The sequence below is a fragment of the Bos taurus genome, chromosome 8, assembly GCF_002263795.3.
Source record: "Bos taurus isolate L1 Dominette 01449 registration number 42190680 breed Hereford chromosome 8, ARS-UCD2.0, whole genome shotgun sequence".
In the NCBI taxonomy this organism is placed as follows: Eukaryota; Metazoa; Chordata; class Mammalia; order Artiodactyla; family Bovidae; genus Bos; species Bos taurus.
The window spans coordinates 96,551,432-96,839,789 of record NC_037335.1 but is presented as its reverse complement, the minus strand read 5'-3'; the positions used below and the strand labels follow the sequence as shown (position 1 = coordinate 96,839,789).

At 43.0% G+C, this 288,358-nt stretch overlaps 1 protein-coding gene and 1 non-coding gene across 13 annotated transcripts; one reads left to right on the top strand and one right to left on the bottom strand.

Annotated features, from left to right (window-relative positions):
- Window positions 1–38,877: 38,877 nt before the first annotated feature.
- TRNAG-GCC (transfer RNA glycine (anticodon GCC)) lies at window positions 38,878–38,951 on the top strand. The gene has a single exon. It is a non-coding gene; the product is annotated as a tRNA-Gly (tRNA).
- A 40,262-nt stretch (window positions 38,952–79,213) lies between these two features.
- ZNF462 (zinc finger protein 462) lies at window positions 79,214–236,514 on the bottom strand. 12 transcript variants are annotated; one of them, XR_808518.4, is made up of 14 exons: window positions 233,348–235,875; window positions 176,019–176,268; window positions 169,235–174,843; window positions 168,315–168,479; window positions 166,448–166,734; window positions 162,644–162,762; window positions 157,335–157,526; window positions 123,501–123,768; window positions 121,484–121,620; window positions 111,197–111,420; window positions 87,692–87,824; window positions 83,343–83,466; window positions 80,987–82,024; window positions 79,214–79,929 (listed from the first exon to the last, which is right to left on the bottom strand). XR_808518.4 is itself a non-coding variant. In XM_059889081.1 (14 exons), exons 3-14 carry the CDS (start codon window positions 176,239–176,241, stop codon window positions 81,817–81,819), a joined length of 7,689 nt encoding a protein of 2,562 aa, XP_059745064.1. In that variant the 5' UTR covers window positions 176,242–176,268; window positions 232,672–232,715; window positions 233,348–235,876; the 3' UTR covers window positions 79,214–81,816. The 12 variants fall into 12 exon arrangements, 11 of the variants coding, with proteins under 11 accessions (XP_059745064.1, XP_015328159.1, XP_010806518.1 ...); XM_059889081.1 differs by adding an exon at window positions 232,672–232,715 and having other exon boundaries at window positions 79,214–82,024; window positions 233,348–235,876; XM_015472673.3 differs by lacking the exon at window positions 233,348–235,875 and adding an exon at window positions 236,435–236,514 and having other exon boundaries at window positions 79,214–82,024.
- Between the last annotated feature and the right edge of the window lie 51,844 nt (window positions 236,515–288,358).

Below are 288,358 nucleotides of genomic sequence, written 5' to 3'. Positions count from 1 at the left end.
ACTTAGCACAGTGCCAGGAGCTTAGTAAAGTGTCCATGCCTTCTCATCATCTTCATTATTCCTGGTCTTGGCTCTGGGACTGATGCTCAGTTGAACTCTGGGTCAGTGCCTCTCTGGTCCTCAGGTTCTGTATCTGTACAGTAGATGGCCAAATGTTCATCCACTTCACAGATATTTATTGGACTTCTGTGATGCACCAGGATTCATGCTGAGTACCAGTGATACAGGGTGAAGAAGACCAAACAGTACCTGTCTTGTAGAACTTACAGTAGAGTGGTGAAGGCACTATGAACAAGAGTTGATAGTCCTTGGGAATGTCAGGAAGGAGCTGATGGTAGCCAGGCCTTGTCCAGTTATGTGTCCAGGGAAGTCTTTCTGGAGCTCTCTCAAAGCTTTGTAGTCACTGATTTGAGCGTCATCCTGTGGGCTCTTCTTGCCTTAATAAAGAATGAGGTTGAAACTTGTCTTTTGCTCTGGAGACTTCAGTGTCTAAGAAATCTGTGGTTTCCTTGGTCCACCACGTCTTCTTTCTTGCAGCAAAGAAATTGGAATAGGACTTGAATTCCCTTCCTCCCATCATTCAAGTACCACTTTCTAAACCTTTCAGCTACAGAAATTGCCTCCAATGAGTTCCTGTGGTTTCCTCTGTATTTTCCTTTGCATTTAGACTGACCTGTTTGGAACCATGTTCCTTCTCAAACCGTCTTCTGTCCTGACCAGCTTATTGTTCTGTTCTATGGAGAATCTATTCAGGACATATCCCACAGTCCCTTGTGGTTCTCAGCACCCACCCCCTTCTTTGGGAGCCTTGGTGCAAAGGAGGGTCTGATGATCTGGTACTTGGTAGGCACAGGCGTTTCCATCCTACCAATCTGATGACCAAGCTGAATCTTGAGAAAGTGTTTCCCATTTCTGAGTAAAAATTGGCCAGTGGGTTGCCAAAGAACAGAGTTCAGTCATGATTCCTTTCAGAGCCTTGGTTTCTTGAATTGTAAAATTATTGAGTTGGACTGAAGGAGCTCTTCAGCTTTTTTTTTTTTAAGCTTTCAATTTTGGCATAATTGTGGTCACATACAGTTGCAAGAAATAATATAGAAAGATTCTGTGTACTTTTTATCTAATTTCCTCCAATAATAAAACCTATTGAACTATAGTACAATATTATAACAAGGATATTCACATTAGTGTAGTCAAGATGTGGAATATTTCCATCACCACATGAATCTCTCATGTTGCCCTATTATAGAGATGCACACATCTTTCTCAATCAGCCCTGACTCCTAGAAAGCACTAATCTGTTTTCTTTTTCTATAACTTTGTCATTTCAGGAATATTATGTAAGTGAAATCATACAATATATAACCTTTTCAGTTGGCTTTTCCATACTTTAGCATAATTGTCTGGAGATTTATCCAGACTGTAGCATGTATTGACAGTTTTTTTAAAAAGTTATTTCTGAACAATATTCTACGGTATGAATATACTACAATTTACTTAATCATTCACCCATTGAAGGACATCTAGGTCATTTCTGGCTTTGGGCTATTATGAATAAAGCTGCTCTAAACATTCATGAGTGATGGTATGGGGACAGAGGTGGGAGGGGGTTCAGGATGGGGAACACATGTACGCCTGTGGCGGATTCATGTTGATGTGTGGCAGAACCAATACAATATTGTAAAGTAATTAGCCTCCAATTAAAATAAATAAATTTAAATTAAAAAAAGGAGTACACTGAGATGAAAGAAGAAAAAGGGTGACTAAAAAAACCCAAATTACTTCTTAATCTCTGAAATTAAAAAGATTGTTGAATAAACACAGTACACAAACAAGAAAAAAAATAAATAAAAATAAACATTCACGAGTGGGTTTTGTGTTGATGTAAGTCTTCATTTCTCTGGGACAAATGCTTGTGAGGATAATTATTGGGTCATATGGCAGTTACAGGTATTGTTGTTTTAAGAAACTGTGAGAGAAACTTAACTGTTTTAAGAAACTTATCCACAGTGGCTATACCAATTTACATTCACACCAGCAATTCTTCATATTCTTGGTGTTGTTGCTAATTTTTTATATTAGCTATTCTGATAGGTATGCAGTGATATCACACTGTAGCTTTTATCTGTACTTCCCCAGTGGCTAAAAATGTTGAACATTTTTTCATGTGTTTATTTTCTGTCTATCCTCTCCTGTAAAATGTCTCTTCATGTATCTTGCCAATTTTCTAATTGATCATTTGTTCTTTTAATATTGTCTTAAGTATTCTTCCGGATACTAGTCCTTTGTCAGATATGTGATTTGCAAGTTTATTCTTATGCTTTCATCCTAATTGAATCTTTTACAGAGCAAATTTTAAATTTTGATGAAGTTCAACTTAATCACTTTTCTTTCTATGGACTGTGCTTTTGGTGTCATATCTAAGAACTTTGTCTAGCTCTACATTATGAAGATTTTCCCATTTTGTTTCCTAAAAGCTTTATATCTTTGTTTATTTTTGGTTTTGGTGTCATATCCAAAAACATACTTGCCAAGACTAATGTCAAGGAGCTTTTTTGATATATACAGTTTTACAGTATTAAGTCTTACATTTAAGTCACTAATCCATTTCAGGTTAGTTTTTTAAGTGGTGTAAGATAGGGTCCTTTGTTGGCAAAGTAATGTCTCTGCTTTTCAATATGCTATCTAGGTTGCTCACAACTTTTCTTCCAAGGAGTAAGCCTCTTTTAATTTCATGGCTGTAGTCACCATCTGCAGTGATTTGGGAGCCTCCCAAAAATAAAGTCTGACACTGTTTCCACTGTTTCCCCATCTATTTCCCATGAAGTGATGGAACCAGATGCCATGATCTTCGTTTTCTGAATGTTGAGTTTTAAGCCAACTTTTTCACTCTCCACTTTCACTTTCATCAAGAGGCTTTTGAGTTCCTCTTCACTTTCTGCCATAAGGGTGGTGTCATCTGCATATCTGAGGTTATTGATATTTCTCCTGGCAATCTTGATTCCAGCTTGTGCTTCTTCCAGCCCAGCATTTCTCATGATGTACTCTGCATATAAGTTAAATAAGCAGGGTGACAATATACAGCCTTGACGTACTCCTTTTCCTATTTGGAACCAGTCTGTTGTTCCATGTCCAGTTCTAACTGTTGCTTCCTGACCTGCATACAGATTTCTCAAGAGGCAGGTCAGGTGGTCTGGTATTCCCATCTCTTGAAGAATTTTCCACAGTTTATTGTGATCCACACAGTCAAAGGCTTTGGCATAGTCAATAGAGCAGAAATAGATGTTTTTCTGGAACTCTCTTGCTTTTTCCATGATCCAGCGGATGTTGGCAATTTGGTCTCTGGTTCCTCTGCCTTTTCTAAAACCAGCTTGAACAACTGGAATTTCACGGTTCACGTATTGCTAAAGCCTGGCTTGGAGAATTTTGAGCATTACTTCACTAGCGTGTGAGATGAGTGCAACTGTGCAGTAGTTTGAGCATTCTTTGGCATTACCTTTCTTTGGGATTGGAATGAAAACTGACCTTTTCCAGTCCTGTGGCCACTGCTGAGTTTTCCAAATTTGCTGGCATATTGAGTGCACCACTTTCACAGCATCATCTTTCAGGATTTGAAATAGCTCAACTGGAATTCCATCATCTCCACTAGCTTTGTTCGTAGTGATGCTTTCTAAGGCCCACTGGACTTCACATTCCAGGATGTCTGGCTCTAGGTCATTGATCACACCATTATGATTATCTGGGTCATGAAGATCTTTTTTGTATAGTTCTTCTGTGTATTCTTGCCACCTCTTCTTAATATCTTCTGCTTCTGTTAGGTCCATACCATTTCTGTCCTTTATCGAGCCCATCTTTGCATGAAATGTTCCCTTGGTATCTCTAATTTTCTTGAAGAGATCTCTAGTCTTTCCTATTCTGTTGTTTTCCTCTATTTCTTTGCATTGATTGCTGAGGAAGTCTTTCTTGTCTCTTCCTGCTGTTCTTTGGAACTCTGCATTCAGATGCTTATATCTTTCCTTTTCTCCTTTGCTCTTTACTTCTCTTCTTTTCACAGCTATTTGTAAGGCCTCCCCAGACAGCCATTTTGCTTTTTTGCATTTCTTTTCCATGGGGATGGTCTTGATCCCTGTCTCCTGTACAATGTCACGAACCTCAGTCCGTAGTTCATCAGGCACTCTATCTATCAGATCTAGGCCCTTAAATCTAATTCTCACTTCCACTGTATAATCATAAGGGATTTGATTTAGGTCATACCTGAATGGTCTAGTGGTTTTCCCTACTTTCTTCAGTTTAAGTCTGAATTTGGCAATAAGGAGTTCATGATCTGAGCCACAGTCAGCTCCTGGTCTTGTTTTGGTTGACTTTATAGAGCTTCTCCATCTTTGGCTGCAAAGAATATAATCAATCTGATTTTGGTGTTGACCATCTGGTGATGTCCATGTGTAGAGTCTTCTCTTGTGTTGTTGTAAGAGGGTGTTTGCTATGACTAGTGCATTTTCTTGGCAAAACTCTATTAGGCTTTGCCCTGCTTCATTCCGTATTCCAAGGCCAAATTTGCCTGTTACTCCAGGTGTTTCTTGACTTCCTACTTTTGCATTCCAGTCCCCTATAATGAAAAGGATATCTTTTTTGGGTGTTAGTTCTAAAAGGTCTTGTAGGTCTTCATAGAACCGTTCAACTTCAGCTTCTTCAGCATTACTGGTTGGGACATAGACTTGGATTACTGTGATATTGAATGGTTTGCCTTGGAAACAAACAGAGATCATTCTGCGTTTTTGAGATTGCATCCAAGTACTGCATTTCAAACTCTTTTGTTGAACATGATGGCTACTCCATTTCTTCTGAGGGATTCCTGCCTGCAGTAGTAGATATAATGGTCATCTGAGTTAAATTCACCCATTCCAGTCCATTTTAGTTCGCTGATTCCTAGAATGTCAACATTCACTCTTGCCATCTCGTTTGACCACTTCCAATTTGCCTTGATTCATGGACCTGACATTCCAGGTTCCTATGCAATATTGCTCTTTACAGCATCGGACCTTGCTTCTATCACCAGTCACATCCACAACTGGGTATTGTTTTTGCTTTGGCTCCATCCCTTCATTCTTTCTGGAGTTATTTCTCCACTGATCTCTAGTAGCATATTGGGCACCTACTGATCTGGGGAGTTCCTCTTTCAGTATCCTATCATTTTCCCTTTTCATAGTGTTCATGGGGTTCTCAAGGCAAGAATACTGAAGTGGTTTTCCAGTCCCTTCTCCAGTGGACCACATTCTGTCGCTTACTCCTTGGAAGAAAAATTATGACCAACCTAGATAGCATATTGAAAAGCAGAGACATTACTTTGCCAACAAAGGTCCGTCTAGTCAAGGCTATGGTTTTTCCAGTGGTCATGTATGGATGTGAGAGTTGGACTGTGAAGAAGGCTGAGCGCTGAAAAATTGATGCTTTTGAACTGTGGTGTTGGAGAAGACTCTTGAGAGTGCCTTGGACTGCAAGGAGATCCAACCAGTCCATTCTAAAGGAGATCAGCCCTGGGTGTTCTTTGGAAGGAATGATGCTAAGGCTGAAACTCCAGTACTTTGGCCACCTCATGCAAAGAGTTGACTCATTGGAAAAGACTCTGATGCTGGGAGGGATTGGGGGCAGGAGGAGAAGGGGACAACAGAGGATGAGATGGCTGGATGGCATCACTGACTTGATGGACATGAGTTTGAGTGAAGTCCGGGAGATGGTGATGGACAGGGAGGCCTGGCATGCTGCGATTCATGGGGTCACAAAGAGTTGGACACCACTGAGGGACTGAACTGAACTGAACTGATACAGTTGATTACTATAGCTTTGTAGTACAGTTTGAAATCAGGGAGTGTGGCATCTCTGGCTTTGTTCTTTATTATCAGGATTGCTTTGGCTATTTGGCATCTCTTGTGGTTCCATACGTATATCAGGATTTTTCCTATTTCTGTAAAAAAAAAGCCCTTTGAGTTTTGATAGGAATGCATAGAATTTATAGATGGCTTTCAGTATAGTATGGAGATTGTAACAATAATGAGTCTTCTGATCTATGAACTCTGGCTATCTTTTCATTTATTTGAGTCTTCTTAAAATACTCTAATCCTTGCTCTTTCCTTTCTCCTGCTAATTTTAGGCTTAGTATGTTCTTATTTTTCAGTTGTTGAGTATAAAGTGAGGTTTTTTTACTTGATTTATTTTTTTAATGTAGGCACTTATTGCTGTAAGCCTCCTTCTCAGGACTGTTTTTGAAGCATCCCATAGGTTTTGATTTATGCATTTCCTTTTTCATTTGTTTCAAGATATTTTTATTTCTATTTTTGATTTGCTTTTTCGACACATTGCTTATTCAGGAATGTATTGTTTAGTTTCCATATTTGTGAATTTTCCAGCTTTATTTCTGTTTTTGATTTCTGATTTCATACTATTGTGGTCAGAAAAGATACTTGGTATGATTTCAGTCTTAGATTTGCTAAGACTTGTTGTGTGACCTATCATATGATCCATCCTGAAGAATGTTCTGTGTGCACTTAAGAAGAATGTTTATTCTGCTGCTGTTGAGTGGAATGTTTTAATATATGGCTATTAGATTCATCTGATATAAAGTATAGTCCAAGTTCAACATCTCATGATTTTATGAAGGTTACAGGGCCCAAAAATGGAAAATGTTGACACTGTAGATAGGAAGAAACTCAATTATTTCTTACAAGGTCAAAGCATTACATACCTTAACTAAATATAGGAACAATAATCGTTTTCTCTAACTTCTTCTTCCCACCCCTAAACTGTCCTTGAAAGACTCAAACATTTTATCTTTAGATGACTCACTTTCATATGATCACAGGGGCAGAAACTGATTATCCATTGTAGGAACCTATGCTTGACTCTAGTTCATGGCACATATGTTGCCTCTTTCCCCTCCTATGTACTTGTCAGACATTATTAATTGAAAATAGCCCTCTCTCCACTGAGCATGGTCAAAAGTTAACAGTTTTCTACACATGCTTTCAGGGAGGGAGGGCAAATTGTTACCAGTAGAGTCAACATAACAGATAAACTCCATTAGCCATCCCTGCTGGAGACTCTGAAAGGATCACATGAAGTAACCTATTCTTAGAGTAGAGCTGTTCTTAGGGTTCTTGGGTGATAAACCCTCATTTCACAGATTTCTATCAGCCCTCACAAAGGTGATTCACCTCCTATTTCACAAGTGTCCAGCACAAGCAGTGAGGGATGGATGATACTGTAAAACCTTGGAGCAATTATTTGCTAGCTTTTAATAAGGACAAGCACACAACTAGGGAAATGAAGCCTTGTCCAGCTGCAAGGACATCAACCCCCTGAGGACAACTGCAACTGACAGAGGTTCATCCTTATTTTGAGATTGATGTTTTGCTGAAATGGTATCAGTCTTGCCTTTCTGTCATACCAGGAAATGGCAGTAATAAGGGCCACAGTTTGACACAGCAAGCCTGGGAAGAGGCCTCAGCACAATAATTGTTAATAAAGTTGCTGGTATCATGACTCCATTTTTTCCAGCAGATCTTTATTTTCTTCTTTGCATCTGCTATGGTGACAGGATGGAATCTGAGCTCCTTAGCCTGGCATGTAAGGCCCTTGGTGATCTTATTGCAGAACTGCAGATGGTTCGTGCTGGAAGGCCCCTAACACACAAGCTTTTTAGTTTGTCTGATGCCCAAGGGTTATAGTGCCAATTACACATTCAGCTAGAAAAAAAAAAAAAAAATCCATGTCCCTACAAAGACCAATATAAGGAACTACAGATAACTACTGAAGTCTCATCATTCAGTCTTTCAGACAGCCTGTCAACCAATAGTTTTTTATGTTTCCTGTGTTTCTTAGTCTCCTGGGGTTCCAAAGTATCGTAACTGACTTAAGCTACTTCCAGAAATGTAAATTCAGTGAAAACATACATATGACAAAAAAGACTCACAGGAAATCAAGAACTGTTTCCAACATGGAAACTGTCTGGAAGCTCATTGAGAATTCTAGGCTGCAAGGATCATTGCTGTCATTATCTGTCTGGCCCACGTACATCTGGGCAATTGCTTCTGCCTACAAATTCTGTAACCCTTTGCTCTGCATGTCTCCTTCTACCTCATTTGTTTGTTCTATTCATACCTTGGTCCCATTCATGGCACCTAGTACTTTAGTTCTTTGGAACTTTTTAGCTTTAGCTTCTTTTGCCAATTGGGTGAATCTCTCTGCGTTTCCTGCTTTGAATTTTTTCAGGCTCTGATTAGCAATGTTTGTCCCTGTTTTGGCAACTAGATGAACTCATAAATTGTTGGCATGGATTGGCTTTTCAATGTCAAGTTCGAAGAAAGAGATAATCATAGAGACATAAGGAAGGTGATCTTTCTGTTTGCCATATGAGGACATAGCAAGAAGACTGCTATTTGAAAACCAGGAAGAGGATTCTCATCAGGAACTAAATTGGTTAGTCCCTTGATACTGGACGTTTTCTGCCTCCAGAACTGTGAAAAGTGAAAGTCATTCAGTCGTGTCTGACTCTTTGGACCCCATGGAATAGTCCACGGAGTTCTCCAGGCCAGAATACTACCAGGAGTGGGTAGTTGCTCCCTTCTCCAGAGGCTCTTCCCAACCCAGGGATCAAACCCAGGTCTTATGCATTTCAGGTGGATATTTTACCAGCTGAGTCACCAGGGAAGCCCAGAACAGTGAGGAATGAATTTCCATTAAGTCAAAATAAGCAAATAAATAAAAGTGAGAGTATCATATCATAGAACATGATTGCTTAAGGCTGAACCCCAGCAGGGGCTGTGGAAGGTCCAGGAGACATCAGGAGGGGCTCAAGGATGTGACTGTCCCTGTGGTTTCCTTGTTGAGTACACTTGTGCTGAGCTTTGCAGATAGAGCTAAGAGAGCCTCTAAGGGAGGGTTGGTGGATGTGGACACTAGATCAGAATTAAGATGAGATCTTTTGTGTGGCTGTTGCAAACTAGCTGTTTTTAATCAAGACATGAACATAAACAGGATTAGCAGAAAATTGTTCAAAGTAATGAGAGTGGGGCTGTGTATTGTAACCTAGAATAGAAACCTGAATATTAGTTGAATTAAATGGAATCAAATTGTGGAAAGCAGACATAATTCAAAGAAATTGGGAGGGTATGCATTTAAAGGAAAATGAGTAGTAAAACTGTAATATAGTGTTGTATTATAAACAAAGACGTCAGAGACAGACAGATCTGGCTTCTGGGTCTTGTGTATCTCAAGCTGAATTTGTGACTTTGAGCAAGCTACTTAGGTTCCTTGAGCCTTGGTTTCTTTGTTGGAAAATGAACTAGTAACATTTAATTTGGGGGTTATTATGAAGATTAAATATGAAATGCCTGTAACATATTTGTCACAGAGCTTAGAACATAGATGTTAAATAATATTCATGGATGTTTGCTATTATAGTATTATTATCACATTAATTTTAGTGAGTTCCCTGGTGGTACAGTGATAAGAATCTGCCTGCCAGTGCCAGGGACACGGGTTCGATCCCTGTTCTGGGAAGACTCCACATGCCATGGAGCAACTAAAGCCCACATGCCACAACTATTGGAGCCCACGTGTTCTAGGGCCCAGGAGCCACAATTACTGAGCCAGAACACCTACAGCCTGTGCTCTGCAACAAGAGAAGTCACTGAAATAATAAACCCATGCACTGCAACTAGGGAGAAGCCCCCGCTTGTTGTAATTAGAGAAAGCCCATGAGCATCAGTGAGGACTCAGTGCAACCAACAAATAAATAAAAATTTTAAAGATACATTCATGGTCTCAAAGGATCTTGGTTTACTGTGCCTGAGAAGTCTAGAAAAGGTCAGCCTGGTGGGCTAAGAGAGAAGGTCAACCTGGTATCCACTAAGAAGTCCCATTTGGGTACAAGAGCTGAAGAAGTTTTAGAAACTCTAGTCTTTGAATTCACACTAGGATTTCCCCCCAGACACAACATACCTCAAGCCACGTATGTGCATAATAGCAGGAGCTCAATTAGTGGTTATGAAATCAGAAAGTCACAAAGATCTGAAACTTTTATGAAAAAGGGGTGTGTGATAGCTCCTCTTCATCACATGAAACAGTCCCTTTGAGCTGTGATTGTATCTCAGCTCCATCTTATGACTGTACTTTCAGAAAAGTCTCTTCCAATAGATTGGAGCAGTTGAAAGTTTAAGGGAGGAAATATGCCTAAAATATGGCCCTCTACATAATTTGCCAATGCCCTCCAAGGGCTCAAAGCTAGAATTTCTTATGTTCACAGTCATATTTATTTAGCCATTTTAGGCTGTAAGATATTTGTTGCAACTACTCAGCCCTACCATCATAGCACAAAAACAGCCATAGGCAATACATAAATGAATGAGCATGGCTGTGCTCCAATAAAACTTTGGTAAGTATGTGAGGTGGAAAAAAACTTTATTTATAGACACTGAAATTTGAATTTCATATGATTTACACGTGTCACGAAATCTTCTGATTTTTTTCAATTATTTAAAAACGTAAAGCCATCCTTAGCTCTTAGACCTTACAGAAACAGATGGGGAGCTGGATTTGGCTGACCCTTGGTCTATGGCCTTAAAAAGAAGAAAAGTCTTACAAAATGTCTGGCAGCTGCAGAAATTCCCTTAGCCCTTCTTGTGCTTACACTGCAATTAGAAAGAGTGCCATAAGCTTGGAGAAATGAAGTTCCAAAGCTTACTTCAGCTGTAATCTGTTCTTTTCACTTGTTTAAAGTCTATCTTTTTAGGATCAGGCTAATTTCAAAGTGATTCTGTGGTTTGCACAGTACTGAAAACACCAAAGTGACAAATAATGGGATTAGTTAACTGTTTGTACACCCCTACAACATAATAATATGCAGCCAAAAAAATGATAATGGTGTTGATGTCAACTGATAAGGGAAACTTGTTCATAATTATGTGGGAATAAGCAAGTTTTTAAGCATGATGTCTAGTTTAATCCCATTGATGTAAATGTAATTCTACGTGAATACATAACAAAAATTACGAGCAAATATGATTTGTTAAGCAAACAACACTATAAGAGAATATGATGTTTTGTTTGTGTTTTCTTCTCTCTCTTTTCTTATTTTTTCTATACTTCATAGTGGTGAGTTGTATAACAATTCAAAAAGTACATGCAACAAAACCTTAAAAAGATAAACCACTCCGGTTCTAGATGAAGTCGTTAATAGCTGATCTTGAAGTAAATTGCACAAGTAGCCAGAGTCCGCTCAAGTTAATGACGTTGACTTAGATCCCTCCTACTCTGCATGTTTCCCCGCACATCACCCTAATTCAAAGGGCAGGTGCAGCCAAATCTCTGTCTTCTCCTTCTCCTTCCTCTTCTGCTTTTCCTCCTCGTTCTCCATTATCTCCTCCTCCCAATCTTCCTCCTCCTCTTTCTTCTACATCTATGAACATTTTCACCTTACAGACAAAGCTCATTGGGTGCAAAGAGCACTAATAAAGTTGCTAAGGGATACATCAGTCTCAATGTGGTTTATCACTATAGCAAGCTTCCATGCCATAATGGGGGGAGTTTCTGTGATATTTATTTTAAGCAAATCCAATTCACATGTTAAGTGTATTTACTCAAAAATAGATCAGAAGTATTGTCTCTTTTGCTTTTGCATATTCTTAAACTGAATGTAGATAAAAAGGGCAAAGACATAATGATGCGTGGACTGCCTGCTAGGTGCTGGGCACTTCCCCCATCTTTCCCCCTTGATACCTCACAACAGCCCCATAAAGAGGTTCATAGTCTCTCTTTCAAATGAGGGATGCAGAGCTCAGAGACGTGAAATAATCTGCTCAGTGTTACATAGCTAGTATGGAAAGGGGCGGGATTAAAAGTACAATTCTACCTGGCTTCAAAGACCATATGCTTTCAATTACACAGTGGTTATTGACTTAGTTTTACAGATGTAAACAGGGCTGTATTCTGAAATAGCTCACTCATTTTGCTTTTAGGAAAAAGTTAAGACAAAAAATTTAGTCAACGACTTCAAGTTTCAGGAAAAAAAACAAAAATAATATTGATTAAAAATGTAACAACCCTATCTGACACTAGTTTTTATAGAATTAGAGTATGCATCCCTGCAACAAAGCAGTCTGAAAACTGATCAATACTGAGATTTTTAAGGACAAGAGAGATCTTGGTGATTCTGTAGTCCAATTGCCTCATTTTCTAGATGAGAACACTAAGGTCCTAAGAGAGGAAATGGTTTGTCTAATGACCCAACAATTGATGAGAGAGCTGGGATGAACCCCCAGGTCTTCCATCTCCTTGCTTCTACTTGGTTATAGGGTTCTGTGTTTCTCAGTTCAGCAAATCAGTCAGCTAAGCTCTATGAGACATGTCTGGAATGTTTTGAAAATTCGACTTGGGGAAAGAAATAAAGATGAGTAAGGACAGTTTCCTGCTCTCAAAGAGCAGTCAGTCCACTGCAGGAATATCCCTAGGAAACAAACAGAGCATGTTCAGTGTTGTCATAGAAGGAGGAGTAGCTTGATGAGGACTGCAGTTGCAGGGGGTGAATTTTGCTTTTTGTTTCTCTTTATGTGTTCTTTTTTTGTATTTATTTATTTTATTTGCCTGCACCAGGTCCCAGGTGCAGCATGTGGGGTCTTTTGTGGCATGTGGGATCTAATTTCCTGACCATGGATCAAACCTGCATCCCCTGCATTGCAAGGCAGATTCTTCACCACTGCACCACCAGGGAGGTCCCCCTAGACGTTATTTTAAATTTTGAGTTAAATTCTATTTTGAGCAACATACACCAAATTTTAAGAATGTCCCTAAGCTTAACTCCTTGAGATATAAAATTTGACTTGATAGCTGATCGGCTCCTTAGCCCTTTTATTCAGATCCATGTAGCCTGAAGAAGCAACTTGAGTTCAAGAAAAAGAAGCTGATGGTTTACAGCGGAGTGTTGCTCCCCCAGCAAAATACAAGTGTTTGAAAAACCTCGCTGCCTGGCCAAACTTCTGGCAAACAAGGAGTGTGTCACCTCTTGGGCCCTTGCCAGAAGTCTTTGCTACATAACCTCTCAGCTCTTAATAAACCTTCTCAAGACAGAGACTTGTGGTGCTATCCTCTTGCCAGTATCTGAAGGTCTTCACGAAGAAAGACAGCGTTTTGCCAAGAAACTGGTCTCTGTTGATCCAGTTTTGTTTTTTTTTTTTCTTCTCTGGATTTCAGGTTCTCTCCCCATAAAAGACAAGTATGGGACTATCTCACAGACAGCAAATACAGCTCATTTATTTCAGTTCACAACTTACTGATTGCTTGAAATTGGCCATGGTGGGAGATGTTTACATCATATAAATTGGTAAATGCTACAAATCTGGATACCACCCCTAGCTCCAATTCCCAGAACTAGTTATTAGACCTTTACCAGCATACCACGGCCTTTGTGACACCTTTGTTATTATTCAACCTTCATGGCAGACAGTGCTAACTGACCACAGAATTCTGGTCCAATTGAACCTAGATATGACTTAACAGTCTTCCTTCCTTTGTTCCATCATTCTTTTCTCCCTTGCTCCCTCCCTCTCTTCTCCCTTCTCTCCTTACATTCAATCTGTTATGCAGCAAATAATCTTTGATAAAATCCCACAGGCCATAAAGACAATTTTTTTCTCTCTCTCTTATTAGCTATGTTAGTCGCTCAGTTGTGTTTGACTTTTCTGTGACCCCATGAAACTAATGTAGCCTTCCAGGCTCCTCTGTCCATGGAATCTTCCAGGCAAGAATACTGGAGGGGGTTGCCATTCCCTTCTCCAGGGGATATTCCTGACCCAGGAATGGAACCTGGGTCTCCTGCATTGCAGGCAGATTCTTTACTGTCTGAGCCACTAAGTATATAGAGAGTTGCAAAAACCATTAGTTAAACTAAGGACTAAAAATCACTGATTCACTAGAAAACAGCCCTGATAATCCTGGGTTTGGAGTATGGAATACTGATCCAGTTTAATTTTTCCTAATGTGCCTATTCTTGGTGGTCTATACAAATCTCCACCTTGCCAGACTTTTGATGCTCTACTAAACACAATGTAAGCATAGGAACGCAGTATAAAGGGCACAGGGATTGGAGATCACACCATTAATCTTTATGTGTTCTTTGGTTCAATCGCTCAGTCATGTGTGACTCTGCGACCTCATGGACTGCAGCGTGCCAGGCTTCCCAGTCCATCACCAACTCCCGGTGATGTATTCTTACCTATCCCTTAATTTCAGATAATCTTATTCCAAAACCATTGAGAATGTTGTGGCTCTTATGTATGTTGCTCTCCCCGCCATGTCTCAGTGATAGAGAAAAAAATGGATGGATGTTAGTGCAATTCACTAAGATAAAACAATACACACACACACACACACACACACACACACATATGCCTTATGATATGAAGAGGTTTGGCAGTGGGAGATAGGTAACTTTTAGACATGCTCAAGGAATATGCCAGCAGAATATCTATGTGAAAATGTCTGTACGGCAATTGAATCTGTGCTTCTGAAGTTGAGGAATGAAACCTGTGTTGGTAACTTAAATTTTGGAGTCATCAGGTTGTTATATATGATAATTAAAGTCACAGGATTATATGAGATGGCCCAGGGAGATAGGATAAAAGTATCATAGAAAAGACCCAGGACAGAATACTGACATTTAAGAATAGGCAGAAAAAGAGTAAATTCAGGATGTCCAGGAGCTTCCTAGAAAAGAGTGCCCTACATTCTTCTGGGCAATATACTTTGATGAAGGAACACAATTACACCTCAACCAGGATGAAGCACCAGATGTGGCACTCCTGGGGAATAATAGTCACCAGATGTTCTGTGCCTGCCTCCAGCTAATTGCTCGCAAACTGTCTTTCCAACACAGAACTCTCCTGGACTTTTTTCTGGTGTCTCTTTGACACCCACAAGCACTTCATCCTTCCTTGCAAAGCTGACTCTCGAAAAAAATATTTTAAAGGTAGAATACCAGGGATCAGAAACAGACTAAGTGGAGGAGTAAAGAATAAGAAGGTTAAAAGATGGCAGCATCTTTTTAAAAAATATTTTAAGGGTAGAAAGGCAGGATGTATTTTTTTTTTTAATACCAGATATTTCCTGCTATTAAACTACGGACCTGAGCTTTTGAGAGCTGGGATGTGTTATTTATTTCTGTGCCCCAGTGCTCTGAGTAGTGTCTAACACAGATAAGAGCTATGAACAAATGTTTGTAGCATTGAATTGAATGCACTTTTAAATGGGGCCAGTATCACCTTCCCATGAGGGTTTACAACAAATATTCTCAAGGGGCCCAAGTCACTTTTGCTTAGGCAATAATTTCATCAGTCAAATGAGGGAATTGGGTCACATTCTGGGACAAGCAGTGTAAAACTTTTCTCAGTTGCACCAGACTACTTATTATGTCTTTCCACAATAGAGACCTTCTCACCAGAATCATTGTTTTCAGTTCTGATCAACATATGTGTGTATACATATGCATACACAGACACATATATATGTATGTATATAATACAAAATAAAATAAAAACTTTGGTTTAGAACAACTCAATTATTATCTATTCATGATAAATTCCATATTTAAAAGAGCCATCGGGGGGAGGGGAAAGGAGGGTTAGTGTTTAATGGGTACAAAGTTTTAGTTTAGCAGAACAGGAGTTCTGAAGGTGGATGGTGGTGATGGTCATACGCAGTGTGAATGTATTAATGCCACCGACCCGTACACTAAGCAGATGGTTGAGATAGTAAATTTTATGTTATGTATGTTTTACCACAATTAAAAATAATCATTTAAAATCATAGCTCAACTATTTTTTTTAAAAAAAGAATCATTGTTTCTTCTTCAGGGGTTTTGGGGTTACAGTTGTCTCTGCTGGAGAGAGGAGGGAAAGAAGTTTAATCTTCTCTGCAGCGTGTGGACGATGATGTTATGTAATTCTCCAGTAAGCTGTACATGGAGGGTTTTGGATGCTGTTGTGGGTTGAAGAGTGTCCTTCCCCTGCCCCAAGAGATATTCAAGTCCTAACCCCCAGTACCTGTGAACGTGAACTTATTTGGAAATAGGGTCACTGCAGATGTAATCAAGTTAAGATGATTAGTTTTAATCCAATATGACTGGTGTCCTTATAAAAAAGAAGAGACACTGAGACAGGAGGTATGTAGGGAGCATGCCACGTGAAGAGGGAGGGGTGGAGCCATGCATCTACAAGACGAGGAATGCTAAGGATGGCTGCTGCTGCTAAGTCACTTCAGTCGTGTCCAACTCTGTGCGACCTCATAGATGGCAGCCCACCAGGCTCCCCCGTCCCTGGGATTCTCCAGGCAAGAACACTGGAGTGGGTTGCCATTTCCTTCTCTAATGCATGAAAGTGAAAAGTGAAAGTGAAGTCGCTCAGTCGCGTCCACCCCTCAGCGACTTGGTGGACTGCAGCCTTCCAGGCTCCTCCGTCCATGGGATTTAAAACTAGGCAAGGCAAGGAAGGATCCCCTGCAGCCTTCACACAGAGCATGTCAACAGCTTGATTTTGGACTTTCGGCCCTCTGAACTATAAAAGAGTACATTACCAGTTTTTAAAGCCACCTAGTTTGTATTAACAAAGTAATGTCTCTGCTTTTTAATATGCTGTCTAGGCTGGTCATAACTTTCCTTCCAAAGAGTAAGCGTCTTTTAATTTCATGGCTGCAATCACCATCTGCAGTGATTTTGGAGCCCCAAAAATAAAGTCAGCCACTGTTTCCCCATCTATTTGCCATGACGTGATGGGACCGGATACCATGATCTTAGTTTTCTGAATGTTGAGCTTTAAGCCAACTTTTTCACTCTCCTCTTTCACTTTCATCAAGAGGCTCTTTAGTTCTTCTTCACTTTCTGCCATAAGAGTGGTGTCATCTGCATATCTGAGGTTATTGATATTTCTCCCAGCAATCTTGATTCCAGCTTGTGCTTCATCCAGTCCAGCCCAGCATTTCTCATGATGTACTCTGCATACAAGTTAAATAAGCAGGGTGACAATATATGCCTTGATGTACTTCTTTCACAATTTGGAACCAGTCTGTTGTTCCATGTCCAGTTCTAACTGTTGCTTCCTGACCTGCATACAGGTTTCTCAAGAGGCAGGTCAGGTGGTCTGGTATGCCCATCTCTTGAAGAATTTTCCACAGTTTATTGTGATCCACACAGTCAAAGGCTTTGGCATAGGAAATAAAGCAGAAATAGATGTTTTTCTGGAACTCTCTTCCTTTTTTGATGATCCATTGGATGTTGGCAATTTGATCTCTGGTTCCTCTGCCTTTTTTAAAACCAGCTTGAACATCTGGAAGTTCACGGTTCATGTATTGCTGAAGCGTGGCTTGGAGAATTTTGAGCATTACTTTACTAGCGTGTGAGATGAGTGCAGTTGTATGGTAGTTTGAGTGTTCTTTGGCATTGCCTTTCTTTGGGATTGGAATGAAAACTGACCTTTTCCTGTTGTCATTGCTGAGTTTTCCAAATTTTCTGGCATATTGAGTGCAATACTTTCACAGCATCATCTTTCAGGATTTGAAATAGCTCAACTGGAATTCCATCACCTCCACTAGCTTTGTTCGTAGTGATGCTTGCTAAGGCCCACTTGACAACAGCCACAGGAAACTAATACAGGTACCAAGAAGGAGATTCCCCTTCATCTTTCCTGGCTACCTAATGAATTTGCTAAAGAAGATGGGCTGATGAAGCCAGTCTGTACTGAGTGTGCCTGGGATGCACTGGTCTCATTAAGGGATGGGGAACAGAGGGAGGGGTCTTACCACTCTGACTCACAGTCCTTCTTTAATAGGTGACAGGAGACAGAATTAAGGGCTAGATGGTTGGATGGCATCAACGATTCAATGGACATGAATCTGGGCAAATTATCTGGGTGATAGTGAGAGACAGGGAGGCCTGGCGTGCTGCAGTCCATGGGATCGCAAAGAGTCAGACACGACTTAGGAACTGAACAACAACAAACCCATAGAATGTACAACACCAAGAGCAAACCCTAATGTAAACTGTGCATTCTGGGTAATAATGATTCATCAGTGTAGATTCATCAGATCTGCCGTTCTGGTGGGGATGTTGGTAGTGGGGGAAGCCATGATGTTGGGGGCAGGAGGTAAATGAGAAATCTCTGTACCTTCTGTTCAGTTTTGCTATGAACCTAAAACTGCTTTAAAAAATTAACTCTCTTTCTGCAAGAGCAACCTGTACCTTTACCCTGCTTGATTTTCTTTCATACCTTTCATCACTGAATGAATGGCTATTTTTATTCTTATCATTACCATTACCTAGTTTATCTCCCCCCCTCACTAGGATTTAGGGGAGAGACAAAGAAGAGACAAAGAGAGACGAAGACAAAGAAGACAAAGTCTCCTTTACTTTTCCAGCACTTTGAAAGTGTTTAGTTCATGCTCCATAAATATTTGTTGACCAAACAATATGAAGGCGATAAATATGCAGGATCCCAAATGAATGATCTTTGGTAGAATTCAGTAATGTGATTAGGCATATGACCACAGGCAAATCACTTCACATTTCTGGTACTCATTTTCTATGTGTCCAAGATAGTTGTTTTTGTTTGTTTGTTATTAAGTCACTAAGTCGTGTCCGACTCTTTGCGACCACGTGGACTATAGCCTGCCAAACTTCTCTGTCCATAGGATTTTCCAGGCAAGAATCCTGGAGTGGTTGCCATTTCCTTCTCCAGGGGCTCTTTCTGATCCAGGGATCAAACCCACGTCTCGTGCACTGGCAGGAGGATTCTTTACCACTGAGCCACCGGGGAAGTCCAAGATAACGCTCTTTCTAAGTCAGCAATGAACAACCCTCAGCCTGAAGAATGCATGTGGCTTACCTCGTTACACACAGAATCTAATTTATGTGTTAATTTATGATAAATAATATCATCTTTGATCTAATTTAAGCATGAAGTTAAAAACTAGGAAGCTGTTTCCTTGCTGCAATTTCTCCAATATGCAAAAAATTAACATTTTAGTGACTGAAAAGCAGTGCCAAGTTTTTCATTAGCATTTTTCTATTTAATAAGTAGATAAATTATTAGAATATACATTTCTCCATATAAATTGATAAAGCTTTTTTTTTTTTTTCATTTTGACTTACAGAAATTTTACATGTACTTTTTTTCCCCTTAAGTGGCCCAGATGCAAAAATAAAAGGGTTGCTGATACTGGATAGATGATCACTGTTTTAGAGAGAAATGACTAAGGTTCATCAAAGTTTCATCAAAGTCAACTTGTAGGTGGTATGTACACAGTTAATCTCAATGTGTCTGTAGTAATTCTTTCCATAGCTAGAAATCAGGGCCTCATTCATAAATTAATCTCCCAAATATTTGTGCCTGCTACATGTTGTTAACTTTCAGTTCAGTTCAGTCGCTCAGTCGTGTCCTACTCTTTGCGACCCCACAAATTGCAGCACGCCAGGCCTCCTTGTCCATCACCAACTCCTGGAGTTTACCCAAACTCCTGTCCACCGAGTCAGTGATGCCATCCAGATATCTCATCCTCTGTCATCCCCTTCTCCTCCTGCCCCCAATCCCTCCCAGCATCAGTTTTTTCCAATGAGTCAACTCTTCACATGAGGTGGCCAAAGTATTGGAGTTTCAGCTTCAGCATCATTCCTTCCAGTGAACACCCAGGACTGATCTCCTTTAGGATGGACTTTAAAGCAATGTAAAACATTAGTAAATGTTTTTTCTTTTTTCAAAAGGGAAAATGGTAAAATGAATCACCAGCTTCTCTGACATTCACTGGTAGGAAGAGGGATAATGGAGGCAGTTGGCAGGGACATGCTTCTTTGTTCTAATTCCATTTTTGAACACTCTCTCTTGTTCTGTGAACTTAATGGATTCTGAACTTCATGTGTAATTAAATCTCCAAAGAATTGGAGACAATTTTCTAGTTGCCACTTTAGAAAATATAATTGATTTAACCACACATTTCCAATTGCCCTCCCTGCTTCCACACTTTTATTCTTCCAACTCATAATAAACACGACCACCACAGTATTCTACCCAAATCCGAGCTCTGATTGTGTTGCTCTCCTGCTCAGAAACCTATGACATCTCCCCAGTACCTGGAAAATCCAACCTGAAGATTCAGCACAGCCTTTAATGACTCCTGTCAGCACAGAATGAATGGCCTCCAAAGACTTTTAACAGGTCGTAGATTTTCCTCCCCATCACCCCCGGGCTGAATGCATCTCTCTATACCCACCCCATGCCCCAGAAATTCGCCACAGTGCCCCTCTTTTCTGGACCTATAATCACACACAGGGGTATTTTCTTGTCTCAGATTGATGTTGCATCATTCTTCCTTTTAATAGATTTTTGAGTGAACAGCAAATTTGTATCTTATTGCCCTTTTGAGCTATAAACTTCCTAAAACTAAGTCTCATTCATCCAACTCCAAAACTGTATTCTTTTCACAACTCCAAACTGCTTCTTTCCGTTGAAGGAACAGCCAAACCACTTGATGATAATGTGTCTGTCTTCTTGAAATGGGAGGCATTCAGTTGGTGCTGTTACAGCTTTTTAACATTGTTTGTTGTTCAGCCACCAAGTCCTGTACGACTCTTTGCAACCCCATGGACTGCAACACGCCAGGCTTACCTGTCCTTCATTATCTACCAGAGTTTGCTCAAACTCATGTCCATTGAGTCGATGATGACATCCAACCATCTCATCCTTTGTTGCCCTCTTCTCCTGCCTTCAATCTTTCCCAGCATTAGGGTCTTTTCCAAGGAGTTGGCTCTTCACATCAGGTGGCCAAAGTATTGGAGCTTCAGCTTCAGCATCAGTCCTTCCAGTGAATATTCAGCATTGATTTCCTTTAGGATTGACTGATTTAATCTCCTTGCTGTCCAAGGGACTCTCAACAGTCTTCTTCAGCCCCACAATTTGGAAGCATTGATTCTTTGGCGCTCAGCCTTCTTTATGGTCCAACACAAATCTATAATTTTATTTATTTTTTACTTCTAACACTTGCACTGTGAAATAGATCTTTCTCTTGAGTTACATAGGGAGGAATTTGGTGTCAGTTCCCTGTCATTCACCTCTGGAAAGCAGCGCATCATTCATAATTTTTCACTCATTTGTAAGCCTGTGGATTTGGGGGTTGGTATCACTACTTGTATTGAGAATATAACCAGGAAACCGGGTCTTCCTGTTCTCTTCCATGCACCCCACTGTGGGATTAACTTGTACAGTAGCATTTGTGAGTGATGTGGACTGGAGATTGTGTAAGGAACAAAGAGGGATCGCACCCCACATTAAACAACCTTGGGCTTGGAACCCCAAGTCCATATATCTCCCTCTTCCTCGCTTCCTTGTCTATTGCCCAACCACAAGAAGTCCTACTTTTCTATCCTATTGTACCAATGGACTGGTCACCATCCTTTCCCTTTCCCCATAGGTCAGCTCTGCACCACATGCTATTTCCAAATGACACCCTGGAGCTCAGCAAAAGCTCCGGCTGGCTAGTTCACAGACCCACCAGCTTACAAGGTGAGTCAGGAACCCCCTTTTACACTTGAGCATGACTCCTGGTCTTTTACTCTTGCATACGTAGCATTCACCACACATTCCCACGAAGTATGGAAATGCTCTATGGAGGAGAATTTCTGTTTTCTACTCATCATTGGGGTGATATGTGACTAAAGAAGATGATGCACTTCATACTTTCTGGATGAAAACACAGTGTTACATAATGGGGAGCAGGGAGAAGCACCCCCAAAGTCACTGACTGTGCTGTGGTGTACTCTTCTCTGCTCAAGGCTGACTGTTTGATTAAGACCTTCTGGCTCATTCAGCAGTAGCTAACACAAGGAAACACTTCAAGGACTGGTTTTCTGATATTAAATATAACTTTTGAAACCCAAATTGTTCTTCTTATTAAGCCTGAGATCAAAGGAGAACTTCATTAGCCTTAGGACTAGAACTGTAAATAGAAAAGGTGCTCACGAACACACACATTATCCTTCCTGACAGATTATCTTACACATCATGGACCTCTTCATGATGATGGGAAAACATAATGCATTTGAGGAAAAATATTAGCATACCGCCATTAAGGGGATTTGCCTGATGTAAATGTAACATGCCTCTGTATACATTTATATATGAGAAAACTTATTTTATAACAATTTCATTACCTCTCTCCACCTCTTATGATGAATCATTTTGAAGCCCTTTGCTTCGATATTTTTTCTAAGATTTTTCTCACCACCAGACGTTCAAAATTTTTTCTTGAAGGACCCCTTAGAATAAACTAATACTGCTATATTAAGACTCTTAAATCCTTTAATAATTCTTTGGATAATTCCTAAATTACTCTAAGAACTGTATCCTTGGAAATAAATCCTAAGAACAAAATGAATATGGTTTTGTTGGAAGGACCAGCACAAGAAAATAGGCATCTTAAAATGCACTAGAAAAATGGCGAAAGCTTTTTAGACAGTCATTAGCTATCCTCATGGAGGAATAGATTAAAATGTCTAAAAGAAATAGAAATGTTAAATGCTCTAATTTCACATCGAGTATGTAATTTCTTTTTTGTTGTGTTTTATATCCAACCAGTTGGAACCTACAGAATAATACAGCACAGATTTCTTTTTGTTGGTCCTATAATACTTCCCGGGAACAATTGTGCGTGTGATTCTGGGACTGTCACAGGCAAACTGATGTCTTCCCTTGGGACCATGAACAATTGACCTTCCCCGTGGGGCGGCTCTAAAAGCCGAGTCTAAAAGCCTGGTGGATGAATGGCAGCTGCTCTCTGGAGTGGGCACCCCCCCTCTTTGTGGGTGAAGCAGAGAGGCTGCCCACTTACACCAAAATACTTTCTCCTGAATGGTCAACTGCTAATTGTGTGCGACTGCTGTGGAACCCTGTAAAACCAAAGATGAGAAACCACAAGAATTTTTTTTTTAATTGGCGGAAAACATGCTCTTCCTTTTTTTTTAATCCCCTAAGGGCCCTATTTTTGTTTATTTTTTAATTGCCTTAGTTTGTTTTAGTCCTTTCTTAGGCTTTCATGTCATTAAATGAATGAGGCATGGACATTTTGTTTGCAAACCAAGTAACACATACCATATTTTTATGTTCTGAATCCTACGTGGTGTAACTTCAGATCCATAACACATGCGGAAAATAAATATTCCGTTAATTCCATTGTCCCCTAAATACCCATTTTCTTTTCTCCCTCTGAGCTTCTCTCCCACCTCCTCCCTTTTTTTCTCTTCCTCATGGGTTTTAAAACTTCTGGAAAAGTGACCCAATTGAGTGTATTGTATGGGGGGAAGTGGAGGCCTTAGAGGCAGGGACTGAAATGCCTATTTGGCTACCATGTGATTTTTGGAAATTACTTAACCTCTCTGAAACTCACCTACTAATTTGTAAAACGGGACTAGAAAAGCTCTAGGGTATCCAGGAACATTAGATGAGAGAATGTGAAATATAGTCCTAGTGGGGGCTGTATCCAGAAGAAGGGGCGTAAGAGTCAGTAGCCTGGGGTCGACTCTCCAAGTGGGCCACTTACTATGGGAAAATTCCTTCACTTTTTTGTGATTCACTTTTATTATATATAAATTAAAAACAAAAACAGTATGGGCTTGTCTCATTGCTGGGAGGCTTAAATGACTTCACCCCCCTTGCAAAGTGCTTAGTATCTGCCATGTGGTCAATCCTTGACCAGTGTTGGCCATTATTTTAAGTCAGCAGAACTTCCTGTTCTCTGCCTACACTCTTTTGTTAATAATGTATCCAAGGTGAGTCCCCACCCTCTGCCTTGAGCTCAAGGGCACTTGAGTGAACCTGTTCAACTGCAAGACTTAGCTTCTTTCCCACACCAAGAAGCTCTGGGAGTTTATGAGCATGTAGTGGTATAGCTGGAAGATACCCTCAAGGAGTGACCAGATTTTTGTGGTGCAAGGTCTAGGATCATAAACTGGATGTTGGTGGCCCTCATTCAATGGGAAGGCAAAGTTACAAAGCTCAGTGATGACCCCACTCACACAATGGGCTCTTCTGCCCTGGCCAGTCGGTGGGTTGTGATCAGTGCCTTAGTCTAGCAGAGCTCTTGCTTGTGACCTCATTCAGGTTATGATCCAAAGCTAAGGCACCAACAGCCCCCAGAAGGGGAACTAGTGCCCTGCAGAGCTAAGGGTTACACAGAAAGCACAAAAGAGCTGACCCCTGGAGGACCACTCCCGAACCCTTGCGTGTGTTCAAAGTACCTGAAATGAGTGGCAAGTCTGTGAACTAGATTGTCCAGAGAGCTGGTTAGGAGGGCCGCCTGCCCCCAGAGAGCCCAACACAATTGAGTCTGCCAAGCAGAAGCCAGGAACTCAGCAAGAGGAACTTGAGATATCCGCCACTTGGCTCATTTAGGGCCCAGCAAGGGCCCATGCACAATCTCCACTCTGAAGTTTAACTGGACTTCTGCTAGCTTCAGGCCTTCTCACAGTAAGTTAGTTTCAGAATTTCCCCTTCATTCTGTAAGTTCTGGTGGAGAAGCCACGAATAATGATCTCTCTCCTATAACCTGGGTAACTTTGGATAGTAAACTAAGCTTGGCACAGTGGGCAAAGAGATTGTCAACATTAATGTATTTCCTGTGTGTTGGCTCCTTGCTGCCATGGCCAGTAAATGTGCAAACTGGAGTTTCTTGGTTCATCTTGGAACAGGTGGACCAACCCAGTCCTCACTTCAAACTGTCGTACCAGTGACACTCCACACATATTCCGCAAACTTGTGTATGATTGCTTATTTGAACTCTTATTGCTTATTGAAGAGTTCTGATTTGTGAATTGGGTACCTGGTCTCTCATATATGAAGTCCTTTGATAGAATTGTAGACTTCCCTCTTTATTTTTTAAAAAATGTATTTGTTTTTAATTAGAGGATAATTGCTTTACAATATCGTGTTGGTTTCTGCCACACGTCAACATGAATCAGCCATAGGTATACATATGTCCCCTCCCTCTTGAACCTCCCTCCCACCTCCCGTTTCATCCCATCCCTCTGGGTTGTTACAGAGCCCTAGTTTGAGTTCCCTGAGTCATACAGCAAATTCCCAGTGGGTATCTATTTTACACATGGTAGTGTGTATGCTTCCATGTTATTCTCTCCTTTTATCCCACCTTCTCCTTCCTGCCCATCCCTCTCCTCTTCATTTTTGCCCTAATGCAATATAACTCCAGACCCTCAAAGCTGACCTCTCTGTATAAAATAAGGACTTGGTAGAATCTTGTGAAGGAATACTGGAGTTGGTAGCCTATCCCTTTTCCAGTAGATCTTCCTAACCCAGGCATCTGACTGGGGTCTCCTGCATTGCAGGCGGATTCTTCACCAACTGAGCTATCAGGGAAGCCCTAATATTTTGCGAAGACAGGTTATAATATATGGTCTAATAGGCAGAATTCAAATGCTAGGCCTTCCCCAGTTCTCAGAAGGTTTGAGAGGTTGGTGGTGGTGCTGGTGGGAATGTCTGGGTTACTCTTATTCCTGGAGCTTTTTTCTATCAGGTAGTGTCCTGGTCTTAACCGGATAACCTCAAAGTAGGTCAATAAGTGGTTTAGCAATTCAGAAATAATCCTTTACAAACGTCCTATAATACCTCTAACTCCTGGAGCCTTGTGATTCTGCTACTGCTGCTAAGTCACTTCAGTTGTGTCCGACTCTGTGCGACCCCATAGACGGCAGCCCACCAGGCTCCCCCGTCCCTGGGATTCTCCAGGCAAGAACACTGGAGTGGGTTGCCATTTCCTTCTCCAATGCATGAAAGGGAAAAGTGAAAGTGAAGTCGCTCAGTCGTGTCTGACTCTTCGTGACCCCATGAACTGCAGCCTACCAGGCTCCTCCGTCCATGGGATTTTCCAGGCTAGAGTACTGGAGTGGGTTGCTATTGCCTTCTCCGTGTGATTCTGAGGACTACCCAAATAAACATGTCCTGTCAGCCAAGGTCCCTTCCTTAAAGATGAACAGAAGGATTCTTGCTACAGCAGAAAGTAAATGAATTCTCTACAGGTCACAAAGTAGCCAAGGGTTACTCGCTAGATTAGCTATAGTCACAACGTCTTACACGGATTCCATTTTATTCAAAGTGTCAATCACATTCTCCACCCCAGGATAGCCATTTTAAAGTTTGCTATTAGGATATTAAAATATGAGGGCCTGGACTATAAGATCCTTAGGGACCTGACAACTTGTGATCATCAGAATACTGAGCATGCTATTCTGAGGGAATTAGAAGTACTTCTCATGATGGCTTTCCTACGCTATGCTATGCTAAGTCACTTCAGTCATGTCCGACTCTGTGCGACCCCACAGACGGCAGCCCACCAGGCTCCCCCGTCCCTGGGATTCTCCAGGCAAGAACACTGGAGTGGGTTGCCATTTCCTTCTCCAATGCAGGAAAGTGAAAAGTGAAAGTGAAGTCGCTCAGTCGTGTCCGACTCTTAGCGACCCCATGGACTGCAGCCTACCAGGCTCCTCCGTCCAGGGGATTTTTCCAGGCAAGAGTACTGGAGTGGGGTGCCATTGCCTTCTCCGTGGCTTTCCTAAGATAATTTAAAAACTTTTGGAGTTGTCCAGTCTCAAGTTATTTGATTCATGTTAGCTTAATTCTAAATAGAACTCATAAAATCAAAAGCTGTAAATAGGTGACCTTGGGGAAGTCTGACCTGTGGCCTCCCTTAGTAACATCATCTGCAGAGGATTTTTGCAGAACCTAAGGAAGCCACTTCACCTGAATAAAAAGTAGCGGGATGGGAGGAGCAGAGTTGCCGGCACTGGAAGACTCAGCACTTAAATGACTAATTTGGTTTCATTGTAGCCTGGAGCTAACAATTTGGATCTCACACCAGCACTAAAACACATTTCCTCTCCAAGGAAATTCAGTAAGAATGTAGAACCAGAAAGACAATGGGGAAGTATACTTACCGGGAACCTCAGCTGGTCAGTAGAGTCAGGTTCAAGATTGCTTTCTGGGAGGGAAATGTGTAGAGGAAAGTTAATATAGGCAGTAACAGTGGGTGTGGTTGCTCTAGAGGCCTGTGTTAAGATAGTTAATCACTTTGGAGGTGGCCTCCTGAGTCAAAATAGACATTCAAAAGCAAAACCCATTTCATTTGTGTATAAATTTGTAATGCCCAGTAATTGTCATCATCTGATTTAGCTACTAAGATCTCCCCATGGAATGCCTTCTGACTCAGTTGCCTGTCTTATCCACGGACATAACAATCTTAATTTGGGCCAGTCCCTGAAGATGATGCCAACATCTTGCTTTCATTGTTGGAGAGTGATTCGCTTTGTTTTGATGTCTGTAGAGTGTGCTGGAACACAGACCCTGCCAAGGTTACTTCCTCTTTCAGCCTGGCTTGGCTTGTCTCTCGAGTGATTTAAGACCTGTTTTGGAACTAAGTGTGGGAGTTGGACCAATGTGGAAGTCAAGGTCAGATAAATAACCATTGTCATGAAAGAAACCCAGGCAGAAATGGGTCTGCAGATCCACAGGGAATGTTCTTGGTGGGCTCTGTCCTGTTGGTTCTAAATGAGCTGATTCATTTGTCTTGGAAGGGAGGAGAAAAGTTGTCCCTGGGAATGTTCCACCTAACTCAAGGCCCCTAATTCATGCAGGAAGATATAAGAGATAGTAGTCTTGAGAGGGAGAAGGCAATGGCACTCCACTCCAGTACTCTTGCCTGGAAAATCCCATGGACGGAGGAGCCTGGTGGGCTGCAATCCATGGGGTTGCTAAGAGTCAGACATAATTTCACTTTCACTTTTCACTTTCATGCATTGGAGAAGGAAATGGCAACCCACTCCAGTGTTTTTGCTTGGAGAATCCCAGGGATGGGGGAGCCTGGTGGGCTGCCATCTATGGGGTTGCACAGAGTCGGACATGACTGAAGCAACTTAGCAGCAGCAGCAGCAACAATCTTGAGAGTGGGGGGAGGGGAAACATCTCTTTCCAGGAATTCCTCACTTGAGGAAAGTGATGGTGTTCGAGATTCATCTGAGATGAATCTTGCATGTCAGAGTCAGAAGGTGGTGACCGGCTAGGTGGGTTTGCCAGGTTGAACAGAGTCCCCTCCACTGCGGCCAATTAACCTTTATAAAACACAGATTAGATCATCTCACTCCCTTGCCTAAAACCCTTTGATGGTTCATTTTTGATTACAGAATCAAGTCCGAAATCCTCCACCTGAATGATCAGGCAATGTGCCTGCCTCACCAGCCTTTTACTCACGGTGGTCCTCACCTGCTCAGCTTTTGTGGTAATGGCTGACAACTACAATCCAAGAGCTAGATCTGCCACTCACAGATGAGACCACAAGCTTAGAATGGTTTTTGTATTTCTAAACAGGTGTTTATTAAAAGAGTAAAAATTAAAAGTTCCAACACAGTATCTTCAGTTTGGCCTCTTGGCCTGCAAAGCCTAAAATATTTACTATCCGATGCTTTTGAACTGTGGTGTTGGAGAAGACTCTTGAGAGTCCCTTGGACTGCAAGGAGATCCAACCAGTCCATTCTGAAGGAGATCAGCCCTGGGATTTCTTCGGAAGGAATGATGCTAAAGCTGAAACTCCAGTACTTTGGCCACCTCATGCGAAGAGTTGACTCATTGGAAAAGACTCTGATACTGGGAGGGATTGGGGGCAGGAGGAGAAGGGGACGACAGAGGATGAGATGGCTGGATGGCATCACTGACTCGATGGACGTGAGTCTGAGTGAACTCCGAGAGTTGGTGATGGACAGAGAGGCCTGGCGTGCTATGATTCATGGGGTCGCAAAGAGTCGGACACGACTGATCGACTGAACTGAACTGAACTGATCCTTTTCAGGGGAAGTATGATGTCCCCTCTTTACATTGTCACGATACTTTCTGCCATTCAGAACCCCCCAATGCACCGTTGTTGCACCCCATCATGCCATTACGCAACCTATTTCTGCTACCTGAAATTGCCTCTCTCAATTACTAGATGGCTTCCATGTGCCAGGTGCTTGGAATTCAGAGCAAATAGACTCTTCCCTTCTAGGAGCTTACAGCTTAGTGAGAAAGACATTCAGCTGGAGCACTGAGTACAGAACTGTGTGGTAAGGGCTCACAGTGTGCAGTGGGGATATGTCCATCAGAGCAGGACATCAGGGAAGGCTTCCTGGAGGAGATGGGTGTCTGAGCTAAGTTTTAAAGAAAGAGTAGACGTTTGCAAGGTAAAGAAGAGGATTCAACTAATGCCTGCTTTTCCAGGCACGTGGAAAGCCATAGAAGTATCAAGACCTTCATACCAGGAAAAAGCTGTGTGAAGTCATAGGAGGATTTGTAACAGGGAAAAGCAGAGGCATATTTGCCCAATAGAAAGATGGCACAGGCAGAAAGGGCAGGGAACAGAATGAGGCAGAGAGCCAGGCAGGAGGTGGTTTTACACATCCACTTAAGAAGTCATGACATTAAAACCAAGGCAGAGATGGGACTAGGGGAGAGGTGAGGAAGCCTAGTGACTCCCCAGGGACAGGTGGGTTGCTGGAGGTGGGGTGAAGGAGGAAAGTGTGGCCTTGGCCCCCTCTTCTATGTGCCCAGCTCCAGGCACTAAGTGGATGATGGAGCCACTCCCCTACCCCCAGCTAGGGAAGATCAGGTGAGGGTGTGCAAGGAGAATGAGGGGCTCTTGTTCAAATGTAAACACATTTGCCTCCTCCAGGAAGCCCTCAGGCTGAGTTGGGGGTTCTCCTTCGTACCCTAATGGCATTGTTTAGTTCTATCAGAATGTTTACAGAGCAACACTGAACTGATCTATACTTTTCTGGTTTTTTTTTTTCTATTTAAGTAGGTGAGCTCACTGAAAGTTGATACAGTGTCCAATCTTTGTATCACCAGCGCCTAGCACAGTGTCCAGATGCTCAGTAAATGATCATTGAGCTGAACTGACTAGAGGTGGGACCCTTGGGAGTGGCCCCCAGCGTGGTGTGGTTGACACAACACCCTTTTTGTCCTCAAGCCAACTTGGATTGGAATACTTCTGCTTTGTGGCTTTGTGACTTTTGCTGTCACATTATCTGTTTATCACATCTGATACGTTTCCTGCCTGTGCTTTAGGGCCACGGTGAGAATAAAATGGAGGCAGAGGCAGCAGGTATAGACAGTGGAAAAAGATGGGTGTTGGAAGTTAGAAGACCAGGGTTCCCGTTCTAGCTCTGCCATGACTGTACTTTACTGCCTGGAGTAAATTAGTCCTCCTTTTTTGGCCTCAGTTCCTCCATTTATGAAATGAGGTTGAGGACTTTCCTGGCAGTCCAGTGGTTAAAATGCCATGCTTCCACTGCAGGGGCAGCGGGGGTGGGGAAGGGCAGGGAAGGGGTGCTGTCTTGTCTCCCTAGGTGGCTCCTCCCCAAGGACAGCCTCCATCCAATCACTGTTCAGTGTGGGATGCAAAGGCCCAGCCCTGTCAGCTCAGCCTTGGACCTCTCTGAAGAGTCACCTCAGCTTCAGAGCTCCCCTGGGACCCACAGGAACTGCATCCCAGGTCGTATTCCCTGTGGTCTCCTACCCAATCCTGCTTCCTTCACTTCCTTCCCAAGAAAACAGTGCACACAAGCTGCCTTATCTGACTGTTGCCTGGAGAACTTGACTTTTGACTTCTTATCCCCTGGCTTCTTGTCCTCCAGGGACTTCAATCAGGCATGGCATGACAACTCCATTGAGGGCTCGGTGCAAGGGCTTGGCTCCTCCATGGCTCTTACTCAATAATTACAGACATGCAGGGTGGAACTGATTCCTCTAAAGGCAGCAACCACTGTGTGTCCCACCACATTTCAAAACAGCAGACAAGAATTTTTTTTTTCCCCCAGGGAAGCTATTCTAATGCCCAAAATCAGAGAAAGTTGTAGGTCAGAGAAGGACTAGGTTAGTAGCCACTGAAAATGGTACCATGGAAAAAAATAAAAAAGACTCTTAGGAGACTAAGTCGCAGCTCATAAAGGTTCATTGTTGTTCAGTTGCTCAGTTGTGTCCAACTCTTTGCGACCCCAGGACTGCAGCATGCCAGGCTTTCCTATCCTTCTCAGAGTTTGCTCAAACTCATGTCCATTGAGTCGGTGATGCCATCTGACCATCTCATCCTCTGTCATCCCCTTCTCCTGGTGACCTCAATCTTTCCCAGCATCAGGGTCTTTTTCAGTGAGTCAGCTCTTCGACTCAGGTACCCAAAGTATTAGAGCTTCAGCTTCAGCATCAGTCCTTCCAATGGATATTCAGGGTTGATTTCCTTTAGGATTGACTGGTTTGATCTTCTTGCTGCCCAAGGGACTCTCAAGAGGTTTCTCCAGCACCACAGTTTGAAAACATCAATTCTTCCGTGCTCAGTCTTCCTCATGGTCCAACTCTCATTCCTCTTTAAATCAATACCCAAAAGAAGGGGGCGTAAGCCTCATTTTTCACAGGTCTTGCACCAACTGTCTGAGGTTCACAATTTGGTCATCCTTCAGCCAGAAGTTTTATTTCTGACATCTTGAGATCTGCAATGAAGGGGCTGGGACTTCCTTCTGCAGTCCACGTTCAGTGTACCCCAAAGAGGCAGAGAAATATGACAAAAAGGAAAAAGAGATAAATGATTAGTTATAACTCTTTGAATAGCTAGATAAATATTGACTAAGAGTGCCTGTGAAAAAGCAGCATTCAGATCTGCCTGGAAAAATTAGCTTTCCTCCTCGCCTCCCTCCTGCTACTGTTGAGCAGCTCTGCTGTGAGAATCTGGCTCCGTTATTTCTCTCAGTGGGAGCTGCCATTTGAATGACTCAGCACAGCACTTTTTCAGCAGGAGACTCTGCCTCAGGTGGCTGATCAGGGCTGGGAGAATGGAGGTCTCATTTAAACGAAGTCAGAAATTTCCCAACTTGTTTTAAAGTGAAATAGATTTGTAAAAATAACAATAATCATTATTTGACAGTGCTGTTACAGCTCCCAGATCGAAATTTAACCTTTAAAGTGGAATCCATCCTTTTCTTTTCCCAGTGAAATGAACTTTCTACTTCTCTGTCAGGCATTTCCAACCTGAGCTGAAAGACTCACCAGCTCAGATAAGCCTAATGTGAGTGAAACAACAGTGGGATCTTTTGTTCCTTTGAGTTTGGGTATTTCTTAAATAGTCATTATTGCTCACGTATTAGCCATTTATGTCCAATTTTATAAACATTTTTAAAATGTATTTATTTATTTGGCTGGGCCAGGTCTTGATTATGGTGTGTGAGATCTACTTCCCTGACCAGGGATCCAACCCAGGCCTCCTCCATTGGGAGCTCCAAGTCTTAACCACTGGACCACCTGGGAAGTTCCCATATGTCCACTTTAAAAAGTAGTTTTATCTTCTTCGTACTCCATGCCTTAAAAAATGTATATGTGACACAAGTCTCTTCCTTTGCCTGAGATGGTTGATATTTTTCTGTGTAATTTACATCATTTTAAACCCCACTGCCCTATGGGGTTCATTCCATTTTTTAATAAATTTGAGTATGATTTACATACTGTGAAATGCACTGATCATAACAGGGGTTCTCTTCCCCCCTCTCCCATTTTCTCAAAGCCCCACCCAGGTCAGCCCTGGCCCCCCTGCCTTGGGCATCTACTCCTTTCCACCCTCCAGGCTTCCCTGCTGCACACCCTCCGCCACTTCACCTGAGCTGGGATCGGGTTGCACCAACCCTCTGTGCCCGTCAGGGTCCTCTCACAGCCTCCACCTTAGGCCCAGCCGTGGGAGTCGGCCCCTCCTGCCTCCCACTTACCTGTCCAGAAAATCACCTTTCTCTCTTTCCTTCTGCATCTCCTCCTTCCGCAAGGCAATCCCGCTGTTCTTTTCCTACCCCCTGTGATGGTACTCACCAGCCTCCACGCCACTTCCCCTCACTCACAGAGGATTTTTGTATCTCATTCACAGACCTCTTCTCCTCCCACATGTCTGTTGTCTTCCTCAAAGACTTAGAAATAGGCCAAAAGGAGCTAAGTAAATTCCTGTCTTTATCCCGAAGCTTGTCCCACTGTCTGTGTGGTTGGTCTTCCCGACGGCCACTTCTGCCCAGAGCTGTCACCGCTGCCCTGGGCCTCTGCGGCCTCAGCCCCATGTCCAGCTCACCAGCTCATACGGGTCCTGCCGGCAGCGTTTCCACAGCCAGAGCGTCAGTCTCCCTCACCAGGTGGTTTTCCACTGGTTTCACTGGGGTCTGCAGGTGCTGCTGCCCTCCTCCAATGCCTCCCCTCTGCCTCTCACAGAATCTTCCACGATCTGGACCTCGAAGACCCATATCATGGCAACTGGCGAGCTGCTCAGCAAACCTGGTGACTCTTATGCCTGCTGCTGAAGCCCTGCATTCCTGCCTTCCTCACTTTTAGCCCGGACCTCGGAACCGGATTCTCATCAGGGAATACGAGGCATTTCCTGCAGGGCCTGGCCCACAACAGTCTCTCACGCTTGATCCCTCATGTTCTTCCCCACTTTGCAGACTGGATGCTGAACCCCAGGGTGAGACTGAAAGCCGCCTGATGAAGATGGCAGAGCCTGTTGCCTTGAATTCCTGGAGGGAACACAAGCTACTTTATCTTAGCTGGGGCAGCTGTAACACAGATACTGTAGACCGGTGACTTATGCAACAGAAATTCACTGCTCATGGTTCTGGGAAATCCAAGATGAAGGTGCTGGCCAGTTCAGTTCCTGGTGAGGGCCTTCTTCCTGGTTGGCAGACTGATGCCTCCATTGCTGTGTCCTCAAGTGATGAAGAGAGAGACCATCTCTTTTCTAATGAGCCCATGTTGGTCACTTCAGTCATGTCCAACTCTTTGTGACCCCATCGACTGTATGTAGCTCACCAGGCTCCTCTGTCCATGGCATTCTCCAGGCAACAATACTGGAGTGGGTCACCATGCCCTCCTCCAGGGGATCTTCCCGACCCAGGGATCAAACCCATATATCTTATGTCTCCTGCAATGCAGTTGAGTTCTTTACCACTTCTTTTCTAAAGGCACTAATACGATTCTTGAGGGCTCCACCCTCATGACCTAACTGCCTCCCCAAAGTCCACCTCCCAATACCTCACACTGGAGATTAGAGCTTCAGCATATGAATCTAGGGGCGGAGGACACAAACATTGGGTCCATAGCACTCTCTCCACACCCCCTGCCCCCCTCCCCATGACTGAAGAAAAATAGACACATTGATCACAAATTTTTTAAATCATCTTTTTGCAATGTTGAGCCTCTGAAATTTTGGAGTTCTTCTGTCACAGCAGTTAATTTCATCCTAACTAATGTACGTGTGTAAGGAGAAGGAATTCTAAAATGGATTATGTTCAAATAGTCATCAGGGACATAAAAGTGGGTCACTGGGAAGGGGTGCAGGCTTTGGGGGAGGGGATAAGGAAAATTAAAGTTCTCTCTTCTTTGTGGATAATTTCCTTTACTGTTTCACGCTTTTGGATGCTCTCCAGAATGCTTCCTTCATGGGACTGGAGCGTCTCCTGTGTCTGTGTGTATTGATGGCTAGGAATAAGAAAGTGATCCAGGGAAGAGGAGGCGCTGAGCAGTGTGAGAGGAGTGAATAACACACTCACCTCTCACATGTGTAGCCCAGTCCTCCTCCACCCCCTGCCCCACTACCATCCTGTTGGTGCTGTGCTTAGTCGCTCAGTCATGTCCGACTCTTTGCGACCCCATAGACTGTAGCCCACCAGGCTCCATGGGGATTCTACAGGCAAGAATACTGGAGTAAGTTGCCATGCCCTCCTCCAAGGGATCTTCCCAACCTAGGGACTGAACCCAGGGCTCCCTCATTGCAGGAAGATTCTTTACCATCTGTGCCACCAGGGAAGCCCAAGAATACTGGAATGGGTGGCCTATCCCTTCTCCAGGGGATCTTCCTGATCCAGGCATGGAACCAGTATCTCGCTGCACTGCAGGCAGATTCTTTACCAGCTGAGCTACCAGGGAAGCCCATCCTGTTTCTAGCAAAAGATGGATATTCTTTCTGTGATGTGGGCTCATGAGGGGCCTATAAGCAGCTACTCAGGAATTTGGAACTCTAGATCCTGATCCTCTTTGCCTCTGTCACAACTGGCAGTCTGAGTTAGGTTGGAAAATTGGGCAGTAGCTCAGTGAGAGAGAAAAGTTCAGGACCAAGGCTGTGCTCAGGATCCAGAACCTGGGTGGCTGGTGTGTTGTGGGTCATGGTGGGAACAGTGGGTTCTTCCTTCGTGCCGTGGAAGGCTGAGTGTCTGGATCTCACTCCCCTAACCAGCATTTCTTTGTTCCTGATGTAATGGATAGTTCTGGTCGTGATGCTGATAAGGAAATTACTTAAGGAGCAAGTCTTTACCCTCCATTGTGTCTAGCATTGCTCAGGCTAGCATCTCTACTTAGAAACATTATCTCCCCGGATCTCCCAGTCCCCGAGCAGGAGCTGCAGCATATCACCTCTGGGAGATCAAAGTGCTTTATGGATATTATCTCATTAAATCCCCCAACCTTTCCCCTCGGAGTCCAGACACACCCTTCACCCCCAACCCCTGACTCAACATCTCTGCTCCATTCAAACCAGATTGTGAATAATAAATGCTGTGATTTATTGAGAGTCATTTGAAAGGAATGGTAAATGGACCCTCAACTTCTCAGGTCCATCTGAAAGACACCATCTTAATGTGTGTACGGGAGAGATAATGGCTCTTCTGACACCCACTTACCTGGGGCGCTGGTGATTTATGGTTACCAGTCAGGGGTTCCCAGTTGCCCTGTACTCCCATTGGACAGAGAAGTTCTGGGATCCTCGTTCTTTCCCCGAATGTTGGCATTTCATACCTTTATTCTCCCAGCACTATTCCACCCACAGGCCCGGCATCTAGACATATGTGCTGCTCTGTAAGTGTACCAGTTTCCCCTGGGTTTTCAAAGCTTTGAATAAACTGTTCCCTCTGTCAGAATGCACTCCTCTTAGACCGGCTACACTGATCTCCTGCTCATCCCTAAGAACCAGCTCCATTCTCATCTCTTCCATCAGAACTTTTTTGACTTCTAAAGAATGAATTGGGTTTTTTCCTCTGATCTTTGACAATCTCAAACAGAATTGCTACCATTTGTGCCAGGCTCTAGCTATGTGCTGTTCATATATATGATCATTTAATTCATACAACCTCTCTATGAGGTTGGTGATATTACTATAACTAATTTTACTGATAAGGAGAAAAGAAGCCTGAGAAGATTAATAACACTCTTGATGTTTGTACGGTAATTAAGAGGTGGAACCAGAATTCAGTGCTGGGGCCGGGTCAGACTCCAAAGCCCATGATCTGTTACTCCATAAGCTGCCTCCATTTTTTTTTTAAATCACTTGTTGGTCTCTCCATAGGCTTAAGCATCTTAAAGTAAGAGATTATAATCTGTTATACCTATTTCCTAGTACATAGCATAGTATCTGATATGGAAGAGGTGCTTGAGAAATGCTTGTAGAATGAATGAAATTTATTTAAAGAAATTTAAAGAAAGAATGAATATATAGCTTTGCTGCTTCAGAGAAATTTGTTGTGTTTTCATTTGGAAAAATATTGCCAGATTTCCCTTCTGGTGACAGTGTTGGGAAGAAGGATCCCTATGAGGAGAAGAGGATTATATCTCCAGTTAGGCAAATCCAGCAGTCATTAAAATTAGGCTTTAAAATAAAAACTCAGGAAAGGTTTGGGTTGTTTTTTTTTTGGCTGCATTAGGTCTTAGTTGCAGCGCTTGAGGTCTCTGTTGCGTCATACGGGACCTTTTATTGTGGAACACAAACTCTCTCGTTGTGATGCCCAGGCTCCAAAGCATACGGGCTTCCCCATCCAGGAATCAAACCTACATCCCCTGCACTGCAAGGTGGATTCTTAACCACTAGGCCACCAGGGAAGTCCCTCAGGGAAGTCTTTAAAGAGTTCATCTTTTCCACTGGGCTTCCCCATAGAGTGATTGGAATAGATATTCTCAGTTCATTCACTTATTTACTCACTCATTCAACACATTGACAGAGCATGCCCTGTGTGGCAGGCATTGGACTTAGCTCTGGGGCCACACCATTCATCACAGTCATGATTGTTAGAGTGAACTTCCATGGTTTGCCCAGCTACCATCTCTTCTGTTAACAGAATCAGTCTTTTCTCTTGGGAAAAACATCTTTCTGAAGCTCAGATTGTGTGTTTTAGGTTTAATTTTCACTTGTTGGCTCTAAGTGTGGGCACGTGCTCAATCATTGCATTGCATCCTCTCTAGCCACGGTGATTGGTTTAGGGATGGGACTGTGACCCACTTTGGGCTAATGAGAGTCAGCGTGGGACTCCGGAACTATTAGAAAAGCGGTACTTTCTTTTTGCTGGGGCTCCTGATAGTGAGATTAATACAAAGGAAGACAGAGCTGAGATTTTGAGAGAGCAAGAGAGAGCAGGCTGATGGTATGATTTCACACCTTAGACACAAGCACATCTAAAGAGAGAAGACCCCATGAACTACCCATCTGGGTGAACCAGTGTATTCCCCCTGTTTGCTTAAGCCCTCTTAAGGTGGCTTTCTTTCACTTGCCAGGGAGTAGGTCTTAAATGATAGCAACATCAGCTTTTGGAAGTGGGGCGTTATAAGTGGCATCCTAAAAACTAGAACTGGCTGAATCATAGTGGCATACACAGAGCACCAAGAATTCCTCTGTTCTTGGCTGGGAAGTTGGAAATCCCAGTAATGTCTCACATAGCAGCTGGGTTGAACTGTCACATGTACTATCTTGAGACTCGAACTGTGTTTTAGAGATAGAAAAAGGAAATATATTGAAAAGGATTGGCTGCTTCATAAGGCCTTAAGTAACATCCTGTAAGGATGAAGCAAGCTAAGTGGGAAGGAGACAGAGCCCACCCTGTCTCGGTCAGCGGTCCAGGCCGACAGAGAGGAGTGTGGTGGTTTGGCAAAGCTGAACTCTCTATTCAAGCTAAACTTAGCTGAAGTGAGGTGAGGGAAGCTCAGACAGAGAGACAGAAAAGATTGGAACCTAGAGGTAGAATGATATTCACACACTTTACAACATCTCCTTTCTTCCACAGCCTAGAAAGTTATGCTCTGGGATGCAGCCAGGAAGCAAAAGGAATTTTAGCCTTGCCCCTCCCTACACCCATCCCAGTGTGTCATCAGGAAGATGGATAGAATTGGAAGGCCTGCTGCTAAGGGACTGGAGCCTTCAGACGGTGGTCTACATTCAAGAACCCATAATTCCGACTTTGGATTTGACTGGCTGCAAATCAACCAAGAGCTTATTAAGGTTTTAGAAAATTGTAATGCCTGAAAAACACAAAACCTGACAAATGATTATCTGCAACAAAGTGATCGAGGGCATTTCCAGCCCCATGAACTCTAGGAAGAAATGAACAGCCCCGAGAAGGGAAAACCACCCAATGGCCCTCTTAGTAATGACTGCAGGGTCAACAGACAAGGCTGTCGGGGGGGAACCAGGGGAGGCAGGCTGGTCGTTCTCCATCACAGGGCAGAAGTGTCCCGGTTATCTCTGCCCACTGTCCTGTTATCCCCATCCATACATGTGTTAGTGTTAATGCTCCACCTCATGATCAGAAGATACTGCGCCCCACTCTCTGTTTTTCTAAGAGGGAGCTCTTCATTTCAGCTCTCTTGTTCTTTCTTCACCACCATGTATGATGTGTTGGGGTGGGGGTGGGGATTTAATATGTCATTTAGCCTTGTGTTTCTAGACAAAGGAAACAACTTGTAATGGTATCACCGAGGGCAGCAGTGGGCTTCCCTGGTAGCTCAGCTGGTAAAGAATCTGCCTGCCATGCAGGAGACCCCAGGTTCGATTCCTGGGTCAGGAAGATCCCCTGGAGAAGGGATAGGCTACCCATTCCAGTTTTCATGGGCTTCCCTGGTGGCTCAGACGGTAAAGAATCTTCCCACAATGTGGGAGACCTGGGTTTGATCCCTAGGTTGGGAAGATCCCCTGGAAGAGAGTATGACAACCCACTCCAGTATTCTTGCCTGGAGAATCCCCATGAACAGAGGAGCCTGGTGGGCTACAGTCCATGGGGTCGCACAAGAGTTGGACATGACTGAGCGACTAAGCACAGCACAGCACAGGGCAGCAGTCCCCAGCCTTTTTTAGAGCCAGAGATCAGTTTCATGGAAGACAATTTTTCCAGGAGGGTGGGTGGGGGTGGAGGAGTGGAGAGTAGTTCAGACAGTAATTCAAGTGGTGTGGGGGATTGTTCAGATAGTAATGCTTAGTGATGAGGGGCCTCCACCGGAGGTTGGAGACCTCTGACCTAGAGGGCTCATAAAAGCCCCAGTGGCTGAACCCCACCTCCCAGAGCTTCTGATTTTGGGTCTGGGTCTGATTCTGGGTCTGAGCTGGTCTGGAGTTCCAAGGTGGTGTGGATGCTGTCATTGTTTTGTCTTATTTTGCTTTTAATTCCTTGGGTAATTCTAGTTTGCTAGAAGTTCTCAGGACTGAGAAGTTGAGTTTTAGACCCTCTAATCTACAAGCATTTATCGAACACTTGGTATATGCCAGTCCCTGAACTAGGTCCGTGTTCATGTCAGTTCATATGTATATGTGTGTATATCTATGTGCATGTATACATGAACAAGACAAAGTCCCTGCCTCTGAGACAATCATCACCTAATAGAGGGAAAATCATATACATTGATAAATTTCCTACAGGATAATGTCCTACAGGGAAATGATTCACTTTGTGGTACAGCAGAAACCAACACAACATTATAAAGCAATTATCCTCCAATTAAAAATAAATTTAAACAAATTTAAAAAATAAATCAGAAACATAATAGCAGAAAGAAAGAGAGAAAAATAAAGAAAGAGTGTTCATTGTGCCAAGCCTTGGTGGCAATGTTGGTCAAAATCTCAGTGCCTAGTGAAAGTGGCTACTCACAGAGAGTGCGTTAAGTCACTTTGGTCGTGTCTGACTCTTTGCAACTCCATGGACTGCAGTCTGCCAGGCTCCTCTGTCCGTGGGGTTCTCCAGGTAAGAACACGGGAGTGGGTTGCCATTTCCTCCTCCAGGGGGTCTTCCCCATCCAGGGATAGAACCTGTGTCTCTTAGGTCTCCTGCATGGGCAGGTGGGTTCTTTACCACTAGAGCCACCTGGGAAACGATGAGGTGCAAACAGAAAGCTCCAGCAGAAGATGGAGAACCAGGGGCTGAGGTTCCAGGGGGTTCCACACACACTTTCAGGGGCCCCTTGTCTTTGAAGGGAGAGCTCTACATCCAAGTGTGTGAGTCCCCGCACACACACCTGGGCTGAAGGCAGCTGGCTCAGTGTTCCCCAGGAACAAACAACCACTGTCTGTCCCCACCCCAGCTCAGAGGCCCCCTGCGCAGCCTGTGGGCCCGCCTGCCAGGGGAGGCTGGCGGAGGCCGCCCTGGGCTTGCAGCCGGGGAGCCGATGTGCCAACACACAGCTGCTGACTTTCTTCCCCCCTCCCGTTAAGCTGGGAACATTTTGCACTTTTCTTCTCCAACTCTTTCAAAGCAAGTCATTTTCCTCCTCTGGAAGGTTGCCCATTGTTCATTTGACATTAAAGATAGGTCTTCACTGTTTTCTCTTAAGGCAGCAATTGGTGAAGTTCAGCCGTATTATGCGGACTTGTCAGAAGGATACAACATTATACAAAGGAATGATGTGAAACAAAAATTGCTCTCTCCAACCTTCCCAACCTCTGCCGCATACAGATTTCAAAGCATTTTCTGCCCTCATGTGTGCTTGGCATAGCCTGGGATCGGCGAGGTGGGGGAGGGGGCAGTAATTGAAGGGAGGGGTGGGGTTTGTGGTTCTTCCGGCTGCCAGGGAGGCTCGTGCTGCTGGGAATCGCTCAGTGGACTAGGGGTGGGGGGTGAGGGGGGGCTGAAGAGGATGAAACGGGGCAGGTGGAAAGGAAAACAAATGAGGAAAACCTCTCTCCCCTCATTTTTGTTAGGAATATGGTGACTTCAGGCCTCCAGAATTGTGGGATGGCTGGTTAGTTTCAAAGAGTTGTGAAATCAAAGTGTTAGTTGTGTTTGACTCTGCAACCCCATGGACCGTAGCCCACCAGGCTCCTCTGTCCATGGAATTCTCCAGGCAGAAATACTGGAATGAGTTGCCATTTCCTCCTCCAGGGGATCTTTCTGACCCAGGGATTAAACATGGATCTCCTATATTACAGGCAGATTCTTTACTTGTAATGAGCCCTGGTGGTCTTCCAGTTCCCGTGGTGAATTCAGAATTCATTTCCTGCAACTTTTACTCAGAATCACATGGTCCCTGTTGCCACTGGAATGTACTCCGATTATAATTCTGGGCAGAGGCTTGAGTCACTCTGCCTCCGGCATTCAGTTTCCTCATTCATCGCTTCATTCATGAATTAGCTGTGGGCTCTATTCTCCACTGATGAAACATTTGACCCTTCACATTCCCATGCCTCAGTTTCCTTACCTGTAAAATGGGAATATGAATTAGTTACCACCTAGGGTTGTTGTATGGGTTAAATGATATAATGTGCACACTAAGCATGGTGCCTGGCTGGCTAAGTCCTCAGGAAATGTTTGGTGTGTGTATTACTTTTACCATATCAGTCCACAGACACTGATTAAGGACCACAGGCCCTGTTCTGGGCCCTGGAGAGCAGAAGTTGAAGGAGACGAGATGCTGCTTGTATTCTGGTAGGAGAGGAAACCAGGCAGTAATGGTCCAGGATTGGTGAGCTGGGAAAGAGGCGGGCATGAGCTGCCATGGCAGGGGAGGGGGGCACCTCCCTGAAGCCAGTTGGCTTCTGGGGGAAGTGCCTCTCAAGGGAGACTTAAAGGATAAATGTAGAGGGGATAGTCTCCCTGCCAGAGGGAAGAGCAGTGCAAAGACATGAAAACATCCAGAAGGTTTCCCAGAACTGAGTGCAGACTTAAGTGCCTGGAGCATGATAGGGCTGCTGGGTGGGCAGCTGCAGGAAAGGGGGCTGGAAAGTGAAGTCTGGCCCCTCAAGAAGTGCTCTGGGAGGGAGATAAAAGGCTGGGATTTGGTGCTGAAGATCAGAGGGAAATACTTAATGGGTTTTTAGTAGGGAAGTGGCATGGCCTAATTGAATGGCTCTGGGCGGAGGGTGAGTTGGGTGGATGAGAACCTGGTCAGGAAGATACCGCAGCAATGTAACAGAGCTCTAAAGGGAGGAAGAACTGGGACGTGGCCAAGCAGAGGGAGAGCTGGGTGCTTCTTGGAGATTTAGAAGCTAGAATCTCTACAGCTTGGAAAGAACAGGACCCAGGAGGAGTTGGGGAATGTAGCCCCACCCTACACACCACCAGGTTCACGCCTTCAGTGACCCATGAATGATCCTTCCCAAAGATGAAGATGCTGTGTCCTGTTATGGACCTGCTGCCATATTTGAGGTTGCACAGTCAGGTGGACATGATCAGGAGGCATTTGGGGGCTTACTTCCCTGGCGCTAATGGTAAAGAACCTGCCTGCCAGTGCAGGAGACATAAGAGACATGGGTTCGATCCCTGGGCCAGGAAGGTCCCCTGGAGGAGGGCATGGCAACCCACTCCAGTATTCTTGCCTGGAGAATCCCGCAGACAGAAGAGCCTGGCAGGCTACAGTCGGTGGGGTCGCAAAGAGTCAGACATGACTGAAGCAACTTCGCACACACTGGTGATGCAGTGGATAAGAATCCACCTGCCAGCACAGGGGCCATGGGTTTGATCCCTGGTCTGGGAAAATTCCACATGCCTTGGAGCAACTAAGCCTGTGTGCCCCAACTATTAAACCCCTGTGCCTAGAGCCCATGCTCCGCAACAAAAGAAGCCCCCACAATGAGAAGCCCTGGACACTACAAGTAGAGAAAGCCCGTGTGCAACGACAAAGAGCCAGCACAGCCGTAAGTAAATAAATCCAGCAGTGTGTACATGTCAAACATTTTTTTAATAAATTAAAAAAAAATTTTTTTTTAAAGAGGCATGTGGGCCTCCACCCTCCCCGGGCACCATTCCTGTCCATACATGCTGTCCTGTTGGGTGCTGGATGGGCCCCTGTGGGATGAGAATCACGGATGAGAAACTGTGAGAGTGAGCAGTATTCACCTGCACTTTGCCGTTTACAGCGAGCTTTCCCTGGGGTTGGAGCATTTGATTCTGCTAACTGCACAGGGCAGGAGGCCCGGCAGAGATGAGCATCCCCACTTCACAGATGGGCAAAGAGCGGCATTGAGAGACCTACCCGTGCCTCTGTTGCAGGGTCTGGATTCTGGTCTAAGAACGTCTGGCTCCAAAGCCAGCGCTCTTCTCACTGGCCCAGGAGTTGCTTGACACATGGTAGCCTTGGACTGAGACACAGAGACCCGCTTCCTTTTCACAACATGGCCTCAGCTTTGCTCTGTGGTCTGAGACAAGTCACTTACCTTGGTCTAGGCTTGAGTCAGTGACTCTGACAAATACAGAGCTTGGAGTGAAGAGCCAAGGCAATCCCTTCCAAGCGGACCAGCTGGGTCATAGGGCTGAAGGCGCTCTGAGCCCACAGGTGTGCCAGGGTGAACCTTGGAAGGGCTAGTTACAGCCCTGGACCCTAGCCTCCATCCAGCACCCTTGGGAAAGATATATGATCAGAGAGCCCTATACTGCACCCTGGGAAGCCAAAATGAACCGCCTGTGGAGAGTGTGATTAAAATCTGCAGACACAACAGCTCACCAGCAGGGCAGCACCATCCTCTAGGTTCAACCACTACTCAAACGCTACTCCCTGGGCCCTCTTTGCCCTTCCCGGGCTCCTCTGTAAGGTTTTAGGCTGAATAGATCACCCTTGTTCCAGTTTTTGCCGCAGGTTGCCAGGGACGTTACCAAAGTGGGAACGACGTACCATTTGTGGAATGAATCGAAAACAGAATTACTCATCTCCCCTGGCTTTTATGTCCACCAGGACTCCACAGAGTGGGGTCTTCACTCCCCAAAGGGACCCATTCTTTTCCTCCTGGGCACCATTTTTCCCTTGGGAGACTGACTTTGGATTCTGCAGTTTACAATCACAGAAAATCCAAAAGAATTTTCTTATTTTTTATTTTTTTTAAGAGAAGAATAAAAGCCCTCTCCCAGAGGTCACCTATGTCAGGCTCTTCTCTGGGTGGATAGACAGAGCAGGGCCTCAGCCTGGCTTCCTCTGCACTTGTGGGGAGCGTGTCTGACTTTCTGGAAGCCTGGGTGGTCTTCTTAGCTCTGCCAAGCAGAAGGAAGACTGAACTTTCCCCAGATCCATACCTGGGGCTAGAGACCACTTCTTTTCATTTCTTTTCATTCCTTCACCCTCTCAGCTTAATGCGCAGTTTAAACAGAGGAGACTAAGGAACACAGTCTCTCCAGTGGCTACATGGATGACTCTGGAATTAGGCCACAGCTATCAGTTTTATTTGGCGATCCCAGTTGGATCTCCAAATTATACCTGTAATTTGGTGCACTCCATGTATTACAGAGTCTGTCAGAGAAATCCTATAATTATTTTTTAAGTGACAAAGTTTTAAGGAATAGCTAAATAAATGGAGCTAAATTTAGACCACTATCTCCGTACAATGGAACGAGGCAGGAGTCAGAGATGCGATCAGTCACTGGAAGAAGGAGAATTTTGTCACTATCCAAGAGGTGGCAGCAAAAATTACCTCAATTAACTTAACAAGAAGCCCGTCCTCCTCTGCCAGCCCACCCAGGAGCCCTGGCACTCACCTTGCCCCTCCTCTGCCAGGATTCTGTGCCTCCCTTACCGAGCTGTCCCGGGCTCCATCTGCTGCTCCCGTCTGGGGCTGATGCCCAGGCCCCAGTCACGTCCTGCCTCCTCCCCAAGAGCCTCCAGCTCGGCATTCCAGAAGGAACAGGGTCAGGAGTTCACGCCTCAAAGAAATCTCAGCACAGATCAGGACCTCACAGGGAGGCCAGAGGGAAAAGCAAGGGCCTGTGTTCATCCTGTGCAAACTCCATGGGAAAACGAGATTTTTCCACAAACCCTAAAATGGAAGATCTCAGGAGAAACTGGATACATACCTTCTCTATTTGTTCAAGCTTTTTTTTTTTTTTTGGCTCTGCCACGGGTCGTATGGGACCTTAATTCCCCGAACAGGGATCAAACTGTGGCCCCTGCATTGGAGGCACAGGGTCTTAACCACTGGGCCACCAAGGAAGTCCCTAGGCTTTTATTTTTGAGACTCTCCTCTGTGCTAGATGTTCATGGATGACTGAATGAATGAACATGAATAGATAGGTGCAATAGGTGCATGAATAGATTGATAAAATATTTATTTAGCTCTTGCTGCTACTGCTGCTAAGTTGCTTCAGTCGTGTCCAACTCTGTGCGACCCCATAGACGGCAGCCCACCAGGCTCCCCCGTCCCTGGGATTCTCCAGGCAAGAACACTAGGCTACATATCCTTCTAGGTTCTGGTTTTCCATTTGTGAGCAGAACAGAAGGCCCTGCCTGCTTGTAGCTCACATTCTAATGGAGGTAAGATAATAAACAGGATAAGTGGGGAAGGTGTGTGGTTGGATAGAGGGTCATGAGTGCTAAGAAGAAAGATAAAGCAGGATGGAGGAGGAAAGGAGTGATGAGGGCTGGGACAGCTTTGCAGCTGTGACAGCCAGAGATGACCTCGCTGACAAAGCCTCGTTTGGGAAGGGACCTGAGGAAGAAGCCCTGTTGCTCTATGGAGGATGCACGTTCCAGGCCGAGGGAATAACGGGTTAGAAGACCCTGTGGTGGGAAATGTTAAGAAGGCTGTTGGAGACATGGAATGACAATTATGGGACAGGAGGTGCTGGAGAAGTGAAATATCTCAAATAGATATTTACTATTGAAGTTGCCGTTGTCTAGGCCAGGGATCAGCAAACGAAGTGTTTTTGTGCAGCCTGTGAGCTGGGAATGGTTTTTACATTTTTAAGTGGTTGGAAAGAAAAATCAAGAGGAGAACATTTTGTGACACGTTGAAAACTATATGAAATTCAGATTCTGGAGTCCATAAGTCAGGTTGTATCTATTCATGTACGTACTGTCTGTGGCTGCTTGCTTTTGCATACAGGGTCAGGGCTAAATAGTTATGGCAGAGAATGTATGGCCCAGGAAGTTCAAAATATTGTCTATCTGTCCCTATACAGAAATATTCACCAAGTGGTGGTCTAGGCAGAATGGGAGAGTGGTTAAATCCTAGCTGCGGGGTCAGCAGCCCCAGTTCCAGGCTTGAGGTCACCTTGGTGGTTGTATAGTTTTGGGCACTTGGAAACTTTTTTTTTTTTTTTCATTCCTAAAATGGGGACAAAAGTACCACCCTCTTGGTATAGTGTGAGAATTAAATGAAATAAAGAATATGAAGTCTATAGCAAGTGCTAGATATTCATAGCCATTGTAATGATTACATAGTAAAATGTTCAGGTAGGGTAGGGGTGGGGCCCTCATGATGGGATTAGCTCCCTTATAAGAAGAGACCCCAGAGAGCTTGCTCTCTCCTCACCATGTTTGGATAAAGCAAAAAGGCAAGAAGCCAGGGAGAGTGTTCTCACCAGAGCCTGACTATGCAGGCACCTTGATCTTTGACTTCCCAGCCTCCCAAAGTGTACGAATTAACTATGCACTGCTCAGGCCTCCCAGTCTCTTGCATTATTTTATGGCAGCCCAAGCAGACTAGGACAAGAGAGGAACAGCTATCTTTACCTGGGGAGCTGGAGATACGGCTGTTGACCATATGACTTCTCAAGGGGGAATCAGATTTCCCCAGGAAAGGAAGGAGGGAAGAGACTTTCTTGGCAGAGGAATATAATATGAAAAGCAGTGGTAGTCTTGAACGAGATGGGGTGTTTGGGGAGCAAAGAAAATTCCTGGCACTGAGCACAGTGGTGAATGTGGGAGAAGAGTGTAGGATTGGGGGAGCTGAGGCTGCAGAAGCACAATTGTGAGGGGCCTTACATCCCATCCTCAGGGTGATTGGATTTGTTAAGTTTTGCCATTTGGTTTTTGAAGTGTTCCTCTCTCCACCCCTCAAGGGGTGAAAGGGGAAAGGGGTGAAAAGCCAGCTAACAGAAACACCTTCTTGTTCTTTCACGTCTCAGGTCAGTGGATAGTTCCTCAGCTCCTTCTCTGAGGTTGTAGTTGTTGTTCAGTTGCTAGTCATGTCTGTCTCTCTGTTGTTGGCAGCCTGATAATCAGGGGGTTAATCAGTGGTGAACAAGAAAGACAATAGCTCCTGACATCAGGGAGTAAGGAGGGTTCTGAAGAATAAGGAATTTTGTTTGAAAAAGAAGACGAGCAAGGAATATAAGGTGCTAAGAAAAAGGTATAACCAGGTGTAACATAGTCAGTTAAGAATTTTCCCCTGAGAACACTGGAAAGTTTTATTTATTTATTTTGGACTGAGCGGGGTTCTTTGTCACTGCTTGGGCTTTTTCTCTAGCTGTGGTGAGCAGAGGTTACTCTCTACTTGCAGGGTGAGGGCTTCTCACTGCGGGGGCGTCTCTTGTTGCAGAGCACAGGCTCTAGGGCCTAGGGCTTCAGCAGTTGTGGCTCCCAGGCTCTAGAGCACAGGTCCAAACAGTTGTGGCTCACGGGCTTAGATGCTCCTGGGCATGTGGGATCTTCTGGGACCAGCGATCGTACCTGTGTCTCCTGCATTGGCAGTCAGTTTCTTTGCCACTGAGCCACCAGGGAAGCCTCCTGGTTTTCAATATGGCGGTGGTGGTATCAGGCTTGAGTTTTTAATAGATGGCTCTGCTCCTGTGGGCTGGAGGGAGCTCAAATAGAAGAGGCTGTTGCTGTATCCATGGAAGAAATAATGGAAGTTTAGACCAAGAAGTGACCATAGAAATGAAGGAGCGCCCCACTGACCAAAAAAAAAAAAAGGAGCAGAAGGAGGAATTGATCAAGCTTGGTGATTGGGTGTAAGCATGGGGAATTGGAGGCCACATGGACGATGACCAGAGACTCTGTGGCTGCATGGATGGTGGTGTCTACTGAGATGGGGATAGGAGAGGACAGGGTTGGGGGTGTGGATGCAGTGGGGATTGGAAATTTAGTATCAGGGACGTTGGTTGGAGATGCCCATGGAGCAATCCAAGCAAGGGTGTTTGGCTATCTCGTTCCGAAGTTCCCGAGACACATGGGGCTGGAGCTATAAATCAGGGAGTCATTAACAAATGGATGCTGGTACTTCCCTAGTGGTTTAGTGGATAAGACTCCACACTTCCAATGCAGGGGACACGGGTTCCATCCCTGGCCAGGGAAGTAAGGTCCCAGATGCCATGTGGTACTGTCAAAATAAATAAAAGGATGGTAATTTTGGCCGTGCAGTGATTGAGATCACGGAGATCTGTTTGCCCCTGTGCTGACCCCCCCAGCTGGCAGGATAGTACCCGGCCTCAGGAGTAAACCCCCTGTAATATGCTGCCTTTTGCAAACACACACACATACACGCAAACAAACAAACAAACGCTTCAGTTCCTGATGACTCAAGTGGCATGTGTCTGGCCCTGATTGTGCAGACAGTTTTACAGGAAGTTGCCAACACAATGAACCATCTGAAGCCTCTAATGAAGCAATTATAGTATGTGGAATGAACAATCAATCAACTGTAAACTCAGTAGTGAGAATTTTACAGGGATCGAGGGTAAATAACGGGCTCCCTGCGGTTACGTCAGAGCAAACTGATCTCTTATTGGAGATGAAATATACATAAGAGGGGAACCTCTCCGACCCCTCCCACAACACAGCACGCAGCAAGAAAAAAACTTCCTGTGGAATACTTCCCCTGTCCTCCCACCAGTGCTGCACTCTCTCCACATTTTGGGAAGTGATGATTACAAAAGCTCTCTTTACCCTGGAGGGATCTCTACAGGTAATATATTTCAGGGCTCCACGCTTGCTGTTGGATTCTTGAATCTAAAACAGCTAAGAGAGATGTCCAATCTATGGCAACCATTATCGTAGTATTATTTCCTTTGCTCTGTGGCAGCTCTGAATATGTATTAACCTCTAATTCTCACAAGCCTGCAGAATAGGTATTATTAAGATATTAATATATAATGAGGAAGGAGACAGGAAGTGTAAATCATCTGTCCTAGACTGCAGAGCTTAGATGTGGCAGAATTGGACCAACCCCAGTCTGTCTGCGACCAGAGCGCTTCCTCTTCCCCACGAACTGCCGCCTGGGTCTGAACTCCTTAGATCACTTACCTCCTTGCTGTTCAGCCCATTCTCTTGATCACTGGTCTTAGAAGATTCTTACTGACCTCTCCACCGCTGTCCTAGGTTAACCTCCTAAAGCAGGGGTCCCCAGCCTCCGGGATCTAATGCTGGTGATCTGAGGTGGAACTGATGTAATAGTAATAGAAACACAGTGCTCAATAAATGCAATGCACTTGCATCATCCTGAAGCCACCTCTCACCCCCTGGTCTGTGGAAAAATATTCTTCCACAAAACCAGTTCCTGGTGCCAAAGAGGCTGGGGACCACTGTTCTAAAGTACTCAAGTGAGGGACTTGGGATGTTTGGGAAGAGTCATCATGCCCTTTCTCCCCTCAGGAGTAAATGCTTCTAGTATTTTCAGCCTTGTCCCATGTGGCTTACTGGGGCAACCTTCCAAACGGCTATTCCCTCTCTTCTTTCGGACTTCTTTGCTGAAAGATCACCTTCCACTGTAGACACTGAAAGAGCCAGAAACTCACTTGCCCAGAAGCAAACACTGAGGGTGGATTTGGAACAACTAATAAGGGAATTGGGGAGACAGAGAGGTGAGTGTGGTGGAAAGGTAACACCTGGATTCCCATCCTGACTTCCACTAGCTGCAGGCAAATTATTTAAATACCCTGGGGCCTCAGTCTTTTCATCTCTAAAATGGGATGACTATAATTACCACAGAAGCATATAACCACACAAAGCTGGACACAGAGAAGTTACGTAGTAATTGAATGTCATTCTTTTATTACTGTTTTACTGAACATAGGACTGCTGTTCCTCATTGAGTTTTACTTTAAAAAAAAATACATTTTATTTTTAGGCTGCATTATTTGGCATGTAGGATCTTAGTTCCCCAACCAGGGATCAAATCCATACCCCCTGCATTGGGAGTGCAGAATCTTAACCACTGGACCACCAGGGAAGTCTCATAAAGATTACTTTATGCAGGACAAGACATCAGGTTTACACATGAATTAGGCAAAAGGGCATTAACATCTTAATATTCATCAATGTATATAATGCTGCCCTCCCCAAAATATTCCAAGCAGTAATACTGATGTATATGTATTCCTTACCCATTGATTCTTCCTTTGTGGGTGCCAAGGAGAAACATTATCCCAACCAGGTGCCATCATTTGTTTAAAGAAAGATTCCTTTCCCTTATTTTAGAAAGAATACTTAGATATATTGTTTAGTCTTCCTTTCAAGAAGCATATTGGTATTGAAAGCCAAGGATATAGGATTAAATTTTCTTAAGCTTATTTCCATAGGGTGAGTGTGATGAGTAACTGTATAAAGTTTTTGAAAAAATCTGCTTCAATGAAGGATCAAAATTGGGATTTGTCAGATACCAATAGATGGGTACTCTTTAAAGCAGGGGTTCTTGTGCATGTTTAGAATCATCTGGACCATATGATGAAAGTGCAGTTGTATCAATTAACTCAATATTCCAAAGACAGGCCTTGTTCTTTCACGGCATTGCATGTAACATACTCTCTGGTGCACCCAGCCCTCCTGTGATTCCTGTATTATTGGAAATGCCTAAAACTGGGAGCAAACTAGCTTACACAAAAAGATTTATTGGCCAAAGTAGCTGAAAGTTCCAGGAATCTTTTAGCTAATAATGCCATCGGATATCATGTATGAATGCATATATATATCCCTCTCTCTCTCCCCCCAGGATTCTTTGTGTATCTATTATATCCGCTTATTACATTGTGTTGCATTTTGTTTACATGTCTGACGCCCTCCCCACCTCCCATCCAAGAAAGTGAACTTCCTGAGTTCAGAAAAAAATGTCATCTCTTCCTTCGTGTCCCCAGGACCCAACACAGAGCTTGGCCCCTTCATGGGAACTCAGTAATTATGGAGTTAGTAAATAAGTAAAAGAGGATGTCTAAGAGAAGACAGGGCCAGAATGAAGAAGTAAACTTTATTTCTCATTCCCTTGAAAGATCAGGCATCAAATAACATGGAGTATATTGACCAAGAGGGCTTCCCAGGTGGCGCAGGAGAGGAAAGAGACTCGTGTTCCATCCCTGGGTCAGGAAGATCCCCTGGAGAAGGAAGTGGCGACCCACTCCAGTATTCTTGCCTGGGAAATCCCATGGACCGAGGAGCCTGGTAGGCCATGGGGGTCACAAAAATTTGGACACAACTGAGCGACTGAGCACACATATTGACCCAGAACCTTTCAGAATAGGCCAGAAATTGTTGAATTCTAATTCTTCCCAGAATGCCCTGTAGCAAATGCAGCTGAATACCTGGGAACGGAAAACCTGCCGCTGTCTCATCCATTTGATTTCAAGATAAGAAACCCTAGACAGATTCCCTCGCCTGCAATTATCCAGGCAGAGCACAGACAAGTTAATATCAACACTCACCTCGATGCCTGCACCATCCCCAGAACCCAGAGCGAGGTGTTCTTCCCTCTAATCCTCTGTGGCAGGACAGATGGCACTTACAACCCAGTGGAGCACCTGGGAAATGTTTTTCACGCTACCAATTAAGACGCATTTCCTCCTCTGTGTCCATCACTTGTACCTGTAGGAGCTTCGCCAGGAGCGTATTCCATCCAGTTGCTCCCTTTGTCCGTTGGGGTGTTTTGCCTCCGATTCAAAAAGTGCTTCAAAGGAAGAAAGGAAGAAAGTGAGAGTTACATCTGAGCTGTAAGCTTCCTGGTATACTCATGGAGGCCCCAGCAAATTTTAATTTTTTTTCAGGCAACTGACAATGACTATGAACCTACTATGTACCAATAGACATCAGAGGAAAATAAAAGGTCTAATTATTCTACCTCTGAGGAACTCATAGTCCAATGGGATAGATTAGTAAACAGCTAATTAAAATTCATTGTGAAAATGCTTTAAGCAGATATGCTTTGAGTTACTGATGAGCCCAGAGAAGAAAAAGGCTAATTTGGAGGAAGGGCCAAAATATAGCCTTTGTCATCGAGAGAGCATGGGTGTTAGCCTGTATTTATATAAATGTAGTAATTCACATTTTTATAATACGGTATGTTTTTCAAAGCATTTTCACATATTTATTTCATTTTACTCCCCTTCTTCCTTTATGTAGAAATTACTCTACTCTGTTTTCAGCTTGGGCTTCCCTGGTGGCTTGGTGGTAAAGAATCTATCTGCCAATGCAGGAGACTCAGGTTTGATCCCTGTGTCAGGAAGATGTCCTGGAGAAGGAAATGGCAACTTACTCCAGTATTCTTGCCAGGGAAATTCCATGGACAAAGGAGCCTGGCGGGTTACAGTCCACAGGGTCGCAAAAGATTTATCCACTAAATAACATTTTCAGTTTAAGCACTTATGGCTTGGAGAGGCTAAGAGATTTGTTCAAAGTGACTAAAAAATGAAAAAGCAGAACTCAAAGTTAGTTTTTTTGATTTAAGAGTTTATTTGGAACATACTCTGAGTTGCACAGGGTTCTTAACTGGGAGCAAAAGTTATAAAAACAGACAAGAAGTCCCCACCCCGCTGCCATCCCTCTGACACCAGGCTGCAGCCAGCAGGCACAGCTCTGGCCTGGCGGAGGCACCAGCGCAGCCTTCCCTAGGCATCGGGTACCACGGTTCACGTACCTGAAACCCTGTATGCTTGTGAGGTTTCTTGGACTGCTGCCCCAGATGCTTCTAGAAACTCAGTGTTGTTGTCCTGCCTATTGGCAGGTGGATTCTTGGTGATGCCTGTTTCTTGGGTCTTTAACTTCTAGTGGAGTCTGAAGTTAGTGCACACAAGGATAGAGTCTCCATCAGGTCCCATAAATGCCAGGAAGGGCCAGGAGGCAAGAGCCTGGCAGTTTCAGTCTCTTTTGTGGGAGGTGGACTCAAGTTTATAAGTTTGGCAACTCCCAAGTATGAGAAAGAGGTTTAGAAACCCACCCTTAGCAACACTTTATAGTCTCTCACCATTACCTCTCAGTAGGGCTGGTTTCCTTCTTTAAAAATTATTTTTATTCTGTCTGGCTCAGTTTCTGACTCCCTGAAGCCCTTTTGAACCCAGCATGAACAAGCAAAACCGCTCCTAACTGCCTCCTTCACCGGGCGGCGTGACCATGGCTTCACCATCACAATCATGCCAGAAACAGCTCATTTAATTATTGATCAAACCCATTCATTTAGGTGTGTGGTTAAACCCTCTTCCCTGGACCACTGGCCAAGCCAGCTCTCAAGTTGAATCACTAAGAGCCAGTGACTTTCACTTCTGACCACTGATTAGGAAAGAAGGGCAAAGGGTCCTTACTAATCTATGAAATGCAGACTGTCTTCCTCTGCTAGCAGGGAGCAGAGCTGGTGTCTCCACAAGAGAGGCCACGTGGGGAGCCACACCTGGCATCAGGGCTGTGGTTATTTTTCATCAGTGATGATTCTCAAAGTGTGGGCTCCTGAACCAAAGCAGCAGCACCTGGCAACTTGCTATATGTGGAAATTCTGGAGGAGGGATGTGGCCATCTTGTTTAACCAGCCTTCTAGGTGCCTGTGAAGCATGGTTAGCTTGAGAACCACGGCCCCCGGCCCAGGAGCTGCTTCCGACATGGGCAGCAAGCTTCGTGGACTCCACAATACTTCAGTTTTCCTCAGTAGACCTGAATGGGACCTGAAGGAACTTCCTTTAAAGCAGTGAGTAAGCCTCTCCCAGATCATCCTCCAGGGAAGTCTGCTCTTTAAAAACATCAGCCTTCAAGTAATCTGGACTGGTAGGACACTTACTTCCACCAAGTAATTAGTGACTAACCCTTGCAGGATTTCATATCCGTTGTCTCATTCTGCCCACACCACTGTCCTGGAAGGGAAGTCATTTTCAAGGTTAGGAAATAGGCTCAGGAAAGTTGATTTAAATGCCCTAGGTCACATAGCTAGGAGGGGCTGAGCTGGTGGCCCCAACGCTATGCCAGGCTATGGACACGACTGGGGACCATTTGGGAGATTTCTCCCACCACTGACGTATGAGAGTCCTATCACAGATACCTCAAGTAATCATCTCTGTCTTCTAAGGAAATGTGTCTTTTTCAGCTAGTGAAATTCTCAATTATTCTTTCTTGAGGAGCCTGTCTTTATAAATACAATTTCATACAAATTTCCCATTATCTCTATGGCTTTGTAACAAAAATGATCCAGCAGATGAATGTGTGAGCTAGGCAGTCCATTCTAGAAAAGAAAGACACCAAGCCTGAAAGGTAACTGAACTGCTACCAAACCCAGCTTTGCAGGTTTAGACACAAATAGAATCATTAACCTTCATGAGTCCTAGGGAAATGAGAGGCTATTTTTCAGATACTCCTAAGCCCTCTCTTTACTTTTATCCCAAGTTTTCTGATTCCATCTCATTTTTGCTCCTTTCCTAACCTAGCCTGGAGCCCATGAACATTCACCCCCCTCATTCCATCCCCAACTCCAGACACTCACACACCCACAACCACATACCTACCCACACCCCTTCTCTCCTCTCCCCTCCTTCCTTTTCTCCTACCTGGGATAAATTCACTGCTTTTTTTCCCTGTGTTCCTGTTCCTGAACCCCTGATGGCTCCCAAATTAAAGTGCTTCCCCATGCTCTGGGTTAGCTTCATTTCACATCCATGCCTTCACCTGTAATAGGGCTTTCAATCTTCAATGCCAAGGTTTCCACTGTCCTGTCTCCTTCTTCCTTTACTCTTTTCTAAAGCTTTGTGCTTTTCCTCTGGTCTCCACTATCTCCATGTCCCACTCATTATCAACAGATGATCTTGTATCCTAGGTCACAGACAATAAACAGCCACTAGGCAGGCACTTCCTCCACTCCCTTCCCTGTTGCTTTCTAACTGATCTGTATCTTTACCCATTGTTATGGACTGAGTGTTTCTGTCTCCCCAAAAGTTGTATGTGGAGAAGCCAGAGCCCCCAGTGTCAGTGTATCTGGAGACAGGGCCTATAAGCAGATGATTGACGAGATCGTAAAGACAGGCCCCTGATCCGATAGGATTAGTGTCCTTATGAGAAGCAACATCAGAGAGCATGCGCTTTCTCTGCACGCACACACTGAGGAAAGGCCTTGCGAGGACATAGTGGGAAGTCAGCCCTCTGCAAGCTAGGAAGAAGGTTCTCACCAGTCTTGCACTAGTGCCTTCTTTCCCTGAAGTCAGAGCGGCATGGCTGGGCAGGAGCTCAGGGTCAGGGATAGGTTGGAAAGTTGTTGGGTGATCCAGGAATTAGCATAGAGGGAGTAAGGTGAATTGAATAGGCAATAACAACCACAGAACTTAGCAACTTAGAACAGAAGTTGTTATATGTTGTTTCTTATTCATCTTCAAAATGAACTGGGCTCAGCAGGACAGTTCTTCTACTGGCCTGACTGGAGGTCACTCATGTGGCCCTTTTCAGTTGGCAGGTCAGTGAGGGATCAGCTCAGCGGGAATGCTGGGATGACTGGGCCTCCTCCCTTTCCACATAATCTCAGGCCCTCTCTCTCCATGGTTTTTCGATACAGACTCTTCAGCAGTGTTGGCAGTCTTCTAACATGGGGGCTTGGAGTTCCCAAGAGCATAAAGGTGGAAGTAGATAGGTCTTCTTAAGCCTTATGCCCCCAAACCACACAGCATCACTTCCTCTGCAGTCTGTTGGTTAATATGTGTCAGAGGACCAGTCTGGATTCTAAGGGAGGGACTCAACAGATTGTGACTCACTGTGAGTCACCACTGTAACAGAATAAACATTTTGCCTTCCTCAACCTACATAAAGGTAAGGACTTTCCAGTAGGACTGTGTGCATTAGCTTCTGGGACTCTCTTCTTTTTTTAATGTTTATTTATTTATTTGGCTGTGCTGGGTCTTATTTGCAGCATGCAGGATCTAGTTCTTCCTGCATTGGGAAAGCAGAGTCTTAGCCACTGGATCACCAGGGAGTCTCTTTAAAAAAAAAAAAAAAAATTATTGGAACTCTTTATTTTGATATAGCTTAAACATTTCTAAGTCCATCTTCTGAAGGATATATCTACTGAGCTGTAAGAGAGTGCTACTCTTTTATATGCTACTCTTTTTCAGATGACTTCACATCTTTTTTTTGAGGAGAAAAGTTATTTCCAAGTCCTCAATAGAACATCATTTAGCTTTTAAGTAGCGCAATTATGATTTTAGGGAACTCTCAGCTCAATAGCTTCACCTCCCATGTCTGGATTTCAGAACCAGCACAGACTGCAGCTTCAACTGTTTTCAGTGGCATTTAAAAGGCTATGGGTATTTAGCAAATAAGCTAGCATAAGATTTTGAGTTAGCTCAAGTATTTTCCATATTCCATGCACACCCACCTCCACATTTCTAATATACCATGGGAACTTTCTATCATTCCAGACAGCAGCTAGGGCAGTCTAAGCTCACCGCCTCAAGGAAGGGAGGCTACAGTCATACAAAGAGAACAAAGGCATCAGTTCTCAGTCTTGAGTTTCAAAGAGCCTTTTCAAAGTCCTGGCAAAGAAAACAGGTTGATAGAAAAGGTTTCTGAGTTTCAAAAACTTGGCTTTTCTTGTGCCAAGAGCCATATGCTATGATATTTATAATAGATTTGGGGAGATTATGTGATGATATATAAAAAATAAATGTTAAAATATTTTTAGAAGTTCATGGTCTAGTTGTGTAGAGTCTATAGAGCTTTCACAGGCTACATGTATGGAGACCAAGGGGTCCTAGGAGAAGCAGCAGAGTAGGAGTATTTCTGAGAGGGGTAGAATAATCTGAGTATTTCTGAGAGGGACCCCTAAACATGGCTCAGCTCAGCAATGTTCCAGGATCGGTTCTCTGCAAGCAAACTCAGGTGAAGTTAGAAGTGCAAAATGCTGACACAGAATTAGCATCGAAGAAATTAAAGATAAGAAAGCAGCACTGGGCCAAGGGGGAAGTAAACTGGGATGCGAGCCTGACAAAAGCCGTGGAGCAAGTATCGCTCACCCATGGACTCTGGGTCCGTGAAATGGCTGAACCTTTATATCTCCACCTTAGTCTTCAGCACAAGATGCTCTGGGAAGGGCATGACCTTGAGAGAGGTGGCTGTTTGCATCTCAGAGGAGCTGACAGCTGGAGGCCATCTGCTGACTCGCTCACTCCCTGCAGCTGGGCTGCAAGTCCTTCCTTGACAAGGGATCCGGGCTGCAGCGTGTCTGCACGTTTACCACGCTAATCCTCTCCTCTCTGAGCTTAATCCCAGGCCGGGAGCTGATCAAATGCTTGGATAGTTTTGGAAAGCCTGCAGTAAGGGCCTGGTCAGAACTCCCCGAACACAAGCCCAGAGAGGCAGTGCAGGGACTGAAGTGGAAGTGGAATGGCAGCAGGACACAGGACTGAGCATGGCCCCACAGCCATGGAGGACTGTCTGCAAGCTCCCTGCATCCCCAAGAGCCCCAGTGACGGTTGACCCTCTGTTGAGGGTCAGACATGGGCTGCTTGGATCCACTGACATCTGGCATTTCTGGTGGGTAGGGGACATCTCAGCTGAAAAAGACTATAAAACACAAAGTTCTTCTTAGTAGATTCCAGCCAGGACAGATGACAGTTGTAAACCATATCCCACTCCCCCTTTTCTGTCTGGGGCCATGATTCTATAAAGTCCCTCCTATAATGCTATGTCTATCAACTTAGATAAATCTCAGAGGTAGCATTCAGTTCAGTTCAGTTCGGTCGCTCAGTCGTGTCCGACTCTTTGCGACTCCATGAATCACAGCACGCCAGGCCTCCCTGTCCATCACCAACTCCTGGAGTTCACTCAGACTCACGTCCATCGAGTCGGTGATGCCATCCAGCCATCTCATCTTCTGTCATCCCCTTCTCCTCCTGCCCCAAATGCCTCCCAGCATCAGAGTCTTTTCCAATGAGTCAACACTTCGAATGAGGTGGACAAAGTACTGGAGTTTCAGCTTTAGCATCATTCCTTCCAAAGAAATCCCAGGGCTGATCTCCTTCAGAATGGACTGGTTGGATCTCCTTGAAGTCCAAGGGACTCTCAAGAGTCTTCTCCAACACCACAGTTCAAAAGCATCAATTCTTCGGCACTCAGCTTTCTTCACAATCTAAGTCTCACATCCATACACGACCACTGGAAAAACCATAGCCTTGACTAGATGGACCTTTGTTGGCAAAGTAACGTCTCTCCTTTTGAATATGCTATCTAGGTTGGTCATAACTTTCCTTCCAAGGAGTAAGCGTCTTTTAATTTCATGGTTGCAATCACCATCTGCAGTGATTTTGGAGCCCCCAAAAATAAAGTCTCTCACTGTTTCCACTGTTTCCCCATCTATTTCCCATGAAGTGATGGGACCAGATACCATGATCTTCATTTTCTGAATATTGAGCTTTAAGCCAACTTTTTCACTCTCCTATTTCACTTTCATCAAGAGGCTTTTTAGTTCCTCTTCACTTTCTGCCATAAGGGTGGTGTCATCTGCATATCTGAGGTTATTGATATTTCTCCCGACAATCTTGATTCCAGCTTGTGCTTCTGCCAGCCCAGCGTTTCTCATGATGTATTCTGCATATAAGTTAAATAAGCAGGGTGACAATATACAGCCTTGACGTACTCCTTTTCCTATTTGGAAGCAGTCTGTTGTTCCATGTCCAGTTCTAACTGTTGCTTCCTGACCTGCACATAGGTTTCTCAAGAAGCAGGTCAGGTGGTCTGGTATGAGGTAGCATAGAAAACCCCTAAGTGATTTAGTGTATTTAGAATTAAGTAGGTTTGAGTTCAGGGCTTCCCTGGTGGCTCAGTTGGTAAAGAATCTGCCTGCAGTATAGGAGACTCAGGTTCGATCCCTGGGTTGGGAAGATCCCCCGGAGAAAGGAATGGCAAGTTCACTATGCTTGCCTGGAAAATTCCAAGGATGGAGGAGCCTGGCAGGCTACAGTCCATGGGGTCACAAGAGTCAAGACACTTCAGTGACTAAACACTACCATTAGACAACATGGGGGTTCGAGATAGATACTAGCTTCAATTATAAGAAAATATTGTTAATTATATTTTTGATTCATTTGTGCCAAAGACTGAAAATTCGTGCTGGTATATAGATATGAAAAGATCAAAGAAGGAATCATTGCTTCTGTCAATTGCAGAGATAGGAATGTAAGCCAGTGATGGAAAGATCCAGGGCTGCTCTTGGCCAAGTGTGTGGTGCAACTGGGGATGCTGTCTCAGAACTAGATAGATGCTCAGATACTGCTGGGACGGGCTATTAGGAGATGATTTCTGGAAATTGACTTGAATACATATACATATAATCAAGACATTAAATTATTTGTGTTTTGCAACTCTACTTTTGGGTATCTGGCTTAAGAAAATAGCCAGCTATCATTCTGACTGCTGTACAAAGAAGAGGGAAAGCCAGGAAATGGGTTAGGAAATGGTCTTATGAAATTCCAGGCAACAGGGCTTCCCTGGTGGCTCAGTGGTAAAGAATCCATCTGCCAATGCAGGAGATACAGGTTCGATACCTGGGCTGGGAAGATCCCACATGCCACGGAGCAACTGAGCTCTTGCACCACAGCTTTTGAGCCTGAGCTCTAAAGCCCAGGAACTGCAAGTACTGAGCTCATGTGTCCCAGTGCCCGTGCTCCATAACAAGAGAGGTCACTGCAACGAGAAGCCCACAAACGCCACAACTAGAGAAAAACCCACGCAGCAATGGAGACCCAGCACAGCCAAAAATAAATAAAATTATTTTTTAAAATTCCAGGCAACAGATATTGGCTTCTTGCACTTGGGGTATGGCAGTAAAGATGGAGGATGTATGGGAAACTGGGATTTTTTTGGAGGTAAGGTTAAGACTTGTTGATGGATAATGTGTGGGAAGGTTAGGTCATGATGTCTTCTAATTTTAGGTTTAGTAACTGGGTGACTAACAGTGGTGTTTATTGGGGAAGATCCAAGGGGGAAAGAGTTCTGCGAGGAGAGGGTAGAAAGCAACAGGTTTACTGTGGCCACACTGAGTTTCTGATGCTATTAAATACCCACAGGGCTTTATCCCTTGACACCTAGTCTGGAGCTTGGTGGACAGGAGGAGGCTGGAAATATTAATTTGAGAAACATGTGCATAAAGACAACATTTAAAGCCCTGGGACTAGAGGCAAGCATTTACTGAGTGAGTTACTGACTGTGGATAGAATGAATCAAATGGGTGATAGGATCAAGTGTGTGATAAGATTATTATAGATTTTTATTTTCTTCTTTATTGTTCTCTTTACTTTCCAAGGTGTTTACAATGAAAAGATATTACTTTTATAATCAGAAAACAAGTCCTAATAAACCTGCTGCTGCCACTCAGAAACATAGCCATAACACTTCCCTGCTCCTTTTCTCGGAAAAAGTATTTCACCAGGTAAGGCCTTAAACACATTAATGTGTGTGTTTAATTGGGAATCTTAGAGACAGTGTTTGCATGAAAATCAACATCCTCATCTCTTCTGAGTGCAAATGAGCCACTCATACCCTGGCGCTCCCACCTAACTGCATCGTGCTGCTGATTGAAACTGTGCCTAATTAGGTGTCGCTGCTCGAGTTCTGGAGTGTGTAATAGCAGCGTTTATTTGCCAAGGTTGACAGTGATGACTATGTAATTTCCCTCTTCATGGTTTTTCTTTTTTAATTTTTTAAAAATATTTATTTGGCTGCGTTGGGTCTTAGTTGCAGCATGCGGGCTTAGTTGCTCCAAGGCATATGGGGTCTTAGATCCCCAACCAGGGATCAAACCTGAGTCTCTTGCATTGGAAGGCAGATTCTTGACCACTGGACCACCAGGGAAGTCCCCTTTCCTTCCTTTCTTAAGCAAAGGAGTCACCCTGTCGTGCTACTAATATCATGGGTTGATGGGGTTGTCTCTGGTCAGGGAGTGCTGGGGCAGAAGCCCAGACATCTCAGGATGTTTTGTCAGAAGCCTGGGGAGATGCGAGATCTTGGTTCCCCAACCAGGGATCAAACCCATGCCCCTTGCAGCAGAAGTGTGGAGTCCTAACCACTGGATGGCCAGGGAAGTCCCAGAAGAGGAAATTTCTGTGACTCACCTGGGATGACTTCCAGGTGGTGGTAAAAGGCTTCTTGACTTGAATCTTTATTCATTTAACTAGCATTCACTGTAGCCCTTCAGTGCTCCCGGCCCTACTCTGAGCACAGAGATAAATATGACCTGGGTAGGCTCTCCAGCGGACTTCCCAGCCTCTAGTGGTAAAGAACCCACCTGCCAATGCAGAAGACCTAAGAGTCGAGGGTTCAGTCCCTGGGTGGGAAAGATCCTCTGGAGGAGGGCATGGCAACCCACTCCAGTATTCATGTCTGGAGAATTCCATGGATAGAGGAGTCTTGTGGGCTGCAGCCCATAGGGTCGCAGAGAGTCAGACATGACTGAAGTGACTTAGCATGCGTCACAGGCTCTTGAGGAATGCAGTCTAGTGATTCCACCTGAGTCCTGTATGGGGAGGGTTGTGATGAGGGAAGTGTGGGGCAGTGTGGAAGCACCTCATCTTGGGAGTATGGTCCATACATCTTGGGAGTATGGAGAGGATAATAGTAACTACTGTTTATCTAACTGCCAGGCACAATTCTTACTGCTTTATATGGGTGAACTCATTGATTCCTTCCAACCACCTATGAGGTAGGCCCTATTATTACGCTCATTTTATAAAACTGAGGCAGGGTGGTTCCATCTGAGCTGAGTATTTAAGGGCAAAGACAGGTTAGATGGGTTGGGGTAGAGGGAAATGTTTCAAGCAATTGGATCCGCATGTAGAAAAGCATGGGGCATCCACAGAGTGTGAGGAATAATTAGGGGACTGCAGGGTGTTCTTTATTGACTGCTGTCTATGGGGCCGGGGCCTGGGAGGGTGTAACTAGAGAGTCCTGAGAGGCTGGAAGAAAGGGAGTGGCAGAGTCCAATCTGTCTCCTTACTGGCTGCCTTGCATAGCTAGGTTGGCCTGGGGGAAGCCAGATAGATTGCAGTGGTAAGTAATGATAAGTAATGAAAGCTAAGCTATAGCACCTGGAATGAGTGTGGTCAGAGGCTGATGGACTCAGGGGTGCTGTGCTGAGGACGGACGGGGCCCGAGGAGCTTGGGTGAGGGGGGAAGTCAGGGCCAGTGCCCAGATTTCTCCTTGGGTGGCTGGGGAAGTGGTTGTGCTTCCCTGAGACTGGGAGCCCTAGGGGAGGAGCAGGCCCAGTGTAGACGGATGGTGCATAGGGTTTGTTCTCAGCAGTGCCTGGAACCTGGGTCTCTGGGGAGTGGGAGAAAACAGTACCCGAGCAAACCAACAGAAAGATGATGAGTATATGGATGGAGCCCTGAAAGCAAGAACAAGCCAACCAACAACCGCCTCTTAATCTGCTTACTTACAGTCTGACGGTCCAGCATTTCCTGTAAACGTAAGGTGGTGGTGGGGAGCGGCGGTGAGGGTGTGGGGGCAGATGTTGAAAATGCTCTTACAAGCAAAGGATGGTAAATAGAAGTTAATTGGATAGCACTTGTTATTCGTGTTTTAATATGTGTTAAATATCATGCCATTTTGTCCTTTAAAACTATTTTAGGAAAACTTTTAAATATATATTCATGAGACCTTTTATAGGCTTATTGCTGATGTTGCCCCCTGCTTTCCCCCAATTCTCTATAATGTCTTAATTTCCTCAAATCCAGATTTTGCTACTCTGGGGACTTCCCTGGTAGTCCAGTGGTTAGGACTCCATGTTCCCAGTGTAGGGGGCATGGGTTCAATCCCTGGCCAGGGAATAAGATGCATCCTGCCACATGGCATGGTCCCCAAAACAAACAAATTCTCCTACTCTGGCAGTTTGCAGAAGCTCATTCTTTAAGGTAGGGGAGATGGTGCTTTATTTATAAAGACTCTATTACACAGGAAAGGGAAAAAGGGCTCAGAGAGGGTAAGTGATCATCCAGTCATCCCATTCTGGGTCGGGACCCATCAGATCCCAAAGGCCCTTATTACCAGCCGCCCCCACCTTCTCCTGAGAAGTGGATTGGGTAGACTATAGTACACAGACTGGGGAAGAAAGATGGTAACTCTTTGTCTCCAAAGAGAGACTTCTGGTTCTTGAAAACTGATGAGGCCTGAAGAGGTTGGGTCATAAGAGCATCAGGTCTGCTAAGCACCTTGCCAGAGTTAAGGAAATGGCTTACGATGGGGGGATGTGGCTACTGCCTGCTAAACTCTTAATGCTTTTGTGCAACTGGACAAGTTCACCAGTATTCTCTCTGAGCAAGAGGATGGCTGAGGAGTAGAAGCATCAGGCTGGAAAGGAGCCAAGAGTCAGGTGTTCCTAGATCAGCAAAAGGTTCCCCAAACCAAGGACATTCCAGTGCCTCAGCCACTCTGACTTTGTTCTGCACTGGAAAAACTCCTAGGAGCATCAGGCCATGCTCTAATTTTTATTATATCACCCACCAAATTATTATTTAGCACCTGGTGGCTCAGACGGTAAAGAATCTACCTGTAATGCAGGAGACCAGGGTTCAATCCCTGGGTCGGGAAGATCTCCTAGAGAAGGAAATGGCAACCCACTCCAGTATTATTGCCTGGAAAATCCCATTGATAGGGGAGCCTGGTGGGCTACAGTCCATGGGGTTATAAAGATCAGATATGACTGACTGACTAATACTTTCACTTTTTCATGGAAGGGGTACTGCTGGTTGCAGAGCCAACATCTAGCTTCCTTTTCCTCCTTCCTAACTGAGCCCAGATTTTCCCCCCACCCCACCCCTGCTCCAGATGGAAATCATGATTAACCTAAGACAATCAGATGATGGTGATGACCTGGCAGGGCTCCAGGACTGTATGTGTGAGCCAAGCTCCATTGACTCAATCAGATTACGAGAAACTTATAGACTATGCTCGGGAAGAGGTGTCCCTTCTACATGCGAACAATGAAGTGTGTGGCACTGAAAGTCGTGCCGTGACTCAAGGGGAACCAGCTTTCAGGTGGAGCTGATATGAACAGTGGTCAGAGGAAAGAATCAGAGCTGAGCCTGATGTGATTGAGCCATTGGTCCTACTACACCTGTTTCCACAGTGTGCCTGGACTTCTGATTTTGGGAAATGATACGTTTCCTCAATGTTTACACCCATTGGAGTTTGCGTTGGGATTTGCTATTTCTTGCAGCACAAAGCATCTTGACTGAATCAACCTACTTTGTTCCAGACACAATGCCAAGCATTGGGGATGCAGCCAGTCGGTGAGGGGGAGAAGCTCGCAGTGAGCAGACATTTGCATTCTGAGTCTTTAGTGCAATGAGCTCAGTGAGTTCTGAAGGCTATGGAGGACCTCACCTGACCTTGAAGACTGGAGAGCACCTCCCAAGGAGATAGCACATTGGCCCAGATCTGAAGGATGAGCGGGAATTTGCCAGAAAAAGGAGATATACAGTAAGCCTGAGATGTGCTCAGATTAAAATTTCAAAAAGTTCCAGCCAGCAGGCTATGGAGTAGAAAATGTTTTGCCCTCAAATGCTGATGCTTATTGGTTCCCTAAAGACTAAGGACCAGACAGCTGAGTGTGCACTCGGTTAGTAAACTGTGAGGAGAGAGAAGCCCTTTCTCTAATTGTGTACACGTTATGAGGATTAAATACAATTATCCATGGCAAGTGTTTAACCCAGTGCCTCTCCTGTAGTCTGTATTCGATTGATACTAACATCATTATCATCATCACTGCTGTTGCTTTCAATTCTTTAATGACCTGGAACCTTTGTTTCCAAGGGCTCTGCATGTGTGCTGTAGAAGCTAGGCAGGATCTTCCAGCATCTTCACCAGGTCCATAAGCCAGAGTCCTGTACTGCTTATGTTTAAACCAGGACAGTGACTATATTTCTGTCTCTGGCCAGACTGAATAACTGATTTTAGGATAATGAATAGAAACCAGACATCTCTTCACATCACTTCCACCAAACCATGATGAGCTATTGTGTGAGTTCTGGGGAAGGTGCTTTTTTTCTGGCTGTGGTGGGAGTGTTGAGGGGGGTGAATGGGTAAAACTTTAAAAGTGCCCTCTGAACACTTGCAGAGAAGCATTTTGCAGAGCAATGATTCTGTTTCTAGAAGACTCAAGAAGAATTATGCTTAAAAAATTAAAAGATATCTACAAGGGTGACCAGTCCATTCTAAAGGAGATCAGCCCTGGGTGTTCTTTGGAAGGAATGATGCTAAAGCTGAAACTCTAGTACTTTGGCCACCTCATGCGAAGAGTTGACTCATTGGAAAAGACTCTGATGCTGGGAGGGATTGGGGGCAGGAGGAGAAGGGGATGACAGAGGATGAGATGGCTGGATGGGCATCACTGACTTGATGGACATGAGTCTGAGTGAACTCCAGGAGTTGGTGATGGACAGGGAGGCCTGGCATGCTGCGATTCATGGGGTCGCAGAGAGTCAGACACGACTGAGCGACTGAACTGAACTGAACAAGGGTGACACCTGCTCCTCTGACATGAAGGCTTTGAGAACATGAGCACCAGCTTGACCCAGCTGAGCTGCTGGTGAAATCATGAGGTCCCTTTGGACCATGCCTCCTCTCAGAAGTTGATACTAAAGTTCTCCTGCCTCATGCATCAGGCAATCAGGTGGCAGATACTTACTGAGCATTTTTAGGACGAGCAGACTTTCCAAGTGGTGCTAGTGGTAAAGAACCTGCCTGTCAATGCAGGAGATGTAAAAGACATGGGTTCAATCCCTGGGTCAGGAAGACCCCCTGGAGAAGGGTATGGCAACCCACTCCAGTATGCTTACCTGGAGAACCCCATGGACAGAGGAGCCTGGCAGGCTACAGTCCATAGGGTCACAAAGAGTCAGACACAACTGAAGCGTCTTAGCACATACCCATGCGTGGTGGGCAGGTGTGCTCATAGGCATGCAAACATCATAGGAAGCTAAAGAGCACCTCCCCCAGGAAGCATGCATCTCACACTCTGTGGCTCTCCTCTGGTCCACAACCTGCCGTATCTCACTGCATTTTCACAGTAGATACTATTCTCCATCTTATGAAGAATCGAAAGGCTAAAAAGCTGTCTAAGCTTGTAAGGCAAAGAAGAGGACCTGGCACTCAAACCCAAATTTATTTGACCCCTGAGCCCATACTGGAAGCTAAATCTCTTCTGTGACTACACAGTATACTTGAAGAAGCCAACTCCTTTCCCTTTTTGCAGGGCCCAGCAAGAAGAAGATCAGTAGATGTAGAAATTCAGTGACCATCTATCAAGGACCTACCAAGGGCCAAACACATCCCATTCTCTCTTTCCTGCTGTTATCAGAGGCCATTCTAAGAGCAACAAGGTGTGGTCTCTTCTCTGCAGATAGGAAAATGAAGGTTCTGAGCAATTAGTGAACCACCGTGATGAGGAGAAGGTTGGATTACTTGAGTTGGGCACAGATCATGGAGAGGCACTGTGCTAAGTGCTTTGTATATTTAATCCTTATACCAAGTATATGGTGGTTGTAGGGAAGGGAATGTCATGTCCTGGGACCCACAGAGTCCTTAGGACTGGGTGCCAGATGAGGTCCTTGGCTTCATGCAGGAAAGAATTCAAGAGCAGACAAAGGAAAGGGAAAGCAAGTCTATTTAGAGAGAGACACGTTTCATAGGCAGAATGCAGACGGGCTCAGAAAGTGAGAGTGGCCCCAGGACATGGAGTTGTTGGTTTTGATGGGCTGAGTAATTTCATACACTAACAAGTGGGAGGAATATTCTTTCCATTTAGGAGAAGGGTGGGGATTTCCCAGGAATTGGGCCACTGCCCACTGGTCTTTTATGGTCCACCTCAGAACTGCTATGGCCTAAGGGGGAGTAAAATGGTGTATTATAATCAAGGCATAATGAGCTAAAGGTCAATGACTAGACTATCCTCAAAACCACCTTGGTTTCAGCCAGTTCCAGCCAGTTTTTATCACAGCCCAACAGCTGTGTCCCTTCTTCACTGATCTTGCAGCTGTATTTTGTCCCTTTCCTCCTGTTTCATGCTTCCTCAGAGATTTCACTCCTATGCTCTCATGAGAAGCAGAGGGACAATGGGTTAATCTTCTGTAGCTGCTTCAGGGCTAGGCAGGGGTGTAGACACTGCCTGCTGCTGCTAAGTCCCTTCAGTCATGTCCGACTCTGTGTGACCTCATAGATGGCAGCCCACCAAGCTTCCCTGTCCCAGGGATTCTCCAGGCAAGAACACTGGAGTGGGTTGCCATTTCCTTCTCCAATGCATGAAAGTGAAAAGTGAAAGTGAAGTCGCTCGGTCGTGCCAACTCTTAGCGACCCCATGGACTGGAGCCCACCAGGCTCCTCCATCCATGGGATTTTCCAGGCAAGAGTACTGGAGTGGGGTGCCATCGCCTTCTCCAGTGGACACTGCCTATCAGGAGGTAAAAATCCCTGGCTGCCCGGTCTAGGGGTGCCAGGGGCAGGACAGCTCGTTGTTTTGAGTGCAGGGTGGTATAGGCTAGAACCCTTACGCAGCTGTCATATTGACACGGAACTGTTGTCACCCGGAAGTCATCAGCTTTACCGAGAAGTTGAGGCCGTGTCTAACTCCTAAGAGGAGGAGGAGCGTGACCATGTCTAGGCCGAGGAGGACAGGAGCCAAGTAAGGCCGGGGAGGCGCCCTTAATGGAGGACCAGATGGCATTAGGGTCTGAACCCTGGTTGTAGGGTGTAGCCATCTGCCCATAAATCTTTTTGATGTCCCTCTCAGTTTGGCCCGAGTTATTCACACAGGTATACTGTATCAGTTTTTGTTTGTGACTGCACAAATACCACTTTGCTAGGCCAGCAAGTAATCCAAGGCCAACCTATTGCCTGTGATCACACTGGCCAGTGAGGTTAAAGAAGTGGAAGGTCTGTCTAGGGTATTTCCAGTGGTCAGGGCTGGGCTCTCTATAGTATTGGTTAGATTTTCCAGGGTTACCTCGTGGTAGGCTAAGCCTCCCCATGGAGCTGCCACGCCCCCTGCCAGTCCTATTCCTGCCACTAATCCGACGGCCTTCCTGGGATGGTCCTGAGCATTATTATATACTGTGAACATGAATGGTACCACATGTTCTAATGGACAGGCTCTCTCTGGCCACACATTATCCACAGAAGGATAAGCATTTATATAGGGGCCATATGACCCTGGGGTGCACTCGTCTTTGGACCATTGTTCTAGGCAGTGCCACATATCCAGACACATTCTGAGGATGCAGTAAGAGATCTGGGAACAGAAGAATTTAACAAGGAAGCAACGGTCCAGACGCATGAAAGGAACAAATTAAGAATGCAATGCAGGAACAGGAGCTCATTAATATATGCAAAATAGTTTAAGTCCAGGAGTATTCCATGCCCTCAGCTTAGATGAAATGGTGAATTCAGAGGGTTTTTACCCGCCTTTTCATATTGCTGTTCAGTTGCTAAGTTGTGTCCAACTCTCTGCGACCCCATAGACTGAAGCACGCCAGGCTTCCCTGTCCATCATCTCTTGGAGTTTGCTCAAACTCATGTCCATTAAGTTGGACATGATGCTATCCAACCATCTCATCCTCCGTTTCCATAGGGCCCAGCAATTTTTCGCCCAGTTTTTAGTGCATTCCATCCCTGTCCTGTAGGCACCCTCTACCTGGATTTCATTCTAAACATACAGAATGGAGGTAATGATGGGAATGCCAGGTTCCAAAGTACTATGGTGATATTACCATCAGGTGGCCAGGGGATTATTCCAAAGAGGCTCACAGTAGCCAAGAGAACATTAGAGCTACAGTGGCATTGGAAGCATGACTGATTTTCTGGATGAAAAAAGTCATCTGGACTGTGGCCCGCCAGTCTCCTCCATTCTTGGGATTTTCCAGGCAAGAATACTGGAGTGGGTTGCCATTTCTTTCTCCAGGGGATCTTCCCAACCCAGGGATAGAACTCAGGTCTCCTGCATTGCAGGCAGACTCTTTACTGTGAACCACCAGGGAATCCCTATGACAAAATTAGCCTTTATGAATAGAAAAGGTATAAGTCACATTTTAAAAAGAATTAAATTTAGGCAAGACATTGGGCCTAACAGGGGTGTTGTACCTCATGATTGTATGGTGAGGAGGAGGTTCTGTGTGTACCTATTTGTACCTGTAATGATTGTTGTAAGCCAGGGTTTTTGTGGCAGACCCAACAAGTAACTAGTTTTTCTCCCCAGATGACTATTTTAGTTATGTTTACTGAAGCATTATTTTCCCATTCTCCTTGAGCTACAATGATTGTTGGAAGTCCAACTAGAAGGATCATGACTTTGGATATCTTATTACTGTATTTTTTCCTCTTAAACCCAGCCAGAACAAAGATGTTTACCAGGAGGAGGGGTTCTGAAAAGTGGCAGAATAAAAACATGATAGTCAGAAACACAAGGGTGCCTAGGCCAACCCATCATAGTCACATGAAGTCACTTATCTATGGCCCTGAACAGGTATCCCAGGGCTCCCACTTCCATAGGTCTCTTCTTGTTCTTGTTGGGACTTATACAGGTTTTAGTCTAGACAGATGGGCTTCCCAGCTGGCTCAGTGGGTAAAGAATCTGACTGCAATGCAGGAGATAGGAGATGCAAGTTTGATCCCTGGGTTGGGAAGATCCCCTGGAGAAAGGCATGGCAATCCATTCCAGTATTCTTGCCTGGAGAATCCCATGGACAGAGGACCTGGTGGGCTACAGTCCATGGGGTTGCAAAGATTCAGGCACAATTGAAGTGACTTTGTGCATGCACACACACTCACTCAACTAGTAATTCCCTACAGATGAACAGCAGTTGGATACTTGGTAACACTCGATATGTCCTTTCCATTTTGGTTGTAGCTGGTCCTCAGGGGATGTGTTCTTCAAAGCTTTTAGTAGGACAAAGATCCCTGACTGGATGGAGACCTCGACCTTTTCTTTCGTGGGGGTGGGCAGCGCTTTGTTTCCGTATTCTTTGAGGGCCCTTCGAAATTGGCTCAGGCTAAGACTTGGAAACAACTGAGCGACTTCACTTTCACTTTTCACTTTCATGCATTGGAGAAGGAATTGGCAACCCACTCCAGTGTTCTTGCCTGGAGAATCCCAGGGACGGGGGAGCCTGGTGGGCTGCTGTCTATGGGGTCGCACGGAGTCGGACACGACTGAAGCAACTTAGCAGCAGCAGCAGCAATGTGGGAGACCACTTTATGGGTTTTCTTATCAGAGACCTGAAGTCAAGAAAAACCTCCTGTAATCATTTTAGATGGGCTTAGTTTAAAATCCCCTTTAGGGTCATCCTGGTCCTTAGAAGGGCTAGAGGAAGGAGGGAGACCCAGCTTTCTGAAGTCTCTGGGCACAACCTAGCAAGTCTTCTTTTCTGAACATGATTTGCTTCTTTTAACATGCCTGGGGACTGGGCCCTCCAGGAAGAGTGGAGGCAGTAGTTAATACCCAGAGCTGGGGAAAGCTCTTGGGTGAGCTTGGCTGTGAGGGAAGGTCCATTATCACCCTGTAAGTTATTTGGTAATCCATATCTCAGAATTATCTGTTTAAATGTTCAACATCAGCCATTATCAGAGAAATGCAAATAAAAACCACAATGATCTCAAGCTGGTCAGAATGGCTGCTTTCAAAAAGCCTACAAACAATAAATGCTAGAGAGGGTGTGAAGAAAAGGGAACCCTCTTACACTGTTGGTGGGAATGCAAACTAGTACAGCTACTACGGAGAACAGTGTCAGTTCAGTTCAGTCACTCAGTCGTGTCTGACTCTTTGTGACCCCATGGACTGCAGCACACCAGGCCTCCCTGTCCATCACCAACTCCCGGAGTTTACTTGGACTCATGCCCATTGAGTTAGTGATGCCATCCAACCATCTCATCCTCTGTCATCCCCTTCTCCTCCCGCCTTCAATCTTTCCCAGCATCAGGGTGTTTTCCAATGAGTCAACTCTTCACATCAGGTGGCCAAAGTATTGGAGTTTCAGCTTCAACATCAGTCCTTCCAATGAATATTCAGGACTGATTTCCTTTAGGATGGACTGGTTGGATCTCCTTGCAGTCCAAGGAACTCTCAAGAGTCTTATCCAACACCACAGTTCAAAAGCATCAATTCTTTGGTGCTCAGCTTTCTTTATAGTCCAACTCTCACATCCATGACTACCGGCCAAAACCATATCCTTGACTAGACAGACCTTTGTTGGCAAAGTAATGTCTCTGCTTTTTAATATACTGTCTAGGTTGGTCATAACTTTTCTTCCAAGGAGTAAGCATCTTTTAATTTCATGGCAGAACAGTGTGGAAATTCCTTAAAAAACTGGAAATAGAACTGCCATATGACCCAGCAATCCCACTGCTGGGCATACACACTGAGGAAATCAGAATTGAAAGAGACATATGTACCCTAATGTTCATTGCAGCACTGTTTACAATAGCTAGGGCATGGAAGCAACCTAGATGTCCATCGGCAGACAAATGGATAAGAAAGTTGTGGTTCATACACACGATGGAATATTACTCAGCTATTAAAAAGAATGCATTTGAATCAGTTCTAATGAGGTGGATGAAACTGGAGCCTATTATACAGAGTGAAGTAAGTCAGAAAGAAAAATATCAATACAGTATATTAACACATATGTATGGAATTTAGAAAGATGGTAATGAGGACCCTATATGCGAGACAGCAAAAGAGACACAGATATAAAGAACAGACTTTTGGACTCTATGGGAGAAGGTGAGGGTGGGATGCTTTGAGAGAATAACATTGAAACATGGATATTACCATATGTGAAATAGATGACCAGTCCCATGAAACAGGGCACTCACAGCTGGGGCACTGGGACAACCCAGAGGGATGGGATGGGGAGGGAGGTGGGAGGGGGTTCAGGATGGGGGACACATGTACACCCATGGCTGATTCAGGTCAATGTGTGGCAAAAACCACCACAGTATTGTATTAGTCTTCCATTAAAATAAATTAATTAAAAAAAGAATTCTCTCTTTAAGCAGAAATTTGGATGTTTCTATTGCCTTTTCATTCCCAGTAAGGAAAGCTTCTCTTCACCCTGTAAAGCTGGCTATAAATTTGTTGCTGTTCAGTTGCTAAGTCGTGTCTGAGCCTTGTGACCCCATGGACTGCTGCACACCAGGCTTCCCCGTCCTTCACTATTGCCCAGAGTTTGCTCAAACTCATGTCCGTTTAGTAGGTGTTGCCAGTGGGCATCTCCCTCTGCTACATGGGGGTGCTTGTGTCAAGCCCATCTGCCAGTCTTCCCCTGGATGGGTTCCCCAGTCTTGTGTGGGCTGAGTTAGGGGTGGAGGAATGGGGTGGCTTCCTGAGTCACTGTAGGAACAAAGCTCGCAAGCCCTGGTGACTTTTTAAAGTTTGGAACAGTCTCTTACACAGAACGCCTGAGTAAACTAGTTTGAGTAGGGAGAGTCCTGCCCTAAGTGGGAGGATACATGGAAGTGCTGAATCGTTTTCCATTACTTGGCCTGGGGACTGAGAAGCTTGTTATCTTTTATCAGCCACCCGGAGAGGCCTCTTCCATCCCCATGATTAGGCCGCTTGAGTTCTTCAGGGTGTAAGATGGCATCACTGGGGAGGGTGGGCTGTTGAGTCTGAGAGCTGCAGCTTGTAAAGCTTGCTTTATATATATATATATATTTATTTATTTGGCAGCTCTGGGTCTTATTTGCAGTATATAGCATTCTTTTTTTTCTTTCATTGTGGCATATGGAGTCTTTAACTGCAGCATGTGAACTCTTAGTTGCAGCCATGTGGGATCTAGTTCCCTGACCAAGTATCGAACCTGGGCCCCCTGCATTGGGAGCATGGAGTCTTAGCCACTGGGCCAAGTCCCAAGGGACGTCCCAGCCTGGCTGTTCTTGGGCTGTTGCCTCATCAGCCTTGTTGACCAGGGTTTTACCTCTTGTAAGGGATGTGTGGCCCCTTTGGTGACCCCTGCAGTGAATGACTGCAACCTCCTTTGGAAGCTGAACCACTTCTAAGAGTTCTAGAATTTTCACCTGGTGTCTTACAGGGGGCCCTTTGGCTATTAGTAATCCCCTTCCTTTCCATAAGGCAGCTTGGACATTGAGCACCAGGAATCCATTCTTGGAATCAGTGTATATATTGATTCGTAATCTCTTTCCTGACTGGAGTGCTCAGGTCAAGGTGATCAATTCGGTCTTTGGGGCAGAAATGTGAGAGGGTAGAACTCCAGACTCAACAACTGTCTGCATGCTGACTATGGCATACTGGTCTTTCTTACCCCTTCTTGTATGAAACTGCTTTCCTCAGTGAACCGTTCTGCATTGGGATTGATCAGGGGCTCATCCTTGAGGTTGGGTCTTCTGGAGTAAACTTGTTCAGTAGGCTTCACACAGGAGTGAACAAGGGACCTTGGGGGTGAAGGGGGGTCAGGCATTAGAGGGCCTGGGTTCAGGTCTTGACAAAGCTGAAGAGTTAAGCCTGGGGCATCAAGTAGGAGGACTTGGCGATGTGATGACAATTACATGGAAAAAGTTCTCTTCAGGTTGTGGCCTTTATGATGATTAGCATAATACAGTTGAATCAATGGAGCAAAAATCAGCCGGGGACTCAGGGTAACACGGCTTAGCCAAAAAGTTCATTCTGTTTTTTTTCTGTACCATCTTATGGAGAAACCTCAATGAATTTTTTGGCCAACCCAGTAGAGGTCTTGATATCCTTGTATGTGAAACAGAGACGACACTCGACCTGCTGGCAAAATTGGCAGGTGGGCTTGAGGACCAGTAGACAGCCTAAGAAGTGGGGATGGGGGTGAGAAGAGGAGACTCCACTCTTAACCAGCTGTGCTCTATTTATCCACTATTTTCCATGACAGAATTCTGTGCATTTTCATGTCACAGAATAAAAATTCAGTCATGTTAATCAAGTTCCAAGTTCTATGGCCAACCTCCTGCCCCAGGATGCCTCAAACATTTTGGCATCTGGATTAGCTCCAAAAGCCCATCTGGGTACAGTCCCCTCCCTGACCTGCCTCTGAAAAGGCAGCGGATGGCACAGACCTGGACCCAAGCAGTTGGATTAGGTTTCCCTCTTCTCTTTGCTCTTTGATGACCCCTCTCCTCTTCTGGCCTCCGCAACCATTCCTTAAGCAGCATCTCCCCTTCCAAGGTGCCCGCAGCCTTCAGGCTGATGCCCTGCAGGAGGCAGAGAACACAGAGGTAGGGCTTCCTGGCTACACAGGCCCCTGAGAGCTGAAGGCCTGCAGAGTCTCGGATGGGCCCAGGCCTGCAGCTGCAGTGTTCCAAACAGCCCCCTGGAATAGGTTCTTTCAGCTTCAAGGAGAGGTCAGCATTTCGATCTCATGTTTTCACACGTCTTAAATGGATTTCAGAGGCACTGGCGCGGCCTCTGCTCCGCTCTTTAAACAATGTGGTGAAGCCGCTGTAGCGTAGCTAGAGGCTGCATTCCTCCTGCATTGTGATGTGGTTTTTGGAAGTCATGCATGCAGTTAGCTAAACCAAACTAAGCTGCTTCATTAATGGGAGCAAACTCAAGAGGGAAACTGTGAATAGAAACGAGGCAAGTTTGCTTTCCACTCCTAATTCAAAAAGCCAGATAATTAAGTGGGCGGAGAAAGGAAGTGTCCCTTCTGATTCCAAGAGCTGACTCTCTCTCTCTCTCCTTTTCCTTTCTTTAGGGGGGTGTGTGTGTGTGTGTTGGGGGCAGGGGGCCTCCCTAGTGGCTCAGTAGTAAAGAATCCGCCTGACAATGCAGGAGATGCAGGTTCGATCCCCAGGTCAGGGAGATCCCCTGGAGAAGGGAATGGCAACCCACTTCGGTATTCTTGCCTTAAGAATCCCATGGACAGAGGAGCCTGGTGGGCTACAGTCCATGAGGTAGCAAAAAGCTGGACGTGACTGAGTGAGTAAACAGCAACAACTTGGGGGCCGGTGAGGTCGGTATTCAGGGAAGTTCTTGTAGAAGGTCTATGGATCCTCTAAGGACCCTGGATCCACCGAGTAAGCTTTTTCCCTATCATACAGAGAACGTTTCTAGTCCCGTTCAGCTTCCTTCTGTCTCAGTTCTCTTCTATCTGGTCCTCAAATACAGCTCCAAATCCTAACCTCTCTGTGGACACACCCCCCCGCCCCCCCGCTTCGGTATTCCGCCTCCCAGCCTAGGTTCTAGGTTCTGAACTCAGGGGCCCCTGCGCCTCCCACCCGCATGTGCAGATAGCACATTCTCTTTCCTTTTCCTTCTCCTCCCACGGATAGAAAGAGCCCCTCCTCTTTGCAAAGTCGTTTCCTCTACTGCGTCCTGGATCTCATCATGAGCTTGCTTCACAGTTCCCCTGCAGCTGCCATAACTCAAGTGTAATGAACACATCCCAATCACTCGAACTCCAAAAAGAAGTCTTCCCTCCAACCTCCCTCGACAGCTCGCATCCTCACTCTTGCCTGCTTGCTTCCGCCCATACGCATCTCAACATAGTCATCTACCCAGCTTGCCACAGCCACACATCACCACTGCAGCCACCACGACCACTGCCAGTTCTTCTGGCTTCTGCTCCCCCATTCCCCAGCTGGCCAGCACGGCTGTCTAACCTTCAGGCCCAGTAGACTTCCCCATCCATTTTCTATTCAGCTCTGGACAAGACAGGAGGAGGATGGCCAAAGTGAGCTCTTGAGGAGCAGGAGGGCTGGGGTTGGTTCTCTTGACGCTTTCTCCCTTAGAGCCTAGAGTTTCAGACAAAGACGTTTTTCATCTACCAAGCCGCATATTTTTACTTAGATATTTAAAAAAGCAATCTCAAGCTCTGAAGGAAAATGTAACATTGATGCCAAATCAGATGAGAGCTAACACTTGGTATCAACAGGAATATATTTGAATTTAAAAAGGCTAGCTGCATCTGACAGCAATGTGTCTCTGAGACTTTTGTTAGAGTTGGGGGTGGGGAAGAAAGGCAAAGACTCTCTAATAAATGTTTATTAAGACAGGGGACAGGTGATAAGTAGGGTGACCGTCCATGACCTGAAGGAATTCAGGGAAAGCTTCACATCAGAAGTTACACTTAGGCTGAATCATAAGGGGATAGGTAATTTCCAGTAAAGAAAAGTTCAATACTGAAGGCAGAGGGAAGGCTATGTGCTGGGCAGGCTGTTTGGAGAAAAAACTGACACTTCCAGGGAATGATAAGCACAGTACTTTGAAGGATCTTATATAGTCCCTACCATCTAGTATTGTCCCCTATCAGACCCTTTGGCCCTGAAATTTGGATAGTTACAAAGAAACAGCATATCCTGTAGGAATCTTTGTTATGCCTAGGGGTGAAGACTCACCAAATGTATGCGTGCTTAGTCACTCAGTCATGTCTGACTCTGCGACCCCATGGACTGTAGCCCACCAGGCTCCACTCCATGGTTCTCCAGGCAAGAATACTGGAGTGGGTTGCCATTCCCGTCTCCAGGGGATCTTTCCCGGGTTCAAACCTGGGTCTGCTGCATTGCAGGCAGATTCTTTACTGTCTGAGCCAACTGAGTAACCAATTCCTCATATGCCTCCCTAAACCAAATTGTGTGCTTTTGAATATAGAGAACGTATTCAGTCAAGGCTATCTTTCCCCTCAAGTTGCCAGCAGCCACAGAGGTGGGGGCAAAGCCTTCCCAACAGGAGCCTAACAGTCCTGCGAGTCCTGACACCTTCAGTGGTGGGCATTTCTCTCACATTGCATCTCTGTCCTCGCCATCTGTGAGCTCTTGGAAGATAAGTGCCACGTCTGTTTTGTTTGTTGTTACCCAGTGGCTAGCACCAAACATTTGCTCAAAAATACTGGTGAAGTGCATGGGTGATTGGACCAGCATCCCATGCTTTCCTTCTTTTAAAAAAATATTTGACCACCCTTGGTCCTAGTTATGGCATGTAAACTTTAGCAGCATGTGGGATCTAGTTCCTTGACCAGGGGCCCCCTGCATTAGGAGCATGGAGTCTTAGCCACTGGACAACCAGGGAAGTCCCCATTCTGTGCTTCCTATTCAATAGAGGGTATCTGTCTTCCCTTCTGTTTCCAAAGGAACACTTCCGTAAGTTCCTGATTACTGTAGAGGTTGCCAGCTTGAGTCTTTCCTGGGCACGTTGGTAGACAAACTGCACACTTTCTAGCCCCTTTGGGTAGGTGGGGTTGGTTGTATGACCAGGGCTAGCCCAGGAAGCAAGACTGGAAGTGTGTGCTACTTCCTGGGTGAGGCATTTGAGTGGGGAGACCACCTCCAAGCTCTCAGCAATGACTCCAGGATTCATGGGTTGAGATGGTAGCAACATCAGATGTAGGAGCTTGAAATTCCTGAGACACTAGATGGAAAGGCATTCCCACTGACCCTCACTGGAAATTTGTGTTAAAAACTAACTTAACTAACTCTATGGAGCTAAGCAGTTGTCTTGTTACAGGCCCTACCATGATTAATTTTTCAGTGTATTCCAGTTCCCTCTACATAAAACCAAGTGGGAGTATGGATTAGACATGAACTTAATAAAAACAATGTTCATTAAATATTTGATGGAGGCCACGAATGGGCTTCCCTCATAGCTCAGTTGGTAAAGAATCCACCTGCAATGCAATAGACCCCGGTTTGATTCCTGGGTCAGTAAGATCCCCTGGAGAAGGGATAGACTACCCACTCCAGTATTCTTGAGCTTCCCTTGTGGCTCAGCTGGTAAAGAATTTGCCTGCAATGTGGGAGACCTGGGTTTGATCCTTGGGTTGGGAAGATCCCCTGGAGAAGGGAAAGGCTACACAGTATTCTGGCCTGGAGAATTCCGTGGACTATACAGTCTGTGGGGTCACAAAGGGTCGGATGCGACTTTCACTTTCACAAAAGGAATAGCTATGTTTTACAATGAACAAGTCCATTATATCACTTTCTCTCCTGTAGGAAAACACATACAAGAAACTTTTTTACCTGAAATCCTAGAAAAGGTTGAATATTTCTTGAACATTCAATAAGTTACTAAAACTGCTTTTGAATTAACCTTTTATGCCATGCCTCCCAGGAAGCTCAGAGCCAAGTACATAGCATATGTATGGTCTCATTGAGTGCATTTTTGCCAATTCTCTACTATGGTTTTGCTATTCAGTCATTTCCCCGTGGGTCTTGATTTACCTGTTTTCTGTAATTGGGTTTTATGCACTCTTATAAGTCTCCTAAAATCTTTGTGAAGATGATAAAAAAGGGTGAAAATCAAGTTTACAGTGGGCTCTGGATGTAAGCCGTTAACACTGATGAAGGCAGATCATGTACAACAGCTTTGAGATTAGAAATCAGTGCTGTTTTTAATTTACTCTTCTAGGTTTCATGACTATTAATTTTTCCTTTGATTTATAACAGGGTAGCTCAAAGAATAAGTTAATGATGATAATTACTGGTGCGGGATGCAGAGTAAGATAGTTTGTGGCAATGGTTGTGACTTGCAGTTAGATGAAAATAACCGTGCTCATGGGTTCAGGGTCCCCAGATGATGTTCAGTCACTGGCATTTTCTCCTTCTGAAGGTTCATACACCACTTTGATTCACACATTTTTTTTTTTGGCCACGCCGTGCAGTTTGTGGGCGTTCTTAGCTCCCCAGTCAGGGATCAAACCCATGCGCCCATGCCCCCTGCATTGGGAGCTTGGAGTCTTTATCACTAGACTGCCAGGGAAGTCCCTGATTCCCATTTTTGACAGAAAATATTCCCTTCATAAAATTTCCCCAGTTGGTTATAAATATCTGATGCAGAAATGTTAACATTTTAAAATCCCAGCTCATACCTCACCTTAAAGTCACCTTTGCTTTCCATAATGGTTTAGATTCAATGGTTTGAAATAGCTCTCATGCACATGTATTGAAAAAGCAATGCTATATAATTTCTACATTTCATATGTGTAGTCATATCTGTAAATGATTTACAACAGATGCACATAGACACATGTGAAAAAAATTCTTTATTAATTTCTCACATTTCATTACAAAATGTATGTTGCAAACAACTTGAATAACCTACTTGTGTGTTTTTTGTTGTTTTTTTTTTAAACCCTTGGCTTCAAGAACTCAGGATCTCCCTATCTTTTATCAAGTTTTGGGAAACACTGATTATTGGAGTCAATAGGTTATCATTTTGCTATTTATTTTCTTCTCTCAAGCTCTGAAAAAAAAATGTCCTCTGTATAAATTAAACAAAAAACATGTTGTAAATTCTATGTCATTACAGTCAACAGAATTATAATAATGCATCCAAAATGTGCGGCCACAAAATATCAGGTATATGTTTGAAAAAAGAAAAAAAAATGACATTCTAGCCTTGTTAAAAGGATAATGGTCCCATATTTTTATTAACAGGTTAGCAAAACAAAATCCAATGGATTACAATATTTACATGTTATTTGAAAAATAAAGTAGTGATAAAAGCATGTCACAATTATTTTCTTTTTTTCCTTTTTTATTTCCTTTTTTCTTCCTTTTTTTGTTTTTTTTTTTTTTTGCTTTTTTGGTAACCATTACAAACACCCAATCCAGGTATGGAACTGTTTAGCACATTTGAAATGAGGCCAATTAAAAACAAATATGGACACAAAATGAATCTTTGTCTAGATAGTTCACACTTTCCCCACATTCTGGTTTTCCACATGATGGCCCCCATCCCTAAAAAAAAAAAAACTTAAATTAAAACAAACACCCACAAATAAAAATTCTTAACAGCAAGAAAATAAAAGAAGAACATGCTTTTCAAGTAAGCACTTATTCCACAAATGCAATCTCTTTCCATGGATTTTATTTGAAGCTGTGTGGGACACTGTCATCTCAGCAATTCCCTTCCCTTTCTCCCCCCTCCCCCAACCCTTCCAAGTTAAAAAAAACAAAAACAAAAAGAAACATGAAAACCAAACGACTTGCACACACACACATGTCCACACACACGTCCAAGCTCTCTCACACACAGGCTTCTAAAACCTAGGATTCAAGGAAAGTTCTACTTTTTTGGAACGAAACCCTTTGTTCACAATCAGAACGTATTATAAATGTAGACTTAGATTTCGTCTAAGCTGCTCCCTCCTGAAAAAGCTAATATGGGGAAACAGAGCAGCTGGCAGCTAGATTAAAAAAAAAACAAAAAGTAGTTCTCCAGGCTCCTTGTAGGATATAAGTATTTCTTGAACACTCTCACCAAAGGGATGGGATTTGACACATCCCCTTGTCCTGAAAAATAAATGAGAATCCCCTCCCCCCCAAAAAAACCCCACAATGCAAACAAAAAAAGAACACAGATTTAGAAATCACACACAAAAGCCAGCCCATCCTAACAGAGATTATTTGTGTGAGACAGATAATGTGTAAATTTGACAGCAACGAAAGGGTGAAGAGGACTTCCTCGTCTGGCCCACAAGCTGCATAGAGGTGCCGAAAAGTTTGGTTCTTTAGTTAAATTAAAAAAACGTTAACTTCTTTGTTATTTCCATGTTTAAAATAAAAACATTCCTATTCACAAAAAACTAAATCTCCCTTGCCCCCAAATCAAAACAAAATAACAACACACACACAAAAAACAATTTATATGAAAACTGAATTGTGCTGTGTTTGTAACACTCAAACTGATAGAAAATAAACATGTGGCAAACAAAACTCCAAAGTCACCTTAAAATTAGCTCACATGAAATCTACCAAATTCTAAATTATAGTTGAACACTAATAAACAGCTTACCTGGAATAAAGGATGACAATTCACAAACATTTATCTAATAATTAAAGTCTGTTTCTTTTTTTTTGTCTTGTTTTTTACTAAAATAATTAAAAAAATCACAGTATTTTAAGAAATAAAACCCACGTGGGGATTTTAAGCACAATTTGTGTTCCTTTCTTTAAAACTCTTTTTTTTTTTTCTCCATTCACCATCTTGCCCAGCAGTTCTCTCTACATTTAACCACAATGACGACAGGTAGTACTGACAAATGCAGAGAATTCCCTTGGTTAAGTTTGAGGTACTAGGAAACAGGTGACTGTTTTATGCAAAGCAGTTTTTTTTTGTTTTCTGGTTTTTTTTTTTGTTTTTGTTTTTTTTTCTGTTTGTTTTTTCCCAAAGCGGCTGCAGTTAGGTCTTGAAAAAGCTTAAGGTATTAAAACTAGAAAAACGCACCAAAAGTTGTGCGTCAAAAAGTTGTTCCCCTAAGAGAAGTCTTCTACTGTCACGGAGCTTCTGTTTCCACATACTGTCCAAGACCACCGTGATGCACAGGTGTGCAAGGGAGGTGCTTCCGGTGCTTCCGCAACAAACGAAACTTCCACGATGAAGATCCAGAAGGAAAGGTGTAGTGATGGAAAAGGGAGCCACATATTCCAACCATTTAAATAACTTTAATTTACATACTCACTCACACAGGTACCAGTGCTTTGAAAATAGATTGTTCAGTCCTAAAAAGCAGCTTTGTTCTGTCTTCTCTTTTCTGTCCCCCCCTTCTCAGCCCAAGCCGGCCCTCCCACTTTTCTTTTTCATCATGGTTCAAGTAAGGGGTGATTAAGAATTTCACCAAACGCTTATTCTTTTTTGGCCTCTGCATTCTCCAGGAGAGATTTGTCAGCAGCTACGACACAGATGGCTACTGGTTCGTTCTTTAAGGAAAAGTCTATCCCGATTGTTTCATCATCTTCCTTTTCCTCTATAGAGGGCATCTTAATACTGTCCTCCATGTTGCCCTTCAGGTGGATTTCTTCTCGGCTCACCTGCTTGGTGTCATTCAATGCCCTGGGAAAACATTCATGGGGAGTGACAGGTGAGTACATGTATTTTTTCCTAGTTAAAAAAACATTCACCTTCTTATGTCTCTGACCCTAAAAAGGTCTTGGGGGTCTTACAAGTGCCACAGACAAATTGACTGGACTATGGGTGATTTATCCCTGCTACCTGTTATACTTAGCGCATATATTTCTGGTTATCTTATTAAAAATCTGAATCTATAAAAATGAAAAGAAAGTGAAAACGTTGGTTGCTTAGTCATGTCTGACTCTCTGCGACCTTGTGGACTGTAGCCTGCCAGGCTCCTCTGTCCATGGGATTCTCCAGGCAAGAATACTGGAGTGGGTTGCCATTTCCTTCTCCAGGGGATCTTCCCAACCCAGGGATCAAACCTGGGTCTCCTGCATTGCAGACGGAGGATTCTTTAACATCTGAGCCAGCAGGGAAGCCCTATCCATTATACTATGTTTTGATTACATCATTCTTTGCTTCTAGAGCAACATAATGATCTTAGGTTCCCTCCTATACTGGGAACAACACAGTCATAAGTGGTCATAGCAAGAACTGTCATGCTCAGATCCATCAGAGGAACCTAGAAAATGCAGATTTGCTATACCTATCAGGACTGAAAGCGCAACTCGGGTATTAAAGAGTTAACGGAAAGACCCATAGAAGGGAACATAAAGCAAGAACCTGGAGATGAGACCCGTGTCTCATCCTAGTTATATTCTGGGAAGCTTAGTTACATTCTCTGAAGTCTAGATGCTACCTATTTCTGGGCATTTTCTGCTTAAGGGACCAACTCCTAGGCTATCGCAGCATCTGCTGGCCTGGAAGTGCCTTGTCTGGGGGACAGTGCTACGTTCAGGGTCTTACGAGTGTTCTGCAGTGTGCCCCCACCTACCTGGGAGGCAGGCAGAAGCAGGCTCTGTCCCCGAGGCAGAGCATTGAAGGCACCAAGAGGTGCGTGGGAAGGTTCAAGGCCACTCGGGGAGTGAGTCATCACAGAGGCAGGAACAGAAGCCAGATCTCTGGACCCCGGTCCACGCTCTACAGAGAACGTCATGCTAACGAAAGCTGAAGGGACACGGGCTGGAGAGAGCGCTCTACACGAGGGCTTGAGCGGGATCTGTCAATCGTAAAGACGATCTCTCCTCCTGTGACTCGTGTCTGGGTGACCGTTTTAAAAACCAGCGGAAAGGGAGAAACCCAGTTCGTGACCAACTGCCTCTCCTCCCGGACCCGGAAGTGTGACACACGGGGGTCTACGTATTGTCAGGAGCCACCGCCACCTCGCACGATGAGCGAAGGCCTTCGCGGGACTTACATGCCGTGTCTCAGCACGTGCCTTTCCCACTCAGAGCCCTGGGAAAACGCCCGTCCGCAAAATTCACACGGAAAACGCTTCTCAGTGTTGATAGCAGCCCCACGGTCCGAAAACCTCAAGAGATCTGTGAGGAGAAAGCAGGTGTATTACCTGTGAGCTGGAGGGGCAGAAAAGTCAATATTCATTAGGAGCCTCCTCCCATTTCCAGATTCCTTACTCTTTCTCCTGCTGGCCTTTCACCAAAGGATTGTTTCTTGAAACTCTCGAGAACTGTTCCCAGGCCCTAGGCATCCCCACCTCTCTCCACCTCCCAACTGTTTCTGTCACCAATAACCCGAGTTTGTCTTGCCTTAAGAACCCCTTCTGTTCATCCCAATGGCGTCTGAGCATTTTCTTCTATCAGCTCTCTCTCTCCTGTGGTGCTCTGTCTCAGTGCCTCACAGTTCAGCACCTATTCATTTTCTATTTAACACAGGTTTTCTCCACGCACTAACAAGAACACAGGCTCCTGAAAGCACCAAGGCCAGGTCATGTTGTAAGAAGGCCTCAAGCTGTCCACACGGCCCAGGGAAAGCTGAGGGCTCACCACTTGTGGTCCTCTGCCATGGGTATCTTAATCCACACCTCCCAGGGTGGCTGCAAGCCCTAAACGAGCCCCAAAAGCAGAGAACCGAGCAGGAATGCGGCGGGAGATGGGGATGTGAAAGCGTGTCCTCAGCTAGTCAGGGGTTCTGGCCAGCTGCCCTCCATCGGTGTATTCTTGAACATGGGGATGTGCAGACGCCTTTCTGGACAGGTCTGTTGTAATCAAGTGGTGACTATCGTTTTACTTCCTCCTCGGCCCTGAGGGGCCTGCTAAATGGGGACTGACTGGCTCATTGTTTGGAGGCCCCGCCTCCTGGCAAACTCAAAGACGAGAGCTTATATGGCCTTTGTGTTATCCTGGGTCCCAAGCCCATATGTCTTTCATTATAGCGGAGAGGGCCAGATCTTCACATGGGTAATAAACAGCAGGACCTAGACGGCTCTGCAGCCATGCCGGAGAGTGAGGGCTCACAGACAAACGCTGCTCATCTCTGCCCCTCTGATCACCGTGTGCCTGGACTCACGAGGTGTTACAGGAAGGTGTCTCCTGGTTGAAATACTCCATCTAATAAAAAAAAATCCTCAGGATGATGTTAACAGGCTAGGTGTCTCTGAGCTGCCTTCATCTGCAGCACAAAAAGCACTGTGAATGGGGCCAGTTCTAACAAAAGATGAAACATTTTCTCACAAATTAAGAAGATCACCACACAAGCCATTAAAAATAATTGCACAGACTATCTTCCTTGATTCTTTTCATTGGAAATGAGACAGCACCATCTGCTCTGCGCATTAATTCCTTAGCAGGGATTATCTTGGGCAAGAAATCAACAGAATGCCTTCCTGACTCCTCCCAACTGCATAATGAGAGGGGGTGGGGAGGACACTGCTTGGGCGCATTTGATTTCTTCATGCCTGGTTTCTTCCCTTTCAAAGTCCCTCCGAGCTGCCTTCTGAGGCAGGACCTGCCGTGTGGCCACGGTCAGGCCTCTCCTGGATTCTCGTGCTGGGAAGGCACGCTGGGCACGGGGTAGCTCCAAGGACATGAGCCCCCCGAATGGAGCGCCTGACGAGGGTCTCTGCTGCCAACGAGGGGGCCTGCTCCTGGCACACTCACTTGCTTACCCTGAGGAAACATGAAACCAACCATCTATTCTTTCCAATGGCTCATGCTGTTTCATCCTCAAAGGAGGAGGCCAATCATTACCTGTCACACATCAAATGGCTTCCATTAGCCCCAGAGCTGTGCTAACGCCACCTCCCGCTCTCTCTACTCCTGGAAGACAGAACGTCTGGCAAAAACACCCCGAGGCTACTGTGTGCCGTTTCTTCTTGTTGGCAAGAATACACCTAGATGGTGGAAAATTGATTCCAAGGCGATGAGACAAAGGAGGCTGTTCTTTCAAAAATCAACGAGGGGGACGGGAAGGTTTTCCCCATTAACATGACTGGAAGTTACTCATGTAAATCCCCAGCCCTCTGAGACAGGAACACAGGCTTCTCCACCCCCAAGTCTTTTCTCCCTATAAGGTTAAGGCTCATGAATGTGGAGGCTGCGCTTTCTAGGGAGAAGCGATCAGACACCATGAAGTTCTTCACAGGCAAACTGAGCTGGTCTGATGCCACAGTGCCCGTGCGAGGGGGCGGCTGGGCTGGGCAGTCAAGGAATCATGACTGGCGCCGTGCACATCTAGCTGCCCTCTCTTCTCATCGTCTATGCTATTATTTTGGACGTGGCACAGGGGAGGGGAGGACTAACAGGGCTTCTTGCCTCTGCGATGCTTAAATCCTGTAAAACCATGCATGCTTGGTTCTAGAGATTAAAGTCATGGTCTCCAATGAGGAATAATTCATTTCCTGGGGAGGGATGGTGGGGCACAGAGCCCTGTGAAGACAAGGAGCCTGTGTGCCCTCTGCCACAAGCTTCCTCTTTGAGAGAACTCTGTTAACAATGCACAGATGACGTTAAAGAATTCATCGCTAAGGACATATTTGTGAAATGCTTTTTAAGAAAGAAGGAAGAGAAAATTTAAAACCCATGCTTCTTGAATCACAGCCGTTGTAAGAAATAGATCACTGTGCCCCTACTAATAAAAGTCGTAACTTTACAAGGGCAATCAGTCTATATGGTGTGGGTGCTCTATCTATCCACTGACCACAGGCATGGGGGTTCAGAAGCCAAACTGGATCATCACTTAGCTGTGGTCTCCTACTATAGCGGAGATAAAATATGGAGGCATGGTGTGGAAATCAGGAAGAATCAAGAAAAAGAAGAGGGAGAACCTTGGAAGAAAATGACCACCAAGTTGGCTTTCTAGGCTGGCAGAATGACTAGCAAGAAAACCCAAGCAATTCCACAAAAGGAAGCCTTACAATGAGGCCCCAAAGACCACTGAATTGACGGAATTCAGGGCCAGGTTCCCATCAATGAAGAACATCCACAAAGGGTAGGGGACGTGGCACAGCATGTAAAGACACTTTGCCTTTGGAGCCAGAAGACTTAACCCCAACCTCCAGTGTTTTTGTTTTAACTTTGAACACGCTCTTAAATATTCTGGGCTTTTATTTCCCTACTTGTAAAATGTCAATAATGCCATCTACACTGCAGGGTTTTATCATCATTATTAAGTGGTTACTGTGTTCCAGGAACTGGACTAATAATGTTTGTGTGCTATCTCATTTAAGATTTACGTGACCCTAAGGAAGTGACCCTAGGAAGTTGTTATTATTAGGATGATGAATGTGCAGGAAATAAAATAATTTACCCAAAGTCATATAACTAAAAAGCAGCAGAACTGGGAGCCAAATCCATAGAGACCAACTGCAGAGCCCTCTAACTGTATATAAGATTAAATAAAACCCACTGACACTGGGCTTGGTCCATAATGGTGTTCCGCAATGGCCACTAATACCATTCTCCCCATCAATGGGATGACATATTTATTTCTCAGGTTTAGGTTATCCATGTGCTTTTGATAGGTCTGCAATAACTACAGTAAGATATCCCAATCTATATTCTTTAGGTAGTATCTTGGTTTTTCCACAATATTCTATGTCAAACAATACAGAATACCAACTCTAGATCATGTAAATGTATGTCTACAGCTAAACATCAAAAAATTTCATTTTGAAAATAATTACGGGATCACAGCAAGTTGAAAACCAGTATAAAAGTCCCTCAAAACTTTGCCTACTATCCCCTGTAAAGACAGTCAAATGCCACTGGTCTCCTTCTCTCTCTCTCTCTCTTTACAAAGCAAAAGCAGTAAGCCAGGGGGTTAAGAGGAGGGCCATGCAGAAGGACACGTGGAGGGGTTCGGACCTCAGGCTCAAGCCCTCTGTGGCTCCCTCCCCCCAACCCCAGCAAAAGACACCCCAGCAGCAGCAATTTTAAATAAGCATTCAACTGGAAATTCATTTACATTCCTCGATAGCTTTTACAGGGCCATCCATCTTGCTGTCTGTCCTTACTCTGCAGATTCCCCAGATAACAGTTTTCCTGAATAAAAACAAATCATCGCCATGTATTTTTTAACAAATGTATATCTACAGTTAAAGAGAAAACGTCTGTTTTCCTTGGAGATTCTCTAGCTGGTAATAGTTTACAAAGACATGGCCCCTGACGTGTTGCAGCCAGTCTGTTCTGCTACTTAACGAAGAAGGATCATTCCTTCTGTTCCTCCTCCAACAACCTTCTGCCTCCCTTCTGTCTCCCCACGGCCAGGCTGCATGCCATCTGGGGCTCAGGGGGCAGGGACGGGACCAACCTCTGTCATCAGCCTTGCTGTTCATTTCTTCTTCCTTGTCTTCATCATCACTGCTAGAGCTCTCCATCTTCTCCTTCATCTGTTCCAGCTGATCCAAGTTAACCCGTCCAACCAGCTCAAAGTTTCGGCTTACCTGAAAAAGACCCCAAAACAGTGGAATCACAAACCACAGCTGAACGCCGTTCTGCCTGGAGGACAGAGCCGTCCAACGTCATTTTCCTATGGGTGTGTTTTTAGAACCAGGACCAAATCACACCAGTGCCTAAGTGGTCCTTTTCTTCATTTTGACCCTCTTCTAGGCACATCTGTCTTCTGCTCCCACGTTCATTTTCACTGGAACTTCCTTACCAAATTTAGTTAGAAATGCGAGCTGCAGTTGGCAGAAAATCACGTCTCATGAAGCCTGGGGTGTAGAGTAGATGTCCAACAAACGTTTTTTGAGTTGAATTCAAGGGTGTTCCTTTCATGTGCATGTGTTAGTCGCTCAGCCGTGCCGACTCTTTGTGACCCCATGGACTGTTGCCTGCCAGGCTCCTCTGTCCATGGGGTTCTCCAGGTCAAAATACAGGAGTGGGTTGCCATTTCCTCCTCCAGGAGATCTTCCCGACCCAGGGATTGAACCCGTGTCTCCTGCATTTGGCAGGCAGATTCTTTACCATCAGAGCTACCAGGGAAGCCCAAATTTCAAATATATCTGGAGGGAAAGTGGCTCTGTAAGTATTCTGAAAACTAGCAGAGAGAGTCCCAACATTTCCACCACAGCCTATCAACCTGGAGGGCTGTGGGGCTGTCCCAGCTTTGACCAAATGACAGTTGCTCAGTTCTTAACTCCACTTTAAGTGTCAGACAGTATTGTTACTGTTTAGTATTACTACTGTTTCTGAAGCTGACCACAGCCTGTTCATCACAGCTGGGATTATCTGAGAAAAATCTAGATGACAAATTCCTAAAAACTCTTTTAAAGTGTTAACTGTGGCTGATTTATGTTTATATAAAATGTGGTTAGAATAATGTGGGACTCCAAACTGGCTTCAAAAATATCATCCAAGAGAAATAAAAACTCACCCCGTGAAAACTCTGTGGGGATATTCTATTTGGGGTTCTCATAACAATGGTAGCACACAATGCCCCCTCTTCAATTAATCTGTTTTCCGAACTTCTTCAGTTGCATGCACAGAATGATCAAGAATGACAGCACAGGAGCCAAGCCAACAAGACGACTCAAACCAGCACGGCGATGGGTTCCATGCTTTCCCTGGTGGGGGCCAAGGGAGAGGCCCATGAGGGGCCCGTATATGAGACCCAGTTCTGGCCTCCTGAGGCACAGAGTTTTGAGTTGAAGAGGGAAGACAGACTTCATTAATTAGACTCCAAGGCAGATTTCCATAGCCACTACAGTAGAGATAGCACGTAATGAGGGCGCAGGAGATGATAAGGAGAATTTACAAGACGGTTCCAAAATATTCCCTGGGACCAGGCTGGAACAAAGATGTGCTGAGCACCACCAATTCCATATGCCTGGCAGATGGAAACATCATCATCAACTGTGACAAATGCGCAACAGAGAGCCTCAGAGTATCAGGGCCAGCAGACAGTCCTGTGAGAAAGTGTAATACTTGTCCCCACGACACCATGTGTGTGTGTGTGGGGTGAGGGTGGCAGTCGGGTCAGCAGCATTGAAAACGAGGAAGAAAACTCAAGATAAAAGCTCTCTTAGAAAAAGAGAAACAATCCATTGATACAACTGTAAGAATGAAATCAGTTGACTTGGAAAACAGCTCAGCGTGAGGGTGGAAAAGAGGTCTTCCATGATCACAGCACGAAACCCTGAGGGAAGGCAAATTCCTGTTTGCTCATGAAAAAAAGTTTTAAAAAGGATTAGATTAAGATTGGACGGCATCACCGACTCAATGGACATGAGTTTGAGCAAACTCCAGGAGATGGTAAAAGGCAGGAAAACCTGGCGTACTGCAGTTCATGGGGTCGCAAAGAGTCGGTCCCGACTGAGCCAATGAACAACAGACTATGGCGAAGAGGGGGAAGCCCAGTTAGAATCTTTCTTCCTTTTCTTTCCCTCTAAGAGTTCACGATACCTGTCAAGCAAAGGACTTTTGCTTAGACTACCTTCCTAATTAGGGTTTTATCTACTGTCCTCATGCCTACAAACCTATATAGATTTTAAAAATATTTATTTTTATAACAAAGAAGCAAAAAGGGAGGGCACAAGGAGCAGGAGCTTTGAAGTCAGACAGAGCTGAGTTCAAGTTTAGGGTTTGCCATGAACCACAGGGCTCTGAACATACACGGCCTCAGTGTCCTTGTCTGTATCGATGAAGAGGGTCATCATAGTACCTGAAACCCAACAGTTCACCAAATTGTGGTTTCCCTTTCCCTTTCTGGGAATGTGGCCTTTTCCAATTTTTGGCTTTTGGAAATGTGTATAAGAAGCATCATGAATGCATATTTATGAAGTTATGTTTTACCACAAAGTCTACATTTTAATCAAATAGCATTTATGACAAATATCCGAATAAAAGTTTTCTGGGTTGCCAGGTTTTTTTTTTTTTCTTTTTCAGGAAAAGGAGGCAAGATTCCAACTGGCCTAATTTTGAATTATGCAAAGAAAAAAATTTTTGAAATGATCGGTACTTCACATCATAAAGGGGCAGCCTTTTCCTGTCACTTTCTCCCCACTTTCAGCCAGGTCAGCTACAGGCATGTGGAACGGGCAGGAGAGGTGGGCATTGCCAGGAAACAAAAATAATGAGACTGAGAAAGGCCAAAAAACAATCCTCCAACACCTTCTTTAATCCAGCAGTTTGTGCTCATTCATTCACTGATTCATTCATTCAGGACTCCCAGCGGCCCTGCCGTGTGCCAGGCCCTGTGCCTATCAAGGAACTCACAGTGACAGAAGGAGATCTGTCACCAAACCAAATGTTATTTTTTCTTTTCCGCCTTCCTCTTTCTTCTCCTTTTACAGGAAAACTGTTAGCATTTTGGATTTTGCACAATTTTAGGAGTGCATGACATTTTCATGGTATAACATTCACCCAAGGGACTCACCTAGGATGTATTTGTCCTAAAGATTTCTAAAATAAGTGAATTTTCTTTTTGCTATGTAATTAGATTTTAAATTAAAAATTCTTTATAGGGTTGAGTTCTTACTATATCTTTAATCTCCAAACTAGCAATCTAGGAGTCATCGTCATACAAAAGTAAGCCTTCTGGCTGCATTTATGAGCCTCTGTCCCTTCCCTCCCTCCTGCCAGATTCCCCGTGTACATGCTTACCACCTCTTATATCTATCCGTCCAGTGTGGTTGAATGGAGGGAATTTTTTTTTTTTTTTAATTAAATCTGCTCATGTCAATCTCCTCTTGCCCTGAGGATAAAACCCCAATTCCTTACTGTGGTTTACGTGTCTGATTATCATCTTACATTCTGGTCCACCCTCTCCCCTTTGCTGACTCCCCTTTGCTCCCACAGTCCTGAACTTATAGAGGTTCCCGGAACAGGCCAATCTCTTGACTTTGCGCCTCTTTCTGCACAGGCCGTGACCTCCGTGTGAAACTCTGTCCAGCCTGCCTCCCTGATGTGGTTCCTCCTCAGCCTACCATACCAGTCTCACTCCAATGTCACTGCATCTGGGGGACTTTCCCTCAATTCCTGCTTGGTTAAATATCCTTGCTCGAGGCTTCCACAGCAGCCTCCCCTGCCCTCCCCTTTTACATAGCCCAGGGAACTGTAGTCAGTATCCTATAATAACCTATGATAGCAAAGAACATACATATGTGTAACTGAATCACTTTGCTGTACATCTGAAACTAACACAATGTTGTAAATTAACTATATTGTAATTAAAAACAAACTCAGTAATTAACATCTTCTGGCCTGCCTCCCCAAAAGAACAAACTCCATGAAGACAGACACCCTGCAGCTCAGCCAGATCTGCACTGGCCAGCGAGGTGTCCAGATTGAAGTGGGCATGGTTCTCACCTCCTAATTACTGCTACTGCTACTGCTAAGTCACTTCAGTCGTGTCCGACTCTGTGCGACCCCATAGACGGCAGCCCACCAGGCTCCTCCGTCCCTGGGATTCTCCAGGCAAGAACACTGGAGTGGGTTGCCATTTCCTTCTCCAATGCATGAAAGTGAAAAGTGAAAGTGGACACGCTCAGTCGTGTCCAACTCTTAGCGACCCCATGGACTTCAGCCTAGCAGGCTCCTCCGCCCATGGGATTTTCCAGGCAAAAGTACTGGAGTGGGGTGCCATTGCCTTCTCCATCCTAATTACTAGGTGTCTGCATCTTCATTTAATATATTTTTCTTTCCCACAAATATATACAATGAAAAATTAGCAAACGGAAAAAAAAATCATGTAAAATCCAACAACCTATACAGAGTACCTGTGAAGAAGTTGTTACATTTCTGTATCTCTGTTCTCTATTCACAGATGATGTACAGTAGTGTTTTTTATGCCTGGTATGAGATAAATATCAATCTCTATATACATCTATTTAATATATGTATACATTTAATATATGTATACATCCAATCACCATATAATACTTTGTCAAGTGAATATATTATAGTTTACTTGACTCTTCCCATGTGGAGTTTACCTTTGGTTATTTCTGGCTTTTCACTATTAAAAATGCAGTAGTAAGCCTTCCTATATAAGGCTTTCAGGCTTAGTTTTAGCCATGGCACTCAGAAAAGAAAAAGAAATAAAAGGAATCAAAATTAGAAAAGAAGTAAAACTGTCACAGTTTGCAGCTGACATGAAAACAATACATGGAATATCTTAAAGATGCCACCAGAGAACTACTAAAGTTCATCAATGAGTTCAGTAAGATTGCAGAATATAAAATTAATACACAGAAATGTTTTATACTAACATTTGAAGATCAGGAAGAGAAATTAAGGAAAAGAGTTCCACTTATTATCACATCAGAAAGAATAAAATACCTAGGAATAAACCTACCTAAGGAGACAAAAAACCTGTACTCTGAAAATTATAAGATGCTAATGAAAGAAACTGAAAATGAGACAAACAGATGGAAAGATATACCATGTTCTTGAATGGGAAGAATCAATATTGTCAAAAGGACTATACCGCCCAAAGCATTCTACACATTGAGTGCAATCCCTATCAAATGACCAATGGCATTTTTCTTCACAGAACTGGAACAAAAAATGTTAAAACTTGTATGGAAACACAAAAGACCCTGAATAGCTAAAGCAATCCTGAGAATGAAAAACTGATCTGGAGGAATCAGGCTCCCTGACTTCAAATTATACTACAAAGCTAGACATCAAAGCAGTATGGCACTGGCACAAAAATAGAAATGCAGATCAACGGAACAGGATAGAAAGCTCGGAAATAAACTCATGTACCTACGGCCAATTAAAACGAGGCAAGAACGTACACTGGAGAAAAGACAGTCTCTTTGGACAAGTCATGGTGGAGAGTTCTGACAAAAGGTGGTCCACTGGAGAGGTCAATGGCAAGCCACTTCACTATTCTTGCCTTGAGAAAAGTATGTAAAGGCAAAAAGATATGACGCTGAAAGATGAACTCCCCAGGTTGATAGGTGCCCAATACGCTACTAGAGAAGAGTGGAGAAATAAAACCAGAAAGAATGAAGCGACAGAGCCAAGTGAAAACAACGCCCAGTTGCAGATGTGACTGGTGATGGAAGAAAAGTCTGATGCTGTAAAGAACAATATTGCACAGGATCCTGGAATGTCAGGTCCATGAATCAAGGAAAATTGGAAGTGGTCAAATAGGAGATGGTAAGAGTGAACATCAGCATTTTAGGAATCAGTGAACTAAAATGGACTCGAATGGGCGAATTTAACTCAGATGACCATTATATCTACTATTGTGGGCAAGAATCCCTTAGAAGAAATGGAGTAGCCATCATGGTCAACAAAAGAGTCTGAAATGCAGTACTTGGATGCAGTCTCAAAAATGACAGAATGATCTCTGTTTGTTTCCAAGGCAGACCATTCAATATCACAGTAATCCAGGTCTATGCCCTGACCAGTAGCTGAAAAGGTGAGGTTGAACGGTTTTATGAAGACCTATAAGACCTTCTAGAACTAACACCCAAAAAAGATGTCCTTTTCATTACAGGGGACTGGGATGCAAAAGTAGCAAATCAAGAGATACCTGAAGTAACAGGCAAATTTGGCCTTGGAGTACAAATGAAGCAGGGCAAAGGCTGACAGAGTTTTGCCAAGAGAATGCACTGGTCATAGCAAACACCCTCTTCCAACAACACAAGACAAGACTCTACACATGGACATCACCAGATGGTCAACAACGAAATCAGATTGATTATATTCTCCGCAGCCAAAGATGGAGAAGCTCTATACAGTCAGCAAAAATAAGACCGGGAGCTGACTGTGGCTCAGATCATGAACTCCTTATTGCCAAATTCAGACTGAAATTGAAGAAAGTAGGAAAACCACTAGAGCATTCAGGTATGACCTAAATCAAATCCCTTATAATTATACAATGGAAGTAAAAAATAGATGCAAAGGATTAGATCTGATAGAGCGCCTGAAGAACTATGGACGGAGGTTTGTAACACTGTACAGGAGGCAGTGATCAAGACCATTCCCAAGAAAAGAAATGCAAAAAGGCACAATGGTTGTCTGAGGAGGCTTTACAAATAGCTGAAAATAGAAGAGAAGTGAAAGGCAATGGAGAAAAGGGAAGATACAACCATTTGAATGCACATCTCCAAAGAATAGCAGGGAGAGATAAGAAAGCCTTCCTCGGGATCAATGCAAAGAAATAGAGGAAAACAACAGAATTGGAAAGACTAGAAATCTCTCCAAGAAAATCAGTGATACCAAGAGAACTTTTCATACAGAGACAGGCATAATAAAGGACAGAAATGGTATGGACCTAACAGAAGCAAAAGATATTAAGAAGAGGTGGCAAGAATACACAGAAGAACTATACAAAAAGATCTTCATGACCCAGATAACCACAATGGTGTGATCACTTCCCTAGAAACAGACATCCTGGAATCTTAAGTTAAGTGGGCCTTAGGAAGCATCACTACGAACAAAGCTTGTGGAGGTGATGGAATTCCAGTTGAGCTATTTCAAATCCTATAAGATGATACTGTGAAAGTGCTGCACCCAATATGCCAGCAAATTTGGAAAACTCAAATTTTTTTTGGAATTTGAGGAAATTCCAAAAAACTGGAAAAGGTCAGTTTTCATTCTAATCCCAAAGAAAAGCTATGACAAAGAATGTTCAAAGTATCACACAACAATTGCACTCATCTCACATGCTAGCAAAGTAATGCTCAAAATTCTCCAAGCCATGAACTGTGAACTTCCAGATGTTAAAGCTGGATTTAGAAAAGGCAGAATAACCAGAGATCAAATTGCCAACATCCGTTGGATCATCGAAAAAGGAAGAGAGTTCTGCAAGAAAAAGCAAGAAGTAAAGCAAGTACTTCTGCTTTATTGACTACACCAAAGCCTTTGACTGTGTGGATCACAACAAACTGGAAAATTTACCTGCCTCCTGAGAAATCTGTATGCAGGTCAAGAAGCAACAGTAAGAATGGGACATGGAACAACAGACTGGTTCCAAATCGGGAAAGGAGTACATCAAAGTTGTATATTTTCACCCTGATTATTTAACTTATACGCAGAGTATATCATGAGAAATGCTGGCCTGATGAAGCAGAAGCTGGAATCAAGACTGCCAGGAGAAATATCAATAACCTCAGATACACAGATGATACCATTCGTATGACAGAAAGTAAAGAACTAAAGAGCCTCTTGATAAAAGTGAAAGAAGAGAGTGAAAAAGTTGGCTTAAAACTCAACATTCAGAAAACTAAGTTCATGGCATGTGGTCCCATCACTTCATAGCAAATAGATGGGGAAACAATGGAAACAGTAAGAGTCTTTATTTGGGGGAGGGGGCTCCAAAATCACTGCAGATGGTGAGTGCAGCCATAAGATTAAAAGATGCTAGCTCCTTGGAAGAAAAGCTATGACCAACCAAGACAGTGTATTAAAATCAGAGACATTACTTTGCTGACAAAGGTCCATCTAGTCAAAGCTATGGTTTTTCCAATCGTCACATATGGATGTGAGAGTTGGACTATAAAGAAAGCTGAGCGCCAAAGAATTGATGCTTTTGAACTGTGGTGCTGGAGAAGACTCTTGAAAGTCCCTTGGACTGCAAGGAGATCAAACCAGTCAATGCTACAGGAAATCAGTCCTGAATATTCGTTGGAAGGACTGATGCTGAAGCTGAAACTCCAATACTTTGGCCACCTGATGCAAAGAACTGACTCAATGGCAAAGACCCTGATGCTGGGAAAGAGAAGGCAGGAGCAGAAGGGTATGACAGAGGATGAGATGGTTGGATGACCTCACCGACTCGATGGACGTGAGTTTGAGCAAGCTCTGGGAGCTGGTGATGGACAGGGAGGCCTGGTTGCAGTCCATGGGGTCGCAAAGAATTGGACATGACTGAGGGACTGAACTGAACTGACTCAATAAGTAGTACTGGGAAAACTGGACAGCTATACGTAAAAGAATGAAATCAGAACATTCTCTAACATCACACACAAAAATAAACTCAAAATGGATTAAAATCCTAAATATAAGACTGTATACTATAAAACCCTAAGAGGAAAACATAGGCAAAATACTCTTCGATATAAATCACAGCAGTATTTTTCTATCCATTTCCTAGAGTAAGGGAAATTTAAAAAAAATAAATGGGACCTAATGAAACTCAAAATGTTTTGTACAGCAAAGGAAATCATCAATGAAATGAAAAGACAACCCACAGAATGGGAGAAAATATTTGAAAACGATGTGACCAATGAGGGAGTAATGCCTAAAATATATAAACAGCTCATACAGCTCAATATCAAAAAAACCAAAAAACCCAAATGGACAGAAGATCTAAATAGACATTTCTCCAAAGAAGACATATGGCCAATAAATATATTACTAGACGCTCAACATTGCTAATTATTAGAGAAATATAAATCGTAAAAATTATGTATCACTTCATACTGGTCAGAATGGTCATCATTAAAGAGTCTACAAGTTGGGACTTCCCTGGCATTCCGGTGGTTAAGACTCCCTAAGTTTCCACAGTAGGGGGCACAGGTTAGATCTCTGGTTGGGAAACTAAGATCTCACATGCGGCATGGTGCGGGCTCCCACAAAAAATGTCTATAAACAACACGTGCTGGAGAAGGAGTGGAGAAAAGGGAAACTTCCTACACTGTTGGTGAGAATGTAAATTGGTACAACCACTATTGAGAAGAGTATCAGTCAGTTCAGTTCAGTCGCTCAGTCGTGTCCAACTCTTTGCCACCCCATAACCGCAAGCACACTAGGCTCTCCTGTCCACTACCAACTCCTGAAGCTTGCTCAAACTCATGTCCATCGAGTTGGTGATGCCATCCAACCATCTCATCTTCTGTGATCCCATTCTCCTCCTGCCTTCTATCTTTCCCCTCCTGCCTTCTATCTTTCCCAGCATTAGGGTCTTTGCCAATGAGTCAGTTCTTCGCATCAGGTGGCCAAAGTATTGGAGCTTCAGCTTCAGCATCAGTCTTTCCAATGAATATTCAGGACTGATTTCCTTTAGGATGGACTGGTTGGATCTCCTTGTAGTTCAAGGGACTCAAGAGTCTTCTCCAACACCACAGTTCAAAAGCATCAATTCTTCAGCTTTCTTTATAGTCCATTCTCACATCCATACATGACTATTGGAAAAACTATAGCTTTGACTAGATGGACTTCTGTCAGCAAAGTAATGTCTCTGCTTTTTAATATGCTGTCTAGGTTGATCACAGCTTTCCTTCTAAGGAGCAAGTGTTTTTTAATCTCATGGCTGCACTCACTATCTGCAGTGATTTTGGAGCCCAAGGAAATAAAGTCTGTCACTATTTCCAGTATTTCCCCATCTGTTTGCCATGAAGTGATGGAACCAGATGCCATGATCTTAGTTTTTTGAATGCTGAGTTTTAAGCCATCTTTTTCGCTCTCCTCTGTCACTTTCATCAAGAGGCTCTCCAGTTCTTTCACTTTCTGCCATAAGGGTGGTGTTATCTGCATATCTGAGGTTATTGATGTTTCTCCCGAACCTTGATTCCAGCCTGTGCTTCATCCAGCCTGGCATTTCACATGATGCACTTTGCATATAAGTTAAACAAGCAAGGTGACAATATACAGCCTTGACATACTCCTTTCCCGATTTGGAACCAGTCTGTTGTTCCATGTCCAATTCTAACTGTTGCTTCTTGACCTGCATACAGATTTCTCAGGAGGCAGGTAAGGTGGTCTGGTATTCCCATCTCTTGAAGAATTTTCCACAGTTTGTTGTGATCTACACAGTCAAAGGCTTTGGTGTAGTCAATAAAGCAGATGTTTTTATGGAACTCTCTTGCTTTTTCTATGATCCAATGGATGTTGGCAATTTGATCTCTAGCTCCTCTGTCTTTTCTAAATCCAGCTTGAACTCTTGGAAGTTCATGGTTCACGTACAGTTAAAGCCTGGCTTGGAGAATTTTGAGCATTACTTTGCTGGCATGTGAGATGAGTGCAATTGTTGGGTGATAGTTTGAACATTCTTTGTCATTACCCTTCTTTGGTATTGGAATGAAAACTGACCTTTTCTAGTCCTGTGGCCACTGCTGAGTTTACCAAATTTGCTGGCATGTTTAATGTAGTACTTTCACAGCATCATCTTCTAGGATTTGAAATAGCTCAACTGGAATTCCATCACTTCCACTAGCTTTGTTCATAGTGATGCTTCCTAAGGCCCACTTGACTTTGCATTCCAGGATGTCTGGTTCTAGGAAAGTGATCACACCATTGTGGTTATCTGGGTCATGAAGATCTTTTTGTACAGTTCTTCTGTGTATTTCTTAGTATCTTCTGCTTCTGTTAGGTTCATACTATTAAATGGTATGGACCTAACAGAAGAGAACAGTATAGAGGTTCCTTAAAACTAAAAATGACTCAGCAACCCCACTCCTGGGCATAAATCTGAAGAAAATCATAATTTGAAAAGATACATGTCCTTCAGCGTTCAGTGCAGTTCACAATAACCAAGACGTGGAAGCAGGCTAAATGTCCACTGACAGAGAAAGGAATACAGAATATGTGGTGCATATATACCACTTGGGCTTCCCTCATAGCTCAGTTGGTAAAGTATTTGCCTGCAATGATGGAGACCCAGGTTCGATTCCTGGGTCGGGAAGATCCCCTGGAGAAGGAAATGGCAACCCACTTCAGTATTCTTGCCTGGAGAATCCCATGGACAGAGGAGCCTGGCAGGATACAGTCCACGGGGTCACAAGAGTCAGACACGACTTAGCAACTAAACCACCATGTACTACTACTAAGTCACTTCAGTCGTGTCCGACTCTGTGTGACCCCATAGACGGCAGCCCACCAGGCTCCCCCGTCCCTGGGACTCTCCAGGCAAGAACACTGGAGTGGGTTGCCATTTCCTTCTCCAGTGCATGAAAGTGAAAAGTGAAAGGGAAGTCGCTCAGTCGTGTCTGGCTCTTCGTGACTCCATGGACTGCAGCCTACCAGGCTCCTCCATCCATGGGATTTTCCAGGCAAGAGTACTGGAGTGGGGTGCCATTGCCTTCTCTGAAACCACCATGTACTACTTAGCCATAAAAAAATGAATGAATATGACATTTGTAACAACATGGATGGACCCACAAATTATCACACTCAGTGAAGTAAGCCAGAGAAAGACATTTATCATATGGTATCGCTTATGTGTGGAATCTTTAAAAAAATGGCACAAATGAACATATTTACAAAACAGAAATTGGGTTATACATGTATAATACAAACTTACAGTTATGGGGGGAAGACGGGTAGGGATAAAGAGATTGGGATTGACATATATACACTATACATATAAAGCAGATAACTAATAAGGACCTACTGTATATCATAGGGGATATTCTGTAATATTCTGTAATAACCTATATGGGAAAATAGTCTGAAAAATAATGGATATATATATATATATATCTGAACCACTTTGCTGTACACCTAAAATTAATACAACATTGTAATTCAACTATACTCCAATATAAATTTTTAAAAAATACATTAATTAAAAAAAAACACAGTAGTAAGACTTCCAGTATATAAACCTTTCTTTCATGTTTAGATTTTATAGGCTAAATTCTCAGACATGAAATCAAGTGTCAAAGTCAAATGATATACAGATCTTATATTACAGTTCCAATATATTTCTAAGTTGGCTTCTAAAATGTTCATACTGGTACATGATCAGTACTTTCTGGACCCAGAAATTGGTGGGTATCTGACCAACTTCTTAATGGGTCAGAAGACCTATGGAGGGACATTCACTTTTTTTCTCTGGAGATGAGAAGCAGTTTATCACCTTGTTTCCCAAAAGGGCCACAACAGAGGGAGAAAGAGAGCAAGGCTGAGTATGCATTCTAGAACCTGGCTCCCTGGAGCCTTCTGAAGGCAGAAGAAGCCATCCACGCTTTTAAAGGGTAGACTGTTCAAATACATAATCACTCAAGACAGTAACATTACATGTAGATCCTCATATCCTGTGAAAGTTATTTGTGAATGTCCATGAACCCAAAGTCACCTGTGAGGGCTACTCACTGAGAACTGTGTGGAAACTTGTCTAGTAAGGAATTGAGATGAAGTGCCAGTGAGCAGCAAAACCTGTTTCCCTTCACACTGAAGTGGGGACACTGCAAACCCTTCCACGCTCACGCTGGATGCTCAAGCTGCAGCACTACCTTTGTCTTTTTGTTAGCTGCTTTTTAGCCAGTCAGCAAATGGTTTTGATCTGTCCTTAGCAGAGGAAAGAATTTCCATACTAATTCTTACTTCTAATAATTCTTCTAAGAATTATTAGAGTTCTTACTTCTAAGAGGAGAGGAGTGTTATGTGGTTTACAAATATAACCAAGTTGCACATGCATTTTCATACTGTCCTGGGGGACAAACCAGTTTTACAGGAAAGACTGATAAAAACTTGCTTGTAAAGGGACGAATGACACTGGGTGCTCTCATCTTCAGGTTGCCTAGCAGACATCAAGTGGAGGAGATGTGATGAAGAAAAATCTACTTAACCTTTCCAGAGGCCCCCTCCTAGCGACTTAACACTTGTACATTCAAAAAGAGACACCCGATCGGGGTGTGCACATCACCTACCAGTGCATGCTTCTGTTACGGAGAAAGGCCAAGTGAACTTTTTACTTCTAGAAGAAGTGACAGCAGAGAACATGGAAAAACTGCCTCCTACATCAGAAATGCCCATCTCAGTCACAAACTGAGAATACGTAGTTACAAAGATGTAAAAGGACTGATGGCCCAGGCCAGCAAACTTTTCCTGTGAAAGGCCAGTTGAGCAAGTTTTCCTAGGCTTTCTGGACCACATAGTCTGTCACAACTACTCAATTATCCTCTATCTTGAAAGCAGTCACAGACAGTACAGAAATGGATGAACGTGACTGTGTTCCAAGAAAACTGTATTTAGGGACACTGAAATTTGAATTTCATGTAATTTCACATGTCACGAAATATTACTCTTTTGATTTTTGTCAACCATGGAACAACAGACTGGTTCCAAATAGGAAAAGGAGTTCGTCAAGGCTGTATATTGTCACCCTGTTGATTTAACTTATATGCAGAGTACATCATGAGAAACGCTGGACTGGAAGAAACACAAGCTGGAATCAAGATTGCCGGGAGAAATATCAGTAACCTCAGATATGCAGATGACACCACCCTTATGGCAGAAAGTGAAGAGGAACTCAAAAGCCTCTTGATGAAAGTGAAAGTGGAGAATGAAAAAGTTGGCTTAAAGCTCGACATTCAGAAAACGAAGATCATGGCATCCGGTCCCACCACTTCATGGGAAATAGATGGGGAAACAGTGTCAGACTTTATTTTTCTGGGCTCCAAAATCACTACAGATGGTGACTGCAGCCATGAAATTAAAAGACGCTTACTCCTTGGAAGGAAAGTTATGACCAACCTAGATAGCATATTCAAAAGCAGAGACATCACTTTGCCAAGAAAGGTTCATCTAGTCAAGGCTATGGTTTTTCCTGTGGTCATGTATGGATGTGAGAGTTGGACTGTGAAGAAGGCTGAGTGCCGAAGAATTGATGCTTTTGAACTGTGGTGTTGGAGAAGACTCTTGAGAGTCCCTTGGACTGCAAGGAGATCCAACCAGTCCATTCTGAAGGAGATCAGCCCTGGGATTTCTTTGGAAGGAATGATGCTAAAGTTGAAACTCCAGTACTTTGGCCACCTCATGCGAAGAGTTGACTCATTGGAAAAGACTCTGATGCTGGGAGGGATTGGGGGCAGGAGGAGAAGGGGATGACAGAGGATGAGATGGCTGGATGGCATCACTGACTTGATGGACGTAAGTCTAAGTGTACTCCGGGAGTTGGTGATGGACAGGGAGGCCTGGCGTGCTGAGATTCATGGGGTCGCAGAGTCGGACATGACTGAGCAACTGATCTGATCTGATTAAAAAATGTGAAAACCATTCTTGGCTGTCAGACCATATAAATAGGCAGTGGTTCCAATCTGGTCCATAGGCCAGTGTCTGCCCACCCCTGACTCAGGCCTTCAGGTGGTTTCCCCAGTGGATCTTCTTTGCCTGTCTCTGAAAGTCAGAATGGGAATGAGGGAAAGGAACCGGTGGGACAAAGGTTCAGCAAAGTGCTGTCTCTATGAATTTTACAGGGAGATGGTCAAAGATGCAGGTAAAAGTCGTGAATTCTCAACGAGCCTTTCAATCAAAGCTCTTGGAAAAGCTTCTAGGAAAGACGTGCAGCACAGTGTATTAAGGTTCTATGAAAGATGAGCCATGACACCACACTTGCTATGCAACTATGCTGCCCTCCTATTTGATAGATACCTTTATCCAGTACTTACCATGCTGGTTGTGACTCTTTGTTTAAGCTCATCTCACCTGCTTGCTTATAAACTCTTCCAGGGTAGCGACCATTTCTTATTTAGTTTTACAGGCTCAGTGCAGAGTATAAGGCCAGTCATCTAGTTGACACATAACACATGTTATCTGAATTTACCAGTAACATAAAAACCCATAGGCAATCATAAAGTATAAAGGACTTCATAATATTGTATGCCAAGGTATAAATTTGCTTGCTAATAAAATTGGACATTTTTCTAAAAGATTTTGTTCTAATGCTTACCAAATAATTATATGCTAAAAATTAACCCAGTCATTTTTACATATATCACTTAACCCTTATGATCATTCTGCAAGCTATGTGTTATCTTCCATATTTGCAGATGAGGAAAACAGAACACAAAACAAGTAAGTGATGGGCCAGGTTTGAACTCACACCTTCAGGCGACACAGCGCCAGCTTTCCCCATTAGAATATAGATCATCTGTTGAAATGCAAAACTGCTTACAAAACATGTAAAAATTATCCATGGGACACTGGCTGAACACAAGAAGGGAGAAAAAAGTACCGTGACAATAACGTTCATTCCAAAATTTGATGGGATGAAGCAGGAAGAATCTTTTAAGAATATTTTCTTCAAAAGTAAAAACCATTTTAAGGACAAGGACTGTAAGAATAAAGGCTGGTAAAGGGTATGCGGCACAGAAGTCAAGGAGAGTACCTACTTTCTTTTGCGATCACTGAGTTAGAACAGAAAACACGCTGTTGCCAGACCTGACTTAGCAAAAGTCCAGACCAAATCAATCATTTCAAGAATCTCAGCACAACCCCAGTCATAAGCACTCAAGAAAGCCACGTGAAAGGCATCATTAAAGTCAAAGAACTTTGTTGTCGGCCAACTGAGCTGCTGCCAATCTCCAGAACTCGAAATCCAGAGGCCAAGGTGCTGCTGCTGCCATGTTCTGGTTATTTGGACAAACAGGATACTTAAAATTTCTCATCTGAAAAGTGATTTCACTTATTGATTTATTTAGCAACCAACTACTGGAGACTTAATTATACGCAGGGCACCATGGTGAGATTTGAGAAGGAAAGAGAGGTAAATACTGTGGTTTCCATTTTAAGAATGTTGCACCCAGTGGCAAGACAGAATCTTGTTAAGAGTTAAGTACAAGCTGAGGCTGCATGAACACGTGCCTGAATAGAGGAAGAAGGAAAGTTCTACGCAAGTTTGGAAGCAGAGGCCATTCATTTTGGCTGGATACTTTATTTTTTATGTATGCACGTAAGTATGTTGTCCTCCGCTCATTCCCAATAGCATATTGGACACCATCCAACCTGGGAAACTCATCTTTCGGTGCATATCTTTTTGTGTTTTATACAGTTAATGAGGTTCTCATGGCAAGTATACTGGGGTGGTTTGCCATTCCCTTTGAACTGTGTTGCTGGGAAAGACTCCTCAGAGTCCCTTGGACAGCAAGGAGATCAAACCAGTCAATATTAAAGGAAATGAACCCTGAATACTCATTGGGAAGACTGAAGCTGAAGCTCCAATATTTTGGTCATCTGATGAGAACAGCTGACTCACTGGAAAAGTCCCTGATGACTGGGAAAGATTGAGGGCAGAAGGAGAAGAGGGCGTCAGAGGATGAGATGGCTGGATGGCATCACCGAGGCAATGGACAAGAACTTGGGCAAACTTCGGGAGATGGTGAGGGTCAGGGAGGTCTGGTGTGCTGCAGTCCATGGGGTCGCAAAGAGTCAGACACGACTGGGAGACTGAACAGCAACAAATGTATGCATTTTTAAGATTTTTTTTTGATGTGTCCCATTTTTAAAGTCTTTCTTGAATTTGTCACAATATGGTTTCTGTTGTTTATATTCTGCTTTTTTGGTCATAAGGCATGTGGTATCTTAGCTCAAGGATCAAACCCTCACCCCTTGCATTGGAAGGTCAAATCTTAACCATTGGACCATTAGGGGAAGTCCCACTGGCGGGAGACTTTAGTGGACTGTTCCAAAGGTTACAGGTTAAGAACATCTTCAAATACCTACTTGAGAAATACCAACTACGGTTCTGCCTGGCACATCCCTCTGAAAAATTACCACACCTTTTGCTCATCTACCTCTGATTTTTTTTGTCTTCCAAAATACATGAAAGAAGCAGGTCTATGGTTGACAAATTCAGAAGCAACTAACATGAGGGAGAGCAGAGATGAAATGACAATCTTTTGGAAAGACTTCAGCTCGCAGGAACCCATGGAGGTGATAAAGCTAGATGCTAGGACTTAGTTCAGAAAGTAAACCCAGTCCAAAAAGCATGGCCTGAAGTGTATTTTATGATTTGGAGTCGGCGAAGGTTCTTCTTTTATTTCTTCTCATTTCCTTTGCTGGAAACAAATATTTGATACGACTTTTTTTTTTTTTTTTTTTGCCATCATAGATTTCACTGGTCCAGAGAGTGAAACAATTTTACTGGAATAAGTAAAACATTGGCGATTCCTCCTAAGCTGAATGTTCTGCTGCTTCCTTCAAAATGACAAAAAGTAAGAGATACGAGTTCCTTAGAGTTCAGCCGCCTGAGGCTCCATTTGTATAAAAAATTAAAAACATTTCAAAGTAAATTCAATTAGTGAATGTGTATTGCCTGAATAGACTATCCTTCTAAATTTAATATAGCTAACATGACAATTTTATGAGCAAACCATGTTAGAGATAATATATTTTTATGTTCCTTAAACTAGCAAAGAGACTTCAGAACCATAAAGAACACTAACAAGGTACTGCAGATACTTAAACTTTCTTCAAAGAAAAATATATGGGTGGTTTTCTAAGTGTGAGAAGTGTGAGGTTTGGCTTTTTTCATGACTTCAAGGTTCCTAGAAATGTTACATCTTCATCTTGCACCAGCATTGCTAATAAATGGCATTACTAACATATAATTTCATTCTGTGTGTGTGTGTGTGAGTGTGTGTGTGAGAGAGGGAGGAACATAAAGGGAGATTGAAAGGATAGAATAGTCCACTTCGAGAAGACCTTGTGAGATAGGAAAAAAAAGGGAGTTGAAGGATGAAGAACTGAAATTCTAAATAGACTGTACTGTTTACTTTAGATTCCAAGAGATTACAAGCAAGATTCTTTGTTCACTGGTGCAAAGATAAAGATCGAGGAAGACAAGATTCTGTGTCACCTAAAAAATGAAGGTGCTAAAACAAATAAAAAGAAAAAAAATGAAAGTACTGGTTGTCAATCCTTTTCTATTTCACCTTCGCGTTCTGAGGATAAACACAGCAGTGTAAATCCAGGGCACTTCAGAGTTTGCTTCTTCAATGGAATGGTTTATTTGATTTCAGGGATCCTTTCTGCTGAACTAGTATTCTGTCCAGTCCATGAAATGATACAGTCTGACATCTTCAGAAACATTCCTGAAGTTTACAAGCTTTGCAGGCAGAATTCAGGAGTCCAGTTTTGAATGTCCAGTTCTGTTTAATGAACTCCTGTGACTGAAAATACATCCCATAGTGTCTTTTAGTTTCTTGTATATATTCTCTCCACCACACAAAATCACCTAAAGCTACTCGTGGAAGAATGTAATGAGCAACACACTCAACACATCATTTTACTAGAAAAGCAAGTAAACCTCAGTTTAGAACCAATTGCTACGTCTTATGGCACCCCACTCCAGTACTCTTGCCTGGAAAATCCCATGGATGGAGGAGCCTGGCAGGCTGCAGTCCATGGGGTCGCTAGAGTCGGACATGACTGAGCGACTTCACTTTCACTTTTCACTTTCATGCACTGGAGAAGGAAATGGCAACCCACTCCAGTGTTCTTGCCTGGAGAATCCCAGGGACGGGGGAGCCTGGTGGGCTGCCGTCTATGGGGTCGCACAGAGTTGGACATGACTGAAGTGACTTAGCAGCAGCAGCAGCTACGTCTTTTGCACATTTTATTTTTGACAATATACACATTCATCTGGATCTCTGCATCTTTATAGATCTATCTGTTCTCAAGATCCACCTTGTAAGAAGACTGCAGAAAATTAACATGTACTGAAGGCTGACCATGTGTCAGCTCATGGGGAACTTGCATCTTTTAGGTACTGAGGTATAATTACCATAAAATTAACCTATTTCAAATGAACATTTCAATGAGTTTTAGTAAATGTATGCACTGGTACAACCCTGCACCATCTTTTATTACTCTAAGAAGCACCTTCATACCGTCTGCCATCGATCTCTGCTCCAAACCTCCAGTCCCAAACAGCTCTGATCTGCTTTGTCTCCTTAATTCCGCCTTTTATAGAAATCGCACATCTAGTATTTTGTGTCTGGCTTTGGGCTTCCCTGGTGGCTCAGATGGTAAAGAATCTGCCTGCAATGTGGGAGACCTGGGTTCCTTCCCTGGGTTGGGAAGATCCCCTGGAGAAGGGAACTGCTACCCCCGCCAGTATTCTGGCCTGGAAAATCCCATGGACAGAGGAGCCTGGCAGGCTACAGTTCATGGGGGTCGCAAAGAGTCAGACACGACTGAATGACTCACTTTGTCCATTTAACATGATGATTCTGAGATTTAGCCACACTGGTACACGTATCAGTAGCTCATTTCTTTTACTGATCAGTAGCATTCCACTGTCTGGATAGAGCACATTTTGTTTATGCAGCCACTTTAGGTGACAGCAGACTTGCGGGATCAGATGGTAAAGCGTGGGTTTCACTTTTAAACAAATTGACAAAATGCTCCAAAGCAGATGTGCCAGATGACATTCCATTCAGCCACGTGTGAGATTTCCAGTTTCTTCACATCCTCATCAACACTTGGTGCTGGTGGTCTTCTTGGTTTTAGCCATTCTAGGGGACGGGTCTTACTAATGGTGAGTCTTATTAAGCATCTTTTCATGAGCTCATTTGCATATCCTCCTGCATAAAGTGCCTATTCAGAACTTTTTCTCATTTTTAATTGAACTGTTACTCTTCTTATTACTGAGCTGCAAAAGTTCTTTATATGTTTTGGTTGAAGTCTTTTGTTAGACAGTTATTTTGCAAATATTTACCTCCAATCTGTTGCTTGCCTTTTCATTTGCTTAATGAAGTCTTCTGAAGAGCAACAATTTAATTTTGATGACACCTGATTTATTGATTTTTTTTAATGATCACAGCTATTATATCTAAGAATTTTTTCCCAAGAGAAATTTGAGTGACATTGTGTTTCTTGTTCAGTTGCTAAGTGGTGTATGATGCTTTGCGACCCCATGGACTACAGCACACCAAGCTTCCCTGCCCTTCATTATCCCCTGAAGTTTGCTCAAATTCATGTCCATTGAGTGACATAAGGGTCAACAATCTCTATTTTCCACATGGAAATCCAACTGTAACAACACTACTTGTTGAAAAACTATTGTTTCCTTATTACCTTGGGACCTCTGATAAACATCAACTGTCCACATATATCAGGATTTATTTCTGAATTTTTTCTTCTGCACCACTGATCACAGTAAAAGTTGCAATCAGGAAGGATGAGTCTTCCAATTTTGTTCTTTTTTCATACTGCTTATGCTATTCTAGATCCTTTGCATTTCTATATACACTTTTGTGTGAGTTTATCAATTTCTACCAAAGAAAAAAGCCTACTGAGATTCTGATAGATTACACTGAATCTGTAGATCAGTTTGGGAAGCATTACCAATAGTGAGTCTTCTAATCCATGAGTACGGTATATATTACATTAATTTAATTCTTTTCTCAATAGCATTTGTAGTTTTCAGCATACAGCTTTCACAGTTTTGTTTATTCTTAAGCATTTTATTCTTTTTGACATTATAAATGAAATTGATATTAAAATTTCATTTTCAGATTGTTCATTACTAGTGTATAGAAATTTATTATTGATCGTATCCTGCAATTCTGATAAACTCATGAATATTCCAATATCTCTTTAAATGGACTACTTAGGATTTTCTACCTACAAAGATCACATTATCTATGAACAAAAACAGTTTTATTTCTTCCTTTCCAATTCTTTGGCTTCAATTTCTCATCCTTACCTTATGGTTCTTGACTTTTGTATCTCAATCATTAGCAAACTTCTCTTTAGTACACTGTATATTGACACTCTTATAGCCTTTTCAGGAATGCTGAAATCAGACTTCTGTATATCCTTTACACCAAGGAATGACCATTTTTAATTAATGCATAATGTTACTGTCAATCAAAAATTCACTTTCAGCAGCTGTCTTTGTTTATAAAACAGTGTTTGGGTAATTATTTCAAAAATTCAAACTGCATTTTGTATTCGTCATTTAGAAAAGAAGGAATCATTAATAGGCACAAGTCTCATATATTTAACAACAACTGAGACAAAGATGAAGATCATTAGGCATGCTGAGAGTGGCGATTCTTTAGCCTCAATTAGGTGCTCATTGGACTTAATAAGCTGGTCAACCATGAGAGAGTAAGATTAAAGAACCAAGCACAGCATAGTGAAAATACAACATATCAAAGCCCATGTCTAAAGTGCAGAGTATAGTCAGTGATTTTATAGTCTATTTTAGGTCTTTAGGAACCATAACTGCCTTTCTGATGGGTGGTTGTTAACCCTGAGCTCTAACCAACTCACAGACAGACTGAGACATGGTTCTCAAAGTGTGGGAGATACCAGGACTTCGTTTAATCTTACAAAATTTCTGAGTAAAGTATTTAAGGATATGCAATTCCCATTTACAGATCAGGAAACAGATACAGAAATTGAAGTAACTTGCTGAAGCAGTTATAGTTAAGTGGTGAAGACAGAATTCAATCCTAGGTCTGTTTGGCTCCAGAAGTTCTTAACTGGGCTCCTAGCTTCCTGAGTAACCCATTTGCCTGATGCTTATTCTAAAGCCCGCACATTCCCGCCCGCTTCCGTATCTGGTATGGTTTCTAGTCTTGTCTGGAGTTCCCCAGTGACTCACAGCTACTATGCAGCCACTGGGGAAGAATCTATCTTCCAGGTTTGCTCTGTCCCAAAATACTAGTCTGATGGCTTCAACATTATAATAAAAAGACCTGAGGTGGTAACACAAATAAGACACAAGCACATGAATGTAAACAGCTTAGCTTGACATAGATGAGTGACTTTCCTTTCAGTGTGGGGGCAGAAATGCCAAGGAAGTTTGAATATGAAAGGGCATTAAAATTTGGTGTTTTTTTTTCTGGTATTAAAAGCTTTTAAGTGAGGTAATTCAGGCTTTTCTCTGCTCTCATTTTGCGGAGACACATTAGAAAATGAATGCATTCCAAAGTAGAGAAGTTAGGAATAATGCCATTAAATGGTAGGTGGGTGATAAAGCTCAGCCTTCTCTCAACACCCTATAGAAAAATTCTAACCCTTGTGTGTAGATGACTCAGACAGGAATCTTTCTAACTTGGGGTTTCTAAGTGCAGAAAAGAGGAACTGTATTTCCACTGACAGCACACAGCAAGAAAAAGGAAACAATACCAAAGTGCTTCTCATTGTGCCTTAAGTAAACACTCACTAGATGTTTGGGATTTGTTGGTTAATTTCAAAACATTTCAACAGGCTCTTTTCATGAAACAAATACTAATCATTCCCCCTGCCCCCCTCCACACACACACTCCCCGAACTCTGGACAATATACAAAACCAGAAACAATGGTCTTAATCCGTGCTACGCTATCCTCCGAGAAGTGAGGAAGCCACCTGGGATATCTTACCCTCTGATCAGCAGACTTTTGGAAGAGAATTTTTTTCATAAACCCCGTATTTTATGTCCTGTACCAATTCGTTCCATCCCGCAAATATAACACACATTTTACAGTCCTTATAGTGCTTAGACATGAATAGTAATGCCTTGGAAAATGTCTGTAGTCAGCAATATATTGGGAAACAACTTACATGACTGAGACTCTTGCTGGCAGAGCCATCAGAGAGAAGAGGGGGCCAGTAACTACGGGTCCACAGCCCGTTGCCTAATTTTGTAAATAGTTTTTTTTTTTTTTAAACACAGCCATGCCCATTCATTGATGTCTTCTCTAGGACTCCTTTCTTGCTACAAGGGCAGAGTTGAATTGTTGCCACTGAGACCATCTGGCCCGCAAAGCCTAAAATATTTACTACCCAGCCCTTTACAGAAAAAAATTATCAAGCTTTGTGATAATACACTTAAAATAATATGGTAAAGTACTCTAGTTAGGGTAAGACGAAAACAAGAAAGGGAAGATACACTCTTTCATAGAAGGGATCGCATATACTCAGAATGAAATAAAACAAAAGGAAGTGGGTACAGAAGAGACCAAAAGCATTAAGCAGTTAGATGTGGGGGGTGGCATTATGGATGGTTTTCTTTCCCTCATCTGTGTTCCAATTTTCTAAAATGACCTTACAGTTCATTGATAATGGAATAAACTGAACCTCACTTTAAACATTATTTTAGCACGTGCGTCTGTCCTGCACAGAGCGGCATAGCTAGATTCGGCCCGGCCCCTCCCAACGCCGTGCCGAGGGTGGGAGCAGGGAGGCCAGGCCCCTACCTTATGCTCATCCCGAAGGTGGCTGTCCAGTTCTTCCGTGTGCTTGGTCTCATAGTAGCAGAGCTGGCATTTGTAAGGTTTCAGTTCATTGTGCTTTTCTATGTGTTGCTGGAGGCTCTCGTCACTGGAGCAGGTGAAGGTACACTTATCACAGCGGAAAACTACTCCCTGCAAGTATTTGGACAGTTTGGATCGGCACACTTCAATGGGGACAACCCGCTCTTCTGTGGAAACAAATTGAATACAAAGATGGGAACTTTTACTGATGGAAAGCAGACGGTCTTTCTGGGGAGTATAAGGGAAAATTTGCCCCTCCACTGCTGAAACTTCTCATGGCTGCCGGTCTGTGAACCGTGTACACATGCCACTGCCCCTCCTCCCGCCCCCCAAGTCAACAGTCCACTGGGACACGTGGGTGTTTCTAAGGCCAAAAGCTCTGTGTACTTGATATCCAGAATGACCTATAAATAGGAGTGGGCGGGCTGAAAGGTGCTGTGGATTTCTGAATGGAGGTGATTAAAGGAGGAGCCAAGAATAGAAGTTTCACCAACATGAATGATTATCAACAGCAATTATCTTACTTCCCCAGCAAGTGGCATTCAGGCTTACATAGATGTCCTTAACCACTCCAGCGTCCTTGCCTGGGAAATGCCATGGACAGACGTTCCTGGAGGGTTAAATACAGTCTGTGGGGTCATAAAAGAGTTGGACATGACTTAGCAACTAAACAACAACACAAACAAGATGTCCATAAGGGGTAAGGAAAATGACATTTTTGGAGCACTTATGTGCCACCACTGTATACCTCCCTGGAAACTGTTAGGCCGAAGTTAGTCCCATTTCTACAAAGTAGTAAAACAAGGAACTGAGCTTTCAAGTCCATCTCCAAAGGTCACAGACTCTGCCTAAACTGGGACCCCACCCATGTCTGTCTACCGAACTGCAAATCGGTTCTCTCCCATCATTTCCAATTCCATTCCTGTTTCTCCTTCCAAGACGTTCTCAAGGAGACTGTTTGCCTTTTCTTGAAACCAAAAGAATCTCAAAGATCAAATCTGAAAACAAAGAATCCTGGACACTTTCATTCACTGAAACTCCAACCCCAGCTCGGGAAGAGCTCCCGCAGATGAAATGTCTACAGGCAATCTTCCGGGAGAGGTGGGGTGGGGGTGGCGTGGGAGATGTGGAGGGTTTGTGCCTTTTCAGACAAATCTGTAACGTGATTGTCACCAAGGGAGAAAATAAAAGAGAGAGGATTTGGGTGCTTTTCCCGTTAACGTACCAAATGCTGTAAGGCTGGAAGTGTGTGTGTGTGCTTGTTTATTTTGTACTCTCTCACCCTTGTGTTTAACTGCTCAAATTAAATTTCACACCAGTCTGCCCAGAGTATCGGCACACGCGCCAGATATCCATAACTGGGATAAAATTAAAATCTGTGCTATTTATGCAAGGATCAAATATAGCATGTGTTTTCATGCTGTGTCTGGATTTCAGAAGACTCTGAAAGTTTACAAATGGACGCACACAACATACACTTATATTATTTAGAAACAGCAATGTATTATTAAGTCAGGAAGGCGCGCTATATCCTCGGTCACCAGGAGCAACATTCATAGAGCATCAGGATGCTGTGCGCTGAAGTCGCTCACTCTGGGAGCCCTCCCTCTTGGGCTGGCCTGTGTCTGCCCTTTGGAGAGTTTCTCCCACGAAGGCCTGCCTGCCTCTTAACCAGCACATGCTCATTGCAGGGCAGTCCCTGCCTTGGGAGTCCCTGAATGCAGCAATTAATTGGCCAGCGAGAATGTGGGCAGAGGAAGCATGGAAGGTTGGTGTCTGCACCATACTCCCGGGAGCTCTAATGCATATGTTATTTTCCCTATACAAAGAGTCAGTCGCTTATTTAGAAATATAAATATTTTTAAACCAAAGTCACAGGCAGCTAAGAAACACATGATTATAATGGAATCCACACATTTTCTTAGAATAGCAAATGTTGTAACAGTCTTCTAACCATTCAGTTAGTTCCATGGTTTTGTGTAAATGGGAGGAGAAAAAAATGCTCTGATGTAAACCAATAAGCCTGAAGGAAGCCAGGGCTACGACGGTCATTCTATGCCTCTAACCCAGGACTTCTCAATCACAACGCTACTGATGTTTTGATGTCAGATAATTCTTTCCTCTGGGAGGTTTCCTATGCATTGTAAGATGTATATCAGCACCCCAGGCCCCTGCCCACTGAAGCCAGTAGTGCCCCCTCCTCCCCATCGTGACAACAGAAGATGCCTCCAGACAGCTGCATCGTGAGAAGGCAAGATGGACCCTGGTTCAGACACTGCTCCAAGCCAAGTGCCAGCTGTTCAGTCCAGCCACCCTGGACGTGTAGACATGAGCAGGCTGGCGCCCATGGCAAGAGATAGGGCTCCAGGCTGAAGCCAGGAGACCGGCCCCCACACCCAACACCTCAGGAGGTCATGGGGAAGTGTTGATGTGAACTTTTCTGGCACGTTCTTTGAGACTTGCATCCCCCTCCATTGCTCTGTGTTTGTTCCTGACTTATACAATTTTGCCATTTCTACTGCTTCCCCGGCTCTTTCTTTGGCTCTGGCCTGTCCCACCTGCCCTGGTTCTGTCCACTTCGGTGGAGACAGAGAACAGCTGGAAGTTTCCACATAACGATGCCTCCAACATCTTGAAGACAGTCATTCAGTTGCTCTCCAGCCTTCCCTTCTTCGCTGTAAGGCTTCTTTCAAACTTGGTTTTTCTTATAGGTCTCCTTTTCAATTCCTTTGGTTAGTTTTCTTTGCAGTTTCCAATTTCACTATGTGTGTCTCAGTGCATTTTGCACAAAGTTGGGAGCGTTCAGAATAATACCTTGGAGGTGAAATTGTAACACTGAATGGAAACAGCCACTCCCACTTATTAAGGGCTCACTACCTTTCAAGCATGGTTATGTGTTGGACTCTCTTGGCTACTTTTTATTCTCACAACACCCTGCAAAGTCAGTTTTGAGAGTCTTCAGCGGAAACTGAAACCAGCTCAGTTGAGCTACTTCCTCAAAGTCAGTCCTCTAATTCAGCACAAAGTTGTGGCCTGGGAGCCCAGGTCTACTGACCTTTGCCTGCATGCACCCTCCTCCGTCTCTCCTATAAAGAACTCTCCAGTCACATCCAATCTGTATGCCGTGCACTTCTCAGCCTTTTATTCCTAATAGTTCAAAATCGCAAAAGCTCTCAGTGTCTAAGACAACCATTTTTATCTGAATTTCTTTCAAGTATCTCCTGGATTTCATAAAAGGTCATTTCCCTGATGACTTATTCTGAAAGGTATGACTTCCTCATTTCCAAACTAAGACATAATAACTCCCAAGTCTCTTAGTTATATGGGTTATGGGTGTTAATTTTAGAAAACAAAGTTACCTTTTCCCCACCCCCCTTTCTACAAACATGGCTAACAGGACCAAGATAAAAAAATAAGACAGACTCTGAAAGGCGGGCAAAGGACCGACAGCATTTTCTGAATGAGTTATTCATGGTGGAGGCCAGTGAAGGATATGAGCCGGGAGACTGGACTGTTTCCAGGTAGGGCCTGAGCCCTGTCTTGGCTACAGAAGCTCAGCCACTTGGGGCTTTTCCTACAGGGGGCAGTGACAACTGTGGGTCTTTTCTTGACTTCACACCTCTCAAAATTACCCTGGGTAAGAAATCAAGGCCTGAATCACACTCATTGTGACTCAGCTTCCACCACTGACTGCAAAAATATTATGACTTCACCAGTTTTGACTACAAGATAGATCATGTCTGTCATCTGAAGTGAAGTGAAGTGAAGTTGCTCAGTTGTGTCTGACTCTTTGCGACCCCATGGCCTGCAGCCTACCGGGTTCCTCCGTCCATGGGATTTTCCAGGCAAGAGTACTGGAGTGGGTGCCATCAGAGACTCATACTTAAAAGATACTGAGTGCTGCAGGTGGATACAACACTCAAGAGGCTCCAGCCTGCCGCAGCGCCACACTAAAGCATGTGGGTGCTAAGGTTCATCAAGAGCCCAGAAGTGTGTGCCGGGGGGCGGGGGGGAATAATCTGTAAAATCGCCACCACTAAGGGGGGCGTCGGGGGAGAGGGGGTCACTTCTACTCAAAAGAGTGAAAAAAACCCACATCACCGTGGAGCCCAGAATCACCAAGTAACAATTCTTCCTGAAAGGCAGCCCACAACACACGTGGGTTTCCTCCCCACAGTGTGCCAGGCTGGGGGTAGCGGGGGGTGGGGGCTGAGGGGTGGGTGGGGATTTGAAAGCCACTCACTCCAACCAACTCTGAATGCAGATCGCCATGGTAGAAGGCCTAGACCCCCGCTGAGCCAAACCAAAGATCTATCTGTTACTCTAACTCACAAACCAGTGACAAACGCTGAGGACCAGAAAGCCACCATCCCCAAATATAACCATAAACAGACACATGTAAACGTAAGCACACAGTTCCTGTAAAAAGTTCTGACGTTAGCCAAGCTACCCTCAAGCCAGACAAGAGCTGGGAACTGTACCTTTAACAGGAAGAAGTATGTGATGGGGATGAAGAGAACATGTAATTTCACTGAGTAAGATGAAAGACTGTCAGTCTCACTGTAGTATTTTTTTTCCCCCTCAAGAAAAAATGATACTGATCAGATAAATTAGGGGAGATTAGTTTTGTTCCAAAAACATACCCACCTGCAGGGTTCAGTTATATTTAGCATTTACGTGTGTATTGAGGTTACAGGCTGCAAAAAAGAAACTTTAAGTTTATAAGCCAACTGGAGACCAATCTCAGTGATTACACAGCTCTGTAATTATGAACATTTGATGAAACTGTTTCATGCCTATAATTCAGTTTTTGCCCAATTTCTCAGGTTTGCTATAGGTATATAAGGGACATCCAGGCCAAGCAACACATGAGGCATTCATTGTGCTTCCAATGGTTGTAAGAACTGAGTAGAAATGTACTCTGGCTTCCCTGATGGCTCAGACGGTAAGGAATCTGCCTACAACGCAGGAAACCTGGGTTTGATCCCTGGGCCAGGAAGATCTGCTAGAGAAGGAAATGGCAACCCACTCTTGCCTGCAGAGATCCCATGGACAGAGGGGCCTGGTGGGCTACAGTCCATGGGGTTGCAAAGAGTTGGACATGACTGAGCAACCAAAAACATTGATGTACTCTGAAACTATTTCTTCCCTTGTTCACTGTCTCTCTTCCTACTAAAGTTCACACTCCTTCAGTGCCCAAACCTTGTCTGACTCTTCCTGGCAGTATCCCTAGAGCTTAAAGCAATGTTAGCATGTGGTGGGTGTTCAATAAACATTTGTAACATGAATGAAAACCCATCTAACATCATACCACTTTATCCTTGAACCAGAAGTCTCAGGGCTTAATTTTCCCTGGTTACACTGGTCCCATCATGGTGAACCTCATCAAATGTTGATCTGACCTAAGTTCACGGTTCCTCAAAGAGATGGGTCTATAATCCTTGGCTTTATCTCTGCTAAATTAGAACTCTCCAGGTATCTCATCAGTACCCCAGCTTCCCAACTGTCTACAGAGTAGCATTCTACTCCTGCAATGGGATCCAAGCCCTCTTTCATTTGGCCAGAATATACCTTTCTAGCCTTGCCTCCTAGTACCTTCTAATTTCACTCTGTAAACACATCTTCCCTCTACTCACCTGGGTGGTTTGTTAAAATTTTCCTTACACTCTGTAATGAGTCAAATGGAGCCCCCAGAAATTTATGTCCACCTGGCCCCTCAGAATGTAACCTTATTGAGACCTGAGGTCTTCGCATGTTAGTGAAGATAAGGTCGTATGGGATTGGGGTGTGCCCTAAAGTTAGGGCAAGAAGAAGAGAGAACAGAGACACACACACACAGAGAAGAAGGCCATGTGCAGAGGGAGGGAGAGACTGGAGTGATATGGCTACAAGGCAAGGGATGCCAAGCAAAGTCGGGAGCCAGGAGAAGCTGGGAAGAATCTAGGAAGGATTCTCCCCTAGAGTCTTCAGGGGGAACACAGCCCTACGAACAACTGCATTTCAGACTTCTAGGCTCCAAAACGGGAAAAGAATCCATTTCTGTTAAGTCCCCTACATAATGAATACACCCCCCTCAAGTCCTCTCTGACTGCTGAAATCTTATCATGGATCAGTTTGAAAGCTACCCCCCCACCACCACCTTTTTCTACTCCAAACAGAAATACATCTGCCACTGTCAATCTCCTAGGTACTTATCACTCACTATCTTAAACATACTTATGCACACACTTCATCTTCTTGAGGAGGGCAGACTGGCTCTCAGGTACCCCATCTTAACCCAAAGAACCCAGCACGGTACAGCAAGGAGCAACCAAATAATACATGTCTACTGAATGCATGGACCAACAGAAAGCTCTCTTTTGTAGCAGCCAATGTGATTTCTCATTCAGATCACCCAGGAGTGGAATGAATTCCTTTTCCTTCCTCCCTATTTAAATACAGCAATTTGTCTGGACAAAAAGCTAAGGAGACTGTATTCCTGCAAACAGCAGCTTATTCTCAGGGCCAGTTCAGAAGTTGTTTTTCTTGCCATTCATTCCAAGTATTTTAATTAACCAAAGTCTCAGAAAGATCTCTTACTGCAGGCCCCAGAGACCAAAGATGTTTATTCATCCACAGAGTAAGGAGAGCACAGGTGCAGAGAGAGCCACGTCTTGTTACTCTGAGATCAGCCCCAACTCAAAACTGCCAGGCAGACACCCACCAACCCTGTCTTCCTTGTCAAGACTAGCTCCCACTGAGCTGCCATCTTGACGGAGATGGACCCCAAAGCCAGGCCAGGACGCAGATGGCAGACAGGCTATCCCAAAGTGCCCTGCCTCCCTGTGGCTCAGGGGTCCCCATCTCTGACCCCCAACCTTCAGACGACTCTATCCCCAGACCCAGATACCACAGCCACTGGAATGCTCAATGGGGTGACGCCAACCACCTTCCCAAGGGTGAGACAGTGATGCCTGGTGGGTAAAGGCGTGGACTGGGGGTGAGGCAGGCCTGGGATCAGATCCCAGCTGGGTCGCTTATTAGTCATTTGACCTGGGTAAGATGCTCAATCTTTCTGAACCTGTTTTCTCCCTTGTTATCAGGGATAACAGGTAACACCCACCACTTAGGGTTTTGTGAAAATTCCATGAAATGACTCACTGGAAAGCACTTAGCACAGTACCTGCTACCTAAAAAGTCCTCAGTAACAGTAACTATTGCTGTTGCTGTGGGTGTTGTCACTATTACAACAATCCTCAAATACTCATGTTCATATCAGATTGTGCACTTTCTGACCCCAATGAGGACAAATTCTACATATGCTGATGCTTCTTCTAATATAAATTACCTCTGTAAACAAACAGAAAAGACTGTAAATAACCAGTGACAGGCAATACGATGGATGGATCATGGGATCAGAAACCTGGGTTGACACACAGCTTCCCTGCTCACGGGCTGGGTGACTCTGGTGGAACTACTTCTACCTTCACGGGTCCAGCAAGGGGGCTCGGGGGGAGTTCACCACTGTTTTCAGGCTGGGGGCAGCATGCACTAATTCACACAGCCCCCCCCTCAGGAGAACCCCCTGGAGAAACTCCTTTCAGGTTCCAGCACCTCAGATTCTTGAACATGCAAAAGTCTAATGAACACCCAAAATCAAATTGATTCTGTTGCTGTCTCCCCCACAGAGGGCTGGAGTCCCAGGGCTGAGACAGTAGCCCACTGCTAACAAACGCACAGTATCTTGTGGCAGACACTAAAACTCTAGGTGAGTGTTCTCATACTTTCACATGAACTTTCAACTACTTTTCCCTTATTCTGCATTTGCCCCAATCTCCTCTCATTTTTAATCCTACAGTTCTGCACAACTATCTTTAACGTATCTTCAATTTCTTGTGAAATGACCCTAACTGCTAAGTCACTTCAGCCATGTCCAACTCTGTGTGATCCCATAGATGGCAGCCCACCAGGCTCCCCTGTCCCTGGGATTCTCCAGGCAAGAACACTGGAGTGGGTTGCCATTTCCTTCTCCAATGCATGAAAGTGAAAAGTGAAAGTGAAGTCGCTCAGTCGTGTCCGACTCTTAGTGACCCCATGGACTGCAGCCTACCAGGCTCCTCCGTCCATGGGATTTTCCAGGCAAGAGTACTGGAGTGGGGTGCCATTGCCTTCTCCAAAATGACCCTAAAACACTACACTAAAACAAAGAAAAAATAGTTTTTGCCAGCTTCAAGCCTCACATACATGACAGGACTACAGGTCAAAGTATCATGCCCCCCAGTGAGGGAGGATGATGAAGTGACCGTGTGTGAGAAGCACTGGGTCAGGTGTGGCGTGCTCCAGGCATTAAGTGTTTCTCTCTGCCTTCTCGTTTCCTGGACTCTCAGCTCAGGGAAGGAAAGTCAGTGAGCTTGCATTAGGCATCAAGACTCTGATCCCAGCAGGCATGTGTGCGTGTAAGTCTCTGCAGTCACGTCCAAGTCTTTGTGACCCCACCGACTGTAGCCCACCAGGCTTCTCTGTCCCTGGGATTCTCCAGGCAAGAATATTGGCGTGGGTTGCCATGCCCCGCTCCCGGGGATCTTTCCGACCCAGGAATCAAACCTGAGTCTCCTGCATCTGCTGCACTGGCTGACAGGTTCTTTATCACTAGTGCCACCTGGGAAGCTTGATCCCAGCAGGCAGCAAATGGAAACTAGACTCCACCGCTGAGGCGGGGTCTTACCGCTCCTGTCTGCTCCACAGTAGCGTGACTCATGGCCTCTTCCAAGCAATGGAGGACATGGAGCCATTGACAGATACATGGGCCCAGGGACCAAAAGCCAGGTGACTGAGGCAGCATACCACAAGGGATCCCAGGAGTTCCTGCCTAAACATTCCTGTACGGCTTACTGGCGGACGTCCTCGCCAGCAGGCATCTCACGTCTCGAGTCTGCCTGGGGAGAAGGGAGACCTAAGGGTGCTGAAGGTTAATCTTCCGTGGGGTCTGCAGCAGACGTGGGTGACATGTCACAAAATGCACCAGCCAAAGGCAGTGGCTCTGGGGAAATGCCCCCTGAATACCCAGCATTTCAGAGTAACATCTCCGCAGGGCAGCAGAAGACACTTAATGCATTTGAGTCTCAGGTGGCAAATACTGAAAAGCATTCCTAGGTTAGAGGCAAAGGAAGGAAGATAGGCAGGAAGAGGAAGCAAAGGAGGGAGGGAGGAAGGAAGCAGAGACAGAAAGGTCAGTAGGTGGAAATAGTAACGGGTATTCTAGTCATCTTTTTCCATCCACCTCTGGCTGGAATCTCTTCCGGACAAAGTATAGTTGTTGCATATTTTTCCTTCCAATGCAGAGGGCACATGTTGTTTAATGGTATTTTGATTGGCCAGCAGTAAACTCAGTTCAAAGAAAAAACCAAAAAGAAATATCCCAATATATCACTAAAAGAAGTATCCCAATATACCAAAGGAACCAGCGTTTACAAACACCCAAGATGCATCCACACGGAACACACTAGACACCCAACATGCCACCTCAGAGGCAGTCATCACGTCTTTATGGAGAAGAGGTGAAACACAAGAGGCTTTAAAAACAGAATTTAAACCCACAGTCTATGGCGTTTAACATGTATCAGACTGGGATTTCCTGGCAGTCCAGTGGTTAAGACTCTGCCCTTCCAATGCAGGGGATGTGGGTTCAGCCTCTGGCTGGGAAACTAAGATGCCACATGCTGTGTGGCACAAAATATTAAAAAAATAAAAATTAACATATATCAGGCTACTTTTAGTTTTAAGAATTTTCTCCATCCACTTCAAGGGAAATCCCACATTCTGCTTTGGAGATCATCATTTTGGTCTTCCTTCAAAGAACTGCTTACAACTACAGGGCTCTTCACCTTTCACCGTTGAGTTCAGCCACCCACTCTGCTTCTCATTCACTCCCTCCTTAGCAAGGTCATGAGAGCAGAAGACCCGGGATGTAAAATCTCTCTCTCACAGGGAAGCCCCGCAGAAGTGTTCACTGCGGACTCCATCACCTTTGCCTCTCTCCAGGTGGAGGAAATCCTCTCAGCAGAAAGATGCTCTTACCCTGTTGGCTGTCACTGGGGTGACCGCTGTGATTTCTTTTGGGGAGATAAGGGAAGGAACAAGGGACTGGGGAAAAGGAGTTGCTGCCACCTTGAGACAGCTTCCCTCTAATGCCACCCGAGCCACCCTCCCTCCACCCCTTGCATCCCAAGAAAACCAAGCTCAGAAGGTTACCTCGGTGCAGCACAATGTGGTCGATCATGTTGCGTTTGTATTTGGTGTGATAGAGGCAGAGAGGACAGCGGAGATCTTTGGGGCCCTCCTCGGGGACCGCCGAATGCCCGGCTTCCACATGCATAGTAAAAGCAGATCTGGGAGGGAGTGGGGAGAAAGGCGATGAGTGGGACCCAGAAGCATCACATTCATACCCCTTGCCGGCAGTCCTATGGAGACACCCTGCTGCGGGGGTGGGTTACCCAAAACTATAGTGGTTCATCGTGCTTGCTGAGCACAAGTTCCTCAATTATTTGGGCAATGACTGAACACTCTTCTGCAGTGCTAAATTTCTTTGGGGGAAATTTTGCTACTTGGCTGGGCTCAGGGTAAGTTTGGAAAAAAAAAAGAAACAGACTCCCCATTTTATTTTTGAAAATGAGCAGTTGCCTGTTAAAAATATAAAACAAAATCCCTACGAGAATGGATTTCTCATCATGCTCGGAAGGAGAAGCTGGGATGATTCATCAGCTGCCTCGGTGACTCTTCCCAGGGAAGGAGGGAGGGCGGGTTGCTTGGGAAAGCAGGAAGGTCAATGACCACGTAAAGATGCTCAGAGCTGTTGTACCAGCTCGAATGTGGAGGGTACCACTGCCTCCCTCGCTCCATCCTTTTTAAAACTTCAAATTTTACAAAGCCTTAAATGTCTCATAAAAATGGATGAAACCCAAAGTTTAATGGGCAAGGTCCTCTTCTTGTTAACCCGAGTGCCTCTCTCTGGGGAAACATGTACACCTGTCAATGGGCCCTTGTTATCTGAGTCCTTCTCGACTTCTCTCAGTTCTAAGGTCACATACATATTTATCTATAAAACAACTGAACCACATTAACAGTCAGAGATGTTACACATTTTCCATCAAATCCCAGTGACTAAGATGTTGCTGGAAAAGAGACTTGTTTTTCTATCAATTCAAGTTTGGAGGGGTTATGAAGCCCATCCTCGCCAGCCTCTCCTTGTGGAGCATGTATTGAAATACTGGAGAGACCTAAAGCCCAGGCCCTGACTGCAACAGGAGCAGATAATAATAGCTTCATACCTGTAATACAGCATCTAATCTCATTATAATAGCTTTCTATGATACAATAACATTTTGCATTTCCTTTGTGTTTCCTTTGTGCCAAGCAGTATGCTAAGCACTTTATAGCTTCATTTATTATTATTTTACTCCTCACAAGAGCCCTATGAGGTATGTACTATTATTATCTTTATTTTACAGATATGGAACCAGAGACACAGACAGGTTTAGTAACTTGTCCAAAGTCACACCAGCAGTAAGTGGCAAAGCTGGGGTTCAAACCCTGGCAGTCAGGCTCCATATTCTACACTAGTAACTATGACCCTAAGTGGAATCTCCCAGGATGAGATGAAATCACAGGAGCTTAGATTAAATGAGAGGAAGCACTCCAATCTTTGTCATACTCAGGAGCAAAAAGGACTGTGGATTATCTTTTTCTATGTGGGGACAATCTTTCTGTGATTGTTCAAACTTAGTCTTCCCAGTGTGAAGTCTTGGTTCTCTTTCAATAATATGATCTTAAGAAATAAGAATTCTTTACAAGGGTAGCAGACTGTCACTATCGCTGGATGTTCTCTCTTGACTTTGACTTTGCTTCTGAGAAGACTGTTTTTCCCAAAGACAAAATAAAAAGTGGGGAGGTGGAGGGCACAGATTTCCAAATGGGAAAATACTCACTGCTTCACACGCTGGGTCAGGGAAATCCTTTACACTTCTTGGGCACCCATTTGCTCTGATTTTTAAACTCATTTGTTCTCATATAGCTCTTCATCCCTTCCCCAAACCTAAAAGCAGTATCTGGAACTAGCCTCTTTTTGTGAAGACTGGACCCGACTTGTTCATCATCCCTTGGGCAGGGCCTCCCTTGAACTCCAGATAGAGGAGTGTAAGGGAAGAGTGTAGTGAGGGGCGGAGCAGGCGCAGCCACCTTGTTTCTCAAGGCTGTTCTTCGCATCACTTACTTAAAGCCTGTGTAAAAGGAGCAGTCTTTGCACTTGAAGAGCTTCTTCCCGCCATGCTTGTCCCTGTAATGGCGCCTGATGCTCTGGATATAGCCAGAGGAGAATTCACAGAATTCGCAGTGAAGAATGGCTTCCGTTTTCTGCTCAGCGCCCCCCGCGGCCCCAGAAAGAGGCACGGGGCTCACACGGCTGTTGTTTCTCGCCAGAGCAGCGGACTGATAGTGGTTCAACTGCTGCTGAACATCTGGAGGCTCAGAGTAGGATGAGTCTGTGGACAGACAGGGGAAAATGACGCCAGACACAGAGAACACAGTGGCCGTCTGACACTTGAAAACCCCTGAAAGAAGTTTCGAGTACTTTTCTCTTAAGGGGGCTGACTGTGATCCCAGCTTTCATCTTCATTTACATTCTACAACGCATCTCTGGGGAAAGGCAGGAAGGGAGGAAGCGTCACTTCTTTTAACCTGACTTTGAGGGTTCATGGCATTTAAAAATAAAATTCTGAGGTTAAAGGTTTCAAAGTGAAGGAAGAAAGTAAACTGTTTTTTAAAGGAAATTGCAGTGTGGCAACAGGCTGCCACAGAATACCCGTCCCTGTAGGTGAGATAAATGAACCCACATAATGTACACAGGCATCCTCATGAGAAAGCAAAGTAGGAGATGCAGTATCTCCAACTTTGCAGAACAGAATTATTCAAGCCAACCGGAAAAAAAAGAAAAAAAAAGGGTCTTCAACAGAAATGCTCAAGCACATGGCACTCACAAATATAAAAATGTTTTATGCCTTCGCTGTCAAGCGATTTAAATTTTAAAATATAAAAATCCAATAGTGTTCTCCAGGAATGGATGTTTAAAGCTTAGTCAGCATTAAGATGGAGATTTATTCATAAATCCCATTAAAATGAAATTCCAAACAAGTCTCCCTGAAAGGTATTTTGAAAGTTTTGCAATTTGGAGGAAAATGTCGGAAGCGACAGGCACAAATCTTAAGCCTGTGAAGCTCTGCTGGCATGCGGTGGGGAAATCTGATGTAAAAGGTAGGTGAGAAAAATCTCAGTTTCCTCTTTAAATAATTTTTTTTTTTAAGTTTTAGAAAGAGAAAGGAAGTGAAAAATAAAAGGTCTTCAACCTTTTCCCAACACACCGGTCTGAATGTTGAAGTCAGGAATTCACCAGCACTTGTCATCAGCATTGTCCCGTATAACCTATGGCTACCCATGAATGACACAGATGGGCTCTGTGAATCCCATACAGATGAATCTCAGTGTAACTTTCCTTGAAAAGGAAACAAAGGGCTCTTTTCTTACGCTTTTCAAAAAAGCAGGGGTGAAATGGGACAGAAACTGTACCAGCCTCCTCCTGATTTGATGGACACTTAATTTTCCAAAGTGTGACTCCCCCAGGTGGGACACGTGGGGGCTCTGTAAAAACCCACATTTGATGAAACTGGTACCATCCATCCCGTCGGCCTCTTTGAAAGGAAAAACAATGACAGCAGCTTCCTGTATTGTGGGGCCACCTCCTGTTTTCAAAACACTAAAATACCTCCCCTTCTTGTTTTCTCCTCCCCCTCCTCAATTTGTATTCCTCAGGATTGAGGAAAAGAAAAAAAAACCCTTTGGAAATTGTAAACAAACCTGCCATACACACACACAAATAAAACAAAAGGAAACTTGAACAATATCTCCGAGCCTCCATGGGTTCATTACCAGGTGTAAACCGAAGACAAAGGAAGAAAGAAATGACACAACTGAATTCATTTCACCCGATTCTTTTTATCTCCTTTTTCTTTATTCCTCGACCCTAGTTGATGAACCCACTCAGGATGAGAATAATGCAATTGTCAACTTCTCTTTCTTTCCCTCAATAGCAGGTTTGTTTACCATTTCATGGATTGTTTGAGATGTTTTCTATTTAAGCTCTCAACACTAGTTTCTGTTTAAGACACACACACAATGAAGCAAAAGGCACTCTCTGCCCGCCTCTCTTGTTAACAGGAACGTGAGCTCCTGGGTAAGCACCACCACCCTGGTCAGCCCTAACCTCTGGGCAGCACTGGTTCTGGCTTGACCTCAGTTCTGTAGGAAAGAAATTCTGCTACTGACAAGGCCAAAGTCAGGTCCAACTGCCCTGAGTTGTTGACCATTCACAAGTCTACCTAGAGACCAAGTCAAAGGAACAGTCCATTTCTCAGTAAGCAGCTACCACTGCCTCCAAGGTGGGCTTCCCAGGTGGCTCAGTGGTAAAAATTCTGCCTACCAATGCAGGAGATGCAGGAGAATTGGGCTCTATCCCTGGGTGGGGAAGATCCCCTGGAGAAGGAAATGGCAACCCACTCCAGTATTCCTGGAGAATCCCATAGATGGAGGAGCCTGGTGAGTTCATGGGGTTACAAAGAGTTGGATACGACTGAGCGCCTGAACAAAAACTGCCTCCAAGACTCAGCACCCGCTTCAGTGAGGCCCACAAGTTAGCACGGATGCTACCCTGGACACAAGACACTGGACAGCTTCAATCCCTTTATACCAAAATCACAAAGCGGCTCCTAATGTGATGATAAACCAGGTCTATCTGTCTCCCCTACCTTTCATCACCCCTAGTCTAGCACATGAACAACTCTCTTGGGTAAACTTTCCCAAGCATTTGACAATACGTTTTTTCTCGTTTCTAGGGACTAAGGCATATTAATTACTCCATCGCAAAAAAACAAATTCTTCGATTTTCACACCGGTACTTCTGTGATATGAAACTTGAAGAAATAAAAATGCAAGAAGTCGTGGAGAAAGCATTCCAAGAGAGGAAATTCATCACCTGTCTCAAATGGCAGTGTGAAAAGAACAACTCTACATACCTGTGTCATAAAATCCTTCTTTCCTGGTTAGAATCAGGTGGGCAGGTTTATTTACAAAAATAAGCAGATCCCACCACTTAGGATACATTTGAAAGAATGCCAAGGTGACAATTTTGGGGTCTCCTGAGAGCTTTATTGTCCTCTATCATGCCAAGACACACTCTTCCTCGCTCTCACTTGGAGTTTGTGAATAATACAAGCTTTAACACTTCAGGCACTAAAATGACAAAGATGTGAGTATATCTGATTTCACTTATCCCCAAAAAGTCTATCTACTGAGCTACATAAAATCCCAGTTTGTTCACGAGGCCTGGCCAGAAGAGCAGAAGAGGGTGGTTTTGTGCCCAGTTAGAAAGACAAACAGATTGTTAGCAGTGAAGGGTATGTCACATAAGTTAAAAATCATCATTAAGGCTATTTTCTTTCATTCCAAGCTTAAGAAAGGAAAGCAAAAAAAGAAACCCTGTGCTTGCTCAGAGGGCCCAACTTGTGGTCATGGGAACATACAGCAGGTGGAGTACAGGAGAGTGAATCCAGAGAAAAGCCCTGTACCCAACTGCTGGCCACACAAGTTCCCTCTTTACCCCTGGCATGGCCAGATATATCTACAATGGAACCAACAGCCAAGAGGGTGTCAGTCCATCCATTCTTAATCCAACCCTGAGATGTGCAGTTCAGCAAAGAATGTTGGTCTCTGACTTCCGACTACTTATACACAAGAGTCTGTAAGGCCTCCTCAGATGACCATTTTGCCTTTTTAAGGTCTTACAAATAGCTGAGAAAAGAAAAGAAGTAAAAGGCAAAGGAGAAAAGGAAAGATATATCCATTTGAATGCAGAGTTTCAAAGAATAGCAAGGAGAGATAAGGAAGCCTTCCTGTGTGATCAATGCAAAGAAATAGAGGAAAACAATAGAATGGGAAAGACTAGAGATCTCTTCAAGAAAATCAGAGATACCAAGGGAACATTTCATGCAAAGATGGGCATAATTAAGGACAGAAATGGTATGGACCTAACAGAAGCAGAAGATATTAAGAAGAGGTGGCAAGAATACACAGAAGAACTGTACGAAAAAGATCTTCATGACCCAGATAACCACAATGGTGTGATCACTCACCTAGAGCCAGACATCCTGGAATGCTAAGTCAAGTGGGTCTTAGGAAGCATCACTATGAACAAAGCCAGTGGAGGTGATGGAATTCCAGTTGAGCTATTTCAAATCCTAACAGATGATGCTGTTAAAGTGCTACACTCAATATGTCAGCAAATTTGGAAACTCAGCAGTGGCCACAGGACTGGAAAAGGTCAATTTTCATTCTAATCCCAAAGAAAGGCAATGACAAAGAATGTTCAAACTAAGACACAATTGCACTCATCTCACAAGCCAGCGAAGTAATGCTCAAAATTCTCCAAGCCAGGCTTCATCAGTATGTGAACAGAGAACTTGCAGATGTTCAAGCTGGACTTGGAAGAGGAACCAGAGATCAAATTACCAACATCCCCTGGATCACAGAAAAAGCAATAGAGTTCAAGAAAAACATCTACCTCTGCTTCATTGATTACGCCAAAGCCTTTGACTGTGTGGATCACAACAAACTGTGGAAAATTCTTCAAGAGATGGGAATACCAGACCATCTTACCTGCCTCCTGAGAAATCTGTATGCAGGTCAGGAAGCAACAGTTCAAACTGGACATGTAACAAAGGACTGGTTCCAAATTGGAAAAGGAGTATGTCAAGGCTGTATATTATCACCCTGCTTATTTAACTTATATGCAGAGTACATCACATGAAATGCCAGGCTGGATAAAGCACAAGATGGAATCAAGATTGCCAGAGGAAATATCAATAACCTCAGATATGCAGAAAACACAACCCTTATGGCAGAAAGAGAAGAGGAACTAAAGAGCCTCTTGATGAAAGTCAAAGAGAAGAGTGAAAAAGCTGGCTTAAAATTCAACATTTAAAAAACTAAGATCATGGCATCTGGTCCCAACACTTCATTGCAAATAGATGGGGAAACAATGGAAACCGTGAGACTTTATTTTTTGGGGCTCCAAAATCACTGCAGATGGTGACTACAGCCATGAAATTAAAAGACGCTTGCTCCTTAGAAGAAAAGCTATGACCAACCTAGACAGTCCATTAAAAATCAGAGACATTACTTTGCCAACAAAGGTCCATCTAGTCAAAGCTATGGTTTTTCCAATAGTCATGTATGGATGTGACAGTTGGACTATAAAGAAAGCTGAGTGCTGAAGAATTGATGCTTTTGAACTGCAGTGTTGGAGAAGACTCTTGAAAGTCCCTTGGACTGACTGAAAAGAGATCAAACCAGTGAATCTTTAAGGAAATCAGTCCTGACTGTTCACTGGAAGGACTGATGCTGAAGCTGAAGCTCCAATACTTAGGGTCACCTGATGCAAGGAACTGACTCATTAGAAAAGACCATGATGCTGGGAGAGGTTGAAGGCAGGAGTAGAAGGGAATGACAGAGGATGAGATGGTTGGATGGCATCACTGACTTGATGGACATGAGTTTGAGCAAGTTCTGGGAGTTGGTGATGGACAGAGAAGCCTGGTGTGCTGCAGTCCATGGGGTCTCAGAGTCGGACACAACTGAGTAACTGAACTGAACTGATAGACAGAGTTTAGGAAATTAAATTATGATTTATAATTGCAGTTATAAAATAAATTTAACTAAGTTACATGGAGCTATTCATTTTGTAAACTGTCTATAATAGGAAACTGATTTTGTAAAAGCAGGCTCACACTAGAACTTTAGCGTGGACAGCTACAGCGTTCTAGGTGTGGGTTTGGAAGTTACCAACAGCCAGCACTGAATTCCCAAAACTACTGCGTATGGCATAGATTCTCATCCCAGTTTTACCAATGAGGTTGTTGGGGCTGAGAATGGTTGGCTACACAGGTACTGAGAGGCAGAGGTAGGATTTGAACAAAGATCTGTCTGACTTTAAAATATGAGTCTTGTCTATTACGCATCTATACTCAACAGGTTGACCTCTGGGGTCCCACAATGCAAGTCAGAAGAACACCAAATAACACCTGAGTGTTCCATTGGCAACACACTCATAGCAGAGAGGAGAAAGAGAAGGTGGCACAAAGACAGAAAGTAACATCCAAACGGAGAGAAATTAGAGAGAAAATAACATTCAACTGAATACCAATAAAACACTAAAATGAGCGCATGGGGAAGAAAAGAATCAACAAGGTAAGATTCCTGGGAAAGAAAAAGAATAGCCAACATTTCAAAATGCTCTATAAAAACACACAAAAACCCAGCAGGTATTTGCATACACGTGCTGCGCAGGTAAGCACGGCCAAGCACCCAGAACTGGAGATGTGCCGGCCCACATGTCCTTCGATTAGATGCTGGATAAACTGCCCTCAAATAATCATGCTCTAACATGCCTTAGGGGGAACTTGGCTGGGAAAGAAAGGTATCCGAATACCAATGGGAGACGGGTGCTCTCTGTGGCTCTTGGACAGCTCAGGACTTCAAACCATAGAAAGCGTTAAGTTTCAGATTTGACCTCCTGCCACTCCCATTCAGTCAGGTTCCTGGAGAAATGGGAAAGTTCTGACTCTCATTCCAGTTCCCCAGAATTCTGGGCAAACCAATGTTAAGTATCCATTCACAGAGTTTTTTTCTTTTTTCTCCAAAAACGCACCAGCACAGAAACGATCACTGGAAATCTTTTGAACTCTGGAAGAACAATAAACCATGACAGAATGAAGCTTGCTTGAATATTCTGACTCTACAAACACTTGGTGGACACCCTCTTCGTGCCAGGCCATGAGCAGGCTCTAGGGACTCAAAGTCAAAGAAGGTGTGAGGTGGGACTTCCCTGGCAGTACAGTGGTTAGGACTCCACGCTTTTACTGCTGGAGTCCCGGGTTCAATCCCTAGTCAGGGCATCCCACAAACCACGTGGTCAAAAAAGTCAAGGCACAGGGGGTGGGGGTTTGATACCCGGTCAGGGGATCCCCCCAGTCATGAGGCACAGCCAGAAAGAAAGAAAAAAGGCACTAGAGGCGCCTTCCACAAGCCCAGATCTAGAGACACAGAGTAGCTGGCTGTTACGGAAATACATGCCTGCTCCACATCTAACACACTTCCCGCCACTGACTGAAGGAGTAAAAGAAGCCAAGAGAACAAATGATCAGTAACAGGGGAGTTTAACTATTGCAACATTAAGGAAGACACAGGGAAGAGTTAAGAGTCAATTGAGCAGTAAATTGTGGGAGGACAGCCCCCTAACGTGCTGAGTGACCTAAAAAGGAGGCTGTACAAGAGGATCAATTCTCAATTTTCTACAGCTCTGCAGAGAAGGTGTGAGTGAAGGTGAAAAAGTGGCAGAAGTACCTTGGTGCCAGCAACCACATTTTATTTGAGCTAGATTTTCAAGCAGACTTAGAAGAGAGGCTCTTGCATCAGGGAGAAAGTACCAGGAGAAAATAAAAGACAAGAAGATTTCAGGCAAGCAAATGTTAGATGTGGGTGTGGGGGGTGGGGGATGGTTAAATGACACCCATTCATTCAGTAAACATTTACTGAGTATATAAGTCCACGTGAGACCCTGTTCTGGAACAGGTGGATGCGGTCCCTGCCCTCAAGCAACTCACCATCTCAGGCAGACGTGTAAATAATTGATGGGGACACCCTGCACCCCCAGAGAAGTCTTAAGGGAGCACTTATCTCCATGGTCCTAGTGGAGAAGACAAAATCAGCCATACACGGTGACTGACGGAAATGGGAGTGAGAGAGACAGAAGGAGGATGTCAAGAAAACCTTGATTTCCACTAATAAATGGAATTAGTATCAGCTAGGGTGTCTATTAACGAAAGCAACACCAAACATGGAGCTACCTAAGTGTTCAGCTCACCACACCTCCATCTTTAGTCATAAATAGAAATTAAAACAACTACATTCTTTTCACAACAGGGAAAAAAGTGACTTAATGCCTACAGGGAAAAGAAAGAAAGATCAGAGGATGAGTCTGAGTGGGAAACTGTACACTGGAGGCTGAAAGAGATCGCTTAGGGGAAGATTAAACATCTTCAGATCCTAAAATAGCATAGTGTTCAAAATGATGAACGGATTATGATTTTCTTCAGAAAAGCAGGTGATTTGGCAACTAAAGGTTGGCAGTGTAAGAAAACAGAAACAGAATATTACCTGTAGATAATTTAACAACAAATTTTGTAAATGCCCAAAGTTAGGGGGTTGGAAAGTGTGCAAGTATTAGTGGTTCAGTCATGTCTGACTCTCTGTGACCCCATGGACTATAGTCCTCCAGGCTTCTCTGTCCATGGAATTCGCTAGGCAAGAATGCTGGAGTGAGTTACCGTTTTCTTTTCTCCAGGGGATCTTCCCAACTCAGGGATTGAACCCAAGTTCCCTTCATTGCAGGCAGATTCTTTACCATCTGAGACACTAGGGAAGCCCATGGGGGTGGGACCTAAATGTGCTGGAAATACATCCTACTGTTTCTGGAAAAAGACTGACAAAGGCACACTAACAATGGTAAGAGAGCAGGCTAAAGACACACTTCAGTTAATAGCCAGGAAGCTTCTGGAACAGCATCAGGTCCCATCATACAACGGCTAAGAAACCCAGGCAAAGGACAAAAGGGTCCAAGGATTTCCATGGACATTACAGCAATGCAGGGATCTGCTGGTAATGAGATAAGAGAACCTTCCTACTTTATTGGCAAACTTAGACCGGACCTGAGTTCATCTAAAGCTGAAAAATGGTGTCTGGCAGACGCCTTAAACTCAGCATGCTGCATACAGCCACCATCTTTGCTCAAACATCTCCTCTGGTGCTCCGAATGTGCGACAGTGACTCAACGCTTCATTCAAGCCCAAAGTGTGGGACTCCTCCTTCCAACTGTCAGGCATTTCTTATGGTAGCACATTTCCCAGAGACACAGATCACTTCTCACTTCCAATCACCTTCCTCTCCAGGCCCCTGCCTTCCTTTCTCACTGTTCATTCAGGTCCATAGAACCCATATGGGCATCTCTAACACCCTATGAGCTGGTCTTTCTTCCTTCTAGATCTATTCTACTTTGGCAAGTGTACATGTCACAGACATATAATGTATATCACTTTTTACAGGAATATGATAATGATGCCCCAGGGCTCAAGGATAAGGTCTATTCCTTGGTACACATAGCTCAGTAGTTTGGTCTCACCCTGTGCTTCCAGCCTCACTTTTAGTTAATTTCCAATTCCTTGCACTTTCTACATATATCATCGTTGGGAATCCGTGGTCAAGAACTACCCGAGGCTCTTCCTCTTCTTCATGCCCAGCAAACCCCTACCCATCCTTCAAAGCCCAGCCCAACCCTTCCCTCCCAAACCCAGACAGAAACCTTCTCTCCTCTGTGTTTTGCCAACACACATTGTGATCCTCACCTGGACCTTATCAGACTTCAGCTTACACTTATAAGTTCTCTTAAGCAACCTCCACCAACAAACTTGGGCATATCAATGCCTTGACCTTAAAGCATTCCATTGCAACAGGAAACGGGCTGGTTGTTGGGACTTTCTCTATCAGGCCGACCCATTTTTGCTTTCAGCAGTTGTGTTAATACTAACAAAAATCAGTCTTATTTTCTCTTAAATTTTTTTGTACTTGTTATATTTATAATTGAGCTTATTCAACTTAATTAATATTACTAAAAAGGATGAAAGATGGGTATAAAAATTTCCATTTCTATGAAAGCTATGAAAATGCTTTGAAAAGATTTGAGAAAGTTGCTAAAAAAAATTATTGTCAAATTACATTTTGGCAAGATAAAAGATTAAAGAGAACATAAAAATCTAGAAGGACTCTGCTCTAAGACTCTTTCATAAATGTCTAAATTATCATTCAACTTAAAAGAAACCTAAAACCAGAACTAGTATAGGTGATTGTGGTTTATGCAAGACAGAAAAACGGGGAATTCAATCAGAAGACCAAGCTTGATCCTACAACACAATCCTGATGAATGAATTTTTTTTATTTTTTGGCTGAACCGCACGTGGGATCTTAGTTCCCGACCAGAGATTGAACCCATGCCCCCTGCAGTGGAAGTGTGGAGTCTTAACCACTGGACTGCCAAGGAAGTCCCTGAATGAATGCACTTTTAAATGAAAATAAAACACTTAAGGCATTTTCAAAAGGATTCCCTGCATTAAGAAAATTTCACATATTACTGGGAAACCAGGTCTGATTATATCAAATAAGTTTCAACTGTATCTGTCCATATGTTTGTCCCTACGCTTTGTTGCTCAGTAGTATCCAACTCTTTGTGACCCCATGGACTGTAGCCCACCGGGCTCCTCGGTCCCTGGGATTTTTCAGGCAAGAAAACTGGAGTGGGCTGCTATTTCCTTCTCCAATGTTTGACTCTATTTTATATTAATTCAGAAAATACTTATTGAGAGGCTTTTATTTCTAAGGCACTTGGGGTACCTTTCAGTGAAAAAAAAAAAAGGCAAGGATCCTTGCCCTCATGGGACTTACATTTTAGATGGACAGGAATAGTATCCTGTGTGCTTTTATAGCCAGAGACTGACAGTCCTTTCATTAAAAAAAGGTACTTAAGAAAATGTTTGTTGGATTGAATTTGTGAGCAATTTTCTTATATTCTACCCTATACCTCTGTCTATCTAAGTTACAAAAAACTGTATGTCACATAGAGCTGTCAAGATGATTCACAGATTCAAAAGATTTATTTAAGATTTCTTAGGTTCTATCTGAATTCGTTTGAAACTCAGTTTCTTTCTCAAGATACCTGCTGTTCGCTTCATGTTAACAGGGAACAGAATGTGGTGCCCACAACACGACCAACTACAAATCACCAATGCAACTTCCCAAGTGTTTCCTTGGAAGATTCTCAAAAAGGCTCTCCAGATAAAAGACTGGGCCATTCTGAAGGAAAACTACTAGAAACTAAGCTTTGGAACACAAGCCATTTCAGCTCCTCCTGGATAGTATCTAAAGGGGGAACATAAATCTCTAGAGGCAGCCATGTGACTTTATTTCCTTCTTTTGATTATGCCTTGAAAATCTCCAGGCCAAGGACTCCGGCACCTCCTTGTCTTCTGTCATCAGGAGAGTTCTCTGGCCTGGGTGCACAAGATTATGATACAATGACCAGGAGGACAATGGGCGCTGGATGACTATATATAGGAATTCTGGGCTTGGTTGTCATGGAGGCAAACGGAAAAACAAATGCCTAATCCTGAAAATAAGGTTGAGGCCAAACTTGAAGGAAACACACACTGAAAACTTCCTGTCATTCTGATGAGTAAAAACAAAACCTTGAAATATGATCAGGGAAAACAAAACAAAAAGTTAAGTCTTCAAAATGACAAAAACAGTATTTAAAAAAAAAAAAAAAGAGCCACTGTCCCTTTTTGAGATTTAGTATCTCATAATCCGTAAGGTCACTGAAAGGATCTCTCAAAGGCCTTACTGGCAAGAAGCTTCATGTTCTCATTTTCTCTATATTTTGGCAGGGAATTCAGGCAAGTCTGATCTAAAACAGAAGATTCCTGGACTTGCAAGTCATTAGGTTCTGTCGTGGGGGACAAGACAATCTGTCTCTGTATCATTTTTCCACAGTGGCATCACCATCCACCCAACCAAATCAAAACGAATCTTTGATTCATTTCTCTTCCATTGAAGGACTGAGAAAGCCCTATTGGTTCAACCTCCTGTAAAGCCCATATCTGTGACCCACTCACGGTTGCACAGCTCCTGCTTCTGGTTCAGGTCCCTGTGGCTGCTTGTGTAAACTTGCATTGCAGGATGTTCCTAATTGGCTTTCTATCTTCAAGCGTCTTCTCCCCCTAAGTTCCCTTTGTTTTCTAAAAGTATGATCAAGGTATTCATGTCTTCTTACAAGGAAAATGTCCAACCTCTGAACAGCGGTGTCCCAGCCCACCTTCATCTTCCCAGACCTACCTCAGTCCACACCCACCCTGCTCCCACTCCGTGCTACTCTCAGCCACGCGGAAGGTTTCTAACATTCACTGCGTGTGGTCTTTTTCACCGTTTCCTTGAATATCCCTGCAATATCCTTCTTCCACTTCTCAGCCTGGCAAATTCATCTTTCAAGACTGAATTCAGTTCAAATTTACCATCACTATGCAGATCTTCCTTGATCTTTCTAGATACACTTCTTCAATTCCCCCTTCACGCTCTCCTGCATGCAGGTTAATTTATTTTTGCCTCCAGCAGACTATGATCTCTTTGCAAGTAGGATATCTGTGCATGCACACATCCATCCATCCATCTATCCATCACATTTTTTTAAAGTTCATTATCTCCCAGAACTTAGTTCAGGGCCTGAGCCAAAAGAGGTGCTCAATAAACATGGTATAAAGAGCCCAAAAGAGTTCAAACTGGGAAAACTGCTTTGGAAAACCAAGATTTAACAGGAAAATCCAATTAACCAAATGTCACTCTCTCTTTGAACACTGAAGTTAATAGAGCCGGCCCACTGAAATAGTGATCCACTTTTACTGAAATATGTCTGGGGCTTTTTTTTTTTAATTACCTGAAGAATGACTTCTGGAATATCTGAAAATTTGAATGGCAGGAAATTCATGATCCATGGCCATCCCAAGAAGTCACAGGCATAATTTCTGGTTTTCACCCTAAATCAGCAATAAGTCTAAACTCTGAAATAGATGGTATCAGGACATGTGGGAGCCACTTCAGATGAATCAGTATGCAGCTCTCTCTCCTTTTTTGTACCCACTGGCAGGCACAGATCTGTGGTAGGTACAGATGTTTGCAAAATGCGCAGGTGTAAGGGTACCATGCATTTAAATGCACCATGACTTTGCTACCACCGTCAGTTCCTAAGGCCATGAGAATAGACGCCTCTGCAATCCAGGATGTGTTCTTGGATGACACTCAGCAGTGCATCCTCACTGCATGAAATACCAGTTCTCCTCCACCATGGATACACTCTCCTCCCAGATACGTAGGGTAAGGTTATTTATTTTGTGGAAGGACTTCTGGTAGCTCAGAAAAGCAGAGACGGTTTCATGTCATCCAGCCAGTAAACGGAGAGACAGGAACATAACCCAGGGCTCCTGCATGCCCCAGTTTCGAAAACATGTTCTTTTTCTGCCACATCCATTAGCAAACATTGCAGGTATTCCTCTGTACTAAATGATATTTGTAACTCAAAGTGTGTGTTCTTGAGAAACCCGCCTTGAAACCGGCTGGAAATCTGTCAGGAAGCAAATGAACGCGTGGCGAAGGAGCCTCTTTCTCCTATTTTTTCGGGAGGAAGCTCTGGGTGGCATCTGCCATTGTTCACTGAGATGCTCTCGCAATATCGAATGCATAATTCACCTGTGATTCTTTGGAATTGTGTGATGAGGAAGTAATGCTTCCCGCTGTTCGTTTAGATCGTATAGATGTCTTTACCACACAGAAAATCCAATGAACAACGTGGAGGACAAAAGCCTCTTTGTATCAGTGACTTGGCCGCCACTGTCCAGAGCTTGCTAGCAACTTCAGACGGTATTTAGAGCTCACAGGCTGTGGGCAAGGCCACCGTGCTTCCTCCTCAAGGTTCAACTGGAGGGAAGATACCTACTGACTTCAAGGAGGCGGTCACAGCATACGGCTTGCGATGATCAGGCCAGGGAGAGCCCGCCCAGGGAACAAGGCAGAGACTTCTCAAAAGCTCAGCGAAATCAAGAGGAAAGAACACATCTGAAGAGAAGTGTATATATTTAGATACGTGTCGAGTTCTAAGCGACGGTATGGAAATCGGGTGAGAACAACCACAGCGGATCAAGAACAAGAGGAAGCAGCCACACTTTAAAGTGCACAGTTATTCTAAAATTGTCTCCCAGCAGCGGGCATCTCTGAACCAACACACCCAGTGGGTTTCTTACCCTTTCCTTCTTTTCTTTTCACTTATTCCCAAGCAGGGGAAGAAAATGCTGGCTCTAGATAAAGTTAAATATTTTAATCATCGTTAAAGCAGTTATTCCTCTATTAGGACACACACTTCTCCACTCACTCCAAACTCCCCTTCAGGACAAGTGCTAGTGATGCTGGGCTCAAGCAGAGGGCATGAGCCTCCCAGAAGCAGAGGGACCAGGCAGTGAGACCCAGGCTCATCTTGTACTGGCCTCGCGGCTCCCGGTCAGCAATTCTGGCAGGTGCTTCCTCACAAAGTCTCTCCTTGATCTTCACCATGACCTTGTAACATAAGCCGTGTTGTTACTTCCCACTTTACAGATGGGAAAGCCAAGGGAGCACCTGGGAAATAGGCCACTTCTCAGCTCCTTGGGGCATGCACACATGCCTCCTCGTAACCCTGGGCACTCTCCCTTAAGTAGACTTCCGGTTCCTCATTTGTAAAATGGAGCTGGTGACACTGACAGCTGCATAGGGTTCCGTGGACAGAGGACAGCAGTGTGTGAAGCATGATGCCTGGCATGGCTGAAGTGGGGGTTCTTTAAGGGCCTCAGTCCCACAGCAATTAAAGTTGACGTGGTATATTTTGCACTAAATGATTAATTGCCTCTTGGTGTTTATGGAGAGCTTTCTGTAGATGGAAGAATTTGATCTCCTTATCTGGACTGCGGGATGGAGTGGAACAGGCATCTCTTACACCGCTCTACACAGATGTAACTGACATTCATCCCAGCTCTGGGCGCATGGCAGGTGTTCAGCTGCTCGTTTCTGACTGACTGATTCTGGGCAAAGCCAACTGCACTGCCCCTTCCTGCATGAAGAGCTTTATTCTGTGGGTGAGGATGGCTGCCATGGGGAGGGAACTGATCAAGGAGCTTGGATCCAGCCCAGAGGCAGGGTTCAACCCAAATAACACACCAAGTCACCCCCATTTTGTTAGACAGCTCAGCACACAGGATGGTCACAATTGCTATGAAGAGGCACATCAGAGTAAATTTAATTCCCAAACTTTAGAGGCTTTCCTGGCAACCACTGTGGGGTCTATTTCATCCTAACATCACCTCCAGCTCTCTTTCTTTTTTAATATTTATATTTATTTGATTGCACCAGGTCTTAGCTGCAGCATGCAGGATCTTGAGATGCGGCATGCAGGATCTAGTTCCCTGATCAGGGACTGAATCCAGGTCCCCTGCACTGGGAGTGTGGGGCCTCAGCCACTGGACCACCAGGGAAGTCGCTCACCTCCAGCTCTGAGCAAGGTCCTTGGGAATCCGGTAGGTGTGGTGATCATCGCCACCATCAGCGACGTTCTCATGAACGTCTCTCCCTGACACTCCTGCTCCTTTCCTTTTCTGCCTGTTATGGTGTTTTCTTTCTCTTGATTGCACTTTTTCCCATCTGATCAACAGTAGGTAGGTATTGGTCGATTGGTTGGCTTATCCCACTATCTCTTGAGGGGTTTTGTCTCAAACTTCTTAACCTGCATGGACTTTGGGATTTTATTTCATTACCCATGCCCTCTGATCTTTCTTGGGAACTGCTGGCTCAGCTGGGCACAGAGTATCTGCCCAAGACCCAGCATGAGAAACGCAAGCATCTGTACGAAGAGGCAACCCTACCATCGCACCACTACGTACCTCAGCCTCCAGAGGGTCGTGGCCAGTGTGCGGCACCACGATCGTCAACGCTCAAGACTGGAGTCATTCACTTACACAGCTCATTTCCTTCCCTGCCTGTGTGCACAAGGCAATCTGCCACCCTCTGGGAACTCAAAATAAAATGACGGCCTCTGCCTTCAAGAAGCAGGTAGCCCTTACATGTGGAATCTAAAATACGATACAAAGGAACTTTTCTATGAAATAAAGAATAGATTTGTGGTTGCCAAGAACGCGGGGAGAGGGACGGAGTGGGAGTGTGGGATTAGCAAATGCAAACTATTACATACATAATGGGGAAACAACAAGGCCATACTGAATGGCACAGGGAATTATACTTATGCTGATAGACTATAATGGAAAAAATATGAAAAAGAATGTATATATACGTATAACTGGATCACTTTACTCTACAGAAGAAATTAATACAACACTGTAAATCAACTAGACCTCAATAAAATAAATTGAGAAAAACACGTGGATGGTCTAAGGCGGTGGAAAGTCAGACGTTTATTAATACAAGAGTACGATCAGCTCTGACACTAAAGAGCGCTCAGAGACGTGAACAGTGAGGAGGCCCTCAGTCATATAGGAAGCGTTAGGAAGGCTTCTGGAGAAGACAAGATTCAAGTTTTCAAGGATGAGTGGGTGAAACAAAGAGGAGGTCAGGAGAAAGTAAGTGGAGAAGGACACTCCAGGAAAGGCTAGCAAGGCCTGGAGGGTGAGAGCAGGACCCCATGCAGACAAGGCATTCAGAACGGCTGCAGTGAGGGACACAGCGGAGAGAAGGGATGACAGTGACTCTGAGAGAAACAGGCTCAAACACTGGCTTCCACGCTGAGCTTGGAATCTGTTCTGAAGGCAGAGCAGCCAGCCACTGGAGGGCTTGAAGCAGGAACCAGGTGAGATAAAGGCTTCGGGTTTTTTTACCTTTTCTGTGTCTATAAATTGCACCCAGAGTCCTGCCCCATCTCTCAGATGGGGAAAGCAGCTAGGCATAACCGCATGCCCACTGGGAGGGAAAACCAACAAGCAGCATGCTCCTTATTGATGAAGCTGCCTACAACTCCATACTTGGTCTTTGCAAGTAGAAAACACCAACGTGCTAACTTTTCCCCTCTGGATTTTACTAGCAGCTTGGAATCGTTTATTTGAAATTCAGTTCCTACTGTTTCTACTGAACACGCTACATTTACATCTGGAATAGATTATGGCCCTACCTATGGGAAGGAAATCTGGACACCAAGTAGGCTACCTTTTCTGCTCCCTAACAACCCTTCACCTGTAAGAAAATAATAAGGCAGCACAGGAAACCAGGCGGTGTGTCCACACGTTGGCAAACATCAAAAATGTGCAAGCATCAGCCAAGAACTTGTGGTCTGTTTTTCAAATACAGTGTCTCAGGAACATCCAAAATGCTTCTCTATCTGTATTTTGCTCCTTAATTTTAGCATCTAGGTGCCAACCCAAGGACTCATTTAGACTCAACTCAATAGACAAAATACTATTTTGTAAAGTGTTTCAGTGGGCTTCCCAGGCACTAGTGGTAAAGAGCGGGCCTGCCAATGCAACAGATTTGAGAGACTTGGGTTCAATCCCTGGGTCAGGAAGATCTCCTGGAGAAGGACATGGCAACCCACTCCAGTATTCTTGCCTGGAGAATCCTATGGACAGAGGAGCCTGGTGGGCTACAGTCCATAGAACTGCAAAGAGTCAGACATGACTGATCGACTTAGCACACAGTACACAAAGTGATTTAATGTTCTTCTGGGTTCATTATTATAAATGGTTTGTTTCATCATAAAAATATTATATCTACTATATGTTAGGTATTTGACAGATACCAAGAGATTCTAGCTTAGTGCCAAGAGCCCTGGCAAAGGGACAGGTTTGGGCGAAAGCTCATGAGTTCCTAGAGGTTGAGTGAGACGTCCAAGTGGATAACGTGAGGAGTGGATAGAAAAAGACAGTCTGGGGCTTAACCTGATGATGGCTGGATGCAGAGATTTTGATGGCATTCTCAGAAAAGTGAAAGTCGATCACAAGTGTCTGTGAAGAGGAAGAGAGCAGAAGAAAGGGCTGAGGACCAGACCGGGGCCCACGTGACGGCAGCTGTCGACGTAAACAGAGGAAAGAGACAGTATCATCAGAGAGGCCAGCAGAGAGCCTGAAACATACAGGAGCACCCAAACCATGGGAGGAGTCTCCCGGGGAGGAAGGCCAGCAGTTTTAAATGCCACGGACAAAAAAAAGGATGAGGCAGGGGCAGAGGCTGGGGACTTGTTTGTCTGGAGTCGCTGCCCATCCTTGTAAAAGCCATTTCATTAACAAGCTAGGGCCAAAGTCACATGGCAAGGGATTCCGGAGAGGCCAGGGGAGGATGGCGGGGGGTGGGGGGGTGGCAGTTAGCGGGTGTAAACAAGGGAAGAATGACTCTTTCCCAGAGGGCCAGTCTCTGGAGCCAGCCAGCAAGAGGTCACTTCATGAGTGGCTTCAATAAAATGCTGAAGGCACAGATTCTAGCTGTTGGAGAAAAGAAGGCATGGAGAGGAAAACTAAGTTGGGAGTAATTAGTTCTTTCAAGAGATTTGGAGGCTAAGATCCCAACTGCGGGAATAAAACTGCAGGTCTTATCCAAGAAGGGTTTTAGTATGTAAAACAGTCCCAGCACTTTCCTGGGGCTCAAGGGGCTCCTTTTTTTAGTCTCCCAGGGAAAAATAACACATCTGAGAACTGAGATTAGGGACAGTGTGACACAGTAGCCAGCGCTGTGGAGGCAGGCTGACCCCAACTCTTACCCCAAGCCCGCCAGGCAGAAACTGTGACCATGCTCAAGGTGATTTTCCCCCTTCCAAAAACAGCAAGGAGGTGGTTATGGACGTTTCTGTTTAATGGAATTGCTGTGTGGATTAAACCAATGTATTTAATAGACATGCAACAAATGATAGTCATCATTAACTTAAATATATAATAATGCCAATAATAATAATAATAATAATAATAATGTCTAACTTAGGGTCTTCTCAATGCATTACATCTACCTATTAGGACATCAAGTGCTAAAGAGGTTCTTGTGTGGCTGGTTTCAGTTAAACCCCAAAGTTCAAAAAATTCAAATCGATAGGACTCTCATTTAAGCACACTTTCCAAACTCTGAATTAAACTCCCAAGAAATAGTTCATGATGTTAAGAGATTTCATTAAGCTTCCATAACAAGATGTGAAAGGTTTTTTTTTTCCTTTGCCTTAAAAAAAAAAAAAACCCTCATTCATCCCTGGTTGCTGACAAATGATCATAAATTGACAAGGAATTTACTTCTACTATGCTATTTTAATAGTGTCTAAGATTTCTACGGTAATTTAGAATGCGAAAGCATTTTCATATGTTATCTCATTTGAGCCACAAAATAACCCCATCAAATAGGCATCATTATCTTATGAATAAGAAGTAAGAGAAGGTCAGTGATTTATCTCAGCCACACGTGTGAGATGGAGGCAGTCAGGCCCTCTGCCCCAGGCTGCACATGCTGGGTGATCCCTGGCCTCCAACTCCGGTGCTCCTTTCTGGATTTGGACTTTAAACTCAGGGGTCCAGCAACCCCACACAGGTTATTACAGAGAGATGATCTATATGGAGAACTGGCTTTGAAAACACCATTTGCCCCTCATTTTCACTAGCTCCAGTTGGGTCAAAACGGGTCCTCCTGGCATCGGCTCAATCAAAGTGCACTTAGCGACACGCAGGATGAGCTGTGCTCCACGCCAGCACCGCAGCGTGACTCCAAAATCACACCGGACAAAAATCATGCTGGTTTGAGGAAGAGGTTCTGTGGAACCCTCAGATGCTTCTGCCGAGCGGGGGTGCCCAAGGCGGGGGCCACGGCTACCAGACTCCCTAGAGCAGGACCTCTCCTGTCTCACATGCTGCTGTCAATCACCTTCTACCCCTTCCAGGTACAGGAAGCCCAGGGGCCAGATCAAAGATGCTCCACCTGGTCCACATGGCGAGTTGGGGCTGTGGATGGAGCTGGCCTCAGCATCGCTTAACTTCCCATGGCTTTATGTCACCATCACTCCCTTTACTGAGTGATGATGATTAGTGTAAAAACCACCAATTTATTCAGTATATAGGAAAGTTACTTTCTCTCATACTGTTGTTGCCTTCTCCCCATTTAGAAAATGGTAAATAAGTAAATAAAATATTAAACCTGCCCTTGACTTAACGCAGAGCCACCATTCCTTCCTCCCATAGTTCTCAGACACTCTTTTCTGCCCTGGCAACATACAATGGGTGGATATCTATGTAGCCAACATTCTTCCCTAGGGATACTGTGATTTAGGTAATATCCCAGAAAGTTAGAAGAGGGAGAAATGTAGTGAAAAGGACTATACACCTACTTATTAAGCTACAGGGATAGACGCACATAACAGTGAAACCAATGGGGGAAAAAACAGAACTGGAAAAAATAAATCTTTCTAGCCTATATTTTATTTATTTATGTTTGGCCACATCACACAGCATACAGGATCATAGTTCTCCATCAAGAGATAGAACCTGTTCCCCCTGCAGTGGAAGCATGGAGTCTAAACCACAGTCTGCCAGGGAAATCCCTCCATTTAGTATTTTAACACTGAACTTAATTTTTTAGGGAGTTTTCCCCCCAGTCTTTCCTTATGCAGATAACATAACCAAGATGCAAAAGTATACTATAGATATATTAGCAAAAATGGTCTTATTTTATTGTTAACAATATACAGAACATGAGGATTTTAATGTGTTAGTTGGGAAGCTTGTGTGCATGCTCAGCACTAACCTGTGTCTGACTCTATGTCCCCATGGACTGTAGCCCGCCAGGCTTCTCTATCCTTGGGATTCTCCAGACAAGAATACTGGTGCAGGCTGCTATTTCCTCCTCCAGGGGTCTTCCCAACCCAGGGATCAAACCCGTGTCTCCTGCATTGGCAGGCGGATTCTCTACCACTGAGCCACCTGGGAAGCCTCAGTTTGGAAGCTTACTTATACTTTACATGTGCCTTTAACTGAGTTATCACAACTGTTCCCTCTAACAGATATGTTGGTGGCATTATTCTTGCTTGCATGCAAGTTAGATGTAGATTTCTTCACCTTTCTTTCTCTGTATTCCTAATTAAAAACTTACCCATGGGCAACATTTTAAAATACTATTAAATCAGAGTAACAGGAAAATCACAACTCACAAGCACAATGTAAAAATTTGTGATACCACAGCTACTAACTCTCTAGCTACTCACTCCGTTTATTCACGTTCACTTTGGGACAGGCAAGGTAAACAATGCAGCTACTTGCAACTTCTATCACCTTGGATCTGACCACATGCCCATCTCTTTCATTCAACAAAAATACTTTGAAAAACTTACAAGTAGACTGATGTTATACAGGAATAAATCTCAAACATTTTTAAAAGTAAATCAATAACTCAAAAAGATACATGCACCCCTACATTCAAACCAGCACTATTCACAACAGCCAAGCCATGGAAGCAACCTAAATGTCCATTGCTGCTGCTGCTGCTGCTAAGTCATTTCAGTCGTGTCCGACTCTGTGCGACCCCATAGATGGCAGCCCACCAGGCTCCCCCCGTCCCTGGGATTCTCCAGGCAAGAACACTGGAGTGGGTTGCCATTTCCTTCTCCAATGCATGAAAGTGAAAAGTGAAAGTGAAGTCGCTCAGTCGTGTCCGACTCTTAGCGACCCCGTGGACTGCAGCCTACCAGGCTACTCCATCCATGGGATTTTCCAGGCAAGAGTACTGGAGTGGGGTGCCATTGCCTTCTCCATTAACAGATGAATAAAGGACATGGTACATATATACAACAGTGGAACAGACTGGTTCCAAATAGGAAAAGGAGTACGTCAAGGCTGTATATTGTCACCCTGCTTATTTAACTTCTATGCAGAGTACATCACAAGAAATGCTGGGCTGGAGGAAGCACAAGCTGGAATCAACACTGCCGGGAGAAATATCAACAACCTCAGATATGCAGATGACACCACCTTTATGGCAGAAAGTGAAGAGGAACTAAAAAGCCTCTTGATGAAAGTGAACGAGGAGAGTGAAAAAGTTGGCTTAAAGCTCAACATTCAGAAAGCTAAGATCATGGTATCTGGTCCCATCACTTCATGGGAAATAGATGGGGAAACAGCGGAAACAGTGTCAGATTTTATTTTGCTGGGCTCCAAAATCACTGCAGATGGTGACTGCAGCCATGAAATTAAAAGACACTTACTCCTTGGAAGTTATGACCAACCTAGACAGCAGATTAAAAAGCAGAGACATTACTTTGCCAACAAAGGTCCGTCTAGTCAAGGCTATGGTTTTTCCAGTAGTCATGTATGGATGTGAGAGTTGGACTATAAAGAAAGGTGAGCACAGAAGAATTGATGCTTTTGAACTGTGGTGTTGGAGAGGACTCTTGAGAGTCCCTTGGACTGCAAGGAGATCCACCAGTCCATTCTAAAGATTAGTTCTGAGTGTTCATTGGAAGGACTGATGTTGAAGCTGAAACTCCAATTCTTTGGCCACCTGATGCAAAGAAGTGACTCACTGGAAAATACCCTGATGCTGGGAAAGCTTGAAGGTGGAAGGAGAAGGGGACGACAGAGGATGAGATGGTTGGATGGCATTGCCAACTCAATGGACATGAGTTTGGGTAAACTCTGGGAGTTGGTGATGAACAGGGAGGCCTGGTGTGCTGCAGTCCACGGGGTCGCAAAGAATCAGACATGGCTGAGCAACTGAACTGAACTGAACTGATTACCAGTCATAAAAAAGAGTGGAAAAATGCCACTTGCAACAACACGGATGCAGCTGTAAATTACCATACTAAGTCAGAAACAGAAAAACAAATACTGTATGATATCACTTATATGTGAAATCTAAAACATGACACAAATTAACTTATTTATGAAACAGACTCACAGACATAGAGAACAAACCTGGCTTGCCAAGGGGAAGAGGGTTGGGGGAGGGATGGAGCAGGAGGTTGGGGTTAGTGGGTGTAAACCATGACACACAGAATGAATAAACAAGGTCATATTGCATAGCACAGGGAACTGTATTCAATATCTTGTGATAAACCATAATAAAAAGAACACTAAAAAAGAATGTATATATATGTGTGTGTGACTCAATTTGCCGTACAGCAGAAATTAACACAACATTGTAAATCAACTATACTTCAATTTTTAAAAAGGTTAAGCCAGATTTGTGGTTAACAAAGATAACCTTGAAAACTGATTTGGAAAGTGTGAGATTAGAGCCATGAGGACTGGCAGAAATCAGAGGATGTACAGGAGTGAGAGGGTTAGTCAGGGTTGGGATCTGACAGGTTGGAAACCAGACAAGAACAAAGGAGGTAGAGCCACAGGATACAGGACAAAGTCCTTTTGAAATGGCTGAGCCTGGGGTCTGGGTTGGGTAGACAAGGGATGAGCAATGGTCAGAGACAATGTAAGAGTATGAGATGCTGGAGGCACAGTGTTCATGGAGAGTCCAGCCACAGATGAAGGGTGGTGGAGGTGAACCTCCCTATCTGAAGAGACCAAATATTCATTGGGTCATATCACTGAGTCTAGTATATTAAAATTCCAAAGTACGATGGTCACGGCTAGGATATAAAGGCAGGTTGTGAACCTGGCACTGAGTTCACTGTGGAAGAAGAAGGAACATTCCAGAAGGAGAAGGAAATAAGCAGAGAGCAGACATTCGAAAAGTGAAGGAAGCAGAAATATTCTGAACAGGTAGCAGAAAGTAAGGGTTGCACTCACTGCCCCTCTTGGCTGCTAGGAGGAAAGGGATTAGTGACTTTGGCTGCAGAGAACTGAAAGGGAGATGAGGCTGCCATTATGGGTGCTGGGCACAAAGCTAGTTAACTGGAGGAGAGAAGTGTGCCCAAGGAAACCAAGTGCGACGCAGCATCACGATACTCACGCAGCCCAATACCACTGGATTTTTCCAAACATCATGTGACACAGGTGAGCTTGAAGTCACTAGAATTCCCAGGCTTTTTCACACATAAACTCTTGTTTTGTCTATTCCCCTTTTGCTGCACTAATTCAAATCAAGAAATACTTATTGAATGGCCTGCCAAGTGCTAAGACTCTGGAATAGTCCTTGACCTCAGAGAGCACACAGTTTAGCTGGGGAGACAGATATGATAACTGATAATTATAAGAATATCTGGCAAGCCTAGTAATGGAAGTGAATACAAAGGTCAGAAGCTACCCAACATGTTTTATATTTATATCCTAACAGAATCTCATTTTCAGCTCATTACTCTGAACAGTCTAGACAGTCTGTAATCTTGATATTGTCATTTAACTTATGGACCATTTGCCAATATTTCAAATGTATTGAGTCTTAAGCAGTAGGAAAAGAGACTTAAGTAATTTTTTAGAAGATAAGTGAAACTTAAACTAGACAAATGAAGTTTTGATTGGCTAAACCTCAGAGGCTTTATGTAATTCTGAGACTCCCGTCTTAAACACATATATCACATATACGGGAAAATACTTCAAGCCTTTAGGTACTCAGTATTTATTATCTGAAGGGGAATCATTTTTGTTGGTTTGTTTTGAAATATGGATGCTCACATTTTAAAACTACAGTGAGTCAAACAGCGAATCTTTCAAGTAAAGACAAAAACATAAATAAAGGTAGTTTGTATACTGTAGTATCAGTTCTGAAAAGAATTAAAATAACAAAACAGAGCCTGTTTGTATATGCAAAGAACCAATGTCTAAGTGATTCCACAGCTGATTGTTATTAAGACTCTATTGGGTACAGAGAGGCTGGCATTATGGGTGACCCTCACATCTCATGGTATACACTGCCATAAGGCTGTTCTCTAATCTAGTAGGTATTACTCTTGTAATCAGAAGGAAAAAGTCTATGTAGCATCTTAAAGAGGGATAACTTGACTTAAAAAGGGATAAACTGACTACTTTTAAAGCACACTCATTCTTGAAGATACCTACAGGGATCAGCAGGATGCACCCATAGTTTAAAAGTACCCTCTACTTTTGAAGGGGACAAGGGCCTTTATGCTGGTCTTCCTTGTTTAGCCTGTCCCTTAACAATTCAAAGGCCTCTTCCTGGTGTTAATCACCCTTACACTTTGGTTCTACTTCTCGTCACCTTGCCAACTGTCCACCCAACAACTTCCCTACAAGCCCCTACTCCAGCCAGACCGGTCTCCTGGCTGTCCCAGGATCCCTTCTTCTCAAAGTCTGCTCGCTTCTGATACTCTTCCTACCAGAATGGACTTCCATTCAGCTGTAAAATTCCTACTCGCCCTTCAAGGCTCAGCCTGAGCCCCCACATCTGTCAAGAAGCCCTCCAGGACTTGTCAATTCCTCCTCTTTTCTATGGCTATAGTCAATAAAATCTGCAAGCAGAATATCTCATTCATTATATTCTGCTCTTTTAACTTAATTCTATGTGTCTATTAACTTAGGCTCTAAATATCAATCAACAATAAAATTTGGCTTCAGCTTCCTTTGGAAACTTCCAGAGCCCCCAGACACATAAGAAGAGGTTGCGTCTTCAGCACTCTGGCTCATTTATGGCTATGTGTTTCTGCTGCAAGTCTTCGATGAAATGGAACAAAGGTTAAGGGCATGAGCTTTGGATTCAGACAAGGTCTACCACATATGGGTTTTGTGACTTTGGAACTCATCATTTCAGCCCTCAGGGTCTCAGTTTCCTTCTCTATAAAATAAGACTAATAATCTGTACCTCTGACTCATTAGACATATTAAATCTGATGGTAAATTTAAGGCAATCAGCAGAATAAAAATTGTAATAATTTTATCACTTCAAAACAAAGTGACAGGCAGAATCCTTATAAAAAGCCAGAAGGGTTGACTTTAAAACTAGTCGGGGTTGGGTGTGTGTGTGGAGGGGGGCGGGAAGTGGACAACCAGCAGTGCTAAAAATCAAGGACTACAGAGAAGGTTTAGAAGGAAGGTCCTGCCTTGCTCATTGTAGTGATCATGGAGCTTTGCTGGAGGGCTCACAGAACACGAACATAACAGATGATATAAGGAGGGTGGCTTACACGAGGCACATAAGAATATTCTTTGTTCCTAAGGAGCTGGAGAGCCTCACCCTGGAATGACTTCTCCAAGAGCAGTGAACAGGTAAATAATATCTTAGCTGGGCTCTGCCCTCTTAGCCAAACACCTCCTTTGGGTTGAGGCTGATGACTCTGAAACTAGTTACAAAGTAGAAGAGCCCTCTGATAGGAACATGGCCCTTCTGGGCAAAAACAGCAAGGGACTGACTTCAGGAAAAGGCAAGCAGAATTGTTCACACCTGAACTGCTCCCATCATTTTGGCCATTCTTTATCTCACTATTTCTAACTACTATCAGTCGGATTTTTCTATAGGATATTATTATTTAGGATTATGAATGAATGAAAAAACATGTGCATCATTTGGACATACTGGGCCATACAATCAAAACTCACATAATTTAGAAGATAAGTAATAGTTGTTTGGAGAAGGTTATTTCTGGCATCTTCTTCTCATCTCAGCTCTGAGAATTCTTTTTCACATGCCCATCTTGGTCAGGACATACCCTCTGTTCCAGCAAAGCTGTCCCAGGATTTCTACCACTTGAATCATGGCTCACACATACTCATCCTCCCAGATCCAATACTTGTGTAAAATTCTCTAGCGCAGAACAGAATTTGGAAGACAGAGAGGATCTATGAATCACAAGAAGTCTCAAAAGAGTTTGAGGGATTTTATATTCAATATAATTGCACTAAAACATTTAGCTCTGGTTCCGGGGGGGGGAAAATTGAAGTGGGCAACAATAGGACAAAGAAAAATTCTTTCTTTCAAAAAAGAACTGAGATTAATAATTTCAGATGATTTGACTAACAACTGAATGCATTTTCTGCCAAAGAATAAATTTCTTCTTCCTTTTAGAGATTTCCCACACTGAGGTTCTGGAGGACCTTAAGGTAATCTCCAACCAACAGTAAGCTGTGGAATTATGCAGCAAATTCTGGAGCTGCTGGAAACTAGCTCTGAATGAGTTGGGTAGTATATGCTTGTATTTCTGATGAACAAATGTTTTTCTTGGCATGGGAAGAGGGAGATGGGCAAGTTGACTGAGTTCCCAGGACATGGAAAGCTTTCACTTGAAATGTTTTTTCCATCCTTGGCACATGAAACTGTGGCTAATTCAAAAAGTCACAGACCCATGTGGCTAATTCAAAAACCCATCTCAGGCAGGTGGGTTTCTTGGGAAGGGTCTATCACATGATATTCAACTTTAGGGCAGTGATAATTTTGGAAGCTTTCTATTTGCTGACGGGGGCAAGGTCTAATAATTTCACCACCAAAGACTGTTGGATATCAAACAGAAGACGCGGAATCACCTGTACTGCTCTGCACCCCGGGACTTACAGACTCTGTCTTAGGTTTTTATAGTAGAAATGCCACTCTTCATAATAAGCATTAAAGTAAACTTGAGATCACATTTTAATGTAGAAATTCTGATGTCAAAAATGGAAGGTTAGTGTTCTCTGGCCAGATAATTTTAAGACCAGCAGAACCCATTAAAAATTATGGCCAAGCCATTAAAATTATGTCTCATATCCCATGTGCTAAAAACGATGTAAATCTTGGTACTTCACAATTATTCACTGGAGAGTCTCCATTTCATTATTGTCATTTTTAAAGAAACCACCTCTTCTTTCTTTCACCCCAAGAAAAATCTGATCGCCAACTGGAACCTGTGTGGAAGGTTCTGATGTCCTAGCAACTAATTGGATCCTCTTAAAGTTTGTATTTTATGTCTTACCTATTTAGAAATCTGAAAAGCTTCTCTTCAAAAAGCAGGCATCTCAGATCTTAATTTTTAAGTGTTAAGTATTGCTGCAGTCAAGGTTAAATGAATTGATGGTTTGGTGCTAGATTCAATACAATTCTTGGAGAAGATTTTCTTTTGAGCTTAAGTGTAATTCACACACTAATATTTTAAAGCTCTACTTAATGTCTTACATATCATATATGAAACAAAGCATGTATTTAGGTCAAGTTATATTTTAAGTGACCTCTAGGAATAGCCTATATGTTAACTATAAAGGTCTATAATGACATTTACTAAAGATGGGATTAATTTCATGGGTTCTACTATAATTTTTTCCACTCACCATGGTAGGGGTGAGTGACAAGCTGCCCACAGGGCAAATCCATGTCCATGCTCACGCCTTTGCATATAAAGTTTTATTGGAACACAGCCATGTCCATTGTTTACATATTATCTATGGCTGCTTTCCCATTATAATGGCACTGTTGAATGGTTGTAACAGAGACTCTGTGGCCCACAAACTTGAAAGTATTTTCTATCTGGCCCTTTACAGAAAAAGTCTGCCAAATCCTTGATTTATAGCCTGTAGAAATCAAGCAAAACAAGCCTCCTCTAACTCATATATTATGTCAAAACACTGGCAGGCAGAATTTTCAAGCAGAATAAAAATTTTTTATTAATCTATGAGTTTTGTTGGTTAGTTTCACTCTATAGCTTCTCTGAATTGGATTTAACTACAACCAAACACTCTATGCTTTCGGACAAAGACACACACACAAAAAAGCTACTCCATTCCAGGGCCAAATGATAATGTGTGCTTGCTCTAAGGGGCTCTGCTACCAGGGGACTACACTTGTAATGCCCATGTCCCCAGCACCACCACTCTTTCTGTCTCCTCCTGAGGACTGGAAAGGCTTACAACTTGTCTCAACCTGCAGTTTCCCACTTCTACAGAAGGTCTTGTTATCCAGCGAACAACAATAAAGTTGAAAATACTCTGTCAAGGAAGATTGTTTCCTCTTGGCAGACTGATGCGTCAGAAAGTTTCTGTTACAGCAATCCCTAAGGTTACATCTTTGGATCATTTATCTTTTGAACTTGCCTCTTAAATGCAAATGAAATAAACTTACCCTTGTACAGCTTGGTTCAGACATGTTAGGAGAACAACTAACTGAATTGCAAAACTGTGATGCCTACAAGAAATTGTTGGCCAGTTAAAAGAAGTCAGTATAAGTATCTAACTATTTCGACTGGAAAATTAGGGGACAGAACCAAAAGCATATCCACAAGTACAAATGAACACCAAGAAGATCATCAATGGATGAGTAATCAGAGTACCCAATGGCTGGTAAATGTCAGTCTTTAGCAGAAGTTAAAGTCAGAGACTGGCAGACAGAAGCACACAGGAAATTCTTCGAAGCTCCCAGCAGAGCTCCTTCGAATGCACAGAAATGGAAATGATGACCTCAGGTGCTGGGTGCAGTTAGTACAGAGATGTTTGGAAACATAAGGATTTGTTGGTGAGAACACACAGGATGGAGAACGTGTGACCAAGTGGTAAAGTCTGTATGCAATGCAGACAACTTAGATTTTGATACGACATGAGAAGTGCCTGTGGTTTTTTGAGGAGAGATTCCCTGATAAAAAATGCTGCTGATCAAATATCATTCTAGAGTTTATAACTGAAAAGCCAACTGAAAAGTTGTAACAGAAAACCCTTTGCTTTATTAAAAAAAAAATCACGAAGCTCCTTATGTTTTTCTACCAATTCATACTAGCAAAGACATCTCTTGTTGGGTGGACTATATGGAGCTCTCTTACACGAAGAAGGATTTCATGACCAAAAGTTCTGGGTGTTTTCCCTAGGTTGCCATTAGGGCACAGGCTAAAAACTGTCTTAATTCTCATATACCTTATGTGTTTTGCACATGGTCTTAGTGTCTGATTTTTGTTTTAAGCGCACCACAGTAGCTGCTTCCTAAAGCAGGCCATTCTGTGCGGCATAACTGGACGGAGCGAAGAAAGAAACTGAAAGTAGGAAAAAGATGGAATGTCACCATTGGCCTGACCTCTTACAAAGGATAGAGCTGAATTTCAAATTATGTATCCACCACCCAGGCCCTGGGGAACTACTCAGACCTAAACAAACCTCATCATGAAACGACACTGCTCTAAGTCTGTCTCTTGTTTTATAGGTATATGGATATGTGTGTTTTTCTGTCCTGAAAGCAGTCCAAGAAAAAGCTTGATACAACCCAGTCCTCTATTTTATATGGCAGAAGGAACCCAGTAAACACAAACACAGCAGAACACTTCCTCTTGTTGACAACCTTATGATTTCAACTTAATGCATTGTTTAGAATAGCAATTATGTGTCATTTCCCATTATCTTACACACAGAAGCAGCACTGCTTTTCTTTCCAACCACAGATCATGGAGAACACAGAGAGACCACATGCTGGTGAGACATGTCAAGACTGACAGCCCAGAGTCTAAGAGTTTATGTCCAGAGCAAGTGTGTGGCCAGGCAGTGGGAAAGCAATCAGCCCCCACCCCCACCCCCCACCTTCTCACGGCTGCCTTCTTGGCTTCCCTCGCTCTCTTGGAGGGCTCCCTTCTCTCCCCTGTAGGGCTCCCCTCTGGATTGGGAGGCAAAGCAGCTTAGGAAGAACCTTCTTGCTCAGGCAGTTTCCTTCTGCCGGAAAAGACTGGCTCACTCTCAAGACTGCAAACATTTGACCACTGCAAACAGCAGCGAGCATGTCAAGTCGTTTTATTCACATGTCTCACTAGGGGATCAGAAAGCCAAGGACACACTGGTGATTTCCCTGGTTTTACGGATCTCTACTCCCCCCAGGCCTGCAACACATTTTTGGTTCTTGTGTTCAGAGCGACCTGGCAGTGTGGGAAACCTTAACTGAGAGCCAACGGCCCCACAGCTTCTCCCTATTAAAATGTGCAACTGGATTTCACATGCGTGTTTCAAACACCATTCAAGGCATGATTTACAGGCTACTGTCTAGCCCCACAGCTGTTTTTTCGTCCCCCAGATGTAACCATTTCTAGGAATCCACCAATCGGTTCCCCAGCAAACAGCCTGCCCATTTTCAACCTCTTCTGTCATTCTTGGGCATTTTGAATCACACAACACCTACATAGAAAGGATTCAAGAAAATATTGATTGAATGGACAAACTATTAATTTTTCTTTCCATATTATCCATTAATGAGAAGAGCCCATTTGAAACCTTTTTTCTGTTTGCTGCTGCTAAGTCGCTTCAGTCGTGTTCGACTCTGTGCAACCCCATAGATGGCAGCCCACCAGGCACCCCCGTCCCTGGGATTCTCCAGGCAAGAACACTGGAGTGGGTTGCCATTTCCTTCTCCAATGCATGAAAGTGAAAAGTGAAAGTGAAGTCGCTCAGTCGTGTCCGACTCTTAGTGACCCCATGGACTGCAGCCCACCAGGCTCCCCCGTCCATGGGATTTTCCAGGCAAGAGTACTGGAGTGGGGTGCATTACCCCACCTTAAACCTTTAGGTTCATCCCACTTAAACAATCACTCCTGACCCACTGATCCAGATTATTTACATACATTGAAATCAGCACAGATCCAATGAGTTCTGTGTAAGCCTCACTAGAGTGGCCACCCAGAGTGTTTACATTCATTATCCTTTCTTCTACAGAAAGAGAAAAACACTTTTAAATACTGCAACTTATCTCCCTGTGGCTAATAGACTACCTGTGTTACACAGAGAGTTAGCCAATATCATTTCATCATGTTTCTGAAACCACCCTTCTCCCAAGGTCCTAACCTTGTCTAGCTTCCAAGAATCAGAAATCACCCCTCAAAAAGGTGAGGCTTCAGGCTAAGAGCTGTGGTTAGTTCAAAACCATGCTGATAATATCTTCTAAACATTTGATTCTGAACTTCGGGGCATTCAGAATGATACTGTATTAATTTATGATTCTTCTGTGCATCACATAGCTCCTGGCAGAGAGTACAGGCTCAGGAAACTGACTGAACTTGACCCTTTTTTAGCCTATGTAGAGGATGGGAGGGCTCCCAGGTGGCACTAGTGGTAAAGAACCTGCCAATGCAGGGAACATGAGACACGGGTTTGATCCCTGAGTCGGGAAGATCCCCTGAGGAGGCATGGCGGCCCATTCCAGTTCTCTTGCCTGAGGAATCCAATGGACAAAGGAGCCTGGTGGGCTACAGTCCATAGGGTCACAAAGAGTCAGACATGACTGAAGTGACTTAGCTAGCACGCACGCAGAGGAAGGTGAGCCATACACTGAGTGGTCTGCAGGATGTCCATGTGCTGGAGACTAAGACCCACCTTCCAAGAGAGGAGGACAAAGGGGAAAGAAGGTGAACCATGGAGACAAATGTCCCAGGAAAAGCCTTTGTGAGGAATGGTGCTTGGGTGGATCTATTTCACCCAAGTGTGAAAGTGTTAGTTGCTTAGTCATGTCTGACTCTGTGATGCCATGGATTGTAGCCCACCAGGCTCCTCAGTCCATGGAATTCTCCAGGCAAGAATACTGGAGTGGTTAGCTTTTCCTTTTTTCAGGGGATCTTTGCAACCCAGGGATCGAACCCAGGTCTCCCAAATTACAGACAGATTCTTTACCACCTGAGCCACCAGGGAAGCCCCATTTTACCCAAATGGCTACACAAACATAGCTTCCATTTCAGATAAAAGCAACTCATTAACAATCATGTGAGTGTTTGTTATCATGTGAAGACCTTACAATTACATAAAATTCTATTTTGCCCTTTGTTGTAATATACCAATATCTTCCAAGGAACAGAATCTCAAGGTGCAATGGGGACATTTTCTGTAGTGTTTCACATGTGTTCCCTACCCCCATCTCCCAACCCCGCCCCCTTAGCTTTGAGACTCTAAATTTTCCTGGAAAACAACACCAACAACAAACACAGGCTAAACTGCCACACATCAGCAGAGAAGGTAAGTGTGCTCACTTCATCAGGAGCCACCATCATAATAACAAACCTTCATTGTTAAACAGAAGTCCTTCAAGACAGGAATACCAGCAAGGAGTTACTACGTTTAACCTGGTGTTTACTGATTGGCAAAGGAAAGGCCACCAAATTCTGCAACTCAGCAAAGGGAGCTTTTAGCCCCAGGACTTACCTTTCCTTTTCCTCCCAGTTTTCTCTGCTCAGACCTTTTGAATGAAGGTTCATTACTTACTCTTTTGCTAATTAGATAGTCAGACCACATGGACGTGTTGGGGCTGTCAGATCTTCACGTAACCTGAGAAGTCTATCTTTTTAAACTCTTACATTAAACGTAACCCCAAGTTCATGCTTCGGCCTCAAAGACCAAAACTGCAATCCAAGGATGTAAACTGCTGAATAAAATGACCATTTATTAAATGTATATCTTTTCTTATTAATCTCTCAAGGTCATCAAGGGGTAGGTATCATCATCCAATTTGACCTTTGAGTGTAGGAAGCTAAGATTGCCCAGGAAAACACAACTGGCATTGAGCGAAATAAGACTCAAAGCCAAGCCTTTGTTCCGAAGGGCCCATGAACTTTCTAGCCAGCCCTTTAAGCTCCTACCAAGGACGTAACGACAGACCTTGCTTGGGAAACGGTCTGTTCCCTGACCTGAGAAGTATTCAGGCTGGCGGTAGATAACCGGTTACCAGAGATGCTGCAGAAGGCAGTCAACACCAGAAGGTCATGGAAGAGAGCAGCTCCTAGGTCTCCTATGTCAACAAGAATCTACAGACTTCTTCCTCTCCTAAGCATGTGACTCTGCAGTCATCTGAGGTGAGCAATCAACACCCTTCCGTTTCTTGGGCTGATCAAAACAAACCATCCTTTGCTCGGCTCTGCCACACTGGCCATCTCGCTCTCATCCTCTCTGGTGTACAGCTTTGATTACACCGCCAATGAGGAGACTCCCTCCAGGGCTTCCCGGGTGTAGCCTGTGAAGCTCTGAAAGTGGGCAGTTACTCCCTCCCTTCAACTGATGCTTCCTCATCATTCTTCAGCCATAAAAAAAAAAAAAATCACAAGGTGACCCCAAAATGACACATCCCCACCATTCACCCTTTCCATTCCCACTCTGAATTGTGTTAACGTATACATCTGGTACCCCCAAACACTTCACAGCATACATACCAATAAGTAAACAAAGAAATACGCCCAGCATTCCTCACCTTCCTGCGCTCAACCACCAAGGAAGAACTCAACACGAACCCAGCACACACGCGCTCTCTCCATAAGCTGCGCACACACAGCAATGCAGACATGCCTTGTCTCGGAACCAAACAGATGCTCACCCAGTTCACTTCACCCTCCACCTCCAAAGTCTATACTGTTCCAACCTTTTCACATTTCTTCCTTCACCTGAACCATCACATTTTCATATACGATTTTCTTCTAAAAAGAAGGCCTGGCTGTTAATCCCCATCCACCACCACCCCAATGGTTGATGCCCGCTTCGAAGCCCGGTTTTACCATTGGAATCTTCCACTTCTTCGGCTGGGGTGGCTTTTTGGGAGGAGTGGTGGGCATGCGAGGAGAGGAGACTGACAATCCGTGGCCTGGGGAGGGTCAGGGCTTTTCCGTGGACCTTGAGGGAGTGTTCCTTCAGCTGGCTGATTGTCATGGTGGAAAAGGAGCACCAAGAACACTTGTAGGCATGCTCACCTGGAGAAGACAGCGGGGACAGCAGAGGAGAAGGAGGGGAGAAGGGGGGAGGCGGGTGGAAATAACGCGGTTACTTCACTCCAGGGAGCACGCCTCAAGCTGCCTGGTTCCTGAGAACCCTCTCAGATCAACCCCTCGGCAATACCCCCCACCCCCACCCCCCGGCATCAAGTGACCTGGTCCCTCTTCATCCCATGCTCAGTTTAGCGAAGGAGCCTATAATTGATTCCCCAGCAGAGCCTGAAATCAAATGTCTAGCTAGCTCCCTCAGAAAGTCTTCCCCCCTCTCCCTCTGTCTGTACAACAGAAATGACTATGTCAGTTTTCATTTCAGCCTTTGCATCATCCACAGAAAATAATACACTTCATTCGTATTCCAAGGGTTGATGGGTGGCTTTCCCAGCACCAAGTCACTCAGTGCAAACTATTGTGCCATCCTCATAACTCACTTCCGCGATGACTCTAGGCCTTCTGGATTTTACACATCCTGTGTGTGCGGTTTTCTTTGGACCAGTTCACAAACTTGAGAACAAAACTATTTCCCTAGCTGATCAACAGTACAGAAATGAGTCAAAGTGATTTCTTAAACAACAGAGGTGTATAAATACATTAACATGTGTGCATCTTTGTGTAGCTCATATATTTTTATATTTATTTTATATTTTCAATATAAAGGGCATTGAAATAGAAATAGCTCAGTTGGTAAAGAATCCGCCTGCCATGCAGGAGACCCTGGTTCAATTCCTGGGTCAGGAAGACCCACTGGAGAAGAGATAGGCTACCCACTTCAGTATTCTTGGGCTTCCCTTGTGGCTCAACTGGTAAAGAATCTGCCTGTAATAAGGGAGATCTGGGTTCAATCCCTGGGTTGGGAAGATCCCCTGGAGAAGGGAAAGGCAACCCACTCCAGTACTCTGGCCTGGAGAATTCCATGGACTATACAGTCCTTCGGAGAAGGCAATGGCAAGCCACTCCAGTACTCTTGCCTAGAAAATTCCATGGATGGAGGAGCCTGGTAGGCTGCAGTCCATGGGGTAGCTACGAGTCAGACACGACTGGGCGACTTCACTTTCACTTTTCATTTTCACACAATGGAGAAGGCAATGGCAACCCACTCCAGTGTTCTTGCCTGGAGAATCCCAGGGAAGGGGGAGCCTGGTGGGCTGCCGTCTGTGGGGTCGCACAGAGTCGGACACGACTGAAGTGCCTTAGCAGCAGCAGCAGCAGCATACAGTCCTTGGGGTTACAAACAGACACAACTGAGCGACTTTCACTTCCCTAAGTAGAAATAAGTATTTTTGCTTTATTCAAATTAATTTTAATTGGAATATAGTTGATTTAAAATGTTGTGTTTCTGTTGTACAGCGAAGTGAATCAGTTATACATATATATATATATCCACTCTTTTTTAGATTCTTTTCCCACATAGGTCATTCTAGGGTGATGAGTAGAGTTCCCTGTGCTAAACAGTAGGAGGCTCTTATTAGTTATCTAATAGAATAGTGTGCATGTCAGTCCCAATCTCCAATTTATCCCCCCTCTTTCCTTGGGAACCATAAGTTTGTTTTCTAAAAGAACTTTCCTTTTAATTGTTTTAAATACCACTGAAATACAGCACAGATCACTATGATCAAGTTAAATGAGAATATGATTTACTTTTGCCCTAAGCCAGCTTTTAAATGAACTGCAGGGTGTAAAATGGGCATGCATACGTCATTGGACAGACAAACACTGGTACAATCAACTCAGACAGCAATTTTGCTTTTAACAACAATAAATTTAGAAAGCTCAGGCTTGAAATTCAATAATTCCACTTCTGAGAGTTTAAATTAAGGAAATATCCATTAATACTTAGAAATCTCTATTTAGAAATATACATTATTTATGCTTAAAAAAGGGATGAAACAACTTAAGTCTCCAACCCCAGGGAAATGATTAAGTAAATGTGGGTATATCTTCTTGATAAATTACTATTCATTAAAATTAATTCTTAAAGATTTGGTCATACATAGGAAAATAAAATTCTGATACTCAGAAAAATAAATAGAAAGGCATAATACATTAAATTATAATCATAACTATGAGAAATAATTACAGAAGAAATGGCTGAAAGGAAATATTGTCAAATATTAATAACAGTGGTCTTTAGATAATAAGGTTGTGAATGGCTACTGCATTTCTTCTTTCATTTTCAAATTTTCTCTAACGAACATGTATTTTTAAAATTTATTTTTAAGGTAAAATGTGAAATCCAGAGGAGAGGACCAGTGAATGTGAACTGAGGACGATGCTGCTGATGTGCTACAGACAAATGCTCACTAGAGCAAGGCAAGGCAGAGCAGGTAAGCCTCCATCCTCGCTCTCACCCTGTTGTGATGGTTACCTTCCTGCCACCTAATTACTAAGTGGAAAATTACTGAGTGGTTTCATGTGAGGCGAGCCCAGCATCCAAAGTCCTGCATTCAGCCTCCTTCTTACAACTGATGACCCCCACAGCCTGCATTTCCAAGAAAGCCTTGAAGAGACCCACACGAAACCTTGAACGATGCAACATGCTACAGCCCAAAGCAGAAGGGAAGCGCAAAGAAGTCAGAGGACCCAAACAAGAACATCAGTCAATTCCACGCTCCGCAAACCATGGCCTGGGAGCTACAGGATAATGCTGGGCATGAACAATGATATTTACTAACATAAGAAATACAGGGCCCTCCCTGGTGGGGTCCAAGTTTGATCCCTGGTCAAAGAACTAGATCCCACATGCTGCAACTAAGACCAGGCACCGCCAAATAAATAAACATTTTAATAAACAATTAAAATAATAAGTATATATGTCATTTTATATACTACTGCTCTTCTTATTTCACTTCTCGATTTTTCAGTGCAAAGACGGCTACATGAACCTTGATGGGTGGTCGTAAGTGGCATAACCTGAGAGAGAATTCCAATCCAGGTATCTGGTTTTACCCTTTAAAATAAAGTCTATCGAGCAGAACAGACAAGTCAAGAGTCTTTTTGGAAAATGATTTGACTTGAGCTGTGTCATAGATACCAGTGGTCCCAGGTGTGTAGAGAACTAGATAACGCTGCTTCCACTCTCTCTGGATGCTTTCTTCTTGCCAACCAGTGAGCACAGAAGGCCAGTCTGCTTGGTCAGCTCCAAGAATATACGCTTCAGCTCAGTGCCCTAGAGTCAGTGTGTAGCCTGTGGCACTTTATTTTTAAGTCCTTCCCACAGGCCAAATCACTTACCCAACTCCCATTGGTAAAGTGTTTTTGACAAGGCTGAGATCTATAGGAAAAACTTCTGAGGATGGTGTCCCAGCTGAATAATTTACAGTATACACCAGTTAGGAAAGAGTGGTTTGATCCCCAAAGCCTCTTACTCCTTGGAATTTAGTAAAATGTTCTGGGAGATATAAAAATACTAACAGAGAAGAGCCTATACAGCTAATCTGCCGACCACCCCCTGCCCTACCCCACAACTGCTGTGAACTTAAGGCTTCAGTAGTTTTACTCCATTAAGACAGTTCAACAGAACCCAGCATTCAGGAAATAATGGAGAGATGGTCTTATTTCCACAGGGGATGAAGAGACAAGTTTTTATAACCATACAATGGAATTTAATAAATGAGACGGGAAAGTTCTAACTGATTGAAAAATTTAAAGCTAGAATTCGTGGTGGGGAGGGGTGGAAGGGAGGTTCAAAAGGGAAGAGATATATGTTTATATAGGGCTGATTCACTTCATTGTACAGCAGAAACTAACGAACACTATAAAGCAATTATACGCTAATAAAAAAGTAAACAATATAAAACTAGAATTCAACTAGTATTCTAAATCCTTAGCTGAAGAAACTCATGGAGAAGACTTGATCTCTAGAAGAATCTCTGACAGTATTGGTAGCTATTCTAAAGTGTTTTGACTCCCCATTTTCCCTCTGTGTTTGAAGCAAGTTCCTGAAGGGCTGTCAACACCTCTGAGAGGGAGCCACAGGCCGATGTGCAGTCGGGCTTCTCAGAGGACTGAGGAATCATGGGAAATGCCCCCGGGCCCCCTCGCCACTGTCTTTCCTCTCTCGGCCGAGTTCTGATTAGCTATCTGTGGGCATCTCCATCATATTCCAAGTAGAGAAGAGCAAAACAGAGAGAGGTAGCACCATGTGAGTGCAAGGATGTTTGGTTTTTGTTCTGGAGTCAAATTCTTAGTGAATGGGCTCTGTGGCTGACAGTGTTAAGTGTCAGTCGCTCAGTCGTGTCCGACTCTTTGCGACCCCATGGACTGTATAGCCCGCCAGGTTCCTCTGGCCATGGAATTCTTCAGGCAAGAATAATGGAATGGCTAGCCATTTGCTTCTCCAGGGAATCTTCCTGACCCAGGGATCAAACCAGGGGCTCCTGCATTGCAGGTGGATTCTTTACCATCTGAGTCATGAGGGTGGACATGAGCAGGACACTTAATTTTGAGTCTCGGTAGCTTCACCTGAAGAGTGACAACAGCATCCACCCTCTTTAGGGCTGTTTTGAGGATTAAATAAGATGACTAATATCACATCTTATTAGTAGTTAAGGGATGTTCATGAAACCAGCCCGATGAGAAGACAGAGTAACAGAGTCAGCACAGCTCCTGGACACTCAGGACCCAAAGTCTCTTCTTATCTGGGGCATGGAAATGCATCTAAGGGCATCTCAGGAGAAATCTCAGATATCCTGGTTTCTCTCTGCCCCTTTCAACATTTCTAAGATTATAACTTTATTTTAGTTGGAAATTACTTTTAGTAGATGTACCAATTCTTGCACTTCCATTAGAAAGTCTTTGTAATTTAGAAATTTCTCTTAAAAAAAAAAAACAGAGCCCATTTGAGTAGCAAAAATCTGTTAGTGGATACATACTAGTTGAATGAATTGACTATGACATGGGTGACATGGAGCTCAGTATTATTTTGCCTTTAGGCCATTCTTTAATTTTTATTAGATTGAGATAAAATTGAATACATGATGATTTCAAAGAAAGCTTATTCTCATGTGTATGGAGCAAGCGACTTAAAATTTCCCTCTTTAAAATTAAAGACTACTGGATTTCAAATTCAGAGAACGAGTGTACAGCGAACAACAACTCACCAGCATGGGCTTTGAGGACGTGTGTCTTCAGCCGGCTGTTGTAGGAGGACTTGAAGGAGCAGAGTTTGCATCGGAATGGTTTATGGTGTCCGTGGTGGGTTTGCATATGGCGATCCAAACTTGATGTAGAAGGAAAAAAAAAAAAAGGAAATGACAGGATTAAAAACAGCATCCAACATTTTCTCATTGCCCTTTTCCAGAAATCCCATTTCTAAGCTGTTCAAAGTAATTTTGTTACTTTCCAAGGATGGCACTTAACCGGAAAAAAAAGATTGGCAAGAGCTGGGGAAGCTAAAGGAAGGAAGAAATCAAAAATGTTTTTGGATTGAGAGACATGGCAGTGGAAACAGGTCTTGGTAGACTTATTTTCCCTTCTCTAAAGCATTGCAAAGTAGGAGAGGACATCCAAAAACAAAAGGTAAAATACAGACAAATTTAAGTTTTCTGCAGTCAGTGAGGAGTGTCTATCAAAGAGGCCTTGAACTTATTCCCCACCTCCCCGCCAAAAATGAGATTTAGAGAAATTTTGTATGTAAAAAGGGCTGACTTTCTTTTTAAATCTTAATTCCACCATGAACACCTGTGCAGGGCAGGGAGCTTTCAAAGTAGCTGGACTATCTGCGATGGGCTGTCTGTTTCCAAAGTCTTTATAAATATGGAGGCCCAGGGCAGGCATGTTTACAGGAAGCTGCGTGATCCAAAGGCTGGCCTTGCCTTCTGATAAAACCATGTTTGCTATATACCAGTCTTTCAGAAGCAACTTATACAGAAATTATTATAATCAACTCCCAGTATTTCATAATAATTACTACTGTTAAAAAAATAATAAATCTACCAAACAAGGTGTGGGAAGATGTTCTAATTTGTATCAGTGCCCCAGAGAACTAGATTCCATTCTAAATGACTCATATGGGAACGGTACTTCTTAGCATTTAAATATATAATGTTCTCCCAAGCTCCTAAGCAGCACTTTCCCTTGCCTCAGGACACCTCCTTCTGGATGTCCTTCAGCTATCTTAAACTCAACCAACCCGAAACAGAAGTGTTGGTTTTGTTATTTTTTTTAATCCAAAACACATTCTCTTCATTTCCTTGTGTTTAGAAAGAACACTTCCATGCTGTCAGTCAACCAGACTGGAAACCTCCATGTCAATTGTACTGTACACTGTCCCATCTCCCCTCCAAGAAGTCAATTTTTCCAAGCCATGAAGATCGTCCTTCCCTTAACTGTTTCCAAAGTTCCATTCTAACCCGGTGGCTCAGCTATCTATCATGACCCTCCTAATTGGTCTCCACCATTTTTTTTTTCCCAACTCAAAAGCACAAGCGATGGAGTCAGACTGCCTGGGATCAAACACCAGCTATTACTCATAAGCCGAGTGGCCTTGGGCAAGTTACACAACTTCTCTACATTAAAAGGCCTCACTTCTCTTATCCATAAATGGAGATAATAATGGCACCATACTTCATAGGGCTGTTCTGAGAATAAAATGAGATAATGCTTGAAGGCACTTAGCACAGTGCCTGGCACACAGTGAGGCTTGATAAATGTCAGTGATTAAGATGTCCTACTCATTACAGTCTTCCTTTGACCAGTAATGTAAATTACAAAGCATGCATTCCACATTCAAAGATCCCAAATATGGTCTCAAGTATTCAGACTTTACCTTCCACTGTAACATTTAAAAGTTAGTCCAACCAAGGACTTCCCTGGCGGTCCAGTGGTTAGGACTCCATGCTTCCACTGCAGGAGGCATGGGTTTGATACCTGGTCAGGAAACTAAGATCCTGCATATCTTGTGGCCCCCACCCAAGAAAGTCCAACAGGACCCCCTGCTGAGTGCCTCTGAACGTCACCTTCTTCCTCAGGACCCTGGCCTCTCATCTTTCCTTTCATACTATATGTCCTTTCCAAACTCTTCAAGTCCTACCTTCCTCTTGAAGACTTGAAGACTTGACTCCAAAACTCCCTGTTCCATAAAAGCTTCCTGATCCCTCAAAAGTGGATGTACCACCTCTCTTCTTTGAAACTTTGTAGCATTTTATTGATACATTTTTTAAAGACATGTGCATTATGTTGCCCAGTCATTTGTATGCTTGCTTTACTTATAATCCAACTAGACCCTGAGTTCCCTTAGACCACCGACCGTGTCCTATTCTTTACATTCCCCCCAAAGCATTTACAACAGAGCGTATTCATTTATTCACAACAACTTACTGAGGTTCTGTGTGTCAGAAAAGAGAGTCGCTGTTCAACAAACATTTATGGAACAGGTGAGAACTACACTAGTTTGAGGCCAGGGCATGAGTCTGATGACAAAGATTAGATACTAGGTCCTGTATAATCATAAAAGCCATTGCAACCCTCCCTAACCTCCGTAGAAGCATCTCCTCTTCTTGCCTTTCAACAACCACTAACTAGCACTTTATCTTTTTGAAGAAGCAAACAGCCCATCATTTATTTTCAATTATGATAAAAATAAACAGCATGTCAGCCTCACAATCAGCCACCTTCATCCAAGACTGTAGAATGTGTTATTGAATATTTCTCTCTCATACAGTTGTGAGAGAAAGGCAACAAAAGGTTGTTGCATCTCAGAACCATCCCTCTTCCCGTCACTCTGAACGGCCTCACATAAAAACCCAACGTGCAATTTCAAAGCTGTGCCAAGGAGTGGAAAGCTCCCTCTCCCAACCCCACTACATTTCAAGCATCTCTCCAGCATCGATAAACTTCTTTACCATTCCAGGTCTTTTTTTTTTTTAAATGCCAAGCAATGACTCTTTGGTCACATGGATTAGCAGTCCTAATTTTACCTCCTTAGCCACTTAATTTCCCAAATGGAAACTTACTTCCTCTTATGACGACTAGGTTCTGGATGAATGTTTGACAGATGCACCAGTAAACTCATGTACTCTCCGGTCTTTCCTGGTGTACATCATAGCGATTCCTCCCAAACCATCATTTTTTTAAAAAATGCCCAATTTAGAAAACTGTGATTAGAAAAGATACATGCACCCCAATGATCACAACAGCACTATTCACAACAGCCAAGACACGGAAGCAACCTAGATTTCCACTGACAGATAAATGAATAAAGGAGATGTGGCATATGTATACAATGGATTGTTACTCAGTCATAAAAAAGAATGAAATAATGACACTGGCAGCAACATGGATGCAACTAGAGATGATCATACTAAGTGAAGTCAGTCAGACAAAAACATCGTATGATATTACTTATATGTGGAATATTAAAAAATGATATAAATGAATTTATTTACAAAACAGAAATAGATTCATGGACACAGAAAACAAACTTATGGTTACCAAAGGGGATAGTTGGGGGCGGGGTAGGGAGATTAACAAGTACACACTATTATATATAAAATACGTAAACAAGGACCTATTGTAAAGCACAAGGAACTATACTCAATATCTTATATTAATAATAATCTATACTGGAAAAGAATCTGAAAAAGAATATGTGTACATATTTGTGTGTGTGTGTGTGTGTGTGTGTAACTGAATCATTTTGCTATGTACTTGAAACTTAACACAAACTTGTAAATTAAGTACACTCCAGTTTTTAAAAAAATGCTTGATTTTGCCAAGTCTGGTATCAAGTGAACAGTCTCCTGTTCTCAGCCCCATTTGACAGATGACGTGACTGAGGCTCAAGGTAACATAGCCAGCTAAACAGTGGGCGTGAACCATGACAGGGGTCTCGAGACTCCTCCAACCTCTCGGGCCTTCCGCGCCCCTCCCCAGTTACCACTTGTGGGCACTCGGTGAGCACTTACTTGTGCCTGAAAGCAGAAACAAAGGAGCAATACTGGCAGCTGTACTTGTCCTCGCGGGTAAACATGGCCAGGGCCAGATGGCTCCTCTCATGAGAACGCAGCCCCTGCATGGACATCAGGACTCTGTCACATTGACTACAATGGTATCCCCCCGGCCGGGTTTCATCCTCCAACATTCCATCAAGCAAGCAGTGTTCACCATCCACCCGGTCCACCAGGGCGCCAGTGGCATCTTTGGCTGCTTCCAGTCCATCCAGGAACAAGTGGGAAGGGTCTTCAGCCTCCTGCTAAGAGAACCACACACACACACATGCCCCACCAACAAAATAAATATCCAACATCATTGCCCCCAGCTCTCCTCCTCTCCCTTCATTCTCCCAAACTCATCGGCATTTCGTGGTAAGGCTTCCTCCCCTGCCTCTCTGGCTCCCCCTAGAGGAAGGGCACACCCAAATGCCATCCTCATGCAGTGGTGGTGATAGGAGGGCAACATCTGGACATAGGTTGCTACTGTCTGAGAACTATGAGGGAGGGGCTCTCCCACTTTTGAAGACAGTTCACTCCCTTATCTCCCATCTTACAAAGAAAATTCTAATTGGGATCCTACTGAAACTGATACAAAGCAGGTTAGGGTTACGGCTCTGAGAAAGGAAGAGAGGCAGGAAGAAGGAAAAACAGAATGGTTTGGGCATTTAGGAGCCTTGGAACACCCTCAGGAGAGGAAGGAGACAGAAAGACCCAGCTCTTTGCCACCATGCTCATCTCTAGCCCACATATGGTAACATTACCCCTTGACCAAAGGCTACTATATAGTCAACACAAAAATTAAGGAGAAGCCTGGGTTTAAGTTGCTTGTGTTTCGAGGTGGTTCCTTGGATTACTGATTACACAGGAAGAGGTGCTCTGTCTCCCTCGAGCGACTGGGGGACGCAAGGCTGGGACACACCACGATGGCGGGCAAGGACATGGCCACTGCTGGTCCCAGCACCACTCACGGCTGTGTCGCCAGCAGGAAGGCTCCAGTCTTCAATGGGAAAAGCGGAAGCTTTACCTCCAGGCCACGATGGCAAAACAGGACGCAAGATCGGGAAGGGCCGATGACAAAAACACATTCATGTATCCAAAGAGATAGGGCAGAGCTCTGAACTAACTTCTCTGCTCGAAGTGGCTAACAACATCCTAGAAAGCAGGGATTTCGGCTTGGTTATTAAAACAGTGACTAATATTTAAGATTGTGATGTTCAAAACAGGTGGCCTGATAACACGTGGGAGGCAGAGGGGAGGCACTTCTCAGCAACATATAGGGAAAGGGGATGGGGGAGACAAATCAGGCCAAAGGGCTCACAGGGTCAACTGTGACTTGAAGGCTTTCAGTTTTAGATTTAACGTTTCTTAATGCTCCTCTGAGGACCCAGAATAAGAAGTTAAAAGACACATTCTCCTGGGATCTCTGTATCATTACCATAGGAGAAAGACAGACAAGAAGTCAGGCGGTGGGAGGAGCAGAAGAGGATGGGGAGAGAACCCACGGGGCTCCTCTCAGGAGCTCGAAACACTTGGAAGCACAATCAAACACAGCACAGAAAGGTGACCCAAAGCCTCCTGTATCCTGAGGCCCGGATCTTCTGTTTCCACTGAACTATCTGCGTGGAAGGGAACCAGATCGAAATGCAACCGGGTGGAGACACAGAAGATGAGGAGGATCCAACCTGTAAAGAAATCAAAACAAGCCAGACCGATCCCAGTGTAACTCAGGAATGCCCACATCTGGGACACCCTTTCCTGAGTGTCTCTGAGCAGCGGCGTGGATTAGGAACACGAATGGCTCACATACAAGACTTCTCATCCAGACCTTCCCAGTGCTCACCTTCACGGCGGCGGACACGGCGGGGACACTGCCATACTGGACGTGCTTGCGGAGGTGGTTGCAGATGGCTCGGAGCGTCGGATGCACTTCCACACAGAATTTACACTTGTAGCCCACCACCTTCCTCTCCTTGATCTTTGGCACCTCTTCTAAGTGACCAAAAGGCTGGTAAAATACAGTGGTAGCCATCAGTACTCCGAGCCCTCCCTAATGGCCGGCATTTATTCTTGCAGATTACTAGATTTTATGTTACAGCAGATTAGCAGGTTAAAAACCAAGGGAGATATATGCGAGCATTTTTACATAATGAATTCATCAGAGGCGAGGCGCGCTGCCGACTACGCAAAGTCTCCGGAACCCCAATAGGTGATGACTTGTAAGGAGAGAAGTTCTTGGTGCAGAAGCCTCATCGTCACTGCCACCCAGTTATCTGGCTTTCAAACCCATCGTTCAACTATGCAGGTGAAACGTTGCATGAGCTATGCCATGAGTGAACTTCTTGACCAAAAAAAAAAAAGAAAAACAAAAATCTATTCCTGGAGATGTCTGGTTCGTGGAGCCGACACTGCAAACCAAGGCATGGCTGAGCACTAAGGACACGAGAGATGGCCCACAACTGCCTTGGTTAAGAGAGCGAGCGGTTGTCGTGAACTAGGCCTCGGATAATACAGGAAAACCACCCGACCCTCCCCTGGGGAGCCTTGGGAGGGACCACAGGGAGGAGGACCGGGGCTGTGGAGAAGGGTGAGCAGAGAATGGGGGAGATAATCAAGCTCGAAATGTTTAATTGACTTATTGAGCTCTCTGGCAAGCTAAGTCACTAGGAAGCCCGGAGCGGTTTGGCTGGCAGCGAAGAAGTGCATGTGGGCACCAGTGATGAGAGGCCTCCTGGGGGAAGGGAAATCAAAACATATCCTTACCCTCTCTTGTTTGAAATCTGCAAAAGCACCATCTGCATATTTCTGCTTGCTCAAAAGCTGTTTCCTCCTCTCCTGACGTTTGGCACGCTTCTGGAATTCCTCATTGTGAATGTTCAAGTGCGAGGTCAGCTCGGCGGTGCTCTGCAGTCTGCTCTCGCAGTGCTTGCACTGGTAGGCGGAGCCCTGCAGCCGGGGGCCGCCGCCCAGGATGACGAAGTCCCTCTTGAGGTCCCGGCTATGGTGGTCCGTGTAGTGCATGCTCAGCAGCTCGGCCGTGCTGAAGGACAGCTTGAAGCACTTGATGCAGCGGAACGGGAGCCACTCGATGTCCTGCCCTTCGTTTCCCTCTACCTCGGCTTTCTCGAAGCCACCTCTCTCTTCCGAATCTTCCATCAGTACCGGCTTCTCGTGCTCGTCAGCGTAGACCGCGGTGAAGTAGCCCCCTAGCTTGCTGGCGTGCTGCTTCTTGGGAAAGACCCCCGGGTGGCGCTTCATGTAATGGGACACGATGCCCTTCTTGCTGAAGGACTGGAAGGCGCACAGGGAGCACTTCTTCTTCTCCACGGCGCGCCGCAGCTCTTCGCTGAGTGGCGGGGAGTCATCCTTGGGCGGCGACGGGATGATCACCTTGTTGGGCTTGTCGCTGATGGTTCTGGAGGCCGCCAGGCAATGGGTGTAGTAGGCGTCGATGTCGTGGCGCTTCTGGTAGTGGGCAGCCAGCCCTTTGCGGATGGGGTTCGTGTAGGCACACAGGGCGCACTTGAAGAGGTTGTTCTTGCCCTCGGGCTGGGCGCGGACGTTGTTGTGCTTGATGCGGTAGTGCCGGGCGATGCCCTTCCGCGTGGAGCAGAAGTACTTGCACAGCTGGCACCGGAACACAGTGTGGGACACGAGGTGCGAGGTAGCGAAGTGAGACGTGGACACAGGCTCCTCTCCCACCTCGTCCTCCGTCACCGAGACCTGGGAGGGGCTCACTTCAGTGGTTATCTCGGGCTCGAGGGACATGGGCAGCTTCGGGGGCGACTGGGAAAAGACATCGAATTCCGGCTGGTTGTGGTACTTCTCATAGTGGATTTTGAGTTTCTCCAAAGTGCCGTGTGTGTAGGGACACAGTTTGCAGCGGTAGGCGCCGTACCCTTGCTTGAAGATCCTGCTCGTCTCCTCTACGTCGTTCTGGGCTATGTCGGTGGACTGCTCCACGTCGTGCACGAAGTCCTCTGCGGTCACCTTGATGGACGGATGTCGCTTCTGGTAGTGGGTCAGGACCCCATGGATGCGGGTGTTGATATAAGGGCAGTGCCTGCATTTGTAGACAGCGCCGGGGTTGATATCGATGTCCTGGGCAAAGTCGGCAGCCTTCACCTTCATGCCTGGGTGCTTCTTCCCATAGTGGGTTAGAAGGCCGTGCAGGTTGTTATATTCAGACTGGCACACTGTACACTGGTATGGGGTGGAGGAGATGGCGGGGTTAACTGAGGCAAGCTGGATGGTCTTCTCAGGGGAAAGCCTGGCATCCTCAGGGCATTCGCCTTCCTGCTCGGCAAGCGGGCCAGGCATACTGTTTTCACAACTCACAGTGCCCACCAGGTCTTCAGAGGAAGACATGGGATTCTCCACGGCATCTTTCTCCTTGATGATATCCAGCAGCACCGACTCGTCTCCGTTCATGGCCCATGGGTGGAATGCTTGGTAGTGATTGGTGATGTCCCAGATGGAGAGGGCTTCGAAAACACAGTCTCTGCATCTGTATGTTTTGGCTTCAGCTGGCATAGTGAGAGAGGGAGGGGACGGATCTGGCCCCGCCCAGAGCTTGGTGGCCATGTAGGTATAATCCACGTAATGCTCGGGGTGCCTCCTTTGGTAATGCAGGAGCAAACCACTTGGCTCTGTGTGGGAATAGATGCACCACTCGCAGTGGTAGCCAGCTTCTATCAAGCCATCTAGAAATGCCCATCGCATGATGGACGTGACCGTGGCCTTCAGGGCAGGGTGGTCTTTCTTGATATGCTTCCTCAGGGCATAAAAGTAGGGGGAGGTGTACGAGCACTGCCTACACTTGAGCGCTCGCAATTTTGTTTTGTCCCGCTCCACACCCGAGGGGGAGACCAGCATGCAGCTGGCAGGCTTCTTCTGGTTGCGGTCGCAGAGGCTTCGGATGGTGGCTGTGTGCTGCCGGATCACATCCGCATTGGCCTTGAAGTCTCGGTGCTTCTTCTGATAATGAATGAGGACCCCTTTGACCGTCCGGTTCCCATAATCACAGTGCTGGCAAAAAAACATCTCATTCTCCACGGGAGGGCCATCTCTCTCGGAGCTGCTCCGGTTGAGCTGTTGCATAGGGGCAGGTGGCCGGGGGGAGCCATGGGGCCCCTCCGGCCCTCTCATCATTGCAGCTGTGGGAGGAGCCTGTCTGATATATTTGGCAGTAACCTTTATTTCTGGGTGTCTTTTCTGGTAGTGGACAAGGACTCCCACAACTGACCGATTGCTGTAGGAACAGTGTTTGCAGTAGTAAAGCTCAGTACTGAGGTCTGGTGGCGGGGGTTGTGGGGGGGGTGGGGAACCCATGGTGGACATTTTGGGAGACATTGGAGCACCCACCTCAAATGATAACTGAGAAAGGGCGGAGCCCCTGTCCACAGACACCATTCGCATGGTTTTCTGGATCCTAAAGTAGGAAGCCTTTTCTTCTGGGTGTTTCTTCTGATAATGAACCAACACAGAGTGCATGTTGGGGCTCGCGAAGGAGCAAACGTCACAGTCGTACACGACAACGGTGTTGACCGAGGGGTCCTTCTGATTTTCACATTCTGGAGGAAAGGTCTTGGAAGGAGTGTTTTTGGGGTACGGAGCTGGCATACCGCCACCACGGGCCATGGGAGTGGACGTGGCCATGTTCTTCGGAGCCGAATTCAGGATCTCTCGCAGCGTCTGGGATTCTGTGCCTAGCCCCTCCTGCTGCTCCACCACGTAGCTCGAAAATATCATGGCATTGTTAATCTTCACGGTGGGATGCATTCTTTGGTAATGTGGCATCAGGCTTCGGACGTTCGGGCTTGTGTAGGAACAAAACCGACACCGGTAAATCAGGTCCGAGTGGTCAAAGTTGAGGACATTCATGGCTTCTGGGTGGTGTTCACCGTAATGCTGCTGCAGGTCTTCAAAGTTGGTGTAATCGATGTAGCATTCCAGGCACCGGTACACTGCACTGTGATCGTTGGGGTCCAAGATGTACCTGAAGCTGAACTTAATGTACGGGTGCATGCGCTGGTAGTGGGTGCTGACACTCCGGGCAGATTTGTTGTTAAAGTCACAGTGTTTGCAATAATAAAGCCTTCCCGAGTCACTAAAGTCGGTATTTTCATTATTGTGCTCACTTGCGTAGATAGGAGTCTGGGTGTTGAGCAGAGTAGTATTGGAAACCTGGTGATCTTTCATGTTGGTGGAGGAGCCATAATAATCCTCTTCATCTTCAGAAAGGGTGAGCTCTATTTCAGCCCCATTGGTGGCATTGTAATCATGGGCAACAGTTCTGAAGTTGGGCTCCTTCGGGGGCTCAGGGGCATCTCTCGCCCAGATCTGCTGGGCAGAGAAGGGCGTGGGCACCTCCAGGATGGGCTCCGGCGGCTCTTCCTCCCTGTCCAGCTCCACCTCAATCTCCACTTCATTGTCCTCCTCTTCCTCCTCGTCATCTTCCACGTTGATCACCGCATCTTCTTGCTGTTTTGTTTGGTTTATTTTGCTCTGCAGGTTGCTTGCTATCTCGTCAATCCTGGTCCTCTTCTTCACGGGCGATAAGTCGAGCGGAAAGTCGTTAGCGAGCTTCCTAGAGGCCTTGGCGACAAAATTGTTCTTGGAGGACAACCCAAGAATTGAGGTCTGACTTTTCTTCACAGTGTTGCTGGAAGAGGGGTGGCTGTCTGTCTCACTGTCCAATGGCAGGCTTGAGGTCTGCCCCTCGAATTTTGGCAAGTTGTCGCAGAAAGAGTGTTTGTGCTGCTGATGAACTCGCAGCCCTTTCAGAGTCGTGGTGGAGTAATTACACATGGTGCACTTGTAGGGGTGCAGGGGTGGGGCTTGCGCAGGTGGCGGGGGAGGCGGCGGGGGCAGCTGGGGCTGGGGTGGCACCTGATGGGGCGACTGTAGCTGCGGTGGTTGTGGCTGTGACGGAGGTGGTGGTGGTGGCGGTGGCGGCGGCGGGGGTGGCTGTTGCTGCTGCAAGGGATCCAATAAGACCCCCGACTTCCTGCCATTGATGCTTGAGCTCTCATAAGACACGACACCTTCATTCAGTGAGGAGGAAATGCCTTCACTCTGGGAATTCACAGCATCCCAATCTGATGTGGTACCCGTGTGACACTGTTTGTGAGCCCCAAGTTTTAACGAGCTCTTGCAAGTAAACGGACATTCATCACATTTGTAGACGGCTGTCTTTCCAGATAAGTGGATGTTTTCTATGTGACGGGAAATACTACGTCGATGCATGGTGAGGAAAGGACAAAAGGGGCACTGGAACCTATTCATGAATCTTCTAAACGGGATCCCCTTGGTCTCCAATAATTTGTTGCCCTCTGAGCCCATCAGCTGCTCTGCAGACATGCCTACTGTCTGGTGATCCATAGCATTTAAGCCATTTTCACTGTCTATTTCATTTAACTCTTCATCAGAACTAGAGTCATTCAGCATGCTGTTAGTGTCCAGGTCAGCAGAATTGGTCATGTCGGGCATTCCGTAACGGGATCTCTCCGCCAAGTTAACGAGGCCAGAATTGTGAGGTGACTTCGGCTTCATCTGAGGGTAAGACATGGGCGAAAACTTGGAAGTGGAAGAAGAATTGGGTCTCATGATGGAGTTGCCAATGGAGCCCCTGAAGTTGGAGACGTTAGTGTTGGGTAACTCCCGGCTGGCAGCATTCATGGACAGATAGGTGGAGTTAGAAGTGGGGCTGAGGTCGTTCTTGTTCTGCGCCTCAGGCACATTTGTCCCTTCTTGCTGCTGCCTGAGACTGGACAGGATCTTGACCATGCTGCGGTGCTTCTTCATCATGTGGTCACACCAGCGTTCTCGGCGGGGGGTCTGATAGCTGCACCACTCACAGCAAAAGTTGCCTCGAGACTTGGTCAGTGGCTTGACCATGGATTCTAAGATGCTGCGCTCCACAACCTCTGCTGGCAGTTCCTTGCAGGGGTCCTGCAGGGACATGGGTGGGACCACTGGGTCTGGCATTGGAGCAGGGGCAGGGGGGGGAGCAGTGGTCTCCTTCAAATTGTTTTTGTGATACATCTTCTGATGCTTAATTATTCTTGCCCTCCTTGGTGACTTGTATGTGCAAAACTGGCAAGAGAAGACCTTTCCAAATCCCTCATGCATCATGATATTATAATTTAAGGATCCTGGAACAGGGGGTCCGGCTGAACTCCCTTCAGCTTGAGCTCCGTGGACCTTCCTAGTGTGTTCAATGAGGAGGTTTTTTGACCTGAAGTAGCGTACACAAAACTTGCATTGAAAAAACTTGTTTGTTGGTTTGGGATTAGGGGCAATATGCTGACTGTAATATCCTGGACTATGGCCATAGTAACTTCCAGTCCCCAACGCGGCTGCATTTTGACCTAAAGAGAAAGCATAAGGTAAGTGGGAAGAGAAGAGCAAAGCAAAAGCAAATCAAGAAACTCAATCATGCAAATCCAGTTTGCTTTTCAATTATTCTTCATTAATAAACATCACATTCAAAAGGCCTAACATCTCAAGATGAGGCCCTGAAGAGTAGTAACAAAGTGTTAATGAACATACACGTGTTGCCGCTCGTGGATGGAAGAGAGTGCTCGGCTTCAGGGGCAAGACCCCCCTCATCGCTATCTATGCGCACAGAGCTGTGCAAGTTTCACAAACTGCGATATTCATTCTAGAACTTTCCAAGATACTACCTTATGCTCCAAATTGAAAGGAAGCGAAGAGACATAAGGAAGCTGAAAGGAGTATTGCCTGGGCTACTCAACAAGAGAAACATGATGCCCAAATCACAAACATGGCTCACAAAGGGGGATTCCAGGGCTTAGGACTTGGTACTTTCCCTGCCATGGCCTGGGTTCAGTCTCCGGGCAGGGAATCAAGATCCCTCAAGTTGCATGGTGCAGCCAAATAAAAAAGAAAAATGGCTCACAAGGAGCAAGAAACTCTGTAGGAGCTGTGCATGTCAAGAACCATAGCTACAGCTGCCTCAGTAGGGTACACAGCCTTTGCCTGTACAGGTTGCTCTAAGGAACCTGAAGAAAGTCCCCTCCAGGCGACATTCCTGACTGGCATGCCAACCCCAATCCAAGCTCCAGACAGGGTATGTGCTGGGACTTTAGAAAGCCCCAGGACATAGTGGCCAGGGTTCACGTTGGCCAAGTCATAATATCCATCCGTACCAAGTTGTAGAACAAAGAGTATGTGATTGAGGCCCTCCACAAGGCCAAGTTCAAGTTCCCAGGCCACTAGAAGAGCCACTCCTCCAGGAAGTGGGGATTTACTAAGTTTCCTGCAGACAAATTGGAAATATGGTGCAGAAAAGTGGCTCATCCCAGATGGCTGTTCGGTCAAATACACCCCTTATCGTGGCCCTCTGGACAAATGGTAGGCTCTGCACTCATGAGAGTCTTGGTGCTATCGCCTTCTTACTCATGCCCACCAGTAAATCCTACTTTCCTGTCAAAAAATTTTAAAAAAAGAACCACAGCTATAGGCTCAAAATAGATGAGGGTAGTGAAATACACCAGACGCGTCGATCCTAGGACAGATTTACCTGTTAAGTCCTCTGCAATCGCAAATTCATCCTTTATAGATGAAAACTCCACCTCTGTCTGGTTACTGGCATTCATGGACCCAGATCGTGACTCATTCGCGTTGTCTTCAGCAACGTCTGTCGGCTGCAGAAATGCCGTGTGGACATCCTGGATGTGCGCCTTGAGATCTTCATAAGACGGGGCTCTGAAGTCACAGCCATCACACTGAAGCACCTCCATCATCTGGGTCTACTCTCTCACATTAGGAACCTGGGGCAGAAGGCAGAACAAAACGTCTTCAGGCCTGCACTCATTGCATACCCCCAAGCTGGTGGGGCTACGAGTCCACTAACGGAAGAATTCCAGTATCAGCCAGTTTCTCTCACTGGACTTTTCCAGATGGAACAGTGGTCAAAGAAAGGAAATCGGACATAATAGGAATGGTGTCCTTGACATCATAACTTCAAAGAAAGGAGGAAAAAAAAAAGATAAACTTTTTCTAGCTTGATATATCTTCAAATGCCATTTGTCAAGAAAACCCTTAATACTGCAAAAGTTTTTGTAGTTTTTGAATGTCTTGACTGATTTTGGATTTCTTGGTAAGTTTATACTGACTTTGATTCTGGCTGAGACCTATTTTCTTTTTGAACCGGAATCTTCTCAGAAGTAAAGAGACTGCCCATATAGAAGAAAGAGTGAACTTCAATCTTCATTAGCTGTTTTAATACAAGAACATCATTGTGTTATCACCAAATGTGAAACAGTGTGGAGCCTCAGAGTAGCAGTGGAAAAAGCTTTTACTGTACGTTTCATTCTTCTACTGTCTTAACTGATATTAAGATACACCTCCTCCTTCCTTCCCTTTCTAACACAGTGTATTTTTTTTTTTCATGAGCTAAATGGTTATTTGCTTTTTACTACCTACCAATTATAACCTAACAGCTTCTCCAATCTAATTAGGTCATAAAATATTTCTCATGAGATTCTCAAACAACCAACTCTAGATGACAATCCAGTTTCTAGTTTCAAGTTGCACCTTGGTACCTCGATTCACACTAAGGCAACAGAAACACATGTGGTTTGGAAGAAGGGCTTCTAAGGCAGGGCCTTCTCTTTTTCCACTTTTCCCCTTTATGAATGTGAAGTGCGTACTTGGGCATAAAAAGCTGGGAAGCTGATTTCGAATAAGGCAAAACTTGCCCTGGCCACCTCTGCCCTGCTATTTACTGTGTGACTGAAAGATACACATAGCTTCCCATAAACTCAATGGAGAGACTCATCATTAAGAAGTTAAAAATGTATTAGAAGGCATGCCCTTCCTATCTTCATGTATATCCTGAATCGAGATACCCAGTTATTATCCTAATGACGGAGTTACTTCACTGAGCTCATGGCAGACTCTACGAAGCCACTGTAATCTAGAACCAGATGTCCAAGCACAAAAGCCACAGCCAAACCTTTCACTACGTTGATCGTATTTAGCACCTTCCTATACTTTTATTGTAAAAGATCAATTATTTCTGCAAGGGGAATAAAGTCGAGGAATCTGTCAATGTAGTGAAAGGAGTTATGACAGGAGGATTTTCTCTGAAAGAATGCTCCTGCTGATAGCCTGTGAAAATAACTCCTGGCAAGTCCAGCTCTGGACAGCCTGCGCTCGTAGGGCGAGAGGCACTTATTTACCTTCTCTCCTTTCACCCAGCAGTTTCTCCTTTTTCAATAAACCCTGAACTGTGCACCAGACTTCTTTTCAGCTAACTCAGCCTCCATGTTCCGGGCCACACCAGCTTTTTTCTGTCTCAGCACCAACCCAAATTGTGTGGAAGAGGTTGCTATCAGCTCTGGATCAAATTACAGCCGACACGGACGCCCCACCCCACTTCTCCTTTTCGCACAGCCCATTAGACCTGAAAACAAATTTTTCCATAGTGCAGACGACTCCTGCATTTAGAACACTTCACAGCAAAAAGGCGGATCATCCAGGGTGCGTTCCCCATCCCCCCAGCTTAGTCCTTTCATCTCAGCCAAACAAGCCACAGCTCTGCTGAATGTGTTTATCACACTTTCAAGAGATAGGAGCTCCTGCGTCACTGAAGCTCTAAGTCTCACTAAGCTGCCCTAGTCCTCTGAGCTTTAGGAGCGGCCATTTTAGCTCAGAGCTTCCCCTCCGAGCACAACATGGCTTCTCTGGGATGGATGCTGCCAGGCTGACAGGCAGAGGAAACAGGAGAGGAGCAGTCTGGGCCCCTCCTCTGCCCTCCTCCTCTCAACAAAGAAGGAACTGTTTTCACTCCTTCCCGAAAAAGCAGCACCTTTCTCCTCCTCACATGTCATTCACCAAGGATCTCCCGAAGGTTCTTTTATCCCATGATTGATGGGCTGGTACGTTCATCCCAGCACAGCCCTGGTTACTGTAGGACATTCCTGGACATGACCCTGTTCTCCAGCAGCCTTTGGGGGTGTGCTGGAGGGGGGGAACCTCCAGAATGCCTTGGCTTCTTGGGAGTCGTCCTTCCACACACAGAAGACATACCATCCGACTCTGCTTGCCGGATTCCAAAGTCTAATGACCTTTGTTAATCACCAGCCAGTCTGTCTGCATCAGCAGACCCTGCCAACAGGCACACCCTTCAACACAAAGGCTGTAGCTATTCCTTTTAAAAGAGGTTCTCTGAAAGCTCCATTGTGTAGCCGAGAGGAAAACAAAATCTCTTCCCTTCAAAACTTCAAGCCTTTAGAAATAATGTAACAGAAGGCTTTCTGCTGTCTGTCTTTTGGAAAGTTTGAACCTCCTTCTCACTACATCCACCCAAAAAATGACAGTTCTGCCCAAGGAAAGCAGGACACCTTTGGCATTAAGTCATCCACCCCGAGATGAAATTCATCTCTCCACATGGGTCTCTAATATCTTGGTGTCTTCCAAAGCTGTTATCAAGGATTCAGACTTCACTGGATCCAAACACAAATCAACAGCCTTCTTGTTCTGCTACAAAGGAGATTAAAGGGTTAGGAGATCAGGAAAAAAAAAAAAAAAGGCCCTGATTTGGAAAAAGAAGAGATGATGAAAGTGATTTCCTAATGGGTTCTAGCTTTAATGTTGTTGCAGACTCTACCTCAAAAATAGCGCAGAGCCTTAGAAGAGGTTAATCTCCAGGCTGCTGAGAGAACCAGCGTCAGGTACAGCTGAATGGCCTTCAATCTGATGTCCTGAAATGAGGATGTAGCCTCCTCTGAAAGGCATTTTGTCTTTGTGCACACATTGCTCCTGGAGACGTTGACAGAAGAAGAAAACAGAAATTGCCAGCATGGCCTCAACAATCAAAGACACAGAGACTTGATGTGTTTATGAGACTGAGGACGAACACATGGGCAAGAAGCGAGAGGAGGAGGAGACGGAGGAGGGGAGGAGAGAGACAAAGAAAGCCGGACCTGAGGATGACCCATTCATCAACCCAAGGATGTTTTTGCAGCAGATGGTAATCCTCTGAGAAACCAACAACAAAGATGGGAACAAAGATGAGAAATACACTCTTGCATATTTGACTGTTTCATCAACCGAGAAAGAACAGCAACCCTAAAAGGCTAAACCAGACACTGATAGCTACCAAATGATGGTTTAAAGTTAACAGCCTTGATCTCCTATCTACTTACTTTATTTAAAAATACAGCTGCAATAATGAGATTATTAGCAATATTTTTTTTTCCCACTGACCAAATCAGCAAAATCAAAAGCAGAAGAGAAAGCTTCTGAACTAACTAGAAAGAAATGCTATTTCAAAAGGTCATGAGATGAATCTACGAATCAAACAAGCACCCCCCACCCCCATCTCCTACTCCCAGTGCAATATCTCCAGACCATTCAAGGTCAAACAGGCATCGGAAGACTAGACTCTCAACACCATCCATGATGATTGGCAGGCAGATGAATATGGGTTTGTTCCCAAATAAGCTAACACCTAATGTGATAGTCCTCCTAATGTGAAACCTCTCAGTTCAGTCAGTCAGTTCAGTCGCTCAGTCGTGTCCAACTCTGCGACCCATGAATTGCAGCACGCCAGGCCTCCCTGTCCATCACCAACTCCCGGAGTTCACTCAAACTCACATCCATTGAGTCCGTGATGCCATCCAGCCATCTCATCCTCTGTCGTCCCCTTCTCCTCCTGCCCCCAATCTCTCCCAGCATCAGAGTCTTTTCCAATGAGTCAACTCTTCACATGAGGTGGCCAAAGTACTGGAGTTTCAGCTTGAGCATCATTCCTTCCAAAGAACACCCAGGACTGATCTCCTTTAGAATGGACTGGTTGGATCTCCTTGCAGTCCAAGGGACTCTCAAGAGTCTTCTCCAACACCACAGTTCAAAAGCATCTATTCTTCAGAGCTCAGCTTTCTTTGCAGTCCAACTCTCATATCCATACATGACCACTGGAAAAACCATAGCCTTGACTAGATGGACCTTTGTTGGCAAAGTAATGTCTCTGCTTTTGAATATGCTGTCTAGGTTGGTCATAACTTTCCTTCCAAGGAGTAAGTGTCTTTTAATTTCATGGCTGCAGTCACCATCTGCAGTGATTTTCGAGCCCCCAAAAATAAAGTCTGACACTATTTCCACTGTTTCCCCATCTATTTCCTGTGAAGTGATGGGACCAGATGCCATGATCTCAGTTTTCTGAATACTGAGCTTTAAGCCAACTTTTTCACTCTCCTCTTTCACTTTCACCAAGAGGCTCTTTAGTTCCTCTTCACTTTCTGCCACAAGGGTGGTGTCATCTGCATATCTGAGGTTATTGATATTTCTTCCAGCAATCTTGATTCCAGCTTGTGCTTCTTCCAGCCCAGCTTTTCTCATGATGTACTCTGCATATAAGTTAAATAAGCAGGGTGACAATATACAGCCTTGACATACTTCTTTTCCTATTTGGAACCAGTCTGTTGTTCCATGTCCAGTTCTAACTGTTGCTTCCTGACCTGCATATAGGTTTCTCAAGAGGCAGGTCAGGTGGCCTGGTATTCCCATCTCTTTCAGAATTTTTCACAGTTTATTGTGATCCACATAGTCAAAGGCTTTGGCATAGTCAATAAAGCAGAAATAGATGTTTTTCTGGAACTCTCTTGCTTTTTCCATGATCCAGCAGATGTTCGCAATTTGATCTCTGGTTCCTTTGCCTTTTCTAAAACCAGCTTGAACATCTGGAAGTTCACGATTCACGTATTGCTGAAGCCTGGCTTGGAGAATTTTGAGCATTACTTTACTAGCGTGTGAGATGAGTGCAATTGTGCGATAGTTTGAGCATTCTTTGGTATTGCCTTTCTTTGGGATTGGAATAAAAACTGACCTTTTCCAGTCCTGTGGCCATTGCTGAGTTTTCCAAATTTGCTGGCATACTGAGTGCAGCACTTTCGCAGCATCATCTTTCAGGATTTGAAATAGCTCCATTGGAATTCCATCACCTCCACTAGCTTTGTTCGTAGTGATACTTTCTAAGGCCCACTTGACTTCACATTCCAGGATGTCTGGCTCTATGTGAGTGATCACACTATCGTAATTATCTGGGTCGTGAAGATCTTTTTTTGTACAGTTCTTCTGTGTATTCTTGCCACCTCTTCTTAATATCTTCTGCTTCTGTTAGGTCCATACCATTTCTGTCCTTTATCGAGCCCATCTTTGCATAAAATATTCCCTTGGTATCTCTAATTTTCTTGAAGAGATCTCTAGTCTTTCCCATTCTGTTGTTTTCCTCTACTTCTTTGCACTGATCGCTAAGGAAGGCTTTCTTATTTCTTCTTGCTATTCTTTGGACCTCTGCATTCAGATGCTTATATCCTTCCTTTTTTCCTTTGCCTTTTGCTTCTCTTCTTTTCACAGCTATTTGTAAGGCCTGCCCAGACAGCCATTTTGCTTTTTTGCATTTCTTTTCCATGGGGATGGTCTTGATTCCTGTCTCCTGTACAATGTCCCAAACCTCCGTCCATAGTTCATCAGGCACTCTATCTATCAGATCTAGTCCCTTAAATCTATTTCTCACTTCCACTGTATAATCATAAGGGATTTGATTTAGGTCATACCTGAATGGTCTAGGCTCTAGACTATTCCAATTTTCCATGACTCTGCATTACTACTGATTACCCTTGGTTGGTTTGTTCACTTTACATTTATAGGCTGGGTGTTTCACGAGGTGGGGTTTTGATGGAAAAACCCAAAACCCAACTTTCATGTTGGATAAACTCTTGAAGACATTTTTAAGGAAAATCCAGAGATCTTGTGAAAGGTTGGCAATACACACTTGAGAACAGGGAAATGGAAAGAATGGCCAGTGGCTGTTCTTTCTCAATCTTAACAACAGCAATTGTCAATTTATTTACAAAACAAATTGACTCAAAGACATAGTAAATAAACTTATGGTTACCAAAAGGGAAAGGGGAGTGGGGGGAAGGATAAATTAGGAGTTTGAGATTAGCAAATTACTATATATGAAATAACAAGGTCCTACTGTACAGCACAAGGAAATATGTCCAATATCTTATAATAAACTCTAACGGAAAAGAATCTGCAAAGGAATATATTATATATATATATATATATATATATATATATGTATAACTGAATTGCTTTCTGTATGTCAGAAAGTAACACAACATTGTAAATCAACTATACTTCAATTTTTTAAAATCACTGATTTTAATTTCTACCATCTGCCTACCATGTTCTGTGTTTAGAATTCCCAGGGGCCCATTATGCCTCTGTTTTCCTCCTGTGAAAGTGAAAGGTTACATTCCAGGGGTTCATCCTGGGTCCTCCCCACTTATGCTCAGACCCAAAAGGAGAAGGGAGGCACCCTGGGTTGCTGGAGGGTGCTTCCACAATCCTGCCCCCACCAACCTGCACCCGGGTCAGGCTGGGGAGCACTGTTCTCCAAGCTTGCATGCAGCATGAGTATTTTCAAGTCAGAATCCCAACTGTCTCCAGGAAGTGTCCACGTGAAAACGTGCAGGGCTTGTCTGGACCTACACTGTTCCCGGACTGAAGGACTGCAGACCAGAAATAAAGCCGTGAAGCACTGCAGCCACAGGGATTCAGGAGCAACTAATTATATGCTTCAAAGCCTCTGAGAAATAGAACTAGAAACACCGTAAGATGCCTTTCCTCTGTCCACTCCAGAAACCCAGTTTCATTTATAAGACGCTGAACTTCCCAGTTCTCCTGAATCATAACTCTTAAGAAAAGGCTTTAGTGAGCACCTGTTGTCTGTGCTTTTACTTTCTCCTTTCCTATGAATGGAAAAACCAATTACCCAAGGTCAGGTAGTGGAAGGCATAAACTTTGGAACTGTTCAGCTGGAAGACAGAAAAATCAGAAACTTAAAAGATCATTCCACAATGCAAATGTATTTGAGATCAGAAACTGTTGCTATGAGGAGGTTAAAGAGCTGAGGGATGTTTTGGGAGGTTAACACCTTTCATTTCAAGCCCCAAGAACGTGGTTTGGGAAGAAAGAAGAATTTTCATGCTTAGGCTGAAAAATGAGGGGGGAAAAATCACTAATCCACTTGTATGTGTGGGTTGCTACTTTCAGCAACAAGGTGTGTTGTGTATCACTACTTATCATTTACCCTTGTCATAGTCCAAGTGGCAGTGCTAATAATTTAAAAATCGTTTAAAGCATCTTTCCAACCAGGAGTGTTCCAAGAAATGGAGGTAAAACATCCTTTCAGAAACAGTTGTTATAGAACCATATTTACAAATGCAAATACAGAATATGTGTATATACACACACACACCAGAGCCCATGCATGCCCATATACACACACATATATCATAGGGTGCTTGTTCTCTACACATACATATATACATATGTTTATGTAGATATAAAATAACTTTCTTGATTTAATTTGAACTCAGACATGGGCATGCGCCCTCCAAATTTAACAGGAGTTCTGTTACAACACTTCCAAATAATTACCAATGACATACATATTCTTCCTATGGTATAGTGATTTAACAAAATAATAAGCCAGCAAAATAAACCAACAAAGAACTTTCAACAAGCTACCTCCATCAATCCCACATTTGGTACAACTATAGATTCTGGCTCACCGTGTGGTGTCTTCAAATGTCCTACCCAATGTTTATACTGCTTGCTACATGATCTAAGCAGTTCTGTGTGCTCTTGGCAATTCACTACACTAATGAAAGCTTTAACATATCAGGAAGGATAAATAATTAAGGAATTCAGAAGGGAGACACAGCTGTTCCTCAAAACCAAATTTTCAGAAGAGAAAGGATTAATTTGCAGTCACATATGTAACCCTCAAGATGAGACAGAATTTAAATAGCAGCAGAGAAATACTAGGTGACCCTGAGTGCTGCCAATGCCCATGGATGGCCTCTGTTTCACGTGGTTGGCCTGGTGCATCTCCAGGACAAAGTCTGAAACAGACAGTCTGCAGGTTAATAACCCCAGCCCCCTCCCCACCAAGGATGCTAGTCTTCAGGTTCTCTCTTATTTTAGCTTTGTTCTCCTGAATCAAGTTTTCAAGTTTTACAGAGCATGTTGGAGTAATATTTCATAACAGGTACCTTGGGGATCATTATTCAAATGAGATGATTTAATCCAAGTGACCCCCCCCCCAAAAGTATCAGATATGTAAACAAGAAGCCATTCTGAGTGATCTGTTATGAAAGCAGGTAGTGAGTGTCTAATACAGAAAGAGATAGTACATACCTTCTGGAGAATTCATGCATTCCTTTGCAATGATATAAGGCTAATTGAGGCCAACAGGCCAATAGGCAGCCTGCCAGCTCTCCTGTCCTTAGAAAAGGAAGCGTGTGATTTGAACAAGGAGATAAAAGAGGAGAGAAGGGACTAGAAAAGAAAGGGAGGAAGCAGGGTGGTATCTCAGGAGCTTTAGACTTCATTGTCTGGGAAGGGGAACCTGCAGTTCGCCAGATAAATCCTGTTCTGAGAAGCGTCTCAACAATATTCTCCTTGAGCAACAAAACAAATGAAGACGCCTCCACATGCTAAAATTCTCAAAAGGCAACCATGACAAATGAGATCCCGGCTCATTTTGTTCTTCCAAATGACAGAAAACTATTCTCTGGATTGAATGAATTCTCTGAAATGTCATGAGTCCATCTGGAAGTTCCTTGGAAACTCTGAAGACATTCTTGTCTGAGCCTGGAGACCAAGAAAGACCTGATTTCTTGCCTCTAAAGCCAAACCTCGCCCCAGTGGCGGAGACAGAGAATCACGGTGATCCTTCATAGACTCTTCAGAATGCTGGCTGCATTTCCACAGGCACTTTGCACACTACAAGAACTCTCATTATAAAAATTGTAAAATTAAAGGGAAGTTGCAGATATGCTGCTGGGTCTTCATTACAGAACTGATTAAGACGCAGAGTAAGCACAAGCTGCATTCAAAGACATCTTCCACATCATGAAAGACCAAACCACGCTCTGAGCAGCTCCTCTGTGGGTTTGAAGGTCTCTGTGACCACAGGCCTTGGGCATGTCTTCAGGGCCAGATCTGTGCCTGGCCCAGGAAGTCTGGCCAACTCCACCAAGTCTAAATTCTACAGTTTCAGTGAGTGAAATGGAGAAGGAAATGGCAACCCATTCCAATATTCTTGCTGGGAAAATCCCATGGACAGAGGAGTCTGGCAGGTTACTATCCATGGGGTCACAAAGAGTCAGACACGACTGAGATGAGCACACACACAGAGTAAATGAATCCAGAAACCATTTGAACAACTTACTTTGCTCCCTATTACTTTTGGTGAAAAACAAAACAAAATGAAAGGATCTATGGCTTTTGAAAGTATACGGAAGTATAAGAACCTCTTGTATTTGAGGGAAAGCCCACAAAAATCCCAATTTAATCCCTGCAAGACTTATTCATGGCTTTGTGCTCATGGTTTGCTCAGAAAATTCAGACAAGTCGCTTCTTTAAATGAGAATTGCCCCAAGAATGCCTCCATCTGTGGTACACAAAGCCCTGACTCACGCACTGCAATGACCTTTCCAGTCTTTCTTATATTTGACAAAATATAATCACACCCTAGTTCCTGATCTAACTACCTGTCAGGATGAAAGCCCTAAGCAGATTGCTTTCTAGAAAGGTAAACAGTGGCTGGGCTTGTGTGAATCATGAATTGTGAACACTCTGAAGTCCTCTTGTTTATGAAGATTGTGACTTTTTTCTTTCTCCCCTTGGTTTCCATCTCAATCAGAAATCATTAGAAGGTTGTCTTCCCTCTTATTAAACTAACCAACTAGCCCATTCAGATCCACTGGTTCTCCCACCCTTATTCCAGGAAAATAGGAAAAACACACTATGTGTTTATGTATGGATTTGGCAGATACCCAAGAATTAGGATGGAGAAGGCAATGGCACCCCACTCCAGTCCTCTTGCCTGGAAAATCCCATGGATGGAGGAGCCTGGTGGGCTGCAGTCCATGGGGTCGTGACTGAGCGACTTCCCTTTCACTTTTCACTTTCACGCATTGGAAAAGGAAATGGCAACCCACTCCAGTGTTCTTGCCTGGAGAATCCCAGGGACGGTGGAGCCTGGTGGGCTGCCGTCTATGGGGCTGCACAGAGTCAGACACGACTGAAGCGACTTAGCAGCAGTAGCAGCAGCAGCAAGAATTAGGAATATATATATTTTTAATGGTAGCTAAGGAATTTAAATAGATGGGGAAACAATGGAAACAGTGAGACACTTTATGTTTTGGGGCTCGAAAATCACTGCAGATGGTGACTGCAGACATGAATTTAAAAGACGCTTGCTCCTTGGAAGGAAAGCTATGATCAACCTAGACAGCATATTAAAAAGCAGAGACATTACTTTGTCAACAAAGGTCCGTCTAGTCAAGGCTATGGTTTTTCCTGTGGTCATGTATGGATGTGAGAGTTGGACTATAAAGAAAGCTGAGCACCAAAGAATTAATGCTTTTGAACTGTGGTGTTGGAGAAGACTCTTGAGAGTCCCTTGAACTGCAGGGAGATCCAACCAGTCTATCCTAAAGGAAATCAGTCCTGAATATTCATTGTAAGGACTGATGCTGAACCTGAAACTCTAATCCTTTGGCCACGCTGATGCAAAGAACTGACTCATTGGCAAAGACCCTGATGCTGGGAAAGATTGAAGGTGGGAGGAGAAGGGGACGACAGAGGATGAGATGGTTGGATGGCATCACCAACTCGATGGACATGAGTTTAAGTAAGCTCCAGGAGTTGGTGATGGACAGAGAAGCCTGGTGTGCTGCAGTCCATGGAGTTGCAAAGAGTCGGACACGACTAAGCGACTGAACTGAACTGAACTGATGGAATTTCTTTTCTCTTGTAATCTTCAATCTACTCTCACCAAGTAAGTTTACTTGCTGCACCTCAAGAACTTCTAAGCAGAAAGTTAAGACATTTGTCTGCCAACACAACATAATTTTCTTTTTTATCACCATGTGAAAACACTACAGTGGCTCAGGTACTTGACCAAGCCCCACATTCCATAAATCCTTAATGATAAATCTCACTTTGCAACAAACTTTTCAGCTTATTCACTATCGAGCTGCTCAAAAAAAAAAAAAAAAGACAAGGATACAGAAATGCCTCTCCAACAAGTAAAAGAATTCGTTTTCAGCAGGTGTGACAACCTCTCCTGCCACCTTCACCTTGAACAAGTCTTTGGAAGCATTTACTTGGACTATTCGCTAAATGAAGAGATTAGACTATGATAGATTAGACTATGATAGTCAACCTTTTTGTACAATGGGAGGGTTTTATAAAATTTTCTTCTTACAGTTTGAAAGATTTTTTTCTGATTTAACTCATCCTTCACTTTTTATTATACTCAGAGACAAATAAATGCCCTGTTTTATATGGCTGACTCCTCCTCATGCAGTTCTGGGCTCAAAGTTCTAGGAGCTTCCTCACAAGTCCATCTAACTAGCCTGCTTTCCCTACTCCCATGAAACCGAGTCCCCATCCACCATTCTGACCGTACTCACATCCTCTCTACCATGGTATGCTGCCTTGTAAGTTGCTTCACTGCGGCTATGACACCTGTGGGGTCTCCCTCTGCAAGAACAGAGGCCTGAGAGCAGGCTGTCTATTTACATGGGTATTTTCAGCACTGGAGACAATTCACACCACGGGTACTCAGCAAATGCGTTGAATGAATGAACAAATGAATGAATGAAGCAGACCTTAGGAATGACTGGATTCCAATCGAACATAAAAATATTGGCCATGAGAGTTAGAGTCTTCTTCTGTCCTACGCTGTCATAGAGCAGTGGTCGCAAGAAGGGGCAATCTTGCCCCCACAGACTGCAGCCCAGGAATATTTCGAGACATTTTCGGTTCTCACAACTGGCTGAGGAGATGGTGTTACTGGCATCTAATGGGGAGAGGCCAGGGATGTTGCTAAATATCCTACAATGCACAGGACAAACCCCATAAGAAATAATGATCTGGTCCAAAATGACAAAAATGGGGAGGCTGGAAACCCTGTCACGAGTGGTCTTGAGGTATTTTCAGTTTCTGAATATAAGCCACCTGCCTTCATAAGCCTTTCATGTGGTCCTGGCCAGGGAAACTCTGGACTAGATGATCAGCAAGCTCAAATATTCTATGATTCTATGATTCAAAATGACCTCAGCAGCCTTCCTGTCCTATAATTTTATTTTTCTGATTTGGGCATTTTACTATAAATGTTTCAAGAAAAATCCAACATTAAGGCATGCTACTGGTCCATCTTTCTTTAGTGATAAGCCCCTTGCACTGATGATGATCCTATGGGTTTTGTGGATAAGGGCTTAACATCATTAAAAATCGTCAAGTCCTGCAGTTAGCACACGGCGTCCAACTAAAATTTCTATGAAAAATATCATGCACACTTTCTCTTCTCCAACATAAAAAAATATCTTCTCTCAAAGTGATGGGACCCCAGGCTAATCAAAATCACTCTTCAAAGGATAAGTACTATGTTCCTTCTGGTTCTTATATCCTCAGGGTCCAGCGTAGATCTGGCCCTCCCTGACATGACCTGTGGGATGAATGAGTGTACGCATGCCTGCATTCCAGGAGGAAATTAAACCAGTGGTACCAACACAAACTAAACATTTAGGAACCTAAGCAATTCCAGAGAGCTTCCATGACCAGAAAAGCAAAATAAAACTTAGCACCATATGATCCTGCCCCCAGTCAGCTAATAAAGTTCATGAAGCCACATCACAGTGCTTGGCTGACGACTGAGATAGGAAGACTTCTAAGTTCCCACTTGTTCGTCATATGAAGTGGCCATCTTACTTTTCCTCACTATCTGAGGGACTTCCCCGGTGGTCCAGTGGGTAAGAATCCACCTGCCAATGCAGGGGACTGGACTATCCCTGGTTTGGAAAGATTCCACACGCCTTAGGGCAGCTAAGCCCATGTGCCACCACTACTGAGCTCGCGCTCTAGAGTCCGTGGCCACTGCAACGAGAAGCCTGCAGACCACAACCAGAGCATAGCCCCCGCTCACCACAGCTAGAGAAAGGCCACATGCAGCAACGAAGACCCCGTGCAGCCAAATAAGGAAACAAAAAGGATCAAATGGGAGAAGGTACTCTGGTGACACCATTCCACCACGTATTTCTAACACTGCTCAGCTCCCCTGAACTGATGTGACACCTGGAATCATCACCTGGGTCTTCACTAGACTGTCTGGTTGCCTGCTGCTGCGGCTGTTAAGTCGCTTCAGTCATGTCCAACTCTGTGCGACCCCATGGACTGCAGCCTACCAGGCTCCCCCATCCACGGGATTTTCCAGGCAAGAGCATTGGAGTGGGTTGCCATTTCCTTCTCCAGTCTGGTTGCCTACACTCCACCAAAAAACCTTTCAATTCTTGTTTGCAAAGATTCTGGAAACCCAGAGGAACCATTCTCCCCTGTAGCTCAAAACTGTATAAACCTTTTCAGTAGAGGGAACTATCATGTTGGTCAAAACAATCATTCAGGATTTTTCTGTAAGGTGGTACAGAAAAATCTGAATGAACTTTTTGGCCAACGCAATATAACAACATTAGACAAAAGCAGAGTTTCTCAACCTCTTCCCTGGTGGCTCAAAGGGTAAAGAATCTGCCTGCAGTGCAGGAGACCCAGGTTTGATCCCTGGTTCAGGAAGATCCCCTGGGAGGAAGGAAATGGCAACCCACTCCAGTATTCTTGCCTGGATAATTTCATGAACAGAGGAGCCTGGCGGGTGATAGTCCATGGGGTCCCAAAGAGTTGGACATGACTGAGTGGACTAACACTTTAGGATTTTCTATCCTTGGCTTCTCTAAAAATATGGAAACAATAAATTATGAGAGGAGATCTCAAAGACCATTTAGTCCAACATGGCCCAATATTTTCATTTTTCAGCTTGTGAAACTGAAGGTCTCAGGAAAATTAGTCTGCCCAAGGTTTCTGGAACATATTCTCTGGAGCAGGGGAGGGGGGGAAATCTGTTGAATTCCATATTTTGGGAAAGGAAATCAGCAGTGAAAATGCTCTATAAATGTTATTCAGTTCATTAATAGCTATTCACACTTGAAGTCCATGCTCCATATAGTCTCACTAACAGGAGTGTTTCTTCACTGAGGAGGCAGATTCCAGCATAACCCTCAGTGTCTCCTCCACTCTGAATTCTATACTCAGGAGCTTAACTGAAAAGGTGCAAAATCCATCGTCTGCAGTTTGACTGTTCAAAGATCTTCTTAGGCATGCAAACAGTGTGCCCCTGCTTTGGAAACACATTTGGAAGACTGAAAGTTGCTGACAAAGGTATACACAGAAGGACGAGAGCTATAACACTGAATTATCTTCCCTCAGAATCCAACCTCGTGGAATCAGAACAAGGTTATGTAGTAGCTTTATGCCCGCCAAATCTACCCCATGAGAAACATCGTCTTGTTTCTTATGGAAAATGTGCTCTGCCAACAAAGTCACTGAAGAGGCTGGCTGAATGAGTCTTAGGGGTATCTGGAAATATCAGGGTCAGTTCATTTAAACAAAGGGGAAGAGCAGTCAGTCCTCCAAACGACTGGCAGGAAAGCTTTCTTCTTGTGGCACAGCTAGTAAGTGGCTCAGACTGATAATTCCAGACTATTGGTGAAGCCATCACTCCAAATTATGTTTTCATGTCCTAGAACCAACCACAACTTAGAATATTTCACCATGTTTACTAATACCATATATATTAAGTATATAGATTTATCTATATTCCTAATAGATCTCTCTATCCATTTGTTGGATATGAAAACCTAAATGTGGACTTCCCTGTTGGCTCAGTGGTAAAGAATTTGCCTGCCAAAGCAGGAGACACAGATTCGATCTCTGATCCAGTAAGATCCCACATGCCACGGAGCAACTAAGCCCAGGAGCCACAACCACTGAGCCCAGGCGCTATATCTACAGAAGCCCAGGCTCTCTAGAGCCCATGTTCCACAAGAGAAGCCGCTGCAATGAGAGGTCCGCGTACCGAAACTAGAGTGGTCCCCATTCGCAGCAAACAGAGAAAGCCCATGTGCAGCAACAAAGACTCAGAACAGCCAAAAATAAATTTAAAAATTTTTAAAAAACTAAATGTATCCAAAAGGCCAGAAATCATCTTTAACTTTTCAAATATTCCCTGTAAAATCTCTTAGGAAAGGGTCCCTTATCATAATGAAAAGAATGACTTAGAAATCAGGAAGATGCTGAGATCTCCATGTATGTCCGTGTTTTTCTTCCCATAGAATACTTGCATGGACATTTTGAAGATCCACGTAATTTTCATCCTTTAAGTAAATGATTCTCAAAGAGAGGTCCCTAGACCAGCAATATCATCATCCGCCAAGAATTCATTAAGAATGGAATTTCTCATGTTCCACTCCAGACTCAGTGAATCAGAAACTCTGGGGTAGGGCCCACAATCCATATTTTTAACAAGCCCTCAGGGTGATTTTGATGCTCACTCCAGTTTTAAGATGAAGCTCAACTTTTCCTTCCAGTCCCTGAGACCACCAGCTAAAATGCTGAGTTTCCTTCTCTTCGCACTGGGAATCTTACTTACAAGGGCTGTTGATTGAGTGAATATGATAATAGCTATGCAGTCTTTAAAGAGCCTAGGAGAGGACTAGTGTTTGCAAATATTTCACTTCTTATTTAGCAATTACTGGGAAAATACTAAGTTGTAGAATCTAGCATTAGAAGTTAGTAAGAGCACACCCATAAAAAACAGAGTTAATATCTGTGAAAGAATGAACACTGTGGCCAAGACAATGCTGATACTGATATTCATCTCGCTGAATAATTTCAAACCGTTCATGACATGGTGTCCTTGATATTTCTAAAGTGGGATGTGGCAATCCACAAAGGAAAGAATTGGAGTATTTCATCCAAAAAATACAAAGAGTTGGGTAAATCCTGAGGACCCTAGACTCTTCCATGACAGGAAGCTTTCTTAGTAAACAAAATCTTACTAGAAAACACTTTCAAACTTGGAGTGGTTATTTGATTATCACCCTAAAGCCGCAGTTCTGAATTAAATCCATTGTAAGAATCAACATTTGAAAACATAAATGTGTTTGGAAATCCCTCAAAAGAAGGGTATGTGCTTTCAGCTGACCAAGGGACTTTCAGAAAAAAAAATGGTGGCTAACTGTCTCAAATTACAAACAAAGGCTAGAGTAAAGGAAAAGAAAGAGGAAAATACAAACAAAGAAAAAAAATTGCCCACCCCAAACCAGTAGATCTACTGGGACCCTCAAATCAAAAGCAGGATTTAAAACTTAGAATCACAGAGTTCATCAACTGTGTAGTACCAACGCATCTAGCCAGGACCTTTGTAGATTGCTGAAGGCTACAGAAGAAAGACAAGCCATCAACACCCAGATTCAGGTTGTGAAAGCAGAATTAAGCAGGACTTCAGAACGAAATTTAAGATACTACCCTCCTTACTTGGAAGGCAAAAGAAAGTTCTCAGAGGTATATCCTAATTAAAGATAAGTTAGGAAAAAATGAACTGAGGTCAAAAAAAAGCAAAAGAAACATGGCATGGAAAAGACCAATGAACAATCTATTTTGAAAGAACAGGGCACAGAAGAATATTATATAAAACAACAGATAATATAAAAGAAGATATCAAAGATAAGGTGATCAAACATCAGAATGAGATAAAAGAGAAGCTGGCAGTTGAAGAAAGAAACTGACAACAAAAATAATATCACTGCAGAACCAATAAATACATTAAAGTAATAAGAGGCAAAATCCACAAACCAAAAACAGAGTTGATGATATGGAAAACAGTCTTCAAAACACTGCACAAAATGCAGAGGAAAAGGACAAGTAGATGAAAGCAAACAGAGAAGATGACAGATAAGAGGGCTTGAAAACAGAGACCCAATATACAGATAAAAGGTATTTTCGAAGTAGACAGCAAAACAAAAGATGCTCAAATCCGTGATGGAAACTAACTTCCTTGAAATAAAGGAATATCTGACGTTCCAAAGAAAAGTAACAGAATCATCAAAATTGAGACATTCTGGTAAAGTTACAGTTTTCTAGGATAAACACTGATTTCCATAAAGTCAAGATTTTTAGTCAATTGCAGGGAGATATAAGTCCAGACAGCCACAGAGTTCTTGCCAGTAACTTTCAATGACGGAAAGAAGTGAGTGGATGTCTACAGAGAAAGAGCATGATCAGAGTATTCATTTCCCAACTGAATTTGCAACCATGTATAAAAGTAATAATAAAAAACCCCACATTTTCCAATCAGCATGGTAAGAGAATGCAGCACTTAGTGAGTTTTCTTCAGAATCTATTTCTATTCAGTGATGTAGTATATCCAAGGGAAAGTTCAAAATCAAGATCTCAAGAACAGGGAATTTAGAGGTAAGGAAAGGATGTGAACGCTGAATCCACTTACATTAAAAACAAAGACTGATCAATTTATAATAATTACAAAACAAAATTACAATCCCTTCAGGGGAACAATTATAATAACAATAGGTTATTCCATATAATAATAACAATAAAATTATATAGAATTGGGAATCCTCAAGCATAACAACAAAAATAAAGATGTGGGGGTGAAGAAGCCTTAGAAGATAAACGGATGTGGGAGAACATTCTCAAGTCTCCCAGAAGGATATATACAAATATGTGATAGCATTCTTTCTAGAGTTTATAAACAGAGATGTTAAAGTTAAAACTTTAATTAATAATACAAATAAAAATTGACTACATAGCTTTTAATTTCTTTTTGATCAAAGAAAACACAGCCCATGGAGTAAAAAACAGAGAACAAAGGAAAGTGCATAGAAATACACAAGTACATGCAAAAAATTAATTAGAATCAAGTACAGAAGATAAACCATAATTGTGAACTGGACGACGACTATGGAAAATATTCCAAGACTAGATTCAAAAACAAACTCCAAATGCATTTTGTCTACAAGGGACACACATATAGCAAAATGACACAAATGCTTTAAAATTATGGTCAATGTATATCAAGAAAAGAAAAGTAGGGATATTGATAAATATTAATCATGGTTCAATTCAAGATAAAAAAGCCTATAAGCTTAGCTTCAAATTTTTGTAAAAATAGAAAGAGAAAATAACAACAAATGTAAAGGAAAATAAATTCTATTTTTAAAGGTTTAAAAGTGAATATTTAGGGAATTCCCTGGCTGTCCCGTGGTTAGGACTTCACCTTTCACTGTAGGGGGTACAAGTTTGATCCCTGGTCAGGGAACTAAGATCCCACATGCCACGTGGCATAGCCAAAAAAAAAAAAAACCCAAATGTGAATATTTAATAATGTAAAAAATTATGTAAAAAAAATCACAATGAAGATTGATCATGAATATTTATGCCTCCAACAGCACCAACTGGAGAAAGAAAAAAAAGGTGATACAAGAAGAAACAGATGTAAGTTCTTAATATGTTAAATGGAGAAAGAAAACTAAGGATAGAATGAATTAACAGAATTAATAAAATTGAGATACATTTCAAATTCTGTACCGTGTAAACAGGAAGCACATCTTCATTTCAAGCAAGTATGACACATTTACCCCACTCCAGAACTCTTGCCTGGAAAATCCATGGATGGAGGAGCCTGTGGGCTGCAGTCCATGGGGTTGCTAAGAGTCGCACACGACTGAGAGACTTCACTTTCACTTTTCACTTTCATGCTTTGGAGAAGGAAATGGCAACACACTCCAGTGTTCTTGCCTGGAGAATCCCAAGGACAGGGGAGCCTGGTGGGCTGCCGTCTATGGGGTCGCACAGAGTCGGACACGACTGATTGGACTTAGCAGCAGCAGCAGCAGCGTGACACATTTACAAAGGTTTTCAAATGCCCATGGAGGCTTACAAGTGTCTATAATGCCAGAATTAAGAGATAATAAATTACAAATAGAAAAAAAGTAGCCTATCATTTCTATTTACACTGCAGCAAAACCTGGGGATATAAGAAAACTAGAAATTCCAAACACTTGAAAAAAAATCGTTAACATTCTTTTAAACAATCAGGATAACCAGAAACAAAAACTCAACTACAGAATGTGACTTTAAAAATCTTATTATGTAAAATGTAGAATTTAGAAAAGCTGTACTCAGAGGAAATTTCATAGCTCTATGAAAATTATGAAGAAATAATAATACTTCCTGTAAATCAAGAAATAAGACTAAATGAATTAAATACCTAACTCAAGAAAAACAGCAAGAAAGAATTTAATTAAGATAAAGATAAAAAAATCAGGAGTCAAAAAAAACCCCAATAAAACTGAGTAATCACTTATTTTTTAAAAATGCAATTCTGTGCAAAATTAAATAAAAACCACTATCTAGCCTAATAAGAGGGAAGGCAAAACACAAATATAAAAAAATAAAAAGCAGAAAACATCCATGAATGTAAATGAAAATAAAATATAATTTAAAAATTACTATATACAACTCATAATAATATTTGTAAACCTAAGTGTCAGAGATGATTGTCTGGAAACACATACACTACCAAAATTAATCCAAGAAAAGAAACCCAATCAGAGAAGGGTTTTCAAAAATTCAGTATATCAGATGATTTTTAAATCGGTCCAAAGTCTAAAGCATAAGAGTTTCACCAATTTATCTCCAAACACACTGCAGTGTAGCATAAATATCAAAGCTCACTGCCAAAACAATAAATAGTAATATAAAAATAATAAAAGTAGACCAATGCACTTATAAACATTAGGGAAAAAATTCACAATAAAATCCAGGTGCATATTAGAGGAATATCACTCCATGCTCAAATGGGCTTCACTACAGGAAGGCAGTATTTCAGTACAAGAAAATCTAGGGAACTCTCCGATGATCCAGGGGTTAAGACTGTCACTGCTGAGGGCGCAGTTCAACCCCTGGTTGGAGAACTAAGATCCCAGAAGCCATGCACAGCCAAAAAAGAAAATCTATATTCTACCATATTAGGAAGTCAAAGAAGAAAAAAATGATTTCATCAACATAGAGGGACTGGACACCATTTGATAAAATTCCAAAACTATTTATTATTTAAATGTTTTAGTAAGATATATATAAACATTTTAATATATATATATATATAAAACTCAGCAGCATGCTTAATAATAATACATTATAAAAATTCAAATAAAAATCAGACAAGGATCATCACTATTACTTAGCATTGTGGAAATCCTAGCCAATGCACTTGTACAAGAAAACAGAGAGACATAACAATTGGAAAATATGAGATAAAGTCTCTAGTATTTACCAGATAATTCACCTGAGTGTGGGCCCAGGTGAATGACACTTTCTACTTCATAATTTAACATATTTTTCTTTCAACAGATGTTATTACTTTAACATTTAAAACCACCATGTCAAGCACAAGAGTGAGCTGGCAAGGTATTGTTGGTTACCAGTGGTCTGTACCTCAGTTCACCAAGAATATTGACTCTTCTGCCAACCCTGGCATTCCATTTTCTTCTCAATTTGACTCTTTAATGACTCTTTAAGTCAATAATGGACTTCCTTGGTGGCTCAGATGGTAAATCGTCTGTCTACAATGCGGGAGACCTGGGTTCCATCCCTGGGTCAGGAAGATCTGCTGGAGAAGGAAATGGCAATCCACTCCAGTGGATTTCTATTGCCTGGAAAATCCCATGGACAGAGGAGCCTGGTAGGCTACAGTCCATGGGGTCACAAAGAGTCAGACACGACTGAGAGACTTCACTTTCCTTTCCTTTCTTTCCTTAAGTCAATAATGTCAGATGATCCCTATCTAGTAATTTCAGGAACTCCAGCTTTAAGGTCAGAAAGACAATTTTTCATGGATTATATCTGCATATAATCAAGTCTGAAGCAACAGGTTGCTCCACCCATGTATTGAAGCTATACTCTATCTCCTCCTTAAAGGAATTTTAAGCAAGTGGGTGGAAAACTATAAGGATGACCTCCTGAAATCAAATTAAGAGGCTCAAACCAATGTCTTTCCCTATAACCATCTAGAAGAATCTCAGCCTTGGATCTGTGTTACTCAATGTTGTCTCCCTACTCTGCAGTGGTATACCTGCAAATTCATGGTTTCAAACTTACCCATAGTCTGCAGTCTGAGAAGTGGAAGAGGTTTCCAGCTTCTGTCTCCCTTTCCATTTCTCTTGCCCATGGGTACCTATCCTCCCCCTCCTCTCTTGCCACCATGGAAGGCAGGCTCCACTCCTTTCTATCTAAGACCTGGGCTCTGACCAACCCTTTCCTGCCTCACCTGGGAGCCCACCTAGTCTGCATTTTCAATTTCTCTCTGATTACAGCTAAGTCTTTCCCATCTTAAAGTCTCCTATCCACTCACCCCTCCTCAAAACACACAAAACACACTTACACACTCCACGTCCCCCTGACCTATATTCTCCCCTGGGAAAACAATACAAGTACAGTCAAAACCACCTCGGGTTGAATCTCAGCTCTATGCCTTATGAGCTATATGAATCCTTGACAAATATATAAATTCTCCAAACCTTTATTTCCTCATCCACACACAGAAATCCACATTTCATAGGGTAGTTGTGTGGAATAATCTGGATAATGACCACAAAGCATTTGGCATAGTAGCTGGCATATAGGAAGATGTAACTGTAATTGCCATAATTACCAAGAATTCCCCCTTTTCACAGACAAGCTGCTTTCATGCTCCTTCCTTCTCCCTCAGTCCTCTCCATCTGGTATTGTAACTACCATTCTGCAGAAACAAACGCACCATGGTCAGGAATGACCTTCTTCGGACCAATGAAAGAATACTTCTACTCCTTATGTAACTCAACCGTGACTTCTGCACCATCTCCATCATAACCTGCTTTCTCCTTTAAAATAACTCTTTCCCCTGGATACAGAAGAAATGTCTCCCCCAGAACCGCCTGTCTCCCCCAGAACTGCATTCATCTTTCAGTCTCACTTGGGACCAGGGTCTCTCAACCTCAGCATCACTGACCTCTGGGGCCAGATTTTGTTGTTGGAGGGCTGTCCTGGGCACTGGAGGATGCTTGGCATTACCCCTGGCCTGCATCCAACAGATTCCAGTGTCATCTCCCTCTCTTCCCCTATTCACCCCCCCAGTAGTGACAACCAAAGTGTTTCTGCTGGTCTCACTGGAGACACTTGGGGGAAATCATCCCCAGTGAGAACCACTCTCTCTAGAAAACCCTGTCCAGCACTGCAGGGCTGAGCTGAGACCCTTCCTAGGTGTTCCTAACCCTCCCAAGCATTTCCCACACAGTACTGTCTGCCTAATTGCCTGTCTCCTTACACTGCAGTATAAATTCCTTGGCAGCCAGGTCTGTTTGGTTCAACCTCAGCCCATGCCAGTTTCTGGAACCCACATACTCTTCTTCCTCCCGTTGAAAACAAACTGGTTATAAGACACTCTAATAGGCTTCCCTGGGGGCTCAGTGATAAAGAAATCTGCCTACCAACACAGAAGACATGGCTTTGAACCCTGGGTGGGAAGATCCCCTGGAGAAGGCAACCCACTCCAATATTTTTGCCTGGAGAATTCCACGGACAGAGGAGCCTGGCAGGCTACAGTCCACGGGGTCGCAAAAGAACTGAACATGACTTAGCAACTAAACAACACCACCCCAACACTTCAATATAGATTTTCAAGATTAGAAAACCCCATGCAAAAAATGTGAACTTGGATTGTAACATGCATCCTTCTTGTGCAAATGTGGGGGCAAGTGTCTCAGGAGCTAGAAAATAAGGCATCAGGTTGGACTGAAGGGTGGCATGTGTCTGGTGGGGGCAGGTGGAATGTTAATGCATGAGCTGAGCATCACAATGAGAGATGGGCTTTAGCCTCAGTCCTCCATGGCCACGAATTGGGGGCCTGTTCTACCAGGAGATCAGCAGGACCCTTCTGTTGGTTTCCCTCTGTATTCTCAAATTTAAGTTATCTCCTTCCTAATCTTAATGCTGTCCTTGTCTTAAGACTTCCTGGCTGATTTGCAAATTTTGAAACTTACTGATACGTTTCTACCTTCACCCTCCTCCCTTCACATCCTTGTGCGCATTACTACGTTCCTTATACTGTCCCTGCCTCTGGCAATGAAATTTCAGACAAAGAAGAGTGTCCTTACAAAATACCATTTTCACTCATAAAACATTGCTGTATTCTAGGAAGCTCATGTATTGGAGGGATGGGAAATGTCAGGATTGAAAAGAACTAACTGGTCTCCAAACAGTTTATTTCTATGGAATTTCTCAAAAAAAATGTCTTTGAAGACCCACATGTTAAACAGAAATGAGGCCACTGATGGTCAAGGTTCAGTACAGAGTAGGCAAAGCTCTCTTGTCTCCAAAGCTAAGTACCCCAGGCATCCAGCTCCTTGGCCTGCATTACAAAGCCCATGCTTCTCCTTAAGGAATTCTTAGGGGAAAATTCTAAGGAATTTTCACAGGTATAAATCAGTGAAAAAATTAGCTGCACAACAGAATGCAATAATGATGGTAATAAGAATGATGTTAGTATATAAATACAGGAAAACAATGAGAAAATATATTCCCCAAACCCTCCACGGTGAAGTGTTCTCTGGGAGTGGAGTTAAAAAGGACTTTCACTTTCCCTGAATTCCAGCTTCTAGAATGTTTGTATATTTGTTATTAGTATGTCGGTTTTACGAGCTGCAGATGATTTTTTAAAAGTTTGAGTGTTTTCAGAGAAATAAACAAGCAAAACAGTTCCCCTTAAAAAAAAATCCCCAGGTCCAACAAGTCAGCCCACATATTAGGGAACACGTGGGTGTGTGATCACTTTGGTGTGTAAATACTTAATATGTGTCCACATAATAATGTGGGCATGTTAACAAAAGCAGCACAGCCAAGACTGACCACAGAACACTAACTGCCTATTAGCAGATGGGCCCAGCGGCAATGCTTTGCTAGCTCTCGACAGGAACTTCACACGGGAGCAGGTGCATCCCATACCACTTGAGAAGGCAAGGTTCGGCTGGAACACAAACTTTAATCAATCAGCGAACCCAGTTAACAAACCATTCCATCTAATGTTCAGTTTTGTTCCATGCGGCCCAAGAAAGACAAAGACTGTTCGCCAGGGACTGCACCCTTTATCTTATACTTCAAAACAGGTACATCTTAAATGTCCCTGCAGGAAATATTAGAGGCAACATAATCCATTAGCCCCCTGGAGACACATGGGACACCAGTCATGACCACTTCATCCCACAACTGAGATAAGGTGAGAAATCTGAGACTCAATGAGGTAAAGTCTGGCTTAGAAGTATCTTCTCATTGCCAAGACCATTACATCACACATCTAGGCGGGCGAAAATGGAGTCGTTGACCTGGAGCTCTCTGCCCTCATTTAAAAGAAAAATCATTTTCAACTGAGTCCAAAACACATTTATTGACCAGCTACCATGTGCCAGCACCAAACATTTATTGAACACTTGAGTGCCTCCTAGATGGCTAGTATGGTTCTAGACCTGGGGGAAAAAAGAAACGTGGTTGGGGGTATGAAAGGCGCTATATGGGGAGACAAAAGGTAGGTGTGAGCCATGCTCCTTCTCATGGAAGTTAAAATAGAGTTGGGACAAGACTAACAGAAAAGAAAGTAGAGAATAAAGAATTCTAAACACTTGATAATGAACCGTGGATTGTTACGGTACAGTTTCCAAGTACAAAGATGATGAGAACAGCTGGGAAAGCAAAGGACACAGTGGGTCCATGGGTTTGATAATGAATGTTCTTGAAAGCTAAGCAGCCAGCTGGGTCAGTAGAACTTGCCCAGGTATGAGCAAAGAGAGACAAAAGGATCTCGCCCTAGAAGTTAGGATCTAGCTTTACTGCCCACCACCTGACCTCAGGCTAGATATTCAACTGCTTCCTCACCTGTATAATGGAACTAAAAATATCCATCTCATAGGGATGAAATAAGATGTCGATGGAGTCTCAAATGTCAGGCCCCTCCCTCCCTCCCTCCCTTCAGTGGGAGAGCATCAGGGAACTCTTACCATCCTTAATCAGGGGAATGTGATATAATGAAAGCTACATCCTCTCAAGATGATTTTGGCAGCAATAGGAAGGACTTCTAGGGGAGCGAGGAGGGCAGGAAGAGAGACACGCTGCTAAAGCAGCTGCTGAGATGGTCCAGGGATGAGACAAAGTAGGACTGGCCAGGAAGATGTCCCGGAGGTGAGGAGGAGGTGGTCAAACCTACACAGTATTTAGAAGGGAGAGATGACAAAAGCTAATGCTCTGAGGGCTGATCTAACCACCTGGTCAACACTTTCTGACCCAGCAAGTAACTGTCAAGATGTGGTCCAAGTTGATTTTTATTCAACACTGTCAAGAAGAGTTAGTTCTTCAATGGTTGATGAAAAATTGTATTTTTTAACTGCATTTTTAAAAAGAACAGTGCCAATGAAGGTGTAGACTATTATCCAAGAACTTTAAGAAGCAACAGTCTTTAGGGTGGAATACTTAACTGGATGGTACTCAGAGATACTCCATCAAGCTATAGTACTTCCATCAACATATGATAATGGCATTTTCATGTATTTTCCAAGACAGCAAGGAAATTACCTAGACTAGCACTGTCAGAAAGAAATAAATGCAAGCCACAGATATAGAAATTTTAAATTTTTTGGCAGCTAGGAACAGGTGTCATTAGTTTCAGTAATATAGTCTATTTAGCCTAATATACCCAAAAGTATTATTTCAACATATAACAAAAACACATTCATGAGATATTTTACATTTTTCTTCCATTAAGTCTCAAAAATTTAGTCTATTTGAGACTTATAGCATCATCTCCATTCAGACCAGGCACATTTCAAATGCTCAAAATAGCTCAGGGCTACTGTATTGGACAATGGGGGGGGTCCAAAAACCAAGCACTTATTCAATTGAGTTTTCACTGTAATTCACCTTGAGGTAGCCTCTACTGCAGCTGAACATCTGGAGTAAAAGATTTTTAAATGCTAATCTAATCACACCACTTCCTCGACCTACAGCCCTACAATATCTTTACATTTTCCTTAAGACTAACCAGTTAGGGATCTCTTCCATTCAAGGAGAGTCTGTCACATTAAGTTTTATGGATTACCAAAATAACATCTTGACATCTTCTATAAGAATAGAGATACAAAGATCTGCCTTAAAGCACACCCTCTCTACCTATGAAGTCAAGCTGGCTTTGTAATGCACCAACCCCAGCGCTGATCCAGCTGAAAAACACCTTGGGCCAACAAGGGCTGTTTTGAACCTGGCAAATGGCCTGCCCAGCAGCATCCAGCATGGCAGTTAACAGCATGGGCTCAGAGCATACTTGCCTGGGTTTGTACCCACTTACTTACTGTCTGGTCTTAGTAAATTGTATACCCTCTCTATGCCTCCGTTTCTTCACCTGCAAAAAGAAATGTTTTAAAAAAGATAGTACTATTTACAGAATTATAGTATCAAATGAGGATCAAGTGAGGTAATACATAAAAACTCCTTGGGCACGTAGTCTGTCACCAGTAATTCTTAGCCATTATTTTCAAGGACTTCTTGGTCCTCCAGAAACACCAGAACCATGTTTTTCAACAATCTCAGAGAGGTCTGTACCAGCACTGCCGAAGGGCAAGAGCACAGCTGACCTGCGTTCATAGTCCTGCATTGACACCTAACACAGATGTGACCGCGTGACAATTACTTAACCTCTCCGAGCCTCCGTTTTCTCATCTGCTAAATAGGACCTACTGAATAATAATGGTGAAGATTAGACAACAGAGTGGGTCATCTGGCCCTTAGAAATGATAGGGCCTGCCCTCTCTTGAGTACCACTTACATTTCCCTTCCCCTCCTCCATCAGAGCCTAACTAACAAAACACATTAATTTGGGAATAAATGAGGGTGCATCTCTTCTGAGTGAAGGCAAAGGGAAACCATTATGACAGGACTGTTGACTATTTCAGTGGGCATCTACTGTCTTATCAAATCTTTACCGTGTCTTTAATCATCACCAAAATCCATTCCACATAAGCCACAGCAAGCCATCAGAGTCACTGGCTCCAAGAAGGACTATTCTATGAAGAGCATGGCAATTTCCTTCCACAATGATACATTCTCACAAGGTTAGAGGATGTCTCCTGAATATCCTCAACTTCCTTTAAAAGCCTACAAAGCATTTGTCATTCATGGGTGAGTCATCCATGGTGTCCTGGAAAGGACTGGTCAGAAGGCAAGGTTTGGGACTTTGTCCTGGCTTTCCACCAACTGTGACTTTGGGGAAGTCACTTGACCTTTGTGGGTAAGAGAGCACATGTGCTTCATAGCGTTGTGGTGGAGAACAAATGTACGTAGTGTGTACTGAAAGCCCTGTCTCATTGATGAAGAGTTCAGCAAATCAACACACAAGGCGAGATGAACTTGACTTCCACACTTTACTGCCTTGGTAGCGTATGTTGGAAATTTGTTCTAAGATAAGGAATAGCCTTATGTCAGCTGTATCATCTTCTACCTCTTTTCCCAGTTCCAGAGTTAAGAACTGGAGATCCAGACCTCTGACTCTGAAAGCAGGAATAGGATGAGGCAAAGAGGCAAGAAGCCTGAGGCCAGGGTGACTCATGGCTGTGGAATTCCTAAGCCGGTGGAATGCTCTCTGTATTTCTCTTCCCTGTCAAGTCTCTGGGTTAGCAAGGTACAGATGACACAGGGAGCAAACAGGCGTTATTTCTCTGCAGACCAAATTTTTATATAGGCACACATACATGAATGCATGTGTGTGCACCTGCCTCCAGCTACAAAGGTCAAGATCTATTAGGCTGTATAAAACCAGAAATCAACACTGTGTTTTAAGAAAAGGGTTGTAGAAAGTATAGCATCTCTTCAGGTGTCTTCTTCACTGCCTTGGAGTTTGGCAAATTAAACGCCATAAATCCTATGACACAAATTAAATATTTTTAATAAAAAATGTTAGGTAAAAAGGAAGAGAACTCCTCTGACAAGCCATTACAATTCTCAAATGTTGTGAGCCTCTGAAGTCATGGTTTAGTATGTGGGACACAGGGATATATGGGGTTGTGTGAGAGGCTTAATGATGCCAGAATTTTTTTTTAAGTTAAAATTAAAAAAATACAAAGATGGTCCAAAATCTAAACCAAATAAAGCCTGTATTACATGCTCATGCATAAAGCTACTTAATCTTCTATTGAAGCTGTGCTTTTGTTAAATGGATGCCAGGATCATTCTAGAACAATAGGAAAGGACCTCAAAGGGGACATTCCAAATATCTTGTGCGTGGATTTTCTCACACAGCTGTAGTTATTACAAGTCTATTAAACCAGCTGCTAATAATTTTCAAATGGTCCATTCGTTCTACCAATGACCTTGGGCCACCACCAATTTCAGACCTTATCTTCATGTCTTAATCAACAGCTTCAAATGGAATCCCCTCCTCTTTCAACTGAGAAATGCATTTTGAAGGAAGACTGTTGATCGCATGGCTTCTTTGTCACCAGGGAATTTGTGTAATGTGGAATTTAACCTACAAACCCCAATCTTCCTGAAAGGAAAATGATTCCTCTGAGATTCCCTTCTCTACAGCAAGGTGAAAATGAAACTTTTTTTCCCCCTTTTTCTTCCTTGTTTAACAGAACAAAATTCATGGATGGGTCTTTCAGGGCTCTGGAAAACTCTGAATGTGCTTGATCAACAATGGGAACTGATCCAGGGTTTAAAAAAAAAAATGTCAGGAAAATATATCTTAAGCAACTTCAGATAAATCTAAGAAAACATCACCTTGTCTATAATCAAGGGTGTGGTGAGGAAAAGAACTTACACAAGTGATTTCATTTTCAGATGTGATGTATTAACGGGACCAAAGATGATTCGCAGAGAAATCAACACCATGAAAACAAGAGTGCCAAGATGGAAAGGAATGTCCTTTTCTTAGGCTTGGAACCGAAAATATTTTTCTCTCTCGTGACCATCTTAACTTCAAAAGCAGAAGCAAGGAATGTCAATCCGTATGGAGCTCCTCTGGCGGCTGACTCTGTTTCCATTCTTTACACAGAGAAGGGGAAAGGCAGCCCATTGTGTGTGTCCGCCAAGAGAAAAGAGAAAGAAAAAAGAAAATACCACTTGTTTTTAAACTTTCCAAGGACACAGATAACTCATGGAGGATGAAAACACAGAGATGAAGAAAGATGATTTGGGAATTCATTGTTGGAATTAAAAAATCAAGAAAGTGGGAGAAGTCAAGAAATGTCAGAATTTCCAGTACCAAAAAGGATGGGCTTCATAGCTTGTGTGCTAGAAAAAAAATGCTTTCTTTTGCCTCTTTTTGTTACTTCTTCAGTACTCTTATTCCAGCAAGAACTTTTCTTCAATATGGTAATTATCTCCATCTCCCATTTCCTAGAAATCCATCATCTCCTTTTCGAGCCAGTGTATTCTCTGCCCCACCTTTTTGACTTTTTAAACTAATTCTCATCAAATTAGCTTAAAAAAAAAATCTTGATTTCCTGCACTAGCCACATTCTTTGTGCCCCTCCTCCCCCCCCAAAAAAAGGCCTCATCCTTTTACTTAACTAGAAAGGTACAGAGGATATTAGGAATGCCATTTAGTCTTAAGGAATAAAGATGAGAAAGTGGCTTGGGGCATCTCTCTGTTCACTCTTGCCGGCAAGTTTCCAGGCAAAAGTATTTGGTAATCTCATGATAATTGGACAACACAGCCCCATTATGCACTCCCTACGATGCAATATTGTTTCATGTCACAGCATGATGCAAGTGACATGAGCTTTGGTGTCGAGGACAAAGGCAGAGAGTGACCTCTGGAATTCCATAGCAAAGCACATGCCCTCTGACCTGGACACATTGGGTTAGCCTGAGACACTCACCCTTACAATGAAGGTAAGCGAAAATGTAGCCCCGTGAGTGGAGACAAGTCTCGACTATTTCTCATCACAAACAGTGTTTAGCCTAATCACATAATAAAACAATGAATACCCATTGTGGTTGTGGGCACAGAGAACTGTGGAATATAGATATAGATTATTTAACTGAACTGTTTCATGTGCTATAGAGTATGCTAGCTTTTTATATGCCTGAAAAGGGACTCTAGAAGTAGATGAACAAATTTTCCTAAAGATGTTTGGGAAACTCCTCCAAAGCAAGAAACCAGAAAAATCTCCACTGTTCCTGAAAGAGGTACTTCAGGGGTTGCTGGGGTGATGACTGGAATTTCTGAGGTACATACATGCAAATAAGGCTGGAACACAGACTGACAACAAACTTGAAGAGGAAGGTCATCCACAGCCCACTCAGAGCCAGGGAAGCCTTATATGTGGTTTTAATTGCCTAAAGAACTGCATGCTGTCACCAGATTTTTATCAACTTTTAGCAGAATGTCAAGCAATGACATGTACAGAGGTTGCCCTCTACAGAAAGAGCCTAGCCTAAGGCTACTGGTGGGCTACAGTCCATGGTGGGGGGGCAAAAGATTCAGACACGACTCAGCAACTTAACCACAACAGAGAATCCTATAGGCATATTAGAAGAAGGCAGAAGGAACACAGTCAATGCAGAAATCAGTCTAGAGCATAAAGCATTCAAGGGGAGGGTGATGTCCATTCACTGGTATGGATATACCTCTACATCAATGCCACGTGCAGCTTCTTAAGAAACTGATCCTGCATTCTGATCACCTGGCTGTCCTGACATATCTGAAAGAATAGATCACAAGAAAGACATCCAATCTCTTTATTGAGGGGGCTGATCTTCAGCAAATAGAGAGAGCACAGAAGCCCAAGAAAATTCATGACGGTGCACCCTACGAGGTGTGGCGATGCGTTACACCTGCTGACTATGGGAGATAGAAACACTAGATTATGAGCTTCTAGAAGACAGGAGCTGGTCTTTCTGTCCGTCTCCAACGTTTAGCACAAACGTTCAGTAAATGCTTGAATGGATGACAAAATGAATGAGTAAAACACAAGTCAGTCTGGTGTCTAGCCTTCAGAGTCAGGTTACCAGGCTTTCTTTCTTCAACGAGCCAAGAGCCTGAGCCAGGAAAGACCATGCTAGCACCAAGGGCACCCCAAATCAAAGAGCAGGGCAGGGGCTGCACAACCTGACACAGCAGCGCTCAGCAGCCCTGTTCCCTTTTAACTGGACTGGCCGCTCCATATCCCATATCCCACCATGGGCATGACTTTCAAATCCAAAGACAGCAGCGGGGATGGCAGCAACCTGAGCTTGTTAACAATCCCAACAGGGGAGCAAAGAGACAGGCAAGTTTTATAAGACAAATGGCAGGGAGGCTCAATTTCTGAGCCCTCTCTTTTAAAGGGGGTGCAGAGGAAGGGTGTGTATGGAGGGAGGGGAAGTACTGACTTCCACCTAGGTGCCCCATTAGGCCAATATTTTGCAAAACCAGGTGTGTGCAATTTGCTTATTAAAGTTCTCACCCTGGGGCAACTGACAAGACTCATCAGTCCTGGAAGACAAGTGCTATGACCCCAAGGCAAGTTAAAGCATATCCGGAATATTTTAAACTAGAAAGGGAATCTTTTTGTTCAAGTGAAAGGGGATCATTTTGCTGAAACAACCGACTGGGAGGGAAAGAAATTTAAGAGTGGTTTGTTTCCCGGGTTTGTGCAGAAATTAGACCATTATCTTCCAAAACAAAGGCTCAAGGTTAGATGGCTGTTCCGGAAGGAGCTGAAGAAACGTTTTTTATTGATGATTCTAAAAGCGGCAATGTTTCTAAAGGAAATGTTCCAGCGGAGGGCAAAAGCACCATGGTGGCTACCTCACCTACTTGCCAAAAGGTCTGGAAGTCAACATTCTTTTGAATACCAAGATCTGGATGACTTTCCCTACTCACTGGCTAACACGGTAGAACAGGGATACATGTGAGATGGCCAGTGGGAACAGCCGGCAGCGGCATTGCTTAAGAGGAACTACTGGCCGCTGAAGATGCTAAAATACAGGAAAGCCTCAATTCTGTTTTCCAGACCAGCCAAGAGGGGCCAGCGGAGGCACCTGCATGAGAAATCACAGAGCCCTTACTATGCTGTTATCAATAGCGGTGATCTCAAATTACACGTTAACAGATTGCTCTGCCTGTGAAACAGAGCTCCCTCCCTGCCAAATGCTGACCCGGTTCCGGGCAAAGTATTATCACACTTTGTTCATACACAAGAAAACGATGGCAGAGTTCTGGTAGTCAATGATCCACACCCTGCAGATAAACAAAGCTGCATCTATACACCACCACTCCCCTGCCTGCCCAGAGCTGGGCTTGACAGCCACAAACTCACAATGCTCTTGAAATTCCCAGGCACATTTATACCTACCACTGATCCTAATGACAGCTCATCTTTGGCAGCAGAAAGGGTTCTAAACTTATATTTAAAACCTCGTGAGGGGTCACATCACAAGAAAATTTATGACCAAAGTTTTTCCTTCCAAATTTACTACGTCAACTACCGAAAAATAACTTCTAAAAGTCCTCTTTAAAGACAGTTTGGTCATTCTATCGGTATAACATCTACAGGTTCCAACATGAGGCAAGGCAATCATGCCCCAGGTGGATTCTGTGATCAACAGTTCATGTTTCTCATTAAAATAAAGGAAAGAGAGAGAAACAAAGTGTACACTGTGGGTTTGGCTTTGTTCCTCAAGATCTAGAGGGTTTTTGTGCTTCTCAACAACTTAGTTACATTGGGCAAGTGCTCGATCTTGGATCCAATTTCTCTGGCATAAAATGAGATTAAATAAATGATCTCCAAGTTCCATCTACTTTCAAAATCTCATCTAACAGGTAGGAAGACTATCAAGTAATATCTTGGCGCCATGATGGTCAGGACCCAGGGATCTTAGCTTGGCTGGCTTCTGCAACTTAACTGCTTGACCCTGGACAAGTTTACAACCTTCCTGAACCATCTACAGAGGGAAGGGATTTAATGTAGATGTTCTGGGAGGTCCCTTCCAGCAGGTTGGCAATGAAAGGCAAACTGTGGACAATATGTAAGAACAAAGAAGAAGATAGCATTGATGCACAGATATATGGAATCTGGGGCTTTTCTGGTGGCACGATGGTAAAAAAAAATCCACCTGCCAATTCAACAGACACAACACACTCAGGTTCTATCCCTGGGTTGGAAGATCCCCTGCAGTAGGAAATGGCAACCCATTCTAATATTCCTGCCTGGAAAATTCCACGGACAGAGGAGCCTGGTGGGCTACAGTGCATGGGGTCATAAAGAGTCAGACAAGACTGAACACAAGTATGATATAGACTCTAGAAAAACGGGACTGATGAACCTATTTGCGGGGCAGGAATAGAGACACAGACACAGAGAAAGGACTTGTGGACACAGTGGGAAAAGGGGAGGGTGGGATGAATTGAGAGAGTAGGCACTTGGGAGGGAGTGAGTCTGTGACTTTAAAACACATACTTGCAACTACGGAGAAGTGCCCCCACCAAGGATTTCCCCTCTCCTGCAGGCTTCTCCTTCTCTGCTTCATCTCCACACTCTTTCCCAACAAGCCTAGACAAGGCACAGACTCCTCCAAGTGGGGCTCCAGGCGGTCTCCACCAATCGTTTAAAATTGGCACAAGAACTGGAAGCTCTTTGCCAGCACTATGGTAGGGGAATATGCATAGATGGTCTAGACAGCAAACTGAATTCCATCTCAGGCTTCTTAACTAACTCCTTACATTGTGGACTTTGGACAAATCACCGTAGCCTTTCCAGAAATGCACAATACAGGGGTTGGCCACGATGATTTCATGGGCCTCTTCTAGCCTGAGATGTTGTCCCGTTGAATATAACCAGTGACGACATTCAAGGCAGAAAGACAGGAACTCCTTTCCCTTTTGGACCCTATCTCCTCCTGTTTTTTGTAGTTGACACCTGCTGTGTACCCATGGGTCAAGATTTAGAATGTGCTCACAGACTATGTCTGGATCCTGCAGGCGGCACCCCAGCATTTTATTTATAAAACTGGGATCCAATGTCACTGCCAACATGCAGTGGCTTGAATCCTGAGAGCTGGAAACCCTTGAGTCATTATCAACTTTCGAAACAGACACACATTTACTCGGCTCAACAGAAAGATGTTTCAAGCTTCAAAATAATTTCAGATTTACACAAACACACTGGAGTCATCATGAAAAGGCAGAGAAAGTTTCAAGGGTGGTCTGGTGAGTAAACCACCTCAGCTATCTTCTTGCCACCCCACCCCTCATACTGCCTTTTGTACAAAATCGAAGACGTTCCATGAGTCATCTCTCCTGAGAAGACCAACATGCCAGCACCTTGGGTATGAGTTGATTAGTATTTAGTAAAAGCCAAACGGTTCAAGGCTGTTATCTGATTCCAAACAGGCATCGCACATTTGTCAGGCGACCTTGAACATACTTTACCTTCTCCGGGGGCAAACACAAGCCTCCGTCTATCTAGATGAGGAGACATCCAAAGAGCAGAGCACTGTGAGGACTCTGTCTGGCATCTTCCCTGTGTCTTCAGGTGGTGTGTGTGAGGGGAGAGGGTCAGGGATGGAGGAAGGAACTGGAAACACTGAGGAATCAGATGGGTCCCAAGCACCAAGCGGTCCTCAACAGCAGTCCCTCGTACAGAAGAGCCAATTCAGGTTGTCTTGGTTCTAAAGTCCTGATGGGGGCATGAGCTCTGTACCATATGCCTGAAGGGTGACCTCATGCTGACTTCTGCTGGGGCAGCTGGAATGGGCCAGGATCGCTTGCCACAGTGATCTGAGTCACTGCTCAGCAACATCTCGGGGTTAACAAGATCACATGTTCAGCTGCTACTTAAAGCCTTGGAGGCACTTCAACCTCTTAACTTGGGTAAGCGTTAGAAGCCTGGTAGGTAGTGTCCAACTCCTCAAAATAACTTTGAAGAGACTCTCTTCCATTCTTGGAGCTTCTAAGCATGCCAAGGACATGACCATGAGTTCTGAGGCCATGATCACTGTTCTTGGTTCCTAACAAATGACCGTCAAGAAGAGACATTCAACTTTCTTCTTTCTACTCAATTGTTTCTTCTCTGCTGCTTCTAAAACAACCTGCTTCTCACTCCCTACAAGAAGACCTTCAAAGTTCAGAGGAAGAATGGAGAAAGAACATCAAACATCTTTAAAATATTTGTTCTGTAGCCACTCTTTTATGTGTGGGGGGATTTTCTGCCATAATGTTGATGATTACTTGGGAGACAAACACCATAAAGAAAAAAATAATTTTCCTGAACAATAAGGTCCTACTGTTTAGCACAGGAACTATATTCAATAGCCTGTTATAAGCCATGATGCAAAAGAATATGAAAAAGACTATGCACATATGTATACTTGAATCACTTTGCTGTACAGCAGAAATTAACACGACATTGTATATCAACTACTCTCCAATAAAATTTTGAAAAAGAAAAATAATTGGCTTCCTGAGAAAAAGCAAGGCAAAGTGATCAGTCAAATTCTGCAACAGGAGCATCTTCCTTTTTGTTGAGATTAATGAAGAAACACCCTGAAAAGGTTACATTGACCAAACACATTGCTTTGAAGCAGAATCTTCTCTCTAAGCTACCTCTTCTCTGTTGGGGACAATGTTTACTTAACTGGTTCATTCATTCATTCGTCCACCAACCAAGCACTGAAGATCTATCACTTATCAGGCACATTACTAGACCCCAGATCAGGGTGATCCTGTAGTCAAGGTCATTCTGATTCACAAATGGGTCAGTGACCCACGAATGGTCCAACATCAGAGGGAGCGGGACAGGCAGGCAGTCATATGGAGCAAACCCTTGGCCAACAGGTGCATCTCTTTATTGTTAACAGAACACACACACACACAGCTAGTTGGATGGCTCAGCAGCAATCTCTTTGTATATAGAAATCAGCACAATGTAACTTCCGTTTGTTTCTGCCAAAGGTACTAATATGAAAAAAAACTGCATCCAATTTAATTGATGAATGACAGATATTCTGCTAACATGGGCCTCCATGGTGGAGGGAGGGGAAGAAGGGGGATGGGGGATAACAGTGGTGGTGAAGCATAGTAAGTGGCCTGCCACTAAGATGACATTTCTCCAAACCTAAAGCGCTTGGTATACTGTACCCTTAAGGTGCCCTGGAGGTACTGAATTCCTGGGGCAGGAAAGACGAAAGCCTATTCCATAGCTCAAATTTTCAGCAGCTACAAATACCAAGTTCTGACAGCATCTCTTTTCCTTTTCCTACATCCTGCATGTGAGACAGGAAAGCACCAGGGGCTGCTTCTCTCCTCCGTGCCAACCTAACGATTTCCGAGACCAGTGGTTCCTAAACCTGACTTCAAAGAACACACGTTCTGGGGTCCCACCCCAGACCTACTAAATCCCTCTCCAATGGTAGAAACTGAAAATCTATTTTTAATAATCTTCTTTTTTGTTTCCAAGTTCTCCAAATGATTCTGAAGATCAGCCCAGTTTGTAGGAATCACCGCTCTATACAATTAATGGTGATTCAAAAACCAAAAAACAAATTTAAAAGGACCTGTCCACCCCCTCCCACCTGATTCCCACATTTGTGGTTCCTCAAACATTTGCTTTCTGAGCAACGAAGAGAACAGCAGTCGCCTCCACCACCACCCAAATATCCAGCACTCAGCACATGAGACCCACAGATTCTTCACATTCTGAAGCTGTTAAAACAAACACTGTGTCTGGTGCAAAGTTTGCTCAGCAGCCCCCGGGGTTGTGTGGGCTCCCTTATCCATCTAAATGAACCAACCAAGGCTGCTGAGTCCAGGTAAAATGAAAAAAAAAAAAAAATTTCAAAGGAGTCTCAGACTTAGACTGGATTCCAACCAAATTTCAGACCAAAAGATGGACTAATCCCTTGCTGGCCATACAGAAACAGAAATAAGGACACAAGAATAAAATCAACTGTCCTTAGGCACATCAAATCACATCTTCCCTTTAAGCAATAACTTTTCTCAGGGTACCTGAATGTCAAACTTCACCTCGCATGCATAGGAAATACCTAAGGACACAGATGCAGGGCTTCTGTATGAGGTACCCTGGGAAAATGCAACTCCTGAGAATAGACTGGGATGCAATAGGAGGATTAAAATCAGAATCCGAAAATAAGACCATGAAGAGAAGTCTTTTCATTTTCTGTTCATACACTCTTCTGCCTTCACTGGGCCAACATTCACAGGGTCTCTGCTTCAGAAAGGCTTTGACTTTCCTGCTATTATCCTAGTCTTGCTTTAACACATACTTTATATTAGAATGCGTTCCAGGAAGCATATGGCAATAGAACTAGGTCAACCATTAACCAAATAACAGGAAACTGCTCTGCAGCGCACACCCTTCAAAAGCTTGCTTAATGAGCTGGCTCTTCAGAATATGTCCTTCAGTGATGTTGGAACTAACAGGATCCAAGGGTTTCTCTAATAGTGCAAGGTCACCTCATACCTAGAAGGCTTCTGCACATCCTAGACTTTCAGTGGTTTAAACATTCTACTGAAATGTTCAGGAATCAAAGACAAAGGTGAGGAAACATGTTTTCTGAACCTGCTTGACCATCTTCAAGGGGCATGACTACTATCCTGGTTCCCCTGATTCATTCTTCCAATTCTGTTAAACAATAGGAAACACTGCATGCTCATCTTTTCTCTCTATAACTTTTCTATATTCCTTGAGCTTCCATGAAATATATGCCACGATCCACTTAGGCTTGACAAGCCAAATAAAGTCTTGGGAAAATATCTGTCTTCTTTTTTCATATAAAACAACAAATGAATTTCCTCTAGAACCACTGGCCTTGAATCATTGAGTACTCCCGAGTTTGGATGTTTCCTCTCCAATGTTTCAGGCTCAACTCTATGAAATCTAACGTTACAATGGCCTGCAGAGTCATTTAGGATCCTACCAGTAAACCGTCATGCTCAAATTAGTAGCCTTCAGAAACTACCAACAATCAAACTCTCTTTGGCTTCTTTGACCTAGACTGCAATCTACACATTCTTACTTCCAAAACATATTTAATACAGATCGTAGAGTTGGGCAGTTTCCCTTGATTAAGCATTTATATTAATTCTCATTTTTCAATTAAAATGTCAGTGCCAAATCTCCATTTAAAAAAACTCTACTTACTAAAATTGAATGCTGGATGTCTAGGAGGTTTTCAGTAGCCACCACGGCTTAAAAGCAACTAAGAGAAAATGATTGTTTTCAGAAAGCTAGATGTGTTTGGGGAACAAGACATTTAGGAGCAATACAACCTTTTGAAAACTCAGCCCATACTCACTGATTATATCTGGCCAGGCACTCTGCAAGGCACTGACATACAGAGATGAAACCCTGCACCAGCCCTTCTGCAGCTTCTGGCTGGTTCCATTCAGTAACTGACCATGAGACAAACCAGTGGTTGGCCTTCCGAATTGATACAGCTAAATTTTAACTAAGTAAGGTCTTTTCCCTGGGAAACAGTCAACAAGGCTTCCCTGAGCACCAACCTAAGGAATGACACTCTAGGCTGGAGACCAAAGAAAAGAAGCCCGTAAGAGTCACGCATGTTGGGCCATCTTTTGAATTCTGGATACCCAAATCTCTCCCATCAGTGCTCTTCTTAGGAAATGTCAGGTTTCTCTTTTCAGGGACTCAGTCAAAACGAAAACACCAGAACCTCATCGAAGGAATTTAATAAATAATCTATTACATAGAATGTTCAAGATAGTGCAAACAGAGGTTAAGGTTACTTTTCTTCCCCTTTACCAGATTTTGGAGTCCTGTTTCACTGAGGAGCACCCTGGCTCTTAAAAATCACCATGTAATAAAAGATACCGCTTGGCTCCTAAAGCCAAGAAGCTAAATGTTTATCAGTCCCACCAGGACAAGCTTCAAGGAGCCCCTTCACAGGGATCTCATGTGGATTCAAGTGTATTCTGACTCCTTATCAAACAGTCACTGTTCAACAGTGCCCTACCTACAATCAGGGTTCTATAGAGACTTGAGGGTGGGCGAAGAGGGAATTAGTATTTTTTATGTGCCCACAATGTATCAGGCTGTGCAGAGGCTGACACTGGTGATCTTATTTATTCCCCACAAAAAGCTTACAAAATGAGTTTTTCTTTCTAGATCAGGAAGCTGAGGATCAGAGATTAAATCATTCACTCAAGGTCACACAGCTACTCACTGGCTCTGTGGCCTAAGTTCTTCCCACTACATATCATGACTCTCACTGCCAAGGTCTTCGGGGGCCTCCAAACACTGATAGCAAAGGGTTCCCTTCTGCTGGATCTCTGCATTAGAGTCAGATGTTCCTTCCCAGTATGAGAGCACACTGCTCCCAACACAATCTCCAGGACCCTTCAAAGAGGGTCCAGTGTTTCTCAAAGTGCCCAAACACTGATGATGGAACAAGGTCAGGCCAGTTCCTAAGATATGAAGCAAGATGAACTCAGCAGGTCCTCCTGCCAATTGCCCTCGTCCTTACTCATCTGCTGGAGCATGCCAAGGCCTGCCAGGAATGACGCAGACGAGGGTCACCATGGGTGATCCTATATCCTTCCAGACTGCTACAAAATAAAAGCTCGGTGCTGCAATAGGCTGGCTCCTTAAAAACCCACCAGCATCATTTCACAGGGTTCAAACCTCTGAGAGAAATTCTTTGCATCCGTCAACCTCAACCCGGGGGGTACAGAGTCAAGCAGCGGTCTAAAGGTAAAAGGTCTAGGAATCTATGGACCTAAACCATGTTGGAAGTCCAAGTCCTTATACTGCTTGCTGGCTATTCTTTAATTCACAAAGGAGTTGCAATGTACAATTTTCCCTTACACTGAAGTTCTAACTATAAACACACTGAAATAGAAAACTATAGATGAGTATCATAGTTATGAAAGGCCTAGCTTCTGCCATTAATAAAAATGTGCCCCAACAACCACTCTTTCTACTCTACCAGCCCCACAAAACTGACCCCAGAAAGGCGGGTTTGGTGAAATTTAGAGCTACTTAACATAAATAAACATGAAACCCACACTTGGGTTAGGAGGTGTGGCTAATTTTAGGTGACTGCTCCACGTATCTGATGAAGCTTTCTGACTGGTTTAATGCAACCCTCGAGCCTACATCTAAGCAACTCCACCTCAGTATTTATTTTCTCCACAGGGGAAAACAAGTGGTAAGGTGGCTGAAAGAAGGAATTCATTTCTGACTGTGAGGTCTTCCCAGGCAAACTGTCGGGTCTGCTCCAGCCCCAAGGCTGCCGAGCGCTATATCAGGAGTTGACACCCAAGAGGGCTGCAGCATTTAGGAACAGCTGATGAGAGGCAGGTCTCACAGGGCTTCTGCTGATCTGCATTTGGGAGTATTCATTCAAGAGAGGCTGTGAGATCCTTCTGAGAAGCAGGCAGCAGAAACTGAGAGGGCTCTTGGTGATCAAGTGCAACTCCGCTGGTCCCATTCCTAGGAACGGGAGCTTGGAATACTCTAAATTCAATACTCTATACTCCCTTCATACAGAAGGGAGTCCCAGGTATGAGAAGCGAGTTCAGCTGATATGAGAATCCACTTTTCAAAGCGTCACTGACTTCACCCCCTCTCTCTCTCCTTTAACACAGCTGCGAAGTCCACTGAGTGTCCAGCCAAGTGTACTTGTGCATTTCGTGCCCTCTCAAGCCCATGAGAGGACCCCGTTCCAGCCTGGTGGCTTGCTGTACTTGCTCATCAGCTTTCAGGTTTCACAAGGGAAAACAATCTCCCCCTCGAACTGTAGAAGCTTTCTTTTCCAGAAGAACTAGACAACCCTGATGGCTCTCTCCAGTTACATAGCAATTATGTAATTGCCGAGCTTCTGCAAAATCATTCTGGAGCCATTCTGCAGCCTTCTCCTGACTACAGCTGCAGGACAATGCTCCGAGATGACTGCAGCCTTTGAACGGATGGCCGGTCTCAAAGCTGAGCACAAAGGGATGTACAATGGGATTCCATCTCAAGTGCAAAGATGCTCTGGCCTCATGAAGCCCTTTCTCTTCCTCCCGGGCTGTGTGGCGAACTCCTGCCTCTGTCCGCCCTACATGTGTGCAGAATGTGCTTCACTCCATTTATGCTGACAGATTCCAAAAGAGGCAGAAAATCAGCTGAAGTTGTGCCATGGACCATACACAAGGTAGTCATTTAACACATCATAGGAAAGCTCCAGAAGAGGACAAGATGCAAAGGGGAGGTGGAGGGGTGGGAAGCATCTCTCTAGGCTTCCTGCACTGGCATGAAATGAGTGCTTCCCTTCCTTCTGCCAGCTCCAATCCTTCATGTTGACATTACACATCCTGTACTGTAGATCCACCCCCATGCTGCCGCTTGCCCAGCTGAATTATCTCCTGCGTCACAGCGGTGGTAACAGAACTGCTGGCTCGGCAGACTTGAAAGCACCATTTCAACGCTTTATGCATTCAGCAACTGGACATATTACCAGTGCATTGGTCAGGGCTGCTTTGTGGCCCTCTCAGCAGCCATGCAATACTCAACCTAACCCTTCTGCTAACCAGATGGTCTGTTTGCCTCTTGAGACCAAACCATTCAACTTTACTTTATTAAATTCTACCAAAATGTGGGGACAGTTTACAGCAGTGTGTCTAGTTCATCTCCAACAGGGTTGCTAAGATGAAAATGACCTAAAAATAACTGGAAACTCGACTTCACACCAACAGAGAACAAGATATTTTGGAGTAAATATTTAAATGATCTGCCAGATTCCGCACCCCAGCAGCATTAACGACAAGGTTAGCAAATTATATTGTAAATACATACACACACAGATTCAGAAATACACACATCTAAATAGGAATCCAGCCTCCAGCCAAGGGTTCACCACCCTCTGGCGCAGTTAAATGTGGTTAAGGACAGCTATCTCCACCATAATCACTCCAATTACCAAAACAAAGGAGCTAACACAACTGGTTAAGAGATTGCACCTCCCCTGGGTTTGACCACCTAGGCACTCTTGCAGGCATGCCAGGTACTCCCAGGGCCCTCAGTAAACGGTTGATGAATGAATAGAGATGAATGGGCACATAGTTCTTAAATATAACAGCATCAATAAAACACATTTTATGAGAGTGAAGACACTAAATTCTTTCCAGCTCTATCATCATCCCACAACTACTAACTAGGAGCGCAAAGCCAGGCAGCGGATAAATGGCAAGAAGCAAGCCATCTGTGCCAGAGGCAGTGGATGGCCAGTAATTGATCACTGCAAATGAACTGCAGAGGTGGCTGGCTGTCCACTGAGTACCTGGCAGGGTGCTGGGTATTTTACATACATTATGCCTCTGAGCCTTCACCAGAGAGGGAATTCCACTCTAAAGACAAACTAGAGGCCGGGAGCAAATGAGGAACCTGACCCAAGTGAAGTCGATCACTTTTCTACAACTTGGTTGTCACAGATGAGTAAGGATCTTACAACTTAGAAAGAACTGGCACAGATGAAGGCGGCAAACCGCAACCCCCGCCCCCGTCCCCGCCCGCCCTCCAAACTATCCCTGCCTGAGGTCTCCAGGAAAATGGAAAGATCTTTCCAGTCCCAGAGCTTTTCTGCCAGCCCAGGAAGGCCTAGTTACAACCCCTCCTGTGTCTTCCAGCATTTCTTACTTTCCTGAGGGCATTCCACATTATTGTAACCAAAGATTACACCCACAGAGTTACCGCTACTTCTTTAATTTGGGGGTCCACGCTTTGAGACCAAAAAGCTCTCATTTGAGATCATCCTAAAGATCTGAACACCAGTAAATAAAGCAATCAATGGTCACTTTTTTTTCCTCCTCCTCAAAAGTCTCTGCACACAATTTTAAAGCAGCAACTATAATTTTTTTAAAAGAATTAAACATTTCTTTATGTCTCTGTAAATGTTCAAAATGTAAAACTAAATACATAAGACTCCATGGGTAATCCGCTTTGAAAGGTGAAGAATCACAACTGGCCTACCCAAGAACCACTTACATGTTCTCCATCTCTGCCACCATCACCACCACACTGCCACCAAAGAGCCACCAATGAATGTTCTTGTGACTCGGAGCAGACCAGGTTAGCTAAGTCTTGTTAGGCCCTACCAACACCCTTCCACATTTTGAAATATCATCTACCCTGAAGGCACTCTAAAATTAGCCTCCTTACCCTTGAGATCTCTAAGCATCTGATATTACAGGACATAAGTAAGACGAAGTGGACATGGACTATTAAAATAAACATTTGCACAGAGAGGACCAAAGCAAGGCCACAGGATAGCCCTCCAGCCGGCTCAGAGCTACCTACCCGAGTGAAGCCATACAGAAGCAATCAACATTTATAAAAGACAGCACGGCCCAGTATTCTCATTGAACAAATACGGTATTCTTAGATCATTTTTGCCAGAATGATGCCAAACAGGAGGAATGACACCTTTCTCCTAAAAAGCTCTAAGAAGTTCACATTGATTAAAAATTGTTCCCACAACTCTGCAGGGAATATTTCTGTAAGGTGAGACAGTAAGTACACTTTTCCAAGAGGACGTGGCGTCACCCTCGAGTGGTTGACAGAATCCCTACTGAGCACATGGGCACATGCGGAGTGTGGCGGGGTCCACAGCCAGCCAGACCAGAGGGTCACAACCTGGAAAAGTCTACCTGTGAATGGACCACAGCAACGAGGACCACTCATCACGTAAGACAGAAATGGTGCAAAGTTAATCCAAACATGGAGTCTAAGACCAAGAGCAAAACGATTCACACCTGAAAAATCCCTCAGAGCACACCTCGACCTCAGTTTCTCTATCCATGAGGAAGACACTATCGTTTTCCTAGGGCCCATTATGAACGAGAATCCTTACACACATGATACTTTTTAGCCCTTATGTCATTTATACAGATTCATAATGTTATCCCCATTTTACTGGATAGGCAATCGCGGGAACAGAGAGGTTAAGTGATTATATTCAAGGTCACACAGCTAGGAAGGAACATAGACAAATTTTATCCTGCAATTGTTCAAGATTCAAAGAGTATGTTCCACCCACTACACACTTTTCATAAGATGCCAGCACAAAGAACTGCATGTTCACACAGAAAACCTGAGAAATCTGCATTCCTGATGCTTCAGCAAAAAATAAGCATCTCATCCCAAAAAGAATATCCTATCTATGTAAAATATATTTACATACTTACACATATTTATGTATTAATACACACATACACCCCCATATACCCACAGACATGGTAGCCAAGTTCCTAGTTGTTCTTCAGACAGTTCAATGCAATGAAGTTCAGCCATAGTGTGCAAATTTTAATTGCATGACTTCCCCATAAAACTGCATGTCGGAAAGGGAAGGCTGCCAAGTGACAATCTGGCCCAGTGATTCACAGTGTCACACTGACATACCCACTTCAGATACAGGTTGCTGTTTGTATTTCCTAGAAATCACTGACTTCATATAAGAGGTAACAGTAAAGGATGTCCCCTAGCAATGACATGTTCTTTTTCTCTTGGAATACACTGGCAGCAAATGTCATGAATTTGCAAACAAGGAGGGGGAGGATCCTATAAAGTTAAAAGCCCTTGCTCTATACTCCTCAGACTTTCATGATCATGTGGCTAAGGCAGCATCTTAAACACAGATAACTCTCTTTTTCACTTTAAGACTATGCCCTATAAAATAAAAGATCTATTCAAATGAATCACTTCCAATCTACTGAAAAGGTATCATGGCCTGAGGGGAAAATCTAGCCAGATTTTTATTTTTTTATGCTTCAAGATTCCCATGCGCTGATTTATTAATGTTTTTCAGCCATGTTTGACTCTTAAAAACTGAAGAGTTTATTTTTCTGTAGACATCAGTTCAAGCCATATAATGTATGCATGGGACACAGACAGCTGATGTTGCCACCAACTTCTTTACTAAAGTAGGGGAAAAGAGGATGGGAAGTTGGCAAGAAGGGAAAAAGGACCAGGAGGAAAATACTGGAAACATCCGAAATTCACCCTTCAGAAGCTGCTTCAGAGAAGACTGCTAACACTTACCTGAGCTGGGGTCAATTTTGATAATTGTAGTTGACGTCTAGAAACGGGGTTATGAATATAATTATCATGAAGCAGCAACTGGGCAATCACAACCTAATTAAGCTCACTGACTAGATTATCTTGTTTTTCCCCTAATAATCACATAACATTTAACACTTGCTCATTTTAGGACCTATGGGTGATGTTCATTCACTATTAACAAGCAACAGCCACTGGTCAGAGAGACTGAATGAGGGATTCAAACATGAGAAGCAACCAAGGGGTGGGGACGAAATTCAGGGGCAGCTGAAATCTGTTCTTCAACTCCACTTCGCTGCTCAGCACACCCAAAATTACCGAGAGGCAAGACCATGGGAGAAGATGGAAAAAACGATGGGAACTTCACACCAGTGGAAGGATGCAGGTCTGTTCTCTCAAGCACATGCTATTTTATGTGATCTATACAACGTGCTTTTTCACATTATAATGCAATCTGTGTTGAGATGAGTGATTTTTGTCTTTTTTTTTTTTTTTTCAGGATAATGGAAGATTTCTCCACCAGCCCTAAATACATAAACTTTGTACATTTACCTCCTCAAACACATTCTAAAGCTCCCTCTCCTCCCTAGATCTTGGGTATTCTCAAATTCAATGTCCTGTTCCCAAGTGGATATTACTGCACCGATAAAGAGACCTTGACTCAATTTACTTACACTTTCTGCAATGCTCCTGAGGGTAGCCTAGGGAGATGACTCTTTAGAGAATTAAGAGGAAGATTAAAGAAATATTTGAAGGTCTGGTCCTTGAAACAGGGTGGTGCGAGGGAGCATCTTAGATGTCTAGGCACTATGGTGAAGGCTGAAGAGAGTCTTTGTGGTTCTTACGTTAGAAATTCCACCCAAAGAATCCCATGCTTTGGTACAGGTCAATTTTACTCTCTTCAACTATGTGATCTGTTGGGTTCTTGTTTGGGGTTTTTTGTTGTTGTTGTTTTTGAGCCTTTTTCCCATTACAAGCTTTTAATCTAAGAAAATAATGGTTCTGATAAGTTTGGTAGATAATGATACAGATGACAGGTTAAAAACGAATGGCTCTGTGACTCCTCTGGGACACTTTATAAACAGGACACATGCTTCTCCTCCTAGCCAGGTTTTGGGTCGGAGTCTGTCTAAGGACAGACGATCACCTGAAAAGATCCATGGCAAAGTTAAAAAGGTTTTAGAAAACCAACACGAGTTGCCTGGAGGTTAAAGAGTCTACTCAGCAATTAACGCCCAACTGTCTGTCCTACAGAAAAGCTACCGTCCTAGATATCTGAGGGATTTTTGGACCTGCTCCATGGCCCTTAGTACAGCTTGTTACTCTATTAAGGGCATTTGTGGTCATCCCTGAACAACAGCTTCCTTACTGTACTGTGATGTTTCAGGGAGAGGCAAATAAAACCCAAACACCCATCATGTCTCCAGGATCTAAACAGAGCACATGGTGATCACTAAAGGCTTGGAGGATACTAGCACCCAAGCTTTGAAGAGTACTGGCATTATTTTCCAAAAATCACTCTTAGACAGTGGAACTAATTTTCAAATACGTCTGTGTGGCTTTTGAAAAACATTTCTTGTGCTTCCAGTAAACAGAGCCAACATAGGGCACTGAGACTTTCAAAGGGGGCCCTCACAAGGAAAAAAACCATCATCTCTTCCTAAAAAAAAAAGTCACACAGCATTATCTTTCTGCTTGTAACAGGGAGGGGCACCTTTTAAACAGCCAGGTGTATAATTACATTATAATACTGAGTTCAATACAGTACAATTTTTAAATATTTATTCTCTAAATTTCCACCCACATGGTCTCTTGGGATTTTTGTGTGTTTCCACCCTCCCCCCCCACCATCTCCTCTGTAACTCAGAAGAACAAAGAGAGGGCACTCTAGTTAAACACACTTTGTCAAGCTATTACAATAAGTTATATCTCTCATATCAACTAATATATTACAATTAATTTTCCATTAAGCTCAGATTTCCTTCCAGAACACCAGGATATACTCCTGGCATAAGCAACTGTAAGAGATAAACCATCAGGAACATAAGCTATTAGCATACTAAGTAATAACCAAGGCCAGTTCCCAGCAGCTGAGAGTCAGGAGGTGGTCCCCCTGTGTGTGCATCCTGGCTCCCCCTATCTCCATGAAACTTGCGTAAATTACTTTACTTCCCCAAACCTCAGCCTTCTCTACCATTCGAACAGCTCCTGGTTCACATTCAATGTTAAACAAATGTTACCTCGTATTAAATATTAACTGTGAGCATTTTGTTAACGGTTTATGTGATATTCCCACTCTACAGAGAAGTTGGCTGAAATTTTTGATGAAGCAATCATATTTAATCTCCTTTTGCAAGGTCTTCTTCTTGCCCAACATCAGAAGGGACAATACTCAGTTGACAGCAGAAGGGGGAGAAATTTGTTTTTTTTTTTTTTTCCAATGGAAGTATAGTATTGTATTAACTTCTGCTTTAGAGCAAAGTGACTCAGTTGTACACACATTTGCTTTCTTTTTTTATATTCTTTTCCATTATGTTTTCTCCCAGGAGATTGGGTATAGCTCCCCATGCTATATAGGACCTCATTGTTTATCCATTCTAAATAGAATAGTTTGTATCTGCTAACTCCTGACTGCTGTCCACCTCCGCTTCTTCCTTCCCCCTACCCACCCCCCACCCCCGCTGGCCCAGAAGTTCTTGTAGCTGAACTCTGACATTCAAATGAAAATGGTCTCTTCCATCCAGACCCCTTCCCCAGTTATCATTATGAAATACTAATTAACAGTCTTCAGAGAAGACCATTTAAGATAGAAGAGAAAAATTTCTGGGTGATAAGTACTTTATTATAGAAATCTTTACATAATCTCTAGCTGGTATCTACATTTTGGCCATCTTTAGCCTATAACTCAGTGTTCAATTTTTACCCCACAGTAGGACCCCCAGATCGGGTACAGTCTGGGTTGGGTGATCTGATGCTTGGCTGCAAACTTACTGGTCATGACACAGAGGATGATGTAATTAAGGATTAGAATAGCTGAACATTCTGGACCATGGTGGCCTTATTTTGGACATTAAAATACCAGGATTGGATTGACAGACCAGCCTGTGATGCCTGGCTCCAGCAAACAGCTTAATCCCAAGCTGGACACAGGTAGTCATCATGCTCCATGCCTTTGGCCTCTGAAATAAGCACTTCTTTGTTCCTCACTTCTAACACCCAGAATGCAGGTAGAGAAGCTCTATGGATAACCTTAGCGTGGACTATCACATGTTCTGCCCATTAATAATGCAGCTACTTTCTGCTGTGCTCTATTCTCGACTTCACTCCTTTTCCAGGAAAATCTCCACCAACATCTACTTAACCAGCTCCATCAACCTTCCATCTGTCCTTTACCGGCAATGCCGTATTTTTAACCCCAAAGTCATAAATTGTCTCCCAAAACCAGTTCTATTTTTTTACAATAAGGACTGACCAAGAAATGTCGATCTGAGCCCTGGTCTTCATATTTCACGTGCAATAGGTACCAAATTACAAGGTCTTTTTCCACTTGCTTTATTGTTTTCTTAAAAGCAATGCCCTTCTTCCTGTAGGCTCTTCCCAGTGGACAGCCCTCTCTCCCCTGACTTGTCAATCATTCTCCCACCTCTCTTCTTCTTCTCCTCCTCTTATCCAAGCAGTCTCTCCTCCCCAGCAAATTTCCACCACGTAATTACGGCAATGCTTTAGCCTACTTTTCTGTTAGCTTAACAACCCTCTCTATTTTCTACTTGTGCTGATGCCACTGTTTGCTTTTCTGACGGGCTAATCCGTGTATCCTTTCAAGGCCTAACTTCCCCTAGCATGAAAGCAGCTGGTGTTCTGATTCACAGGTGCTTTCCAAAGCTTTTCATTAGCAAGAGAAATGAGATGGTTTAGAAACCCATTTCTTAATCTGCAGGTGAGTATGGGAACCTTTGTGCAGCAAACATCTTTCAAGTATCCCACATTGTGCCACCGCACAATTATTGTCTGACTAATAAGTACAACGTTAGAGGCACATCTGTCATGTTAAAAAGGGAGAATGTTCCCTCTGAGAAGATCACCACCACCCCCTCCCCCACCCAGCCTCTGGTATTTCCCAGTTCAAGAGAAAAGCGCTCAGCTGATGGGGAGCAAAACTGAAGACTTTCCCAGTCTTGAACCTAAACAGGGAAGAGAAGAATTCCAAAATACGAAGGCTTTAGCTCGTGTTCTGGTTCAACTGGCCAGACGAGGGCTTAGGGAGCGAGTTTGGCCTTCCCCAGCTGGGCTCTGTGGCAGCTAAGCCTCTCCACAGATCCTGGGCTTAATTGCTTCTGACACAGTTGTCTCGCCTGGGCTTCCAGCTCCTTTTGTGTTCAAACCAATCTCAACCCAAAGGTAAGTCTTGGCCTCCTCATCTTAGACAAATGCTTCATTTCCCACTAAGGGATCCTAAAACATTTTCGTCAGGACCCATGGGTTTGCTAGAGGAATGTTCCTCATCTTTTCTTGCACGGTCTTGGTGAAAAACCTACTAGAAAGCCTGGCAAGTCACTTTTTGAATTAAGCCTTCAAAGATTTTTTTTTTTTTGGACAACTAAGTACTCTCCCTCCCCTCATCTTCCTGTTACCCTCTGGAGTAGGCTCTGCTCTCTGAATCAAGTTGGAGGGGATAAGCTGTGGTCAGACCCTACAGAAGTGCTTTTTTAATATTCAGAAGCAACATGCAGTGAACTACACAAGCAAATACATGAAAGCAAGGAAATCAATACCAAAATACCCATGATGTGGCACAAAAAGAAACCTTCTCTCCAAGAATAACCCAAGAAGAAAGAAACTGTCTCCAGCTAGGAATTGGGCAAGAATGCTTTGAAGACACCAAGTCATCTGCTCACCAGAATTAAAAAGCACAATGCTTTTGCAGGTGAACCATACGACGAACCTCTCACCCCAAACTACTCTACCTCTTGTCCTTCCAAGCCCTGAAAAATCCAGCCTGGTGTTGGAGCCACACATCCCAAGGCTACAAATCCTAGGCGTGGGTCAACTGATAAGGACAGGATCCCTTAGAAAGTAGACACATTTGACAACAGCATTTCAGAGCAGAAAACGTAAATCCAGATTCCCAGTGTGTGCAGTTTTCCGATACAAAGTTCAAGGGGTCAAAAGATTCCAAAGAACTTCCTAATAAACTGTCAATGCAACCTAATTCATAAAAATGCCTTTTCCCCTCACTTGGAAACTTCTCCTCTTTTTATAAATCCCAGAGACAGTTCCCCTTAGAATTATCTTCTCTCCAATCCACCCCCCCAACCCCGCCCCCCAGGCCCCGCCAACCCAACCCCACACTTTTTTTCTTCCTTCAGTACTGGCATGCAAACCATGCTGTTTTAACTTCTTTCCTGTTCTCCCAGTTCTTCTGGAACATTTTATTTTCGACAGTCAACTCATCTGGAGGAGTGCCACACTGAGGTCCAACTGTTTATAGCGTTAACTGTGTTTCTGCCAGAAGTCCACATACAGCCCTACCTTCTCCAGACTGCCTCCTGGATTAAGAATTTATGCTTTCGTTTGGAAGAAGCTTAGAAAACGTGGAAACTTCCAAACATCCCTCTTCTTCTTTACAAAGTTACTCTCACTTGTCCAAGTGGAATGGGGAATGGAAACCCATGGTCACCCTTAAAGCACTATCCCATCTCTCTCTCGTGGTTAAATGTGGCACGTGCCTTTCAAACAGCATTTTAAGGAAGACGTCGTGTCTACTGGGGCACAGGAAATAGCTAGTCAAAGGTCTGCAGGAGAGAACTGGGTCTCGACAAGATACATGTAGGACACATTTTTAGATGCGTCTGGAAAACTGGGAAGCCACCAGTCATCACTAAAGACCAGACTTCATTCTCGGCCATTCATCAGTATTACAAAATGGCATATCTGCAAGCCAGTTGAAATCTGTACCAGGTTGCAAAACAGATCCTCAGAGTCCAATTGTGGGCACTTCGGGAAGTTGCAATAGACCCAGACAAACTTCCAAAGAAAGGGCATTTGAAAAGAACTCCCCATCCCTGGATGACAGAAGCACAGGGAGGAGGACAATCAGAAGAAAGACACAGCTTCAAACCCAAGAGCTACAAGTCCCATGAACAAAACAGGCCTCTGGAGCGTATTACTCCTGTGAATGACCACGCTCGGCCTCAGGCTCCCCAACGTGCTAGACCAACTAAAAAAAAAAATCAATACTCCTGCCCCGCTAGCATATGGTTTCAGAGTTTCTGAGACAGCCTTGCGCTCTGGAGAGGAGAGCTGGTGTTTCACAAACTGCTACACTCACAGGCAGTGGAAAGGGCACTGGGGCGGGAGTCAGCAGACCTGAGTTCTAGGCCTGGCTTTGTTACAAATGAACTTTCTGACCTGTGCAAGGTCTCTGTGCCAGTTTCCTCCTCCTTACAATGCAGGGGGAGGGGCAGAGGTGAAGGAGAAGATCTCTCTAAGGCACAAAGCAACTCAATGAGAAGTTCTGACTTCATATTCATTGTTTAGGGTGTTATCAAGCAGTCAGCTTTGACTTGATTTTTAGTGTTAATTTCCACTTGGGAAATAATGCATTTGTCCACCAGCCCCAAAATCTCAGTTTAATCCCCATGTTCTCCAGCCTTCTTTTATCTTACAATAAATGCCTCTTTTCCTTTCTTTTTTTAAGCAACCTTCCCCAAACTAAGACTTGTGCTATTAAAAGAGCTTAGAACTTCCCATTTCCTTGCTAGCGCTAAAATTAAACTGTCCATTCCTTAGGGTCCAACATAACATCTGCCAGATGTCTTGGCATATCACACAAGAAGAGGAATTTTCTTCTAACATTATCTACTTTCCTCTCTGTTTTCTCATAATCAATTAACAGGTCACCAACACCCACCTAATGTTTCTCTCAAAGCCACCAACTTCCTAAGTATGTGAACTTCACAAGATACTGGCTTACACACACACACACACACACACTCATGGATAATGACTTTTTTTTTCAGTTCACGAGATTTTAGTAATAGACACTGGAAATATTTCCCTCCTTAGTTTCCATATACCAACCATCCAATCATCCACCCATGTCAGATCCTTTGTAATTTGAGTTCATTATCATTTCCTAATTTATGAGTATGGCATTGAGAAATAGCTTGTTTCCTAGCCATCAACTCGAAACACTCAATGCAGCTTTGTCAATGTTCTGTCCCAAGAGGCAGTGAACTGTAAGACTGATAAAGGCACATACCAAAGAAGATAAGTAAGGTTACCTTAATCAAGAAATCTCAACACTAGGAAGAATCCAAGACAGACTAGACCTTATTAAACTCCATCACACAGAAAACAGGACTCTTTCCCAAGGCAACTTTACCATTCTTTCCTTTCAGGAAAACTACAAGTACTTTAAAATCCACTAGTAGAGTTGGACTTCTTTTTCCCCTATTGTCTTACAGAAGACTCATTAGAAAAAAAGAATATATGTGTATATGTATATTATATTACCATATATATATGTGTGTATATATATATATAATGTTTTCATCTAAAAGTTATCTCCAATTCCAAAGATTAAGGAGAAAAACCAAGTCCTGGGAGAATGTGATCAATGAATTACGCAGACATAAATCGAATATGAGAAAAATTATGGAATCCGAAGACCCAGCAAGAGTATTTTTTATGGCAGGGTACATCACAGTTCACACAGTCTCCAGAATGACTTCTCTCTGTGATTATATCAGAGCAAATTAGGTAAAAGCTTGCCTACCAAGCCTCATCAACTTGGTGTCTCAAAACAAAAAGGATCTCTGAGTTTTGACATCAAATGAGAAGATTCCATTAGACACTTTCTTTATTTCTCTCATGGTGGTTTATCCAAAGTAATTGTCCCATTTCGAATGCACATATCTAGAAAAAAGCAAGAAACCATGTCTTGAATATAATGGTGCTTCTCTTGGTGATGAGCATGGGAGATGGATGAGTCTCAGGTTGGAACACATTCGCAAACTCCAAAATGCCTCTTAGATACCTAATTTCCGCACCCCACCCCCGCCCCCGAAAAGCTTAGCTCTAAGGTTGTCTACATACAAAAACACCAAAATATTTGGTTGCAAAGTAAAAAATATGAGTCAAACTGCTAGACTGGCAACCAGTCTGTCAGATTCTTCCCCCCACTGAGAGAAGTAATTAACTGGTTGTCCTGGTATCACCACCAACAACAAAGATATCATAGAAGTTTGCTTCAAGATCAACAAATAATTTATTTATGTTTACATAATCATATATGGTTAATTAGGTGCAAAATTATCTGGTAATTACTTCCCCAAATAACTCTTTTTATCCCATCGCATTTGAACTTCTGAGTTTGAACACGTAGCATGCATATATATACATATATACATTAGCAAATTTAAATATAACATTGATGACATTCTACTTAAGAGCAAAAGTTATGGTATCAGAAATAACATTCAAAAATGAGTAATTAAAGGTACGATTGCAAGTAAGATTTTTTTTAAGTGCTCTTGGAGAGCCCTAGGTTATTAATAAAGAAGCAGAGTTCTGAAGAGTATTTTTAAATAAGTATACACATCAACTGAGAATCCTGAAAACCATACATCTAGGTCTGCAAAAGCGGGGTTTTACTTCATTGACCATGGACAATTATCAGCTAAAGAACCATGTATTTCTTCTCTCCTTTCACACCTCTCAAAAGAACAATAACCCTCAATTAATGACACAACAGTTTGGGTCGAAAAATGTGATGTTGTCTTATACAGCACGGTGCATTTACTGAATGACACTGCTCCCAGTTACTCAACAGAATATAATTACATCTGGAATCTAAAACCACCTCAATCTGTACAGAAATACTGTAGACATAAAGAACTTTATATACACACACAAATCTGACATATAATGAGAAAGCAAAGCCAGAAAAAAGCTGGTATAAGTCGCTCACCAATGTGTTCCTTATTTCTGTTGAAGCTGGTACCTTTCTATATTCCTCCTTAATTGAAAACAAGGTCCAATCAGCCTCTTTCCAATAAATTAACTGGTTCTGAATCTCCTCCATTCCACTGTGGAGCATTTCTCACCTATCTTCAAGAGTCCATCTAATATTCTTCCAACATCTTCCCTCATACTCAAGATGGCTACCTTACCTAATGGAAAAGCAACATCTTCATGGTTGGCTTTTATAAATTCCTCAAGCATTTCAGGATTTAGTTCTTTACTGGGATTGATTACATACATTCTCCAGAACTAATCCGTGAAGAACTCCAATCAGTGTGTGTGTGGACTGGGTAGATTTGGGTCCTTTCTTCAAATCATCCTCACAAAATGTCTTCCTCTAAGACTAATAAATTCCTCCCAATTAGAAAGGTGAAGCTACCTGGACAGAAGGTTTTCTCAACTGACATAATATTTTAAAATTTTGTTTCCATAGTGATATTGTTAAGAAGACATCTGATATTCCTGAAGACTTACAGTACTTGAGAACACAGAAAAAGGAAGGAAAAAAAAAAAGGCAGTATGGAAGAGAAGAGGGAAAACAAAGGAGCTAAAAGAAGGCCTAATACACAAATGGAGCATCCTGAAAGAAATGCAGACCTTCCAGAAACTGGTGTCAGCCAGTCTTAAAGAGTTCCTCTGAGATCTTGCAAGATTTGCTGTTGCTGCTGTTGTTTTGCAGAAATCAACCCCAACCAGACAATAAAGTCTTGCAGTGCATCAAAACATGATGATAATCAAGCCCCAGAACTCCAAAAATCTCAGCTCAGGGCCTCCACCATCTTCACAATGAGGAAATCACATTTCCCGGTGACTTGCAGGAGACCTGGAGCAGCTTAAAAGTTCTGTGAAGGACCTCAGTGGAAAAATGTTTAAGGTTTTGCCTTGCCTTTCCCAAAGGAGGTCAAAACCCTACAGGTCCACTCAAAAGGAGAGAGAAAAATTCCAAAAGTTTACTTTAAAATGGAAACAAATGCCTCCATAACTTGTGAAAGTACTCCTTGGGTGGGAGAAATATCTGAGAAGCCCTTCCAAGCCCCTCATTTCCTTGCATAATGAACAGATAGTGAGGAACCACCACAGATTCGCCCCCTAGAAAGGGAGAAGGAGAAGGCAGGCAAGCCTCCTCTTCCAGCCATCACCAACAGAGCTTCAAAATGGAGACATCCATAATTTTATAAACACTTCTCAGCTTTGTCTCCTGGAAACCCGCTCTCCTCCATTTTCTGGTGGAGTTACAACATGACACGGGCTTACCTGACTCAGTTCCCAGCTCTCAACCAAACTAGTTACTTCCTCAAAAATCCTGCAAGCCACCTCCAGAAACAAAACCAAAGCAAACCAAACAGCCAACACAGACACTCAGACACAGCCCCCGGGAGCCCTGGGAGAAAGCCCCAACTGGTTGGTCTTTTCCCATCCCAGACGCGTGCTTAAAAATGAAACTTTTTTTTTTTTTTTTTTTAAGTAGGGGAGGAATATAAAAGGAACTCCAGGCAACCTCCCTCCCTCTCGGTAGGTTAGAAGCTACAATGAAAAGAAAATGAGGGTTCCTCCAGGAATGGTGAAAAGCCTGGAGAATGAACGTGAGAAGAAGCTTTGTGTTTTGGAGTCTGGACTGGAACCAAAGCAGACAGCTTGCAAATGGAGGACAGGGAGATAAAGAAAGGGAAAGAGAGGGGCTGCTCCAATGGGGGGCGGCTGCGGCTTCCCCTCGCGCCTGGAAGGAGGGCAGACCCCTGGGAACTGCACCAGGAGTCAGGCGACCCCCGGGCCTCTGCCTGGGGGTCCTTTCTCCCTTCCTCAGAGGAGAGCCAAGCGTGTGTAATGGCTTCTCCTCTCCAGAAACCGTTGTCTCCTCCACCAGACGCTTCTGAACCCCTAGCCTGGAGACAGCTCCTCAGCGGCTCCTGAACCTGCGCCCCCCTCCCCGACTCCCACCGCCCCGCCACCCGGCCGGCGCCCCCCGCTCCTCGCCTCTCTGCTCACCGCCGCCGCCGCCACCCCCCGACACATCCCGACCCCGCATCCCAACTTCGGGGAGAGAGAGAGAGAGAGAGAGAGAGAGCCAAATACCTGAGGAAGAGGGGGGTGCCAATCCGCACGGCTTTGCCATCGGGCTGGGGACAGGCAGACAGAGAGGGGGAAAGAAGGAGAGGGACAGAAAGAAAGAGGTCAACCCGCTCAGGTCGGGGCGGCCGGGAGCGCTCCCTCCTCTGCCCCTCGCTCGCTCCCTCTGGCTCTCTCGGCTCAGGTCTCCTCGACTCCCGCCCTCCGCCCCCCTCTCGGTCCCTACTCCTGTCCCCACACCCGGAGCATCCGTCCTAAGCCTCCGGCTCTCTTCTCACTCATCTTTCATTTTCTCTTCTCTCCCTAGAACTACACGAAATTAATTAAGCCACAGCGCTCCGCTCCCCCCCGCCCCCCAGCAGAAGGAGCAGCCAGCAGGAAAAGCACAGCCACCTCCGCTGCCACCACCACCACCTTCTCCTCCTCTTCCTCCCTCGCTTCTCCTCCTCCTCCTCTTCCTCCTCCCCCTCCAGCTCTCTCCCTCCTCCTCCTCCTCCCCCTCTTCTCTCTCGCTTCTTCTCCTCTTCCAACAGCCAGTCCATGCAGGGGACTTCCTCTCCTCCCGGCTCCACCAACCCTCCTCGGCCGAATGAATGAGCGCGTTTGTGCCTCCACCACCCCGCGCTCTCCTCCCCGCAGCACTCGGACCACCCCGAGGTGCTGGTTAATTGCAGTAACTTACAGAAGAAGCGTCCCGGCGCCGGGAGGTGTTTCGGGTTCTCCAGCCCCACCGCCTCCTTATCCTCTTTCTCTTTCTCCTCTTCCTGCTCGGGTTATTGTTGTGGAAGTTGTTTGGGAGTCTCATGTGCTTCTGCCGGGTCTCAGCAATGGAGGATCGCCATCTTCCCTGCCTTCCTCGGCTCCTCAGACTCGCTGCAGCTGCAGATGACCTGAGATATCCGTCTCTCTCTCCCTCTCTCTCCCTCCCTCCCTCTCCCTCTCACTCTCTCCCTCTCTCTCTCCTCTTCTCTCTCCTCTCCCTTTCCCTCGCGCGCTCTCTCTCTCTCTCTCCCTCCCTCTGTGTCTCTCTCTGAATAATGAGCAACCAGAGGGAGAGAGAAAGCAAGACAGAAAGAGAGAAGGCAGACAATCTTCTGCCACACAAAACGCCGGAGCACCAGGGGGTGCGCGAAGCCTTTCTAATAACAACAACAACGTGCGGGAGAGAAGATGAAAAAAAAAAAAGAAAGAAAGAAATGAGGAAAGGGCTGGAGGTGGGGGGGAACGGGAAGAATTATCCAAGAGCTGGAGAAGAGCAGAAGGAGAAGGTGGAGGAGATGCTGAGGCTGCGGCTGCTGTCCCCCCTCCCCCTCGCTGAACCCCAGAAGGAGGCAAGGTGGTTGCAAAGTTAAGGCTGGGACATTGTCTTTGTCACTCAGAGCAACACAGAGCCAGGCCAGTGAGATGCAAGAGGAGGCGGTGGCGGCGGCGGAGGAGGAGGTGGTGGAGGAGGAGGAGGAAGAGGAGGAGAAGGAGGCAGAGGAGGAGGAGAAGGGGAAGAGGCAGATGAGATGAATAAAGACCTGCGGAGAAGGCGGTGCGAGGAGCGCGGCGGCCGGACTGAGGCGTGCGCGCTCGCGTCCCGGAGGCACCCGGCCGCCCCGGCCGGCAGAGGAAGCCCCCGGTGAGGACCCTGCCCGGCCGCTCATAGTGCTCCCACCATCAGCCCTACCGGAGGAGCCGAGTCTTGGCCCCAGAGTCCCTCACACGCATCCATCTAGAGGCCAATCTTTGCAAAAGAACATACATGGGGAACTAGAGGTTGCAAGTCTAAACCCAGATCAACCACGTGGGGCTTTTTAATCCCTTTCCAGCTTGCGGTGTGAGTATCTCCAGTGAAAAGCTCAAATTGTCCATTACTGGCACGTATTTTGAAGTCTTCTCCTCCGAAATAAAGACTCATTGTGCATTTTATTTCTTTTCTGATATGGGAGGGGGGCTGGGGGAGCGAAAGAACCCATCATTCCGAGCCTCGGAACCACCACTTTCTTTTCCTAACTTGTGAAGTGTTTTGACGGCGCACCAAAAGGGGGAAAAAAGCCTACTTAAATAACTTTACACCCTCCAGCCCGGCGTTGTTTGCACTTTCTGGCTGATCATCTAAAAGCTCAGAAAGTAACAATCAGAGCTACTAATGATAAGGTGTCATGGTGTTGAAGACAAGAGAACCAAGATGAAGCTTTCACACCTTGAATTTTTATTTGGTGTAATTTCCCACAAATCGTTCTGAACTATTTATTTTGCAAAGGAGTGCGTTTACCCTCCTCTCTAAGTCCAACGTCTCCTAAGGCTTTAATTTGATGGGGGAGGGGGCGGGAGGTGGTGCCTACAGTATAAAAAAATCAATACAGCAAGTCAGAAGCAATTGAAGTTCAAGGGCATGGGCTGCTTGTACCATTTCTATTCCTCGCATCCTCGAGTTGGACATCAACAGTCTCGACAGAGAGAGAAACACGCAGCGCGAGGGGCAGAGACCTTAATTAAAGTTTCTTTTGTCCGCGTCTGAATTGGGGGATGTTGCTGGATTCCTTTGCATTGGGGAGCGCGCATCCGGTGGAGAAGGCGCGGTGTAGAGGATCCAAGGCAAGATTGTCCTCTGTAATACTCACTACCTCCCGGCCACCCCATCCACCCCCAACAACAGTCCGGGCAGACATCCCCATAAGCCCATACAATAAAGGGGAGGAGGAGACGCGCGCGGAGTTGGTTCCCACCAGATAGCGGGGTTTTATAAACAGATCTGACTCGTTTTCCCAGCTTTTCCCCAATCGTTTATTCCGGGGCAGAATCTCTCACCCAGAGGCAGGATTTCAACCCCTTCCAGTCAACACTTCCTGCCCTTTTCTCCTCCCACTCACATTGAAAAGCTTGGGAGCCCTAAAAGGGTGTTGATGGCGGGGGTGATAAATAAATAAATAAATGACACTCTACGCGTGCGGTGGAGAAGAAAGGAGGGGGGAGGGAGAGGGAAGAGAAAAAGTAGGGAGAGGAAAACCTGGAGGGGAAAGCTCCGAGGCGAAAGGGAAACGGGAATCCGAGAAAGAAGAAAGGAGAGAGGAGGACGGCAAGACTCGGCAGGACTGAAGTGACCCTGGCTTTGTACAGGCTTGGGAGGACTCCCCCTTCCAGGTGCCTGGAGGGACCTGGGGAAGTCCTTCTGCCCCGAGCTCCTCCCCCACAGGACCCCAGGGATGTCTGAGCGCTGGCCGCCGCTCCCCCATAAATTCCTCGTGGCACCAAGAGGAAGCGCGCCAGGTCTCCATCGTCCCTCCACTGCCCCGGCTGATAATTTACCTCTTTGTCTTTAATAAAAAGCTGACTTTTTCTGTCAAGCTCTGCACCGGGAAAATAACAACCGTATTTCAGGTTGAAAGCTCCTATCACTGTCGGGTTTTGGAGGCTGTGATAAAATCTTCATCGACGTGAAGGTACCTTCTGGGATGGCTTGGGTCGGAAGTCCTAAGATGGGGGCCGCTCTTCCCTGGGGGCAGGGGGGCAGGGGCGCGGGGAACCCGGCGGTGCGGAGAGAGGAGGAAGCGACGAGGTCAGAGGAAACGCAGGGCTCCTGGGGCACCAAAGGGCTTCCCGCAGTCGGGGAATGAGCCCTGGGGAGGAGCCTTTCGCGAGAACGTGAGCGCGCCCCAACACGCCTCAGACCTCATAAACCCACTTGGCAAAGACCGGGGAAGCGGCTGGCGGACCGACTGCGGTGAACTCAAGAAATTAACCTGCGCTGCAATTAAACGGGCTGCCGCCCTTTCAGACTCACCTCGAGCGACCGAGATAGCTCCCGAACCGGCCGTGGGGGGACCTGGCTCCTCCCTCCCGTCCCAGGAGAAGAGGACAAAAAGGGGAGATGGACTTGGAGATGGCCCCGCCCTTCAAACGCTCCAATCCTTGGAAACTAAACCTCCTCTCCAAGCCTCCACGTCTAGAAGGGACAAAGGCAGCGAGGAGATCCAGAGACTGATGGAGAAGATAGGTGGCTTTCGGGCTTCTCAAATGGGCGCTTTGGGCGAAAGGGACAATGGCTCAGTTTCCATTCCAAATACAGGATACTCTTGAGAAGACCATCTTCTGGTTTAGAAGCAAATTGACTTCCCAAAGCCGTGAAGCAAGCTACTGGAAAACTCCTGCATAGCCCTGGTTTTTTAATGTGAGAAGGCTAAAAATTCAGTTCATGACACCATACACAAATTTTTCGACATTTTTTGAAGTCACAAGTGCCTGAACTATCCATCTAAAAATAGTCGAAAGAAATTAACATGAAAGAAATAAACATGGTCGGGGAATGTGCTTTTTGTTGCTTGCTTGTTTTTATTGGGGGTGGTTTTCTTTCAAATGATAAGAAAGTTATTTGGATAAATAAAAGCTAGGTCACTCAAGTGAAGTGTTGAAGCTGAAGGTTTTAGTGAAAACCTCGACAGACTTGGCGCTTAAGTAACTGTAATTATGCTTTGCCATTAGCGGACCATTAAGATAAACAGGAGAAAGTTCACACCTCCTGCTATTTCATTCCCTAAGAATATTCACAAAGATAATATAAGCCTCATTGGTGGGCTCTCTCCTCCACCAGGAGGGTTAATTTATAAAATTCTTAATTAAAATGGAAAAGCTTAGATTTTGTACACAGGCAACAATGTGAAGCAAGTCTCCTGAGGACATGTTGACTCCGTGAAATTTGCCTTTTGTTACTGTACCCTATGCCATTATTCCCCTGGAGTGATATGGTATTTCAGGACTCTGTTTATGTTCCAGGAAATAGGAATATGTGGGAAGCCCAGACCTTCTTCTCCCTTATCGTGGGTGACTAGCATACACAGTCCTCATAAAGGGAAATTATGGCTCATCAGAAGAGTGCCTTTATGAGCATTAATAGAAGAATAAATCTTGCAATTTTAGTTCAAGAAATAGTAGAGTCCTATAATCAAAGTGACCCATGCAAATATGATCCACTTACTTGCCCAACCCTAGCAGGATAGGGATAATCTATAAATCATTTTGGTTTCTAAAGGTTAGGAAAGGAAAGCACCCAAATGTCTTAAAGTGTTTATGAAGGGAAAGGGGATGTCTATCCCCTGTAGGAAGGAATCATGGAAAGAAAGAAGAGTTGGTCCAGAAGCTCCATTAAAAAGATAGAATTTCAACCGAAACCAGAGTGAATAAATGTTTTAATGTCATTGGTTCAATACTGACATTATATCATATTAAAAAAAAAAGCCCTGCTTCCTGAAAACTATGCAAAAAAAAATTCCAGTTTATAAATGCCACTTTCTAAATTTCAGCTGGAAAACTGTTCAGGCTGATGATTTTAGCAAAACAATATTTCATCTTTAAACGTTTGACCACACACCTCTTGAACTTGGAGGTATTTTCTTTCCTGCCCTATGTAAAACTACTTTTCCATTCAATTCAATATAGTCATTTTACTATTTGCATTTATTATTTTCAATGGGCTATTTATTTTGAATTTTCAAAATCTTTTACTCTTGTTGAAAATTAGTCTTTAAAAAGTTTTTTTTTTAAGACTTCAAATTGGATAACTATGGACTTCAGATATCAAATAAGTGAAGTCACTAACACGTCTTTCTGATCCCTTACAGAAAAATCAGTATTTTCTCATAAACCCAAATCTAAACACATGTAACTAGTTGACTGGTGTCCATGCCTAGCAAGAAGTGACTGGAAGAAGACAAACACAGATAATTCATGATTCTGAATATCTCTCAAAGGAAGAGAAATTGCAATAACTAATATTAAACTTACCCTACGTGAGTCTTTGCATATATGCCTGTGGATAACAAAGATGTTTCAATACCAGTGTTCTAATTTTTCTTTTTCTTTAAAGTCTTTTCCCCAAATGGTAGAAGTTAAATTTACACTCCTACCAAACTAGGTTCTGTAGTATGGAACATTCGGTGGAATACCCATCAACAATTGAGTATTTGTTTAGCATCTACGATATGGCATACTCAGCTGAATACTAGTGGTACAAAGATGAATAAGAGACAATAAGTCAAAGTCTAAATGCATGATGTTCTCCAGGAACCATTGGCTTTAAAATCCCATTATGTGGACTTACACAGAACTTTAGATTTTTACTCACTCGAAAACAATACAGGACATTGGCCAATAAGGAAACATTAATTTAAACATTTTTGTTCATACTACAGAGTTATTAGGCAGTAATATTCTGTTAAAATTTTGGGATTTTACTTTAAAGCCAATGTCTTGCCTTAACTTATAATTTAACATGAAATTCTAACTAGAGAAGATCTTTTTAGGAAGAAGATGTGTTAGACCATCTATGATTGTATTAACCGAAATTCATAAGAAAAAGACACAGCTGAAAGATTGGCCATTTTTTGAGTGTCCCATCCAGCAGACACACCAGTATTTCCAGATTTCTACCACTCACACTCAAACTGAACCTCAGAGAAGGGATGTAACCTGGTCAGGAACACAGCTTCCTAAAAGTTATCATTCTGATTTCTTTCTTTCTTTTGTTTTGACATGCTTCCATACTACTTGTACTGTTATTTACTTAACATATATTATTTTAAAATAAACTTTAAAAAAATCTTATCTCCATCAAAAATAATAATACTCATGAAATCACAGATCTGGTGGGCTATTTATATATAAAATTTCGATACACATCAAAAGAAATTTATTATTAAAACTAGAATAAAGAAAAAAAGATTTTGGATTAAAAAATTAGTCTGAAAGTATACCTGCCAAACTCTTAATGGTAAGGAATGAGAAAGGTGTAAAAGAAAGTGTTTGAATTACTTTTTGGTGTACAAACAGGAATCATTTTTATAATTTAAAAAATAAGAAGAAGGTTGTATGGTCTAGTGGTCGCTAGTATAACCCCAGAGTAAGCCTTTGCATTATACGTTCTCAGAGGAGTTAAACAGTAGCACAAGGCTTTTCAGTGCAATTTAACAATACATATTTAAAGTCTTAAAATGTTCACACTTTTTGTTCCCTTAATTCCACCTCTTAGAACCTACCCTAAGGAAACAGTCAAAAATGTAGAAAAGATTTATATTAAAAAAAAATGATAGCGTAAAATAAACAATTGAGAGTAACTTGTGATTAAGAGGAATCATAGTCAATAAATCCTCACTATGACATATTAAGCCGCTTACAATTATTTATGAAGATTTTGTAATTAAACAGAAAAATGGCCTCATACTATGTTAAAAGCCTAGATATAAAATTAAGATCACTGAATATTTTTTCATAAGGCATACACTCAGAAATCACCTTGAAAGGATATCAATAGTAAATTGACTTATAAAAATTTTAGAAACTGTAAAACTTTTAAATGATCTCTATAAGTTCTGTAAATATATAAACCATATATACATATACATGTGTATATATACATACACATACATAGTATTGACTGTTTGAACTGAATTGTCAATTATCTGTTCAAGTATTTCAAAACATTTTAAAGTTAAATGGTGGAACCCACTTTCTTGTATCTAGTAATTATTAATGTGTCTTATTAATATTGCTGATAGAACAGTGTCACCGTATCTGGTTTTCACAAAGATAATTTAATTTGCTTTTTACAGGGACAATAGGAATATTTGAATATTATGAGTTCATTTTATATATAAAAGGAAATTTAGGACCAGTGATTAAACTTAAGACCTTCCAACCGTAATAATGTAAAGAAGACTAAAATCCAGTTCTCCCAATTTCTACTCTTATATTTTGAAATCTAGACTTCCATATAATCTCAAAAACATTACCAAATATTATCAAAGGAAATTTTCTACTGACCTATATGAAAAAAGGTTATCTTTATCAGTTTTGTGAATGAAAGCTCTGATGCTCTTTTATACCTAAAAATTAGAATAGATACTGTGTGTGTGTGTGTATATATATATATATATATATATATGTATGTTTATTTACCTTTTCCATTTGTTAAGCATATATATAATTCCCATTTCCTGAAGATATGGAAAAATAGATCCTCTAGTTCACTGTTAGTGGAAATATGAAAAACTTCAATCTTTCTCGATGTATTCAGTTCAGTTCAGTCACTTAGTCGTGTCTGACTCTTTGCAACACCATGAATCGCAGCACGCCAGGCCTCCCTGTCCATCACCAACTCCCGGAGTTCACTCAAACTCACATCCATTGAGTCCGTGATGCCATCCAGCCATCTCATCCTCTGTCAGCCCCTTCTCCTGCCCCCAATCCCTCCCAGCATCAGAGTCTTTTCCAATGAGTCAACTCTTTGCATGAGATGGCCAAAGTATTGGAATTTCAGCTTCAGCATCAGTCCCTCCAATGAACACCCAGGACTGGTCTCCTTTAGGATGGACTGGTTGGATCTCCTTGCAGTCCAAGGGACTTGCAAGAGTCTTCTCCAACACCACAGTTCAAAAGCACCAATTCTTTGGCACTCAGCTTTTTTCACAGTTCAACTCTCACATCCATACACGACTACTGGAAAAACCATAGCCTTGACTAGACAGACCTTTGTTGGCAAAGTAGTATCTCTGCTTTTGAATATGCTATCTAGGCTGGTCATAACTTTCCTTCCAAGGAGTAAGGGTCTTTTAATTTCATGGCTGCAGTCACCATCGGCAGTGATTTTCAAGCCCCCCAAAATAAAGTCTGACACTGTTTCCACTGTTTCCCCATCTGTTTCCCATGAAGTGATGGGACCAGATGCCATGATCTTAGTTTTCTGAATGTTGAGCTTTAAGCCAACTTTTTCACTCTTCTCTTTCACTTTCATCAAGAGGCTTTTTAGTTCTTCTTCACTTTCTGCCATAAGGGTGGTGTCATCTGCATATCTGTGGTTATTGATAGAGGTCTTTAACCCAGGAATTTAACTTTTAAAAATTGACTTAGGAAAACTCAACTATCGTCAAAATTTTTTGTACAAAGGAGTTAATTATGGCATTAATACCCAACGATAAGTGATGGTTAAAGTATGTTCATCCATGTAACAGGAAGATGTGTTTATTTATTGGCTGTACCCCGAAGCATGTGGGATCTTAGTTCCCTGATCAGGGATCAAACCTGTACCCCCTGCATCAGAAGTGATGAGTCCCAACCACTGGACTGCCAGATAAATCCCTATAGGAAGTTATATATCTATAAATTCTATAAGAAAAATTAAATGATAGTGAAATAGTTACATGATTTTTGATAAGGAGAAAAATAGATTTTGAAACAATATAATAACACTGTCCCATATTTGTAAATATGTGTGTATATCTAGGCATTGAAGAATTATTAGAAATGTGTAATCAAAATGTTAACTAGTTTTTTTTCCAGGTGGTGTAATTGTTTCTAGGTGATGTAATTTTTTCTAGGTGATGTAATTATGGGTACATTATATATCCTTTTCTGCTGTGGCTTCTTAGATTTTTAAACATTTGTACAATGAATATCTTTTTCAATTAGAAAGATAAAACTTTAGAACTTCCAAATAAAGTTTGCTAGCCTTACAAGATTTCTCTCCCTCTCTCTCTTTTTTAAAGTATTTATTTATTTGGCTGAGTCAGGTCTTAGTTGCAGCACTTGGGATCTTTAGTTTTCATATGCAAGATCTAATTCCCCAACCAGGGATTGAACCTGAGGCCCCTGCACTGGGAGCACAGAGTCTTAGCTACTGGATCACCAGGGAAGTCCACAAGATTTCTCTTCTATCATAAAGATTGACAAAATCAAATATTTGTCTAATTTGTAAATATACATATATATGATTTTATTAATCATTAATTAAAATGCACACACCTAGAAATTTTTGCACCCATTCATTTAGCTTCCCAAACAGCCTTTACCCACAGTTCCATGCTTCTAGAACAGATTTTGGATAATAACTGTCAGCACCAAGGTAACTTGACCTTGCATCTACCACCCACCACGTGGTGACTGACCCTTGTAGATTTCATAGGCATTGCTGTTTCAGGATAAAACATATCCTGAAACATATTCTGTCCTATCTACTATGTTGAGGTTTAATTTCCCAGCAAGGGCTAAAAACAGTATTTCACAAAAGTTAGTCATGGATACATGTTCTTTTAAGTGTCTCCAATGCAGAACAAGTTTATTTTTTACTATCTTTCTGATGTTTTTCAAGGTACAGATATTAAGTGAGTGTTTATTGATTTAATGTTTATACTAAAGACAGATCCAGCTCTAACAATGAACATCTACTCACCAGTTTCCAACTCCTGGTCTTACAAGTGATAACCCTGGGCTCTGTGTGTCAGTTTCCACATCTGTAAAAGAAGTATAATTAAATACTTATAGAATTGCTATGAGGATTTTTAAAAATTAATTTGCATTGGTGTTGATTTATAATGTTGTAGTTATGAGGATTTTTTTAATGCATGTAAAGAATATGAAGATATGTAACTGCAAGCTAAGATGAACTGTGTTCTCAAAGTTTTAATGTGAGATGGCATAGGTGAAGAGCCTTAAATTTGGAGTCAAGAGTTAGGTATCTAGTCCAGGAAATCAAAAACAGAATATGCACACATAATGAAAGAAATTCATTACTATGTAAACAAATCTTAAAAATCAACAGCGGTCATTTGAAATAAAAAACTAAGTATGGTTAATTGTATCTAAGTTCCTCTCTTACCATTTATTTCTCTTCATTAGTTTACTTTGTCATTTGCTAAAGCTCAGCCACCAGACGTGGCAGTAGAGCCACAGGTTTTTTGAAAGTGGAAAAGAAAAATCTTAAAATCAAGAAAAATATTTTTGTATTGATATCTCAAATCCAAGAAATGGTTGTGTATGCTCAGAAAAGTCCACACAATGTAGGAATTGTTATAATAAATGTAAATAAGTAAACTATAGCAGATGGGGAGCATTTTCTTTCACTTAATTTTTTGTGAGTTGTATAGACATCACCATCATTCATTAGTCTAGCTTCTGGATCAGCACTGTTCTATGGGAGCACATTGAAAACTACTGATCTCTTGCAGATGAGAAAATGGTCTCAAGGAAAAGTGATTTGCCCATGATTACAGACCAAGTTATTAAAGATCCAGACCTACCCAGATCCTCTTTATGGCAATTTCCATCACATCCAATTTATCTCTTCTAGCAAAAGGGACTTCCTTGAGCTGGTATTGAACTTTTCCAACCCTCCTTCCCACCCTCCTGCTTCTCTCTCTTCCTTTCTAAGGTTTCCCAGACATGAGAAACTGTACTTTACATAACCAGCAGTAATTAACAGCTTAGTCAACCAATAAATAATTTAATGCTTTCTCTAAATTATTTTGATGACTTTCAATTCATTTCATCCTTTTTTTCTAACCTCACAGGATTAGCAGAACAGCTAATTGTGTTCTCCATAGATCCACATCTGCTGTTCCTTGGGGATGTTTAGGGATTTCCCTTCACCTTTTTCTTTTCATCTTTCACTCTAAAAGGGTTCTTATAGGCTTCGGACCAAGAGGAAAAAAAAAAAAAAAAAGACCAAGGCGGTGTAAGGTTTTTCACTGGGACAATTATAATTCTGCTTTTATTTCTCATAGAGATATAAATGTAGAAAGATAGCACTGTTCTGCTTATCGGGGATCATGTGAAAGAAGAAAAGTTGATTGTTCTGGCCGTTTTCTGCTCACTCGATATCACGCAGCATTCACAAAGGAATTATTTCTACCACTGGAAAAGGAGATCGGCCGGTGGTCTCATTTGACTTACAACAGTGCCCTGAATTTGAAATTAGTATGGACTTTTTAAATGTCATGAATCTGGAATTATAGTATCAACTTGGTTGTCAGATTAATTCTGTGGATACTAGAGCTGAATGGTAAAGCATATAACATGGAAGAAGAAAAGCAACAGTGATTGTTATTTCAGCTTCATTTGACCACAGTGAAGATCTAGTGGATGCTCCTGTCCCATCCACTGAGATGACTAGAGAATCCAAGACATCTCAGGTGAGCTGTCACCTGAACAACTCAGAAACATAAGCCCTCACACAGCAAAGGGACATGGTATTTGTGAGAAGACACACAGATTTTGCCCAAAGCTGGGAAAAGCCCCAATGCACTAGATCAGAAATAGGAATCTTACACATCTCTAAATGATCTCACAAAGTATTTCCCACATACATTTAAAAAATCTATTCTTCAAAAAAAAAAAAAATCTATTCTTCACAACAATTCATGACATGAAAATTATTTCTTCTATTTTCTGTTTGGAGAAACCAAGGCTCCAATCAGTCCAGTGACTTTGCCCAAGGTCATTCAACGAACACTTGGACTTGAACTTAGGACTTCTGATTCCAGATAGCATCATCTTTCCACACTGTCAAGTGTTAAACTCCCAACATGACATAGTAATATGTTTTTTCTATCTATTTATAGATGTATTTCCTGATTATAAAAGTAACGTATATTTTAGCAAATGTAGGAAACAGAGAAAAAATTTTGAAATCTTGTTTTGTTTCTTTATATTTCTCCTGTTGCAGTTTGATAGTTTCTGTTCTTGCTTTTTTTTTTATTTGTGTATTTTTTTTTTTATGTATATTTTGTGTGTGTATCTTTCATTGACTTGTGATGTTCACTTTATAGATTAAGAATGTTAATTTGTTCTAATATGTAGTAAAATATTTTTCTTAGTTTTTATTTACTTTTAACTTTAATAATGCTTTTAGATACCTAAAAGTTTAAAAATGTGTGTTTACATTTATTGATCACTTTCTTTATAGTGTCTCTTGTTGGTATAGTATAAGAAAGGCTTTCACTCCCCGTAATAGGACAACAATTCTTTTACATGATTTGTTGTGTTTTCACTAATTCCAAGATTTTTATTTTCCCATTTAATTCTACAATTGATATAGAATTTAATTTTTAAAATGTGATATGAGGTAGATATTAAATGTAATTGTTTTCCAAATCATTAAATAAATTGTCTCAGAATTATTTCAAAAAACATTCTTTCTTTACCCAATTAATTGGAAGGTCACCTTTGTTGCACACTATAATTTTGTATGTAGTGACATTTTAGATTATTCATCTGTTTCCATTTATCCATCTACTTTAGGAGATGTTGTTGGCAATTTGATCTCTGGTTCTGCCTTTTCTAAAAAAAGCAAGAGAGTTCCAGAAAAACATCTATTTATGCTTTATTGACTATGCCAAAGCCTTTGACTGTGTGGATCACAATAAACTGTGGAAAATTCTGAAAGAGATGGGAATACCAGACCACCTGATCTGCCTCTTGAGAAGCCTGTATGCAGGTCAGGAAGCAACAGTTAGAACTGGACATGGAACAACAGACTGGTTCCAATAGGAAATGGAGTATGTCAAGGCTGTATATTGTCACCCTGCTTATTTAACTTATATGCAGAGCTTGGCTGGAAGAAGCACAAGCTGGAATCAAGATTGCTGGGAGAAATATCAATAACCTCAGATATGCAGATGACATGACCCTTATGACAGAAAGTGAAGAAGAACTAAAGAGCCTCTTGATGAAAGTGAAAGAGGAGAGTGAAAACATTGGCTTAAAGCTCAACATTCAGAAAACTAAGATCATGGCATCTGGTCCCATCACTTAATGGCAAATAGATGGGGAAACAGTGGAAACAGTGTCAGATTTTATTTTGGGGGGCTCCAAAATCACTGCAGATGGTGACTGCAGCCATGAAATTAAAAGACACTTACTCCTTGGAAGGAAAGTTATGACCAACCTAGATAGCATATTCAAAAGCAGAGACATTACTTTGCCAACAAAGGTCCATCTAGTCAAGGCTATGGCTTTTCCAGTGGTCATGTATGGATGTGAGAGTGGAACTGTGAAGAAAGCTGAGCGCCTAAGAATTGATGCTTTTGAACTGTGGTGTTGGAGAAGACTGGAGAAGGCAATGGCACCCCACTCCAGTAGTCTTGCCTGGAAAATCCCATGGATGGAGGAGCCTGGAAGGCTGTAGTCCATGGGGTCGCTAAGAGTTGAACACGACTGAACGACTTCACTTTTACTTTTCACTTTCATGCATTGGAGAAGGAAATGGCAACCCACTCCAGTGTTCTTGCCTGGAGAATCCCAGGGACGGGGCAGCCTGGTGGGCTGCCATCTATGGGGTTGCACAGAACTGAAGTGACTTAGCGGTAGCAGTTGGAGAAGACTCTTGAGAGTCCCTTGGACTGCAAGGAGATCCAACCAGTCCATTCTAGAGGAGATCAGTCCTGGGATTTCTTTGGAAGGACTGATGTTGAAGCTGAGACTACAATACTCTGGCCACCTGATGTGAAGAGCTGACTCATTGGAAAAGACCCTGATGCTGGGAAAGATTGAGGGCAGGAGGAGAAGGGGACGACAGAGGATGAGATGGTTGGATGGCATCACCAACTCGATGGACATGGATTTGGGTGGACTCCAGGAGGTGGTGATGGACAGGGAGGCCTGGCATGCTCTGATTCAACTGAGTGACTGAACTGAACTTAGAAGATGTGTGTCAGTTTTATTCTTGGCTTTAATTTACTCTTTTATTATCAGATTTATCCCTTTAAACTGAAAATGATCACAGTATTCTTTAGATATTATTAATTCTTTGAGCAAAATTTACCTCTGTATAACTCAGTCTGAATTCCCTCAAGAAGAACATAGGTTATTGTTTAGCTCATGCCCCTAAATGGTGGCTTTATCATTTCACAAAATTATAGGCACATTAGTGGATTAAAAATTCATTCAAACTTTACATGAGTTTTTTTTTTTCTTTTTCTTTTTTTTGGCCATGTCCCAAAGGATGTGGAATCTTAGTTTCCCAAACAGGGATTGAACCTGTGCTTGTTGCAGTTAAAAATCACAGAGCCCACCTACTGGACCACCAGAGAATTCTAAGCTTTTTTCTTAATATAGTTAGGTTCAGGTCTCTGAATCTAATGCCTTACACTGCCCTTCACTGTTCAACTTTATTTCATCTCAATACTAAGTCAATTAAAGTAATAGAGAATCAAAATTCATAAAGGAAAAAGGAATAAGAAAATTCAATCAATGCAGTAAAAGAAAAAAGATGTAAACAAGAAGAAATTAAAAGAGAAAACACAAATACAATGTCAGAATAAGAATAAGATGTCAGAAATAAAACTGTTTGGTTAATATGCTCATGTCAATTTTCAGAATAAATCTTAATGGATGAAATTTCTCTATTAAGATATCAGATCAAATCAGATCAGATCAGTCGCTCAGTTGTGTCTGACTCTTTGCGACCCCATGAATCGCAGCACGCCAGGCCTCCCTGACCATCACCAACTCCCGGAGTTCACTCAGACTCACGTCCATCGAGTCACTGATGCCATCCAGCCATCTCATCCTCTGTCATCCCCTTCTCCTCCTGCCCCTAATCCCTCCCAGCATCAGAGTCTTTTCCAATGAGTCAACTCTTCACGTGAGGTGGCCAAAGTACTGGAGTTTTAGCTTCAGCATCATTCCTTCCAAAGAAATCCCAGGGCTGATCTCCTTCAGAATGGACTGGTTGGATCTCCTTGCAGTCCAAGGGACTCTCAAGAGTCTTCTCCAACACCACAGTTCAAAAGCATCAATTCTTCGGCGCTCAGCCTTCTTCACAGTCCAACTCTCACATCCATACATGACCACAGGAAAAACCATAGCCTTCACTAGACGAACCTTTGTTGGTAAAGTAATGTCTCTGCTTTTGAATATGCTATCTAGGTTGGTCATAACTTTCCTTCCAAGGAGTCAGCGTCTTTAATTTCATGGCTGCAGTCACCATCTGTAGTGATTTTGGAGCCCAGAAAAATAAAGTCTGACACTGTTTCCACTGTTTCCCCATCTATTTCCCATGAAGTGGTGGGACCGGATGCCATTAAGATATAGAAACTCTCATACCAATAAATCAAAGTAGCCATGAACTTTAATCAAATTTATTAAATGGGTTGTATAATTCTTCTATATCCTTTTTGAAATCTGAAGTTCACAGAATCTGTCAGTTTTTAGATGTTAAACAACATGATAGTTCTAGAAATAGAAATGGTTACAGCTATTTAAATAGGTCATAAATAAAAGTAAATGACCAGAAATTTTTGAAGATAAAAGGTAAAGTAAAGTAAAAGTAAAGTGAAGTCGCTCAGTCATGTCCAACTCTTTGTGACCCCATGGACTGTAGCCTACCAGGCTCTGAGAAGCCACTCAGTCCATGGAATTTCCCAGGCAAGAGTACTGGAGTGTGTTGCCAGTTCCTTCTCCAGGGGATCTTCCTAACCCAGGGATTGAACCTGGGTCTCCCGCACTGCAGGCAGACGCTTTACCGTCTGAGCCACAATTAATGCAGTAAAAGAAAAAAGATGTAAACAAACAAGAAGAAATTAAAAGAGAAAACACAAATACAATGTCAGAATAAGAATAAGATGTCAGAAATAAAACTGTTTGGTTAATATACTCATGTCAATTTTTAGAATAAATCTTAATGGATGAAATTACTCTATTAAGATATAGAAACTCTCGTACCAATAAATCAAAGTAGCCATGAACTTTAATCAAATTTATTAAATGGGTTATATAATTCTTCTATATCCTTTTTGAAATTTGAAGTTCACAGAATCTGTCAGTTTTTAGATATTAAACAACATGATAGTCCTAGAAATAGAAAGGGTAAACAGCTATTTAAATAGGTCATAAATGAAATGACCAGAAATTTTTGAAGATAAAAGATAGTAATCAGAAATCAGGTAAGTATCACCATAAAGAAAGCAGGAGAAAATATGATAACAGACAAAATAAAATTCAAAACCAAAAACATCAGAATAAAAAAACATTTTATTTGATAAAAGGAATAATTAACATTTTTGTATCTAATAATATAACTTTAAAATATATGCAGTCTGTTATATCCACCAAAAAGTTTACAAAACTATAACAATAATTGTAGATCTTTGACATGCCTCAACAAGTGGCCCCCAAATATGAAAGGATATAGAAGAAATGAGTAACAAAATCATTAAAATTCATCATAGATATATGTATGGAACAATGTGCCTGATACTCTTTTTCTAATACTCATGGAACATTTACAAAAATTGGCTATTCGTTCAGCCACAAAAATAAAAGCTCTAAAAACTCAATAAATATTGAAATCAGGAATTGCTTGGTTTCCCAGTGGTTAGGACTCTACACTTCCACGGCCAGAGGCCTGGGTTCCATCCTTGGTTGGGGAACTAATATCTCACAAACTGGTGTAGCCAAAAAAAACTATTGCAGGCAGAACACATATATCAGAGTGCAATAAAACTATAAACAACTGCCAAAGGATGGACACATCACCAAACACAAACTATATAGTAGGAAACTTCATAATAACCTTTAGTCAAAGAGAAAACCAAACTGAAACATAAACCATTTAAATATGAACAATAGAGAGAATACTAAATATTGAGGCTTATGTGATACTACCCGCTGCTGCTGCTAAGTCACTTCAGTCATGCTGGACTCTGTGTGACCCCATAGACAGCAGCCCACCAGGCTCCCCCGTCCCTGGGATTCTCCAGGCAAGAATACTGGAGTGGGTTGCCATTTCCTTCTCCAATGCATGAAAGTGAAAAGTGAAAGTGCAGTCGCTCAATCGTATCCGACCCTCAGGGACCCCATGGACTGCAGCTTATCAGGCTCCTCTGTCCATGATATTTTCCAGGCAAGAGTACTGGAGTGGGGTGCTATTGCCTTCTCCTGCTGCTGCTAAGTCGCTTCAGTCGTGTCCGACTCTGTGCGACCCCATAGACGGCAGCCCACCAGGCTCCCCCGTCCCTGGGATTCTCCAGGCAAGAACACTGGAGTGGGTTGCCATTTCCTTCTCCAATGCATGAAAATGAAAAGTGAAAGTGAAGTCGCTCAGTCGTGTCCGACTCTTAGCCACCCCATGGACTGCAGCCCACCAGGCTCCTCCGTCCATGGGATTTTCCAGGCAAGAGTACTGGAGTGGGGTGCCATTGCCTTCTCTACCACACCAGAAGGTACTAGGTAAATTCTAGTATACATTATAGAAACTGATAATTCCTCTTTATAAATATATGCATGTATTTATGTATTTATTTTTAAACTCTTATTGTAAAGTAATAGATATTCACAGAAATTTTTTTTTTAATACAGAGACTTTTAAATAGAAGCCCTATGCTATTGAAACAGTTTATGCTCATTCTTTATGTTGTTATTCTGTCATCCCACCATCCAACAAAGAAAACCAAATACATCAAACTTTATAAGAATGTGACCTGTAAATATAGATACAAAAGTCACTATGAAATATTTTATGTAAAAATCCAACAGTGTATGAATGAAAATAAATAAGGTTATCCCCAGAAAGCAAGGATGTTCAAAACCAGGATATCTATAGTTCATGACATTAACTGTACACAGTAGAATTACTATGTGATAAACATAGTAACATGATAGATATCAAACAAGTCGTTGATAAAATTTAATGCCTATTTCTGATTTTAAAAAAATTGAATTTTTAGTGCCCCATGACTTGAAGTATATTTTTAAAAATTATTATCAGGATATTTTTCAAAAATAATAGTAATATCTTATTACTGAAGTATGAGAAGCATTCCCATTAAGGTCAGGAACTGAAAAGGAAAATATCTATTATCCATAGACACAACTCAACATTTCAGTAAAGTCTCAACCTTCGAAATAATTCAAGAAATGTAAGAATAAGTATCATAAATATTGGGGCCAAACTGCCATTATTTGCAAAAGCAAATTAGAAACTCTCAAACAAACCTCTTAAAAATGAATAGAACTCAGAATTTTGTAAGAACACTGAAGACAAGGGAAACACAAAAATCAATAATTTCCCCATGTTCCAGTAATATTTAAATAGGTTTGGTTGCATTCAGCTTCAGTTAGAGGATGCTGAATTACTTGAGGTTTAACCTTTGCTTACGAAAGAGTCAGACATGACTTAGCAACTACACAACCACTAGAACTGAAAAGGGAATGTGGAAGAAGGCGGTTGACTGGTATGTTCGGTGGCCCCGTAGCGTCTTCAAGAGCCTAGGCAGTTTGCATCTTTCTGCCCATCATCTCAAGTTGTTGCCTTTCTTCTTCGTGTTTGTGGCCTCATGGTCACGTTATGGCTATCCCAGTCAGGTGTCATGCCTACTCATTGGCAGTGAGAGTAGGAAGACAAGAGGGCAGAAGCAAAGGGGTTTTACTTTGGTCAAGGAGGAATAAGTATCATAATTTGCATAATGCTAGGTAATATGGCCAGCCTTGGTAGCAAGTATGCCAGGAAATGTGAGCAAGTAGCAGAAGTCACAATCATTTAGATTGCCATGACTGGCTTAGACCAAAGATGGATGATTCATCCTCTGGGAATGGGTCCATTACTGACCTCAAATAAAATTAGGATTTTGTTAGCAACGGACAAGGAATCAGAGAACTACTTGGTAGATGACTCCCACAGAATGTCACTATGCTGCTGCTAAGTCGCTTCAGTTGTGTCTGACTCTGTGCGACCCCATAGACGGCAGCCCACCAGGCTCCCCCGTCCCTGGGAGTCTCCAGGCAAGAACACTGGAGTGGGTTGCCATTTCCTTCTCCAAGTAGAAAATATGATAAGAATAGACGATCCCAACCACTTGTATGAAAATCATAACGGGACAGATTGGGAAATTAGGATTAGCAAATGAAAACTATTATATATAGAATGGATAAACGACAAGGTCCTACTGTATAGCATGGGGGAAAATATTCAATATCCTGTGATAAATCATAATAAAAAAGAGTATGAAAAAAGAACATATATATATATAGGTATAACTGAATCACTTTGCTATATAGTAGAAATTAACACAACATTATAAAACAACAATATTTCAATAAAGTTTTAAAATTCATAACATTTCTAAAATAAATAAGCAATGAAATATGTAAAACCTGTGTGATGATATAAAGAAATTTTACTGAAATACTTTATGAGACTTGGAAAACATGGAGACACATCACGCTCTCATATGAAAATCCTTAATATGGTAAAATTTTATTCTCTATATAATAATCTACAAAGTAGTAGTGGTCCAAATCAAAATGACCTTTTCTTTTTTAATTGGATAACTGATTCTAAAGTTTATTTATAAGGGGAAAATTAAAAAAAATAAGGATGGTATGAAGCCGAACTCCTCATCATATATCAAAACAATTACACAGATACAGTGACGAATACAGTGTGGTACTGGCACGAGAATAGAATATAAGTGGCAAAGTAAGAATGGAGCACAGCGAAGAATACAAACTCAAAACCACCTATGTACACACGAAGATTAGTGGATAATGAATTTAGTACTTCAAGTCAGTTGGATATAACTGATTATTTTAGATTTAATTTTGGAAAAATGTCTCCACTTGGGAAGAAATAATTATATTCCTTTCTCACACCATGTACAAAAATAAATTCCAGATGGATTAAAATTATAAGGACAGAAAAACAAAACTGTAGCATACTGGAGTCATTGAGAAATATTTTTATAATCTTGGGTGTGAAAAGATGTTCTAAAATGACCTAGATTGACCAATTAATCTACATAATAAATTTTATAGGTGAAGAAAGTTAAAAGCCAGATGATAGACCTGGAGAAGACATTTACCACATATATAACAGAGGGTAAATATTATTATTCTTATTCAATAAGAAAAAGACAGTCTACAATTTCTAATTGAATATAGGTGATCATCAAGCCCAGGAGGCCTTCAAAAAGGGCAAAATATGTATTAGGAAGAAATCTTGTCTCTAATAATTGTGAAAGTGAAAGTTATAATAATGGTAAAATATGATGATAAAATAATATAAATAAAATAATGTAATAAAATGTAATGAAATAATATAAAGTGAATGAAATCATTCATCAGATCATCAATATTTTTTGAAAACTGATACTATTTAGTGTTGATGTGGAAATACAAGGTTTAGGTTTGTCGAAATGTAAGCCTGTGTAGTGGTTTGGTGGGCAATAGGATGGTATCTATCAAAATCAAAAATATTCAGGACTTCCCTGATGGTCTGGTAGTTGGGACTCCATGGGGGTATGATCTTTGGTTAGGGAACTAGAATCATGCTTGTTCCATGGCTAAAAAATAAGTTAAAAAATACTTTAAAAAATTTAAAATATTCATTGCTTTCTGACCCAAAAACTATACTTCTAAGAATCTAACTTATAGAAATATTTACATTTGTGCACAAAATTATTTATTGTAGTATTGTTTCTAATAGAAGAAAATCTGAAGCTACTTAAATATCCAACAATAGTAGAACTATTTCATAAATTATAGCATGTAAATTTATGCTATTAACAAATTTTTATGTTTCCATTACAATTTAGATGGATCTATTTGTATTGACATGGCAAGATCTTCAAGATATATCATGAAATGAAAAAAATTACCATATATATTTTTAAAACTACATTTTAATATTATATTATACTATATTTATTATTATATATATTATTATATAATAATTATATATAATATACTATATTTATTATAAATTTAATATATTTCTTACAAATTTTATGTTTATATATTATATCATGTAAGTATTCAAACGCATTCAATAGTATCTAATAGGATGCCTTCACAAATGATTTCTTAAGATTGGAGGATATTAATATTAATATAATGCATGGGGTTGGGGAAAATTATCTATAAGGGGGCTTTAATATTGTAGTCTGTGCATTTCTAACTGCTCCAATTTTTCAAAATAAGCATGTATCATGTTGCCTTTGCAATTAAAAATATTTAAAAAGGGACAGCTAATTATTTGGATTAAACAGACAGCGGTTCAAATCCCATATTTATCACCTCATAGTCGTGTGACTTCAATATTTTTAAGTTCTCGGAGACTCACCTTCTTTATTTACAAAGTAGGTAAAATAATATTTCTGTCATAACTGCATGAACAGATTAAATGAGACTACATATGAAAAACACCTGGTTCATGGTGGGTGCTCAACAAGTACGTGTTTGGTTTCTTAAATGGCTGAGGTTAGAGTTATGGGCTTCTGTTTATGGGGTTGCACAGAGTCGGACACGACTGAAGCGACTTAGCAGCAGCAGCAGCAGCAGCAGCATGCTATGCTATGCTGTCACTTCAGTCATGTCCGACTCTGTGCGACTCCAGAGACGGCAGCACACCAGGCTCCCCAGTCCCTGGGATTCTCCAGGCAAGAACACTGGAGTGGGTTGCCATTTCCTTCTCCAAAGCATGAAAGTGAAAAGAGAAAGTGAAGTCGCTCAGTCGTGTCCGACTCCTAGCGACCCCATGGACTGCATCCCACCAGGCTCCTCCATCCATGGGATTTTCCAGGCAAGTGTACTGGAGTGGGGTGCCATTGCCTTCTCTGGAGGTTAGAGTTAAGTCATTGGAAAAGACCCTGATGCTGAGAAAGATTGAAGGCAGGAGGAGAAGGGAATGACAGAGGATGAGATGGTTGGATGAAGATGAACAAGAGATAGCTTTTTCTATTGAGGAGCTTGAGGTTAGCTTTAATTTAGTGCTTTAAGTTTAGTGAGATGAGTGCAATTCTAGAGACATTTGTAAAATGCTAAGGATATAATAAAGAATAGTAGGATTTCCCTGGCAGTTCAGTTGCTAAGACTCTGCGCTCCCAATGCAGGGGGCCCAGGATCGATCCTTGGTCAGAGAACTAGATCCCATATGCCACAGCTGAGAGTTCACATGCTGCAACTCAAAGTCCCACATCCTGAATGCTGTAACTAAGACCTGGCAAAGCTAAAAAAATAAATATTAAAAGAAGAAGAATCATGCTGAGAAATCACAGAACTAGAGAATCTCTGAATTGAGCAAGACCAAGACATTATTTATTCAACTTTCCATCCAATGCAAGAATCCCTTCCACGACATTCTTGGAAGACTGTAAAATAGTTTCTGCCAACATAATAATTATGATTTATTAAATGTTTACTACTGTTGCTGACACTGCCTGACTTTTCACATAGATTTTCTCAACTTAAGCATCACAACAAAACCGAAAACTAGTTACCACTATTCATGATATATGGGCAGAAACCAAGACTCTGAGAGGTTAAGTAATTTTCTGAGGTCACACAGCTAATTCACAGGGCTAAAATTCAAACTCACGTCGGCCTCATCCCAGAGCCTGTGTTCTTAATCTGAACTCACCTTTCTGATGATATGAAACTCAGTATATTGAAAGACTGTTGCTTCATGTCTTGCACAGGTGTTTCCTATACAACGCAGGCATCTGCCTTTTTGGAGCGTCAGTTCCATACCTCAGTGAGCATCAGAAAACACCTCCAATGTAACTGGACTTACCACGAATACAACAATATCGAGGACATGGTTTCCACCCTCAAATAGTTTATACTCTTGCTTTTTCTCCTTGGAGGTATGCAGAATGTCACCTGCTTTTCTACCAGAGAGTTCTCAATAGTCTGGAAAAAAAAAAAAAAAAAATCCATCCTCCACCCCTCTCAAAAAACCCTCTACCTCTGGCTGAAATTTTTGTTGTTTCGCATTGGCTAGCCTCAGTTCTTTCATCTGGTGCTATATTTCCAGAGCTCCACAATCTCAGTTTTCTTTTTTCAGATGTGTACCTGATGCTGTCCTTAAGAGACAGGGTTTTGAACTAAAACAAGAAGTTAATGCTATAGTAGTACAGGGGAGGTTTGACTGACTTTCATTTAAATGTCAACTTCCATTAATATTTGCACGAGTGGCTCTAGCTTTTGATTACAGTCATGTTATTTACTCATATTAAGTCAACATAATACCACTCAGAGCCCCCTCATTTTTTTTTCTCAGTTCTCCCACCAGGGATCGATCCCATATCCCCTGCATTTGAAGCCCAGTGTCCTAACCACTGGACCACCGGGGAGTCCTACCTCACTTTTTTTTTTTTTAAACAAATATTAGTCTGTTTCATATATCTTGATTTTCTCTTCCATTTTACTTGGGAGACCAAGTTCTTAATTCTTAAATTGAGACTATATTATTATTTTTATTAAATACAATCTTTTAAATTGGCTTAGCATTTCAGACTGCCTAACGTTTTTTTAGTCTTGATATTGTTTCCCATTTTATTAAGTATCTCTCCCAGCTTTACAGAATCCTCAATCCACAAAGCCCAATGTTTTTGTGGCTCTTCAAAAGACCAAGGCAAAGGAGGAGTTTTGAACTGTGCTATTAATGACCTCTTCCACATTGGAATAGATTCATTAATCAATCCTCCTTTATTATTATTGTTCAATCAGAGATGCAGTCACGTAGCTAAGTTAGTATCTGACCTACTTAATATGAGAAACAGATGGTTATATATGTTCAGATAGCATACAGACATGCCTGGTATAGGCTCCTGTGTCTAGGAAAGGTGCATACAGGTAAGACACATGATTAGTGACATGACGTTGAACAGATAAAGGCAAAACAAGCTTTTGTTTGTTTTTATTTTCAAAACACTTAAGAGAACCATTGCATCTGTGGATTCATCTGCAGCCTCTGAATAGGCTGGTGGGACAACGCCAAATCTAGATTAGTTGACAGTAGTTCTAGAAAAGCAAAAGTAATGTCCCTACATGGACATGTTTCTCACGGTCTGACCTCCTCCAGGACAACCCAGAGAACAGGATATACTGCTTGTGCTTCAGTCAATCCCCTATTAATATCATTGCTTGCCACTATGGGATTTTTTTTTTCTTTTTGGCTGTGCCTTGTGGTATGTGGGATTGAACCCGGGGCCACAGCACTGAGGATACCAGGGCCTAATCACTGGACTGGAAGGGAATTCTGCCACCGAGTGTTTTGTTTGTTTGGTATAGCTGAGCTCTTGAATAAGAACTGGAACTTTAGATGGTCTGTGTTGCCAATTACAGGAATATCTGTGGGGATAAGCTCCCTGTAGAAAGTAAAGAAACATTACTAAGACTTGTATCTAGCATCTATTTAATAAAGACATATTGGTTGTCAGGGGGAAAATATAGCTCCTTGAGATAATGGTAGCAGTTCACTGGACAAATATATGAATAATTTCACTTTAGTGATACTCACATAGACATCTGCACCATTAAAAAGTATTAATATTTTTTTAGTTGGACCATAAAGAAGGCTGAACACCGAAGAACTGATGCTTTCAAATTGTGGTGCTGGAGAAGGCTCTTGAGAGTCCCTTGGAATGCAAGAAGATCAAACCAGTCATCCATAAAGGAAATCAACCCTGAATATTCATTGGAAGGACTGATGCTGAAGCTGAAGCTCCAATGCTTTGGCCACCTGATGCAAAGAGCTGATTCACTGAAAAAGACCCTGATGCTAGTAAAGACTGAAGGCAAAAGGAGAGGGGGACAGCAGAGGATGAGATGGTTAGATAGCATCACCAACTCAATGGACATGAATTTGAGCAAACTCAGGGAGATAGTGAAGCACAGGGAAGCCTGGCATACTGCAGTCCATGGGGTTGCAAAGAGTTGGATACAATTGAGCGACTGAACAACAACATTTATTTTAGCTGGATGAAATCTTTTTTGGTACTAGGTGGAATGAAATAATAAATTTTAAAATGAAAAGAAGAAAAGAATGCTATTTATAGTATTTGTATTTCAGTAATTTTCTGTCATTTTCTACACAGCAGAAACTTGAAGATTTTCCAGATATTTCTAGATACAAACATGTGAGCAGAGTGTTATACCTTCTTATATTAATCAAGCCATATTTTATTACTCAAAAGATGTATTACATATTGTTGAAGAATAATCTTGCACTCAGTGTATATTTGTGGGATCTTAGTTCAGTGACAAGGGATGGAATCTCTGCCCCCTGCAGTGAAAGCACTGGACGGGACAACCAGGGAATTCCCTTGAGTGGCTCTTTTAAAACATTGTCAGATCTAGTGACAATGTATGAGCTAAGGCATCCTAGCTCATACAAAATAAAATCCGAAGTGCATTGGATTATCTCGGACTCTAGGGTCTGACCCGACCTTGTCTCCACTACCCTTTCAGCTGTATTTTTACTACCCTCTTTCTTGCTCAGGCTGCTTCAACCACACTGGCCTACTTTCTCTTACTTGATTCTTGGTGTTTGCTATTCCCTCTCCCTGGAATTTTCTGCAATCATGTATCCTCAGGGACACTCTCTTCACCACAGTCTCTATTCAAATGTCCCCTTATTGAGATGCTTTCCCTCAGCTCACTATCACATCTACTTCACACACAAATACACACCTGTGCTTGCAAGCACACACATACAAACACTGTCCATCTGGCCTATTCCACATTGCTTCATTTGTACGTTACCCTCCTCTCCCAACTAGAACATGAGTTCTTTGAGATCAGGGATTCTGATTTGTTCCCTGCTGAATCCCCAGCGCCCACCACGGTTTTGGGGGCACAAACCAGGCACCCAAACCATGTACTGTGAATGATTTAACAGGCCAGCTAGAGATCAGGGAAGGTTCGTCTACAAGATCACCTGTTTCCCTCTCAATCAAATACTACAAGATCTTAGTTGATGATGAAAGTATAGAATATGTGAAAAAAAAAAGAATATGGACTGTAACTTATTTAATCAGTCAAAAGACTTGATTTTCATTCTCATTATTAATCTCTAAAAGTTTCCTGTTACATTTTTCCATTCACTGGGGAACGTAGAATATTTAAATGAAATTGATTTTATAAGTTTATATACCTATCTTTTTAAAAAATATTTATTTGGCTCTTCTCAGTCTTAGTTGTGGCATGTGGGATCTAGTTCACTGACCAGGGATTAAACCTGGGCCCCGTGCATTGGGGACTTGGGTTCTTAGCCACTGGACCACCAGGGAAGTCCCAATAAATACCTATCTAAAAGGCTCCAAAATCACTGCAGAGGGTGACTGCAGCCATGAAATTAAAAGACGCTTACTCCTTGGAAGGAAAGTTATGACCAACCTAGATAGCATATTCAAAAGCAGAGACATTACTTTGCCAACAAAGGTCCGTCTAGTCAAGGCTATGGCTTTTCCAGTGGTCATGTATGGATGTGAGAGTTGGACTGTGAAGAAAGCTGAGCGCCGAAGAATTGATGCTTTTGAGCTGTGGTGTTGGAGGAGACTCTTGAGAGTCCCTTGGACTGCAAGGAGATCCAACCAGTCCATTCTAAAGGAGATCAGTCCTGGGATTTCTTTGGAAGGAATGATGCTGAAGCTGAAACTCCAGTACTTTGGCCGCCTCATGCAAAGAGTTGACTCATTGGAAAAGACTCTGATGCTGGGAGGGATTGGGGGCAGGAGGAAAAGGGGACGACAGAGGATGAGATGGCTGGATGGCATCACCAACTTGATGGACGTGAGTTTGAGTGAACTCCAGGAGTTGGTGATGGACAGGGAGGCCTGGCATGCTGCGATTCATGGGGTCGCAAAAGAGTCAGACACAACTGAGCGACTGAACTGAACTGAAAAGGACTTTTGGCCAACACAGTGGGGTTTTTTCCTTCCCACTTTGATTATATTTTCCATAAGCATCCCATTTTCCCCCAGGTGTATTGTATTTCCAGTAGGATTTGGATTTCAAAGTAAAAAGGACTAAGAATTCCCCTTCCAATCGTGAACTGGCCCTCTTCCTAAACACTTTCACTCACCTATATGCTATGTTTAGAAAATCAAGAGAAAAAGAGGAAAGGACAATGATACCGATTTTGCATTTATCCAATTAGTCCAAGACATGGAATCTCATTCTTTCTTCTTTTCTATCTAAATTGATGTGTGTTCATTGCCTTGTATTTTCTCCACCTATCTTAACTAATAATTGTGTCATTTCTGAGAAATTCTTTAGAAAATTATAAAACGTCAATCTAAAGATTATAGACATGTAGTTGTCTTCTTTTAATTCTTTGTCTAAAGCTGAAATCCAGTTGTTGTTTTTTTCATACTTATCAAATCAGGGAAATCTGATATTTCTTTGCAATCTGCCAAGATTAAGACTGGATTTCAGGGAATTCCCTAGCAGTTACAAAGTTTCAGTTTTAGGACTTGGTGCAGGGGACACGGGTTTGATCCCTGGTCAGGGAACTAAGATCCTGCATGTTTTGAGGCCAAAAAAAAGGGTGTAGGGAGACTGGATTTGAGCCTTCTACAAACCCTAGTCAATCTTAAGTACAACTGGTCATTGGTAAATCTTACTTTTTAGGTTCTTCCCTTCCTCAGTGTGATTTTAACCTAGTCATTTCTCTTGTCATCTTCCTCATCCCTTTTTTGCTAGTTCAGAAATGCTTTAAAATTATTTGCCAAACTAGACTGAAACCTTAATTTTTTTTTTTTTTGCCATGCCTCGGGGCATGAGAGATCTTAGTTCCCCGACCAGGGGTTGAAACCATGCCCCTGTAGTGGAAGCCTGAAATCCTAACCACTGGACCACCAGGCAAGTTCATCCTTACATTTTCTAAATATTTCTCTCTTCGTTGACCATTTACAATGCAGATAGATGAAGGACAGGGAAGCCTGGCGTGCTGCAGCCCATGGGAGTGCAACTACTGAGCAACTGAACGAAAACAACAATGCAAATTAAATATGTGTTAAAAATGATGAAACACTGAATAATGATAATGCACATGCTGGATCTCTTGTGGAAATGGTGGTTTCCTTTGTTTGTTTGTTTGTTTGTTTTGAGGCTCTTGCTGCTGCTGCTGCTGCTGCTGCTGCTAAGTCGCTTCAGTCGTGTCCGACTCTGTGCGACCCCATAGACGGCAGCCCACCGGGCTCCCCCGTCCCTGGGATTCTCCAGGCAAGGATACTGGAGTGGGTGGCTATTTCCTTCTCCAATGCGTTGAAAGGGAAGTCGCTCAGTCGTCCCACTCTTCGAGACCCCATGGACTGCAGCCTACCAGGCTCCTCCGTCATGGGATTCTCCAGGCAAGAGTACTGGAGTGGGGTGCCATTGCCTTCTCCCTTTGAGGCTCTTAAGTGACTCCTATTCCCAGTGTAATTTTGGTGTAAAAAATCACTTTGGAGTCTTCTTGGTAGGTTTAAGTAGTCTTTGTGTGTGGACTATCAGCAGTGGAAAGGGTGAGAGAATAATAACAACGACAAAAAGGAAGATTAGACCCCTTCATTGATTTGTAAATACTTATTAAGTGGTTGTTCTGAGCTAGGCACTGTGTGAGACAATGGGGATACGATGGTAAGCAAATCCAGACAAGATCACTGACCTTCTGAAACTTACAGATTCTAGTGAGTAGACTAGAAGAGGCTGGGCCAGTAAAATGAAAAGTGACCTTTACTGGGCCAGTAAAAGTGAAAACTGTGATACTTGTTAAATAAGGACAGGTTGGGCCTCACCTGGAAGCTGCAGACCAATGGGTGAGTGAGGCCCGAACATCAGCCAGAGCTCTGTCTGCTATTTCCAGCTATCATCTGGAGAGGGACAAATTTCTGAATTCCCACAAAGGTGGGACAGCAGGGGCCCTGACAGAAAAGTTAGGAGAGCCTGGAATATTTGGAGAGGTCATGGAAGGTTTCTTTGAGGAGAAAACAACAGCAAAGTGAGATTTGAAATGAAAGATTAAAAAAAATGTAAGGAGGAGGGAGATGATGGTGGGTGGGGAGGACAGGGAGAAGTCCATTCACTGCGCTGGGAGCAGCTTCTAGAAAGTGTGCCTCGTGAGCTGGAGAAGCTGAAGGAAGGGCGCCAGACTCGAGCTAGAGATGGGGAAACTCATAGAGGTGTTGAGCGACCAACCTTGACAGTTGAACATGGAGGCTGTATTAAGGGCTGAGTATTTAAGAGTGCTGAGTGTCTGGTGCTGCACCATGGAGGGGCAAGGGAAACAGAACAATTAGAAGGCTACTGAAGTGATGGACAAGAGATAAAATAGCACAATATGGGGTCATGGCAATATCTATAGAAGCTTTGAACAAAAACACATTAAAAGAGTGACGAGCTTACTTTTTATTGGAAATGTACAAGGGAAGACTGTATATGGTGTGAAGAAATGGAATTCAGAACCAAAGAGCATGATTTGGGGCCTTAGTAAACAGAGCAACACTATTATAATTTGCTTTGTTTTTGATAATGAAGGCTGTTAGTTCTACGGTCATGCCACTCAAGACGATTGTTCTTAGGGACTTCCCTGGTGGTCCAGTGGTTAAGAATCTGCCTTGCAATGCAGGGGATGCAAGTTTGATCCTTCAATGGGGAACCAAGATCCCACCTGCCACAGAGCAACTAAGCCAGAGCACCGCTACAACTGAACGCCAGTGATTGCTCTGGAGCCCCAGAGTCCCTGCACTGCAAGGAAAGATCTCTCCAACGGCAATTAAGATCCAACGCAGCAAAATAAATAAATATTTTAAACCAGCAATAACAAAAAAAAGGATGACTGCTCTCTTGCTCTTTGTGCATCCCCTGCCAGACCAGTGTCTGCTTTACCTACACCCTACTCACTTCACAGACCTGCTACTGATTGTCCTTTTCAAGAGGGGCTGTGAGGGGCGTGCCCCTCAGCTGGTTTCCCTGGTAACTGAGTCCACCTAATATTAATTCCCCTACAACTGGCGACGCCTCCCCCCACACCCCCCAGGGAAGAATAGCCGGCGCCATATTCTGCCCTGCCCTCCGCTGACCCTCGAGTGTCGCTCTAGGACAATGCTTCAGACCTGTAAGCACCCCCAAACCCCTGATGTCTCTTTTGCTGACTCTGAGCTCTTTCTTTGGTCTTAAAACTGGGCAAGAACAGGCCTTGTAGGTTTTCAGGGTGCAACCCAATAATAGTTAAGATGCGTAATCTTAATTTTTAGCTGTATGAGGATTTCAGTTGTGCCCCTAACTTTGTTCCCCAAAAGTCTTGCCATCAGACTTATTACTAGACCTTTACCTTGTTTGCTTAAATGTGAAACGCTGTACGAAACGCCCAATGCTACGTAGCTGCTTTAACAGAAAATTAATAATCTAATTTACTTTAGCAATCTAATACTGTTGAATAATTAGTTTTTTCAAAACTCTGGTTATTCTCTTAGGATAAAGTACTGGAGAGAGGATTTCTGAGGGTTTTGAAACACTGCTAATTTCTCCAGAAAATTTTAAGTTCTCACTAGCAGTGTAGGAATGTTTGTTTCTCTGTACTTGTACCAACTTTGGATGTTTTTATTAAGAAATTAAGCTTTGCCCATCTTATAGATAAAAGAAATCTTAGTTTTTAAAATATTTGCCTATCATGATATGTAAATTTTTTTTCAAAATTAGTATCTGTAACTTTGTGAAGGTTTCTTACTGATTTTCAAGGATTCTTTACATCGTAAATCTCCTTTAAACTTTTTTTCCAAGTTAGAATTTAAAAACAATTTATTTGTTTGGCTGCACCTGGTCTTAGTTTGCAGCATGAGAGGTCTCTGTTGCTGCGTGTGGGATCTGTAGCTGCAGCATGGGCACTCTTACAGCTGAGTCATGCGAGATCTAGTTTCCTGACAAGAGGTCGAACCCAGGCCCCTGCACTGGGAGTGTGGAGTTTTAGCCATTGGACCACCAGCTAAGTACCACCTTTAATCTTTTCAATAGCATTTAAAACATTGTCCTTTCAGCATGTAGAATTGGTTTGCTCACATTTAGTGAGGCAACTTTTTTGCTTTAGAAAATGGTTATTAATGATAATTAATGGGGCTTCCCAGGAGGCTCAGTGGTAAAGAACCCGCCTGCCAATGCAGGAGACACAGGAGACTCAGGTTCAATCCCTAGGTCAGGAAGATCCCCTGGAGAAGGAAATGGCAACCTTCTCCAGTATTGTTGCCTGGAAAATTTCACGGACAGGGGAGCTTGGTGGATTGCAGTCCAGGGGGTTGCAGAGTCAGACAAGACTGAATGAGCATGCAATGATAATTAAAATCAAGCTACATTTTTGCAACTTTCAGCATGAGGGAAACTTTCAGACTTTGGTTATTTATTTAGTCTCTATTTATTCTACTTTTTTTTTGCAGCACAGTTGAGGGTATAGATTTTTTTGAATTAGAATTTTATAGGTATTTGGTCATTATATTTGTTACAGTGACCAAGAAGCCCAATGGTACACTACTAAATATTTAACAACTGGGTCTTTCTATAGAAGAACTTACTGCTTACTGTGATATAAATTGGAGAAGGCAATGGCACCCCACTCCAGTACTCTTGCCTGGAAAATCCCACGGATGGAGGAGCCTGGTAGGCTGCAGTCCATGGGGCCACGAAGAGTTGAAGACAACTGAGGGACTTCACTTTGACTTTTCACTTTCATGCACTGGAGAAGGAAATGGCAACCCACTCCAGTATTCTTGCCTGGAGAATCCCAGGGACGGGGGAGCCTGGTGGGCTGCCATCTACAGGGTTGCACAGAGTCGGACACGACTGAAGCGACTTAGCAGCAGCAGCAGCAGTGATATAAATACTCCCATCAAGACTGACTTTAGGTTACCAACATAAAGTTGCATAATGGACTCTCAAAAACTGTTTTTGAAGTAAGTTAGGATTGTAAATGCCATCTGAATCATCAGAGTGGTTAAATTCTGTTATACATAATTTTAGTATTAGGTATATTTCAACATTTTTGAATATTGATATATGGAGAATATTTGATTAATCAAAAAAACCCATTCACAAAATTAATCCACCAAATTAAATTTACTTGTCATTTCTCCATTTAAACCAACATATCATGGGAAATTCTAGGAGTCTTTGAATTAACTAAGAAATAATAAAATATTTTAGTTTAAAGTTATTTTCTAACATATCAAGCAAGATAGGGGGGAGGGTGAAATTATCAGAATTTGGAGTAATTCATCTAGAAAAGAAGAAGTTAAGGATTGTATGAATAGTTGTCTTCATATGCCTGAATGATGATGGCTAAAATAAAACCGCCACACACACACACACACACACACACACACCTCTGCAGAAAAGAAGAGGTTAAGGATTGTATGAATAGTTGTCTTCAAATGCCTGAGTGATGATGGTTAAAATAAAACTGCCACACGCACACACACCTCTGCACATGTGCACACATGTCCTTTCTCTCTCTCTCTTCCCTATTTCCATAGAGTTAAGAACAAGAGAATTTAAATTCTAAAAGAAGAAGGATTTAGCTTGAGGAAAGAAGACTTACCTAGTTACAAAGATTATCAAGAATGACCTAGTTTTGTATTCTCTTTTTCTATATATCTATTGAAATAATGTTATTTTTGTCTCTCAAATCATTTTAGTGTGATTTTACAAAAGCTCTAATCAGTTTTCTACACTGATTATACTACTTTCTTTTTTTCCAGTAAAATAAAGGGAATGTATTAAGCAGAAGCAACTTAGAATCTTGAGCAACATGGAGCTCAAGAAATCCAAAAGTTTCAAGTGATTCTGAGCCATGATCGCCCTTGTAAGGGGGAGAACTCTGATTCAGGGAAGAAAGCCTCCAGATTGGGGGGTGGGGCAGACAGTAACTGGAAAATTCATTCGGTTGCTTTAAAAGATCAGCTTTACCCTGGCTCAAGATTCACATTTCCCACTTGTGTCTTGTCTTCAAAAATAAAAAAGAGGAAACCACCAATGAGAACATGTGGTGTTATAAATCATCCTGGCTGTTGTTAGAAAAATGAGTAAGGGTTCTAAACAGTTTCAAAAGGTCCTGACTAGCCCTTTTCACTCACCTTGAGAAGAACCATAAAAGTAAGGAAACAAAAGTAATTCTTTTTCTTTCCATACACCAGTCACCAGCAGTGTTCTCTTTGGGCTCCTGGCATCTGGGTCCAGTTGCCGGGTTACAGGCAAATATAATCAAAACAAATACTAAAAGGTACTCTTTGGCTCTTCACATGTTGGAAAGGTCTTCTGCCTTCCAGCCTCCAGGCTGGCCAGTTCTCAATGCAAAAGTGACTTTCCCCTCTGCTGTTGTCCTTTCCTTTTCTTCCTGTGGGACAATTCCTGATAATAAACTTGTTGTGGACTAGAAGTCCTTAATTAGGAGGCCATTAGACCCTTAGACCTTTTCTCCAACTTCCTGTTCAATAGCCCCAGGAATTCCAGTCCCTACCACCCTTCCCTGTCATCTGAGAGCTAGTAGGCTGGAAAGACGTCCAATGGCAGTGTTAACCCTTTGCTCCCCAATTGGCCAGTTACCAAGGATAGATTTTCAAGGAAACAAATGGTATTTTCCACTCAGTACTACAGCGCCAGATCCAGTGATGGGCTTCCTGCTTCTCAGCACTTGTGATGTGTTATACTATATTTGAACTTGGACAGGAAAGCTACAGGCATGTTTAGAAGTTTGGGAAATAAGATCTATGGCAAAAGTCAACCCGTTAGCCAGTTTGTCCAGAGTGATTTTATTAAGGTTCATGGGGTGCCACGCACTTGAATAGAATCAGGGCATTCCAGCAAGCACTGCAGAGGTTAAAGACACTCAGATGACTCATCCTGGAGAAGAGTGAGAGGAAGCTATTATAAATCCTCCAATATTTAAAGAGGTATTCTTGAGAAGGTAGCAACCAATTGTACACGAAGTCTGCTAAGGCTTGAACCTTAGGAAATACATTTGAGACATAGACATTGTGTTCATTTCCAAGGAAAATTTTCCCAATAGTGTAAATTGATAAATATCTTAATGGGTTCCCTAGAAAGGAAATAATAGCCACGTTTCCTTTCTGAAAACCTAGACCCAAAAGGCTTATCTGTCTGAAATGGTTTCGTGATGATGAATGTGTATGTGTTTATCTGAAGACAAGAGCTGGACTGACTTCTGGTAGAGGAAACTTCTAACCCTGTCTGATCTTTCAAAAGCAAATATTCACTGTTTCTGGAAAGGTCAGAAGTAAGTGGTTTTATCCTGGTGTTTTGCAAAATCTGAGCCAAAGAAGACAAGGTGTCTTTTTCATGCTTACCCAAAGTATGAGTGTTAGAACCAAACATATATTCACAAGTATTGGTTGTGTTTTATTAAAAGATTGAAACTTCTAGAAAGAATTTTGTTGTAGTGACCTAAAAATTACTTTTTTTTTTAAGCTGGTATATGCAGTTGTTTTATTCTTCATTCTTTTTCATCATCATAGTGACTGTTCCTTGAGCTTCTGGTATGTCAGGCATTGGACTCAGGGCTTTATATACATTTATATCTCTTTTAATCCTTACATCCATATGTAAGGTGCGTATTGTTGTTTTTATTTACCAGATGATGAAACTGAGGCCCAGATAAATTATGCTACAACTTGTCCAACTGCAATCAGCACATTAGTAGGTGGTAGACCCAGAATTAAAATCCTAGCTTCCCTGAATCCAAAGTTCTTCTTTCTCCACAGCACTGGTTACCAGGAAAGTCTGACTCAGCTGTTTTTACATCAAAAGCAAATTGTTAATACAAACATCATTCATACATACTAACCTTTCTGAGATGGCTAAAACATATATGGTCATTTAGCATGCTTGCAAAATGGTTGAAAACTTTTTTCTGCCTAAGAAAATATAAGAGTATTCAAAACAAAACAAAACAAAATTAATTCCCTTTCTAGTTTCTTTCTGAAATGATTTTTCTGAGTGATTGTAAAGCTGTAAGGTGGATTTCATTGGGTCTGAATTTCATAACTAGCATCAAATTATGAAGATGTTTTCTAATGGCCTAGATTTTATGTTCAACAATTTTATTCTATCTGACAGTCTGAGTAAGGCATGTCTTTTAATCCTGACTTCTGGAATATTCCAAATTCCTTTTAGAGATGACTTTGGCACTTGGACCTCTTCAGCTGGTACTTCCCCCTCTCTTCTCATGGTCAAATTTACACACTCCCTGTTTAATAAGAGGGGGCTGCAGAATAGAACAGGCAGTGGTAAAAAGTGCCAGAACTAAATGTGATTTCAGGCAAGCCTCTTCAAATCTTTGTGCCTAGGCTTTTCATCTACAAATTGCAAGTAATAACCCCTGAATTTGCCAGTTGTTTGGAGCTTTGTAAATGAACAGGTAACAAGAAAACTTGGTTAAGTGTCAAAGTATTGCTGTTTGCATCTGACATGTGCAGTAGCTGATGTCTTAGCTCACTTTAAGTCCAGAAATGTGTAATAATAATAAATTGATTTATTATCTGCTTCCTTCCATAAAAAATAGGGATACTTCAAGAGAGGAAAATATAATACCTTTGTTCCTTTGCTTTGAATTTTCCTTGACATGAAACTCGACCAAAACAACTTATTACTTTCTCCATAAAGCCTCCTCCTCTTCCCATATTTCTATCCTTGTTAATGTCAGAATACATCCAGTTTCTATCTCAGTCTCCCAAACTGAAAACCTTGGAGCTAATCCCTGCCAAATCTATCCCCTCACCACCACTTTCTCTTTCCTCTCTTCGGTCATTCCTCCCCTCCCTCAATCCAACTGGCCTTGCAATCTAGCGGATTCTTTTACAGAGAAGTTTTGATTTTCCTTCTACTTGCCATCCCCACAGACTCTGTTCCTGGGTAAGGCCTGAATCACCTTTCACTAAGACAATTGAATCCTCTGTCAGGATAGATGAAAACACAACTTCTATCCATAGTCACTGCCTATGAATTTGTGTCCAAAGGAAAGTGATACCAACAGCTGCTGCTGCTGCTGCTAAGTCACTTCAGTCATGTCTGACTCTGTGTGACCCCATAGACGGCAGCCCACCAGGCTCCCCCGTCCCTGGGATTCTCCAGGCAAGAACACTGGAGTGGGTTGCCATTTCCTTCTCCAATGCATGAAAGTGAAAAGTGAAAGGGAAGTCGCTCAGTCGTGTCCGACTCTTAGTGACCCCATGGACTGCAGCCTACCAGGCTCCTCCGTCCATGGGATTTTCCAGGCAAGAGTACTGGAGTGGGTGCCATTGCCTTCTCCGGAAACCAACAGCAGCCTACCAGTTTACCATATTTTTCTGGTGGCTTGAGCTTTTGTTCCAAATTCCTATGTTGGAAATTGGGTTGGATGACAGGCCAGCTGGAAGGACTGCTTGTGTCTGTGTTCAATGCTTATTTGCCAGGCTTCTTTCTTCTGGGCTAAGCTGAGTTTGCTGATGGACTTCTGTGGTTGGAGTAGGTTGGCAGAGGGTGAAGACAAGGACCAAGCCTTCTTAATCCCACTGGCTATAGGGGAACTGATTTACAGGCCAGAGCAGCATTTCAAAGAAGGGGAGGCCAAGGAACAAGATCCCTTTGAGTATTTCTCAACATGGGGTCAAAAACTGTTTCTCCCTTGGCTCTTTCTCTGGAAAGCTCCGGCTCCTGTATCGTGGCCCGGCAGTGGGTTCTTGGTCTTAACCCATGACTGGAGCTTGCTCTGCTCCCCAGGAGTGGAACTGGGGAGAAGGGAGGGAGACTTGGATTTCTCCCAGAGTAGTGTTGTCACATTGTAAGTCATGAAATCATTTTTGGGTGTTGCTGCTGCTGCTGCTGCTAAGTCGCTTCGGTCGTGTCCGACTCTGTGCGACCCCACAGACGGCAGCCCACCCGTCCCTGGGGTTCTCCAGGCAGGAACACTGGAGTGGGTTGCCATTTCCTTCTCCAGTGCATGAAAGTGAAAAGTGAAAGTGAAGTTGCTCAGTTGTGTCCGACTCTTAGCGACCCCATGGACTGCAACCTACCAGGCTCCTCCATCCATGTGATTTTCCAGGCAGGAGTACTGGAGTGGGGTGCCATTGCCTTCTCCGTTTTGGGTGTTACGACCAGCATTTTAAAAAAATAAAATGCAGTGGTATAGAGTTGAAAGGAATAATACACAACAGAAGAGAAAGCAGTAGAATAGATTTCACAAGAGAAGGGTATGACTTTTTCATAAAACTTCTGTTTTAGTCATATTTAAGGATAATTGTGTGTGTGTGTGTGTGAATGTACTGGTCTCAGGATGAAACATATTGCTTACTGTGTGGGTTATGGTCTAAAAAGTTTGGAAGCCACTGCTAGGTTAGAATAGAAACAATCTCTTTGACTCTAGTTTTCCCCCTTTGATCCATCCTGTATCTCCCAATTTGTCATTTAAATAACCTGCCTACAAACTAACATGATCACAAAATCACTCTGTTTAAGTATCTTCACTACATATAGGCCTAATTCATGAGCATAGCAGTCAAGGTCTTAGTAATTCTGACTGTTTTTCCACAGTCACTTTACTGCTATTTTCCTTTTTGGGCTATTCTATCTTTTCCAAAAGCGTCTTTCACATTCGTCTTTTTGTCTTTACCCACATTGTTCTTTGACATGGCCTAAAATGTCATTTTCACTTCTCCACTTATCTAAGTCTGAGTCATTAAAAACTTGTTTTTAAATAGCGTTATTTTTCTGATTAAAACTTTGGATTATTATGGAAGTTATTAAGTATGAAATCAAATCACATAATTTCGTAATCCAGAAGTAGAATTATATCTTTGTACATACCTTCTAGTCTTTACTTAAAAGCATACACATATTTTATTTATACATACATATGTATTTAGAACTCTTTTTTACTTACTGTATATGGAAAAGTTCTAATGTCATTAAATGTACTTCTAAAATATACTTAATGGATACATCATATTATACAGATGTTATTGAACATTTAAGTGTTTTCTGGAGAAGGAAATAGCAACCCACTCCAGTACTCTTGCCTGGAAAATCCCACGGATGGAGGAGCCTGGTAGGCTATAGTCCATGGGGTCGCAAAGAGTCGGACATGACTGAGCGACTTCACTTCAAGTGTTTTCTAATATTTTCTTTTTATAAATAATGCCTTGATACTTGTCTTTACATGTCTCACTGATTTCTTTTGCCCCTCTGAATATTAGATTTGGATTTACTGGGTTAAATTATATTTATACATTTAAGGACTTCGATATATATTGCTTGATGTCTCATAAAAATTACACACATCATATCCCTATTTGTGCCAATACTGAGTATTATCATTTACGAAGTGTTTGCCAATCTGATAGATGAAAAAGAATTTGGCATTATTTTCATATGCATTTTTGAGCATAAGTGAGATTAGTCTTTTTTTGTGTGTGTGTGTTTATTGGTCATTTACATTGCATTTTGGAAAAAATTGCTTGTCCCTGGTCTTTGTCCTTTTTTTTTTTTTAATTTAATTAGGGAGGTTATTTTTATGTGTTTTTCTTCCTTAGTATAAATCCTGCTTATCCTTCAAAACTTCAAACTCACTTTCTCCATGGAACTGTCTTCTGGTTTCTTAGTTTGAATCTTTATTTTCCCACAGCACATTATTTGTACCTCTGTTTAGTGATCGGTTTACTCTGCCATGTTGGTTGCTATCTTCCTCCACTTGGTTACAAAATATTTGGGGATAGAAACCTTTTCTTATTTGTTTTTGTATCTCTCTAGTAAAAGACACAGATCAGATATTCAGTATGCTGCTAATGTTCTTTGCCAGGCTAGAGAGCAGAGCTTTCTCTTTTCGATGTGAAATTTGATAGGTTATTTTTCCTGTATGCTTTTAGAATGGTCTATCTGAGGCTGCACTCACATGTATTTAGGAATACTCGGTGAGCCCAGAAAGCCCTCTTGGGGTGCTGGGTAGAGGGAGAGCCAGTGCCTTTCTGAAAGTCGGTTTGGCGCTGCTTCCTAGTTCCATTCAAAACAATTTAATCAGCTTTAGAGCTTCTGCCCTCTGGGTGACGTAAATTTTCTCTTTTCATCTCTTTCCCTCAACACCTGGGAGTTCTGCCTTGATACACTTATAAGCCATTTAAGATCACTTAAATGACTTTTGCAAATTGGTCAGAAGTTAGAGTATGTAACTACTGGATTGAATCTCAAAGCCGTCCAGTCCCATGTCTTGTACCCTCTACCAGCTTCTACTCCAGAGACTTCCCCTACCAGAGATGACACTGACCTCTGACCACAGAGCTCAGGCTCTGTGTCAGGGGACAATTCTCCCTTTCCACGCTTCACACTGAAGGACCATCCCCCTGAGCATCTTTCCTGGAGAAGAGTATACATTCGTAGTTCTTGTTCAGTCCTGTCTGACTCTGCGACCCCATGGACTGCAGCAGCCAGGCTTCCCTGTCCTTCACTATCTTCTGGAGTTGCTCAAACTCATGTCCATTGAGTCAGTGGTACCATCCAACCATCTCATCCTCTGTCACCCCCTTCTCCTCCTGCCCTCAGTCTTTCCCGGTGTCGGGGTCTTTTCATTTGACTGTCAGTCGACCAGGGCCTGCAGCAGAGTTGCCCAGGCTAACTCTCTTGCCTGCCTCCTTGGTGTTGTTCTCCAGAAGGGGCATAACCACTACACACCAGTATTTCCATCTGCTCCTGGTTGTGCCAGTAGTTTGTATCCTTTTAACGTGTTCTCCGAAGGAATCTGATATTTATTGAGAGTCTCATATGTCGTACTGTACTAGGAACTTGGCAGATACTCTATCACTATTTCCTCTAATTGTTCCCATTTTAGGTTTGAAGAGTTGAGCCTTGCATAGTCAAACTAAGAAGGTCACGCAGCTGGTAAAGTAATGGGGTAAGGAGGACTTGAGCCCAGATTGGCCTTACCGGGTGCTTGAGTTCCTTTTACTACATCAGATTTCAATACACAGAGGAGTGATTTGAGTTACTGAAAACATTTGTGCATCCCTGTGGGGCTCTCTGCTTTTTGGGGATGCAAATGTTGAATTTAGGGGTGGAAGGGAGAAGACTTGTTTTAAGACACATTTGTTTTGAAAGTTAATTATAGGTGCTCTGAATAAAGTCTGAATTAGTGTTTATAGAGGGATGGGATGAAAAAAGTAAGAACCATAGTAGGTAATCAAATCGATTTATCAAATGAAAGAGAATTGTATGCTTATTTTAATCAAGAATATGTTTAAATTTCCTTGGAAGGAAAACTATGACAAACCTAGACAGCATATTAAAAAGCAGAGACATCATTTTGCCGACAGAGGTCCATATAGTCAAAACTATGGTTTTTTCTAGTAGTCATGTGTGGATGTGAGAGTTGGACCATAAATAAGGTTGAACATTGAAGAATTGATGCTTCAGAGTTGTGGTGCTAGAGAAGACTCTTGAGAGTCCCTTGGACTGCAAGGAGATCAAACCAGTCAATCCTAAAGGAAATCAATCCTGAATATTCACTGGAAGCACTAATGCTGAAGCTCCAATACTTTGGCCAACTGATGCAAAAAGCCAACTAATTGGAAAGGACCCTGATGCTGGGAAAGATTGAAGGCAAAAGGAGAAGGGAGTGGCAGAGGATGAGATGGTTAGGTAGTACCACTGACTCAATGGACAAGAATTTGAGCAAACTCTGGGAGATAGTAAGGACAGGAAAACCTGGAGTTTTATAGTCCATAGGGTCACAAAGAGTCATACAGAACTTAGTGACTGAACAACAACAACAAAATGTTTAATTCAATGAAAAAGTGAGAATTGGGACCCATAATACCGGAGACATTCTGCATAGTAGTTATGATCACAGGCCTTGGAGTCCCTCAGAAGTGGAGTTAAGGGCTGCTAACCCTGGCAGTCCAGTGGTTAAGACTCTGGGCTTTTAATTCAGGGGGCACGGGTTCGATACCTGGGCAGGGAACCAAGATCCCACATGCTGCACAGCACTGCCAAAACAAAACACCGAAGAACTGGAGTTAAACTCTAATTTTGCCATGCATACTTCATCTCTGTCATGTGTACCTAAGTTTACTCATCTGTAAAGATAGGTAATAATACCTATCGCTCAGGCATTTAATGAAGTAATAGATTCATTCATTCATCTATTCACTCTTTTGACAAAAGTACTTTTTGAATATTTACAATTTGCCTGACAGTGGAGATGTAGTCATGAACAAAACACATATTTCCTGCCCTAAGAGAACTGACTGTCTAGTGGTTAAATGTAAAGTGTTTGTCATGGTGTCAAGCACGTGTGAAGCACTAATAAGTGGTAGATGTTACTATTATTATCATATTATTCCTACCATTATTATTAGGAGTGTGCATTTCTACAACTACTTGTGATTTTGACATATCTTATATTTGATAATAGGTGCGAGACCTAGTTAACATTTTCTTGTATTGGCATTTCTAATTAAAGGATAGCGTTGTAAGGTAACAAGCAATTATTGTTAACAAAGGAGGTACTGTATAATCAGTGCCTTGCTTCAAGAATGAAGGATTTCTTCTGTGTTCCTTACTTGACTGTTATTCTGTCTTTAGCCACATGAAACACTCAGAACAGTGTCTGGCACAATGAATACCTATTAGCTGAAAAAAGAATATATGAGTGAATGAGGGTTGTACAAGCTCTGAAATGGCATCTGGCTGGTACCCTACAGAAAAGGATGCTCTCTGTTTATAAACTGTACAATGAGAGTCTCCATGTCATAGGACCCTAGGACTTTCTTTTTGTAAATGCAAGCACCTAGGGGAAAAATCCAAGGTGGGAGACTTTAAGCAAGCAAGTTATTTTTTCTGTCCCTAGACTACAAAGGGAGAAAGAAAAACAAAACAACCGAATAGGCAATACTCATCTTCTGCAACTGAAGGATTCTAAGCTTAATTAGAGTGAAATGCTGAAATAGTTATTCAGGAATTTTTCCATGCACCTGTATATTTCACAATGACTGTCTATAAACGTAATAGTTTGAGATAGTATTTTATGATTTACCACCTTTTGAGATTCATATAGTATTCAATGCTTTATTTAATGGAAATAACTTTTACATGCACTTAGAATATATCCTTAAAGGTCCTTAACAATGGAAAGAACATGTGACATGGAACTTTGAAAAGGTTTCTGCCATATCGGATTCACATCCATAAAGACAAGTTTGTTCTTGTGGGTCACATACCATTTCAACAAATACCTGTTTGCAGAAGATAAGAAAGCTTCAGGTAATAATCTATTCATTTTATATCATAAAATCTATTCATTTAATAGTATATTTAATCTATTCATGTAATATAAGAAATAGCATTAAAAAATACACTTTTACTGAATTTAAGATCATGGAATTTGACCCATATGTTATTTAACTTTGATTTAACGGGCATAATTTCTAGACCATCTGGAGAAATCTTCTATTCTTAATAACCTTGCAAGAGTATTAGTGGTTATTTAGTTTCAATATTCTTACCTTGTCATTCAAACTGATTACCACCATAAGAAAATTAATGTGATCAGTATAAGCATACTTTTACCTTTAAAGACATAATCATCATTATTTTAATAGGTAGGCCAAGTGATGTTGATAATAAAGTCTCAAGAAAGTTACGGCTTTCTCTTCCTGCTGGCCTCTTTTCCCCAACAGACACTATCATTTTTGATAAACATTGCACATTACATGTATAATACTCATTTACTGAAATATTCAGGGAATTAATATTTGACCCATAAATTCTGAACTATGTCAGCTACCTTTTTTTTATTTCCCTTCTAAAAGAAATATGCTTTCATCTTGTGTGTATTGAATGTAAAAACAGAGAACCGAGGCATCAGGAATGAACATTACCTTTCAAAATCTATCTGTACACAAATGCTCATGTAGCCAGAGCTATAATTGTATGCATGTGTGCAGGAGGATTGCACACAATGTGTAAAAACACGGTTATGGTGGGTGAGCACTTATGAAAATGGCGGTCAGTCAGCACTAGTTTAAGCCAGACATGGTGTGGGTTGGTAATAAAAAAGTTTCTTTCTGCAGACCTGAGTTGGCTATAGCATTCCAATTTTGAGCTAACACCTTCATTGCTATTCTAGTCATTGAATTCAAAGATGGAAAACACCTATTAGGTTACTAGTTTATCCTCCCAGGGCCAGTACCGAAGATGACTTTGATTGCATATTTTATTTTTGATGCTACTTCTTTAGTATTTGGTCCATTCTCATTCTCAAATGTCTGTATTAAGAGACATTCGGTTTGTTTCCTTGGGTAAGTATATTCTCTTGGCTTTCCTTACATTTCTTCAACATTTAGAACACATTTTCTAGTTTGCAAATACTCTTGTGTGCTGATAACCGGATCTAAGCAAATGCTTTTTCCCTTTTCAGAGCATCAATCATCTGCTCACGGATCATAGCCTCCAAAGCCATGTGGGGATAATAATAATAATAGTTGTGATGCATTTTTTACTTCTATGCATATATGTATGTATGTACCTCATTGGTTACCAATTTCTTTCTCAGATTGCTCATCAATAGAGGCTGAAGAAAAGACAAGCAGATCATCTGAGTTATGTAAAACTCTGCAGGCTGAATGAACCACAAAATAGAATCACTCCAAATCTCATTATTGGAGCAAATAGGGTTTGCAAGGAGTCCTTGATTCAGTTCAGCTGAAGATATCTGGACCTTGAGAGCTTTCTAAGTTGCTAGTACTTCTCAAACCCAGGAATCCCAATGGAATACACCAAGACAGTGATGCAGCACTTAAGTTGTATTTGGGATTTTTCTAAGCACTTTACATATTTAAACCCACTTAATCCTTCTAACTCTCTAGAGATAGTTAGATAGCATCACTGACTCAATGGATGAATTTGAGCAAATGCTGGGAGATAGTAAAGGACGGGAAAGCCTGGCATGCTGCAGTCCATGGGGTCTCAAAGATTTGGGCATGACTTAGCCACTGAACAACAATGACAGAATCCTTTTAACAGCCTTTGAAATAGGTTCTAAATAACTCATTTTACTGAGGAATCTGAAGCACAGGTTCACTTGCTTCCATCATAGGACCCGCCAAGGATAGATGGAGATGGGTAGGAATTTAGCAGTTTAGTTTCAGAGTTCATGTCCATTACCACTATGCTGATTCAAGTGAGGGAGGGAAATGAATGAGCATGTCCTTTGAAGTCAGATGGATCCCGATTTGAGTACTGGCTCTACACAGCTTTTGAACTTTCTGTGAGTTGGTTGTCCTCTCTGAGTCTCAGTTCCTTTGTCTGGAGAGTGGGGTTAATAATAGCCTCCTCTTAGGATTTTTTGTGATTAAATAAGAAAATACCTGTCCAGCCCTTGGTACAGTTTCTGGTATATGACTGACATCAAACAAAGGTTAGGTTCCTTCTTTTGAAGTTCACGCTAATGTCTTGGAGGAAGCATGGCCATCTTACCTTCTCAGCACTCATCTGCCATTCAAAAGTAAATTCTTTTTTTTTTTTTTAAGTAAATTCTTTTCTAAGTGATTAGTTTTTGTTCTCCACATAAAGGCAGAGGTTTCAGAGTGTTAAAGATTTTGTGGTATGAAGGAATGTCTTTGTTGAATCAAGTTGAAACACAGTCTGACCAATGCCTTCATTTCAGATGTCATGTTTAGTTGGTAGACATTGTATAGAAATGGCCCCCAAATTAAAAATATATTTCCCCAAAACACTGTTGCAATTTGGAACTTGAGCATATTTTCTTTAAAACATTATGTTATAGATGATAAGTAGTTAAGTTAGTCCACCTAATCTTCTTTAGCCCATAAGATGTCTAAGTTATACTAAGAGCTTGTAGCAAAGACAGTAATTGATTTGCTTGTCATAGCTAAATTTTTCTTCTGGCTTAACTTATTCCACTCGTAGCCATGGAGGAGCCAGAATTAGATATTCCATGTTTTATTGACCTCTGATAATTCGAGGAGAATTTATGAATTGATCAGCTGGCCAGTGGTCAATCAGAGGCTCTCCTTAAAATTTGAAATGAGTCTTCAAAACTGTATCCTAAATGTTGGACACTGAGATGCTACACTGACCAGTTAGAGACAACCCATGCTACGGTCCTGGGGTGAATGGGACAAGAATAACCAAGGTGGTGTGCAGAAAGAAGAGAGTGAAGTTTGATGCACAGCAAAGAAACCATATGGCTCAGAGAGTGAGAAGGAATAAGCAGATGCCTGACGACATTCTAGATCATGTAACACCTGATTATTAAGTTCTACAATTAGATCCCATCACATCCTTCCGTATTATTTCAATAAATCCTTCCCTATTTAAACTAGTTTGAACTAGTTTCTGTCATAAGCAACAGAATGGTTCCGGCAAAGCTAAAGTCCTCAGAACAGAGCCCTTCTGAACCCTACCTTTTGCCTATCTAGATGGTTGTCTAGGTATGCCTGGGTTCTTATTTCTAGGTCTGCTAGTATTAAGGGGCTTCCTTGGTGGCTCAGATGGTAAAGAATCTGCCTTCAGTGCAGGAGACTTAGGTTCGATTCCTGGATCAGAAAGAAACCCCTGGAGGAGGGAATGGTTACCCACTCCAGTATTCTTGCATGGAGAATCCCATGGACAGAGGAGCCTGGCGGGCTACAGTTCATGGGGTCACAAAGAGTTGGACATGCCTGAGAGACTAACACACTCGCTTGGGAGAGGAGAGCAAATGGGAGGCCTGGCCTGACAATAGTCTATTTTTGTTTACTGTCAATCCAGAAGGCACCACTGTCATCGCCTTAGGGTCTTCCCTGCTGCACACAATCCATCACTCTTGGATGGCATTGTTCCTATCCTGAATGCCCTTTTGTTCCTCTCTACTTACACAATGTTTATTTCACCTTCATTGTAACTCAGGCTGTGTCATGGAGAGTTATAGAGTTTTATGGCAGGAAAAGGACAAAGCCATCTAGTTCAAAGGCTCAACCAGGTTGCCCAAGGTCACTCAACTAGAAAGTAGTGCTGCCAGGACTTGAACTTAGGTTCTGACTTCAGTCTGTTTTCCATTAGATGGCTCTGCCTATAGCTCTCAGGGTCTTATCTTCCTCTAGTCCATCATCGTAACCACCTCCCCACATAGTGTTCAGTTGTATATTCCTCTGACATGTGTCTGGCTCTTGTGTTATTTATATCTGTCTTAACAGGCTGCAAGCTTGTCTAGAGCAGAAAGAAGAAACTTTAAGTTTGTTGTTCCTCCTAGCACTTCACATGAAGCTTGGTGTATATGGGATCGATGTATTTCTGCATATTCCTTAAGTAATTGAAAATACCATGCAGGGATAAATGACAGTCCTCAGAGGTTTCCAAAGCTGACATCTACAAAAGATGAACACTATTCCCAACACAGACAAATCCCATGAAAAAAGTTTTTTGATTTTATAACCACTGGTGAGAGAGAAGTTTAGCTGTGAAGTGTAGAGATTGGATCCTTTACTCATTATGAATGGGAACAAGATCCTGGAGCTGGAAGCTTCATTAAGTGCCAAAGTGATGCCTAGTGGTAGCAAAAGCACAGAGATGGGGCATGTGTAATAATCCTTTCCATCCAGGCATAATGGGGGGCATTGTATTTCCAGCTGGGGTAGCTGAGATGATTCATGGTTAACTTGTTTATTTCAAGTGGTAATCATGTTCTTTTCAGAATGTTATTTTGGGTGATCCTTGCTTAAGCTTTTGTCTTTTACAGGAAGCACGGATGAGGAGGCAAGTTACTTTTCTCTTTTCTGATCCTAAGAATGTCCTTCTGTTCTCTGACTTCCCTACTGGCCACTATCTTAGGGCTGAGAACCAGCTTCACAGTTCTAGAGCTCATTGTTCACGTTTGTATCTTAACATGTTTTGACCCTATGTTTTTGGCAATATAGGTTAGCATTCAGATTAGGACATGGGGACCAGCAAGTGGTAGCAATGCCTTTTGGGTCTTAGATTCATGAAATGAGTCCATCCTTCTGGGCCCACAGAGCTGTGATTTGCCTATTAGAACATGTCTCAAAGTGACATCCTTTCTATTCACTCTGGTATGTCCAATTGGGATTTCTGGGTTTGAACAATATAAATATACTCTCAAGGTTCAGATATCTTCTGTTGAACTAGGTCAACACTTCCTTGCGATATTCTTATATTTGCTCCAATAGCGAGACTTAGAGAAATCCTGGCAATCCTATTTTGGGACTTGTTCAGCATGAAGTGTTTTACATAATTCAGATAGTCTGCTTGTCTTCTCTTCCGCCTCTGTAGATGAGCAATCTGAGAAATAAACTGGTGGCCCGTGAGGTACGTATATACAGCAAACATTAATACATAGAAACAAAAAATGCTTCAAAATATTAACAGATGATTTGATTAAAGTGAGATTTTCTTCTTCAAATTTTATAAAATGAGTATAAATTACTTTGTAGTCAAGAAAGCAATACTCTTAAATATAAAATGAATAATTTGAAATTTAGAGAAATGTTACCATTTCCATTTAAGGTACACTCACAATGTTTCTGTTTTTTTCCTTGGAGAAGTGTAATTTTGGAGAATATAAGCTAGAAAAAAGAAAAAGTTCTATTACCTCAATTTCTTGATTTACTCAGTAATTGTCTTTTGTTTATTTGCATTAGCATAAACATGCATGTTAATTTCCCCATGATGGTTAGTCTATGAGATGCTCAAGGGGAGATGCTCTGCTTTTGCTAAAGGAGAGATGGAAAGAGCATTTTATGTAAAGTTTAAGCTGAGTATTTGCTGTGTGGTTATCAGCAAGATATCTAACCTTTCTGAAGTACAGAATAAATAATGAGTCATTGTAAATGCCAACTTAGATAATATATGCAAAATTTCTTTTGAAGTATGGAGTGTATTATGTATCTCAGGATAATAATTATTATTTCTATCTTAAAGTTCATAGATAATCTTACAAGGCTCTCTTCTCCTTGTTGTTGGGCATGGTCTGGCTGACACTCTCTCTTAGTACAAGCCGTGCTCACAATCACAGGTCCACCCCCTCTTCTGTGACTGCAAGAGGAAATGTCATGCCACCATGACTGCCCAGTTCATTCCCTTCACTTCTGCTCCACATTCCTCCAAACTTGCCTTCTCAGGTAGGCATAACTCTACTCATATTTCAAGGTCCAGCTGAAAATTTCACATCTCTGTGAAGCCTGCTCTGGTAACCCCTTAAGAAGACTGAATTGTTCCATCCTCTGCATTGGCCTCCCTTTCTGGAATCCATTAGACTATGCTGTAATTAGTTGTTTACAAATCTGTCTCTTGAAACAGGTCAGTGATTCTTGGCTATTGTGTTAAGACTGACAGCTAGATCCTGAATCTTCCCCTGATGTACTACTAACGTTGGGTTCAAGTGTGAGGCTAATTTTTGCTACAACCGAGTACACACATTTATTATAGTGACTTCTGTCAGAAGGTATGATGAGCTGAGCAAGCTGTACAATATGGTATAAAACAGGATGGTGTTTGCTGCAGGAAAAGGTAAGAATTGTCAATGGAAGGCCAGGAATGAATAGAGATCAGAAATTTATACGAAGCCAGTCCACAGTTCTATTCCAACCATGAAACAGTGCTTTGTAATTGATGAGGGAAAGTTAAACCCTTCAAATTCACACCCAAATTCTAGTATTTAAAAGTGTATTACAGAGGATTCCCTGGTGGTCTAGTGGTTAGGACTCCATACTTCCAGGGCTTCGGGGTCCAGGTTCAATCTCTGGCCAGGGAACTAAGATCCCAAAAACTGTGCAATGTGGCTTACAGATACAAAAAGACTCGGGCACCACTGTACTCAATATTGAGTTCCTTGAGGATATGAATCTGTATTTGAAGGAAAAAAAAAATTAAAGCAATAATAAGAAACAGAACCAGAAGTTCTAAAAAAGAACTTAGTCAAGTAATTTATTGATAACTGTTAGGTAAGTCACTTTTCTAATGTGAAGTAAAGAGATTTTTGGTAAAGTGATTGTCAATGCCCAAGTCACTTGAGCAAATGAGTCCAGTTTGCTTTGTGGTTAAGGTCTTGAGTTTTGACGTCAGATGGTTATGTGTTCAACCCGCAAGTTTGCTACTTATTGTCTGTGTGATTTCATTGCTTAACATCTCCAAGCCCCAGTCTTCTTGCTTTTAAATGAGGTTAATAGATTATATCAGTTGGGATAATTTTGGCTACAAGTAATAGACATTTTAATAGTAAGGTAATTGACTATTTCACATTTCCAGAAGTTCAAAGGCACAGTGGATTCCATTGTGAGATTCAACGACTCAGTGATGTCCTTTCATCTTTCAGCATCATCATCTTCAGGCCCACTACTTTCTGAGGAGAACTAGAGCCTACATATTCCAATGTCTCTGGCTTAAGAGCAAGGGAAATTTTATCTGAAGATGACTGTGTTAGCAGCTTATTCCCAAAGTAGTGACTGGTAGCAAGGATGGAATTATCATGACTGGCACAGACCAATCATCTCAGGACAAATAATACTGAAGAGTCAATTGCAGTCACTACAATTTGGACTTTTTTTTTTTTTTAAAGCAAGCTGTTGGCAAAACTCAGCCAATTGTTTCGAATATGGTAATAGGGTAGCACTACTTACCAACCAGCCACAAATTCAGACCTAGAATGATTAACTCAAATTTTAGATTTGTAACAATATTTCTGGCCCCTTTATTCTTCCTATTACTTAAAAGTCTTTTTTTTTTTTTTTTGCCTAAATCTCTCTCCTTAATGCTCATCAAAATTTGCCAGGGATGTGTCCCACATACAATGGACTCAACAGTGAGTATCTTAATATCTTGGTGCTTCTTTGCTCACCTGCCAGTTAGATACTGTAGTCTGAAAATTCTCTTTTGGCTGATGAGTTTGGATTTTCTTATGTGTATGTGTTTTCGAGGGAGGCGGGATGCACTTTCTAAGACCAAGAGTCAGACCTTGGGTTAGGTGCTTTCGTATAGGATATGGCTGAAGGAAACCTGGGCCACCCTTTCTCTCCTACTCACAAGCTGAAAAACCTTGTGCAGACTACCCTCTGTTGTGAATCCCAGTTGTCTCTTCTGCAAAATAAGGATGATCTAGTGATTAAGGAAATAAAGGTTTAGAAAGCTTTCCTAAATAATTTTACTCTATGAAGATACTAGTTATTTTTCCTGCACTTGGTAGCTTTTTTGTGTAACACATAACTGTAATTGTCAATGGGGATAGCCTCCTCAAGGGGAAGGTAGAAAACAAACAATGCAAAAGACTTGATCTGGGAGCAGCTTCCTATGTTTAAAGAAAAAAGAAAGCATGTTTCTTCTTGTTTTTCTGCAAGAACTTCCCCACCCTTGATATTTTTAGTGACCTCTATGGACTCTATGGGGAGATTCTCCCAGTGTTCGGAAAATGTCTATGACAGAACCAGAACAAGGTGGGCTGGTTTGTGTAGTCTCAGTTCGAACCTATGATCTAGATGGAGAGTTCCTTATCTCACCAATGAGAGGCAAAGTCATCTGCTTTTCTAGACTGATGGACAAAGTGCTACAAATATTTACATATTTGGTAAACCAGTGAAATGCACTCAAGGATAAGTGTCATCTTCTGAAGTGTTCTTTTCTGGAATTTAAGATTGAATTCGTCAGAGTTTTTCTTCAGATTATGAAAGCTATCATTTCTTGGGAAGTAGTATCAAATAAAGTGACTTTTAGGGATATTCCTTGGCCCAATCTAAACTGAAACAGACACTGCACGTGGCTTTATTTAGGAGCCTGGAAGTTGAACATGGAAGAAGTTCATAGCTCAACATTCTTCCAGATTGTAGAAACTAGTTGATATTTCCTGACAAGGCCTTTTGCCAATCTAACCTCTCCTAGCTAAGCTATTTTAACTCTGGTCTTAGGCCGATATATCTCCTAGCAACACATCTTCTCCTAAATAAAAACAGATCTCCCAGATGGTCTCATTCACTCTTTCTTTCTGTTGACCAACGTTGTTATCCATTCACATCACTTTCTCAACCTCCATCACTATCTTTCTCTTCTTTTATTTCCACCTCATTCTTTTATTGCTTTCTCTTCATCCTTCTAAGGTGATGATCTAGATTAGCACTGTCCAACGTGGGAGCCATTAGTCACATGTATCTATTTTAATTTAAGTTAATTAGAATTAAAGAAAATTTTAAAAATTCAGTTTCTCTTCAGTTGCATTAGCCACATTGCAAGTCCATAGTAACCAGGTGTGGCTAGTGGCCACCATATTGATTGGACAGTGCAGATACAGAAGATTTCCATCCTCATGGAAGATCCTGTAGATAGTACTGATCTAGATTTTCAATCTTTCTACTTCCTTTAGTGCTCTTCCCCCCTACTTTTGGCTAATTTCTACCCATTTTTACCATAATTCCTACAAAACAGTCAAAGATACTCATTTGAAGCAAAAGAAATACCTTTTTTTTTTTTTTTTGCCATGAGACATGTGGGATCTTAGTTCCTCCACTAGCTATCAAACTTGCATCCCTTACATTGGAAGACAGATTCTTAATCCCTGGACCACCAGGGAAGCCCCCTTGCCCTTTGCTTTTTATCAATCTTTTGATTAGGGTTATCTTTTTCACTGGAGTCAGATTCTGATCTCAGCCTGTTCTCTCTCTCTCTTTTTTTTTTTTTGCTAATCTTGCACAGTTTGATGACCCATCTGCACTGTTGCCCATAGGTAATCTCCCCACACCCAGATTTTGCTTGCCCTTTAAAATTTGAGGGTGCACTTGAAGTCTGAGGACACTTTACCTAGTTCTCCATTAACAAGCATGCGTTTTGACTTCTATTTGCTTTGCACTCAGCTTGGAGATACTGAAAAGAGGAGTAAGAATTGTTTAGCTTCAAGGAGTGCACATATTTGCTGGGAGAGAGACAAAACTAAGAGCAGATGATTAGCAGAGCTCATGAGTGGTGTAGACATAAGAACTGTTAGAATTAAGAGAAAGGCTTAGATCATTTTATTAAAGAGGTAGAACCTAGCTGTCCAAGGAAGTCTGGGCAAGATTTGGATTGGCCAAAGGATGGCGTCACAGTTGGTGGGCTAGGGCAGATGACATGGGGTGAGACTCACTAAGGACTTGACTTTCCTCTACATCATTTGCTTTCCTCTTCATTTTCTGTTGACATCCATGTCTACATCTGGGTGCTTGGTGTCACCATCCTTCATTCTGATGCTCTCTTTAATGTGGTTTCCTTTGACTGCCTGTGCTAGCGACTATACCAGGGAGCTTAACATTCATTTACTTTTCATTCCTATTTGTTGGCCACATATTAAGACAGTTTAGATATTTCACTGGGAATCATAGTCACTCATTCTAAGAGCTAAAATTTAGTCTGTGGCGACTGTGCCTGCATCTTCCACCAAGATGAGAAAAAGAAAAATTGTTTGTTGGTTTCTTTTCTGGGGGTTTCTGAGATCTTAATTATTTGAAGCCCTTCTACTGAACTCATATTTTCATGCATCTTTTTGGGCATAGGTAGGTATAAAGGGTTTATAAACCTTATTTTTCAGATGGGAAATCTGAATTGCCGTGGTAGGAAGTGATGAACTCATAGTGTGAGCTCCTCTAGGGGTTCGGGCTGTTCCTTTTGAGTCGCCAGTGCCTTTTGTTGTTCCTGGAACATATCAAGTTCTCAGTAAATGTTTTCTGGGTGAATATTTAATGAACGTCTCAAAAAAAATCAACAATAATGCAGGGTGTGAGCAGAGCACAGCTAAGCTGAGTGTGCAGAACTTCATCCTTTTGCAATGATTTCAAGTTCTTTTACCTTTTAAAAATTGTCTCATGTTTGTATTTTTCAGTTTTATTTATTTCTTTTTGGCTGCCCTGGGTCTTTGTTGCTTTGTGTGGGCTTTTTCAAGTTGCGGCAAGTAGGAACTACTCTTCGTTGTGGTCCGTGGTCTTCTCACTGCAGTGCCTTCTCTTGTTGTAGAGTGCAGGTTCTAGGTATGTGGCACCCAGGCTCAGCAGTTGTGGTTCACAGGCCCTAGCGGGCTTCCATCATTGCAGCACACAGGCTCATTAGTTGCGACATGTAGGCCCAAGAGCGTGGGCTCAGTAGTTGTGGTGCATGGGCTTAGTTGCTCCTTGGAACGTGAAATCTTCCCAGACCAGGAGTTGAACCCATATCCCCTGTGATGGCAGGTGGATTTTTATCCACTGGGTCACCAAGGAGGTCCTCAAGTTCTTCTGCTTGTTTGAAATGTTTAAAATTACGTCCTCCCTGAAGTTTTGCAGTGGTATCTCCCTTGACTGTTCGGCACTGATTCATTGTGGTTTCATAGCACTTTTATCCTTGAAAGCACCAAACACATGATACTTTGTGACCTCTTCCCCTGCCCATTCCTCTAGCTGTTGAACTTTCTCAGGAGATCACTTCTTCTTTATGTTTCTAAGTCCAATACCTAGGACACTGAGGGCACTCAGTGATTGCTTTGCGAATAAATAAATGGTGCCCTTGGATACCATCCTTGAGCTACTGTATGTTTTGCTCCTAGCAGTTCCACACCATCAACCTTCTTGAGAGGACTAGCCTTGGGCCATTGGACACTGTGTGCTCTGACCTCCCGAGATCCATAAGTGCTTGGTAGTTTACATTCCTCAGGGGCATCCTGGAGCTAATGGTTTACTGGCTCAGGAGTCTGAAATTCCAGTTGCCTTGCCTCAAAGTGGAAAAACCTCTGTAGCATTACTTATCCTCCAGAGCTCCTCATAGGTTCAGGGCAATGTTGGAACTCCAGTGCAGCCCACAACATGCTTGGTTTCTTTCCCTGTATTGTCCTGATTTCCCTGCCCTTCCCCATTTCTCCTGAGCTCACATCTTCAGTAAGTCTCCCCTGCAAGAATCCTCATCTCAGATTTTTGCTTTGGAGAACCTCAAACTAAGACCTATGCTGATTTTTGAATGTTGGGATTATGCATGCCAGTTTCTCTGCAACTGATCCCAAAGTAATAAACACATTTCAAACACTCCAGTAACTTCAAGAAGTATTTGAGATGGACTGCCTGTAATAATTTCCAATATAATTTTTATGACATAAAATACCTTTCACAGGGAAGCGGGCCCATTGATAAACCTATTGCTAAAGAGGATTGGCTTTCTTCCTCACAGAGTGTGTGTTTCTAAGAAGAAAAAATAACCAGGAAGCCAGCCCTGATGTTAATTGGACCACTCACGTATTAGAGCTGAAAAGATGAGACCTATTGTATGAGTTACAGAGAAAATACAGCTGGAATGAAGCAAGGCATAGAAGCACATTCAAGCATGTCACTAATTCATTGCTGAATATGGGGAGGGGGTGGTGGTGAGGCTTTGGTGGGAAATGTAGTCAACTGTGTAACACATACCTCTCTCTTTGCTGTTCCCCGTTGAACCCCTTCGTGTCTCCTTTTCCACAGCTTCCCAGATCTGTTTCACTCACTGTGCCCACAGAGCTGGTCAAATTTCCTTCCATCATCTGGTGAGTTACCACCGTAGGACCCCAGGTGCCAATGGAAAGAGTAATGTGGCTGAAAACTCTGGCTTTCCTAATGGTTGTGTGTATATTTCCAAGGAGAGTAGATCACTGGGATTTTAAAGGGATCATAAATATACCATTAATGAAACTGGAAGCCGTCACTTCAGCAGGCAGATTAGTGTCAGGAGTTGACACTGTTCCTAGGAGGGGAAAGCACTAAAATGAAATTCCCCGAGTCCAAATGCCTCCTCACTGCACGGGCGTTGGGTGAATGACACTTGGAGAAACATGTGCATCAGTATCTTTTAAGTGCAAACTGCCCCTCCTTAAACTCTTGGGCTGGTGACAACTTGACATACAGGATGTGTCACTCTGCATAGGCTATTTACCCAAGGAAAGATGACTGTCAGTTTTCTCCAGCGTTCTTTTGTTAATAGTCTATAAACAGGGATGCTCCTATTAGATACAGCTCCTTTTCTTTATTTGAAATTGCCATTAAATTACTCTCCAAAAATACCGTAGCACAGCTACAGACCTCACTGAACATAAACTTTATAAGCTCGTCCTCTCTCTCTTGAGCTTTTCCCTGCTTAGCTGCCCGTCCTCCGGCTCTGAGCGTGTCATCAGCCCCGTTCTCCTGCTGAGCGT

Coding starts and splice junctions, on each gene's coding strand:
- ZNF462 (XM_015472673.3), bottom strand. CDS start 176,241: ATGATGGAGGTGCTTCAGTGTGATGGCTGTGACTTCAGAGCCCCGTCT. Junction 157,527..162,643: donor CGTCCTCAAAGCCCATGCTG/GTGAGTTGTTGT, acceptor TGTCTTCTCCAG/GTGAGCATGCCTACAAGTGT. Junction 87,825..111,196: donor ACCTTCGGGATGAGCATAAG/GTAGGGGCCTGG, acceptor GGTCTTTTTCAG/GTAAGCCGAAACTTTGAGCT.